The sequence below is a fragment of the Neofelis nebulosa genome, chromosome 1 (genome assembly GCF_028018385.1).
Source record: "Neofelis nebulosa isolate mNeoNeb1 chromosome 1, mNeoNeb1.pri, whole genome shotgun sequence".
In the NCBI taxonomy this organism is placed as follows: domain Eukaryota; kingdom Metazoa; phylum Chordata; class Mammalia; order Carnivora; family Felidae; genus Neofelis; species Neofelis nebulosa.
The window spans coordinates 242,089,487-242,327,543 of NC_080782.1; the positions used below are offsets into that span (position 1 = coordinate 242,089,487).

The 238,057-nt window shown below is 41.6% G+C and overlaps 3 protein-coding genes across 13 annotated transcripts; 2 read left to right on the forward strand and 1 right to left on the reverse strand.

The window, feature by feature from the left end:
* The first annotated feature begins 54,909 nt into the window (after positions 1-54,909).
* On the forward strand, positions 54,910-178,284 carry XPO4 (exportin 4). Of its 4 annotated transcripts, XM_058690189.1 has the most exons (24): positions 54,910-55,251; positions 57,865-57,908; positions 85,882-85,987; positions 91,304-91,445; positions 96,230-96,368; positions 106,807-106,923; positions 107,665-107,818; positions 129,730-129,842; positions 134,883-135,040; positions 135,291-135,465; positions 150,745-150,921; positions 151,528-151,670; positions 152,186-152,331; positions 153,139-153,316; positions 158,975-159,134; positions 159,614-159,783; positions 161,636-161,810; positions 164,381-164,674; positions 165,723-165,903; positions 167,292-167,410; positions 168,914-169,044; positions 169,584-169,701; positions 170,127-170,219; positions 173,306-178,284. In XM_058690189.1, exons 3-24 carry the CDS (start codon positions 85,894-85,896, stop codon positions 173,501-173,503), a joined length of 3,375 nt encoding a protein of 1,124 aa, XP_058546172.1. In that variant the 5' UTR covers positions 54,910-55,251; positions 57,865-57,908; positions 85,882-85,893; the 3' UTR covers positions 173,504-178,284. The 4 variants fall into 4 exon arrangements, with proteins under 4 accessions (XP_058546172.1, XP_058546162.1, XP_058546184.1 ...); XM_058690179.1 differs by lacking the exon at positions 57,865-57,908; XM_058690201.1 differs by lacking the exons at positions 54,910-55,251; positions 57,865-57,908 and adding an exon at positions 91,023-91,193 and having other exon boundaries at positions 85,876-85,987.
* A 4,323-nt stretch (positions 178,285-182,607) lies between these two features.
* EEF1AKMT1 (EEF1A lysine methyltransferase 1) lies at positions 182,608-219,276 on the forward strand. 5 transcript variants are annotated; one of them, XM_058690223.1, is made up of 5 exons: positions 182,608-182,718; positions 195,485-195,647; positions 199,709-199,791; positions 204,493-204,773; positions 206,835-207,118. In XM_058690223.1, exons 2-5 carry the CDS (start codon positions 195,504-195,506, stop codon positions 206,975-206,977), a joined length of 651 nt encoding a protein of 216 aa, XP_058546206.1. In that variant the 5' UTR covers positions 182,608-182,718; positions 195,485-195,503; the 3' UTR covers positions 206,978-207,118. The 5 variants fall into 5 exon arrangements, with proteins under 5 accessions (XP_058546206.1, XP_058546236.1, XP_058546226.1 ...); XM_058690253.1 differs by having other exon boundaries at positions 182,617-182,757; XM_058690243.1 differs by lacking the exons at positions 182,608-182,718; positions 206,835-207,118 and adding exons at positions 184,795-184,936; positions 219,035-219,276.
* On the reverse strand, positions 212,018-231,899 carry IL17D (interleukin 17D). 4 transcript variants are annotated; one of them, XM_058690276.1, is made up of 4 exons: positions 231,789-231,899; positions 231,114-231,409; positions 212,836-213,387; positions 212,018-212,567 (listed from the first exon to the last, which is right to left on the reverse strand). In XM_058690276.1, exons 1-3 carry the CDS (start codon positions 231,801-231,803, stop codon positions 213,069-213,071), a joined length of 630 nt encoding a protein of 209 aa, XP_058546259.1. In that variant the 5' UTR covers positions 231,804-231,899; the 3' UTR covers positions 212,018-212,567; positions 212,836-213,068. The 4 variants fall into 4 exon arrangements, with proteins under 4 accessions (XP_058546259.1, XP_058546250.1, XP_058546276.1 ...); XM_058690267.1 differs by having other exon boundaries at positions 212,810-213,387; XM_058690293.1 differs by lacking the exon at positions 231,789-231,899 and having other exon boundaries at positions 212,810-213,387; positions 231,114-231,782.
* Between the last annotated feature and the right edge of the window lie 6,158 nt (positions 231,900-238,057).

Consider the following 238,057-nt stretch of genomic DNA (forward strand, 5'->3'; position numbering starts at 1 on the left):
GGATCGAGTGAGATATTGAATGTGTCTGGCGGGTGATGAAATCAATCATAATACGAGCCGATCCCCCTGCATGAAGTGCTCAAATGGAGAGGGAATGGTGTAGTGCCCTGACCTTAGGTTTAAAATGGTTGGTGGAGGGGCGTCCGGGGGGCTCAGTCGGTTGAGCCTCCGACTTCGGCTCAGGTCATGATCTCGCGGTCTGTGGGTTCGAGCCCAGTGTCGGGCTCTGGGCTGACAGCTCGGGGCCTGGGGCCTGCTTCCGATTCTGTGTCTCCTCCTCCCTCTGCCCCTCCCCTGCTCATGCTCTGTCTCCCTCTGTCTCTCAATAATAAATAAACGTTAAAAAATAATAATAAACATTTAAAAAATTAAAATAAAATGGTTGGTGGAATTTCAGAAAAGATAATAGTTTCTTTTCTTTGGGTTAATCTTTTGAGTAGGTACAATCGCATGATTTAAAAATCAAAACATGTAGGAGCACCGGGGTGGCTCAGTCGGTTGAGTGTCTGACTTCGGCCCAGGTCATGATCTCATGGTTTGTGAGTTCGAGCCCTGCGTTGGGCTCTGTGTTGTTGGCACAGAGCCTGTTTTGGATCCTCTGTCCCCCCCTCTCGCCCCTCCCCCACTCGCACGCGCGCGCGCGCGCGCGCTCTCTCTCTCTCTCGAAAATCAATAAACGTTAAAAAAAGAAAAAAAATCCAAACGTGTAAAAAGGATATACAATGAAATGTCTCCTACTCCTTGTCTCAGCCATTGAGTTCACCTCTCAGTTTATCGTGTCCTTAGAGAAAGGACACCTCTCACGCACACACAGCGCAAGGAAACACATATGCACGTATATTTTGCCCCATCTGCACAAATGCGAGAACGTTACGTGTACTTTTCTGCATCTGTTTCCTTCACTTGGCAATCCGAGCCCGCACTTACAGAAACTTGTCATGCTTTATTATACCGCATGGTACTTCTCATCACAAGTGTACTGTGAGTAATAAAGTCCTGTGGGTCTGATCCTGGAGTCCCTTGTCTGATTTCAGGATTCATGAAGGAGTAATAGACTGACTTCTTAGCTCATAAGTAGGGTAAAAGCAAATCTTTCACCTGCCAACAGGTATTATGCCAGTATATACTCCCAATAAAAATACACAAGAGTATTTACTTACTGCCTTGCCAAATGCACTGTGTATTACCAACCTTTTTGATCTTTGTCCATTGACTAGATTAAAGTGTGTGTGTGTGTGTGTGTGTGCGCCTTTGATATACTTTTGCTTGATGTTCCTCTTATTTTGAAAGAGGTAGAACATATTTGTGTATGCTTAATATTCATTTGAATAGCCTTAAAAAGCAGTGGTCCTAATATTATGCACTTTTCGAGTGGCGGCCCCTAAGGGAATCCCAGAAGATTTCCATTCGCTTCTCACTCTTCAACTTCTCCTTCCTGCTCAGCTAAAGTGAATTGTTTAACTGGGCTGATGGCCAGATAACAGATTACCGCGAACAGACTGCTTCAGTGTTTTTGACAAATTCCATAGGAAGTGAATACTCCGCTCAGGATGTTGCAAGGACACAGCCAGGCCCGGCTTCAGTGCGTCCGTGGTCATTGCTGGGTGTGATTGGAGTGCATTGAGGGAACAAATACCACATTCCTTCGAAGTTTCCTTCTTCGCACTTGGCACGTTATGTGTCCCTTGGTAAATCTAAACACAAATCACAGAGAGAAAGACGCTATCCAGCGTGGCAGACTTCCTCCGAACGTCCTGTGGTCCAAACCATTATTCAGTTGGAAATTTTTAAGGTGGAGTTTATCAAGCTCATCCTGCGTCTTCCAGATTTTACTTACAAACCACCTTTAAAGCCCCGGTACTTCATTAATCTCTTATTTCCGCTGGCAAAAATTCAGCATAATATAAAAAAAGATCTTTGTGCATGTTTGTAAGTAGTACTATGCTGGCATTATTAACCATTAATTATATCGTTTTCCATCAGTAAAGAACTTTTCCTTAGTAAGAGAATTTCAGTTTGCAAAAATGGCAGCTTAAAGTTACGGGGCAAAATGTGCTTATTCATTGTAGAAAGGAAGAAACATTCTATTGTTGTTGAACATTGAGATGAAATACATAGGACCCACGGTTAAAGGGAACACATTAGCTTGAATGGCAACTTTGTTTTTCTTTTGCAACTCACATCAGACAATTGAAAACTGTTTTCACCATCAAACATACTTTAGAAAGCTCCAGAAGGAAAGCCTGCTGCATTTACCGATAGTTTTGCTGACCGTGTCTTTCCTCCCTATGTTCTGAGGTTTTTTTATTTTTTCCTTTCTTGTTAGAAAATGTCCTTTATCCACTCTTTTAGGGTTAGGTCAACTGGCGACATATTTTCTTGTTTCCTTCGTCTGAGAATGTCTTCCTTTCCCCTTTTGCTCTGAAAGATATTTTAGGTATGTCTAAATTCGAGGTATAATGCTATTTTGGATGTAGGATTCTAGATTGATAGCTGTTCTTTCAGCATGTGACAAAGAGCATGTCACTTCCTTCCAGCCTGCATGGTCTCTGATGACAATCTGTTGTCATTCTATTTTCCTTCTAGACACCAGGTGTTTTTCTCTGACTGCTTTCAACATGTTTTCTCTGATTGCTTTTCAGAAGTTTAATTATGATATGTGTTGGCTTGGATTTCCTTGGGTTTACCTGGTTTGTGGTTCACTCAGATTCTTTTTTTTTTTTTTTTTTTTTTTGAGAGGGAGAGAGGGAGAGAGAGCTGGGGAGGCACAGAGAAAGGGAGACACAGAATCCGAAGCAGGTTCCAGGCTCCAAGCTGTCAGCACAGAGCCCCGTGTGGGGCTCGAACTCACGAACAGTGAGATCATGACCTGAGCCGAAGTCAAAGGCTCAACTGACTGAGCCACCCAGGTGCCCCGCGCTCAGATTCTTGAGCATGCAGGTTCATTTCTCTTGCCAAAGTTTTGAGTTCCTGGCCATTGTTTCATTGGTTGCTTTTTCATCCCTGCCCCACTTCTCATCTCCTTACAGTTCTCCGAGGACACAAGTATTACATCTTTTGTTATCCCTGAGGCTCTGTTCCTTCCCCACCCCCATCTCTGTGCTGTTGTTCAGGTTGGATAATTTCTATTGTTCTATCTTTTAGTTCACAGGTTCTTTCCTCTGTCCTTCCATTCTTCTCTTGAGCCCATCCACCGAGCTCTTTATTTTAGTTATCGTATTTTTTAGTTCAAAAAGTTCCGTTTCATTCTTCTTTATATCTTCTACTTTTTTGCTGAAGCTTTCATTTTTTAAGAAGCGTGGTTGCTCTTTGAAGTGTTTATTATCTTAGACAAGTCTGATATCTCAGTGTTGTCGTCTATTGATTTTTTTTTTTAAAGATCTTACTGTTTCTTGGTGTGATAAATGATACTCCCCTGAAACCTGGCCATTTTGCATCATGATCCGAGACTTTGGATCTTCTGTGTGGCTGTCACTGACACTGCTCTGGTAGGAAAGAGGGCCATACTGCCTCCTTATTGCCTGGTGGAGATAGAAGCCGCCACTTGGCCTCTTTGGATGCTCAGGGACAGAGAAGTCTCATCGTTACTGCTGAGCAGGGGTGCAGTACCTGCCGTCCAAGCTGTGTCCGCTGACATCACGTCAGGGTGGCCTCATTAACACCAAGCAGTCCTGTCGCCGGCAGGAGGCCTTCTCTGACACCACCCTAGTGACAGAGAGAAAAGGGTGCCTTATTATGGTGACATAGGTATCGAAGTCCAGTGTCCCCACGTTTTCCACTTAGACTGCCAAGTTGGGGAAGGCGTTACCAGCCAACGGGGATGAACATCTCAGCATCCTGCTAGGAGTTCTCTGAAATCACCCCAGCAGGAAGCCTCATCTCAGTCTTGCAAGGGTAGAACTCCAGGCTCCCCCACTCTGCCTTTGCTGGCATGGCATTTTAGGATAAGTATGTGGTGCCACCGTTTTTTCTGTGGCAGTTGGCTGGAGTAGAGCAGTTATGGTGTAAAAGCCGTCTTGCTAGTCTACCCTATTCTTTCTCCTTTGGTGGAGAGAGCAGATCCTTGTTGGGACCCTTTTTGTCTGTGCTTGTTGGCATTCCAATTTGCTGACTTCTTTAGCTTCAAGTCTGGATCATTGAGGCAGAAGGAAAACCAGGGAATTCACCACTGTGTCATTCCTTGGGTACGAGGTCCCTAGCTGTTCTTCCTCCTCCTTTCCTCCTTTCAGTGTCTTTTGTTTCTTTTATATATAATGTCTAAGAGTTTTACTTGTACTTAGTGGAAGGAATAGGGAAAAGTATGTCTACGCCATCTGGAAGAGGAAGTGGGTTGCAATTGCAATTTCAGTTTTAACCAATGAAAACTCGGTATTCAGTTCCTCAGTCACGCAAGCCACATTTCACATGCTCAGTAGAGACATGTGGTTAATGGCTGCCATATCGGATAGCTCAGATCCGAGAGAACAGTTCTCTAGTTTTGCATTAATCCCCGCATCGACGAACATCTTGCTGAATTTTAGGATAGGTAAGTTGCCCTTCATCTCTTACGTGTCATTTACACTTGGGCAAGGGAGAGACCACATTATTCCTAAAGGAGCAGAGTTAACTAAAAATCTACAGTGCGTCCCAACTTGTCTTTGGTTCATCAGCATCATTGCCTATTCCTTTGCTGCTTTGCTGCTCTGACTATGTGGTACTTCCCAGCATCGCTGTTTGCCTATTTCTTGAAGCTGGTGCCTAATGTCTCCAAAAGGATCATGACAGTTTGTAGAAATAAGACAAGAATAGCAGATACGTAGCACATCTACCACAGCAATCTCTTACTTTTCTTGCCAGACGTCACTAATCAATCAAGATACACCTTCCAGCTGAACCCAGACTCGGCCTCAAAATCCAACTCAGTGCTTGGAGTAAATCTTATCGATTGATCAAACTAGGTACTTGAGATAATACCTAGTTGCCACTCTCGGCGTAATAACGCCAACCTCTTAACTTCCTCTCTTTCTCCTTTGACCTTATCGTCCCTTACCTCTTGTGAAAGCCTCAACACTCATTTATTTCTTTCCACTGGCCTCTAACTCCTACACCAACAGGATTAAAGGTGTCTACATTTTCCCTGTCTCTAAAAATGAACTGGCTTTAATTGATGCCTCTGTCTCTTTTGTTTTTAAATTTCTGAAGCAGGACCATATATGTGAAAGAGTCTTAGGTAGGGAGTCTGGAGTTTTTTGATTCTAAAGCCCAGCTTTGTATAACTTTGGGTAAGTTAGAACTTCTGCAGATTTATTAGTAACATGGGTCAGAGAGAGTCCAATTTTTAAATTCTTCTTAAGAATTAGTGGCTTCTAAGAGTTGTCTCAGAGGCTGCTAGGGCAAGAGGGCCTCTGCCCCCTGCTTCTGTCATATATTAGCTGTGCTTTTATCTTGCACGAGATTTCCCAAAAAAGCAGTCTAAACAAAACAAGTTTTAAGACCACTGGTTTCAATGATGAGTACTGTCTTTTCTTTTTTGTTTAAAGCTAATTTTAAATTTTATAAACAATAAATGTGTATAGTTTTTAAAAAGTTGTATGACTAAAAAAAAAGTCTCTGTCCATCTCTTGCCATTTCTTGCTCCCCAAACACAACCCCCATGTCTTCCATGTTATTTCTTCTAGCATTTCCATCATTTGTAATAAACTTTTAATGCTATTGCTTGACTTACTTATTTCAACTGTTTTTTATCAATAGCATTTCCTGCTGATTCTCTTACAGTCCTCTTCCCAACCTCTGTTTCCTAATAGAGTTCGATCACAATTTTTAAATCAATTGTCAATGGAAATATTACTACTAAGACTATGCTAAGTAGCCTTGGAGCCGAATACTATATTGTGACTATGTTTCTTTTCTTATAGAAATTTTGTCCCCTCTTGTTCTTAATAAATACCTCATTTTTCCATTTGCTTTGTTTTCTTTGAACCTACAGGTGTTTTTGTCTGTCCATCCGCCCTTTTCTCCTCCCTCCCTTCCTTTCTCCCTCCCTCGCTCCCTTCCTTCTTCCCTTCCTTCCTTCCTTCCCAGTCACTGCAACATATCTGCCAAATGCCAGACTGTGTTCCAGGAGCACAAATGCTTTGTCCACCTCCTCCCAGTCTGCACCGGCTGCTCTCCAAACCCGACAAGCGGCTGTCGTCTTGGGAGTTCTCTTTGTCACTTTCCTGTGTCGGATCCCATTTTTGCCAAAAGCTGTATCTTTGTTTTGCAGGATTTATACCTAAAAAACGTTCAGAGTCCTTGCTTGTCTGAAAATACCCCTTTGGTACTTGATTGAAAATATGGGTACGCATAAAATTCCAGGATGAAAATTCACATGCATTTGGAAGGCGTTCATCCTTTGTTTCCTGCTTCAGCTGTTGCTGTCAGCAGTCTGATGCCGTTGGGATTCTCAGTCCTGTATGAGTGGCCTTTTATCTCTGTCTCTGGAAGGATTTAGAGTCATGTCTGTATACCCAGCACTCTCCACTTGATGATGACGTTCCTTGATATACGCTGTTTTTCATTGATTATCCTGAACACACGGAGCTTTCAACCTAGAGGCTTGTGCCCTTCAGTTCTGGGAAGTTTCCTTGTGTTACTTTGAATTTTATTCACTTTGTTCTCGAACTCCCATATGTTGGGACTCCTCAATTTATCCTCCGATTTTCTTGTTTATATGCTGTCATGTCTTTTGATTCCACTTTCTAGAAGAGTTCATTGACATTATCTTGCAGATTTCATATTAAACTTTGGGGGGGGGAGGAGCAAGCAATATCTTTTTAATTCCCAAGAGTTCATTCTTAATCTCTAAGAAACCTTTTCTTGTTTTATGTCTTCAGTATTAGTGTTTTTTTCTAATGTTTATTTTTGACACAGAGAGACAGAGCATTAGTGGGGGAGGGGCAGAGAGAGAGGGAGACAGAATCCAAAGCAGACTCCAGGCCCCCAGCTGTCAGCACAGAGCCCAACGTGGGGCTTGAACTCATGGACCACGAGATCATGACCTGAGCCAAAGTCGGACGCTCAACCGACTCAGCCACCCGGGTGCCCCTCAGTATTAGTGTTTATTAGCCCTCTTATTATTTTCAGGGTTTTCTGTGGTTTCCCAAGCTGTCTCTGGGTGCCTTTTTGCTGCTTGCTTCTTTGTTTTCCTCTATTCTTTCTCTTTCATGTTGGAAGCTTTCCTTCTGACTCTGGCCATCTTTTTTTTTTTTTTTTTTTTTTTTTTTTTAAGTAGCTTTAGAGGCACCTGGTGGCTCAGTCAGTGGAGCATGCGATTCTTGATCTTGGAGTTGTGAGTTCAGGCCCCACAATGGGTGCAGAGACTGCTTAAAGTCTTTAAAAGCAAGTCCCCCTTAATGAAATATAATTCACATAAATCCATAAAATCCACCCATTTAAAGTCCAAAATTAACGTTTTTAGGATATTCACAGTTGCAGAAACATCACTATAATTTCATAACATTTTAATTTTCATCGCGAGGGAAACCCTGTTCCCTTTGGCGATCACTCCCATTTTTTGTCCCCAGTCAGGTGCCCACACTCGGCAATCACTAATCTGCTTCCTGTCTCTACGGCTTTGCCTGTTCCGGACATTTCATGCTAATAGAGTCATACAATCTATGGCTTTTGGTGACTGGCTTCTTTCACTCAGCATAATGCTTTAAAGGTTCATCCATGTTGTAGTATGTGTCATTCCTTTGCATTGCAAATAATATTGCATTACGCAGATTTACCCCATTTTATTTATCCTGTTTATCTATCAGTTGATGAACATTTGGGTTATTTCTACTTTTTGGCTGTTTAGAATAATACTGCTATGAGCATTTGTGAACAAGTTTTTGTGTGCATGTGTGGTTTCATTTCTTTTGGGTATGTGCTGGTGGTGGAAAGGCTGATGCAAATGGTAAGTCTGTAATTGACCTTTAGTGGAACTGCCAGACTGCTTTCCAAGCCACTGTGGGGTTTCACGTTCCCACCGGCAACGTATGAGGGCTCCAACTCCTTTGCAATGTCATCAATACCTGTTACTATCCATCATTTTTATTATAGCCATCCTGGCAGGTATGGAGTAGTATCGTCGTGGGTTTGATTTGTAGTTCCCTAGTGACTAAGGATGTTAGCCTCTTTTCACGTGCTTAGTGGCCATCTTTTTATCTTCTTTGGAGAAGCGTCTCTTCAAATTTCTCGCCCATTTTAAAATTGGACTATTGCTTTTTTCTTATTGAGTTGTAAGAGTTCTTTATTATATTCTAGAGACAAGAGCCTTATCAGAAATACGGTTTGCAGATAACTTCCATTCTGGGAAATGTGTTGTCTTTTCACTTTTTAAAAAAAATTTTAATGTTTATTTATTTTGAGACAGAGAGAGAGAGGGAGGGAGAGAGAGAGAGAGCATCAGTAAGGAAGGGGCAGAGAGGAGGAGACACAGAATCCGAAGCAGGCGCCGGGCTCTGAGCCGTCAGCACAGAGCCCGACGCGGGCTCAAATCCGTAAACTCTGAGCCCATGACCTAAGCCGAAGTCGGACACTTAACCATCTGAGCCACCCAGGCGCCCCTGTCTTTTCACTTTTTTGACGGTATTCTTTGATGCCCCTAAATGTTTCATTTTGACGAAGTTTAATTTATTTATTGTTTATTTTGGTGGGTTTGCTTTTGGTGTCGTATCTAAGAAGGCTTTGCCTGGCCCAGAGTCATGAAAATTTACTCCTATATTTTCTTTAAATTTTTTTTAAATTTAGCCCTTACATTTCGCTCTATGATTTGTTTTCAATTTATTTGTGTGTATGGTGAGATGAAGGGGTATGATTTCATTAGTATGCTTGGGAATGTCAACCATTTGTTGAAAAGACTATTCTTTTCCCATTGGATTGTCTTATTAGCATTCTTGCCAAAGATTAACTGACCATAAATTTAAAGATTTATTTCTGGACTCCCCAGTGTATTTAATGAGCGATGCACCTTTCCTTTTGCTATCCATTCTTGTTCAGAGTATCAAGCACTCCTCAAATCGTTGTTGCACCAGGCGCTAACTTGGATACGGTTATACAAAGAAGAATGTTTTATTTATTCTAAATTATAGAAGGAAAATTAATTCTAAATTATGGGAAGAAAAAATAAAATAAAAAAGTATCAAGCACTGAGGGTGACTAGGAGCTCCATTTGGGGTGTGTGTGTGTGTGTGCGTGTGTGTGTGCGTGTTATTTATGACTCTCAGGTTTTTCTGTATTTGCAGAAAAGGCTTCACTTGCCTTGCCTGTTGGTGGTTATACAGCCAAGTGCAGGCATTCTGTGGACCTAGAACCTAGCAGAAATGGCTCAGAATGTGTGCCTCTCTCTCTCTCTCTCTCTCCCTTGAGATCTCTACCTCTGTTGCATGTACATTGGCCATATTCTCCCTCCTGGGTCAGGAATCTTTTGCAGTGAGGAAGCTTGAAGGCTCTCCATTACTCAGCATCTGGCATGGCCAGGATATTTATTATCCTGGATTCTCACGCAAACCATCGGACCCTCTTCAGTGAGTATCTATTCCTTTGCCCTCAGTTTGTACCAAGAGGCCTAGTTATTCCCTCAGGGCCAAAAGTAACCAGCTTCTTAGTGTTTTCCACCAGCCATCGCTCCTTCAACACACTTCTCGGTTTCGGTGTAGCATATTGATTTAGGCATCTAAGAATCAACTCTGACTGTGTCTACGTTTTCTCTCTCCCCTGACACCACTAAAATGGCAGAAAAGAGATTTTTTTAAATTAATATGCTTTTTTTAAAATTTTGATAGAGAGACAGAGCACAAGTGAGGGAGGGGCAGAGAGAGAGAGGGAGACACAGAATCCGAAGCAGGCTCCAGGGTCCGAGCCGTCAGCACAGAGCCTGATGTGGGGCTTGAACCCACGAACTGTGAGATCATGACCCGAGCCGAAGTCAGACGCTTAACCGATTGAGCCACCCAGGTGCCCCTAATATGCCTTTTTTTTTTTTTAGAGCAGCTTTAGGTTCACGGCAAAATGAAATGGAAAGTACAGAGGTTTCCCATACACCCTGCCCCCACGCGTGCATAGCCTCCCACGTTATCAACACCCCCACCAGAGTACATTTGTTGTAATCAAAGAAGTCATGCTGACACGTCGTTCTCATTCAAAGTCCATGGTTTACATTAGAATTCAACTTAGTGTTGTACATTCTATGGGTTTTGGCAAATATCTCGTGACATGTATCCACCATCACAGCATCATACACAGTAGCTTCACGCCCTGAGAATCCTTTGCTTCACGGACTTAACCTCCTTAAGCCTCTGGGAACCACTGGCTTTTTACGGTCTATAGTTTTGCCTTTTCCAGAAGGTCATAGAGTTGAGATCGTACAATATGTATAGTCTTTTAAGACTGGCTTCTTTCACTTAGTATGCGTTTAAGGTTCCTCCGTGACTTTTCATGGCTTGATGGCTCATTCCTCTTTGGCACTGAATAATATTCCATTGTCTGAATGTACCATGGTCTATTTATCTACTCACCTGCTGAAGGACATTCTGGTTCCTTCCAAGTTTGGGCAGTTATGAATAAAACTGTTTTTAAACACCCACGTGCAGGTTCTTGTGTGGACATACGTAGTCTCCCCTTATCCGTGGGGGACAGATGTGTCCAATGTCCCCACTGGATGCCTGAAGCCTCAGATAGTACGGAACCCTGTATATGCTATACTCTTCCTGTACGTGTATACCTGTGATACTGTTTAATTTGTCAGTGAGACACTGTAAGACATTAACAAGAACTAATAATAGAACACTTATAACAATATCCTGTAATGACAGTTATGTGACTGTGGTTTTTCTCTTTCTCAAAATACCTTACTGTACTGTGCTCACGCTTCTTGTGACAGTATGAGGTGGTAAAATGCCCATGCAGTGGGACCGAGTGAGGTGAACGACCTAGGCATTGGTGGTATAGAATTAGGCTAATGCTAACCTTCTGACAATAAGTTAGAAAGAGGATCTTCTGCTTTAAGCTGGTGGTTGATGGTGGGTAACTGGGCCGTGGGAAGTGAAAGCACAGATAAGGGTGGACTGCTGTACTTTTCACCTCCGGGTAAATTCCAAGGAGCACGCTTGCTAGATCATACGGTGGGAGTATGTTAGTTTTGTGAGCCACTGATGTGGCTGAACCATTTTGCATTCCTACCGGCAGTGAATGAGTTCCCATTGCCCCACATCCTCACCAGCACTTGGTGTGGTCGGTGTTTGGGATCTTGGCCCTTCCAACAGGTGTATAGTGTGATATCTCACTGTTTCAATTAGCAATTCCCTGATGACATATAATGTTGGACATTTTTCCATATGCTAACTTGCCATCTGTATATCTTCTTTAGTGATGCTTCTTTTCAGATCATTAGCCTATTTTAAAATCAGAATACTTGTTCTATTATTGTTGAATTTTAAGAATTCTGTGTATATTATGTCCTTTGTCAGATGTGTCCTTTGCAAACAATTTCTCCCTGTGTGTGATTTATCATCTCATTCTCTTGACATTGTGTTTCACAGTGAAATATTTTTAATTTCAATAAAGTTCAGCTAACCAATTCTTTCTTTCTTTCATGGATCATGCCTTCAATTTTCTATCTAAAATGTCATTGCTAGAGGTGCCTGGGTGGCTCAGTTGGTTGAGCATCCGACTCTTGATTTCAGCTCAGGTCATGATCCCAATGTCATGGGATCCAGCCCTGTGTTGGGCTCCACACTGAGTGTGGAGCCTGCCTAAGATTCTCCCCCTCTGCCCCTCTCCCCTGCTTGTGCACATGCTCTCTCTCTGTCTCTCAAATTAAAATTAAATTAAATTAAATTAAAAATAAAATAAAATGAAATAAAATAAAATGAAATGTCATTGCCAGACTGTGAGCCCAACACCTCTGCAAACATGAGAACCTGGCACTAGGAGCAGTGTGGAATTTGGAGGCTGCGACCCTGGGGGCTGGGGGCTGGCACCATCTGGGAGCAGTGTGCAGGCTCCGCATAAATTCACAGACAAACATGAATGGGTAACAACAGAAAATGGAACCGGAACAGGGGGAACCAGCAATTTTGCACAGGAAGCTTTGGGAGATGTTGTTTACTGTAGTCTGCCTGAAGTTGGGACAAAATTGAACAAGCAACATGAGTTTGGTCTTTAGAAAGTGTGAAAGCTGCTAGGGAACTCTATTCTCCTCTATCAGGAGAAGTAACTGAAATTAATGAAGCTCTTGCAGAAAATCCAGGACTTGTCAACAGATCTTGTTATGAAGATGGTTGGCTGATCAAAATAACACTCAGTAATCCTTCAGAACCGTGTGAAGTAACGAGAAGTAACGAGAAGCATATGAGAAATACATAAACCCTACTGAGGAGTGAAAACGGAACCCTAAACAAACTACTATGAAACAACTTAATCTAGCATAGATGTCTTAAATTAGTGGTACATAGAGGATTTTAAAATAGCAATTTTTAACGATACCAATGGACAAAGAACGTACTTGCAACAATGCTAATGGAAGAAAACACCCCTTACCTCTCTAATGACTGCAGATAAACACAGCGTGCATTTATTTTTGCAAAACCTTATGAATTTTAGGCTAGGTTCCGTTTATAACATTCAGAGGCCTGAAAGTATCCGTGCTTAAAAACTAGTTATAAAAATTATGTAATTCGAGGATAACATTGTTATCTTAAGTCTCAGGGAATATTGTAACTTGCTTACATGTATTCCTGGATTGGAGTGGAAATATCTAAATGATCTTCCGCTTGGAAATAAATGGCCATGGAGAAAGGTTTCTTAGCTGTACAGTGTCAGATAAAGAGCAATTTGGCAATATACTGCTTCCTGGTGCCATTTTTAACATTTTTCTTTATTTTTATTTTTGAGAGAGAGAGAGAGAGAGAGCGAGCATGAGTGGGGGAGAGGGATACAGGGAGAGAGAGAGACAGAGACAGAGAGAGAGAGACAGAGGCAATCTTAAGCAAGCTCTATCCTCAGCATGGAGCCCGATGGGGGGCTTGATCCCATAACCTGGGATCATGACCTGAGCCAGAATTGAGAGTCAGATGCTCAACTGACTGAGCCACCCAGGTGACCTCCTGGTGCCATTTTTATACAACACAGCAACAACCTTGCAGGAAGATAAATAGTTTAATGCTAAAACATTTAACTTTTTCTTTAATCGTGTTTTTTGTTTTGCTGTTAATATTTCATTGAGTGACCCTGTTAGTATTGGTAAAAATGCTAATTGTAACTTACGGAAAGTTATTTTTTAAGAAGAAATTTAAGCCATTACAATGACAAGTTCCAAGAAAATGTTCTAAATAAATAAATAAATAAATAAATAAATAAATAAAATGTCATTGCCATGCCTCAGATCACCTAGGCTTCCTCCTGTTCTAGGGCTTTCCTAATTTCGTGTTTTACATTTAGGTTCATGATTTTTTGTGAAAATATTCTTTGTGAAGGGTGTAAGGTGTGTGTCTAGAGATTCTGCCTGCGGATGTCCAGTCGTTCCAGCACCATTTGTTGAAAAGATTATCTTTGCTCCAATCATCTTTGTTAAAGATCAGTTTACGATATCTATGGATTTATTTCCAAGGTCCCTATCTTTTTACATTGATCTGTTTGTCCACTTTTTTGCCAGTATCATACGGCTTTGATTACTGTAGCTTTATAATAAGTCTTAAATTCAGGTCGTGTCAGTCCTCCAAATTTGTTATTCCCCTTCAACATCGAGTTGGCTATTCTGGGTCTTTTACCTCTCTATGTAAACATTAGAATCAGCTTAAAAATACCTACAAAATAACTTGCTGGGATTTTGATTTGGATTGTGTAGGTCCTCTAGATTAAGTTGAGAAGAACTGACACCTTGATAACATTGTCTTCCTATTCACGAACATGGAATATTTCTCCATGTATTTAGTTCTTTCATCAGAGCTGCGTAGTTTTCCTCTGTAGCTCTTGTATATGTTTTGTTAGATTTATACTTATGCACTTCATTTTTTGTGGTTCTATTGTAAATAGTAATGTGTTTTTAAATTACAAATGACAGTTTACAAATTATGCTTGTTCATTGCTGGCATATAAGAAAGTCATTGACTTCTTTTGAGATATAATTGATACATATGCATATATATAATTGACATTTATACACTGTATTCATTTTAGGTTACAACATAATGATTTGATATATGTATATGTTGGGAAATGATTAACACAAAAAGTTTTGTTAATATCCATTACCACACATAGTTACAAATGTTTTTCCTTGTGATGAGAACTTTTAAGATCTATTGTCTTAACAGCTTTAGAATATGCAATATAGTATTGTTAACTATAGTCACCATGATGTACATTACATCCCCAAGACTTATGTACGTTACAAGTGGGAGGTTTTTACCTTTTGATCACCTTTACTCATTGACTTTTGCATATAAACCTCGTATTCTGCAAACTTCTGTAATTACCATTGGTTCCACGAGTATTTGTATAGATTTTTTTTCAGATTCTCTACATAGACCATTGTGTCATCTGTGAACAAATACAGTTTTTTTCTTCCCAATCAGTATAAGTGTATTTCCTTTTCTCATCTTTTTGAATTAGCTAGAAATTTTAGTATGATGTTGATAACCAGTGGTGAGAAGAGATATCCTTGACTTGTTCCTGATCTTAGCGGGAAAGTTTTGAGTTTCTTACCATTAAATATGATGTTAACTGTAGGTTTTTCATAGATGTTCTTTATCAAGTTGAGGAAGTTCCCTTCTATACCAATTTCGCTGAGTGTTGTTGTTTTTATCATGAATGGGTTTTAGATTTTGTCAAGTGGGGGTTTTTTTGCATCTATTAATATGATCATGTGATTTTTCTTTCTTAGCCTGTTTGTGTGATAGACTACTTTAATTGATTTTTGAATGTTGAAAAGGTCTTGCCTACCTGGAATAAATCACACTTAGTTGTGATGTATAATTTTTTATACATTGTTTGATTTAATATGCTAATATTTGTTGAGAATTTTTGCATCTGTGTTCATGAGAGATGCTGGCCTGTGTTTTCTTTTCTTGTAATGTTGTTGTCTGATTTTGGTATTAGGGCAATGCTGGCCTCATACAATAAGTTAGGAAATTTTCCTTGGTTTTTATCTTCTGGAAGAGATTCTAGAGAATTGGTATAATTTCTTCCTTAAATGTTTGGTAGAATTTACCAGTGAACCCCTGTGGCCTGGTGCTTTCATTTTTGAAGCTTAACTATTGATTTGATTTCTTTAATAGATATAGACCTATTCAGATTATCAATTACTTCTTATGTGAGTTTTGGCAGATTGTGTCTTTCAAGGAAATGGTCCATTTCATTTAGGTTACCAAATGTATTCTTTTAATGTCCACCCTCTATTGATGTCCCTCTTGCATTTCTGATATTGGCAATTTATGTTCTCTTTTTGTCTTAATTACTCTAGCTGGAAGCATACTGATTTTATTAATTTTTTTTCAAATAACCAGCATTTGGTTTTGATTTTCTCTTCTGATTTTCTTTTTTCAGTCTCACTGATTTCTGCTCTATCTAGTACTTATCATTTATTTTCTTCTGCTTACTTTGGACTTAATTGCTCTTCTCTTTCTAGTTAAGTTGTTGGTGTTATACTTTTTTCTTTTCTAGTACACACATTCAATACTATACATTTCCCTTTTGCAGCCTCCCACAAAGTTTGATAAGTTGTATTTTCATTTTCATTTACTTCAAAATATGTTTATATTTCTGTTGAGATTTCTTCTTTGATGTATGTGTTATTTAGAAGGTTTCTGCCTAATTTCCAAGTATTTTGGCATTTTCCAGCTATCTTTGTGTTACTGATTTCTAGTTTAATTCCACTGTGGTCTGAGAGTTATGATTTCTATCTATTATTTTAAATGTATAAAAGTCTGTTTTATGGCCCAGATTGTGGTCTATTTTGATGAATGTTTCATGCTAAAATAAAGAGAATTGGCTGAAGGTTTATATTAAAAGCTACCTACATCATCTTTCCAACTACCCTTCCCCCAACTGGAAAATGTCAGAAAATTATTCTCTGAGTATGACAAGCTGGAACGTTGTGAGGTTACAAGGCATGGTTTTGGACAGAACCATGGGACCATCCACAGTAGGATGAAATGGATGTATGTCCTGTTCTCATTCGGTTCTCCAAATACTGGCCACGAAGCCATTGTCCTCTGGGCAGGAAATTGGTGGTCTTCTCCAGGTCCTCTGAACAGCCTGGAAGGAGAGACTTGAAAATATTTATATCAAGATTCTCCGACCAGAAAGCCAAGCCAGATTACAATGAAGCTTCACCACACACTCAGAGCTTCCAGTCAGCATTTTAGTGTTTAGCTCTCAGGTACGAACCTTTGAAGAATAATGTGAGCCTGAGGAAAGCTTATAACTTGGAAGATGCAGACGAAAACACACAGATGAAAAGGCAGCCTAAATAAGAGCTTGTGTGAATAAACTATCACTAATATTTTCAAAATGATGAGAAAAGATCTTGCAACCTTGAAATAAAAACATCATACTATATTTAAAAAAAAATTCAGAGAATAAAAGAGACCTCTTTGGAATTAAAAAAAAAATAAGAGTGATAGCAAAAATTTCAAACTCAGCAGAAAGTTTGAACAATAAAGTCAAGGAATTCTTCCAGGAAAAAAAAAAAGAGCCCAAAAATGAGGAAATGGAAAATAAGAGTGAAACATAAGGGATTGGAGGATAAGTCCATGTCTAATTTCTGGATCATAGGAGTTCAGAAAGAGGAAAAAAAATTTTTTTAATGGAACTGAGGAACTCCTCAGTGCAATAATTTAGGAAATTTTCCTAGAGCTAAACAATATGTTTCTAGATTTAGAGGACCTGAAGTGCACAGAACAATGGATAAAAATAGATCTATACAAATGTACATCATCTCAAAATTTCAGAATATTTGGAACAAAGTGAAAATTCTACAAGCTTTCAGAAAGAAAAAATAGTTCATATACAAAGCGTCAAGAATCAGAATGGCTTTGGGGTGCCTGGGTGGCTCAGTTGGTTAAACATCCCACTTTGGCTCAGGTCATGATATCACAGCTCTTGAGTTGAGTCCCACGTTGGGCTGTGTGCGTGCTGACAGCTCAGAGCCTGAAGCCTGCTTCAGATTCTGTATCTCCCTATCTCTGCCCCTCCCTCACTCGCACTCTGACTCTCTCAAAGTAAATAAACATTTTTTTAAATTAAAATAAATAAATAAATAAATAAAAAGAATCAGGGGCACCTGGGTGGCTCAGTCGGTTGGGCATCCAACTTCGGCTCAGGTAATGATCTTGTGAGATCGAGCCCCACATTGGGTTCTGTGCTGACAGTTCAGAGCCTGGAGCCTGCTTTGGATTCTGTGTCTCCCTCTCTCTCTGCCCCTTCCCCGCTCACAGTCTGTCTCTCTCTGTTTCTCAAAAATGAATAAACATTAAAAAAAAAAAAAAAAAATCAGAATGACTTTGACCATAACACCAATTCTAGACATTAGAGAATAATGGAACAAGGTCTTCAACATTTGTAAATTAATTGTTTCCCATTTTAAATTTTATACCCAGATTATTAATCTAGTGTGAGGGTAGAATAAAGACAGTTCAGATAGTCAAGCATTCAAAAGGGGAGGGGCCAAGATGGTGGAGCAACATGGAAATTCACTGCTTCTTTCATCCCTGAAATGCAGCTAGATCAGCACCAAACCATTTTGCACACATAGAAAATTGATCTGAGGACTAACACAACAGTCTGCATAACTTAAGCCACAACTCAGTAGGTATATGCGGAGGGAAGGTGAACTGGGAGAGAGAGAAGCCACAGAGGGTAGGAGACTGTTTTTGTTTGTGGAGAGAGGATGGAGACAGGAGGGGAGAGTTCAGGAAGAGCACTCCCCCCAAAAGCAGTCGGAGAGAAAAAGAATGGAAACACCCACAAGGAACTGAACAAGAAAGGGTGAAAGGAGAAGGGAGAAGGTTTCATTACCATTAGAACTCTATAAACAGATGAGCACAGAATTGGAAACTCCTAGCTCTGTTGGGAAGGGTGAATCCCCAGGAGAAGACAGCGAGGTCCTCGGGGTCCTCGGGACACAAGGTGAGAGGCAGTTCCCTTGCCAGGAGGACATTTGGTAAAGCTATACATTTTATCCACAGGAAAAGGTCCCAGCAGACTCCAGATTACAGCCATGTTTTCCGGTGTTGGAACAAAGATGCAAGGATGTGGTGAAGCCTGGTGCCAGGTGTGTGTTGTGATTTACCATAGTCCCTGAACTGCTGCTGCTACACAATCACACAAAATTTTTCTGAGGTGGGCTGGCACCCAGCCACAGTCTCTGGGCCCCTGCCGTGGCGTGGTCACATGAGCGCTCCCAGAATGGTCTGGCACCCAGTCATTGCTCAGGGAGACCATCCCCCAGATGGTCGTAGTAGGTTCAGCCAGAGGGCCTTCAGAAGTGAGGGGTTTGGAAAGAGAGCCCCATCTGAGATAAAATTTGGGAGGGAGGTGCCACTTGGCAAGCTGACAGTTTGGTTGTGGACAGTATAGAATTGGGGAGAAGATGGAGAAGCTGAAGACAAAGGAAGGGTGCTTGATTGCTGGCCAGGAGAGCAGAGTTCTACTACAGATGGGGTAGCTGGGTGCCGCCATTTCCACCTCCCCTGCACATGTGCATACAAGCACATGCGCACCACACTGATCCACTCCAGTAAGCTATACAGTGCCACCTAGTGGAGAACGGAGCCATTACAGTAAGCCCTGTCCAACTATGCCAATCAAACCCTAAAGGACGACCACAAGTCTCCTTCATAGTTTGTGAAGTTCTTCATAGTTTGTCTTCTAGGGGAATCTGGATGTAATTTCAATCATATTTCATTCTGTTCAATGGTCCATACATTCTTTCTTTTTTCTCTTTTCTCATTCTTGGATACAGAAAGAGAAAAAACATTTTCTGTTTCTATAAAAAAGATTTTTCCTCATTTTTCTAACATATTTTAAAATATTTTTGTAAAATTTTTAGTCTATTTTACTTTCTTCATTTAATTTTGTTCTATTTTATTGTATGCTTTTAAAAAAACTTTTAATATTTACTTACTTTACTTTTCTCCCACCTCCCCCCCCTTTTTTTCTTTTCATTTTTTCCCCTTTCTTCTCTATTCTATCAAGCGTCTTTCAACAAGCAGACTAAAACACACCTTGGATCTTGCTTCCTTCATTTGAATGTTTTTGTGTTGTTTTCAATTTGTAAAATTTTACTTTTTATTCTATTAATTCTTTTTCTTCCTCCAAAATGATGAAATGAAGGAATTTACCCCAAAAGAAAGAACAGGAAGAAATGGCAGTCAGTGACTTAATCAACACAGATACAAGCAGGATGCCTGAGCCAGAATTTAGAGTCACAATAATAAGATTATTATAAGCTGGGGTCGAAAACAGGCATAGAATCCCTTTCTGAGGAGATAAAAGAAATAAAATCTAGTCAGGATGAAATTAAAAATGCAATAACGGAGATGCAATCTCACATGGATGCCATGGCGGTAAGGATGGAGGAAGCAGAGCAGCAAATCAGCGATATAGAGGACAAACTTATGCAGAATAATGAAGCAGAAAAAAAGAGGGAGACTAAGGCAAAAGAGCAGATCTAAGGATTAGAGAACTCAGTGACTCATTAAAAAGGAACAACATCCAAATCATAGGGGTCCCAGAAAACGAAGAGAGAGAAAAAGGGTAGAAGGTTTATGTGAATAAATCATAGTGGGAAACTTTCCTAACCTGGGGTAAGACACAGACATCAAAATCCAGGAAGGACAGAGAACCTCCATTAGATTCAACAAAAACTGACTATCAACAAGGCATATCACAGTCAAATTCACAAAATACACAGACAAGGAAAGAATTATGAAAGCAGCAAGGGGAAAAAAAAAAACAACTCCTTAACCTATAAGAGAAGACAGATCAGGTTCAGAGCAGACCTATCCACAGAAACTTGGCAGGCCAGAAAGGAGTGGCAAGATGTATTCAATGTGCTCAATCAGAAAAATATGCAGCCAAGAATTCTTTATCCAGCAAGGCTGTCATTCAAAATAAAAGGAGAGATAAAGAGTTTCCCAGACAAACAAAAGTAAAGGAGTTCATATCCACTAAACCAGCCCTGCAAGAAATTTTAAGGGGGACACTCTTTAAGGGAGAAAAGATGAAACAAAACAAAAAAGACTAAAGCAACAAGGACTAGAAAGGACCAGAGAACACCACTAGAAACTCCAACTCTACAGGCAACACAATGGCAATAAGTTCATATATTTCAGTACTCACTCTAAATGTCAGTGGACTAAACACTCCAATCAAAAGACAAGGGTAGGGGCGCCTGGGTGGCTCCGTCGGTTGGGCAACCAACTTCACCTCAGGCCATGATCTCATGGTCTGTGGGTTCGAGCCCCATGTAGGGCTCTGTGCTGAGAGCTCAGAGCCTGGAGCCTGCTTCAGATTCTGTGTCTCCCTTTCTCTCTCCTTCCCCACTCTTGTGTTCTATCAAAAATAAATAAACATTTTAAAATTTTTGAAAAAAGACATAGGGTAATAGAATGGATAAGAAAACAAGATCCATCTATATGCTGTTTACAGGAGACCCATTTTAGACCTAAAGACACCTTCAGATTGAAAGTAAGGGGGTGGAGAACCATCTATCATGCTAATGGTTGCCAAAGAAAGCTGGGGTAGCCATACTTATATCAGACAATCTAGATTTTAAAATAAAGACTGTAACAAGAGATGAAGAAGGACATTATATCATAATTAAGAAGATCTAACCAAGAAGATCTAACAATTGTAAACATTTATGCCCCCAACATGTAGCCCCCAAATATAGAAATCAATTAATTACAAATATAAAGAAACTCATTGATAATAATACAATAATAGTAGGGGACTTCGACACCCCACTTACAGCATGGACAGATTATCTAAGCAGAAAATCAACCAGGAAACACTGGCTTTAAATGACACATTGGACCAGATGGACTTAACAGATATATTCACAACACTTTGACCTAGGGCAGCAGAATAGACATTCTTCTCAAGTTCACATGGAACATTCTCCAGAATAGATCACATACTGGGACACAAACCAGCCTTCAACAAGTACAAAGAGATTGAGATCATACTGTGCATATTTTCAGACCACAACACTATGAAACTTGAAATCAACCACAAGAAAAAATTTGGAAAGACAACAAATACTTGGAGACTAAAGAACATCCTACTAAAGAATAAATGGATTAACCAGGAAGTTAAAGAGAAAATTAAAAAACTACATGGAAGCCATTGAAAATGAAAACATGACAACTTAAAACCCCTGGGATGCAGCAAAGGTGGTCATAGAGGGAAGTATATAGCAATTGAGGTCTTCCTAAAGAAGGAAGAAAGGTCTCAGGTACACAACCTAACCTTACACCTAAAAGAGCTGGGGGAAAAAAACCACAGCAAATAAAACCCCAAACCAGCAGAAGACCAGAAATAATAAAGATTAGAGTGGAACTGAATGCTATCAAAATAAAAAACAAACAAACAAACAAACAAACAAAACACAATAGAACAGATCAATGAAACCAGGAGCTGGTTCTTTGAAATAATTAACAAAATTGATAACTCCCAGCCAGACTGACCAAAAAGAAAAAGGAAAGGACCCAAATAAATAAAATCAAGAATGAAAGAGTAGAGATCACAACCAAAACTGCAAAATACAAACAGTAATAAGAGAATATTATGAGCAATTATATGCCAATAAATTGGGCAATCTGGAAATGGACAAATTCCTAGAAACACATACCAAAACTGAACCAAGAAGAAATAGAAAATTTGAACAGACCCATAACCAGTAAAGAAATTGAATTAGTAATCAAAAATCTCCCAAAAAACAAGAGTCCAGGGCCAGATGGCTTTCCAGGGGAATTCTACCAAATATTTAAAGAAGAGTTAACACCTATTCTTTTGAAGCTGTTCCAAAACATAGAAATGGAAGGAAAACTTCAAAACTCATTCTATGAGGCCAGCATTACTTTGATTCCAAAACCAGACAATGACCCCACTAAAAAGGAGATCTACAGAACCATTTCCCTGTTGAACATGGATGCAAAAATCCTCAACAAGATACTAGCCAACCGCATTCAAGAATACATTAAAATATTTATTCACCATGATCAAGTGGAATACCTGGGATCAAGGCTGGTTCAATATCCACAAATCAATCAATGTGATACATCACATTAATAAAAGAAAAGACAAGAACCACACGATCCTCTCAATAGATGCAGAGAAAGCATTTGACAAAATACAGCATCCTTTTTTTTTTAATTTTTTTTAATGTTTATTTATTTTTGAGACAGAGAGAGACAGAGCATGAACGGGGGAGGGTCAGAGAGAGAGGGAGACACAGAATCTGAAACAGGCTCCAGGCTCTGAGCTGTCAGCACAGAGCCTGACGTGGGGCTCGAACTCACAGACCGCGAGATCATGACCTGAGCCGAAGTCGGCCGCTTAACCGACTGAGCCACCCAGGCACCCCTACAGCATCATTTCTTGATAAAATCCTCAAGAAAGTAGGGATAAAAGGATCATACCTCAAGATCATAAAAGCCATATACAAGAGACCCACTGCTAATGTCATCCTCAATGGAGAAAAACTGAGAGCTTTCCCCCTAAGATCAGTAACACGACAGGGATGTCCACTCTCACCACTGTTATTCAACCTTATATTGGAAATCCTAGCCTCAGGAATCAGACAACACAAAGGAATAAAAGGCATCCAAATCTGCAAAGAGGAATTCAAACTTTCACTCTTTGCAGACAATATGATACTCCATATGAAAAACCCAAAAGTTTCCACCAAAAAACTGCTAGAACTGAACCAGGAATTCAGCAAAGTGACAGGATAGAATATCAATGCACAGAAATCGGTTGCATTTCTATATACCAATAATTAAACAACAGAAAGAGAAATCAAGGACTTGATCCCATTTACAGTTGCACTAAAACCCATAAAATACCTAGGAATAAACCTAACCAAAGAGGTGAAAAATTTATACACTGCACACTATAGAAAGCTTATGAAAGAAATCAAAGAAGACACAAAACAATGGAAAATTATTCCATGCTCATGGATTGGAAGAACAAATATTGTTAAAATGTTGATACTACCCAAAGCAATCTACATGGGTTTTTTAAATTTTTTTTAACATTTATTTATTATTGAGAAACAGAGAGAGATAGAGCATGAGCATGGGAGGGACAGAGAGAAGGGGAGACACAGAATCTGAAGCAGATTCCAGGTTCTGAACTGTCAGCACAGAGCCCAACGTGGGGCTCGAACTCACGAATCATGAGATCATGACCTGAGCTGAAGTCAGACGCTTAACTGACTAAGCCACCCAGGCGCCCTCAGCAATCTACATATTTAATGCAATCCCAATCAAAATAACACCAGCATTCTTCACAGAGCTAGAACAAACAATTTTAAAATGTGTATGGAACCAGAAAAGACCCTGAATAGCCAAAGCAATGCTGAAAAAGAAAACCAAAGCTGGAGGCTTCACAATCCCAGATTTTAAGATGTATTATAAAGCTGTAATCATCAAGACAGTATGGTAATGGCACAAAAACAGACACATAGATCAATGGAACAGAATAGAGAACCCAGAAATGGACCCATAAACGTATGGCCAACTAACCTTTGGCAAAGCAGGAAAGAATGTCCAATGGAATAAAGACAGTGTCTTCAGCAAATGGTGCTGGGAAAACTGGACAGTGACATGCAGAAGAATGAACCTGGACCACTTTCTTACACCATACACAAAAATAAACTCAAAATGGATAAAAGACCTAAATGTAAGAGAGGAAGCCATCAAAATCCTACAGGAAAAAGCAAGCAAAAACCTATTTGACCTCAGTCAGAACAACATCTTACTCAATACATCTCCAGAGGGGAAAAAGCAAAAATGAACTATTGGGACCTCACCAAGGTAAAAAACTTCTGCACACCAAAGGAAACAATCAACAAAACTAAAAGGCAACCAAAGGAATGAAAGAAGATATTTGCACATGACATATCAGATAAAGAGTTAGTATTCAAAATCTATAAAGAACTTACCAAACTCAACACCCAAAAAACAAATAATCCAGTGAAAAACTGGGCAAAAGACATGAATAGACACTTTTCCAAAGAAGACATCCTGATGGCTAACAGACACATGAAGAGTTAATACCTATTCTTCTCAAGCTATTCCGAAAAATAGAAGAGGAAGGAGTGATTTTATTCTTCATGGCCAGCATTACCCTCATACCAAAACCAGACAAAGCTAATACAAAAAATAAAATACAGGCCAATAGCCTTGATGAACATAGAAGTAAAAATTCTCAACAAAATATTAGCAAGCTGAATTCAACAATAAATCAAAAGGAACAGTCATCATGACCAAGTGCGTTTTTTAGTCTAAGGATTCAAGGATGGTTCAACATCTAGAAATCAATCACCATTATACGTCACATTAACAAAATAAAGGACAAAAATCATATGATAACAGTGGGTGCAGAAAAATCATTTGACAAGATTCAACATATATTCATGATTAAAAAAAAAAAACCTCTCAACAAAGTGTATATAGAGGGAACATACCTCAGCATAATAAGGGCCATGTATGAAAAACTCACAGCTAACATCATATTCAACAGAAAAGCCAAAAGCTTTTCCTCTAAGATGAGGATCAAGGCAAAGATGCCCATTCTCACCACTTTATTACACATGGGACTGGAAGTCCTGGCCACAGCAATCAGACAAGAAAAAGAAATAAAAGGCATCCGAATTGGTAAGCAAGAAGTAAAACTTTCACTTGACATGAAACTATATATAGAAAACCCTAATGACTCTAGCAAATAACTACTAATACTGATAAATGAATTCAGTAAGGTCTCAGGATACAAAATCAATATACAGAAATCTGTTGCGTTTCTATACACTAATAATGAAGCATCAGAAAAGAGAAAGTAATAAAGTAATCCCATTTACAATTGTACCCAAAATAATAAAATACCTAGGAATAAACTTAACCAAGGAGGTGAAAAACCTGTACTCTGGAAACTATAAGATTGTTGAAAGAAATTGAAGATGTCACAAGTAAACGGAAAGATATACCATGCTGTTGGATTGGAAGAATTAATATTGTTAAAATGCCCATACTACCCCAAGCAACCTACGGATTCACTGCAATCCCTATCAAATTATCAGTAGTATTTTTCACAGATCTAGATTAAAGAATCCTAAAATTTGTATGGAATCACAATAGACTTTTAATAACCAAAATAATCTTGAGAAAGAAGGACAAATTTGGAGGTATCACACTCCCAGATTTCAAACTACTACAAAGCTACAGTAAATAAAACAGTATGTTACCGACACAAAAATAGACACATAGATTGGTAGAACAGAATAGAAAGCCCAGAAATAAACCCACACTTATACAGTCAATCAATTTATGGCAAAGGAGGCACAAATGTGGAAAAGACAGTCTCTTCAATAAATGGTTCTGGGAAAACTGGACAGCCACATGCGAAGGAATAAAACTTGACCACTTTATCACACTATATACAAAAATAAACTCAAAATGGATTCAAGACCTAAATGTATGACCCCACACCATAAAACTCCTGAAAGAAAACATAGGCAATAACTGTTGGACATAGGTCTTAACAATATTGGGGCGCCGGGGTGTTGTAGTCAGTTGAGCCCGTGACTTTGGCTCAGGTCATGATCTCATGGTTCGTGAGTTCGAGCCCTGTGTTGGGCTCTGTGTTGACAGGTTGGAGCCTGGATCCTGCTTCAGCCCCTTCCCCACTCGTGCTCTGTCTCTCTCTCTCTCTCTCTCTCAAAAATAAATAAACATTAAAATTTTTTTTAAAACAATATTTTTTTGGATCTGTCTTCTCAGGCAAAGACAACTAAAACAAAAATAAACAATCAGGACTACATTAAACTAAAAAACGTTAACACAGCAAAGGAAACCCTCAACAAAAAGGCAACCTACTGAATGGGAGAAGATATTTGCAAATGATATATCTGATAATGGGTTGATATCCAAAATATATAAAGGACCCGTATGACTCAACAACAAAAACAAACAATCCAACTTTTTAAAAAATGGGCAGACGGCCTGTATAGACACTTCTCCAAAGAAGACATACAGATGGCCAATAGATACATGAAAAGATTGAAAAGATGCTCAACATCACTAATGATCAGAGAAATGCAAATCAAAACCACAACAAGATGACACCTCATAGCTGTCAGAACGGCTTGTATCAAAGAGACGAGAAATAACAAGGTGGACAAGAATGTGGAGAAAAGGGAAGGCTCGTGCACTGTTGGTGGGAATGTGACTTGGTATAGACACGGTGGAAAACAGTATGGAGTTTCTTGAAATAACTAAAAGTAGAAATGCTGTATGATCCAGCAATTTCACTTTTGGGTATTTACCCGAAAAAAACAGAAACACTCATTCAAAAAGATATATGCACCCCTATGTTCATTGCGGCATTATTTACAGTAGCCAAAATATGGAGGCGGTCGGTAGGAGGATGAACAAACAAGACGTGGTGTACAGATACAAAGGAATATTATTCAGGCCTGAAAAAGGAACCGTTCTGACACATGCTATGAAAATAGATGGAATGGGAACACATTCTGCCAAAAGACAAACACTGTGTGATCCCAGCGATGTAGGTTACCTATAGTAGCCAAAATCACGGAGACATAAAGTAGAGTGGTGGTGGCCAGGGACTAGAGGGAGGGGACATGGGCAGCTGTCCCTTCCTGGGTGCAGAGTTTCAGTTTGGAAAGATAAAAAATTCTGAAGATGGATGGTGATGATGGTGGCATAACCATGTGGGTACACATAAGAGGACTGACCCGTAAGCTTACAAATGACTAAGGTGGTGAACTTTATATTATGTGTGTCTTAGGACAAGTAGAAATAAAATAAATAAATAACCCTCCAGGGGACACGGGTCTGGAGGAGGACTTGAGGCCACCTGCTTATGGGCCACGCTCATCAGGAGCCTTCAGTGGGGTCCGGTCATCCCGGGTCAATGTGTCAGCGTTGCTGGTTTCCGGCGTCTGACACTGGAGGGCCACATCTTTCTGAGCTGCTCAGTCCCACGCCCAGGCCCCTTCAGAAGCTCAGACCACATTTGTGCAAGAGCCACGCAAGGGAAGTGTCCCACACCACTGCTCATGAATGGGGACCCATCTGCTGTGACTTCATCAGGATTAGTGGGCAGCAAGGGGAGGAAAAGCGAGCGGAGAAGATGTGCACGGGCAAGAGTGTGCTCTACGCTCAGGCAAAGGCTATCTCAGTCTGTTTACCTCCTTGTTTTTCCCAATCAGGCAGTGCCTATTCTGCGTGCAATACCAGAAAAGTCTCCCTACCTCCTCGCTTCGATCTTAGCATCCAACTGTCCAGCCAGCCTTCCTCAGTCTCTCCTGGTGTCCTTTCCTCCTTCCTTGGGGTTGATCTCAAGAGAGCAGCCTGTGCTTAACTGTGTGTCCTGAGAGGCAATTATTAAGGCTGTGTCTGTGTACAATAAAGAAGGAAGCATTTTCCTTTTCTAAACAAAATTATTGTGAAAGACGTTGGAACCAGGATATTTTGACTCAGATCTCAGATCTGCCACTTACTAGTTCTGATGCTAAGGGAATCACTCTATTATCAGAATTTTCTGTCAGCATTTTTGTTCATTTTATTGCTTCTTTAAAATATCATTTTAAGGATGTTCGTGTTTTCAGTTCAGTTTAACAAGCGCTTAATGATCACCTACTATGTGACTGGCATCACCCAAGGGAAGATGTCCTCCCTTCCTTTCTTCATTCATACAATAAATATTTTCTTGTGTGAATGCTGCATATTGAGGACACCCATGAAGAAGGCAGATGTGCTTCTTGTCCCCCAGGATGCACAGTGGAGTAAAACATTTAGAAGATTACAATGGGACAGTCTATAAAAGGTGTGACGGGGCGGTACAGGCTGCTGTGGGAGCACCAACAAGAGGTACCTGGCACCTGGGCCAGACTGGAGAGGAGAGAGAAGGCAGCTCAGCAGAACTGATGCCCGCGCTGAGACCTACTAACAACTAGATGATCAGGTAAGGGGGGCACGACAGGTGGGAGGCATTACGGCGGATTATAGCTGGTGCCAACGGAGATTTAAGGCCAGAGACCTAGGCAGGCCCGGACCCTGCAGGGCGGTACGAGTTTTGTTAAGGGAACTGGGCAGGGTTCGCCAACACTGGTTTGTGTTGCCACTCAAGAACTCTACCGGATTCAGACTGAGTCATGGATTCACACATCTCAAAGCCAGAGAGGAATTCCAGACATCGTTGGTTCGGAGCGCAGCCTTCGGGCAGGTAGACGTGGAGGGGGCGGCTCCAGCGGAGGAAACGTGTGTCACCCGTCCCACGTCGCAGTGCGTGAAGACAAAAACTCGGGCCCCAGTGGCTCAGGATGGAGTGCCTCCCCCCACGGCCACCATTTATTCATCACATGTGTTTTCCAGGACAATACCTTGCTCTGACAGAGAATCATTTTAGTAGAGATAGTAATACAGAATTTAAGCATTATTTTCAACTGCAAATAATAGGAGAAAAACACCACATTTGCTGGTAAGAGAGAGAAAGTGCCAAATAGTACTTATTTGGAACAACATTTAGAACAATATTTAGGACAACACTTTGGAATTTTTTTTACACACTACCCACCCTCCGCACCATGTTAAAAAGATAGTTCTAATCTTTCTTAACTTTCCTTTTTTTTTTTTTTTTGCAATTAATGCCTCCTCATAACCAAAAGATTCTTTTCTTGCGTTGAACCACCCAAAGAAAGTTACCCTCAAAGGACTTCAGCAGCTCATGCACCGTGAAGGAACCAAAGGCCCGGGGTGGGTCCCTCTAGAAAAGCCTGGGCTGGGAGCCACCTTGTGGTCAGAGTAGTGCAGAATATGGCTGTTTAACGAGGCAAACGTTTTTGGTTTAAAAAAGGGAACAGGCTGTAAAGCTAAAGCATTTTTCAAAGTAATAAAAATGTTCAAAGGAGTTGTGTGGTTTATAGCAACTCCCAGGACACCCTTTTTCAGACAGAATTAATCTCCAGTCTCTGTTGAGTGCAAGCAGTATGGATTTCTGCTAAGAGCATTGTATGATTGAACAACTCGTGACTTAGGCCAGAGCAGTAGTTCTCAGAGTGGGGTCTGTGGGACCCAGGAGGTCCACGAAGTCACCTTCTCCGACTACATTTCAACTATGTCATCCAAAAAAAAAAAAAACATATCACAACAGGTTGAAAGTGGAGGAAGAGGGGCACCTGGATGGCTCAGTTGGTTAAATGTCCAACACAGCTCAGGTCATGATCTTGCGATTCGCGAGTTCGAGCCCTGTGTCAGGCTCCATGCTGACAGCTCAGAGCTCAGAACCCGGAGCCTGCTTTGGATTCTGTGTCTCCCCCTCTCTGTGCCCCTCCCCTGCTCACACTCTGTCTCTCTCTCTCTCAAAAATGAATAAACTTAAAAAAAAAATTTTTTTAAGGAAGTGGAAGAAGAAATAAGAATCCAGCTGTCTTCTATTAAAGCAGATATTTCAAGAGATTTGCAAAATGTAAAATAATGATACCCCATCACCATAACTTTTGAGGGGTTTTTTCTTGGAAAAGATAGTTATTTTGCAAAAAGCATGTTGTTTATGGTAACACGTAATTACTTTTCAATTAACAAATACTTTTTAAATTTCTAAGTTTTAATTTCTACATGATAAACATTGATAGACATAACCCTTTTGCACTCCCTCCACACCCACAAAGTTCCATGGGGTCTTCGCTAATGGTTAAGAGCGTCAAGGGGTCGTGAGCACAAAAAGTTGGAGACCAGCTGGAATAGAGCAACAGGTCGTCCTGAGCATTCAAAACACCACAGAACGTGGACGGGTGAGTGACTCAGAACCGCGTAAGGGTGGAGAATCAGGTTAACTTGCACTGGTCTTTCCATCAACCTCTGCTTTGAAGGCCCAACATCTCCTGCTTGTGAGGTTGTAGGAGACACCTTCTGTGTCCCTCTAGATGTTTGCCCTTCACTGTCTCCGGTGCCTTCGGGCAGGCGCTTCCCCTGCACCGCCACCAGGAGACCGGCTGTGTGTGGACTCCACGGCCCCATGCGGCACCACCAATGGCCCTCACCTCACACCAGCACCCTGGGACTTCTGGCCCCCGCACTGGGAACCCAGGAGGGCAAGGAAGTTGAAGCCTGTGGGGTCAGCCTTGGACCAATGAGATTTGGGAGCAAGCAGTCTCTCTCCTCCCTGCCTGCCACGGGCCGTGCTGAGGCCCAGCCTTCTCTGCAGCCCCCCCAGGAGCCAGAGCAGTGAGGTCGGTGCGCTGGGGGCCAGTGGCGACTAGCTCCTTGGCCCTTGCGGTCAAGGCCTCTCTCAAAACTGTAATTCTGCGAAGCGAGGCCCGGGCAGAGTTGGCCGTTTCCCCATATTCTCAGCATCCACCAAATGATCTTCAAAAGAGAGCGGCACTTTTCGTGAGTTATTTTGCCACTTCATTGGACTCAGAGCGACAAGAGGAAGTCAAAGCAGCCGCTGCCAGCACCGCAGTCTCCCGAGAACGAAAGCCTCAGGGTTTCCCAAAGCGACGTTCTTTTCTACTATGCAAAATGTTATTATTTACCACGCAGGGTGTTCAGGCTCTCTCAAAGCTCTCAAGATACAGGGGCGCCTGGGTGGCCCCGTCAGTCAAGCGTCCGACTCTTGGTTTCAGCTCAGGTCATGACCTTGTGGCTTTGTGGGTTTGAGCCCCTCGTTGGGCTCTGTGCTGGCAGCATGGAGCCTGCTGGGGATTCTCCCTCTCTTCTCTCTCTGCCCCTCCCCCACTCGCGTTGTCCCTTTCTCCCTCAAAATAAATACATAAACTTAAAAAAAAAAAACCTCTCAAAATATATAGTCTGTATGTCTGTATCCTTAAAGGAATTTGTGTAAAATTGTGTATTGACTCAAGTTCATCTACTACACATGTTACATAATAAAGGAGAAGTCAGGAATTCCCTCTTTTTGAGTTTTTACTTATCCCATTCAAATTTTTTGAAACCTTGAGATGTAACTTCTATAATTGTCATGCCATAAAATTCACACTTAAAAAATATAGCACTGAGTGCTTTTAAGTAAGTGTTTCTACTGTGCAACCATTACCCCAATACGGTGTTAGGATATTTCCGTTACCCTAATGAGATCCTTCACACCCATTCACCATTATCCAACCCCAGCCCCAACCCCAGGAAACCACTGATCTACTTTCTGTCCCTATGGTTCACCCTTTCCAGACATTGAAATAAAATCATACAACACGTGGCCCTTTGTGACGGCTTCTTCCGCTCAGCCTAACGTCGTCAAGGTCCATCCGTGTCGTCTATGTCACAGTATCGCCTTCCTTTTTACTGCCCAACAGTATTCCATTGTGTGAGGATATCACATTTTGTCCCCTCACCAGCTGACGGATATTTGCGGGGTTTTTTCCTGCTCTTTTTGGCTATTAGGCATAACGCTGGCTGAATGTTCGCATGTGAGTCTGTGTGCGGATGTACGTTTTCATCTCTCCTGGGAGTGAAACCGCTGGGTCGTTTGGTGGGTTGACGTTGAGCCTTCTAAGAAAGTGCCCAACCGTTCTCCAAAGTGGCTGCCTCTGTCATTATTTTTAGCTAATCGCCTTCGTGGTCTCACTGCCCATCCTCAACTTTACAAATCAGGATGCTGTGTTCAATAGCAAGCAACCTGGCCCATTTTCAGTGCAAATCACAGTCTTGCCAGGAAAACAGAGGTGAGCTGAAGAAGCTGTGGCCGGCTTGCATGACAAAGGGGACCTGGTATTTACTGTCGCATGAGGGGTTCGAGAAGGGAGAAGGGAAGTGTCATTCAGAAGGATGCCACCACCGGCCGGTGTTTCTTGCTTTCTCTTCCCCAGCCCTTTCACCTCCAGGCCGGCCGCAGTCCAGGGAAGGGTCAGTTCCCATGAGCACCAAGGACAGCTGCGGGAGCTGTGGCCGCCAGAAGAGCTCTTAAGACTCTTCAAGGTCACTTCCAGGTCGCTTGCCTCAGCACCAATGGGCCTACTCCTCCCCCCCCCCCCCCCCCCCCCGCGGTTGAAGAGCCTGCGTCCCTTACCGATGCCCCAAGGAGTAGAGTGCCCTTCTGTCTGACTCGGGTCGGCCTCTCCCGGTCCAACTGCTCTGTGCCAACGCACCCCCTTCAGTAAACGGTGAGTCCCTGGTGGGCTCAGCCATCCAAGACCGTTTGCTGGACAGCCTTGCTCAGTCCTCAACAGGCCCCCTTTTTCTTGGAAAATAATTCATTCCTCTCCCCCTTCTCCGTCTTCCTGCTCCTCCTCCCTCCTCTGTTTCCCCTCTCTGCACTCCCCCCCTTCCCCACTTCCTTCTCTCTTTCAACAAACCTGCACAGAGCACCCACCAGTGACAGGCCTTGTGCAGGAGACAAGAAAACAAAATAACTAAGGCACGGTCCTGCCATCAGGGAGCTCACACTGTAGGGAAGACAAACACATAGACAGCTACTCTTTTTTTTTAATGTAATAAATTCTGGGATTAAGATAATCAGGCCAGGGGCGCCTGGATGGCCCAGTTGGTTAAGCGTCAGACTCTTGGTTTTGGCTCAGGTCATGATCTCACGGTTCGTGAGTTCCAGCCCCACATCGGGCTCTGCACGGATAGTGTGGAGGCTGCTTGGGATTCTCTCTCTCTTTGTCTCTCTCAAAATAAATAAATAAACGTTAAAAAATAAATAGATAAAATAAAAGAACCAGGCTTTTATGGAGAGAATGAAAAACATTTTTAACATTTTGTGATTTGCCTTTTAATTTTTATTGGAAGAATAAGTAAATAATTTTTTAGTGTACAAAAATTTTAGATTTTTTATAAAGTCAAATGTGACATTATTTCCTCTGAGATGTTTAAATGTGTGTTCTCATCTATCCAGAAATTGGCTATTAATCTTTTTTCATTCTAGTGTTGCTTTATTTTCATGTTTACATTTCACTCATTAATCATCTGAAACATATTCTCATGTATGATGTGAGAAGACACTCCGACTTAAATTTTTTCTAAGAGCTTATGTGTTTACTATGCAATGAACACCTACAAAGTGACAAGAATAATTGGGACACCTGGGTGGCTCAGTCGGTTGAGTGTCCGACTTCAGCTCAGGTCATGATCTCACAGTTCGTGGGTTCGAGCCCCGCATCAGGTTCTGTGCTGACAGCTCAGAGTCTGGAGCCTGCTTTGGATTCTGTGTCTCCTTCTCTCTCTGCCCCTCCCCCACTCACGCTTTGTCTCACTCTCTTTCTCAAAAATAAATAAATGTAAGAAAAAAATTTTTAAAAAAAGAATAATAACAGCATCCTGATATGAAAAATGGGTGAGGATTATGAACAGGAAGTTCACAGAAGGGAAACAAGGCACCAATAACGTATGACATATACTTCACCTAATCTTCACCATTAGGTGAACAAGTGCAAATTAAAATACTGAGGTATAGGGGCGCCTGGGTGGCGCAGTCGGTTAAGCGTCCGGCTTCAGCCAGGTCACGATCTCGCGGTCCGTGAGTTCGAGCCCCGCGTCAGGCTCTGGGCCGATGGCTCGGAGCCTGGAGCCTGTTTCCGATTCTGTGTCTCCCTCTCTCTCTGCCCCTCCCCCGTTCATGCTCTGTCTCTCTCTGTCCCAAAAATAAATTAAAAAAATGTTGAAAAAAAAAAAATTTAAAATACTGAGGTACCATTTTCACCTAACACTATGGCAAAGACTAAAAACGATGACGTTCTGATATGGTTACATTGAAATGGACACTCCTGTGCTGTTGATGAAAATAAACATGGTTACAACTTTTCTAGAGAATGATTTGGCGATCATTTCTAAGGAATCAATGAAAACTGAGGACAAACATTTATGCACACAAGTATTTATTTTAACACTTTTATAACAGTATTTTTAAAAAGCAATTTTATGTCCAGTAATATGATGACAATGAACAATATTATGGTCTAATTCTACTGCCATATTGACATTTTATGAATCTTTAGATCTCTTGTTTCCAAAGAGGTTTTTTTTTTTTAAATTTTTGCTTAAAGTCTCTTTTTTTAAATGTTTGTTTATTTTTGAGAGAGAGAGAGAGAGAGAGAGAGACAGCACAAGCAGGGGAGGGGCAGAGAGAGAGGGAGACAGGCTCCAGGCTCTGAGCTGTCAGCACAGAGCCCGATGTGGGACTCGAACTCACGAACTGTGAGATCATGACCTGAGCCAAAGTCGGGTGTCTAACCGACGGAGCCATCCAGGCACCCCTATTTTCCAAAGAGTTTTTAATGGCAAGCTAAATAATCAATATATAATGTTAAGTTTAAAAATGCTGTATGTATTTATTTATATGTAAAATAAAGCTATATGTATACTGTGATCTCAGTTATGGAAAGTAGAGAGAAAAAGAAAGTGAAATATATCAAAATTTTAAATGTCTGAAAAGAAATATGACAAAGTTAAAAAATGGTTGCCTTTTTGGGGTGGTGTAATCGTGGGTGCTTTTTTGTTCCTTCTTCTTTATATTTTCTATATATTTCTAAATTTTCTGCAATGAAAGTATGATGCTTTATATAATTATAAGAAGGTAAAAATGTGGGGGGCCTGGGTGGCTTGGTCGTTGAAGTGGCCGACTCTTGATTTCAGCTCAGATCATGATCTCTCCGTGAGATCTAGCCCTGAGTCTGTGCTGTGCTGCCAGTATGGAGCCTGCTTGGGATTCTCTCTTTCCATCTCTCTCTCTGCCCAGCTCACACTTGCTCACCCTCTCTCAAAATAAATAAAAGGGGCTGGGCTCTAAGGTCACTAGGTTACTTTGAGCTATAATTCACAGTGTATTCTTTTTTTTTTTTTTTAAGTAAGGTTTACACTCAATGTGGGGCTAAAACTCACGACCCTGAGATCAAGAGTCACATGCTCCACTAAGACATCCAGGCGTCCCCAGAGTACATTCTTATCACTAGGTTTTTTGACCTCCCCCCCCCCCCCCCCGCCGATGGTAACAGAGTATATTACAAGTTTGCAGTGTTTTTCTGGCATGTCATTGCCTCAGATTTCTAAATCTTGGACAAGACTTCAATGCTGTCTGTAGAACTTAAGTGCAAGATTGCGATCTTTTAAGAAGTTTGTCAATGCTGCCAGAAGACAAATCCTTAAGATAGTAATACGAGTAGAAGATGATGAAGTTTTACTTATAAATGTGACATTCCCGGTAATATAACAGTTAATGCAGCCATGAATCATCCAAGAGACGTTTTGATTTTACTACATTATAATAACATGTGTAATAATTTCTTTAAGACAAGGAGATAAACCCAGTCTGCTCAGAATGATAAACAACTATGTATAAACTAGTGCATTTGGATGTGTGGCCACGTGCCTGTCACGCCCAAAGTCTTGTCCTTTGTTCCCTCCTGGGGAGAAGGTGTCCAGAAGCAGGGAATGGGGTGTCTTACCTCTGGGCCTGCCGTCTGCTCAAGGGAAGGGTAGGAGGTCCCCCAGCTGGTGAGGGAACTGTCCGGGGCATAGTCTCTGGCACTTAGCTGCGGGGCAGACATTTCCTTCTCTGGGTCACTGTGGGAAGAAGTGGTTGAGGCCCTGGGCTGACTCCCCAGAGTGGCTCTTGCTTAAGTCAAAGCAGGGCATTCGGTCAGGTCCTGGTGGGTTTCAGGTGCAAAGCCCCTCAAGTTCTTGCCTATTGTCCCTCACAGCGATGCCACTCTTCACCACCACATTCAAGAGAGTGGGGGCCCCTTCTGGAACAAGTGTCCAGGTTTATGTCCCAGGCCTTTGGTGACCCAGCCCAGCAATTCCTGATTTGTCCCTTCTCTCTCTCCAGCTGTCCCATCCTTTTGTATCTTCCTACACAAAAGGCCCTTTCTTTGTCTTCTTTCACAGCAGTCTTGTAGATGGTCCCTTAAAACCAGAACCCAAATCTCCTACAATCCCCTGCCATGTCCCCACCATGGGTTCCTCTCTCCTTCTGAGCAAAGATGGCTCAGTCTTGTGGGCACATCCTTTGTGATAGGTTGGTACTGACTGCTACTCAACCCAAGGTTACAGCCTAGTGTGAAGGCACAAGCTCCCTGTGTGCCTGTCCGGTGGTTCCCTACTGAAGCCCGGAGGGCCCAGCCCACCGCTGAAGACTGGTCTGTAGCTCCCACTGCTCAGGCCACTGGAAGGGTTGGCTGTTCTCCCACAGGCTCTTAAGTAGAAAACAGAAGTAAGGGTAACAGAAAACAAATACTTTCTAAAAAACAGAAAAAGGCATATCTTTGTACACAAATCTTTTTCTGCATCTCTAATTATATCCTTAAGAACATTTTTAAGGCTCTTGGCACATATTTTCAACTTGACTTTCCAGAAGGATTGTGCCGATTTATACTCCCATGAGAGTGTTGACTTGATAATATCTCTTGTGAATGTTGTCTTTATCTTACTCTTTAAATATTTCATTTCTGGATTTTGAAAATGCACAACATGTATATACATGAATATATACAACATGATGTTTCATGTAGGCTTTTGTTTTTCATTCTGGAATTGCGGCTGACGCCCAAAGCCATGCACAAACGATGCTAAGAACTCCACATTCTATGTTCAGGGAGACTTTGAGACCCCTCTGGGCTTCCTGAGAAATGCCAGAGGACAGTCCACCCCATCACCAGTCAGCTCTCCAAACCCTCTCACTTCCCCAGTCAGGATAAAGCTTTTTACTCACTCGTTGGACTTCAGCTCAGCCGGAGTTGTTGCTCATCAGGAAACTGTGTCATCTAAGCAGGGAAGGACAACAGGGAGGGGATGAAGGGTGAAAGAGGGAAGGCAAGAAGCAGTTCACAGTGATCACGTGGCTAGATTTCTGCCCTTCCATGAAGTAAGATTGTGTGAGTTGAGTGGATGCCGTGGGTGAGAGCCATACCTGACAAGCCGAGCCAAGAAGGCCGCCCATCGAGCCAGGTGCAGCAGGTGTGGAGAGCCGAGGGGAGCAGAAGCCTGTACAACAGGCCAGATAGGAGCTGGACCTCCCAAGTCAGGGTCTTGTCCAGATTCACCGCTCCTGGCGTGCGAATCTCCCTCCACAGGTCCCCTCCCATGCTCCCACGGAAGCGCCAGCCTTGGGGGACAACCTCACAGAGCTCATGTCAATCAGGACTGGCTAGAGAGACAGGGATGACCAACCGAAGGAGGAACTTAGCATGAGATAATGAAGTGAAACCCCAGGGCCCCTCACCTGCATAAGCCCATTTCAACTTTAGTACTCAAGTGTCTCCAACGTTTCATACATTTTTATAAGCTTTACCCCTAAATCCTGGGTCTGCACCTGACAGGCAGTCACATAAGGAGACCTCTGTGTCTTACACTCTTCTTTCTTTCTCCAGCATCAAAGATGCCAGGAAAGAGGAAAAGGTGGGGAGGTTGATTTACCCACCGCCCATTTCAGGTTCCAAGGCATTTGTGCAGCCTGCATTGAAAGTAAAGAATCCGCCCAAAATGTCTTCAAGGGACTAGCTACCTGGTGGGAAAGGTAACTTGATTTTGGAAAAAACTGCTGGGGGAGAGGGATATATACTATATTTTATGTTGCATTCTAATGGATTTAAATGAACTAGATTCAAAAGTTACGAAAAGTTATAGGGGCGCCTGGGTGGCTCAGTCGGTGAAGCATCCAACTCTTGATTTTGGCTCAAGTCACAATCTCTTGGTTCATGAGATCAAGCCCTGCGTTGGGCTCTGCACTGACTGCACAGAATCTACTTAGGATTCTCTCCCTGGTTCTTTCTGCCCCTCCCTCCCACGAGTGCATGCATACTCTCTCAAAATAAACAAACATTAAAAAATTTTTAAGTCATGGGGGCGCCTGGGTGGCTCAGTCGGTTGAGCGTCCAACTTCGACCCAGGTCATGATCTCGCGGTTCGTGGGTTCGAGCCCCGCGTCAGGCTCTGGGCTGACAGCTGAGAGCCTGGAGCCTGCTTCGGATTCTGTATCTCCCTCTCTCTCTGCCCCCGACCTCCCACTCACACTCCACCTGTCTCTCCTTCAAAAATAAACAAACATTTAAAAAATTAAAAAAATGTTAAGTTATGAAAAGGGGTTTAACTGTGGTTCTCAAACTATATGTTGAGGTACCCTGTGCACAGTTAATTCACAAGGGCAGTAAGAGATGTTTTAATTTTTTTCCCTTTAATTCACAAATTGATAGGAAAACAGAAGTAATGTCTGTTGGACACCATTCTACTAATTCCGGGTAGCTCCTAGTTTCAACATCAGATCACACTACTTTCCTTGCAATGACATATTTCTTTGCAAAGCTGGGATTTTGTGGGTGCCATGATAAGAAGCAAGTTCCTTGTGAAGATCACTGTGGAATGGGAAAGGAGTGCCAATGGCATCTAGTCTTGTTCCAGGATTTGAGGAGTTGTGCAGTGCCCAAGAAGCACACGCATCCGATTGACAATTGTGGTTACTTAAGGATAAAATAAAAATTGCATTTTTTCTTTCAGTTTAAATGAATTTTTTTTTTCAAACGACTACTAGGTTTTTGGGACACAAATACTAAGTTGCTTAGAACTAACTATATAATAAATGGAAGTATCAGGTGGTTGTTTTGGCATAGGAGCACTGAGAAAATATTACTGAGACACTAGAATACACAGACTAGAATGTTCAATAGTAAGTAGGTCTCCCTCTCTGCCAGTAAGTTCCCACCCAGGGAGGCAACTACAGATACTTATTTCTTGTATGTCCTAGAGATATTTAATGCACATAATAGTAGCTAACATTTATTTAAATTTCACTTTGTGTCAAGCACTCTTCGAAGCTTTGTATTTGTTAATGAATTGAATCCTCTAGGATACAGATGCTGTGATGACTCCTGTTTTATAGACGAGGACACTAACACTCGGAGGCTAATTAACTGCCCAAATCCATAGCCTCAATCATGCCTTCAGGGTCAGAGCTCTTAGATTTACTCTATATTACCTTTGTGCCAGCTTTAGATATTTAGGATTTTGTTTTTAAGTAATCTCTATACCCAACATGGGTGAGACCCAACCCTGAGATCAAGGGACACATGCTCTACTGACTAAGCTAGCCAGGCACCCCATGTATATTATCTTTATATACAATGCAATTGTATATATGTATATATGCATATGTATATATGTACATATGTATACGTATGTACATATATACATATATATAATTGTTATATATATACATATATATATGTATATATATATAAAATTGTTTAAAAATGTCAATTTGATAGAAAAAAATACCAGTTGTTTGAATATTAGTGAAGGTAAGCATTTTTTGTACATATGTTTAGTGGTCATTTATATTTATTCTTTCCATGACTTTCCTTTTATATGAACCTCTTTAAGCTTTCAAAATGTCATTTCTTCCTAGGATGTTTCTAAAAAAATTAATGTGTTCATTATTTTTGAAGTAACCATTCAGACAGAAAGGCCAATTATTGTGCTAACTGGAATCTCCTACTCTTCTAAATTTCAGCAGGTCAAATTCATTTTTTAAAATTACAAGCTTACTTTCAGTGCCTGGGTAGCTCAGTGGGTTGAGCATCCAACCCTTTGGCTCAGGTCATGATTTCATGGTTTGTGAGTTTGGGTCCTGCTGTCAGGCTCCATGCTGACAGTGCGGAGCCTGCTTGGGATTCTCTCTCTTCCCTCTCTCCCCCCCCCCCCAAAAGAAATAAACTTTAAAAAAATAAAAAAATAAAATTAGAAGTTTACTTTGTAGGGACGCCTGTTCGGCTCAGTAGGTGGAGCTTGTGGCTCTTGATCTTGGGGTCATGAGTTCGAGCCCCACGTTGGGTATAGAGATTACTGTAAAAAATAAAATCCCAAAAAAATGGTTTTAAAAAAAGTTTACTTTCTAGAGACCTAATCTTGTGTCTTCCTTCATCACTTCTAGGTTAAAATGGTTATTTGAGAAAAATAAAGAGAACAATCTCTCTAACTCATAAAAGAAACCTCAAAACGTTTGTGTCTGACAATCGATGATTGCGAATGCTACAGAAATCATTTAATGCTACTTGTTTCTTTTTTTTTAAGTATGTATGTGTGTACGTATTTAGAGAGAGTTTATACCAAATAAATACAAATAGATAACTGTTGCAAGTCTTTTTTCTTCACGATAATAGGTTACGTTATGTGATCACAGCTGAAACAAAAACAGATATTAAGATAATAAGAATACGTGTGGAAATACTCTTAGGCAAATATATTTAGTGGGGTGATTTCCTTTACTCTAGAATAGAGTACAGAATATACTGATAATGATATACTTGTCTGTGCCTAATCCAGTAGATAATTTATCCTGAATTCTATTCATTATTTGAGCCGATACTTAGGGGTACTCAGTCCATACTAAGTACCATAGCTTCTCGGAGTTCCAAATCAAACCAACAAACAGCAGAGGGAGCTGGTGAAGTACTTTTGCAATTGAGATCTGTGTTCACTCCAAGGGTCCATAAAATTTCTTGGGAAGCTATTTTCATGGAGAGGAAAATAAGAATTCTTTGTCAAATCACCTGTGAATTGCAATGTTTTCTTTTAGGTTTTTCCTTCTATATTTATGCATTCTAGGAAGGTGCTGTTGAAGCTACATAGTCAGAAACAGGTTTCTATAACATTAAGGCAAATCTGCAGTATATGCAACCCCCCCCCAAAAAAAAAACCCTGGAGAATTGTTGAGGGACCCTTGAATGGCATGACTTACTCTGTTCTTGAGCCATTAGGGACACCTAATATTTGTTCATTCCATACTGAGTCAACAAAAATATACTGAGCAGCATTATGTCCAATGTAGGTATTGAGCATCACTTTATACAGATTGATTGAATGCTTAAAATCAAAGCTTGAATGTAAAATCCCTGGGCATTTCTACATAAACTTATCACGAGTCTTTGCAGAACAACACAATAAGGCAGGGAGGATTATCTGATTCCATTCATAAGCTCTAAGGTCTTTACTTTCATCAAAGTTGAAATTAGTAGGGGCACCTGGCTGGCTCAGTTGGTACAGCGTGTAACTCTTGATATCAGGGTTGTAAGTTCAAGCCCCGTGCTGGGTGTAGAGATTATTTAAAATAATGTTTTTTTGGTTTTTTTTTAAACGTTGACATTTGTAGTAAGTAATACCTTCCAGATTTAGATGAATTTAGAACTCTGGAGAGAGAATTACTTTAAGATTACAGAAAGAACACAGTTTTACTTCAGATATGACTCTTTCTTTCTTTTAAGTAAATGTGTAAGGAGGACTGGTTGGGGCAGTCTTTGACAAGAAGTGGGCTTGAGCTTTGTTGGAAGATAAATGGAAGGAAAATCATTGCAGGAGACAGGGATCCTATTACAGGTGAGGCGACAGTCAGAGGGCAGAGGCCCAAATGCAGCTGCTGTGGCTGGTCTCTAAGACAGGGGAACCAGCGTGGCTGAGGTACATTGTGACTTCTGTAGTTCAAAAACAAGCAAACCAGCTCTTGCCAAATACCATGCCCTAGCGTCAGAGGATGCTATTCCAAAGAGATGCATTCTCTAAAGCAGCGGTTCTCAAAGTTTTTGTTTTGGAACACCTCCACATTCTTTAGTATTATTATTATTATTATTATTATTTATATTTATTTATTTTTGAAAGACAGAGTGAGACAGAGCACGAGCAGGAGAGGGGCAGAGAGAGAGGGAGACCCGGAATGCGAAGCGGGCTCCAGGCTCCGAGGCATCAGCACAGAGCCCGACGCGGGGCTCGAGCTCACGGACAGTGAGATCATGACCTGAGCCCAAGTGGGACGCTCAACCGACTGAGCCACCCAGGCGCCCCTTGAAAGCCTCCACAGTCTTAAAGAAAGTATTCACAAGGGACCCACTGAAAGCTAAGAGGCCCTCTCTCCACTGAAGAGATTGCTTACAGAAGCTGAGGGGTTTTCCCCACTCTCCTTCAAGGTGTCTATCAGAAAACTGATAACAACCGCTCTGTGTTCCTGTTGTTCAAAGAACCCTGTCTTTGTTCCAGGTCCTTCTCAGTGCCTAGGTGACCCGGAGGCTTTATGGACCAGGATATTTTAGGATGCTTGGCAAAAAAGGTGCCATCAATAACAATACGTTCTACTCAGGCCCACGGGGTCCAGGTGCCAGTGTTCGTGTTATGCACTTGGGGCAGAAGGTGCTTTCTGGGCCACGCCGCATGACGACAGCATGCTGGAGGCCGCAGAACCACCTGAGGCGTCTCTAGGGACGGCCACCTACTGCGGCGGCTGCTCGAAGAAGACGCACTGCTCGAGTGTACACGAATCTGAGGACAAGGCCAGAGCACCAAGAGCATGAACAGAAGCTGCGGGAAGAACTTCAGAAATTAATCCCACTTTTCTGTGACCATCCACGGGTTTAAATGTTAAGAATTAGGGCAAAGCAACATCACTGCAGATTCTCCCTTACAGGGAAGTGACAGTCCCCACAGACATCTGACAGCGATATAGGCCTTCACTCGCCCACTGGTTTATCAAAATCCAGCCCGGTCATTCCTCTCAGCTCTTGTGGCCACGGAGCACGGTCCCCTTTGTGGGGAGGGCAGAGACAGAGTCACAAGAGAGTTGTCGCTCTCAGACAACCCAACCTTATCCCAGGCGAGCTTCCTCCTCTCTCCAGCCCTCCACAACATCCAGGGACTGGCCTGTGTCACCTCCTCACAGAAGAAATTGTGTCCCTATCAGGGGCACCTGGGTGACTCCGTTGGTTAAGCATCTGACCCTTGGTTTCGGCTCAGGTCATGATCTCGCGGCTTCGTGGGTTTGAGCCCCGCATCAGGCTCTGTGCTGGCCGTGGGGAGCCCGCTTGGGATTCTCTCTCTCCCTCTCTCCCACTTGTGCAGTCTGTCTCTCTCAAAATAAACAAATAAGCTTTAAAAAAGAAAAAAAGAAAGCATGTCACTATCATCCTTTGCCCACTGGCGAGCAGCTCTGGCTTGGATTCTTCTCGACAACCAGAGGAAATCGCAGGATTTCGTCCCCTTGATATGACTCGAAAAGGCTTAGCGGGCTTGCTTGAGAGGAACTTCCAGGCCAAGAACAAGCCGTCCTTTTGCCCACCCCTCTTCCAAACCCTCTCACGCTCCACAACCGCCAATGGCCCAGGATCTGGATTCTGACACGCTGCAGCATCCGCTAACACCCCCTCTCTCAACGGCCCCTTTCCAGTCTTGCCACGGAAGCTCCGTTTCAGCAGCTCCAGGCTGTTTAGAAGTCATTCCGTTTTCCAGGTCGGGACGCTCCTGTTGGGGAACGTCATCAAAGAGACACGACTGCCAATTGGCCTATGAGCTGGGCCCAGGCACCCCTCCTCCCTCCTCCCCTGCCCTTGGAATGTGGGTTCCACTTGCTTTTCCCACCCCCAGAGGCTGCGCCAGGGACATAGCCTTGAAATGATTTGGTGCCGAGAACAACTGCACCATATACCTGACAGAGCACTTAGAAATTTTTTTTAAATGTCTATTTATTTTGAGAAAGAGAGAGAGGGCATGTGTGAGAGAGAGCAGAGGAGGGCAGAGAGAGTGGGAGACAGAGAATCCCAAGCAGGCTCCAAGCAGTCAGCATAGAGCCCGACGTCGGGCTCGATCTCACAAAGCGAGAGATCCTGACCTGAGCTGATACCAAAAGTCCTTCTAGGGGCGCCTGGGTGGCTCAGTCGGTTGAGAGACCGACTTCGGCTCAGGTCATGATCTCATGGTTTGTGAGTTCGAGCCCCGCCTCGGGCTCTGTGTTGACAGCTCAGAGCCTGGAGTCTGCTTCTGATTCTGTGTCTCCCTCTCTCTCTGCCCCTCCCTCACTCATGCTCTGTCTCTCTCTGTCTCAGAAATAAGTAAACATTAAAAAAAATTAAAAAAAAACCAAACAGCTCAGTGAGTTGGCTTCTCAAAAAGCAAAAAAAAAAAAAAAAAAAAAAAAAAAGTCCTTCTAAATACTTTTAAGATTTGGCAGGTGGGTATGGAGATCCATTTGTCTTGCTGCTGCCCAAGACAAGGCTTGAATGTAAGTGCCCTTTGCTATTATTAAAAGTGCTACCGGCTCAGGTCGTGATCTCACGGTTTGTGAGTTCAAGCCACGTGTCAGGATCTGTACTGACAGCTCGGAGCCTGGAGCTTGCTTCTGATTCTGTCTCCCGTTCTCTCTGTCCCTCACCTGGTCTCTCTCTCTTTCTCTCTCAAAAATAAATAAACATTAAAAAAAAACCCTGCTGCCTACCAACCCTGAAGTGACCTCCTTTTTCTTCAGTCTCTCCCTGCCCTCTGCTTATGGGGACCAGTTTCCGTCTATATCAGAGAAGCTCCTGAGGGTGCTGTGAACCCAACAGCCCCCTGCCCTTGCGTGGCCTGGCTGTAGCATCATGCACTTGAACTGCACAGCAAACCCCACGTCAGCTAGTAACCTCTTAGACTTGAGTCTGTCATCATGTCACAAAGCAGTTCTGGGAGGGGTCTCCTGCAGCAGGTGGGTTCATTTAGAGCCCGTGAGAATCTGTGAATAACTCATGTCTTCAGGTTGTTGGTGATAGGGTTAGTCCCAGAAAGTTCTCTGGAAAAATATAAAAGGTCTTTATCACAATCTCAGAAAGTTTTGATTTGATGGATGGTTTCTTCTTCCCCTTCCCCTCCCCTCCCTCTTCTTCCTCTTCTTCTTCCTCTTCTCCTTCTTCTTCTTCTTTTTTAAACTAAGTAAACTCTACCCCCAACCTGGGGCTCGAAGTCACACACCCAAGATCAAGAGTTCCATGCCCTAGGGACTGCCCTAGCCAGACACCCCTAATTGATGGCTTCTAATATTGAGCTCTACTTACAAGCAATGTGGAGTGTTCTGTCCGGTTATTGGTTAGAAGCATTTTTCTTCATAGGGGAGTCACTAAGTTTTTATATAAGTGAAGAAAAAAAGAAAAAGAAAAATAGACTACAAAATTATTGTACTACAGAGGTCAACGGCAGGAGAAAAGTCCTGATTTTGCATTCTAAAAGTTAAGTTGGTTCAAAAATAAATTTCAGGATGGTAGGTAGTGACAGGAAGAGGGATACAGCCACTCTCCAGCTACATCTTGCTGATCACTCACACGCACACACACCAAAAATGCGCTGTATCTTAGTAAAGTATTTAATATTTGAGAACTCCAAATATTAACATTTCACAGACACATGATATATGCAGAAATACGCTTTGTGTGGAAAAGAAATATTTTAAAGAGATGTTTCCCTTTGGTCTATCATGTTTTTATTTCTGGGGAAATGTATTAGGTTCCTATAAATTTGGTACTGTAACTCTTCTGGTTCTGTACTGCTGCCTTCAAGGTTTTAAGAAATTTGAGTTATAAGATCCCTTAACATTTTCTGGATCAAATATCTTCTATATCAAAGGGAATCATTTTTATTAAGTGTTCTCATTTAATTTGGGCTTTACAGATAGATACCTGCTAAAAAGAGATTTTGTTCTTCTCTTGATTCTCAAGTAAAATAGTATAATCCCTCTGTTGCATAATTCATGCAATTCATCTGTATTTTTTTTTAAAGTAATCTCTATGCCCAATGTGGGGCTCGAACTCATGAGCCCAAAATCAAGAGTCACATGTTTTACTGACTGTGCCAGCCAGGTGCCCCAATTCATGTATATTTCTCATCAGGGCTTTTTTTTTTTTTTTCTTTTAAATTTACATCCAAATTAGCATATAGAGCAACAATGATTTCAGGAATAGATTCCTTAATGTCCCTTACCCATTTAGCCCACGCCCCCTCCCACAACCCCTCCAGGAACCCTCTGTTCTCCATATTTAAGAGTCCCTTCTGTTTTGTCCCCTTCCCTGTTTTTATATTATTTTTGCTTCCCTTCCCTGCGTTGATCTGTTCTGGGTCTTAAAGTCCTCATATGAGTGAAGTCATATGATAGCTGTCTTTCTCTGACTAATTTCACTTAGCATAATACCCTCTAGTTCCATCCACATAGTTGCAAATGGCAAGACTTTCTGATTGCTGAGTAATACTCCATTGTATATACATACCACATCTTCTTTATCCATTCATCCATCGATGGACATTTGGGCTCTTTCCATCGTTAGGACTTTCATATATAGTAGGGCACAGTGCTATCCTAATGATATGCCTCTTAACTGTGAATGGATTACTTACTACTACTTGTTAGTGACTTACACCAACAAGGCATTCTCTGGTTTTTAGTAAGGTCAGTAATGGCTTTACGGACATCCGTCAGAATTCCTGGCTTTATGTCTCTATGACCTACAGCGCTGCGTTTGCAAAACAAATAGCTGGATCTACAGCTATATCTACACGGTGGCTCTTCGGCCAACTTACATAAGCCATTTGGCACCTGATGTGGCGATGTGCACAGCAATGGGACAGGAACGGGTGACAGTTATGTGATGATGAGAGTTGGCAGCTGGTCCAGAGTGGTCTTCCCAAGCTTCTCTTTCATTTGGAAACACTTTAAGTGTTCAATTCCTGGCAATTCCTTTATTTTTCATGACAGCATATTAGACTATAATTTTTGTCTTATTTTAATCATTGGAAAATGCAGCATTTTAATTTTAAAAAGTTAAAGGGCACCTGGGTGGCTCAGTCGATTAAGCATCCGACTCTTGATTTTAGCTAAGGTCATGATCTCACTATTCAGTTAGTGAAATCGAGCCCTACAAGAGCCTGCTTGGGGCTATCTCTCTCCCTCTCTCTCTCTTTGCCCCTCTCCCACTCTCTCTTTCTCTCTCAAAAATAAACATAAAAAAATTTTTAAGTTAAAATTATGCTCCCCTCAATAATCTGAACATTAAAAAAGTCAAGCATTAAACCAATTAAAATGAAAGGGAAAAAAACTTAATGATGATTCCAAAGAGTTTTGTACATGTGAATTATATTTATTGGTATCTACTATGTAAAGAAATTAAAATTGGCAAATTAAAGAAATAATTTATTTAAATGAACAATAGTAAATCCATTACAAGGTCACATTACACATTTTTTGTGAAAAATAAATATTTTAAAACAAAAATTCAGTGAGATAAGTGGCATTGTTTTTACATTTTTGCAGTTTTCTTAATGTTTGTCTTAATGGAAGACAACTACATTCTCATATGTGTCTTCATACTCAATACATGGGGACATCACGTATCATGCAGCCTTTGGAAAACCCCACTGTTCACACTGAAAGAAAGAGAGTAAAAAGGCAAATAATATCTTAGTTTTATTATGAAAATAATTTTCCAATTATTTTATTTAAGCAAAGTCATCAAATTTCACATGAAAAATGGGATGTTTATATTGATTTTTTATTTTTTAATTGATTTTTTTGATGTTTATTTTTGAGTGACAGAGAGAGAGAGAGAGAGACAGAGCATGAGCAGGGGAAGGTCAGAGAGGGAGACACAGAATCGGAAACAGGCTCCAGGCTCTGAGCTGTCAGGAGAGTCCAACATGAGGCTTGAACTCACAGACTGTGAGATCATGACCTGAGCTGAGGTAGGACACTTAACTGACTGAGTCACCCAGGCGCCCTATATTGGTCTTTTAAAAAAGAAATTGGGGTGCCTGGGTGGTTCAGTCAGTTAAGCGTCTCTCGTCAGCTCAGGTCATGATCTCCCGGTTCCTGGGTTCAAGTCCCACGTTGAGCTCTGTGCTGACAGCTCAGAGCCTGGAGCCTCCTTCAGATTCTGTGTCTCCCTCTTTCTCTGCCCCTCCCCTCTCATGCTCTATCTCTCTCAAAAATAAATAATAAACATTAAAAAAAAAACCTTTAAAAAGAAAAAGAAAAAAATTTAATTGTGGAAAAAAAACACTACAGTAACATAAAATTTATCCTTTTAGCCATTCTTAAGTATTCAGTTCAGTAGTGTTAAGTATATTAACAGTGTTGTGCAACAGGTCTCTAGAACTTTTCAATCTTATAAAACAGAAACTCTATGCCCTAACCATCAGGCAATCATCATTCTACTTTCTATTTCTATGAGTTTTTCTGTTTTAAGTACCTCTTATAAGTGGAATCAATCAGAATTTGTCTTTTTTTTTAACTGGCTTATCTCACTTGGCATAGTCTTCAAAGTTCATCCATGTTATACCATGTATCAGAATTTGCTTCCTTTTAAAGGCTGATGGATATTCTATGTCTGTGCTACATTTTGTTTAGCCATGCATCCACTTTCTTCTAAGAGTTTTATACATTTGATCTTCAATCCATTTTAATTTTTGTTTATAGTGTAAGAAAGGGTCCCCCAGCTTTATTGATATAATTTACATATAATGCTGTGCAAGTGTACAACATGGTGATTTACGTATATATTGCAAAAGGTTTACCACAATAAAGTTACATAACACATCTATCCCTCACATGCTTATAATCTGTGTGTGCATGTGTGTGCGTGTCCAACTTCCTTTTTTTTTTTTTTTTTTTTTTGCATGTTTCTCCAGTTTATCCAACTCCGTTTGTTGAAAACACTGTCCTTTCCGCATTGAATGGTCTTGGTACTCTTGTCAAAAATCATTTGTGCATATGAAAGCTCATTTCTAGCCTTTCTATTCTATTGTGTTGGTCTATGTGTCTTTATGCCAGTACCACACTGTTTTGACATTTCTGATACATTTATGTTTTGATACATTTGATTTGAAATGTAGCTTTGTGATAAGTTTTTAAATCAGGAGTGTGAGTCCTTCAACTTTGCTCTTCTTTTTCCAGATTGTTTTGGCCATTTGGGGTCCCTTGAGATTCCATATTAATTTTAGGATGGATTTTTCTATTTCTGCAAAAAAAAAAAAATCCCATTGAGATTTTCATAGGGATTGCATTAAATCTGTACATCACTTTGGGTAGTACTGACATCTTAACAATAATAGATCTTCCAATCCATGAACATGGGCAGTCTTTCCATTTATCTGTGTCTTCTTTGCTTTCTTCCAGCAATGTTTTGTAGTTTTCAGAGTATAAATCTTTAATTTCCTTGTTTAAGTTTATTCCTAATTATTTTATTCTTTTTGATGTTACTGTAAATGACGTTGTTTTCTTAATTTCCTTTTCAGGTAGTTCTTTATTAGCACATAGAAATGCAACTGATTTAACTTCTAGTACTATGTTGAGCAGCAATAGTGAGAGTTGGCATATAGTTGGATCCTGGTTTTTTGTTGTTGTTGCTCGTTTGTTTTTAATTCATTCAGCCAATCTGTGTCTTTTGATTGGGGAGTTTTATTCACTTATATTTAAAGCAATTACTGGAGCGCCTGGGTGGCTCAGTCGGTTAAGCGTCCAACTTGGACTCAGGTCATGATCTCAGTTTGTGAGTTCAAGCCCTGTGTCGGGCTTTGTGCTGACAGCTTGGAGCCTGGATTCTGTGTCTCCTTCTCTCTCTGCCCCTCCCCCACTTGTGCTCTGTCTCTATCAAAAATAAATAAATGTAAAAATAAATAAATAAAAATAAAGTAATTACTGATGGGGAAGAACTTACTATTGCCATCTGAAAATAGTTTTGACCTATAGAGCCTCGAAAGGATCTTAGGGACCAACTGATATTCTGGGACCTACTAGGTGTCCCCAGGCCACACTTTTGAGAACAGCTGGTATTTCATCTGTGTGCTTATGTAGACAAGATGGTTATGACTTGACAAATGGTTTTGCAAAAACACACGATGGGCCCTTGGTAAACACAAAAACAAAACAATATGCATGTTTCATTTATTGTGAAAAGGTTAAAAAATGCAAACACTATATTACGGATTGTATAGACATAAGGAATCTGATAGTGGACCTACATTACTTTGCCATATTTCGTGATTTTATCTGAAAGACTCAGATAATGTACTAAGCTGCAACAAGTCAACTTTTTCACAGAGGGTATAAATTTGAAGTCACTGAATATCTGAGCACTCAGTAGTGCACTATCAATGGATACACCAAATTTCAAGACATTTCTAAAGCTTTTAAAAAGGAAAATCTTCAGACTTTCTATAGGCAGTTTTACTCTACTTCTTATATATTTCAAGTATGACATAGATTTTTAATACAGTCTTTACAGTATACATAACTGGAAAAGTTGGCATGATAGCTTGAAATTTATCTCCTTAAGCTATAATAATCCCAAGTGACTTAGTCTTTACCTGGAAGTAATATCCTAGAGTTAAAAGCATGGAGTATGGGGCTTGGAAGGCTGGGCCCAAATCCCAGTTCTATCATTTCTGAGACAAGTACTTAAGTTGCTATATGCCTCAATTTCCTCAATTTGGGATAATAGCATAATTATATTGGGAGGATTGAATTAGTTAATAGATGAAAAGAACTTAGTGTCCTTCATGTGGTAATTGTGTGTAAACATTAACTATCATTTGGTAGTATTCTAAAATTGATTGGAATGTTTACTATTTTGCAATATGCAAATTCTTATATTTAAATAATCCATATGCTGATCTGATTCTCAGACACCAACTGTGTCCTATCATTCAATTCTGACACTAACTACTCTACAAATGAAGGGCTCAGTCCCACAAGACTGCCTCCACTTTAGATGCCTGGTTTGGAATGCCTGGATGGCTCAGTCAGTTAACCATCTGACTCTTGATTTTGGCTCAGGTTTGATCTCACAGCTTATGGGTTCAAGCCCCATGTTAGGCTCTGCGCTGACTGTGTGGAGCCTGCTTGGGATTGTCTCCCTCTCTTTCTGCTCCTTCCCTGCTCTCTCTTCAAAATAAATTAACTTTAAAAAAATCGTAGATGGCTGTTTCAAGTGTTAGGAACAACCCATACTTCTGACCCACTGGCTATAAATCAGGGATTGCCACGACCCCCTGCTCACATTTGATAATTTGCTAGAATGGCTCATAGATCTCGGGAAAACGCTTTCCTTACATTTTCCAGCTTATTATAAAGGATACAAAAAAACAGCCAGATGAAGAGGTACATGGGACAAGGTCCGGAAGGGTATCAAGCACAGGAAACTCAGTCTCAGTCTCTCTGCAGGTGGACACATTCACCAACTTGGAAGCTTAGCAAATCTCATTATTGAAGTTGTTAACATCTCCAGCCCCCCTTCTCCTCCCTGGAGGTTGGAGAGTGGGTCCCAAAACAAAGAAACCAAAGGTTTCTACCCTTTGCCCTTTCAGGAGACCAGCCCCATCACGGGCCATCTGGGGGCCCCACCCTGCTACCTCATTAGCATAAACTCAGGTGTGATTGGAAAAATCATCGTTATGATTAACGAAAAACACTCCTATCACTCAGGAAATCCAAGGGTTTTAGGAGCTTTCAGATTGCCGGGAACGAGGAAAAAAGACCAAGTGTATTTTTTATTGTACCAGACTTGGAAAGGAGAGAAAATTGTTATTTTAAATACATAGTCATACCTTTTCAAGTAGCCCTCAAATTCTTCGGAAGCAAATACCAGGACTTCAATTGTCCTACAGTATCAAGCATGGTGTGAGATAAGTGCTCAACGGTCACTGTACTACCTTGCATTCGTAGAACGCTTCATAGCTCTACAAAGTTGTCTCGTATGAATTATCTTCTTTGAATCTTACACACTTGTGATAGTCAACATTTTACAGATGATCAGACTGAAGTCCTGAGATGTTACGTTACTTACCCCACAACATCTTTTAGAAGAAGCAGAGATACAATACAAACTCAGTTCTTCTGATTTAAATTCTAGCCTTGTCCACTTCACCACAAAAGATATTATTAACCTGTAAGATAGGTGACTGTTCTATCTAACTTGGTCCTAAAATCATCTAATTTCTCTGGGTCTTATTTTCTCCATCTGAGAAATGGGATTAAAGGATTTTCATTTCCAAAATCTTAAGATTCTATAATCTCTAAATTCTCTTCTACTTTTAAAATATCATTACCTGTGATCCACAACAGTTGCTTTTTCTTTTGCACTGGAATGTCAACAGTGGAGATAGTCAGCAAATGTATTTTCACTTAACAATGTTCTTAGAGGGGCACCTGGGTGGCTCAGTCGGTTAAGCGTCTGACTTCAGCTCAGGTCATGATCTCGCGGTTCACGAGTTCAAGCCCCGCATCGGGCTCTGTACTGACAGCTCGGAGCCTGGAGCCTGCTTCGGATTCTGAGTCTCCCTCTCTCTCTGCCGCTCCCCCAACCACACCCTGTCTCTCTTTCAAAAACAAATGAACATCAAAAAAACAAACAAACAAACAAACAAAAACCACAATGTTCCTAGAAAGCAACTAATTTAGGAAAGATACAACATTTAGTAACATTGGCTATATGACAAATCCCACTGGTTTTCATTAAAAAAAAACCAAACATTGGGGCGCCTGGGTGGCGCAGTCGGTTAAGCGTCCGACTTCAGCCAGGTCACGATCTCGCGGTCTGTGAGTTCGAGCCCCGCGTCGGGCTCTGGGCTGATGGCTCGGAGCCTGGAGCCTGTTTCCAATTCTGTGTGTCTCCCTCTCTCTCTGCCCCTTCCCCGTTCATGCTCTGTCTCTCTCTGTCCCAAAAATAAATAAAAACCGTTGAAAAAAAAAAAAACAAAAAACAAAAAAACCAAACACCTATGTTTCTAAAGAAAAGTATGTAGTATACTTTACTAATTAATTTTGGTGAAGAATAAGAAGGAATAATTTTGACTCCCATGACATCGTATGTGTTAAAGAAGTACTCTAAAAGTAGACGGTATGTATTTGTAAAATGTTCTTATTTCAGGAATATTTCAGCCAGATATCTACCTTTTCTTAGATAATTAACATTTCTCTTTTAGAAATTATTGGAATTTGCACAACTTCCTTCTATGCTACTCCAGGATAGGAAGAACATGTGGGTAGGCTGGAATGCCACTTCTTAACCCTCCCCAGGAGAGTGTTATTGTTGAATAAATCAAGAAATAGTAGTCAGGTATTGGAGGGGAGGCTAAATTAGTAGGTAAATTCTGTTTGCCAACATTGAGATTTCACACCTTCATTGTTCACCCTACCCTAAAATTCAAGGCTCCCAGTTAATGTGAGATGTCTATAACTCACTTTATTAAGCCTCTAAATTCAAAAAACTTAATTTGAAAAGAAGCATACTCAACACATTTGATAAAATACTTTTTCTTCTTTCCCTTTTTTTTTTTTTTTTCAACGTTTTTTATTTATTTTTGGGACAGAGAGAGACAGAGCATGAACGGGGGAGGGGCAGAGAGAGAGGGAGACAGAATCGGAAACAGGCTCCAGGCTCCGAGCCATCAGCCCAGAGCCTGACGCGGGGCTCGAACTCACAGACCGCGAGATCGTGACCTGGCTGAAGTCGGACGCTTAACCGATTGCGCCACCCAGGCGCCCCTCTTCTTTCCCTTTTAAAAAAGTATTTAGATGAAACGTTCTTCTGTAATTACACAAATCTTTTGAACACAAGGCCCAATCTGAAGCATTATAGGTCTCAAACATTTAATGTCATAAGCTATTCATTTGACTACACTTTTGTAGATATCACTGATCAGCAGTAATTACTCTTTGTAGCAGCTACATCATTTTTCAGATTGCTATCCTCAGTCTAATATTTATTCAGTGCCTACTATATGTCAGGCACTATGCTAATTGTTTAGTTTCACACAATTCTTAAAAAAGGTCACTTACTGCACTTTGGTTCACTTTACCCTTTTGTAATGAAATAAAAGGTACTTTGTTACTCAAGCAGTGTAAAAACCTTTTTCGTTCACTTTTTCAACTTCAAGTTGTAGAGACGTCAGATACAAGACACAACCTGATCTTCAATGGAGAAAATAATGCCTTTCTGTTGCAGTGACATTAAAACACACACACACACACACACACACACACACACACGCCTCAAAAGTATGGCTTACTTATAACTAGGAAGAACAAATACAGATTTCAACAGAGTAAATTTAACAAACACTGAAATGCATCGGACTTTCTGCGTAGCCCCAGGAAGCCGACCAGCACCAAAAGGCGTGTTATAGGAAAGTAGACGTCAGCTCAAAAGAACCCCCCTCGTCCAAACAACTTTTCTAACAGTTAAAGCTGGTTTGAATACTGAAATAGCTGCTTCAGGAAGGACTGCCTGCCTGGAATAAAGGAGATGGAGGCACTGGAGGGAAAGTCGGATCCCTATACACTCTAAAGAACCTGTCAACATGGATTCCAAAATTAGCATTACTGTGATGAATTCCTTAAACCCGACAAAACAGGCGGCAATGAGTTCTTTCTGAATCCAAGAAGTCTGGCGGTCAAGGTTAGGGTTCCTGCCTTTTCTCTCTCCAGCCTGATACAGCCCTTGGGAAGAGCTCGCAGTGATCTGCCGGCTAAAGACATTCGGACGAGCCTCCTGCGGGACCTCCATTAAGAGAGTGAACCGTTCTATCCTGGAATGCTCCTTTTTTTCGCAAGGAGGGACAGAGACTCGGGGCGCCGAGGACAGTGATGTTCTGAAAGGAGGCGCACTCTCGGGAGAGGAAATGGGGAGAGCGGTTCCGAGTGAGGTCCTACCCAGCGTGGAGCGTGGAAAGGGAAGGAGGGGCCGGGGTGCACACGGTGAGGGTCAGAGAACAGAGAGCGGAGCGGCGTCCAGGGCAGTGCCCGGGGACCGGGCGGGGTGTGTTCACCGCGGAGGGAACCGAGCGGGTCACGGGCACGAGGGCTGAAGCGGCCGAGAGGCCGGGGCGCCGCACAGCACGCATGCGCGGGTCCGGAGCCCCCGGGGGCCCGCCCCGCGCGGCCGTCGCCGCCCGGGCCAACCGCCCAGGCCTCGCCCGGTACGGGACGGCGGGCGCCCCCCGCCCTAACGAGGCGGCCCGCCTCACGCTCTTCTCCTTCCCACGGCTCCAAGCCCGGCGGCCAGGTCAGGCCCGCGGGGGCCGCGACGCCGGCGTCAACCGCGGCTGCGACGGCCTCTGGGAGCGCGTGAGGCTCCGGGGTCGCTGCGGCGATTGGCCGGCCGCGGCGCCCGCTCCCATAATGCAGCGCATGGCGCGTCATTGAAGAGAGACCATGATGGCGGCGGCGCTGGGGCCCCCAGAAGTGATCGCTCAGCTGGAGAACGCGGCCAAAGTTCTGATGGTGAGTACACCGCGACCCCCGTACCCCAGCATCTGCGGGCCTCTGGCTGGCCTTGCCGTGCCAGGCCTTCCCGCCCGCTGGGCCGGCGACCGGCCAGGGCCTCCCGGGAGCCCTGGAAGTGGAGGTGGCGGTGGCGTGGCGCAGGATTCTCCATCCTACTTTCCTCTTGCCTTCGTTCCCCCCGCCTCCCGGGGCTGTCCTCATCGCCCAGGTGTCTGGCACCCCAGCCGGGCGACGGAACACGGTGCCGTAGGAAAGAGGGTTTCCTGTGCCACGGTCTTCACCGTACGCCCTGCCCCGCAGACTGGGTCGAGAGCGAGGCGCGGGGAGCGAGGTCCGGGTCATGCCCGCAGGGCTTTGGTCGGGGGCAGTGTGTGCGCCGCTGGGGAGTTGGTGCCACAAAGGAAGGGATAGCCCAGCCCAGGTGCTCTTAGCAACGCTGGTTTCCTCCGAGCCTTCGGGTCCTCAAGCTCTTTCTCTGACCTGCCACCTCTGGGGTAACCGCAGCCGCCAGCACGTGGGAGGACGGGGAGGGAGGGAGGGGAATCTTTGGGACCAAGGTCATTGGGGCAAAACTTTATTAAGTACCAAGCTCCCTGTGGGTCGCACATTAAAGGAGAGCTGAATCTAAGGTGCTCGTTGACTTCGTTCTTACACTGTACAGTGAACAGTTTGATGAGTAGGTTATTTACCCAGGGCGTTTGAGGAGGCTGAGTAAAGGGATTTAAAGAAAATAATCCACGCAGGGAGTAGAAGTAAGGATAAACCCTATTCAGTTACTCGTAGACCGCGTATGCATTTTTTGGCTCGGTTTTGTATTTGTAAGTTTTGATCTCCGCGTTTGTAGATGTTTGTTGGAAGTTAGAGGCTCAGTAAATTGCTTGAATTGATCCAGCCTTTCCAAGAATCTAATACAGCCAGCTTCGTTATTTTTTTGAACATTTTTCCTTTTGGTTCAGTGCTTGGATTATGTGTTCGAACATCGCATTTAAAAGTGTTTGAACTAATTCTAGCATAGTTTCTAGTTGGATTTATAAAGTTTTGTTTTCACACGCAACACCCGATAGCTCATGAAATTTAGCTAACGAAATTGAGAAGTCTAATGAAAGGAGGATATATTTGCTTCATTATGAGCAAAGCTAAGTGAATCTTTTAGTCACAGAACTGAGTAGATAAAGTTTTCAGACTCTTGCAAGTTAAGTCCAGAAAAAAACTAGCTAGTATTCCCCCTTAATACAAGGTTCTTAAAATCCCTGACATGGTGTTTCCTGAAACATCTGAAAAAATTTCTAAGAGCCAGGGACTCTGTTTTTATTAGGCTCTGGAAGGAGTATGTGACCCCAAAAAGCATTGCTTTAGTTCTTACATTGATAAGATAAAATTAGTGTCTTTCATCACTGGCCTGAATGTTAATTAGCATTTGTGTTTGCTAGTACCTTCCCTCCTCCTTGGCAAAGCTGGTTTTATCATCTGGAACAGTAGCTGAGAATAGTAATAAGTACTGTTTATTGAGTGCGTACTACATGCCAGATACTGTGTTTGATGCTTTACATACTCTATTAATCCTGGCAACAGCTTTCCAGGGTTGAGAGAAAGTTTAAGTGGCACAGGTTACATAATTACTAAGTTGATGATTTAGGTTCAGAACTCAGATCTGTCTGGCTCTAAAGTTGGGGCTGTTTCCGCTCTGTCTCACCACTTCTTATGTATGTTGTGTGGATATCCGTTTACATACTTTTTAATGTTTCCAGAGTAAAGTACTGAAACAAAAGTTATTAAAATTAGGAAATTTGTTTTTGGAAGCTTCCACTTACTGTTCACAAATGTGTAAGTAACAATTATGGCGTTATTTCTCAACATGAAAACTGTATTCCAGTTTATTACTAGTAATAACAGTTCACTTTATTAAGTGCTTACTGTGTGCGAGGCACTATGCCAAGCGCTCTACGTACGTTAACTTTAATCATTACTATGAGGTGGTTATTATTACTTTCATTTTCCTTTTATAGATTAAGAGACTCGAACATGGAGATGCTAAGTAATTTACCCAAATTTGCGAGGAAAGTGGTAGAGTGGGAACTTCAACTCAAGTCTGTCTGTTACCAGTTTGTGGTTCTTAACCTAAAGGGAAGTGGGACTAGAAAGCTAATATATTAATTCATTTGGGAATAGTTAAGACTGTTAAATCCTCAACTGTTAAGCATGAAGATACCTTTTAAAAGGGCGAATGGTTTTAGCATTTATCCGTCTGAAGAAATATTGCCTATAGGAAATTGCTATCTATTTTAGTTGTTGCTATGTTTTGGGATTCCAAGTAATTAGTGATGTCTTTCACAATCACTTTGCTTAGTTTTTTCATTTGGTAGTCCATGGATTTCTTTTATGAAAATTGGCATCGAATTTTAGTATGCGCAAGAATCTCAAGACATCTTTATTTAGTACACAGGTCTTAGAGAGTCCACAATGGCTATCAGAAGGAAATTAAAACAAATTTTTTGATGCAAACATACGTTTTTGGTAATAGGGTTTATAGATTTTTATCAGCTTTTCTAAGGAAGTAGAGACCCTGAGCAATAAGCACCTGGTCTAAGCATTCTCCCTTCCATTCTACAGATGGGGAAACTGAGGTTCAAAGAGGTAGAAGTGACTTGCCAAAGGTAGGTCACAGAACAAATTAGTGATAAGCGTGATTCAGAACCTAGATCCCTCCTGTTTCAGAACTTAAATTTTTTTTTTTACTCAACCATGTTGCTTCTTAAAGTCAACGTATTTATAATACCATAAATGTTACATTTTATTGCTTGATGGGAAATTTTGAAATGTGTTTTTGGATATTGCAGTTGCTTCTTTGTAAACATCTATATTCAGTCCTATTTAGGTTATTGGATAAGCTGCCAAATCGTGTATTAGACCTTTAGAGTGAAAAATATATTCATCGATCTTATAGATCTCACCATAAAGAGTGATTTTCCTCTGTCTCAAATAGTGATAGGGAGCATTTTCTGTAGATTCTTGTAAATCCTGCTTAATCTTCTGATTCAAGCGAGGTTACTTGCTAGAAAATAAATGTGAAGGTGAACACACTAGAGTGAGGACGGACTTTTGTAGGTTAGTAACTGTGCAGGTGAAGTTATTCTGAAAACATTGTGCAAATGGAAAGTTATGTAAGTAGGTGCTGAACATTTCTTCCCCAAAAAAGATTTCAGTTACCAGCTTTTTGTTTAAGATACCCAACCCTGAATTTTTGAGAGGATACTAAATGCATACTAGAGTAAGTAATGTGGATCATACTTCTGTGCTAATAACATTCTTATCAGTAAGAGTCTTATCTCTGACTGCATGAATTTAGCAGGTTACATCACAGACCTGAAAATGTGATGTCGTAGACACGTTTTCTGTTATTTAAAATTATAACAGCAGTACTGGAACATATTATTTTAAAATATAGCAACCGCACACAAATACATAGAGTAACGAGTCTCTCTCTTCTTCCTTTCCCCACTCCCAGTCTGCCTCCTTAAGCAATCCATGTTAAATTTGAGTATACCTTTTTTCCTGTGCTTTTATAATACCCATTATATAGTTTTTCCTTTTTTATGTTAATGAGAATGCTATAAATATTCTTAATTTTAGAAATCTTGGAGATGCCTTCTGAATAGTAAAAAATTCAAGCTGCACAGAAGGGTGTATAGGGGAACGTAAAAGTTCCCTAAGCTCCTGTTCCATCTCTTCAGACAGTTCTGTTTCTTGGGTGCATATATTAGAAATCTCTGAGCATAGGGACACCTGGGTGGCTCAGTCGGTTGGGCGCCCGACTTCGGCTCAGGTCATGATCTCGCAGTTGGTGGTTCGAGTCCCGCATCGGGTTCTGTGCTGACAGCTCAGAGCCTGGAGCCTGCTTCAGATTCTGTGTCTCCCTCTCTCTCTGCTCCTACCCCAATCACGCTCTGTATCTCTCTCTCCAAAATAAATAAACATTAAAAAAAAATTAAAAAATAATCTCTAGGCATATAAGAGCGTATGTCATGTTTATTTTTTATTTTTTTGTTTCTTTTTCAACATGTAAATATTTATTTGTGGGTAATCATAAATCAATGGGACCAGCACAAGGCTAACACAGCCTCTATAATGCTGATAGCAATTTTACGTTTGTAGATGCAGCAGGATGTGTAGAACTGGTAGGCCCCTGGGTTAACAGAATCACATCTAAACCTTGTAGCTAGGACCAAGGGGTGACAGGGACCATGTTCTGAGGCTGCATAACTCTTCCCTCCCACCTCTCCCCAAAGAAGGACACATATCATTTTTTAAATGTATTTTTAAAAAACGGATTGGGGTGCCTGGGGGGTGCAGTTGGTTGAGCGTCCAACTCTTGTTTTCGGCTCAGGTCATGATCTCACGGTTCATGAGATTGAGCCCTGTGTTGGGTTCTGTGCTGACAGTGAATCCTGCTTGGGGTTCTCTCTCTCTCTCTCTCTCTCTCTCTCTCTCTCTGTGCCCCTCTATGCTCATGCGTGCATTAGTGCGCTCTCTCTCAAAATAAAAAAAGTATTTTTTTTTTTACATCAGTGAAAATTGTACAATCCATATGTTCCTGTGCTTTTCTTTGTTCACTTCATTGTAAATGAATTTAAAAATTCTTTTTAATTGTAAATGAATTTTAAAGGAAGTTTGTTTCCATTTTGTGTGTGCGCATGAACAGATATAAAATGTAGGGTGTGTTTTGATTTTAGAGACATCCTAATGGAAAATGTATTCTTTTAATATTAATATCACATTCATTTGAATAATAAACCCAAAGAGTGCTTTATTTGTTTATATTCTTGAATTTCCTTGGTTTTGTTTTCCTGGCTCACTTGAGCTCTTGGGGATTGCCCTTCGCGAGTCTGCATAGCACTGACATAAGAAAGTATGGAGTACATATGTTAACATACTTCATAGAAAAATAATTTACTGTATTTTTTCTAAACCAAAATGGATTTAATAAATATAAATGCAGCTTTCATTAGAGATTCATGACTGGTTTTCATGGTTTTTATTGTGGTGGAATCTAGTTACTATTTTGAAAGCATCTACAAAATTGTAGTGCGATACCAAAAATTCTTATCTGATTCTCACATCAATCCTGTGAAGGAAATAGAAGAGATATGAAGCTTAATAAAGAAAATCTGAGATTCAGAGATGGTAAGTGATTTGCCTGTGGTCACAGAGCTACTCTGGATCTGGAATTAAGTCTCTGGCCACTCACCCATTCTGGAGCATTTCTTCAGTATGTGTTTGCTAGGCATAATACTCTGTGTGCTAAGGAGATAGGAGAAAGACCTGTGTAGAAAGGAGAGTATAGTCTAATGAGGGAGAAAGGCAAAACTATCAGCAGCTGATAAGTAACGTAATGGAAGGCTAAAGTGGTGCTCTGTGAGAGTACAGAGGAGGGACAGCGGTCTCAGATTGAGGTGGGGACCTTGGGAAGGGCTCTTGGAACAGGTAATCCTTAAGCTGAGTTGTCAATGGCCGACAGTTTGGAAGTTTCCAGTTGGATAGTGGTATCTCAGGTAGAGGGATACATCTGCATGAAGGTCTGAGAGAACCAAATGCCGAACTTCGGCAATATTTGAACATTTGTTTAACAGTTGGTATTTCCTGAGCCCATCCTATGTATAAGGTACAGTGCTTTTATTGTTTTCTGATCAGTGATGCACATGTCCTAAATTTAAGAATTTTGATTGTAGCATTTACTTGTTTTTATTGGAAAGATGCTTTATATTGAGTAAGCATTTTTATTTATTTCAGTTTTGTCTGCTGTGGCACTAGATATTAGAATACTGGCACTAGTATAATTCTTTTTTTATATTAAATATAATTTATTGTCAAATTGGTTTCCGTACAAAACCCAGTGCTCATCCCATCACCCACTAATATAATTCTTTTTTTAAAAAAAAAACTAGTGGGGAATTTTTATTTAAAATTCAATTAAATGTGTATTTTGCAGTTGGATTTGTGTTAAACTCCACTAATTGGAACATAGCCAGTGATCTGGAGAAATGTGAAAAGACGTTTGAAATCATAGATACCCCAAAGGCAGTTGATAAAGTTTAACAGCATTTTATGTAAAACTTAATAAACTAGGAATTGGGGAAAAAAAGTACAATAAAAATAGTGGTGATATTCTTTTTTTTAGAGGTTTTTTTTTTTTTTTAATGTTTATTTTTTGACAGAGAGACAGAGTGCAAGCTGGGGAGGGGCAGAGAGAGAGGGACACACAGAATTCGAAGCAGTCTAACTGCTCATGAACCATGAGATTATGACCTGAGCAGAAGTTGGACGCTTAACTGACTGAGCCACCGACGCGCCCCATGTATGCTAAACCTTTAAGAATGGCTGTCTAGAGAATGGGATTGGAAGTGGCAAGAGTCCTTTCTGTTTCCATATAGGTTGAATTTTTTACAATATAAAACATTGAATCACATATAATTAATGTCATTCTGATAAGATTGAATATTGATGTGTTTTAAAATCTGTGACTGCCTTCTTGACTGTTCATTTTTTATCTCAAAGAAAACTAAAAGCTGTATCATGGCTCAACCTGAATAAAAATTAATTTATAAGTCAGGCCATCCTATTTCTGCAGATGTGTTTAATGGGTGCTAGTTAAGCATAATCTTGCTACCAAATAAAATTGGGCTTTGAAACACAGGTTCGGCCATATTTCGTTCTTTCTCATTGCCATGTAGTACTCCAGTGTGTATATAAACCACAATTTCTTTATCCATTCATCAGTTGATGGACATTTAGGCTCTTTCCATAATTTGGCTATTGTTGAGAGTGCTGCTATAAACACTGGGGTACAAGTGCCCCAACGTGGATGGAACTGGAGAGTGTGATGCTAAGTGAAGTAAGTCATACAGAGAAAGACAGATAATATGTTTTCACTCTTATGTGGATCCTGAGAAACTTAACAGAAACCCATGGGGGAGGGGAAGAAAAAAAAAAAAAAGAGGTTAGAGTGGGAGAGAGCCAAAGCATAAGAGACTGTTAAAAACTGAGAACAAACTGAGGGTTGATGGGGGGTGGGAGGGAGGGGAGGGTGGGCGATGGGCATTGAGGAGGGCACCTTTTGGGATGAGCACTGGGTGTTGTATGGAAACCAATTTGACAGTAAATTTCATATATTGAAAAAAAAAAAAAAAAAAGAAACACAAGTTCGGAAATAAAATCATTAAGAATTTCAGGACAGTGAAAGCTGAGTGTCGCATTAAGCCAGGGGCCCTGTTGAGGGTTGGACCCTGTGAGACTGCACAGATCACACGTCCAGGAAGCTGGCCTTTGGCTATAGCATGCTGGGCTTCAGGCCATCACATTTGATACGCTCCTTCCAGGCCCTTACGTGTATGTCTTCTCTTGGCTTGGAACACCCTTCTCCTTTCTCTGCCTAGTTAACGTTTACTTCTTTTTTTCAACGTTTTTTTTTTTTTTTTATTTATTTTTGGGACAGAGAGAGACAGAGCATGAACGGGGGAGGGACAGAGAGAGAGGGAGACACAGAATCGGAAACAGGCTCCAGGCTCCGAGCCATCGGCCCAGAGCCCGACGCGGGGCTCGAACTCACGGACCGCGAGATCGTGACCTGGCTGAAGTCGGACGCTTCACCGACTGCGCCACCCAGGCGCCCCAACGTTTACTTCTTCAGATCTTAATGTAGTTGTTTATTTTATCAAAGTAGCCCGACCACTCTTAGGGTACATTATTTTTTCATAGCTTCATCCACTTTAGTGATATTTATTACACCTGCCATTTTGTGCTATTTGATTATAGAACTGACTACTGGATTGTAAGCTTCACGAGGACAGGGGTTCTGTTTGTTTTTGCTTATCATTGACCCATGGTTGTGTCTGAACCACATTGCCTGGCATATAGTGAGCATTTGGCAATAGTTTATGGGCTGAAGTAATATGAACAGACTGCTGTAGGGGAAGGCATAAAACATAGTAGTAGGTTTCAGAGGCAGGTTACCCAGGTTTGAAGTGAGGTTTTATTAGTGCTTGCTCTTTGCAAGGCTCTGAGTAAGTTTTGCCTTTTCGGCTTCTTAGAACCCTTCTTCTGCTTTTTCTCTGCATCGGCCGTACTAGCTCTCTTTCAGTCTTTGTCCTGTTCTTCATTCTGCCTCAGGACCTTTCATATATCTTTCCCTCTGCCTAGAATATTCTTCACTTCCATCTAAGCCTTCAGGTCTCTCCATGGTCACTTTCTCAGGAAGGCCTTCTTCAGCTTCCCTGCAAGGTGAGACTTCTGTGTCCTACTCTTAGATAACTGTGCAGGTCTTTCATAACACCTAGCACATTTGAGATTTTACATTTATTTGTGTGATTAACAAATAAATGTTGGTCTCCTTTGCTAGACTCTAATATGTGTTAGCTTGTTTGCACATAGTATTTGCTCAGTAATACTTGTTGAAGGAAAAAAGTGTACAAATAAATGAGGAAGGGAGTACTTTGTGATGAGCCTAGGGAAGCAGGCAAGGGGCTGAGTTATCTTAAGGCCTCATTTGCCACAATAATTCAGCTTGAATGTCCCCAGTAGTGTGACTTGTCAGATCTGTGGTTCCATATGTGAAAATCTGACTGAGGGAAGCAATGTGAGGTAGGAAGACAAGTTAGGAGGCTGTTAAAATTGTGCAGCAAAGAGATGATGAGATTATAAGCAAAAAGCTGGGAGGGGGTGTGGGGGACATTAATATTCTAAAAAAGTCTTTAACACCACAGTGACTCTTATGGTAAAGGAGAGTGAATATATATTTCGGGGAAGCTGGGAGTATCCTGCAATAGCTTATAGAAGCCCCAAATTTCTCAACTTTTCCCTTAGAAGTTAACAGAAATTTCATTGTGATTCATAATGTCTCTGTTTTAATATAAAATCATTTGAACTCACTCTGGATAAAATTAATAATGTTAGAAAGCTGGTCTGTCTTTATTCTGTGGTTTGTGGCTGGGCTAGAGGACTAATTAGATAACAGTAGTAGTGTGATAGTAAGCTACTTGGATGAGATACTAGAAAAGTCACCCTGTTGCTTTATTAGACACATGAGAAATTGTTGGAATTTAGAAATTGAGTATAACACAGCAGCTCTGGAGCCAGACTGTTTGGATTCTTCTTGGCTCTAACCTCCAAGTAGCTGTGCGACATCCGGCAAGTCAGTTAACCTCTGTGGATCTGTTTCTTCGTCTCTACAATAGAAAAATCGTAATATCTATCTGGTGCAGTTAATGTGAGAATTAAACGATTTCATTTACATTAAAAGGAAAGTGTTTAGGGTAGTGCCTGGCACATGTACTGTAATGTATCGGATAGCATTGCATCAAAGCACATGAGTCAAGGTAAGCTTGTGAGTCAGCACTCGGGAAATAGTTGTTCAGTTGATTAAGTTTCTTCTAGAGTAGTGCCGACAGAGCTTTCTGGGTTGAGGGAAACGTTTTGTATCTGCACTCTCCAGTACAGTAGCTGCTAGTGACATGTGGCCATTGAGCACTTGAAATGGGACTAGTGGCATGGAGGAGCTAAAATTTTAATTCATGTCAATAGCCACATGTGGTGGACAGTGACCTCCATATTGGGCAGCACATGTCTAGCGTGTGGCCCTGTGTCTCTTTGCGTTCTTCTGATTGGTAACTACCGATTCCAGATTTCATGTAATTCTCATAGGTTCTGTCATTACTTCTGGTTATGGCATTGCCACTGTTAAAATGCAGTAGGTGCTGATGCTAGATGTCAGATGCTGTATCTTTAATAGGTTTTACCTTGTAATTCTGACCCTTGCTCTAGAATCATCAAAACAGATACTTTTGCAAACGTTGGTGGCACATAACATTGATGAAGAGAAGGTGACCATGTTCCTTTGCATCATAATTAAAACTTTTTAGGTTTGTAAATGCTAATTAGAATGATCAAGACAGTGAATTTTTCATCACCTTTGTACACACACCTGCCTTGTTACACTTGCCCACTTAACAAACTCCATCAAGCAATTTTTTATGCAGACCTCGTTAAAGAGTAAGAATAAAAGAAAGTGTCACATATCCTCTGAGCAGAACAAGTTGATCCATGTTCTCATTACAGAGTATTGGGTAATGAGGTGATTCTTGTGTAATGACTGACTGGATGAGGATACTCTCATTTCCTTCTTGTTCTTGGAAGTATATAGTGCATTCATTGATTCTTGTGTTCTCTAGAAAACTAGGACAAGGTTTCTCATCTTTGCCACTGTTGACATTTCGGGCTGGATAATTCTTGCTGTGGTCTGCTGTGTGCATCAGGTATTTTTAGCGGCATCCTGAACCCTGGTTCACTAGTTGCCAGCAGCACTTCCCAGTTATGACAACAAAAGTGTCTCTAGACATTGCCAGACATCCCCTGGGGGATCAACATTGCCTCAGTTGAGAACCAGTGATCCGGAACATTGTCATCTATAGACACAGGGTCCGAGATTTTTTTTTAAGTTTATATGTTTATTTTGAGAGTGCATACAAAGGGGCAGGGAGGGCAGAAAGAGAGAGAGGGAGGGAGGGAGGGAGGGAGGGAGGGAGGGAGAGAGGGAGAGAGAGAGAGAGAGAGAGAGAGAGAGAGAGAGAGAGAGAATCCCAAGCAGGCTCTGCACCGTCAGCACAGAGTGTGATGTGGGGCTTGGTCCTGTGAACCCTGAGATCATGACCTGAGCCGAGATCAAGTCCAGACGTTTAACCGACTGAGCCACCCAGGTGCTTCAGAGATTACGTTTATATGATCAATTTTATCATCATTAATAGAATCTGTCCATTAGAATTTTCTGCAGTGATAGGATTTTCTATATCTGTGTTGTCTAACGTGATAACCATTAGTAACACTTGGCTATTAAACACTAGAAATGTGGCCAGTGCACCTGAGGAATTAAATTTTTAATTTAATTTAAACTAATTTAAACAACTAAATGTGGCCAGTGGCTCCTGTGTTGTGTACATCTAGAGTGCTGTTCTTTTGTCTTTGTGCATCATCTTCTGATTCACCTCATAATTGTGTCTTGTCAGTTTTCTTCTCTTTCTCATTATGGGAGGAAAAGAAAGAATTCTGAAATCTCAGCACTATTCAACAAAACCCAAAATAAAATAAAGACTGTTAAAATGGTGTTTCCAGGTTTCTTTTATAGCTTTCTTGAAAGGTCATGCTTTACTCTGAGCAAGGTAGTAAAAAAAAAAAAAAAGAAAGAAAAAGAGGCTAATATAATAGTGTTGATTTATTTTGCTATTGCATTACTTTTCTAGGCGATTTAATCATTTCTTACTTTTAAATTTTGTTCTTATTTTAGCCTTAACATAGTTGGGAATAATTGATGAGTTCTGATGACATAGTCCTTAGAATGGTGAAATGACAAAATATTTCAAGATATTTAAAAATATGATTGCTGGGGCGCCTGGGTGGCTCAGTTGGTTAAGCGTCCGACTTCGGCTCAGGTCATGATCTCGCATCTTGTGATTCAAGCCCCACGTTGGGCTCTGTGCTGACAGCTCGGAGTGTAAAGCCTGCTTCGGATTCTGTGCTCCCCTCCCCTGCTCTCTTTCTCTCTCTCAAAAATAAACAAACATTAAAAAAAAAGTAATAAACATAAGATGGCTAAGATCCCATTATGATCTTAGAAAAGGGTCTAGTAGGTTCATAAGTGACTTCAAATTAGAATGAGTTTTATTCTAATTTTTAAAAAGTAAAGTTTCTATTTATTCTTCGAAATACCTCTAAGAGGGGTGCCTGGGTGGCTCCATCAGTTAAGCTTCTGACTCGTGATTTCAGCTAGGTTATGATCTCACAGTTTGTAAATTTGAGCCCTGCATGGAGCTCTGTGCTGACAGTGTGGAGCCCGCTTGGGATTCTGTCACTCCCTCTCTCTCTGCCTCTCTCCCACTCACACAGACTCTCTCTGTCTCTTTCAAAATAAATAAACTAAAAAAAAAAAATTTTTTTTTAATACCGCTGAGAAGAAACAAAAATTACAAAATAGCAAGCATTACAAATAGTTCTTAAAAAACAAACAAACCAAAAACTTGCTTATTAGGGGCTCCTGAGTGGCTCCATAGGTTAAGCCTCCAGCTCTTTTTTTTTTTTTTTTTTTTAATTTTTTGTAAGTGGTTATTTATTTTTGAGAGAGAGAGACAGAGTGTGAGCGGGGGAGGGGAAGAGAGAGAGGGAGACACAGGAAGCAGGTTCTAGGCTCTGAGCTGTCAGCACAGGGCCTGACCTGGGGCTCGAACCCACAAACCGTTAGGTCCCGACCTGAGCTGAAGTCAGATGCTTAACACTTAACTGGCTGAGCCACCCAGGGACCCAACTCTTGAGGTCAGCTCAGATCAGGATGTCACTGTTTGTGAGATCCGGTCCTACATCGGGCCCTGCACTGGCAGCACGGGGCCTGCTTGGGACTCTTTCTCTCCCTCTCTCTCGGCCCCCCTCCCGCCCTCTCGCGGTCTTTCTCAAAAAAAAAAAAAAAAAAAAAATTATTTTTAATAAAAAATAATTTAAAAAGAACGTTCTTTAAACAAAAAAATGAGTCCACAGGACCCTGATGGTATACCAACACTTGCGGATAGTTTAAGGGAATGCGTTTCTTGCCTCCACATTAGTGTGATGTTCGTTAGGGTTTTTTGTGAATTCTTTTTATCTGGTTACGGAAGTTTCCACTTATTCCTACTTTGTGAAAAGCTTAGCCGTGGATCTTATTAAACATGTTTCTGCATTTTTTGTGATGACATAGCTTTCTCTTTTAATATGTTAATGTGGTAAAAGACATCAGTTTTCCAATGTTAACCCAGATTTGTAGTCCTGGGATAAACTAACTTGGTCACAGTGTACATTATTATTTTTATTTTTTTAAAATTCCATTGTTGTATTTAGTATGTGAACTCTCAAGATTTTTCCATCTCTGTTCATGGGTAAGGTTTGCCTGTAAGTTTCACGTTGTTCTCATCTGATTTTGGTATCTGCATATTTATGATGATATGCTAACTAAAATGGGTCAAAGAGTGTTCTGTCTTTTGTATTCTCTGGACATTTGTGTTGTAGGATTGGAATGATTTATTCCCTGCTGTTTGGTAAAATCATCTGGATCAGGAACTTAAAGGAAAAACTATTTTAAACTGATTTGATTTATTTAATAGTTGCAGGACTGTTCAAGTTTTCTATTCTTTTTTTTTTTTTTTTTTTTTTAATGTTTACTTATTCTCAAGAGAGAGAGACAGAAAGAGAGTGTGAGTGGGGGAGGGCCACAGAATCGGAAGCAGGCTCCAGGCTCTGAGCTGTCAGCACAGAGCCCAATGCGGGCTCAAACTCACGAACTGTGAGGTCATTGTCTGAGCCAAAGTCAGACGCTTAACTGACTGAGCCACCAGGTGCCCCTCAAGTTTTCTGTTCTCAAGTTCGTTTTGTTATATTTTTCTAGGAATTTGTCCATATCACATATGTTTTTATGTTTATCACTATACAGTTGTTTGTTATTTTTTCACTATCTCTTTATCGTTCAAGACCCAGGTAGTTACAAGCTTTTTTAGTATTGCCTGTTTATAAATTGTGTTCTCCCTCCCTTGATTAATCTTGTTTTATTAATTTTATTAGTCATTCCACCGAAGCAACTTTTGTTTGCTTTATTTTTTATTTTTTATTTTTGCTTTTTTATCTTTATTGTACATATTGTATATATAATTTGTTTCATCATTTTCTACTCCCTAATATTTCCTTCATTCTGTTTTCTTTGGGTGGGTTCTGCTATGGTTTCTAAGTTCTTACATTGGAGGTTTAGCTTGTTGGTTTTAACCTTCTTAATTTCCAGTGCAAGCATTTAAAGCTATGCATTTTCCTCTTGCACTCAACTTGCATACACAGATTTTTGCTACACCATATTTTGGGTCAAGGGTGGCTCAGTGGGTTAAGCATTTATTTACTCTTGATTTTGGCTCAGGCCATGATCTCACGGTTTCATGAGTTTGAGCCCTGCATCAGGCTCCGTGCTGACAGGACAGAGCCTGTTTGGGATTCTTTCTGTCTCTCTGTCTCTGCTCCTCCCCTGCTCACGCTGTCTCTGTCTTTCTCAAAAATAAATAAATAAACTTAAAAACAACGAAGTATTTTTGGGTTCATTTTTAATGTTTTCCATTATTGTTTCTTTCATCTTTGAATTTTTCTAGTTTTTGTTTTTAGTCAGGTTCTAACTTAATTGCTTTGTGAGAATGTGTTACGTATGTATCAGTTACTTAAACTTTGTTAGAATATGCCTTATGGCCTAGAATATTCTCAGTTTTTGTTCAGCACATATTTGAAAAGAATGTGTGATATCCAGTTAAACATGCAAGTTATGTATGTCCCTTAAATTAAGCTTGTTAAATCTTTTTGTCTCCATAAGCTGGCAGTTACCAAGAGAGACATTAGTGGATTTGTTGGTAATCCTCTCATTTTTGCTTAATTGATATTTGAGACTGTGTATTATTTACATACTACTTCAGTGAACCCTTTAATGATTATTAGATGACCCACTTCTCTTTAGTAACATTTTATCTTAAATTCTTTTTTTTTTTTTTTTTTTTTAACATTCATTTATTTTTGAGAGAGAGAGAGAGACAGAGCAGGAGCAGGGGAGGGGCAGAGAGAGGGGGAGGCACAGAATCTGAAGCAGGCTTCAGGCTCTGAGCTGTCAGCACAGAGCCCTACATGGGGCTCGAACCCATGAACCATGGAGATCATGACCTGAGCTGAAGTCGGACCCTTAACCGACTGAGCTACCCAGGCACCCCTCTTAAATTCTGGGTTTTTCCTGCTGTTATCATAGTTATATCAATTTCGTTAACTTCTTTTGATTAGAATTTGCTTGGTACGTCTTTTTCCAGCCTTGATTTTCAGCCTTTCTATGCCTTTGGTTTTTTTGTATGCATGAAGTTGGATTTTTTTTATCCAGCCTGACAATCTCAGTTTTTTATCTACAGTTTAGTTTATCTTATTTGTGATTACTGATAAATTACATATTTTTGTTGTCTTTGTGTGTGTGTGGTTCTTCCTTTGCCTTCTTTGAGAATTCGATAATCTTTTGTTCCTCCTTCCATAGTTTGGGTGTCTAATGTGCATGTTCTTTGTTTTCTATTTTTATTCTTTTATTGACCGGGGCAGACGTTTTAGCATGTGTACTCCATTTAGTTTAAAGTTAATCTGTATATACTGTCTCAGAACAGTGCAAGAACTTAAAACCACCTCTCCTGACTTACATGCTATATATTTTCCAGAATCTTAATCATCTTTTTTTAATTAAGTTTATTTATTTTGAGAGAGAGAGAGACAGCGACAGCATGAGTGGGGGAGGGGCAGAGAGAGAGAGAGGGAGAAAGAGAATCCCAAGCAGCATCCACACTGCTAGCACAGAGACCAGTGTGGGTCTGGAACTCAGGAACTGCAAGGTCATGACCCAAGCTGAAATCAAGAGTCAGACGCTTAACCGACTGAACCACCTGGGTGCCCCTTAATCACCTGTTTTAATTTCACAAATTAATCACTTAAACAATATCAGTATTTGCTTAGATTTATTCACATAGTTAATTTGTCTATAATCCTTTGCATTTAAGGCTTTCCATCCGGTATCATTTTCCTTCTTCAGAGTTTCCTAAAGGAAGTGTGTGTTTCGGTAGTAAAAGTTTTTATTTGGAGGAACATATCTTCAATTATATTTTAATCCTTGAAAGATGTTTCCTGGATCTACATTTCTAAGGTAATAGTTACTTTCCATCAGTACTCTGAAAATGTTATTTTGTTTTCTCTCTAATCTGGTTTCCCTTTAGGAAGTTGTACTTTTAGTCAGTTACTTCTTTGAAGGTAATCTTTTTTTCCTTTGGCTGCTTTTAAGATCTTTTGATTTTTGAATTCTTCAGTTTCACTGTGGTATCAGTAATACAATTTCTTTTTTATTCTGTTTGAATTCATTGGGTTTTTAGTGTTTCTCATCAATTTTGGAATTTTACAAACTTACAAATTTGGAATATTTCCTGGCATTTTTCTTTTTAATCTTTATTTTTCAAAGTTGTTGCCGGATGCTGTATCAGTCAAGATCTTGGCAGAGGAACACTCAAAGGGATAATTGAGGAGAGTTAGTGAAGGGACTGTTGACAAAGGTTGGGGAGGATACGGTGTAAGGGAACCACAGAGGATGGAGAAGTCATTGTTGGGGCCTGAACGGGCAGGGAGGGAGAGTGGAGAATCTGAGAGAGCTATAGCTGTAGGAGAGAGCAGCCTGACAGGCTTTTGGTGGAGAAAAGGAGCAGCTGGGGCTGGGGCAAGGAAGCCTGGAAGATACAGTTTCTATAGGTTAGTTTCCCGGGGCTTTCACCTTCACTTTGTTGTCCAAGACTCTTAGTATTTGTGCCTTTCTGCATTCTTCATAATTTTTTGTCTTTTCAGTTTTCTCCTCAGTGTGTTTAATCTGCCTTTTAATCTATCCATTGAGGTTTTGCCATTTTGGAGGGCATATTAATGTACAATAAAATTCACAGATCTTGGGTGTCCAGTTTGACAAGTTTGGACAGTTGTATGTATATCCCTGTAACTACCCTCTAAACAAGATTTATGTCTATAAATACTTACGTTTCTTTTGTTATGTTGATCCTAAGAGATCTGTTGTGTTATCTTGCTGCTTTTACTATTTTTAAGTATAGTAAAACCTTGGTTGGTGAGCATAATTCATTCTGGAAACATGCTTGTAATCCAGAGCACTTGTATATCAAAGCAAATTTCCCTGTAAGAAATAATGGAAACTCAGATGATTCGTTCCACAACCCCAAAATATTCATATAAAAGTGATTGCAATACACTATAATTGCAATACACTATAATACAATACAAAATAATAAAGACAGTACAAAATATAGGGGCGCCTGAGTGGCTCAGTCAGTTGAGTGTCCGACTTTGGCTCAGGTCATGATCTCACAGTCCATGAATTCAGGCCCCGCGTCAGGCTCTGTGCTGACAGCTCGGAGCCTGGAGCCTGCTTTGAATTCTGGGTCTCCCTCTCTCTCTGCTCCTCCCCCACTCATTCTCTGTCTCTCTCTGTCAAAAATAAATAAACATTAAAAAGCATTAAAAAGAAAGTACAAAATATAAAGAAAAACAAATTAGCCCGCACTTACCTTTGAAAACCTTCGTGGCTGGTGTGAGGGAGGCAAGGGAGGAGGGTTATTGTGTAGGACGACTTTGACTATCACTGCCGGAATCACCGCTATCTGTTGGCTCAATGGCGTCTTTTTCTGCACGGGGCCGTTGTATACACTCGCATGGATGTTGACTACAGCACAGTATTCATACACTCTTGTCATGTACTGTAGTTAACGTAACTGGCAATAAGGCAGCAGAGGAAAGGGTCTACATCTGCAGGCGCTTGACCTAGAATGAAGCAAAGTATGCCTAAGCGTTCTCTTGTCTGGAAAAGCAAAGGACTGTCCACAGGTGCTTTGAAGCGACAAAAAATAGACTAGTGCCAGTGGTGGGCGCCTTCCAAGCGTTCTGAAAAATCGCTGATTTCTGCCAAACACCGCGGCCTGAGAGCAAGCATCTGAGCGTGGGCGATGATCACCCACAATCCCAGTGAGAGAGACAGACAGACAGACAGAGAGAAGAACCATTGACTCAGTCTTGATACGTGACATTCGGCATCACATACTATTAGCACTGCAAGCCATCGCTTGTGTATCAAGTTAAGGTTTTTTAGAAACGTTTGCTCACCTTGGGGAACACTCAGAGAGCAAGTTACTCACGATCCAAGGTTTTGCTGTCCTTTCACGTTGTTGTACAACCATCACTGCCGTCTCCAAAATTTTCCCATCATTCCATACGAAAACTGTATAACTCATTAAATAATAACTCCTTATTTCTGCCCCCGCCCCACCCTAGGTAACCGCTTTTTACACTCTTTTTCTAGTTTATTTTAGGTACCTCATATAAGTGGAATCCTGTGGCATTTATCTTGTGTCTGGCTTATCTGCCTTACAAAATGTGTCCAAGATTCATACCTGTTGTAGCATGTATCAAAAATTCATTCTTTCTTAAGGCTGGATATATGCCATTGTTTGTGTACATTTATTACCTTTTGTTCATTCATCAGTGGGTGTGGTTGTTCCATCTTTTTGGCTATTGGGAATAATACTGCTATGGATATTGGTGTGTGGTCTCTTTGAGCCCTGTTTTCTTTTTTTTTTTTTTTAAATTTTTTTTAATGTTTATTTATTTTTGAGACAGAGAGAGACAGAGCATGAACGGGGGAGGATCAGAGAGACGGAGACACAGAATCTGAAATAGGCTCCAGGCTCTGAGCTTTCAGCACAGAGCCCGACGCAGGGCTTGAACTCACGGACCGCGAGATCATGACCTGAGCCGAAGTCGGCCGCTCAACCGACTGAGCCACCCAGGCGCCCCATCTTTCAGCCCTGTTTTCAGTTCTTTTGAGTATCTTCCTAGATGTGGAGTGCTGTCTTGTGTGATAATTCTGTGTTTAGTTTTGTGAGGAACTGTCATACTATCTTTCTCTTTTTTTTTTTTATTTTTTATTTTATTTATATTTTTTAAATTTTTTTTTTTTAACGTTTATTTATTTTTGAGACAGAGAGACAGAGCATGAACGGGGGAGGGTCAGAGAAAGAGGGAGACACAGAATCTGAAGCAGGCTCCAGGCTCTGAGCTGTCAGCACAGAGCCCGACGCGGGGCTCGAACTCACAGACTGAGAGATCATGACCTGAGCCGAAGTCGGACGCTTAACCAACTGAGCCACCCAGGCGCCCCTACATCTGTTTATTTTTGAGAGACAGAGAGTGAGAGACAGACTGCAAGCAGGGGAGGGGCAGAGAGAGAGGAGGCACAGAACGGGAAGCAGGCTCCAGGCTCCCAGCTGTCGGCACAGAGCCCGACCCGGGGCTCGAACCCACGAACTGTGAGATCATGACCTGAGCTGAAGTCAGTCGCCCAACCAACTGAGCCACCGTCACCCCTCTGTGAATTGACTTTTTATTCTGCTGATAGTATCATTTGATATGTAAAAGATTTTATTTGCTTAAGTCTGCTTCATACATATTTAGGTTTTTTAAACATTTTGTATCACGTTTCTGAACATTTGTGAATTTTGTTGATTTGATTCTTTAATGTGTTGTTCTGCAGACCCATGGTAGCTTGTTTCTTCATGTGTTTGAAAATTTTTGAATATTAGCTCTTGGAAATGTTTCTGGAAAAGTCTGAAGCCTGGATTATGGTGCATTACTCCAGGTGCCTTAGGTACATGACCAACATAGGACTACTTTAAGTTTATTGGTTTGAAGTTTTGGGACCACATGGGTCCTGTTGAAATGAGGCAGGAAACCTGTTTGAAGGCCTGTTCTTGGTTATCAGTTGTCTGAAGTACTGTTCCTTCTCATCTGTCATTAAGATCCAAACTAGCAAGTTGCTCTCTCCCTCTCTTCCTCCCTTCCTCCCTTCCTCCCTGTTTTTGTTTGTTAATGCTTTATGCTTACATTGAGGACCCCAGCTTTATGTGGAGGGGTGTCCTATTAGATCCCCATCTTAGGAGGGCCCTGACCGTATATCTTATGTCTTCTGTACTGCTTGGGTAGCCATCAGAATGGAAACTCAAGGTCACCTGAAGTTGACAAATGTCTCTAGGGTAAATGCATGAGTGCCATATTTTATCTTTGGATTCCTGCTTTGGTTTTTCTTTGTTTTTTGTTTTTTGTTTTTTTTTAGCTTCTGAGGATTCCTTAATTTCTTGTAAGCTCAGCAATACATTTAAAAATGTAGAAATATTTTATCCACATTATTTGATTTCATTTTAGCAGAAGAGTTGTTCTGGGTATCCAGTCAGGAGAGCTGTGAGGAGTGGCTCATTTTAAAAAAGGCACAAGTACGAGAACAGTGCAGGTCATAACCATGATCTCATCTCCTGGGCTAGCAAATGTGAATGTAGCCATTTTGCATACAAACTGAAAAATAATCTATTGAAGCTGCCTATGGGTCCCTTTTATAAGATTTTTTTTTTTAAATAGTTATTTTTGAGAGAAAGACCTGGGGAGGGGTAGAGACCGAGGAAGATCTCAGGTGGGCTCTGTGCTGACGGCAGAGAGCGAGCGCCACGCGAGGCTCAGACTCACGAACTGTGAGATCAGGACCTGAGCCAAAGTCAGACACTTAACTGAACCACTCAGATGCCCTGGATCCCTTTTAGGTACCATTCTCCAGACTCTGCTTCTTCATCTCTAACGAGAAGCATGCTTTTAAAATTGTTGATCCTTGGGGCGCCCAGCTGGCTCAGTTGGTGGCGCACTCAACTCTTGATCTCAGGGTTGTGAGTTCGAGCCCCACTTTGATTGTAGAGATTGCTAAAAAATAAATCTTTAAGACATTTTTTTCAAAGGGGCACCTGAATGCCTCAGTCGGTTAAGCATCTGACTTCGGCTCAAGTCATGATCTCACAGTTCGTGAATTCGAGCCCCGTGTCGGGCTGTGTGTTGACAGCTTGGAGCCTGGAGCCTACTTCAGATTCCGTGTCTCCCTCTCTCTCTGCCCCTCCCCTGCTTGTGTGCTCGTGTACCCTCCCTCCCTCCCTCTCTCTCTCTCAAAAATAAATAAACATTTTAAAAAATAATAAAAAAAAAACAGTAAAGTAAAATTGTTTTTCCTTACCTTCCATGTTTTCACACTTTGTCCACAAAGGAAAATAAAAATACTACCATACTTTTGAGTTTTTGAAGTTTTACCTAGATGATATGTTGTATAGGTTCAGTCATTTGCTTCACTCAGAATAATTTTCAGTTTAGCCACTTTGGTAAATGTCGCTGTAGTTTGGTCTTTAACTGTATGACTGTACTACGATATATTCCCTATTGATGGAATTCAAATTGCTACTCTTTTTTTTTTTTTTTTTTTTCAACGTTTTTTATTTATTTTTTGGGACAGAGAGAGACAGAGCATGAATGGGGGAGGGGCAGAGAGAGAGGGAGACACAGAATCGGAAACAGGCTCCAGGCTCCGAGCCATCAGCCCAGAGCCTGACGCGGGGCTCGAACTCACGGACCGCGAGATCGTGACCTGGCTGAAGTCGGACGCTTAACCGACTGCGCCACCCAGGCGCCCAATTGCTACTCTTTTTTATTTGTCTGTTATGGTAGTGCTGAGGAACATCTTTATGTGAGCTTTCTTTGTGTGGGGGAGAGGTTCTCTAGAGAATAAATGCCTAGAAGAGGACTTGTGCATACCTTGCTGTTCAGGACCATCAACTTTTTCTAGGTAATTCCAAAATTCCAAATTAATGTTCCATTTTTACATTGGAAAAATGCAGGCTTACAGCTATCTACAGTACTCCCAAACTTCTTAAACTCTTGTTTTTGTACTAATTTTTTTTAACCTGCATCATTTTTCATTCCCCCTCAGAAACAGTAGCTTACTGTTTTAATTGCATTTCAGTGGTTTCTAGTGAGGTTGAGTATGTTTTTAGGCTTATTAGCCATTTTTACTTTCTTCTCTGTGACTTGTCTAGCCTGTAGTTCATTGGCCATTTTTCTATTACATTGTGTAATTGGTTGGATTGGATTAGGCAGCACGTAACCCCAAAGTCCAGTAACGTTGTCTTTTTGAAAAGGATTATTTTTTCTCACCTGAAGCGTGGAGATAAAGTGATCCGACGATGGTCTGATGGCTTCCAGGATAGCACCAGGGGCTCATGCTGCTGCTGCTGCTTTCTCCTTTCCGTTTCTATGTTTACAGTTCGTGGCTGGTGTCTTCCTGTGGTCCGAGATGGTTAGTAGAGCTACAGCCACCATATCCATTTCCAGGGGGTAGGAAAGAAGATCTATGGGCAAGAGAAAAATGTGTTTCAGCTGAATCAGCTGCCTTTAGGAAGTCCTGCCCCAAGCTTTGTTGATGTCTTATTGGCCAGAACTTACTCCCTAGTCCCGCAGGGCACTAAGAAGTGTTATTCATCGAGGCGCGGTGCCTCATACTCAAGTTCTTGACTGAGGAAGAAGAGGGGTAGCTGTCAGTTTCTGCTGTAAGTTGTCTTTTGTGGGAGTTTTTATGTTCTGAGTATTAGTCTTTTGTTAATTATATTCAGTGCAGTTATTACTGCCTCCTAATCTGTGTCTAGTCTTTTCACTTCCAGTTAATGTTGAGAAGGTTATACTTTTAATATAGTCAAATAAAAAGGACTTGTGCCTTTTATTGTTTAAAAAGTTCTTCCCCACTCTGACATACTCTCCTACGTTTTCCTCTTAATATTCTGTTAAAAACGTTAAAAAATTTTTGCTTTTCATTTTTCAGTCTTCCATTCCCCTAGAATTTATTATATGTATGATATGAATTAACTATCTGACCTTTTGTTTTTGCTTATAAATAGCCAACTTTCTGGTGCCATTTGTTGTACGGTCTAACCTTTCCTCACTCTTTTGTCATATGTCATGGGTCTGTTTCTGGGAAGTCTCTCTGCTCCCTTGTTTGCTTCTCCTGTTCTAATACTACTTTCAAAAAAATTATTACTGTGCCTTTGTAAGTGTTTATATCTGGCTCTGTAAGACTCGTATTCTTTCTTTTTTTAAAGGTTTTGTTCAAATTCCAGCTAACATACGGTGGAATATTAAGTTCAGGTGTACAGTCAGTGATTCAGCACTTCCTTATCACAAGTATTCGTTACAGGCGCGCTCCTTAATTTCCATCACCTATTTAACCCGTCCCTCCACCCTCCTCTCTTATTCTTTCCTCAGGTTTTTAATAGTTTTTTTCGAACCTAAAATTACTCATTTTACTTATTTATGACCTATAATATTTTAGTAGTTTCGGATGTACAATATAGGGACTCGGTATTTGTATATATTGTGAAATGATCACGATTAATGCCTGTTACCGTACGTAGCTACTGAATCTGTTTCTTATGATGACAACTATTAAGGTCTACTCTCTTCGTAACTTTCAAATACACGGTATGTTATTATGAATTGTAGTTACCATGCTATACATGACATCCTCTTGACTTATTTATTTTATACCTGGAAGTTTGTACCTTTTGACCCTCTTCACTCTATCATCCCCCTCTTCCTTAGAACCCCCCGCCCCCCCCAGTCTGTTCTCTGTATCTAGGAGGAGCTTGGGGTGGGTCATGTTTTTTTTTTGTTGTTGTTGTTGTTTTGTTTTTTTTTTGTTAGATTCCACATGGAAGTGAGATCTTTATAAGTGAGTATCTTTCTCTGTCTCATTTATTTCACTTAGTATAATGCTCTCAACATCCTTTTTTCTTAATTTAACTCTTTTTGGCCTTTTTCTTACATGTCTTAGGACCACCTTGTCACCTTCTGAAATGAACCTTATTGGGATTTAAAGTGGAATTGTATCAATTATTGTAGGTTAATTTGGGGAGACCCATATGTGTATTTTTAACTGCAGTTCTCACACCATTATGAGATGCATTCATTAGCATCATCAGATGCTAGGGACCCTGACTTGCCTGGAGGTGTCTTTGCCTGGAAATTTCCTAACTATTGTGCTGCAGAGATGGGATTAGAAACCAGGTCGTTTTGATTTCGGTATCTTGTTCTTTTAATTAAAGGGGACTGTAAGATTGTTTGGAGGGATTTTTAAGGTAGGGTAAACCTGTTTGTAAGCAGAAAGCAGGGCGCCATTACTAAGTATAACTTTAAGAGAAGCTAAAGAGAGTGAGGGGGAGCCTGGATGGAGTGACTCTTGATTTCATCTTAGGTCAAGGACTTGTTCTTCATGGGTTTGAGCCCCGTGTCAGGCCCCGCCCGCACTGACAGCGTGGAGTCTGCTTGGGATTCTCTCTCCCCTTTCTCCCTCTCTCGCTCTCTGCCCTTCCCCTCATGCTCTCTCAAAAGTAAATAAAAAAAGAAAGAGAGTGAGAAGAGATGAGGGAAGAAATGGGGTTGTATGTGAGGGGGAGCCAGCAGGGCAGGGATGGGAGGAGGATTTCGAGTTCAGAGAAGGTTGAGGGGAAGGGAGTATTTTGTTAGGAAATTGGAGAAGGTGATAGGAGAACCTTCCTTTTGAAGAGGAAGTCACATAAAGGAGCTAATCATGCAAGAAGGCTTTCACTTTGGGAAAGTAAAAATAAGGTCATTTTGTGAGAGACTGGAGTAATGGGTGTCATGAGATGAGAGGTTTGAGAGGAAAATAGATTTGAAAAGACAGCTTTTGGGGATATGCTGTGAAATTGCAAGAGATTAATTAATTAGGGCACATCTTTCAAATTTGTTTAGCTGAAAAGGTCCAGTAACTGGAATTTACTCTTTGTGGAATACTATGAAATACTGCTATGATACGTTAAAAAAAATTTTTTTTTAAAAGCTTTATTATTGAGAGAGAGGGGAACAGAACGTGAGCAGGGGCAGAACAGAGAGAGAGGGGAAGACACAGAATCTGAAGCAGGCTCCAGGCTCTGAACTGTCAGCACAGAGCGTGATGTGGGGCTCAAACTCAAGAACTGCATGATCAAACTCATTAACTGTGGGATCACGACCTGAGCTGAAGTCGGACGCTTGACTGACTGACTGAGCCCCCCAGGTGCCCCTGGTATGAAACATTTAAAGTAATAAAATATATCATTTTGTGTTACGGATTTAAATTTAGGTAGGAGCAGTGTTAAGTTCCAAAGGTTTAAAAGGAAAGGTTATAGAGAGGAAACTAAAAATTGAACAATTCGTAATTTTTTTTTTTCATGTTTATTCATTTTTGAAAGACAGAGAGAGACAGAGCTCAAGCAGGGGTGGGGCAGAGAGAGAGGGGGACACAGAATCCAAAGCAGGTTCCAGACCCTGAGCTGTCAGCACAGAGCCCGATGCGGGGCTCAAACTCATGAACCTTGAGATCATGACCTGAGCCGGAGTCGGACGCTCAACCGACTGAGCCATCCAGGTGCCCCAGAATCGAACAATTCTTAACTTAAAAATTTCCGTGAATGAGTCAAAAACTACTGGTAAACATGTTTTTGGGTAGTACATCTGTGATTTTCTAATTTGAACATTAAACCATGCTCTCTCTCTAAAAGATGAGGGAGCCTGCTGGAAGCTGGAGGGTGCTGGGTCCCTGGGTAGTGCATGGAATTCTAGTTTTTCTTCCTCCTTTCTCTGTATATTGGGCTCAGAGATTTCACTGTGTCTCTATGTGAATATGGACAGTTAGCATTTACCAACATGTATCTGTCTACTTTCTCTTGTTTAAAAAAAAGAAAAAATCTTAAAAAAAAATGGGGTTATAGGAGGTCAGCAAAGTTTGAGACGTTTGGGTGGGTTCAGTGGGCATTTTGACAACATGGCTTCTCCTTCGGCATGTTTAATTGTGATGTTTAATAGACATCCTTGCAGTTGAAGATGACACTTTTAAAATAAAAATTCTCTCCTGATGATGACTTAAGCCCTGCCACTCGCAGGGAGAATCAGCAGAACCTGTAGGCTCTTATTTGGAATTGACATTCTCTTGTAATTGTGTTCCTGTTTATTTTTCAATTTGCTTTTTGTTTCACCGGAAAGGAAAGATGCTCAGTTTTAAACGTTGAAAGTGTACAAGTGGCTTTGTTACAATACTAAATGTGTACACACGCACACAAAAAGGAAAGATGGGCGAGCGATTAGAGCGAAGAAAATTTTTATTACGAGTTGTGTGGCATGACTTCCAAGTTTGTTTTCTACTTTTGTAGCTTGTTTCCTGTCTACAAGTCGTGCCTGATTTTTCAGTCTGACTTTCATATCCTTTTTTCATGGTCCTGTAAACAATGATATTTATAGTAAGCCTAGAATATTGTTTGAATTTCTTTGCGAGTTATCCGACAGAAATTAGCCTATTCAACTATGTCTCCTCGGTAGTAATACTTAAGAGAGTCAGATCAGGGGCTTTGGTGTTACACAGACTTAAGACCAAATTCTGCCTTTGATACTGTGATCTTGGGTATGTGACAGTCTGTGAATCTGAGTTTCTCCATATGTAAAAGAGAGGCAATAATTCGTACAGGGATGTTGCAGTGATTAAGTGAGACAGCGTATGTAATTTAGCACTCTGCATGAGGACTAAGTGGTGCTGTTGTTGTTCGTCTTAATAAAAGTTCTTGTAGCTCCCCAGAGAAAGAAAGAGTCTAAAGGTCTCATAGGATTTGACAAGTGGAATTTCTGACTTTTTGAGGACGGGTTTGGCATGATGGGAGAAGCTAGAATGCAGTTAGGGGAGGCAAAAATGATAAACTCATAATTATTGGTGTGATTTGATTAATGTATGTCTTTTGTAAGACTCAGAATTCTGTAAGGGCAGAGATGGTTCTCTCTACTTTTATATCCTTAGCTTCTGGCATGGTGCTTAGATTATAGGCAGCCCTCAGTAAACAAATTATTTAGTACTTCTGGTTCTCCTGATGCCCTCCCCCCCCCCCCCGAAAAAAAGCCCCTCGTATTAAATATGTCATTTAATCTATTTTTCAGTGAATCTTGAGTTCCTGCTTCAGATGCCCCTAGCTGTGCACCACCAATGGTGTTTCTTGAGGATCTTTTGTAAATTGGAGGGGGTCCGGCCAGGCTGGTGGAACAGCATGGGCTGTGCCAGAAACACCAGCATGTTGGGCTAGGGCTTTGTGAGCTTCAGATCTCCTGCTGGTGCGACTCCTTAGAAGCACTTCTCGGGGCGCCTGGGTGGCTCAGTGGGTTAGGCATCCTACTCTTTTTTTAAATTTTTTTTTTTTCAACGTTTTTTATTTATTTTTGGGACAGAGAGAGACAGAGCATGAACGGGGGAGGGGCAGAGAGAGAGGGAGACACAGAATCGGAAACAGGTGGGCATCCTACTCTTGATCTCGCCTCACGGTTCTTGAGATGGAGCCCTGCATCGGGCTCTGCACTGACAGCATGGAGCCTGCTTGAGTTTCTCTCTCCCTTTCTCTCTGCCGCACCCCTCCCCCCCATAAATAAACAAACTTAAAAATGAAAAACACCTTTCAGTTTCTTCCTGTTACTGCCTTTATTTTCCTGAAGACACCTGGAATTGCTCATCTGTTGTTTCCTGTCCTCCATCAGGCACTCTGCTTCGGCCTGATTCCAGCTCTTCTGATTCATTTGACTGTACCTTTGAAGTGTGAGCTCTTCTCAATCTTTGGCTATTCGGGACAACGAAAGAACATAAACAGGCAATACAAAAAGGCTTTTTTGCTACTATTATATCTTCACCGAAACTTCTCAAGCTATGTAGAACACTCTAATGTCTGTATTGGGTCTCAGAGGAGGACTTTTACGAGGGATTTTCTTCCTTTCTATCCCCTTGCTTTAAGCATAATAAGTCGTACATGATCCTGAACCACCTAAGTGTAGTTTCTGTTGAAGAGTTAGGGCCCTGAGGTCAGTTTCCACCTCTGCTTCCTCCTTGACCTTTAGCAGATTGATCACTCCATTCCTCATCTGTAAAATGGGAATGAGAATAGTTTCTACCTCATAAGGTAATTAGGATTAATGAGGTTATATACCTGTGTGCCTATCCATCTGTTGAAAATAATGCCTCGCAACACTAAGTACTCAGTGAATGTTAGTTATGGTGGTGTTGCCTCTCTTTTGGTATGTGCAAGGCTCTAGGAATTTAGAGATGCGTAAAGTAAGGTTTCTGATTTCAGAAAAATCATAGCAAAAAAGAAAAAGGGGCAAGCAAATACATACAGTACATGATGGTAAGTTGGGTTGGTAGAGATATATACCTAGTGCATTGCCCAAGGTGAGATGGAGACGTTTGTGTTCAGGCCGACGGGGAGAGGGTCAGGAAAGGCTGACGAAGGAGAAGCTGAAGCAGTTTGAAGGATGAGTTCTGATTTCTGAGCGGGAAGGAGTTCCACAGGTAGAGGTACAGGTACATAAGTCAGTACTAAGCAGGGAATTTTGTGGGAAAGATGCATGTTTTTGACTTAGAAGCTGAGCCTGTTAAATCTTTGGGGGCTGGGAATCTTTTCTTTTTCTTTTTAAACAAAAAATCTTCTCAGAACTCGCTGATGCACATAATTCACTATTTGCAAACCATTGCCAAGTCATTCATTTCCAAAAAGAATTGAAGGTTTTGGTTTTGGGAAACTATAGAGTGAATACCGTGTTGCCATCTAATGAATCAATGGATGATTTTTTTTTTTTTTAATTTTTTTTCAACGTGTTTTATTTATTTTTGGGACAGAGAGAGACAGAGCATGAACGGGGGAGGGGCAGAGAGAGAGGGAGACACAGAATCGGAAGCAGGCTCCAGGCTCCGAGCCGTCAGCCCGGAGCCCGACGCGGGGCTCGAACTCACGGACCGCGAGATCGTGACCTGAGCCGAAGTCGGACGCTCAGCCGACGGAGCCACCCAGGCGCCCCATCAATGGATGATTTTATTGTTTGTATGATCATGTTCAACCAGGTGGTTAATATAAACCAACTTTTACATTATACTTCATTACTTATGAAATCTGATATTTTATAAATGAAATATTCTGTTATATTAAAGTTATCTTGAGGCCTGTACTTTACGAACTATGTGAATATCAGGGTGTCCAAAGATCATTAGCTTTAAGAACTATTTTTGTTTGCAGAATAACTGGCATAATTAATCACTTGCAAAATTATGTATGTGTACTGCCTTTCAAGGGTGATGAGAAGAAAGAATATATAAATCAGAATCACCTGGGTCATCCATATTTGTTGCCTTATATTCGTAGCAGTATAACATGTTGTAATAGTGTTTACTGATATGCTGGTTTTGGGGGTATAGTCAGATATTAATGATGAAATATCTTGTAAAAACACAAACTTGTTGAGTTACGGAAAATGGTGAGAATGAAGAATTTGCAAATGGAAGGACAAAAATATTTATATTTAGCATAGTTAGTTGTTCATAGTAACACTTTTTCAAAAAACAGATTAAAGAACTTAACACAATTTGGGGCACCTGGGTGGCTCAGTTGGTCAAGCGTCCGACTTTGGCTCAGGTCTTGATCTCATGGCTCGTGAGTTCGAGCCCCACGTCAGGCTCTGTGCTGGCAGCTCAGAGCCTGGAGCCTGCTTCGGATTCTGTGTCTCCCTCTCTCTCTGCTCTTCTCTTGCTCATTCTCTCTCTCTCAAAAATAAATAAACATTAAAAATAAAAAGAATTTAACACAGTTCTTTATAATGAAAATATTTTCGTTTTTATCTAGAGAGCTGTAGAGGGTGCTGTATCATTAGGAATAGTAGTCTGAACTGGTTTTGGCTAATTATAAGAATACCTTTAGGCCAGGCTATCAGATTTGGTTTTATTATTATTTTATTTTAACTAAAATTATAGTGACTAATGTTGCATAATTGATACAGCTTAAAATGATGATACATAATTGATACAGTTTATAGTTTATATTAATATATGGTTTATAATGTGCTTGGTTTCAATAATATAGTTTATAATGTACTTTGTTGCAAAATGTTTTTTATCTTTCAGATTGTTTAAATATAGTTGAAATTTTGATTTCCCCATTTCATATTGGTCACAGTAGCGAAGGTTTATTTTCCTACCTCTCCTCTCCCAAATTGAGAATTCTGCTATTTAATTGGTAGGCTGCATAAGCAATCTCTTCCCTTCAGATGGGTCTCAGTGAGTCAAAGCTAACGAAGCCATGCAATGAGACTATGTATTTTAGGTGGATACATTTTAGGTTCAGAAGAATATTATCTTTAGAGGAAAGATTGTTAGAACAAAATGGAATTTAAAAACCTGGCAGACTTTAGAAGTTGTTTTTGTTAAGCCAGAAGTCTGACTTTTCTGTGGATTCATTTATTCAGATAGGAGTTTTGTAACTTCCAACTCCACTGTTCCGTACTTTTTCTGGTTTAATGGTGATTTTAGGAAACTTGAAGTAGAATTAATTATCTGATAATATTTTTATCGTAAAGCATTGCTGTGAGAAATCAATTTTTAGTGACTTTGGATTTGGTTGCACCAGTGCTGAAAAATTTAGAGATAATTTTCACTTAGTCAAGTTAGATGAAGTGGTATATTTTGGAATAAAACGCAATTAAGTTAGCTGTGTTTAAAAGATACAGAAGGGGCGCCTGGGTGGCGCAGTCGGTTAAGCGTCCGACTTCAGCCAGGTCACGATCTCGCGGTCCGTGAGTTCGAGCCCCGCGCCGGGCTCTGTGCTGACGGCTCGGAGCCTGGAGCCTGTTTCCGATTCTGTGTCTCCCTCTCTCTCTGCCCCTCCCCCGTTCATGCTCTGTGTCTCTCTGTCCCAAAAATAAATAAAAAACATTGAAAAAAAAAATTAAAAAAAAAAATAAATAAAAAATAAAAGATACAGAAAATGTTATATAAGCATCTGTCTTCTAAAATGTAGGCAACTTTGAAACCTTGCCAGGAATTTCTTCCTTTTTCCTGAAACCGTATTTTAAATATTTATTACGAAGTTTTATACTTCAGTTTCTGTAAAATAACAAGCAGGAATTTGATGTCCCAGTGCCCCCACCCCCCGAAAGTGAAAGTGTTTTCTCTTATTGCGGGTAAAAGGTTTGCTGTTGTTCAAGCTGTCTTATTAAACAAGTGTACTCTGTTTTTTGTTTTGTTTTGCTCCTCTTGTTTTAACCCTCAAGGCGCCACCTTCCATGGTTAATAACGAACAACGCCAGCATGCAGAGCACATATTCTTATCGTTTAGGAAATCAAAGTCACCATTTGCAGTTTGCAAGCATATTTTGGGTAAGTATTCACTTTTAAAGTATTTTTGCAGAATCAAATATAGTCTTTCTATCCTGGATGTCAGATATTTTAAATGCCTTTTAAAACAAGCAGGTGTGTGTAATTACAATTTTCCATTAATAGTCATTCTGTTGAAGTGGCTTTAAAGATAGTCCATAAAACCAGATAGAAGACTGTTTCTACTTTGACTTTTTTTTCCCCCAACTATAGTAATTTATAAATACAGTAAGTTACTAAATATAGTAAATATATATAATTTGTTTTATTACTGACCAAAACATGAAGTCTGTTAATGGTGGGGGGAAAATCTAATATTTTTTCAGTTCTCAAGAGTGCTATCACTTGTTATAGGAAATGCACTATAATATATCTTACTCTAGTGTTTTGAAATTATGATTGTTTTTGGAGGTTTCAACAATTTTTCTTTCGTGCAAAAAATTTTTTTAACCATATAGTTTGTATTCAGCTTGCTTAGCAAATATTAGTTCTATGTAGATGATCGCTGTGTATTGTAAAATGAAACATTAATTTTTACTCTTGTAAAAATATTTTACAAGTACCTTTTATCTGACATGCGTACAGAAACAATCTCTTTCCTTTAAAAATAATCACAAAAGTTATAACTCTTGTCCAGAGATGGCATTTTCTAAGTCCGCACAGACACAGACACAGACACAGACACACAGTCTTCCGTCTCTTACATATTTTTCAGTGGTAGTAAGAGAGATTTCATTGGTTATTGTTATTTTAAAACTTAATTGTTTATTAACTCTTTCTTAATTGGAGCCATTTTTTGTAACCCACACTTGAGCCTCTGAAAGGCTATTTGAGTTATTCTTGACCATAAAATTGGTTAGTTGCATATTAGGAACTAAAATATCTGACCTTTTATTCTTACGCTTTTAGTAAGACTTATCTGTTAGCCACCAGCACTCTCTGGTTTCCAGACTGAAATAGCCTGCAATTAAATTTAAATGTTAAAAATGCTTTCCGTGTAAGGGCTTATGAGTGCGTTGTTAGGTTGTAATAGAGAGAGCACTGCTGTAGGACCTGTGAGGTCTGTTCTCCATGGTATCAACTTGAGGAAGTCACTTAGCCTCTCGGAGCCCGTTTTCATCTGTGAAATGGGAACAGTGGTACCATTTTCCTTAATGGGCTTCGTTGCCTTAAGTTGTTGTGAGGCACAAATGTAGCCACATATAAAACCACTCTGTGAACGGTAATGCGAGTAGCCAGCCCGTTACCTGATTTCAGATGGCGTTTTAAAAATAAGATAACCTTCACAAAGTGCTCTGTTCTGTTTGCAAGGAGCTCGCAGAGGTGGTTGAAGGTGGCTCTGTCTCATTCAGGAGTCAGATTTTTCACCAGAGGAGCAGTCAGTGTTAATAACCACCTTTTAAATTCTACATGAGGCAGTTTTTATTTATTTTATTTTTTTAGTGGTCAGGTGTCATACTTGGGTGAACTTGTTTCCGGCACTAAGAAAACTTGCTATCATGCCTGTGGAGAGTATTTAATTCAGAGTTAAATCACAAGAAGTAAAGTCAAACATCAGCGTTAAGAATTCAAGGGAGCTTTTGTCTTCACTGCCTTGAAATTGTTCAGCGTTAATAGTTGAGGAAACCATTGTGTTAAACTAGTCGCCTAACATAATTCGAGTCTGGTTTTTATGGCATACGCCTTAAGTACGTTAATTAGGATTCCATCAGTTTCATCGGACTTTCTATTGTAATGCAGTTGTCATTCAGTACTAGTTGGGAAATAGGTGATCTAAGTTGTAAGTATGTTACTAGAGTGCATTTGTTTATACGACTCTTTCCTGTTTAGAGTATGTATATTTTATGAAGTACTGTTGCTTTGTTACGATTTGAGCTTGTCTGGAATACGTTTGTTTTCCTGATAAAAATATCTAAAGAATAGTATTGCTAGTTCTGGCTGTGCTTTTAAAACCAGTTTGGGTTTTGAGATATTAACTATTTAAAAGGTTGAGTGCATGTATTGTAATCTAATCATTAATGTACTGCAAAGCCCTGTGTTACATTAATGTTTACATCTAAACTTCACAGAAAATCTTTCAACTCCTTACTCAGTTGCCACCAGCACAGAAGGGTTAATTCCTCTAAGAAGACTTCTCATACAAGTGGCAGTCAATCGCAATTCAGAATTTTCACATTCTTAGTTAGGGATAATATGTCATTTTTATACAGTGTCTGGGTGATATATTCTAATAAAGGGGAGACTTTCTCTTTGATGCTTCCCTGTTCTGGCCTCTTAAAATTCTTCCTTCCCACTTCTGACCTAAGTTTTTATTACGTTTCTAGTTTTCCTCATTTCCTTCTCTTCTTATCCTTTTGTTGTCATTCTGGGTGTGCTTTCTCCACTCTGTGTGTGTGCGCGCGCGCGCATTTGCGTGTGGATGTTGCACGCCCCGGTGCGTTTTGTCAGAAGGGTGCTTTTGGATTTCTGCACCTCAGACACAAGTCTTTGGCGTTTAGGAAGTTGTTACTTTGGTTTGGTCAAATGTGCGTTCACAAATCCTGTGAGTTCTGTTCTTGTTAAAGACACACCCCGACCAGCGCTTCTGGAACTAACTTTGTAGCATTCTTCTGTCCTTCTCCCAGGGAGAAACGGGTTTCTTTCATTTCTTGTCTCAGAAGTGGATGGAGCAAAACGAAGTGAAACTGAGACTTCTTATCAGTTGGGGTGCCTGTGCACACGTGCGTATCCACGTGCTCTGGAGCCTGTGCTTTGGACAGAAGTCTTTCGCGCCAGAGAGGTGGTCGTGGTCGCTGAACATCTGGGCCTTGCCTACTGTGGTTTTAGTTTTCTTTTAAACATATTTTTTGATCAGAATGTGGTGCTCTGCCTCTCGTTGTTTCCTTCACTTCAGTTTTTGTCTTCATGGCTCTGTGTGGTTTCAGACGGCTGACGTGATAGAACTGAATTTTATTTACATAATTATTAAAGAAAGTTACCGTGGTAAAAAGGGACAACTTGCTGCCGAAGTGGGCTAAAATAATTTATTCTCTAGACAATGCCCTGGTCAGTGGAGAACAACTGAAAAGTATCAGAAATTCTAGATGACTTGTGAGTTCCTCGTGAAGACCTTGCCTTTCAAGCATCTTTGGAGCAGAGAGCGAGGATAAGGCTCATCCATCCGCGTGAAGGCCCGGCCTTTGGCTGGTAGCTTCGAGAGTTCCATAGAGCACCTTTTGCACATTTATATCGTGTTGAAGTGCGGTTTATGAAGGCTAGTGACGGTTTCGTGAGAAGGTGTCGTGCAGCCCATTAGGTTAGGAGAATTCCTTCCTTGAAATTTGGAACTTGGCTTTCTTTTTTTCAGGTTCCTCCATTCTTAGAGAAGCTTCTTACGGGAGTAGGAATGTAGAGATGCCCAAACAGAGGCATCTAAGAAAGAGTCACCTCGGAAACTGTTGAATGTCTGAACCCCCTCCCTGTAAGCACGGGTAGTTAGAAATAAGCACGTTTTGTTGCTTCTGGAAACAGGAAGGAGCTCGTTTGGTCTTCTCTTCCTCGGCACGTGCGTTTAGGGGTGGCTTAGTGTCGCTCCAGGAACATTCACCGGCCACGTGATCCTGAATTCTTTTGTCTTAGTCCCCTGGTGCGTCAACACTTTCTTCAGCCTTAAAAGGCAGGAATTGAATTAGGTGACCTTTGGAGTTCTATGTCCAAAATTCTGTGAGTCCCTAAGATTTTGCTTCTCTGTTAAAATCCATAACTAAGGATCTGGGGTTTCTTGTCCTTAAGATTTTTACTATGGCAATAGAAAGTGAAGTTAGGCAATCAACCATCGTTTACTTTATAGAAGAGGTTTATAATAAGAGATTACTTGAATTCCCTTTATGAGGCAGTAACCGTATTTCTCCTTAAGTGATCTAAATAGATACAGCTAGTTTCTGTTTCAGTTCCTCTTACACTTTTTTTTTTTCCTCCTGGAACTTTAAACACATCTTTTTATGATAGGTTTACGGTTTTGGAAGCTATTGCTTTCTTTACTGGTAACATTTTAAGGTTTTTAAATTTTTGTGAGTTCTGATGATCATCTCACTTAGAATGCATGTTAAGAAAGCATGGAATAATCAAACTTTTTTAAAAAGGTCCAAATTGGATCCTCTTTTTGGTTTTGTTATGTTCAAAACTCCTATTTGGTAGTCTAAATTGATGGCATTTATGTAGGGTGTACCTTTTTTTCACCCATTTTTATAGCGTATTGTGTCAAGATCACTCAAGGTTTTTAAATGACCTGAGCTTGAGTAGGAGAGAACATGATGTGCCTCCCTATGTCTTCATGCTCTTCTGATGAATTCTTGAAGGTGCCATTCTATGCCTGGAGTTAACTTCTCAGGGCTCTCGGATACTCATGTCTAGTGATCTTGGCAAATAACCTGCAATCTAATCCCCAACTTTCATGGATTTCACATGACGGTTATTTTTCAGAACTCCAGAAAATTTCTACTTTTTCTTGACTTCATTTTGACTGTTTCTCCCTTTTGATAATGCTGTTTGGAAACTGATTGTAGTGGTATTGGTGAATAAAAGAAAAAATGGAAAATTAAAATATTTCTTAGGTATGTTAATTTTCTGTTTTTTCTTTCCCTCCTGATTCAGTTTTTAGTTCAGATACTATAACTTGCTAGTTAAGGCTGGGGTTTTCTAAGTGTAGCTTTGGAATTTTACTCAGTTTGATCAGTATTGCAATCAGAAAATTCACAAGAACTTCTCACCTTGGGTAAATGTGACTCCCATTTTTTTTTTTTTTTTTTTTAACATTTTGAGAAAAATAACCTGAATGTGATTGTGTTTATTTCTGAACTTGCTATTGGGGATGGGCCATCCTGCTGAAAGCTTAATTTCTCAACAGATATTTTAACAGCATGGCTCACCACAAATAGTAATGTTCAAAGACGAGTTTATTAAGATATTTTGCAAATGCAAAGCTCTATTTTGCACAGGGTGAGAATCTCTCAGGAAATTCTCTGATTGCTTTATATTTTTATTTTTATTTTTTTTAAAGCTGTGTTATTTTTTAGTTCTTCATGCTTTGGAAGTAACAGTTGAAGAGAGGTGAGGAAAGTTTGTGAAAATTGTGATCGGTGATTAGCTGCCACCTGCCTGGGGTGTCTTCTGAGAGGAACTAACCTCTTTGTGGTGCTAGAGCAAGGTCACTGGATTAAAAAAAGAACAGGTAACCATCTTATTCCTTGTCTGAAAAGTTCTGTTTTTAAATTAATAAATGCAAACTGTTCAAAGAAGGAGGAATTGCTGTTTAAAGAAAGTTTCCAATTTTCTCCTCAGAAACAAGTAAAGTGGACTATGTCCTCTTTCAAGCTGCCACAGCCATAATGGAAGCAGTTGTCCGAGAGTGGATTCTCTTGGAAAAAGGGAGCATCGAGTCACTGCGAACATTCCTTTTAACCTATGTCTTACAAAGGCCTAAGTAAGTACGTGGCGGAGGCACTGCTCCAAGACCTGCGCTGCCCTTGTCTCGTCTCCTCTCGTCTCGTCTCGTCTTGTCTTTTCGCTTTTCTTTTCTCTTCTTTTCTTTTCTTTTCGCTTCTTTTCTTTTCTTTTCGCTTCTTTTCTTTTTTCTTTTCTTTTTGCTTCTTTTCTTTTCGCTTCTTTTCTTTTCTTTTCCTTTCTCTTTCTTTCTTTCTTTCTTTCTTTCCTTCTTTCCCTTTTTTCCTTTATGTTTTTAACGATAGCTGTTTATGGCTAAGCTCTGCTTGGGCTCATATTTTAAAAACTCACACACACACGTGGTTGTGGGTTGTTATACTGCTTAATGAAATATGACTTTATATTTAAGCTTATGATACAGGGTTTTGTTTCTTGGAAAAGATGGTGCTGGATATTAAGGGTTTTTTGTGGACGTTTAGTTCCAAAGATTTTGCTTAAGAGTAAAAGTTGATCTTGGACTCCATGGAAGATCCTTGGTACATAGTCGTTCTTTTTTCGGTGTTTGGTAGCATCGTAAGACATAGGTGAGTATTCCAGGACACGGGTACAAAGGGTGGTCAGGTGCCATTAAAACACCAAGTGTTGGGGCGCCTGGGTGGCGCAGTCGGTTGAGCGGCCGACCTCGGCTCAGGTCATGATCTCGCGGTCCGTGAGTTCGAGCCCCGCGTCAGGCTGTGGGCTGATGGCTCGGAGCCTGGAGCCTGTTTCCGATTCTGTGTCTCCCTCTCTCTCTGCCCCTCCCCCGTTCATGCTCTGTCTCTCTCTGTCCCAGAAATAAATAAAAAACATTGAAAAAAAAATTAAAAAAACAACAACAACAAAAAAACCCCAACTGTTACACATACATATGCGTGGAAATGCACGTTAGGAAGGTTGTAGAAGAGAAAGCACCAAATTTGTTCAATACTTTCTTTTGGAAAATGGATCAGTTTTAAGAAATAGGGTAAAAGTGAGTTTTCTTTTTGTGTTACGTACGTTGTATTGTTTGAACATTTTACAAGATCTGTACATTCATTGCTTGTGTGATTTTTTTTTTTTTTTTTGGTAAATCCCTCAAACACCAAGTTGTGTTTTACGAAGAGGCACTGCACACCGCACGTTTGCCATTTGTGCAGTTGAACAATTGAGTCCTTTTTCCATACACGTACACTTTCAAATTCGGTGAAGAGATGCTCTCTAATTGGAACTCCTGGTAACTAGGCATGTCGATTAATGGTGATCAATATGCATGAAGCTTTAAACATAATTTAGAGCACACCTTTCTTTCTACGGATTGTTCACTCGCGGTCTTCTGAGCTCATAATATTTAATAATAATTACTGGCGTGAATTTAGCATGCAGGTAAGTGCCAGTTGCTTTGCCTAAAGAAAAATGCATAAGAGAAAGAAGGCAAGATTTACTTAGCCTGTAAACAAATGTTACAGGTGTAATGGGTAATCCTGTAGATGACTGGATAGAGATGTATCCAAAGGGAGGGTTTGGCTTGTTTTTTCTGGTTTTAATAGAATAAGGGGAAATTGTCCCAATTTCAAACCTTTCTCTTCTCCTTCATGCTGATTTTCTTTATTTAAATTTTAATTTGTTGTTTGACGAGGCCATTTGGGTGTGCTCCTGGAGCTGCTCATTGATCCCAGTTTTTCTCCACCCTCCCCAAGTTGGAACTGCTGAACTCTGGAGAGTTTCATAGACTTAAGTGTGTGGTAGATTTCGATTGCGTGTGTGTGTGTGTGTGCGTGTGCGTGCGTGCACACGTGCACGTGATCTCTTCTATTATCCAAAACAATCTCATTCTTCAGTAATTTTCATTAGTTCAGAAGCTATTTTAGAGTTGATTGTAAGGTTCCACATTGAAATAGTTCACTTACGTATTTCCCCCCAAACACTAAAAAAAAAAAAACAACCTTAAGCAAAGTTGAAAGAATAATACAATGAACACACACACACTCTTTTCCCAGTGGAGGCTCAGTTAACATTTTGTCACATTTGATTTCTCTCACATGTATGCATTTTCCCCTGAATCATCTGAAAGTATGCTGCAGAAATTAGGATACTTCATCCTTTTTTTTTTTTTTTTTTTTTTTTTTAAATTTTTAATGTTTATTTATTTTTGAGAGAGAAAGTGTGAGCAGGGGAGGGGCAGAGAGAGAGGGAGACACAGAATCTGAAACAGGCTCCAGGCTCTGAGCTGTCAGCACAGAGCCCGAGGTGGAGCTTGAACTCACCAGCCATGGTATCATGACCTGAGCCGAAGTCACAGGCTTAACCGACTGAGCCACCCAGGTGCCCTCGATACTCTTGATATAATTGGCATATTAAATTAATCTAATATAATTTTGATCCTATATTCTCATTTTCCCAGTTGTCTGAATAATGCTATTGATGTCCTTTTTGATCCAGGATTTAACCGCAGATTATACATTGTATTTAGTCTCTACTCTGTTTTAATCTAGAATAGTTCTGCCTTTTTTTTTTGTCTTTCATGACACAGACATTTTTTTTTTTTTTAATTTTTTTTTTTTTAAATTTTTTTTTCAACGTTTTTTATTTATTTTTGGGACAGAGAGAGACAGAGCATGAACGGGGGAGGGGCAGAGAGAGAGGGAGACACAGAATCGGAAACCGGCTCCAGGCTCCGAGCCATCAGCCCAGAGCCTGATGCGGGGCTCGAACTCACGGACCGCGAGATCGTGACCTGGCTGAAGTCGGACGCTTAACCGACTGCGCCACCCAGGCGCCCCTAGACATTTTTATCTTGTAGAATTTCCTACAGTATGGACCAGAGTCAAGTGAAAACTGTTGGTGTACCGCATAGGTAGAATACTGTGAATGCTGCATGCGTAGTGTTGTATACTTCTCGTTTGGTACACAGAACTTTCTCTTTTCTAGTTTTTTCCTCCTAGTTGAGATAGCATTTCCACAGAACGAAATGCCAGGTGCACCTGACGGTGTGGCAGGGCGGTTGACAATCTACTGCTGCCACTGTGTGTGCGGGCAGATTGCTCGCCCTCTCTGTGCATTACTTTCTAAAATTATTAGTATTTAATTAGCTATTAGAGCTAATAATAGTACTGTACTCAAAAGGTAGTTGTGAGGGTTGAATGTATTAACTTTTGTGAAGTTCGTTTATAGCCTTGCATAACATAAACACCAGCCAATGTGAGCTATTACTTATTTTCCCAGTAATTTATAATTCTTGCCAACGGAGGTCGTTAAAACTAGCTTTATGTACACTTTCTAGTAGGAGTCGGTGTATTTGAAATTATCATGTCCCCCAAAATGTACAAAAACTCCTTTTGGTTAACTCCCATTCCTCCTGTTCTTCCCGTACAATCTCTGCATTTATTTGCTTATGAGTGCTTCAAGTGTGTATTTTGAAGGAATATTTTTCACTTCAGTGTTGACATGGGGGGCATGTTTGTATGTCTGATAGATGCCTGTCATGTGTCGGGGAGCCCTCCTTAGTAACGGCCCACCATATTCAGGGAGCTTCAGGGAGTCCCCTCTGGAGAAAGGGACATCACAGTCTTAGCAGAGGACACAGACGTTCAGAGGTCTGTGCATTGCGCCAGGGACTGAAAGAAGCTCAGCATGTCTGCATTTTGAGCGAATGTGGAAGCGGGGATCAGAGAGGGCAGGAGGAGGTCCCTGACCGTGACAGACTGGTGAAGTGGGTGACCGTATCAGTTATGTCCCAATGGGGACACTTTGCAGGGTATAAGACAACAGGTAGATTGGTAGTGTCCAAAGAGAGCTGGGTTGGGTCCCACTGCTTGTAAGCCACGTTAAGGAATTTGGGGTTTATTCCAAAGGGCACGTGGTTGGTGTATCCTTGTGGCATTCTAGAAGCCGGATTATAAAGTTATGTTATCTGAGCCTTACCTTTAAGAAAAGGTTGTGACAGGACAACTAAATCTCCGTGCCCTAGTGGTCTAGTCTACTTTGTGTACTTTGTAGAATTCCTTCACTTGGGATCATTGCTTCTGCCATCACACTGAAGAGCACAGTTTAGATAAGGAATTTTAGAACTTAAAAAAAATTTTTTTTCTAATGTTTATTTGTGAGAGAGTGCGAGTGGGGGAGGGGCAGAGAGAAAGGGAGACACAGGATTTGAAGCAGGCTCCAGGCTCTGAGCGGTCAGCACGGAGCCCGATGTGGGGCCGGAACCCACGAACCGTGAGATCATGACCTGAGCTGAAGTCAGACGCTTAACCGACTGAGCCACCCAGGCACTCCAAAACGTTTTTTAAAAATGTGTGTGTGTCCATAATATATTTTGGGGAGCTAGCCTGTTGCCTTTTCACATTAAAGGGAGTGGGCTTAAGATTATACTACCGGTTGGAGATGGATATTAGATCAGAATTTCTTTTTATTGGTCGAACCACAATCTGGCTCTCAGCGAACTGACTTAGATCTCTTGAACACTGCCTGAAGCAGCTAACATTTATGTACCACTTAGTATGCACTGGGCACGGTTTGAAGACCATTTGATCCTAGTCACAACCCTGTTAATGTTACCCCGTTTCACAGATGAGAAAATTTAAGGCTCTGAAACTGTCTTCGTACCAGGGTCACCAAGCCCGTAAGTAATGAAGCATGGATCCAAGTCGGGATCTCCTGGCTCCGGAGACAGTGCATAAGCAGCAGGCTGTGCTGCCCTCCCATGTGAGCCGTGTGATTAGTAGCGTCCAGCGTAGGGAGAGACTTGGGACTGTGTTTACACTGGGATCATGTAAAGGTGTTCACGACGGTCTTTCTGCTTTACAGCCTCCAAAAGTATGTTCGGGAACAGATTCTGTTGGCAGTAGCAGTCATTGTAAAACGAGGATCCTTAGATAAATCAATTGACTGCAAAAGCATCTTTCATGAAGTCAGCCAGTTGATAAGTAGTGGCAATCCCACTGTGGTAAGTGTGCCATCTGTATTTATAAATAGTTAAAATGTTTATTCTGTATTTTGCAGATAACACAGCAATACTAACGTCTACAGTAAAGAAAAAGTGCACAGCCTGAGAATCGAGCCGTTTTCATTCATTCGTGTTTTCTTTTAGTCCCTCTTTATACGTTCACGTACTCTAGATGTAATGGACTTTGTTTTTCCGTCTGATTCTGTTTTTCCATGTTGCCAGTGTTCACAGTCATCATTATAATGGTGTAAAATACTGTAAGCTAACACACCGTAATATATGCAACCATTTCTTTTCCTCCATTTTAATAAGCCTTCGACAACTGCTAGTGATAATAGAGATGTTTGAATAAAGTGACACGTAACGTAACGGATTATTTCACGTTGCTACAGTGATGGGCCAAGGTATACTTGGGCTACCTACCAGGTGTTAAGTGCACAAATTTGAGAACCATTGTCCGTGATGGAATTACTCTGGAGAGCCCCTTTTCCCCCCTTTCAATCTCCTGTCTGCCTTTTGAGAACTAGTCGTGCCTAGGAGAGTGACTGGTGGTAGTGCCTCTTCAGAGTTGGAGCTGGTGTTGAGTGATCAGCTGTGGTCCTGGGGAGAACTGTGGACTGTTAGTCAGCTGAAGGATATTGTGGGATTGGAAATGGTAATACCTGGCTGTCCTGATTTTCAGGTCTTAAATCTTTAAATGTTTTGGGTAGTTTTTCTCATTCTCCCAGTTTCTTTTCTTTAATCGTTTGGAAGATAGCTGTGTGCGACTGTGCACCTTACGACTCTTTATGAATTACTTTACATCTTTCAGTGGCCCCTCAGTGAGCGGTGTGAGTTTAATAATTAACTTGACAGTTTGAGGATAGGTTGCAGGTACATTTTTGGAGGAGCCCACGCAGCGTCCCTTCATTTCCATAGTGTGTTGGTCCTCCTGCCCCGCACACCTGTACCACCAGCAGACCTGCAGCCTCCTCTTTCTCTAGCCATCTGCCCTCCAGTCTGGCTGATGTAGGAGGGTCTCACCCGAGGGACCACGGAAGCGAGTTGTCAGGATTTTGGACCTTCCTCTACATACCCAAAGTATGTTTTGTTTTTCCTTTGGAATATGCCAGGGGTCATATATCTATTCTTTTTTTCCGTATCATCTTTATTGAGGAATAATTTACATGTATTACCGTATCCATTGAAGATGTACATTTCTAGGAGTCAAGATACAGAACATTTCTTTCTTTAAAAAAAAAAAAAAATTATGTGAGTACTCTCTTATATCTAATGTGGGGCTCGAGCCGACAACCCTGAGACCGGAGACCCAGTCACATGCTCCCCCAGCTGAGCCAGCTGGGCGCCCCAGAGCATTTCTATTCCTGTTTTGATTTTTAATTGTACAGATATTGTGTTGTTTGCCATTTTGGTGGCAGATTTCCTCAAGAGTACTGCTCTCCGATAGAATTTTCTGTTTTGATGTGAATGTTGTAGATCTGTACTCCAATATGTCACCACTGTGCCAGGCACGTGTGGCTTTTGAGCATTTGAAGTGTGGCTGGTGTGACTGAGGAACTGAATGTTTAATTTTAATTTCTTTTTTTTTTTTTTAATTTTTTTTTTTTTTTCAACATTTTTTATTTATTTTTGGGACAGAGAGAGAGCATGAACGGGGGAGGGGCAGAGAGAGAGGGAGACACAGAATCGGAAACAGGCTCCAGGCTCCGAGCCATCAGCCCAGAGCCTGACGCGGGGCTCGAACTCACGGACCGCGAGATCGTGACCTGGCTGAAGTCGGACGCTTAACCGACTGCGCCACCCAGGCGCCCCTTAATTTCTTTTTTAACTGAAATTCAAACAGCCATACGTAGCTAGTGGCAATCATATTGGACAGTGCAGTTCTAGACACTTTGATACTCTGAAGGTCTAATTTTTATGTCTGTTTTGTTTCTGTTTTTGTCTTTTTCACTTAATCTTAGTATTTAGTTGTTTGCATAAACTAACAACTTTCAAAATGTGCGTGTTTTGGGGCTCCTGGCTGGCTCAGTGGGGCAAGTGACTCCTGATCTTGGGGTTGTGGGTTTGAGACCACGTTGGGTGTGGAGATTACTTAAAAACTTAAAAAAGAAAGAAAGTAAAAACGTGCATGTTTGAGTCATTGCGTGTCAGGAGTCATTTTGGCTTTGTTTTGTGTAGTGAGAAGCTCCCTTGAAAATAGTCCTCAAGGTTCCATTTAAAATTTTTAGATAAAAGTGATTGGGAAGCTACTTTTTACTTCTGTTAATCTTGTTAGTAGGCATGGTATCCATTTCTGACGAAGAGCTTTGCTCTTGACATGCTGGTGCCTCAGGGTTACCTACATCAGTTGCATAATGGCAGTCTTGTTATCTGCATGGATTTTTGTTAGCATTTGTTGCCTGATGAATGGCCATGGCCAATGGTGGCTGTCGTTGATGCTTGAAGGAAAAGCAAGAGGAGATAAGTAGCCTGAAGTAGTAGGGAAAAGGTTTGGAACTGAGGCTGCTACTGAGAGATGGTGTCCTAGCCCCTTACTGTTCTGAATCAAGTTACTCTTCCTATTTTAGATTCTACTTAAGGACATACTGTTTCATTTGCCAATCTGCAGTAAAGGACTTTGCTTCATTGTGGCTGACCACGATTTAAACTCTAGGAACTTAACTAGTAATTCTGAGATCTATACGTTTATGACTAACGCTCTTTCCCTGGTTAGTTTGGCGATCACATCAGCTGGGATTTCAGCGTTAAGGAAGAATTTCTGTGGCTTGTCCTCATCCCCCACAAGTAGCTTTATGGCTCCGGACGCCGAAGGTAAAGGATCAAGAGTCCCTTGCCTCTCAGGAATGAACACATTCTCAGAAATTGTGTTCTTCCCTTTCTTTCCCCTTGGGTAGTTTGACCCACCACAGAAAGTAGTCCCAGTGCAACCTGGCATTTGGATCTTTTTGAGTCACTGAAATAACTGATGTTTTGACAATGATAGAACGGATGTAACTCTTGAGTTAGAAAAGATTTTGTCCTGTTCACAGTGCATACACTCTGAGAATAGTGGATAAATTTAATATCCTCATGAAATATTCCAAAACAAAGTTTTTTTTGTTTTAAGTTGACTTTCTACTAGCAGGGTTAAGAACTTTTATAGTTGTAGAGAATGTGTAGTGGGAGATAGAATTTAATTTCAAGATTGCTGGATGAATTTACATCGGGGAGCATGCTGAAACATTTAACTAGAAAAGTACTTTCACGCTTACCCAGCAGGTGAAATGCCCGTGTGGCAAAAGGCCACCGTGTGGCCGTCCCTACTTGTCTTTGCCCAGCAGCTTGAAACTAGCTCATTTGGCAGATCTGAAACAATGAGGTTACGGACCAGTAAAACATTTTGCTATGTATACTTCTCTGTTTTCTTCTGAGACCATTAAGTTTGTGGGAATGCTTTAAGAATGTACTTAAGATTTTCTTAGTCTCAGAGACATGAATACCAGTGGGAGAATGTTTGATTTAAAAGAGTTTGAGAGAGAGTTGGAGGGGCAGAGAGAGAGGGAGAGGGAAAATGAGAGAGAGAGAGAGAGAGAGAGAGAGAGAGAGAGAATATGAATGAAGAGAATGAATTCCAAGCAGGCTCTGCACTGTCAGCACAGAGCTGGATGTGGGGCTCAAAGTCACAAACCATGAAATCTTAACTGACTGAACCATCCAGGTGCCCCTGAAATTTTCTTTATACGGTGATTTTAAGAGAAGAGATTTTAAGAAGAGATAAATGACTGATGGTTTTCGACAGATGAAAGGGTTGACCTTATGAATTACTAAGTTACTAAGTTAGTAAGTTACTTACTAAGTTAAGTAAGTAACTTTCCCATCATACCTCTTCTAGAATAATGCTCCCCCATCCACCTTCATTGGTCAGAAACTGTTTGTAGTCTGGCTCTCCCTCTTCCCTTTCTAAGAGTATATTTTTTTGGTGGCCCATCCCCTTGTCTAGTGTAAAGTACATGTGCAAATAAGTTTAGGGGCAGTAGAGTGTAACAGAACACCGATTCTGATTTTGGATTCACATTTAGGCGTAAATCCCATCCATCTCTGCCCTTTACTACCTTACTAACCTGTACAAATTATTTACCATCTCTAGGCTCTGCTTTGCTAATACTGTTTGTCAAACACATTTAATAATGTCCATGTCTGGGGCTCCCCAGATGAGGCAAGGCAATGTTAAGTGCATTTAGTGAGCATTCAGTGAGCGTGCGTTTCACTTCTGTGGCAGCCTAACACCCTTTGGCTTGTAGAACTTTGGGACACACGCTATGTTACGTCACTTCTTTTTCTGTCAGGTAATATTTTAAGTATTAAAATCAGAAGAAAGTGTTCATGCTTTTATTCATGAGTCGAAAGTGCATTTTTTAAAAATACATGTAACCAACATAATAACTTTTCGTTTAAATGCTTTAAGTTTCTTACAGTGTTTGTTCTTCACAGGTAGTTTTATGGGAAAATACTGATTCATAAAGCATTTCCTAAGGAGGTTATATTTTTAAATACGGTACATTTTCCAGGTATCATGATATATTTTCAGAGTAATTGTGTTTGTGCAATTATTAAATAATAGGTCGTTTCGTGCGTGTCTTTGTGGACAGGCTGTTTTCCTTCTGTGGTTATAAAAGTTGCCGTGGTTACCTCATCATACTTCGTACTAATGTCAGACCTGCTCTACTAATTTGAGAGGGATAGAAATGGAGACTTTACTTCCTAAAAAAATTAGCTAAATTTTTTATTTTAAATTGACATTTAAGCTGAGTTTTTCACCTATTTCACGCTTATTTCCTTTGAAAGTACTAGGCGTATATTAAATCACTTTTAAAGCTCTTTAATTTAGTATTTAAGCCTCTTGTCTTCCTCTTTCCTGTGCTAGAGAGAAGTGGGTGAGAAATTCACTTGTCTACAGCAGTGCTGCCCCTGGATGTGATAGCCAACCTAATCTCTCTTATCCCAAGTCTCATTGATGTTTGCTTAGAAGAGCAGCTGAAGTCTGCTTTATGTATGGCAACCTTTCGTAAAGTTTATTCTTGGTAATAAATCTCCTGGGGTAAGAGCCAGGCTATTATAAGAGACAGTCCTCTCTCTGAACAAGAGTATTTTATTTTGTCAGCTGGAGTTAGTGTTTGAATATCTTGTGCTTGTGACAGTAAGCTGATGAGTAAGGCAAGCCATTTCTGAAGGGTATTTTTTCACTGTCATGAAATTAATGGCTTTCACTAGAAATGAGAATGCTGCTATAGGACTTGTAATGCGAAGACAACAGTTAAGTTAGCGAATTGTGAATTTCCAGTACTTAAGTGAAAGAAAACATACTAAAACTCATTTATAACTTTGAGACCTCATTGAATGTCTTCTATTTGTTTTACATATTTAAATTTTCATTTTGAAATTCACAAGTGCTGAAAGAATAGCAAACACATCATGGATTCGTTTTCCACTTTCCTTTTGTTAATAGAGTGTTAGGCATAGAGGTAAATGTTGATTCATTAATCCAACTAAGATTTACTGAGCATCTACTACATTGCTTTAGTGATGCTTTAGTTATGGCTTTCTTTTTTTTTAATTGTAAGTTTTCTTGTGACTTTAATTTCGTAGAATGTAGATAATCAAGAAGTGGGACCAGAAAAGCCAAAATAGGTGTTTTTTATGATAATGATAAAAATACTGTTGTTTTACCTTCTCACTTCATAAGCTGCTACATATATATAATACTTTTACCTGCATTATCTAATGGGAACCTTTGGACAATCATATGAATTAGGTGGGGCAGAGGGTATTAACTCCCCTTATAGATGAGAAAACTGAGGCCAGGATAGATGAAGCGGTTTGCTCCCAGTTACTTGAGGTGGTAAATTTTGGACCATTAGAACCCATATTTTCCGACTCCTTTGTCAAAACAGTAAGAGCCTTGGACTAAGCCTCCAGAAAGTCATGTAGAGTATTTTAATTTAGAATTTCTTTTGGACATAGTTGTAGTACATTTTGTTACGTGGTTTCTAGCACGTTGAAAACAACAGTGATCACTTTGGGGCTGCTCGTCAGTGCTGGTCAGATTGCTGGCCGCAGCGAGCGGTGGACACCAGAAAGAAACCGGAGCAAACGTACAACAAACAGCACTGGACTCCGGTGCACTTTGTCAAGGGGCGTGAAGCCTCATACATTTTAGTAGACAGATTCCAAGTCTTTGCTTGATTCCAACATCATGTAATAATTGCCTTAGAAATAATAATTTTGGAAAAATTTACATGGAGGAAGTTGCATTAAAAATGTTTGCTGGGGGGCGCCTGGGTGGCGCAGTCGGTTGAGCGTCCGACTTCAGCCAGGTCACGATCTCGCGGTCCGTGAGTTCGAGCCCCGCGTCAGGCTCTGGGCTGATGGCTCGGAGCCTGGAGCCTGTTTCCGATTCTGTGTCTCCCTCTCTCTCTGCCCCTCCCCCGTTCATGCTCTGTCTCTCTCTGTCCCAAAAATAAATAAAAAACATTGAAAAAAAAATTAAAAAAAAAAAATGTTTGCTGGGGGGCACCTGGGTGGCTCAGTCGGTTGAGCGTCCGACTTCGGCTCAGGTCACGATCTCACCATCTGTGAGTTCGAGCCCTGCGTCGGGCTCTGTGTTGACAACTCAGAGCCTGGAGCCTGCTTTCGATTCTGTGTCTCCCTCCCCCTCTGTCCCTAACCCACTCACATTCTGTCTCTGTCTCTCTCAAAAATAAATAAATGTTAAAAAAGTTTGTTTAAAAAAAAAATGTTTGTTGGCTGTATTTGGAAAATTAACAGATATTAACTTAATTCTCTATAATCTGGGGTAAATGAAGCATTGCTATGTTAACCTCTTACACTTCTAAGATTTGTACTAATGGTATTTTATACTGGTCTAATCGCTGTTTGCTTTGGTATGACAGTATACTCCTCATCAATCAACTTTGATCTGATTTCATTGAAATTCACCACTCTAAATTATTCACAACAGCTTTTGTTTCTGACCCTCTTAAGTATCAGAGTCTCTGTCTCAAGTACAGAAAGAATATCTAACCCCGACTATGACAGAGTGCAGAGAGGCAGCACTTGAGGGTACCGATCAGTAGAGGGGGAGTTAAGAGGTAATGCACTTGGGATGACCATTGAGACCGAAAAGTCTGAAGGGAGCAGACAGGGACCTTCTACAAGGGTAAGAAAAACAAAAATTTGTGATCTCTCAGAGGCAGATTTGATGCCCCCCCCCCCCCCCCCCAGCCCTTTCCTCTGTTTCTTTGTCCTGAGAAGGAGCTGTCCTCTTTTTTTCCCATAGGATTTCAGTTTTGGCTTGCTTCCCTAGCTGTCTTCATTACAGTGCAATGCACCTACTGTGAAGGTAACTTGACTGTAATGAGACTTGGTTGATAATCAAACACTGAAAATGAGTAACCATATTGGGAATTGAGTCCTGGGCACTGTGATATCTGGTCTGTGAATAGGGAGAAATACTGTGTTGACATGTGTCGCAGTGCTTTGTTCTCCGTGCTTAGTTATCCATCGTTCTCCAGGAATCTCTGTTAAGTTGGCCCCATTGAGCCGTAGTGCTATGGGATATTGAATGTTTATGATGCTAATCTCAAATCCTTACAGGACTTCCAAATTAAGGAGCAGTAAAACAAATCTTTTAATGATGAGACTGTCTTACTGAATTATGGTTCTTTGAAAGCTGGTAATTTTAGGTATGCTAACACCAGAATATTTGGTTTCTGGTATACTTGTAACCATGCTGCATAATTTATTTTTATGTATTTCTTATGTCTTTGGCAGTAATTTGAAAAGAACTTACTTTTAAAAATTTGTCTTTTTATTTCAAAAGTATAAAGTGGAAAACAATACATAGAGGTTGCTAGAAATGGCATATAAATGATGTATACCTATGTATTAAAAATTAGAAAGCTGTGAACAAGTGTTTACAGTAATAATCTCAGGATGGTAGGATTGTGGGCAGCTTCCTTTGTACTTTTCCGTACTTTCTAGTTTTTCTAAGATTAAGATCTTTTTATGGGCAAAAGTTAAAAACAAAATATTCTTATGTTCGGAGAACTGAGTCTATATATAGTAAGACTGTTTTATTCTTAATTATCATGTGTTAAGAATATACTTTCTTTTATGGGTGAATTTTACTTCATCAGTGTGAAAGTTTGCTGTCTTGGAGAGATGGTCTTTATTGCCACTCACGAAGCCTTCCCATCCCACTGAGGGCTCCTTGTTTGTGTCATGAGGTTGTAGTTAAAAGAGGCTTATTTTTACAACGTCTTCCTTTTTCTGAGCAGCATTAACCCCAGAAAGTCCTCAGCTCTCATTGCTCCTGCCCTTTTTCTTCACTCATTTTTTCCTATCTTGACTTAAAACACATGCTTGTGTTCTTAGGAAGTGTTTATTTCACATAAAAATGAAGCTTCATCGTGAGCATGTATTTCATTAATTAGAGTTGTGTTATTGAAAATTTGAATGTGGTCATAGTTAAAAAATAGGCCATTTGGTGGTGACTAGAGGTTGACACTAACAGTTTGTGGTAAATTACTTGTGGAAAATTACGCAGATAATAATCTATTTGTAAGAGTGATAAGTTTGTGTTTACTGAGAGCTTCTGGGTTCATAATATTCTGTTCGCTGAAGTCTGACTTAGAAAGGAGAGAAAAGCCAAGGCTGAAAGATAGAAAATACAGGATGTTGTAAAATGTTTCCAGAATCAGGATCCATGTAATCCATCGTGTTAGAGCTCTCTGTGCGCTGATTTTTTGCTTTGAGTTTTATTAATTTGAATTTAATACCTACTTTCCCCCACTAAAGCCTAGGTATATTTAAAAATCTTAAGTTTTTAAAATGTTCATAGTTGGTCCCAGTGTTATTTAAATGTATCTGTGAGGTTTTGATTGTTGGTACTTTAATCGTCAATCACCATTTTAAAAGAAAGCCATATTTTAAACTACAATGTTTTTAACTAAAAAAAGAAAAAAGAGGGAAGGTACTAGATGAATTTCTAAGATCCCTTTAATGTAAAATGAAGTGAGTATGTGACAGACTGTGTTCTCTGTAAGAGGCTCTTTAGTGCTTGGTTTCTCAGACCAGGTTTCTTCCTCATATGCCTGGGGCCATGCAGAGGCAGTTAAGCTTGTACACTTCTATTGATGATTTGGGGAAGGGAGGACGTTTTTATAATAAAAGAAATGTATATCTTGAAGTAAAGTTACAAAGAGAGAGTGCGTGTGTGTGTTTAAACTAAACCGTGCGTATTAAGAGTACTTTTACCATTGTTGAAGGCAGCTTGGGCTATACCCGAGATTCCCGAGGGAATTTGCATACATTCTCTGTTATTAAGCTTCCCTGGTGTGAAAAAGTCTACAAACTGCTTGAATGTATGAGCTAGTGTGCCATCCATAAATATTAGTTATACAGACATGCATGTTTATTTTAGTTGAGATAAAGAGGCAGATAGGAATTTAATTCTTTTTACAGTTTTTAGAGGAAAGTCTCAGACATGTACAAAAATAGACATAGAGTATATTGGTCATCCATGTAATCATCCTTCATTCAGCGTTAGCAAATGTCAACTCATGCCATTAGGAATTTAATTTTATGTATATTTGCTAAGATTTGCCAAGATAAGCATCTGTAAGGTCAAGGTACTGACATCAGAAGCATTTCTGAACAAAGATGTTGCAGTTGGTGGGCGGGTAGAACTGTGTTCAGCTGTTGTATAAGCTCGCATAAATAGTATCATCTTGACTTTAATCTTTCGGTTGTTCAGAGGTAGTGTGCATATTTCTGTTTAACCCCTGGAAACTTGCCAAAATAATTTGTATCCTCTCCATCCTTGGCACCTTGACTCTAAATCTAAATAGTCTGTGAATAAAAGCAACAATTTGATATTAGGAGCCTGTTGGAAAGAGCCATTAAGAACGACCATCTTCAGTGTTCATTTAAAAACCTTTTGTGAACTATTCCATTTAATGTTCGGGATGCTATAAAATCTGTTTCATTTTTCCTCTGTGCACTTTATAGACATGAGAACACAGACCTGGATTCAGATCTCAGCTGGCCTTAATTACTTACCTCTCCAAATCTTACTTGTTCAACTGTAAATGGGGATATGGATTGTTGTGTGAAGTGAATGAAGTGGTACATTCAACATCGATAATCTTGAAATGTCATTTGCACTCTATGATTGAATACATGTATGTCCCGAGTTCAAGTCATAGATGGATTTGTATAACTGAAGTTGATTACTAGGCTACTTAGAAAGAAGAGCTGTCTTTACTTTGTCATGTCTAGTTTTCTGACTGGTAGGTGTAAGATCTAAAGATAGAAAATGTTCTTTAAACAAATGCTGTATTGAAGCAAAACATTGGGAGAAAATAATGCCTTACAGTTGTTTCTTATCAAATAATTACAGCAAACTTTGGCCTGTTCTATTCTAACTGCACTATTGAGCGAATTCTCAAGTTCAAGTAAAACTAGCAACATTGGACTCAGTATGGAATTCCATGGCAACTGCAAAAGAGTTTTTCAGGTATTGGTATTTTTGTTTTTACGTTTTATTAGATTGTTAACACAGTCTTTTCCTAATGGAGTAAGAACACTTATTTTGTCTAGTTGAGTGATGGCCTCTCCTTGAAGATTTGTGTTGCAATTTCATAGTATTTAGTAAAGGATAAAGGACGGGGTAGGATAGAGACTTGGTGCACATAGCTAACAATTTAAGATTTCTTGTTAATTCTAGTCTTTAAACAAAACAAAAAGGAAATACCACTCCAAACATCCTTAGATTAGTTACGCTGTTCTTAACTGCGTTTAGATACAACTTAATTCAATTGGTAGGACTCTGCTGGCCTTAAAATAGGCCTGGCAGAATGCCAACGAGGGCCATGTAGTTAAAATGTTATTGCAGATGGTGTGGGCTCTTTGTCTCATATGTATTGTTTGGCTCTGAAGTAAAGTTATGTGAAGGCATTGGCTTAAATCCGAGGGCTCTGCACCAAAGCAACTGACCCCCTCCAGCTCTGTAGTAGCTGTCAAAGACTCGACTTCTCGAGCATTTGTATTATAGTAGATGCGTTCTGACCGGTGTCACTGGAAAGCATACTGTGCTATAAATTATGAGCAGGCCTAAAAATGGAAAATTTTCTTAAGGAGGTAGTGGTTTCCATCGGAAATTTTAGGGGTTTTGTTTGTTTTGTTTTATGGTTCTTAAATGGGAATACATTTTGAATAAGCTTTTGATCGAAAAATACGTGTGATTTATTTATTACAGGAAGAAGACCTTCGTCAGATCTTCATGCTAACAGTTGAAGTTCTTCAGGAATTCAGCAGGCGGGAAAACCTCAATGCTCAGATGTCTTCGGTATTTCAGCGTTACCTTGCCCTCGCCAATCAAGTCTTGAGCTGGAACTTTCTTCCTCCAAATTATATCCTTTTAACAACTGAATTGTGGTGATTTTCATAGATTACTTAATTATGGCTAAAAACGTTTTATCTTTGCAGGTTTGTAAAGCGCATTGTTGAAAGAAAATACGCTTTTTTTAGAAATGGAATTTCATTTTTTTCTTTTTATAATATACAATGTAGTGGACGACTTACAAGATTTAAAATTTCATTCACAACTTTATAGAAAAGAGTTCAATAAATGAAAGCACTTAGTGGATAGTGGGGCTATTGCTAACTAAGGAATAGCAGTGTTTCTTAGGAAGGAAAAGGAAAAAGGTGGGAAGTGCATTTCTATGAAGAAACTGAATCATTTTCTCTGTGTGACATGTAATTACGTTGGATTTTTTTGGCTGACCTTAAAGACTAATTTTTCATGCTCTAATTTGATTTTTATGGATGATGATATTGTTCAAGTGTGGATAACAAGGTAAGTAATACGGTTATTCTTTGGTGACCTTTTTTAAAATAAAAATCTCAAACTTTTATTTCTAGCTAATTATTAGTAATATAAAATAAGTTTAAGTGAGTTACATTGTAGGTACCTATATCTGCTTTTTAAAAAATCAGTTATTGAAGTAGAGAAATTTATATTTTATAAAGCAGGTTCTTAGTTTAAGGTTTATGATTTGCTTTCTAGAACATTTACTGCCTGTTGATAGATTGAAAGCAATACTATCTAGTGTCTCTTAATTTTTTCATAGCTGAATCACACAAATTCTTAGCTGATGTTAGGCAGATTACTTAAAGTCTCTGAGTCTCAGTTATTCCAAATATAAAATGGGGATATGGATAGTTAAGTGAATTTAATGTAGTAATAACATTTAAAACTCTCAGGAGTTAGCTACTATTTATTGAGCTTGTAATAGCTTCTTTGAATACAGAAGTTCATCAGCTAGCTGTCTGCGTTATGCTCTTTTTTTCTTGATCTGATATATAGGAAATCTAATCTGTTGTATGTGTCTTTAATCAGTCTCCTCCTGGGGACCTGGATGAGGGGGAGAGGGAATCTGTTTAGGAGAAAAAAGACGATAAGCAAACAGGAGATACGTATTCAGCCGTATCAGAGATTTAGGATGAGACCCCTCTTTATCCCAACAGAGCCGAGGGCTGTTACATTCACATACATAGAGATCACCAAATGTTTTTAGCTGGTAAAATTTTAAATTTTAAAGGGGTCAGGTAGGGTGAAGTACAGTGTTTTCTTCTATTTTCAAGTTAATACATTCATGTAGTAGAAAACTAACTATGTGTTGTATATAGGGTGTTGAGTCTGTGACTTAGACCCTGAGTTCTCCAATTTTCTTTCCCCAAGGCAGTCCTAGTGAGCTGCTGTTTTATGGGGCAGAGCTCACAGTGACGGTAATTACTTTCCCTTTTTATCCTTGCTCTTTAATCATTTTTCTACAAGCAATTTATTTTATGTCTTCAGTATATTCTTTTTGGGGTTGTTAAAAGGCACATATTTTAAGCTTGCTTTTTAAAAAATTTCCCCTTTGAGTGTTGCAGTGTAAGTTTTGCTCCAGTTTTTGTTAGTAAGAAAAGGAAAGATGTTGAAAAACTTAGAGACAGATTTAAAAAGTAACAGACCATATGGAGCTATCAAAACATTAATTATAAATGTAGGGAAAATCAACAAAAGTTACACTGCATATATTGGAGCCAATTTTAAAGTCTCTGCTTTAGGGGGAAATGTAGTTGGCTGAAGAGTGACTGTTTTGTAGAGGGAAACAGTGCTCTGGGAGTTTGGAAACAAAGTTTGTCTAAAGATACACACACATAAAATATTTTTATAAAGTATTTAGATAAAGCTTTGGAAAACCTGTCATCTGAAAATAATAAGCACAGCTACAGTGTTCCCAAAGGAAGTAATTCCTTGTTTAAAGAAAAGTCAGTCTTCATCTTGACCTTTGGATATTCTGCTTCGTGACTTACAAATGAATTCTTTCGTGAGCGTAGTTCGCATAGTCGCCATTTGTTGGCTCCCTAGTCCTTCCTTTAAGTGGGTTCGCTTTAAGTGTAGGAGAAAGAGCATGACAGTGGAGTTAAACTAAGCTACATTTTCAGTGCTAATTAGACGGAATCAGTTTCACGGAATCCAATTCTGATATAATTTCTAATTTTGGGAATTTCTTGGTGATCTATTCAGTCAGTGGGGAGAGAATTGGATATTAAGCTTTGTACCTTTAAGAGGGCCTATAGAACAAGTTTAACCTAGTTATATGTATTAAGTGGATGGCTTTTTAGAAATGATTTATCTTTTAAGGTAGATGAGTAGCAAGTGGACCTTGTAAAATATGTATCTTATAGCATATATATATATATTTAAAAAAATTTTTTTTAATGTTTATTTTTGAAGGAAAGAGAGACAGAGTATGAGTGGGGGGAGGGCGGAGAGAGAGGGAGACGCAGAATTTGAATCAGGCTCCAGGCTTCAAGCTGTCAGCACAGAGCCTGATGTGGGGCTCGAATTCACGGACTGTGAGATCATGACCTGAGCTGAAGTTGGATGCTTAACAAACTGAGCCACCCAGGTGCCCCTGTATCAAATATATTTGATCATTTGCAATGATACCATGTTAAATGAGGCTGTATTAAATAGTCAGTATCAATCCTTATTCATAATTTTTTATAATTTGCTTCTCTTTTGCATCTTTTTATTTTGATGTGATTCTAAACATTCAGAGATAACTGTAAGAGTAATTCAAAGAATTGCTGTATGCCCTAGTACCAAGATTCACCAGTTGAAAACATTTTGTCCCTTTCTTTTTCTCTCTTTCTGTCTCTACATATACATAATTTTTTGTTGTAAAGGTATGCCAAATTTTTTATTTATCCGTTGATCAACTTATTGACGGGTGGTTTCAACTCTTTGGTTATTTTGAATAATGCTGCTGCTGTGAGCATTCATTGTAAGTTTATGTTTGGACTTATGTTTTCATTTCTGTGAGATATACCTAGGAGTAGAATTGCTGGATCATATGGAAAATCTGTGTTTAACCTTTTGAGGAATTGCCAAGCTGTTTTCTGGAGTAGCTGTACCATTTTATATTCCCACCAGCAGTATATGAGTGTTCCAGATTCTCTACATCCTGGCTAAGACTTCATAATCTGTGTGTCCACAGCCATCCTGTTTCGTACGAAGCAGGATCTCATTGTGTTTTGATTTGCATTACCCTGATGGTTAATTTATTACACATTTTATATAGGTATAGGCCATTGTTTATCTTCTTTGGAAAACTGCCTATGCAGATCCTTTGTCTATACTTTAATTGGTTTGTCTGTTTAAAATTGAGTTGTAATAGTTCTTTTATATTCTGGATACAAGTCTCTTAAATACACGATTTTCACGTATTTCCTCCATTTCTGTGAGTCGCATTTTACTTTTTTATGTTGTCCTTTGAAACACAGAAAATTTGCATTTTGATGATGTCCAATTTATTTTTTCATTTGTTGTCATATCTCAGAAATCATTGCTTTATCCAAGGTCATGAAAATTTATGCCTGTGTTTTCTTCTAAGACTGGCTTCTTACATATAAGCTCTTATATTGAAGACTTTGATCCGTTTTGGGTTAAGTTTTATGTGTGATGTGAGATAGTGGTCCAGCTTTATTCTTTTGCATGTGGATATCAGGTATCCCAACAGATGTTTGACCATTGATTAGAAAGGTAGAAGAGGTGGGATGCGGGGGGGGGGGGGGGGGCGGGGGGATCAGTTAGTTAAGCGTCCCACTTTGGCTCAGGGTATGATCTCACAGTTCATGAGTTTGAGCCCTGCCTCAGGCTCTGCTCACAGCTTAGAGCCTAGAGCCTGCTTTGGATTCTGTCTCCCTCTCTCTGCCCCTCCCCTGCTCGTGCTCTGTCTTTCTTGCTCTCAAAAATAAATAAAACATTAAATAAATAAATAAATAAGGAAGAGGCTGGGGAAGTAGGAAGTACCTGATATATGTCATGGTGGTGAATGATTACTGTGTCTGTTAATGTGTAATTTAGTTGCCCTAACATCAGTTTTTAATTTGGAATACCAAAAGAATTGATAGGAGAAATTATTCATATGAATAAATGATCTATAGGGTTAGATATGCGTGCTCAGCCTGCCAATTTTGTATTTAGTAGGTATTACATAAATATTTGTTGATAAATGAAAGGACATGCTTATAACCTGAAATATATATTAGGTTGCTTGGGAGGAAATTTTGAGTAATTGACTGCTGAAGCTTTTGGAAATTTCTTACAGAGAAATGTGTAAATTATGACCTAAAAATGTTATTGTGAAGCCAGTGGACACTGACTCAACAGTGGAGCTAAGATGTGCAGAAAGATATTAATGAAAAGAATACACGGATTGAATGTTGAGATATTTATTAGTATTTAAGACTGTTAGTCCTGTCATAATTAATTTGCAGTGATCTTGGGTCAAGATTAATGTGCATACAGGGTTTCGCTAAAGAAATCCTAACTCTACAGCAGGGGTTCTCAGTTGGGGTGATTTTGCACACTTGGGACATTTGGCCATGTCTGGAGACATATTTGGTTATCACAACTAGGGGAGTGCTACTTAGGCAACTGGTGAGTAGAGGCCCGGGGTATTACTAGACACCCTAGAATGCAAAGGACAACTCCCACGAGAAGCAGTTACTGTGCCCAAAAGGTCAATAGTGACCCATACAAAAACTTCTATGTGAATATACTTAGCAGTATTATTTATAATGGGCAACAAGTGGAAGTGACCCAAGTAGCCATCAACTGATGAATGGATAAATGTGGTTTACTCACATAGCAGAATATTATTCATCAATAAAAAGGAAGGCTGGTACTGATACATGCAACAAAATGGATACACCTTGGAAACATCATACATCTTAAGTGAAAGAATTCATTCACAAAAGACTGCATGTTGTAGAATTCCATTCGTAGGAAATGTTCAGAGTAGGCAGGTCTGTGGAGACAGACAGATGAGTAGTTACCTGGGGCCAGGAGGTTGGAGGAAGTAGGAGATGATGGCTTAAGTGCATAGAGCTCCATTTTGGAGATGAAAGTGTTCTAAAATTATATCATGGTGACAGTCGTATAACTTGAAAAACCGTTGAGTTGTACAGTCAATGAGTAAATTGTGTAGTATGTGAATGAAGTCTCAAGTCTTTAAAAATATCAGTCATGTCAAGGGTTAGAAATCGTGCCATACAGATCAACTGCCTGTTGTCAGGGCAAGTTATAGAGGTAGATTAAGGGTGAGGATACAGTTTTGGGAGATATTCCTGTTCTGGAGCCACTGAAGTAAAGGGAGTGAGAAAGATCAAAGAAAGGCAGAGAAGATCAGTGGTAGAATCTTTGGCTCCAACAGTAGTAAGAACCAGGAAGAAGCAAAAGAGATTGAGCAGGGCAGTGGGCAGTTTAGATAAGCAGAGGGGATAACCAGGTGAGTAGTCTGGGAAGCAAAGATACGTGGGCATTTCAAAAAATAAAGGTAATAGACACACTCTGATACTGAAAGGGAAGACGTAGATTGGGTATCAGGACACAGATAGTCACGTGAAGAGCTGTTTATGCATTGCGCAAAAGCCATTTCAGTGAATGAGTAGTGATTGGTCATTGATGAGGTAGAAAGTGTAGATATTCCATAGACCATGAACTGTGAGGAATGGAATAAGGATTTGAGACACTTGAACCTTTGGTTTGGGTTTGTACTTTGTACTTTGGAGAGATGAACCTATTTATTGCCCAAGGGAAAGAAGTCAGAATTGAAGCAAGAAAATGCGATCTTACACGTACTAGGTAAGCCAGTGATGTGGATTTTCAGATAGCCTAGGATGCAGTTCAGGTAGTGAGGAAGATAGTAAGCTTTAGGATGCATGGCATGCCTGCCACCATGACCCAAGTTTCTTAGCTCTCAAATGCTGTTTTGATCAGCTGTGTCCAGGTTTGTTCAAAAGTAGAGGAGCAAAGTGGTGGACATCAGTATCTGATAGAGTCAAAAAAAATTTTTTTTTAATGTTTATTTATTTTTGAGATAATGTGAGAGAGTGTAAGCAGCAGAGGGCACACAGAGGGAGACACAGAATCTGAAGCGGGCTCCAGGCTCTGAGCCGTCAGCCCAGAGCCCGACGCGGGGCTCCAGCTCGCGAACTGTGAGATCATGACCTGAGCCGAAGTCGGACGCTTAACCGACTGAGCCACCCAGGCGCCCCACTGATAGAGTTTTTAAGTGTGTGTGTGTGTGTGTGTGTGTGTGTGTGTGTGTGTGTGTGTGAGAGAGAGAGAGAGGGAGAGAGAGGATGTATAAAGCCATTACGAAGTTTCTTCTTCAGTTCTTTTTTTTTTTTTTTTTTAGTTCTTCCCCAAACTGTTCTCTGTTTATACTGGTATTGTACACTTTAAAAGGAAAGTCGATCTGTAAAGTCATTAGCCAGTGTGTGAAGTAGTTGTATTATCCTTCCAGGTATATTTCTGCTTTACAAGAAACATACCCAAGAGGAACCAGCCAGAAGAATTTCTGACTTCAGGCCATTAGAAGGAAAGGTTATGTCGAGAGTAGTCCTTCAATCTTAGGTTACAATTGATTATGCTAAATTATGTGTTCATTATACTATAATATTTTGAAAAATATTTTGTAGTTGAACTTTGAACTTGGTAGTTCTTATATCTGTTTTCTTGCCCGTGATATCCCCCTAATGACTTGCAGTTATTATCCCATTATACATACTGTAGTTACATGTAACTACCGGCGACAGTAGGGCCTTTGGCTGTAGGAGACAGTTAACAAAACTGATTTTTGATGTCAACCTGCAGGTGGTTGGAGAGTGAACAAAAGGATGCCCACTAAGTTCTTTGCTTCTGTATGAACAGGGCTGTGCAGTTCTATTTTCTCTTCGTGAGCCCATGGGTTTTTCACTTACTACTTTATGTAGTTTGAATCCATACGGAGCAGGGAGGAATGGATTGAGCAGTAGAAAAAAGTCTCCCCAAGAGGAAGCTTAACTTTTTAGCTCTCTTAATTGCTTAGTCATTTAAGGCCACAGGCAACTTAACAGTTGAACCCTGTGTGCCAAGAGCAGTGTCTTTTGGTGCCCCTTTGGCTCAGTAAGTTAGATCATTTATGTAGGTGTCTGTTGGGCAGATCTGACTTAATTACTTTAAATGCAGGATTTCTCATTAGAAAATGGCTTTCTTTAAAATTACTTATTTATAAAGGAATCCATTGAGTTCTTAATTCCGTGAGCTGTCTAGGTTATCAGTTCAATAAATTCTTAATGAATGCTGCTACTTACATGGTAATCCTGTGCTGTGCTCTGAAGTATCGAGTTTAAGATTGTATTATTTGCAGAATGATATTGATGGGAAGGTGTAAAAGAGCTAGCCACTAAATCCATGTTTTTCCCATGTGTTAGGTTTGAGTGAGTAGTGAATACTCAAGAAATTACAATTGTATGTAGGGTTTTTGTTTATTAATATCTACAGTAAATTCTTGAAGGCCTTTCTGTGCACTTTAATTTTGATGGCAGGGTTTTTTCATTGGCTTTAGAAAGCTGTGGTTTAGAGAGAGCATTAAGACCGTGTGGGTTTCATCTTTTTATCGGTCAAGGAAACTGCTTTTGCCATGGGTAGAACTGTACTTTCTACCCCGATCATTTGTCTTTTAGCAGATTTGACCATTATTTGCACTGGGAAAAAAAGTGTGTGCGAATCTGTTACCAGTTAATGCAAAGTCACTGTTCCACTGACAGTGGGCTGATAGGGTGATCTTTATATATGAAGATTACACAACCACCCACCCTAGACAGTTCTGGTGGATATACCAGTGATTAATATTATTATTGTGATTCTGCAGCTCAGCCTTGAATCGGATTTTTAAGTTGCTTGTTAGAGGGGATTAGGCCTTTTCTCTCTGTTCACATCTGTTTTGATGACTAATCCTACACTAGGATAGGTAAGTAACCAACATATTGGAATGGAATGCAAAAAAGAGCTAGATAACCTTTGAAAGTTCTCCGCCCTAACCACCAAAACATTTATCCACATCTAAATGTGTAGCATTAACTGTATGAAAGTAATGGAAATGTAATCTAATTGGGGTAAACATGATATACTATAGTCTTTTGCATTTTTAATCTTGGGCGCGTGCGCTCTCTCTCTTTTTAACATTTATTTATTTTTGAGAGACAGAGTGTGACAGGGGAAGGGACAGAGAGAGGGAGACAGAATCCGAAGCAGGCTCCAGGCTCTGAGCTGTCAACACAGAGCCTGACTTGGGGATTGAACCCACGAACCATGAGATCATGACCTGAGCCGAAGTCAGACACTTAAGCCACTGAGCCACCAAGGAGCCCCCAGGCTCTCTATTTTTTAATCCACCGAGGACAGTAAATATTCCTCATTATGTATCAATTTCCTTCACAAAAAAGAAGGAAGTGGGGAATTGTCATATATGGAAGACTTTAACATTTTAAACCCATGTTTATAAGTCATCTAAAATGTCTACTTGGTACATTATGTCTTGTGCTTTCATTAAAAGTATTCTTGGGGCACCAAAAATAGAACATGTGACTTTTTTTTTTCCTTAAAAAAAAAAAGGGTTTTTTTTTTAAATGTTTGTTTATTTTTGAGAGAGGCAGAGAGATAGAGTGCCAGCAGGGTAGGTGGAGAGACAGGGAGACACAGAATCCGAAGCAGGCTCCAGGCTCTGAATTGTCAGCACAGAGCCTGATGCGGGGCTTGAACCCACAAACTGCAAGATCATGACCTGAGCCGAAGTCAGAAGCTCAACTGACTGAGCCACACAGGTGCCCCCATGTGACTCTTGATCTTGGGATTGTGGGTTAAAGCCCCACATTGGGTGTAGAGATTACTTAAAAATAAAATCATTAAAAAAACAAAGTCCTACAACTGTATTCTTAATTGAGGATTCATATTTAAAAACTTAAGTTTGGGGCGCGCCTGGGTGGCTCAGTCGGTTAAGCGGCCGACTTCGGCTCAGGTCATGATCTCGTGGTCCGTGAGTTTGAGCCCCACGTCGGGCTCTGTGCTGACAGCTCAGAGCCTGGAGCCTGTTTCAGATTCTGTGTCTCCCTCTCTCTGACCCTCCCCCGTTCATGCTCTGTCTCTCTCTGTCTCAAAAATAAATAAACGTTAAAAAAATTTTTTTTTAAAAGAAAATAAAAAAAAATAACTTAAGTTTGTAATTTTTAAAAAAAAGATACATGTGGACATAACATAAATTTTGAGACCTAAGATATATTGTTTTTTTAAAGGCATTGTGATATAATTCACATACCATACAAGTCCACACATTTAAAATGTACAGTTAAGTGTTTTCTTTAAAGTTTACTCAGAGTTGTGCAACAATCACCACCATTGATATAGGGAATATTTATCACTCCAATAAGAAACCCCATAGCATACCCTTTAACATTCCCACCCTGCATTCCCACTCACCTCCACTCCCTTTTAATAGCAACTGCTAATCCACATTCTGTCTCTATAGATAATTGTTATTCTGGATGTTTTATTTAAATGGAACCTTACAGGGGTGCCTGGGTGGCTCGGTCTCATGTTAAGCATCTGACCTCAACTCAGGTCATGATCTTGTAGTTCATGGGTTTGAGCCCCACATCGGGTTCTGTGCTGATGGCTCAGAACCTGGAGCCTGCTTCGGATTCTTTGTCTCTCTTTCTCTGTGTCCCTCCCCTGATCACGTGCTCGCTCTCGCTCTCTCTCTCTCTCATTCTCTCAAAAATAAATAAAACATGAAATAAGTAAATAAATAAATAAATAAATGGAACCATACAATACGTGGGTTTTTTGTCACTTTTATGTGGCATGTTTTTGAGGTTTATTCATGTAGCATGTATCAGTATTCCATTCCTTTTTATTGCCAAGTAATATTCCACTGTGTGCATAGTACTGTGTCTTATTTCTCTGTTCATCTGATCAGTTGATGGTTATTTGAGTTCTTTCCATTGTTTTAAAATAATTTCCAATACAGAATGCTGCTGCCGGGAACATCTTTTTCCATACTCGTGGATGTATGTTTCCATTTCTCTTGGGTGTATATGCAGGAGTGGAGTTGCTAGGTCATATGATAACTGTTATTTAACATTTTGAGGAACTATCAGACTGTTTTCCACAATACCTACACTACTTTTGCATTAACATTGTAGTATATGAGTATTCCATTTTGTCTGCATCCTTACCAACATTTGTTTCTGGTTTTTTGTTTATAACCATCTTATTTCATACAAAACGGTATCTTGTTGTGGCTAAGAATTGCCTTACCCTATAGATAAATGCTATTGAGCATCATTTCATTTGTGGTTTTTTTGGTCATTTGTGTATCTTTAAAGAAATATCTGTCCAGATCCTTTGTTCATTTTTAAATTGAGTTAGTATTTTTTTTAATCTTTGAGTTTTAAGACTCCTGTATATATTATTAAAATCTAAAGTAAGTCTCCTATTCTGTTGGTTGTCTTTTTTACTTTATTGGTAATGGCCTTTGAAACATAGAAATTTTTTAATTTTGATGATGTCTGATTTATCTGTTTTTCTTTTGTTGTTTCTGCTTTTGGATATATTTATAAGACAGCTGTGTCTATAACTTAAGGTCAGAAAGATTTTTTTTAATTTTAATTTTATTTTTTAAAATTTATATCCAAATTAGCATACAGTGCAACAATGATTTCAGGAGTAGATTACTTAATTCCCCTTACCCATTTAGCCCATCCCCCTCCCCGCCCACTCCCTCCAGTGACCCTCTGTCTGCTTTCCATATTTATGAGTCTCTTTTGTTTTGTTCCCCTCCCTGTTTTGATATTATTTTTGTTTCCTTTCCCATATGTTCATGTGTTTTGTCTCTTCTTTTTTTTTTTTTTTTTTTTTTTCTTCTTTTAAATTTATTTTTGGGACAGAGAGAGACAGAGCATGAACAGGAGAGGGGCAGAGAGAGAGGGAGACACAGAATCGGAAACAGGCTCCAGGCTCCGAGCCATCAGCCCAGAGCCTGACGCGGGGCTCGAACTCACGGACCGCAAGATCGTGACCTGGCTGAAGTCGGACGCTTAACCGACTGCGCCACCCAGGCGCCCCTGTTTTGTCTCTTCTTGACATCTGTTAAGTCCTCATATGAGTGAAGTCATATGATTTTTGCCTTTCTCTAATTTCACTTAGCATAATACCCTCCAGTTCCATCCACGTAGTTGCAAATGGCAAGATTTCATTCTTTTTGAGTGCCAAGTAATACTCCATTGTGTGTATGTATGTATGTGTGTATATATATCATACATGTACAGTATACTATATATATATTATATGTATGTACGTACATATATATATATTATATATATATACATATACACACACACACACACACACACACACACACACACACACTGCATCTTCTTTATCCATTCATCCATCGATGGACATCTGGGCTCTTTCCATACTTTGGCTATTGTTGATAGTGCTGCTATAAACACTGGGGTGCATGTGTCCCTTCGAAACAGCACACCTGTATCCCTTGGGTAAATACCTAGTAGCGCAATTGCTGGGTCGTAGGCTAGTTCGACTTTCAGCTTTTTGAGGAACCTCCATACTGTTTTCCAGAGCGGCTGCACCAGCTTATATTCCCAAGAGAGATTTTTTTTTTTAATAGACTAATTTTTAAAGAGGAATTTTAGTTTCATAGCACTATTGAGCAGAAGGTACATAGATTTCCCGTATCCTTCTTTCCACCTAAGTTTTAGCAGTAATGGCTCCACATGCATTTGTAGGTTTTTGTGTGAACAAAAATTTTCAGCTCTTTTATGTAAATACCCAGGAGCACAATTGCTGGATTGTTTGGTAAGAGTATGTTTAGTTTTATATGAAACTGCCAAACTGACCTCAAAAGTGGCTGCACTGTTCTGCACTCCCACCAGCAAGGAATGAGTGTTCCTTCAGCCGCACGTCCTTGTAAGCATTTGGTGTTGTCGGTTCTAGATTTTGGCCAAAGGGGTAGGTTGTACTGGTATCTTACTGTTGTTTTAATTTGCATATATCCCTGGTGACCACGACGTGGAGCATCTTTCCACGTGCTTACTGCCATCTGTATATCTTTGGTGACGTGTCTGGTAAGGTCTGGCCCGTTTTTTCAACCAGGCTGTTTTTCTTATTGTTGAACTTTAAAGGTTTTTGTGGGTTTGGGATAGTATAATAGTCTTTTACCAGAAATATCTTTTGCAAATATATTCGACTAATCTGTGGCTTACTGTCTTATTCTGTTAACATTTCCTTCACAGAGCAGAAGTTTTTAATTTTAATGAAGTTCATGCTACCATTTTTTTCTGTCCTGGATCGTGACTTTGGTATTGTATCTAAAAGGGCATTGTCAAGTCATTGTTCGTCTAGATTTTCTCCTGTATTCTAGGAGTTTTAGTTTTGTGTTTTACATTTCGGTCTGTGATGCGTTTTGAGTAAATTTTTGTAAAGGGTGTATGGTTTGTGTCTAAATTTGCTTTTGTTTTTTTGTTTTTTTTTGCATTAAAGGTCCAGTTGTTCAAACATTATTTGTTGAAAAGACTGTCTTTACCCCATTGTATTACCTTTGCCCCTTTATTAAAGATTATTTGACTGAAAAAAAAAAAAAAGATTATTTGACTATATTTATGTGGGTCTGTTTCTAATCTCTTTATCTGTTCCATTTATCTATTTGTCCATTCTTTTTCCAATACCACACTGTCTTAATTATTGTAGCATTATAGTAAGTTGGATTGTATCAATCCTTTGACTTTGTCCTTGTCCTTTATTTTTAGAATGCAGGAGCAAGGGAGAAGGGAGTTGGAGAGAGAGAGAGAGAGAGAGAGAGAGAGAGAGTGAGAATATGAATCTCAAGCACACTTAGCATAGAACCCAATGTGGGGCTTGATCCCGTGACCCTGGGATCATGACCTGATCTGAAATTAAGAGTTGGGATGCTCAACCAACTGAGCCACCCAGGCGCCCTAACTTTATTCTTGTTCTTAAGGTCACAAAGGTTTAATCTTATATTTTCTTCTAAGAGTTTTATGGTTTTTTAGCCCATACAGTTAGGTCAGTCATACATTAGGTCTGTCATCATTTTAAGTTAGTTTTTGTATATGGTGAAAGGTGAAGATCGTTTCATTTTTTTGCTGAATATCCTGTTGTTCCTGTATCATTTGTTGAAAAAAAGTATTTTCCATGGGGCGCCTGGGTGGCGCAGTCGGTTAAGCGTCCGACTTCAGCCAGGTCACGATCTCGCGGTCCGTGAGTTCGAGCCCCGCGTCAGGTTCTGGGCTGATGGCTCGGAGCCTGGAGCCTGTTTCCGATTCTGTGTCTCCCTCTCTCTCTGCCCCTCCCCCGTTCATGCTCTGTCTCTCTCTGTCCCAAAAATAAATAAAAAACGTTGAAAAAAAAAAAAAAAGTATTTTCCAGTTGTAAATGTGACAGTATGTTTCTGGCTCCTTAGTTCTGTTCTGTTGGTCTTTTTTTTTTTTTTTTTAATTTTTTTTTTTTTTTAAATGTTTGTTTATTTTTGAGACAGGGAGAGACAGAGCATGAACGGGGGAGGGTCAGAGAGAGAGGGAGACACAGAATCTGAAACAGGCTCCAGGCTCTGAGCCGTCAGCACAGAGCCCGACGCGGGGCTCGAGCTCACGGACCCCAAGATCACGACCTGAGCTGAAGTTGGATGCTTAACCGACTGAGCCACCCAGGTGCCCCAGTTCCGTTGGTCTTTATGTCTGTTACTGTGCCACTGCCACAGTGTCTTGATTATTATAGCTTTGTAGTAAGTTTTGAAATCAGGAAGTGTGAGTTCTCTTTGTTCTTTTTTTGAAGATTATTTTATCTTCTCTGTGTCCCTTGCATTTCCATATGAAATTTAGGATCAGTTTATCAATTTCTGCAGGAAAGGCAGCTGGGATTTTGATATAGGTATTGTGCTAAATCTGTAGATGAATTTTGGGAGTATTGTCATGTTAACATTGTTAAATTTTCTGGTCCATGAACATGGGATATCTTTCCGTTTATTTAGATCTTGAACTTCTTCCAACAATATTTTATAGTTTTTGGAGTAGGACGTTTGGAATTCTTTTGTCAACTTCATTCATGTATATTTTATTCTTTTTAATTCAATTATAAATGGAGTTGATTTTTAAATTATTTTCATATTCATTGTTAGTACATAGGAATACATTTTAAAATTTGTTTTTAATGTTTATTTGTTTATTTTTGAGAGAGAGAGAGAGTGAGCAAGCGAGCAGGGGAAGGGCAAGAAGAGAGGGAGACACAGAATCCGAAGCAGGCTCTAGGCTCTGAGCTGTCAGCACAGAGCCCGAAGCGGGGCTTGAACTCAAGGACCGCGAGATCATGACCTGAGCTGAAGTTGGACATTTAACCACTGAGCCACCCAGGCGCCCCTAGAAATACATTTTTAATGTTAATCTTGTACTATGTAATGTTGCTGAATTTGTTTATTAGCTCAAATATTATGTTTAGTGGATTAAAAATAGTATTATATATACAGTGTCATCTACAAACCCTTATTTTTATTCAGGACTTATTATATTTAGGTTTTACATGTGTAGAAGGTGATTTATGAAAGTGTCCTCCACCCCAGGCTGGTGGAGCAACGTATACGAGGCTCCTGGGTTGTGGTAGATGTTAGAATCACCCCCTGGCCCATTGAGCTAATCATAATTACTCAGCCATTGTGCCCCGATCTCACTCTGCTGAAGGAAACTGAGACAGAATCCACCTGCTTTTCATTCTGTTGCAGATCACTACTGTCCAAAGAAAGTGTCCCTAGTCCTGTGATCCTCTGTCATGGGATCATCCCAATTTAAAAACGGGCTCTACAGTCCTGGGTGGTTTGATTTCTGCCTCTTTCTCAAAACTCTTGTTTGCTCATTTGGTGAAGCTGTTCTCTCAGGCCGTTTCCTTTCTGCCATGGCACCTTCTCACATGGGTTTTTCTGCCTGGACCCCTCCCCTTCACCAGATCACCTCCTAAGTGTGCCGCAGTTGTGTACCTTGAATCAGGTTTCTTTTGCTATGGTTTCTCATATGCATGTTATATGTGATTTTCTCCTCTTGGCTCACTTCTCAGCTGTAAGTTTTCATTTGTAGCTTATTTGAGTAAATCTGTTTACTCATTTAGAAGTTCATGAGAACATGGGTCATGTTTTTTGTTCACTGTGTTGTTTCAGCACCTTGCACAGTCTGGCATGTAATAATAGATGCTTAACAAATATATGTTATTTAATTATTGAGGTAAGGTGATTTGATTCTGAAGTGTTATTTCAGTTCTTGGATGTTTGTTTTTGCTGCTAAGATTATTTAGCTAGTAGTTCACCTGGTGTCCATAAATGCTTAAGGGTTTTGGCAATGCTAATCATAAATGACAGTATCATTTGTAATAAGAATGTTTGGCAGGTATGTTTGGTATGTTGGCTTTAATACTTCTTTTTTTAGTTTGGTTACACTGCCTTTTATTGATATTCTATTTTTGTGGATCTGATTTGGTTTTGATAAAAAAAATTTCAACTCTGTCTCTTGGGTAAAGCTAACTGGATCATAAAATAGTAATGGGATATAGAAGCCTTCACCTAAATTAGGATTTCCAGTAAAGCCGATGTTACTATTTGCAGGGAAGGCTTGGGAAAACATTCAGGTGAGGTCAGTTCTCCTTTATTTCAAAGGACTTTTGGTTACTTGGACTGAATGCTGTCTTACTAAGCCTGGGCTCATTGGTTCTGTGTTGTGCCAGAAAGAGAAATAACCGTTTTTGTTGTTAGAAGAATTTATAGTGGCAGAGGTTAAATATTTAAGAAGAAAAACTTGGCTTCCCTTTGCTTCTGAAGCTTGGTTTTACAAATGAGGTAGCTTAAAAAGAATATGGGAAGATGGAGAAATGAAAGTTTTTATTACTTTTGTAAAATGTTCATTGTTGCCACAGGATCTTCCTATATCATGAAGTATTTATAAGAATAGGCTGTGGGAAGGGCGGCTGGGTGGCTCAGTCGGTTAAGCGTCCGACTTCAGCTCAGGTCACAATCTCACGGTCTGTGAGTCCATGAGTTCGAGCCCCGCGTCGGGCTCTGGGCTGATGGCTCGGAGCCTGGAGCCTGCTTCCGATTCTGTGTCTCCCTCTCTCTCTGCCCCTCCCCTGTTCATGCTCTGTCTCTCTCTGTCTCAAAAATAAATAAACGTTAAAAAAAAATTTAAAAGAAAAAAGAATAGGCTGTGGGAATTTTCAGACTCTCTGCAGTTGCTTGAGGATGATTCGCAGTTACTGTATAACTCACCGACTTTTTACAGTCTGCTACCGCCACAAGATGATGCCCTTACTAAAGATGTTACACGAACAAGAACTTATTTGCATATATAAGGACCCGTGTATTTCCAAAGATGACTTTTCTCCTCTCACATTAAGATATGTGCTTACTGATAATACCGTTTGTTGTTTGAAACCTGAAGACTTGTTGCTCGGGACTCCGGTGACTCTCCGTAGCAGGGTGGGATTCGATTCTGTCCTTCTGGCTCTTAGCCCAGTGTGTTTGTCTCTGGTCATATAGTTATAAAATAGGACAGGTGGTACATTTATATGCCTTTGAGTTCTTAGAATTTGCTGAGCTTTCCCTAAGAGAATTTTAGAGCTCGATAGGATCGTTGTGAAGAGAGGGTAGAGAACATAGAGTTAATACTTCACTGTTCTGAGGTGCAGTTGAATTTACATCTGACTACAGCTGATTTTCTAGAGGGTTAAGATAGTGTTGAGCTTAGATGACTGCTTGGGTTTTAGCACTTCAGAATTTGAACCCTTGCGGGCTTCTATTTGGTACAGTGACAGAGACATCATTGTCCTGTAACTCGTGATTTTTGAATCTGGTGAAAGTATGGGAAGGTAAAGTAAGATTAGATGTGGATGACAGATTTTTGAAAAGACATAGGATCATTAAAAGACTGAAAGCAGCTCTCTGTATGGCTGTCTTACTGCACTTTATTTTCTTTGGTTACAAATGAATTATTCTGATACAAAATATAAATTATTGGGGTGCCTGGGTGGCTCAGTTGGTTAAGTGTCCGACTTCGGCTCAGGTCATGATCTCGCGGTTCGTGAGTTCAAGCCAGATTCTGTGTCTCCCTCTCTCTCTCTGACCCTCCCCCATTCATGCTCTCTCTCTGTCTCAAAAATAAAAATAAACGTTGAAAAAAAAATTTTTTTTAAATATAAATTACTTGAGTTCAGTATTTATTGTAGATAAATGTTTAAAGCCATAGCCCAAGAAGATTCTTGATTTAGAATCTGATGCAGATTTTGGTAAATGATAGCTATTTAACCAGTATCAATCTGTTGTGACTTATACATCTTGTAAAATCTGACAGGCGTATAAAATGTATAATGAATGATTAATTAGTAAATAATCATTTCATTGTCAGACTTCTCTTTCATTAGTGACACATTTGGATAAAAAAGATAAAGCAGTATAATGTTTAGATATTATGACACGTTAATGTAGTGGTATAAATCGAAACTTTTGAAAAGGAAACTGTTGTTTTTGAAAGAAACTTGCTTTACTTGACATCATTTTTTAAATTGTCTTAAGAATAGAAATGTTAGATAGATCTCTGAATTTTAGAGGTAGTCTTTGTTTTGTTTTTAAAGTAAGCTACACTATGAATTATCTGGAGAAGTGATATTTTGGGGTGTCATATATATATATATATATATATATATACACACACACACACACACACGCATATACATATACATACACACACACACACGCACACACACATATACACAGAAATAGTGAATTGGCAGTAACAAATTAAAAATTGAAATACCTGAATTTTTTATATTTTGAGTGTACAGATGTGGTCCAGATCTGTATATGACTGTTCTTTTCACACTGTGATGTGCTTCTCACTTTTTTTTTAAATTGCAAAGTAATACTTGTACATCCATAGTAACAGTATTTCAAGTACTCGGAAGGACCCTCAGAGCCTCTCATTCAAAGGCAAGCACTTCAGCAGCTCACAGCACAGTCTGCCACCTAAAACATGTCTTTCTTGTCCGAATAGCTCTGTTCTTAAAAATTTGCTCCATCCATTATTATGACACTGCTTTGTTTTTGTTTTTGTTTTTTTCAAGTTTTTATTAAAATGCTTTTGGGAATGGTCACATGGATACACATGGTTGTATGTTACTGTACCAACGGGAGTATATGTGCACTTTTATTATGATGAAATGGTGTTAGTGGCTGTGCTGGGCTGACTTAAAAGAGAAGGTAGTTAAGTTTGCAGTGTTGTAGAGCAATTCTTCAAAGAACAGTTAGGGTAACCTCTTAGCAAAGTGTGTTATAAATGAGCTTTCTTTTTTTTTTTATTTTTTATTTTTTTTTTTTAATTTTTTTTTTTTTTCAACGTTTTTAATTTATTTTTGGGACAGAGAGAGACAGAGCATGAACGGGGGAGGAGCAGAGAGAGAGGGAGACACAGAATCGGAAACAGGCTCCAGGCTCCGAGCCATCGGCCCAGAGCCTGACGCGGGGCTCGAACTCACGGACCGTGAGATCGTGACCTGGCTGAAGTCGGACGCTTAACCGACTGCGCCACCCAGGCGCCCCATAAATGAGCTTTCTAATAGAAGGCAAATATCATGCCAGAGATAAAAGTCCCTTCTAGGTTTGGAGTTGGAAAACAAAACTCAAATGAAATTTAAAATAACTGGGGGGAAAGGTATTTCCTGGCAGGTGTCAGATATTAACCTCACAGATCTCCATGTGCTGTTAGCAAAATGTAAGGAATTAACATCATTTAAAAAATATGCTGATTGTCAGCTTTTAGAGCAAATTTGGCCATACATATGAGGCACCAGGAAAAGTATGCTTAAAAACAGACCAAGATCAGGGAAGCTGAAACCAGGATTTTTAAAAAATTAAATATTTGAAGATTATTTTGAACCCTATGTTTAGGTGAGCAATTGCAATTATGTCCATTTCATACCTGGAAAAAGCCCTCGCTTGAATGTATGTCTTTCCATTTTCTCAATATAAATCTTTGATATCCAAAAGAATTTATGGAGCATATACATTTTCTTTTTTTTTTTTTTTTAATTTTTTTTTCAACGTTTTTTATTTATTTTTGGGACAGAGAGAGACAGAGCATGAACGGGGGAGGGGCAGAGAGAGAGGGAGACACAGAATCGGAAACAGGCTCCAGGCTCCGAGCCATCAGCCCAGAGCCTGACGCGGGGCTCGAACTCACGGACCGCGAGATCGTGACCTGGCTGAAGTCGGACGCTTAACCGACTGCGCCACCCAGGCGCCCCTGGAGCATATACATTTTCTAAATCAAGGGTGAAAAGAGAATTAAACAAGTATCTTGGTTTAGGTTTTGTTTCCTTTTGCAATACTTACTAATCTTTGAAGTTTTCACCTTCCACTCACTGAAGAACAGTGGCCAACCCCTTGTCGACTAGAACTGGCCTAGTTAGGATATGGGAGATTCTTTACTCTCTTGGAATGAGATTTGCCTTGTTTCCAAGACTAGCAAACTCCGTAAGTATTGCTCCCTTTACTTCTCCCAGTATTCTCCCTCTGTGCTTAAACTGTGTGTGTAGCGTTCTTCGGGGTTATAGATTTTCACTTTCTCTGGCAGTTGACCGGCACCTGAAGTATTTGGCTTTCTTAGAGCAGCTTGCGTTTGCTGGCTGCCTGGGTGGCTGTATTGACAAGAAAATGGGCAAATGGTCTCCTTTGACACTAACCACTTTACTATGGTTATGTGAATGTGTCTCATATCCCCCTAACTTAAAAAGAAATCTATACCTTATGTAAGCATATAAAGTATTAATAAATTGTTATTTTTCTCCGTGAAAATATTTAGTAAAATTATACACGTGTATTTAGTTTGTTAGATCTGGATATTCAACAAAATAACAATTTGTTACCATTTTAATGTAAGATTGCAAACTCCTAACAAACTGGAACTGGATTGTCATGATTTTCTTTATGCATCTCTGCTCAACATAGTACTTAGCATAAGTAATAAACATTTTCCATTAATGAACAGTATATATAAAAATCATTACCTTTTTATTAATAAAATGGGACATTGAAATTTAAGGGGAATAAAACTGGAAAAGATGAAGTGAAATCGGTTTTATGAAGCGCAAAGAATTTATTGCCTTACTCGGGTACTTTATTTCCTATGCTCAAGCCTCCTCCTTTTTTTATGCACCAGCCTTTTATTGTGGAAAATTTCAAAGATGTACAAAAATAAATATCCAGCTTCAACGGCTTTAAATTCTTGTTTCATCTGTACTCTTCCATCCTTAGATAATTGTGAAGCAAATCCTAGACATTATGTGGTTTCATCCACGAATATTTCATTTTGTTTCTCTGAAAGATAATCAAGCCTTTGTTTTTAGACATGTTAAATAAAATACGTAGTATTCAGTCCGCATATTCTGAGTGCACAACACACTGTGAATAACGTGAGACCAATAGGTGCCTGGTGAGAAAGTGAAATCATTTTAATAACTATTGACACACTAAAAGCTTAGCGTTTGTGGGCTGATTTTTTTTTTCGTCTTTTCAAAACCCAGGCTTACGCCATTCCCAGTTCTAACAGTCTTTCTTGTGGCTTCCAACCCGTTCCCTGCACCTCCACAAGGTGGCAGATGAAGGAAGAGAAAAGTGAAATTTAAGTGACTCTGACTTGAGTTTCACTTTTATTCATCAGTCAGATGGAGTTGCAGAATGTTTTTGGAGCAGAAATATTTTTTCAGAAACAAGCAAGCAGACTTCTGAAACAGTTCGCCGTTTCCCCCTTGCTCTACAGAGACAAAATATTAGATATTTCAAAAGAGAGTTAAGTAATAATCTCTTATAAAATAGTTTCCACAGCATTATCATGGTCTTTTAATATTCTCTGTTAATGATTTGGGCTTTAATGAAAATACACCATTTGAACTTGTGTCTGATTTTTGGAAGCTGCAGTTTTGGATAACTGTTGGTGAAATTTCTTATTGAGTGATGCAAATGTTGCCTTAGTTGATGTACTTAGCTGGACAATTGTTGCCAGTGCAGTGACATAACTACCGTGTTTATGCCCAGACAGCTCTCCCTTTCCTTAAAACCTCAGTTTCTACATCAGTGTCGTTGAGTGAATTATGTTCATGCACACTTAGAAATATGTGATGGTTACTGGTTAACTTCTATATGGCGAAGATGCTATTACATTCGGGGTACGTTTGATGTTGAAACACTTGAGCACCAGCAAAGTGGCTTTTTAGTCCATGGGAATTGTAAATGAGCACCTGTAGAGTTGTCTGTAAACTAGGTATTTGTCTGGAATGGTGTTTGCACAATCTAATATGTGGGAGTTTTTCTGCTTCAGTATGCTATATATTCTTGTTCTTTTTTCGTTTCCCAAATAATATATTTCTTGTGGAAATGCTGTTTTTCCAAGTAGTCTGTTGTGAGACTCATTTTGTATATGTGGTTTGAGCTGTTTTAAGATATTGGGGGGAAATGCTGGGATAAATACGCAGAAACTGATTTTCCTTTTTTGCTCGTGTTTTGACATTGTTTTCCACGCATGTTTTTCTTCTGTTGCCACCATTGGCACCTCTGATCATCGAAGTTTTTATGTCCCTGCAGCATGACATGTAATTCTGATGAAACTGTTGCCTTATATTTCTGTAGAGTTCTTTCTTTTTTTTAAGCACTTAATGCCTTTTATTCCTAAGCTTCATGCATGAATTATGTAGCATATGTGAAGAGGCTTAAACCGTTTCCATTACATTCTTTCTGGATGGCTCCTGTTATATTTAGGATATACTTATACTTTAGACAAAGTAAGAATGTTATTGTTGTTGACCTTGACACCAGATAACTGGGCAGACATTATATAGCTATGTTTGAATCTTCACAAAATGTGCTGTTAAAGCCAACAGAGTCCTGGCGGGAGACTCTTCTGGATAGCAGAGTTATGGAGCTGTTTTTCACAGTAAGTCTTGCTTTTCATTTCTGGTGGTGAAGGCCAAGGAAGAGTGCCACTGAAAAGAGTACATGCTTCTGTGTGTGTCCTAAGTAAAACAGGACAGGTTGCTTTTCTCCTTTAAACCCTTCTCTCCTAATCAACACATCTGCTTAAACAAATTACAGAGGAATGTTCTTGGTAATTTATAAAAGTGTTATAGAAGTAGGAATATCTTGGAGCTGATATTCTCAGACTTTTTGATCTCGGAAGCCCTTTACATTCTTAAAAATTATCGAAGACCCCGAAGAGCTTTTGTTTATGGGGATATAACTGCTAATATTTACCACATTAAAATTTCAAACGAAAAACTTAAAAAAATAATTTGTTGATTCATGTAAAGGTAGCATTGGGAGGGGCATGTGGCTGGCTTAGTCAGTGGAGCATGTGATTCTTGATCTCAGGATTGTGGGTTCAGGCCCCCTGTTGGGTGGGGAGGTTACGTAAAATCTTAGAAAAAAAAATAGTACCCAAACCCTTACATATTAGCGTAAATAACGTTTTAATGAACCGATAGCTGTATTTTTGGAAAAAGAACAGTTTACTGAAGAGTGGCATTGTTTTATATTCTTGTAAAACTCTAATGTCATGCTTAACTGAAGACTGATTCTCAGATCTGCTTGTACATCCAGCTGGTTGTAATATTACAGGTCAAGTAACCTGGAGGAAACTCCACTGTATACATGCGTGACAGTGTGTTAGTACCAGTGTGGAAACGGTTTTGCCCTTACACACAACCTGACGTGGTCTTAGCAATGTGTCAGGATCCCTGGACGACACTTGAAGTACGGCCATAACAGAGTAGAGGGTACTTTATGTGCTCATTTATGACCCATGACTATGGGTCAAGGTAGTGGTTTTGAATAGCAATTTATTTCGATTATAACTTCACATGGTCTTGTTTATTGTTTGCTAGAAAGAAGTAGGCTCGGGGCACCTGGGTGGCTCAGTCTTAAGCGTCTGACTTGGGCTCAGGTCACGATCTCGCGGTTCCTGAGTTCGAGCCCCGCGTCGGGCTCTGTGCTGACAGCTTGGAGCCTGGAGCCTGCTTCGGATTCTGTGTCTCCCCCTTCCTCTGCCCTTCCCGTACTCACGCTGTGTCTCTATCAAAAAATTTTAAAAAAGAAGTAGGCTGTACGTTCCCATGTTTGTTCATGAGGGTCCCCACTGTAATAGTCAAAGGCTGGTGAAAGAAATGTATGTGTGTGGAGGGGAGAGGGATGTTGATTTGCTGTTAATAGCCTAAGCCCACAAGTTAGATGTAATGACTGGGGCAGAAGTCCAATAAAGACCAGTTAAGAAGAAAAAAATGGAAGCTGTTTTAATCCCAACCATTTTAGTTTCTCACCTTCTTATTTGTTTGAAAAATATTATTTACTATCCTTACAACTGCCTTCCCTTCTCGGTTCAACCATGTAAAATATTGTCGTTGTATGGTACGTATTTTAAAATACCTAGAATAAGGTTGTTCGACCATGGTTGTCTACATAAAAATGTTTTCTGTAGAAATGCTGAGACTTCATTACCTTGCAGTATATTCTGTAAATCGGAGCGATGGTGACCGAAAGCATCTCAGCATCAAAGAGGCAGTTGTAACTAAATTAACAGGTTCTGGCGCCTGCCATATCTGACAGAAATTGTCTCGATACGTATCCGAGTTCACTTCTTTGTGTTCTTCGTTTGACTGAAAGAAGAGCCCATTCCAGCAGTTTTTGAAAAGGTGCAAAACTTGCTGGCGGTACTGGAAACCGCTACCCCGAATCCGAGCAGCTGTCTAGACAAAGCAGACAGCTGTTCCTGTCAGCTGTGAACCGCCACACACAGATGGCTTCTCAGCCTGAAAGTTAACCCTTTCTGCATGGTCGCCTTAGCAGTTTTGTGTCTGGGGCCTGGTACTTTCGTTTGAGGAGCTGATAAGCAACTTGAGTTTGTAAATTGTTACAGAGAGGACAGTGGGGCTAATCTTTTTATTTCGTTCGGGTTTTGTTAAACTTATTTTCAATCGTGAGTTCGTTACCGAATAGAAAGCAGTGTTCCATTGGTTATCCTCGTTTCTCTAGATTTGAGTATATAGACATAAATACACTATTGAATGGAATTAAAACTTTAAGTATGTTGGTCACATCTGAATCGAGAAACACTCGAGGTGACATTCTGCCCCTCGGAAGCTTACAGATGTCTCAGTTTCTCTTTCTTCCACGAGGTATTGGAAAAACCACTCTCGTTAGTTTTTCCTCCTGCCTTCTTGGCTGATCCTTCTTGACCTCATTTATGCTCTCTGTTTTTCTCTGCTCATTGCCAAACTGCTAGTGTTCTGTCTCAGTTCTCAACCCTGCCGACCGTATACACTCTCCTCGGACTGTCTCTTCCACACGTAGGACTTCAAGTGCCACGTCTGCACCGATGACTCCTAAATCTATATTCAGCACAGGCTGCTCCAAAGTTCCAGAGCCTTATAATCCAAGTGCTTACTGGATGTTTTAATTTGGAAGGCCTACAGACATCTCAGATTCAGCATGTTCCAGTAGAATTTATCATCTTACTGACTTGCTTCTGTTTATTCTTGTCTTGCTTCACCATTCACCTCTGTGGGTGTTCTGTTAGACTTTGCGTTTCCTTAGCCCTCTGCTTTCCCTACTCAGGTGATGAATTCAGTTTTTAACTTGTCACATGGTTCCGTTGCGGAAGAACTCCTTTGTAAGGCTGACATTGGAAGAAGGGCAGGAGTCTACTGTATTATGCAAGAACTAATCATTATGGATCATGAGTTTTATATGGTTCACATTTCAGAGAACATAAATTAAGTTTGAACACTACATGCAGGCTCTGCGGTAGTATTTTATTTTTATTTTATTTTATTACATAATCAGATTAGCCATTTCACTCATCATTTCTTTTGATTCCTCACTTCTGGACCAGTAATGAATAACCATTTGGCTCTCTATTGGTAGAAAAGAAACCCTCTGTTGTCCCAGATTGCATTGGATCCATTGGTTGAACGTACCCCCTGGATAACATGCTTCAATGTTGATTAGGTTAAACAGCATGATGAAATTTAGTTATACTTTTCAGATAAGGAACTTAAAAATGAGTTGTGTTCAAAAGTTCATGAACTGGACAATGTAGATTATATGAATTTGCGCATTATACTTTTACTATATAAAACTTAAAATGTAATAGAACATATTTTGGGAAACATTTGTGTTATTCTAGACCAGGGATTGGCAGACTTTTTCTGTAAAGGCCAGGTAGTAAACATTAGGCTTTGCTGGTCACCTGTTCTCTGAGGCAGCTGTTCAGCTCTGCCTTTGTAGTACAGAAGCCCTTTGTAGCGCAGAAGCAGCATAGCTGATACCTAAACAAACAAGCGGGGCAGTGTTCCTGCAAAACTTTTGTTAACAGCCATCAAAATGTGAATTTTGTTTAATTGTCCTATGTCTTGAGATTTTGTTATTCTTTGGTTTTGTTTTTCCCAACCATATAAATATGTAGAAACCATTCTGCAGGCCATACAAACATGAGCAGGAGGCCAGATTCGGCCATCGGCTGTGGTTTTCCAGCCCCTGTTGGAGACCGAAGAGGGTGGTGTATTTCAAGCGTCTCAATTAACTTTGTAACTCTTTAGTATTTTAAATATCTTAAAGCCTTAAGAAGTTCAAGGTTTAAAGAGTAATGAAATCAATCAGTGAATAAGGGTTTATTACCTGTTCGCTGTGTACCTGGGTACCAAAAATGTACCTGTGAATATTTATAAGAAATATTCTAACTGCAAGTAATTTATAAATGATTTGCAGAGTCGAAGTGAACGTAACTTGAAACAAATAGAGCGCAAGTGTTTAAAATTTTGTGACACATTCAGAAAGCAAAGAAATTTGTGTAAGAAAAGAAGGGCTGGAGAAGTCAAATGCTTGTGGAAAATAGAAGATGGTTGCCATCAATGTGGTTGGTGGATTAAGATAAAAAATACCTATAAGTTCTTTTTTTTTCCCCAAGTTTACTTATTTTTGAGAGAGAGCGAGAGCACACACGAGCGAGGGAGGGGCGCAGAGAGGCAGAGAGAGAGAGAGAGAGAGAGAGAGAGAGAGGGAATCCCAAACGGGCTCCCTGCTGTCAGCATAGAGCCCCGACGCAGGGCTCGATCTCAGGAACTGAGATCATGACCAAGAAGAGTCAACCGCTCGGCCGACTGAGCCACCCGGATGCCCCTGTAATTTCTTTACTAAGTGTATTTTCCTTAATTATGATTAGTTGTGTCAGATTTAAGCAATGAAACGTCTTTAAAATCTGAGAATATTAAGAACAGTGTAAAGTTAGGGAGCAGTAATTGATTTCCTTCAAACAGAATACTGTGTACGAGGTGTTTCACATCAGTGTTGCATCACTGATAGAAAATCTAGATGAGGCTTAAAGTGGACTAAGTAAAATTAAAAAAATGTTTAGCCCTTACTCATAGCAGTGTGTACCGGATAAAATGAGATTCAGACAAATTGTGGCAATGTCAGAGTTAACGCAAGAGTGTGCTTATGTACTAGTTGAGTGAGTGAGTGTCTGAAAAGGTAAATTGCTTTTCTAAGTGTACGACTGTTTACTTCTACTAAAGCAGCATCTATATACTCCTGATTGAACTTGTCTGCTAACTTTAGCAAGAAGCTGTAGCTAGGCATAGTTAGCATAATACAGATGACTGTCGTCGTTGCTGTTTTTAGAAGAAGGCAGTATGTCTGACTGGCTGGCATCTGTTTCTCTCTTTGTCATAACATCCTGGAGACAGTTCAATTTTCAAAATGTAGGTAGCCCTCAGTTAAAAATTACTCGATATGTTTAAAAAATCATGGCCTGTAATGTAAAGTGGACTGAGGGGCAATTTTCAAATTCAGTTAGATTCAGGAATTAATTTTCTAGAAATAACTAGCTACAGTGAATTTTTCTCTTACCTCATTCGGCATGATAGACACGTGACCCTTACAAAAGAAGAATTTATTTTTACGGATTAGTAATTCTTTCTAACAGGTACATCGAAAAATCAGAGAAGATTCAGATATGGCACAAGATTCTCTTCAGTGCCTTGCCCAGTTAGCTTCTCTTCATGGACCCATCTTCCCCGATGAAGGCTCACAAGTTGATTATCTAGCACACTTCATTGAGGGATTACTGAATACTATCAATGGGTAGGTATACTTGCCCTTTATAACTGAAAAAAGAGCTTTCAGTTTTTTCTTTATGTTTAACAGTAGAGGAGAAAAAGAAACTAGTGATTTTCCCTGTTTATATTTTAAAGTGTAGTTATCCGGGTAATTTGAAATTAATACCCAGAGACATGCCTTGAAAAACAAATAGGTGATAATATTTGCATGTTTGGAGATGAGTTTTTGGGACTTTTCTTCTGCCACTTAATAATACTCATTACTTGATTTGTAGAATTGAAATAGAAGATTCCGAAGCTGTGGGAATCTCCAGCATTATCAGCAACCTGATAACTGTGTTCCCTCGAAATGTTTTAACTGCCATTCCAAATGAACTTTTCTCGTCCTTTGTTAACTGTCTCACACACCTCACTTGTTCTTTTGGGCGAAGTGCTGCATTGGAAGAAGTGGTGAGTGACTGTTTTAAAATAAATTGTGTCTGTTTTTTACAAGGAAATTTGCAATGCCTCTGCAACATTTCTCGTGACAAGTAATTAAGCAAATGCTAGCTATTGTTAAAATTGCATTTTTGTTTACATGTGAGAATTATTTGGCAATCTGTGTTTAGAAATGTTACTTTAAAAATTTCTGTGGATTAAAATCACTTTTGTAGATTAAATTTGTTGGTGTCAAGATTTTAACTTTGAGATAATTTAGTGTCTGAATATAGGAAATGGAATGAAACGTTTGTATTAAGGATTATGTTGAAACCCGATTTTAACGGTGAAAACTTTAAAGGGTGCTGCTAACATTGTAGTGTGGTTGTGATTATAATTTTATACTGTTTTGAGAATTTAAAAATTTTGGACTTATCTGGAAATTATGTAGATAAAATTTGGTTCACTTGATTGTAACCACGCTGGTTTTGATTAGGCTGTGTGCTCTTTTAATTTTTTTGGTTTAATAGTGTATCTTGGTGGCACGTAATTTTCATTAAATTAAGACCAGTAACAGTACGAAAGCTGTTTTTTGGTACAAGTTTTCAAATGTATATTTTCCAGATATAAAACTTAATTTAGGAAACATGTACTAAAACTCCTTGACGACACAGCTGTGTTTGTAAGTTACCGTGAATAACTACATTAATCATGGGAAATAATTTTTTCCTCCATAGTGGTTCTTAAATTGTTGAAATGAATTTTTCTTTTTATGGATCAATATGTGAATTTCTTTCAAAGACTGTAAGAGTAAAAAGAATATTTGTCAGTACCTGTTAGAATTGGTGTTAGACACAAAATCCTGTGTTTTGTTGGGGGTGTGGCAATGTCTGTGCATTTTCATATCCCTTTAGGGGTGTTCAGAAGACAGAACTCGGGAATGATTTATGTACTCGGACACTTCAGCGGTTTGATGTGGAAAGGAACCAGGTCCGGCAGATATTTGTGTGTTTGAAAAAATGTAGTTAGTAGAGGAGTAGAAGTTTAAAGACATTGTATGTGAGATTTGAACTTCTCAGGAGGAAAAATTATGTTCCATGCATGGAAATATAGGTCAATTTTAAGTATTTAAGCTTTATTCAGAACCCTTTCAGGTTGTTACAAATTCTGAATCAACTCAGGTTTCATTTAACATGGTCTCATTGTGCTTTCTCCCCCTTGGTTTGTTTTCTCTTCTAAACCAGGTAGATGAAACAGTATGTTGATCACATATTTAGAAACACAGCTGTATTTTAGTTTCTGTTTGTGGGTTAAGGAAGTTTCTAAACATTTTATAGAAGAATTGCTAGAAGATATATATCATTCTTGTTTTGCAGATTTTAAGTTTAGAATTCATTTATTTTGACCAGGAGACTGACAACTTGGAAAACAATGTTTCTGTCAAGGTTGGTCGAGAAATTTTGGAAAGCAGCAAGTGTAGATACTCGGTCAGAGTAGGTGTATTTGTGCTTGTTTCACAAGAAGGTGTGCTGCAGAAGTGTTCTTTTCATTTGTTTTATTAAGTTCTCCTAATTGATCTGCTTATGACATTTAAAATGGTTTTAAAAGAATTGGTTACCTGTTTCAAAAGGCAGAGGGGGAAGATTGGTCCGAAGCTTGGTATTGCTCAGAGCAGCCAGGTAGGCGAGGTTTGGTGAAGCTGGGGGGCAGCCGAAAGGGAGGCCCCTGCACGATGAGTTGCCAGAAGACTGAACAAATCCTCCTAAATGTCATCTCAGCCTCGTGCGGTTTTCATGTATCTTGTGTGTGCTGGGGGAGGGGAGGCTGGGGAATGTGCAGCTAATACCAAACTACGCGAACAAATCTCGCCAAACCAGAGTGGAAGTTCTGGGACGCGGGTCACACCATTTTTGTTTCCTTAGGTACCCGGTGATTGGAGTACTGGTCCCTAATACATAGTCGTTGACCTCAGGTGGAAAAATACATAAGTAAATGATCTTTTAAGTAAAAGTAGAAAAACTGAGACAAAAAGAACTGCTTTGAGAGTCAGTGATTCAGAAAGAAAGGTCATGAACTTTGAAAGGAGACTGTATAGTCATCAGCCAAGTAATTATAAACTACAGAATCTTGGACGAATTGCTTAACCTTTTTTAAGCATGTTGATATAGGTAGGATAATTATTTCTTCTAATGTTCTATGGGGTGGGTTAACAATATGAAAGTTCCTGTACGGTATGCACATTAAAATGTGGAATAATAATGATAAAAATGAACCTTCATAATAATAGCATTTATTGAGAGCCTATATTGTGAACACTGTCTTACCAAGTAAGACAAGTTTTTGAGTTTTGTTGTTTTGTGCAGGCTATAATAGTTTTAATATTACTTTTCTTCATAAGTTTAATTTTGTGAAATGTTCTGCTTTTCTCTAATAGTGAAGGAGGTTTTTCCCCAGTAGGAAAACAGATTCAGCATATACACTTTTGTCTCATTGTGAGAACATTTTTTCAGAACTATGCTTACTTAGGAATACATATAGATTGTCTCCTTTTTTTGAAATTTGTGTCTCTGGTGGTGATTATGTGGCTGCAGCGAGAAAAAAATATATATACGTGGGAGGAAAAATTCTTGATACTAACGTGCATTTCATGAAGTATGTCCTTACTTGGTGGCTTTAGCCTGTGTGTGAAGACAGTTATTTATGCTCCTCAACTGGCAAGTAAACCGAAAGTCTGTGCTCAAAAAGAGTAATTCCAGTCTTCAGCCAAGTTGTTCTGTTGGCCGTTAAAACTTCCTGGTATTACTTGAGGCTTCCTGAGGCCAAGAATTTTTTCACTGCACCCCAGAAATCAAATTATTGTCTATTGCTGTACTGAAGAGGTGAGAAGGACTATAGACATGGAACCGTTGCCTTTAAAATTAAAATTCGAACACAGTAGTTGTTGATATCATATCGATTGTTTCATCAAATGTTAATAATACTGGTACATCCGTTGGAATCAGTTCAGTGAAATCGAACTCTATGACTTGAACTCTATACTCGGTTTGTACTCGGTTGGTTTCTTTTGTCAGCAGAAAACCTTAAGTTCAGCCTCCAGTGGGTTCATCACTGGAGCCGCAGAACTTGCTGAGTTAATTGAGCAGAGCTTCCAAGCACGATGCTTAAACCGTGAAGTGCACGTGAAGTGTATGTGTGTCTGGCTGTGCACAGGTGTGTGAGGGTGGGTATGTAAAGGAGGTGGTGGTAGGTAAACCTGGCAGAGAAAAACCTTTCGGTACATCTGTGGCCTAATCTCAAGACGTGTGGGACAAAGCAGTGAAGAAAAAGATACTTGATAAAGTTGTAGGAAGTTCAGTACAGAGTGTAATGTGGTAGAATTCAACATTCTTCATTCAAAATCTGGTTTCCCTGCCCAGTGGACAGTTACTTTGTGGGGAGGAGATGCAGTGAAAAGGAGCACACGGAAGCCACATTGTAAGTTGGAAGCAGGAAGCATAAATTCGGGACTGTTTCTGTGATAAGAGAGAAAGCTATTATTCACTTTTTGGGGGAGGGGAGGAGGGCATGGTGAGGCCAGTACAATATTCGGACGTAGTCAGCCTCTCCCCTAACCTCACAAGAGGATGGGGCCATTTGGAAAGCCATCCCAGCCCCCCACACAGTGGCCCTGATGGCCAGGAAAGAATAAATGAATAAATTGGTGATACTGTTGAGAGCGAGACAGCTGTCCAGCTTCTGTTATGTGCATTCATTTCATCTGCTTGAAATGGTTAAGAGAGAGAATTAGATGAGGTGCATTAAACCTTGCACATTTAAAGGACAGTACACTTCTTTTTAATACTAACAGTAGCTTTTCCTCTGTTAGGACATTTGGAAGAAAATTGGCTACAGTTACATCTTAAATCAAGATTCTTATTAAAAGAAGTCTTTACAAAATAATTTCATTGTTGCATTGAATCCTGGTTGGATCCTAATTTTACCAATGCAGTGTTTCCTGACTTGTCTATGAGTCACCTCTGGTTTTCTCAATTTGCTATGCTAATCCTAGCACAGATCCAGTGTTTATGTTTTACAGCATTCTTGCACTTGAGATAGACTACGTAGATGGTTGAGAATAAAGCTTACTTACTGTCATAACTACTGCTCCATTTGGTATCCTTTGTATTGTTTAAAACAATAATACAGCATTAGAAGCATAAACAGATCTAATGTGCCAGGAGTTCAGAAATGAACGCTAGAGTGAGGTAGAAAAGAGGGATTGCCCTTCTACCCCTTGTAAGCCAGGCGAGTCCCTGCGATGTCGGCCTGCTAGGATTATTGCTGGATTAATTCGATTCCATACATACTTATCGAACACCTGCCATGTGCCAGTCACGGTGCTTGATGCATATACATTGTTTAGCATTAAAATTTGGAAATTCATATGCGTTTCCAAAAGGAAGAAAGCTTACTGATCGAGGAGTTTAATGTTTAAAAACTCTTTCTGCAAACTGCAGCTTGGACTCTTGGTGGTTTTGTGGGGGCAGACTTTTTTCAGTGATCTATCTGTAGGATTCTTCTAACAGCTGCAGTACTTGCCCACTAAATCAATTCCTCTTGAGGGATTTTAGAAGCCAGGAATACTGTCAGCTGCATAGGTATTCTGAAGTTAAATTATTTCTGTGCCTTTAGGACTGGCTAGGAAAAAAAAAAAATGAATGAATGAATTCCTTTTGCAGTTAACATTCAAAGACTTCCTAATTTTTAATAGAATTCATGAAGCTTCATTTGTGACAATTCTGTGGGTTTTTTTTTCAATAATTGCCTTAAATACTAGTACCCCAGGAAAAGAATCTACTTACAGCAGATGAGTAGCAACATAAACTAATACAGCTCTTTCAGTCTTTAATCTTTCGTATGTCCTTTCTTTTTAATGTTTTACCCTCTGCAGTGCATGTATTATTTGATCTGTCACTGAACCTGGGAGGTTGTACCAATGCCTGTATGTTTTATTTTATTTATTTATTTTTTTTTATTATTTTTATTTTTATTTTTGGGACAGAGAGAGACAGAGCATGAACGGGGGAGGGGCAGAGAGAGAGGGAGACACAGAATCGGAAACAGGCTCCAGGCTCTGAGCCATCAGCCCAGAGCCTGACGCGGGGCTCGAACTCATGGACCGCGAGATCGTGACCTGGCTGAAGTCGGACGCTTAACCGACTGCGCCACCCAGGCGCCCCAATGCCTGTGTGTTTTAAACTTACTGTGAAATACTTCATATAAAGTAAAAAAAAAAAAAATTCATATGTGTATAAAAGTTGTAAAGAATAATAAAATGAACAACTGTATACCAACCATCCATAGTAAGAAACAGTATATTGATAGAACCCTTTTTTTAACCTTTACATTTATCTGGAGTTTTCTTGCCCCCTTCTTTTATTGAAGACACATTTTTGTCACATCAGTTATTTCTGCAAAATGATTTTTTTTAATCATGTTTGCAAACAAACACTGCTAGTGAACTTCCTGGTCAATGTTCCTGGCACTTTTTTCCTGACCTCTATAATCTCTGATTGTTTAATTTGTTTTCAGTCCCAGGTCCTTGAAAGAGAAATTATAGTAGCAGCAGCCTCAGGCTGGAAATATGGAATGCAAAGTCTTATCAGCTTAAGGAACTTCTTAAAGATTATTCCTTAGAAATAAAATTTTCTACGTGAGAGTGAATTGTCCGTGCCCATCCTACTGGATTTTTTATGTCTGAATCATTCGCTTCTCTTTTTATGAACTCATGTAATTTACGTTTACATATGAAGAAAATACTGATGATCAAAGAAAGAACTTTTCAATTTCATGAAAAAGATGTGGAGTTCTCACGTTGGTTATTTGTTGTTCAGAGAAAAAAGATCTAGTTTAGTGGGATGGATCATACCGAATACCTGACAGTAACCATAATCCTGTTGTAGCTAGGAGTAGATTTGCAGTTGTTTGCAATGTAACAATAAAATTTAGAACTACTCGAGCATGAGATGTATTTTCAGTACAAGAGTTATCTTACACACTTTTATGCTATCTCATTTTAGGAATAAACACATACATTATTTTTTTAGAACAGTTTTAGATTCTCAGTGAAATTGAATGAAAATACGGACTTCCCATATCCCATCCTTCACCCTCCTCCACCCCTACAAATGCACACAACCTCCCCTCCTGTCAGCCTCCCCCACCAGTGTGGTAAACATCTGTTCCAGTTGAGGAACCAGGACTGACACCTCCTTATCCCCCAAAGTCCGTAATTTACTTTAGAGTTCACTCTTGGTGTTACGTATTTTGTGGATGTTGAGAAATGTGTAATGACGTGTATTCAGTCTTACAGAATCATAGAGAATAGTTTCATGTGTTCTACCTATTCATCCCTCCTTCCCCCACCCCTAGAAACCACTGATCTTCTACTACCCCCATAGTTTTGCCTTTTCCAGAAAGTCATGTAGTTGGGATCAAGTAATCATGTTAGATTTTAATTTCTGAAATTCAGTGTTAAAGGGGGAGCAGATTCACATATACGTATATTTTTTAGAAAGCCACATTTGGTAACATTTTCGTAAATGAAATTAGCCACTGTTTCTTTACGTTCATAGTTACCCGTCATAAAAGCAGTTTTTCTGTGGCTGACGGGCTGCACATTCACTCCTCTGTACCCTTCTAAGTTAGATATGGGCGTTGAAATGTAAGTGCTGTTGTCGTAGTTTGATTACCTTCTCCACCCTCCATCCCCAAATGGAGTAAAGTGGGGTCAAGTAGTCTCATGAGCTCTAAGCCCCTTTCCAAAGCCTTTCTGGCACCAGGCCTGACAATACTTAGGGCATGAGCACAGACAGTCTAGCTTGGACTCCTTCGTCATCCCTGTGCACGTGCTTGGCTTGGCTGCTGGGTGTTGGCCAGAGTGGTCATGGAGCAGGGCCAAGGTATTATGTATGAAAAAGCACTTGGTCAGGTTTCAGTTCTCCATGGTTAGACTGAAAGATTTAGTTGCCAATTGTCATCAACCAGATTTCTCACACTTTGCCTGATGAGTTACGTGTTGATATCCAAAAGGAACCAGAAGGCTCTAGAAGTTTTGGGTTCTTATTTTAAATCACCATCCAGTGACTAGAGGCTCTTAACAGTCTGTGATCTTCTGCCTTGTCTAATATCAGGGCTTTATAGGAGGGATTATTGCTCTTTCAATAGTAAAAAGGCTTGAAAGGCTTTTACATTTTATTTATACTTTTTTATACACGAATAATTAAAACATGATAGCGTGCATTATATATGCACTAAAGAACAGCAAAGATAGTTTTTAGAAAATGTCCCGCTTCTTCCTTTTGAGATACTAGAGGTCAGAGGATGCTGTTCCGTAAGTTCCTCTTAAGATATGTTACCAGTCTGTTTATTTTGGCAAGATAAACTGTTAAGACTTAACAAATGATGTCTGCAAAGCACGTGCTTTGTTAAGTATATAAACAGGCCACAGATGTTTCTTTGGGAAGAAACTATTTTACTCATCTCTGTATTCCAATGCTTCGCTCTCAGCATTCCATATATTTTTGTTGAAGGCGTAAAACCACCCTTTTTTCTTGGTGCTAATAATACATCGAGTACTCTGCATGGTCATTTTAGCTGTGTTTGTTCATTTTATGTATCTTTTTTTAGTCCTCAAACCACCAGAGATAATTTATTATGTCACATTTGAGACAGATAAAACATCAAACGTGATGTTCTGGAACATGACGAAATCACCGTGAGTGAACCCATGACTCCACCCGGTAACATTACCAGTACCGCATCGACGGTACCAATGTGTTCATCCCCATCCTGGGACCCCAGCTGCTCCCCTCTTCCATCCCTGTGAGAGAAGTGACCACTGTTCTGAGTGTTGTCTGTTCTCTTGCTTTAAAATTTTGGGAGTGCCTGGGTGGCTCGGTCGGTTGAGTGTCCATCTTCAGCTCAGGTCATGGTCTTACTGTTTGTGGGTTCGCGCCCCACATCGGGCTCTGTGCTGACGGTTCAGAGCCTGGAGCCTGCTTCCGATTCTGTGTCTCCCTCCCTCTCTGCTCTTCCCCTACTCACACTCTGTCTCTCTCTCAAAAATAAACATTTAAAAAAACTTAAAAAATAAAGATTTTGATCACTTCTATGTACAGGATGTATCGTTGTGTGAGTGTTATACCACAGTTTTTCTCTGTTCTGCTGTAAGTGAACTTTGGAGTTTCCCTTTTTTTACCCGTTACAAACAGCATTACAGTAAACATTCTTCTGCATGTTTACTAGTGTATATTTGTGAGAGGTTTTCTAAGGTACCTCCAAGTGGAATGTTTGGATGCTGGGACATGTAAATGTTCAGTTTTACAAGATAGTTTCAAATTGATTGCTGAACTGATGGGACCCACTACATGTTCAGCAGTGGTGTGTGCGAGTTCCCATTGATCCATGTCTTCACCAGCATAGTTTTGCCAAACTTGTAAGTATATGATACGGTCTTGATTGGCTTTCCCGGGTGCTGATAATATTGAACATCTTTATATAAATATATGATTCCCATGGTTAGTCTTATGAAATGTTTGTTCAGTCCATTGCCCACTTCCCTATCAGGTTGTCTTTTTTCTTACTGCCTTTTTTTTTTTTTTTTTTTTTTTAAATGTTTATTTATTTTTAAGAGAGAGATACAGAGTGCAGGCAGGGGAGAGGGGGGCAGACAGAGAGAGAGAGAGAGAGAGAAACACAGAATCTGAAGCAGGCTCCAGGCTCTGAGCTGTCAGCACCCGACATGAGGCTCGAACTTACAAACTGCGAGATCATGACCTGAGCCAAAGTCAGACGCTTAACCGACTGAGCCACCCAGGTGCCCCTTTCTTACTCCTTTGTAGACATTTTTCATCTATTCTGTACACTCATTTTTTTTGTCAGTTACTTGTTGCAGATTTATCCTCCTGGTTTTGTGGCTCTTCTTTTCACTTTATGGTACCTTTTTTCTTATTCCTAACTTGGATTAATGTTAGATTTACAGAAAATTGCAAAGAGTACTTTTTACCTAATTTCTTCTATCATTACCATGTTATATTATCACGGTACATTTGTCAAAACTAAGAAATTAACATTAGATGCATTGTTATTAACTAAACATTTAGTCTTTATTTGGATTTCATCATATTTCCACCAGTTATTTTTCCTTTCTGGGATCTAATCCTGGACACCATATTGCATTTAGACTTTATGGTATCTTTTTTTTTTTTTTTTTTTTTTTTAAATTTTTTTTTTCAACATTTTTTATTTTATTTTTGGGACAGAGAGAGACAGAGCATGAACGGGGGAGGGGCAGAGAGAGAGGGAGACACAGAATCGGAAACAGGCTCCAGGCTCCGAGCCATCGGCCCAGAGCCTGACGCGGGGCTCGAACTCACGGACCGCGAGATCGTGACCTGGCTGAAGTCGGACGCTTAACCGACTGCGCCACCCAGGCGCCCCTTTATGGTATCTTTTGATGAACAAATGTTCTTCATCTTAGTGGAGTTGAACTTACTGTCATTTCTTTTATTAGGAGTGTCTGGTTGGCTCAGTCAGTAGAGTTTGTGGCTGTTGGTCTCGGGGTAGTAAGTTTGAGCCCCATGCTGGATGTCGAGATTACTTTAAAAAAAATGATTTGCGTTATTAGTTCCTTGTTTCAGACACCTATCCTTCCTGTGTTTTCTTCTAAATGTTTTTAAAGTTTGCCTTTCATGATTTTACCATCTTAGAATTTAATTTTGAATATGGTATCAAATAAGGATTCAGTTTCCTTTTTGTTCTCATGGATAACAGATTTGTCCAGCAATATTTATTTATGTGTCTCCCTCCGTCTATTTTTCCCCCATTTTATTGAGAAATAATTGACATACATTCCCTTGTAAGTTTAAGGTGTATAGCATGATGGTTTGATTTACATATATGTGAAATGTTTGCCACAATAGGTTTATTAGTTAATATCTATCATCTTATATGGATACAATAAAAAGAAGACAATTTTCTCCTTGTGGTGAGAACTCTTCAGATCTCAAATAACTTTCCTGTGTATCACACAACAATGTTAACTGTAGTCATCATGTTGTACATTACTTCTCTAGTACTTATGTATCTTATAACTGAAAGTTTGTACGTTTTGACCACCTTCCTCTAACCAGTTACACACACACACACACACACACACACACACACACCCGCCGCCCCACATCTGCTAACCACAAATCTGATATCTTTTTCTGAGTTTGGTGGGGTTTTGTTTTTTTGTGTTTTGTGGGTTTTTTGGTTCTACATTTACATGAGATCATGTAGTATTCGTCTTTTTCTGACTTATTTCACTTGGCAGAGTACCTTCAAGGTCTATCCATGTTGTCACAAATGGTAGATTTTCCTCATTTTTTTTAAGTGGCTGGAAAATATTCCATTGTGTATCTATACCATAATTTCTTTATTCATCTGTCGATGGACACCTAGGTTGTTTCCATGTCTTGTCTGTCATAAATAATGGTGCTATTAACATGGGGCTGCAGATTATCTTTTTGAGTTTTTATTTCCTTTGAGTATATTCCCAGAAGTAGAATTGCTGGATCATATGGTAATTCTATTAATTTTTTGAGGATTCTGTATACTGTTTTCCATAGTGGCTGTAGCAATTTATGATCCCACCAACAGTGCATAAAAAGTTCTCTTTTCTCCTAATCCATGCCATCATTTATATCATTTATTATTTTTTTAATCTTTTTTTTTAAAAGCTTATCCATTTATTTTGAGAGTGAGAGTGCGTGTGGGAGGGGCAGAGAAGAAAGAATCCCAAGCAGGCTCCGTGCCATCAGCATAGAGCTCAATGTAGGGCTTGATCCCATGAACTGTGAGATCATGACCTGAGCCGAAATCAAGAGTAGTTGGATGTTCAGCTGACTGAGCCACCCAGGCACCTCCCCCCCCCCCCCCATGCCATCATTTATTATCTCTTGCCCTTTTTATGATGGCCATTCTAACAGGTGTAAGGTGAGGTCTCGTTGTGGTTTTGATTTGCACTTCCCTCATGACTAGTGATGTTGAGCATCTTTTCATGTACCTGTTGGCCATTCCTGTATCTTCTTTGGAAAAATGTCTGTTCAGGTTCTTTGTTCATTTTTAAATTGGATCATTTGTGGGTTTTTTGCTATTGAGTTGTATAAATTCTTTATGTATTTTGGATACTAACCCCATATCATCTTTATGGTTTGTAAATATTTTTTCCCATTCTACAGGTTGTCTTTTCACTTTGTTGCTGATTTCTCTTGCTGCCAGCAACATTTATTAAATAGCCCTTCATAGCTCAAAGATACACGACTACTGCTGTCATATATCCAGTTTTCACATAAAAGCGAATGTTTCCTGAGCTCTCTAATCGTTTCCATTGGTCAGTTCTATATTTATGCACCTATATTTTACTTTGTTCTAAGGGGTGTCTAAATATGATAGGACATACCCCTATCTGCCAGTTCTTCAGAAGAGTCTTGGGTATATTTGGCTTTCTATTCTTCCATATAAAATTTGTGGATTTCTCAAGTTGGGTTGTGGTAAAGATTATGGGGAATCTTTGGTGAGGAATGGATATCTCTCTTACATTAATTCTATCCATAAATGTGGTATTTCTCTGTACTGATTTAAATGCAATTCATTGTCTTTAAGTAAAAGAAAAGCTTTTTTTACCTTATATTTTTGTTACTATTGTGAATAGTATCTTTTTTAAACCTCATTTTTCTGATTGCTGCTCGCATAGAGAAATAGAGTTGGTGTTTATATATTGATCTGATAACCTTTCTAAATTCTTACTGGTTCTAATAATTTGTCTTTTCAGTCTTTTGTGGACAATTATAGCATCTGTGAATAATGAAAATTTTGCTTTTCAGACTTAACAATTTGTATTTCTTTCTCTTATAATACATTTCTTATTGTACAGTGTAGATACAAGTGGCAATAGAAGATATCTTTTCTGGTTCATCATTAGGGATAATGTTTGCTCTAGGCTTTTGAGCCATCTTTTATCAGAATTGCTAATAGGCTTTTGTAAAACATGAATGAGTATTAAATATTACTAAATGTGTTTCTGCTTAATCTGTTAATGAACTAAATTATTTCTAATGGTAAAATTACCCTAGCATTTCTGAGTTGAACCAAACTGGATGATCACATACCATGGCCTTTTATGAACAGGTGGATTTGTTTGTTGTCAGAATTATAACAGCTCTACAGATCACTTTCCCAATGCATTCTATTTTTCTCTTCTCTACATCAGTTTGTATAAAATTGGTTGTTTTGTGGGGTGCCTGGGTGGCTCAGTTGGTTGAGCGACCGACTTCAGCTCAGGTCATTATCTTGCTGTCCGTTGAGTTCGAGCCCGAGTCAGACTCTGTGCTGACAGCTCAGAGCCTGGAACCTGCTTCAGATTCTGTGTCTCCCAATCTCTCTGCCCCTCCCCCACTCATGCTCTGTCTCTCTCCCTCCCTCTCAAATATGAATAAGTGTTAAAACATTTTTTTTTAATTGGTTTAGTTTTCTTCTAGTTTAGTAGATCTCACCTGCAAATCTACTGAGCCTGGTGTTTTTTTTTTTTTTTATGTAAACTAACTAAAAATTTTAAATGGTTAGTTGTGGGAGTATCCAAGTTTTCTTTTTTTCCTTTTTTCCTTGATCCAAATACCAAGTCACATTTTTTCTAGGAATGTGTCTGCTTTTTGTAAGTTTTTACTTCTACTTTTTTCTTCACATTTATAATTTTAATTTTTTTAACTAATACCATTTCAGAATATAATTTTAATGTGGTAAAAATGGAATATGGTGATTGGTAAAAGTAATTCAAACAGTGTATAAAATTAAAATTCTTGGGGCGCCTGGGTGGCTCAGTCCGTTAAGCATCTGACTTCAGCTCAGGTCATGATCTTGCAGTTCGTGAGTTCAAGCCCCGCGTCGGGCTCTGTGCTGACAGCTCAGAGCCTGCAGCCTGCTTCGGATTCTGTGTCTCCCTCTGTCTCTGCCCCTCCCCTGCTCATGCGCGCGCTCTCTCTCTCTCTCTCTCTCTCTCTCTCTGTCAGAAATAAACATTAAAAAAAATTAAAAATTAAATTAAAATTCTTCAAAAATTTCATTTTACTTATCATTTTCTTGCAATCTCTTTACTCACACATAGGGTTATAAAATACCCCCTCCCCCACCATTATGGACATTTAATACTCAATAATTGTTTTAAAATATATATATATTTTTTTTGGTAAAGCAAGTAGTGAGAATTAAACCAAATCACTTGTAGTTTTCACTTCCTGAAACTTGTTACTATTAATAGTTTAATGTATTTTTTCCAAATTTTAAGTCCTATCAATTAAATTTGTTAAATAAAAACAAAATCATTACTTTTATTTATATTATTATGAGCATTTTTTCACGTCATTAATGAGTGTTAGAAATCATGATTAGGGGAATGGTTCATAAATTTATTGGCATGGATTTAAGGAATACTGCAGCAGACATTTTTAATTTACTTCTTTTTGAGAGAGAGCACCACGCGTACATGCATGCCCAGAGAGTGGGGGAGGGGCAGAGAGAGAGAGAGTCCCAAGCAGGCTCCGCGCTATCAGCTTGGAGTCGGACGTGGGGCTCGAACCCGTGAACTGAGAAATCATGACCCGAGCCAAAATCAAGAGTCGGATGCTTAACTGACTTAGCCACCCAGGCACCCCCAAACATTCTTATGTGTAAGTCACCCTGTGACTCTGTTGTCAAGTAGACATGCTTAGGTCAATTTCATGTTCAGTTAACCCTTCAAATGGTGTCTTGTTCTACATTAGGCCGTTCTTCACAGCTGCTCTCCCCATGAAGTAATCAGGCTTTAGAAGAGTGGCTGAGTTCTAGGGGAAAGAGGAGAACTAACAAGCATAGCACTTGAAACTATATTTGAGATTATTTTATGTTTTCATAACCTTCTTTGTTTCGTAGAGTATTTCTGGTGGCATTTAAAATGAAATAGTCTTTTAAAACTTGCAAAAGACCATCAGAAATAAGAGTAGAAAGTCAAGATTGGGTCATCAAAGCAATCGAGAGATGCAGGCTATAAACTTACCTGGATTTAACAATAAATTTGACTTCTTAGATTTCAATTTGAAGTGCCCTATAATTTTTTTCCTCCAGTTTTTTTTTTTTTTTTTTCTAATGGAGTGAGATCTTTGCTCCAATTTAACCTCATTGTTGGTATATAGGAAACATCACAATGGTTTTGTTTGTTTGTTTGTTTTTAATATCTGGCCACCTTACCTAATAACTATTCTAATAGTTCTAAGTTTAATCTCCTTGGATTTCTTTTTCTGAATATCACCTGCAAATAATCATCTTTTTTTTTTTTTTTTTTTTTTTTTTTTTTTTTGCTTTTCTTTCCAGTTTTTTGCACTTACTCCTTTTCCTTGCTGTAGCCCTCCAGGTGTTAAATAATAATTTTATTAGGACTGCCTAGTTTACTCTTAAGAATGTCACCATTTAGGGGTACCTGGGAAGCCCAGTCAGTTAAGTTTTGGACTTTGGCTCAGGTCATGATCTCACGGTTCATGAGTTCAAGCCCTGTGTCAGGCTCTGTGCTGACAGCTGACAGCCTGGAGCCTGCTTCAGATTCTGTCTCTGGTTCTCTCTGCCCCTCCCCTGCTCACCCTATGTGTTTGTCTCTCTCTCTCAAATATAAACAAACATTAAATTTTTTTTTTTAAAGTTTTAAGTCATTTTGTGAAAAATTTACCAAAGAATGAAGGGGAAAATGAAAAGAATGTCATAAGATAATTTAATAAGGACTTAATATCTATGAAGTTCTCCCTACATATTCTTAAATATGCTGATTAGACCAGTCTGTTTTCATCATTCTTCACTTTTTCTAAAATCATTTAGAAGTGTATAGTAAGTACACAATATTTTTATTCTAACAGGTCTCTTGACTACAGAGAAATGTTAATACGATTTTAATTTGAAAAATACATGTTCCATGAAGTACTGAACAGCTAGTTTTCTTAAAAAGTAAACATTAATTTCTGTTTGCTTAAGCATTATTTAGATTAAGTTAGAAAGATTTTAGAAGGTTTAATAAAAAGCTTACACATTTTTACTGCAATGTTTGATTAGTTTTAGAATGTGCTCAGTCAGCGAGATTGTTGAATAATTGGGAACCTTTGCTACAGGAAAAACTCATAAAACCATTTATATGTATAACCGTGTAACTCTTGTTAGCATTCCCATCTTCTTTCTCCAGCCATTTGTTTTATGAGTGTTCTTTCCTCTTAGCTTGATAAAGATGACATGGTGTACATGGAAGCCTATGACAAATTGCTGGAATCCTGGCTGACTTTGGTCCAAGACGACAAACATTTCCACAAAGGCTTTTTTACCCAACATGCAGTTCAAGTTTTCAATTCCTATATTCAGTGCCACCTCGCTGCTCCAGATGGCACGAGGAATTTGGTAAGCTTCAAGCTGGATTGTAAGTAAAAATGCATTTCATCATAGCTCTATTTCGTCTCTTGTATCCTATCATACATTGTATAATACTAGAAATTTAGGGGGACCGTCCTCAGAAGATTCGCTGAGAGCATTAGAGAGCAAAAGTAACCCTGTTGTCTCAATGAGTTCATATTTGTGGGTGCTGCTTGTAGTTACCCGTTTCTCTTCAGTTTTCAGTTATCCGCCTATGTCTTCCTAGTTGTTGAGTGATATCAATGACTTCTTGCGTATAAAGCACCATGGATCTTAAAGATGTCAGATCTTTTCGGTGACAGAAGTTAAATTCTCAGGGGTGGGAGGTGGGTTGTGAATGCAGTTTGCTGTGTTTACATATGTGCACCACGGGGTGATACCTTCTATTTCTCGCTCTTCTGTGCCCCCCGCCACCTCTTTCTTTTGGAATGACCAGCGCTGTCATTCCAGCAGGCTCTAGACCACTGGGTTGGCTCTGTCCAGCTCTTCTCCTTGTGTGAAGTGCTGAAGTTATTTTACAGTGCAACAGAAATGCATGATTTGTTGCACAAAGGAGTGCAGCTCCTCACTCTTTATTTCTTTCATTGATAATAGACTGCCAATGGTGTGGCCTCTCGTGAGGAAGAAGAAATAAGTGAACTTCAAGAGGATGATCGAGACCAGTTTTCAGATCAACTAGCCAGTGTAGGAATGCTAGGAAGGATTGCTGCAGAACACTGTATACCTCTTCTGACAAGGTACACACAGTCCAAAGAAACCCCATGGAGCAAATACTCTCTATTCACAATTCCCTGGAGAGCACTTAAAGTGTTTAAAGACTTTAAACACCCCCACCCCGTATCCCAGCACACTGGAACAAACGGACAGAAACATACTCATGGTTGCATTCCTTGGCTTGTCCATTTGGAGCCCAGGCACTACAGCATAGATGGCAGAGAGATTGTGGAAAACATGGTATGAGAACGATTTGACCCATGTCAATACAAACTTGGAATGACCAGTTTTCGAATGCCTGTTGTAAGCCTTGATTGTTTGTAAAGCAATGTTTTAATTCTGTGTCATAAAGAATAAATCACAATTCCTATACTGCTATGAGAACAGCTGTGTACCACAATAAATATTTTCATATATGTGCTTTTGTGCTAACATCTTAATCTATGTTGTCTAATAAATGGAAATTACGTATACAGTTTGTTCTAGATCTTTGCTTATTGAACTTTATGAAACTTTGGGTTTTTCCCCCCCTTTTTAGCCTATTGGAAGAAAGAGTGACGAGGCTCCACGGTCAGTTACAGCGGCATCAGCAGCAGTTACTTGCCTCACCTGGTTCAAGCACTATAGACAACAAAATGCTTGATGATCTGTATGAAGATATTCACTGGCTTATTTTAGTTACAGGTTGGTTGGTTGTTTCTTTCTGAAACGTAATCGCCAGCTGAGCAGTTTAAAGTTCTTATGTGTTAGAAGAAGCTTCGTATGTTAAAAATAAGTTCCGTACGTAGTGTTGGATGAAATTTGAATACAGATGCTGTATATCACAGAGCTGTGGGTGCATTTTTTAAAAATATTGGCTGACATGCATATTTAGTGCCTGTTGCATACCAGATGTCTTATGTGGGATTCATTGCAGCCCAGTAACTTAGTACTGTTGTCAGGTTTCATTACTATTACTATCCTCATCTTGCCAATGAAGAAGCTGAAAGAGAGAGTTTTGAGAAAGTAGCCGATGGTCACACTGCTATTAATTTCCGGAGCCAGAATGCAAATCTAGGCAGTCTGACTTGTCGGGTCTTCTTTTATAACCATACTGTCAATGTTTCTGTGTTTTTAATAATCAAGAAAAAACAAATCTGAATTTTGGAAAAGGCACTCCCAAATATTGACTTTTGATATAGATAATAGAATTCCTGTTAATTTTACAGAATATAGTACTAAAAGTTATTAAAAGATAGTAGATTAAAAAGCCTACCTATCAATATGAATTATAAAATTGGTGAATAACATATTTGTCCTTTGTATTTTGAGAGTTAATTATCTGAAAAATAGTTTCTACTCATCAGACTTGAAATTAACATTAACATTTATAATTTACTTTTACATCAGCTTAATATGTATGTAAATCAGATAAAACTGAGAACATTTATAGTGCAATTTGATAAATGTAGATTTGTTAAGTGTTCGTTTTTAATTTTTTTTAAACTGAAGGCTACCTCTTAGCTGATGATACTCAGGGAGAGACTCCGCTAATACCTCCAGAAATAATGGAATATTCCATTAAGCATTCATCTGAAGTTGACATTAATACAACACTTCAAATTTTGGGATCTCCAGGAGAAAAGGCTTCTTCCATCCCAGGGTACAACAGAACAGATTCTGTGATTAGGTAATATGAACTCTATAGCTGTGCTCTTGTAATTGATAATGTTTTAAATAAATTCTGAGTGGATGGGTAGATGACTCCTGTGTTAGCCACATTGTAAATCTGATACGTGAAAGAAAATAAAACTTGGAGAAGCCTTGAAATAAACAAGGATGGCAAGTACTCGGTATATTTAAGCAGTGCCACTCTGGTGAGAATTGACAGCTATATCCTGTACTGAGGAAAACACTTGTCAAATTATTCTGGATACAGTGTAAGTTTGAAGGGACATGTCCCTTGGCCATCAGAAAGCAGTGCCGGTGTGGCGCAGGTGCCCTAAATGAGTGAATCAAAGTCTGTGAGCCTCCTAGACACCAGGTGAACATTAGCAAGTTTTTATTGTTCATAAAGCTAAAACTACACTTCAGTGGCTTTCTGAAGGAAAACTATGATTCTTACCTTATAAAATCGAAGTATTTGTTCGGAATATGTGAAACTTGAGTGTCCTGTCAGGTAAAGTTAGAAGACAATTGTGTGCCTCAAATGAGAAAGAATTCACTTTGATCTTCCTATGAGTAGTGGCAAAATTTTCATTAATTCTTAATGGTGAAATTAAGGAAGGATAAACCTAGACCAAATATCCTCCTACAAGTGGGTTTAAAACCAACATTTGAAATTTCAGTATCTTTAAAGTTAAGTTGCAGGCAGATACACCAATAATGAAATAACACTGGTTTTTGTCAATTGCAGAATCAGTAACTCAAGCAGGGTGCTGTCCCCTTCATCTTTTTAATTTAATTCAAAAATAGATGGATATCATTTATACCTGTGCAGTAGAAAACAGGATTTTTTTTTTTTTAATGAACTATCAAGGAAATGTTTAGGAATTTATTTCCTTTATTCTTTTATTTTCTTGTTTGAAATAAAATATCAATGCTCTATTTTTGAAAAAGTTTTATCTCTTCTTTTGGGGATTACTATAGGCGCTAGGTTAATTGCTTGTGAAAATCATTGGTTTTGCTTTGGTTTGATTCATGGTGAATGTTAATTTCAAAGGCAGCTCATTTCAGAGGGCTGTCATATTATATTCTTTGTCATATTTCTTGCCTGGGCAGTACCATCAGGTATGCTTTCCTTGTATTTTCAGTGCTTTTTCAATTTTTGCGAGTCTAAGGTATCAGTGTGGGAGCAAAATATTTTTGTATCTGAGAGCACAGACTATGGAGGGTTGGAAAACAAACCAAAAAAAAAAAAAAAAACCCTATTTTTTTTTTTAAGTCCAAAGAATTAATGTGAAATTGAAAGGAGTATGAGAGAAACATTCCTTATTTGTAAAAAAGTTCACATTTCTTGAAGAATATATCCTCTGACAAATAATTAATTACCAGGTACTGTTGTAGGCATTTGGGATACATCACTGAGCAAAGTAGACAAAAATCATTCCCCCTTTAAAGCTCCTTGTAGGGGAAAGATAATGAACGGATGAGAGGAAGGAAGGAAGGAAGGAAGGAAGGAAGGAAAGAAAGGAAGGAAGGAAGGAAAAATAGTGTTAGAAGACTACGTGCTCTAGATAAGAAACTGAACAGGGTGAGGGGATTTGGAGCGCAGATTCGGGGACTGTGTGTAATTTTAAGTAGTGTAATCAGTACAGACTTCATTTGGAAGGTGACTTGTCAGCAAAGACTTGAGGTTGGTGAGGGAGGCCGTGAAGGCCTGGGGAAGAGTATTCCAGGCAGAGCGAACAGGGAATGCTAAGGCCCTGTGGCACGTCTGGCATATTCAGGCAATAGTAAGAACTGCCATTGTGGGTTGAGCAGAATGAGGTGGAATTTTGTCAGGAGATCAAGATAGGAGGGAAAACAGAGGGATATCAGATCAAGGCTTTAGCCTTTGCTCTGAATGAAGTAGGGTGCTGTCGTAAGGTTTGAGCAGAACTTCTGTGCAAAAAGGTTCCTCTGCTGCACTGAGAGTAAACTATGAGGACAAAAATGGAAGCAGGGAGACCAATGAAGAGGCTAATTGTAGTAATCCAAGAGAAAGATGATAGTGGTCTGAATCAGAGTGATAATAGCAGATGTGAGAAACTAACAAGCTCTGACTCATTTTGCAGACTTTTGGTTTATGAATGCAAAGGTAATTCAAGATTCATTTGTAGAGTATGGGAAACTGTGAGTGCTGTCTGAAATATGAAGTATGTTTAGATACCATACTTAAGAAATTAAAGTAGGATTAGAAATTGGAAATATCGGGGGGCTGGGTGGCTCGGTCGGTTAGGCGTCCAACTTCGGCTCAGGTCATGATCTCACGGTCTGTGGGTTCAGGCCCCACATCGGGCTCTGTGCTCACAGCTCGGAGCCTGGAGCCTGCTTCGGATTCTGTGTCTTTCTTTCTTTCTCTCTCTCTGCCCCTCCCCTGCTCACACTCTGTCTCTCTCTCAAAAATGAATAAATATTAAAAAAAAAAAAAAGAAACTGGAATTATCAACAATTAAAAAATGTTTTGTATGTAACGTGTGTGTCAACTGTACTTTAATTACAAAAATGTTTTGAGTTGTTCCTTCACCTCCCCCATATGCCAGGATCTGAGGCTACAACAGGAGTCTGGTAAGAGGGATAGAGGAGCGCCTGGGTTGACCTAACCTGTTGGCAGGGGAAGGATCAGGGGGTGCTTTGGAGAGATTTATTTATTTAGGCAGATAGTTGAGGGATGCGTAGGAGTTTGCAACATGCAGCAAAAGGTGAAGAGGATTCCAGGCAGCGACAACAGCAGAGGCCGAGGCCTGGGAGGAGAGCATGGCCTAAAGCAAGAGGAAGTGTGGTGTGGCTCACGTGTGAACGTGGAGGGGAGAGACGTTTCCGGAGGTGGAGAAGTAGGGTTGGCACTGGGGATCGGGCGACTGAGGTAGGAATGAAAGTGGTGAAGAACGTCGGAAATGGGCAGGTGGACCGGTCAGACGGTAGTAGCAGGGTTGTGCCGTGGAAGGTGGATTCAAAGGGTGACCAGGCAGGTGAGGAAGCGTTTCCACTGGTAAAAGTGGGGGTGCAAAGAGGCCGGTGGCTGTGAGAGGTTCTGTCAGAGGCGGCCCCGTGGGATTGTGCTCGCCCGACGGGCTGTGGCAGTGAGGCCGCAGGAGCCCGCGCTGCTTTGCCAGAGAAAGGCAAAGCTCTTGCTCGTTCTGAGTCTTAACGTAACGGAGAGGCAGGTGCGTAAAAGCGTGCGGTGCCAGATAAAGCGATGGTTCCGAATTGTGTGTGTGGTGTCGGGAGTGAATGACCGAGTAGCGGATGACACGGACTTTACAGGTCAGGAGCTTTTCAGCCCTTTGCATTACGGGATGCTCAAGAAATCAAATTGTCAGCTAAGAGATGATTAAAAATAGTTTTTGATAGTAGATCTTCGTGATGTTTTGCATAAAACTAGGTTCAAATAATTGAGGAACCCTGCTATTTTAAAACTGCTTTTTCCATTTATGTGAATAGGTTTTCTCAGTGTTTCTATAAAAATGAAAAAGGAATCAAATCAAATTATGCTCAACTCTGTCTCATTCTAAGAATAAGGAATTTATATATATATATATATATATATATATATATATATATAATTTTTTTTTTTTAATGGCTGCTAATTTTTTTTAAATAATTTATTTAAAAAAATTTTTTTTTCAACTCTTTTTATTTGTTTTTGGGACAGAGAGAGACAGAGCATGAACGGGGAAGGGGCAGAGAGAGAGGGAGACACAGAATCGGAAACAGGCTCCAGGCTCCGAGCCATCAGCCCAGAGCCCGACGCAGGGCTCGAACTCACGGACCGCGAGATCGTGACCTGGCTGAAGTCGGATGCTTAACCGACTGCGCCACCCAGGCGCCCCTAAATAATTTATTTTTTAATTAGCCATTTTTTTTCACAGATACATGAACTAATTTGGAAAAACAAAATCCTGGTACATTAATCTCATTCACAAATGCATAGAATTTTAGTTTTATGTTTAATAAATTTTTTTTTAACTTTTTTAAATGTTTATTTTTTTGTGAGAAAGAGAGAGAGACAGAAGGAGCGCGAGCAGGGGAGGGGCAGAGAGAGAGAGGGAGACGCAGACTCCGAAGTAAGGTCCAGGCTCTGAGCTGTCAGCATAGCCTGACGCAGGGCTCGAACTCACAAACCGCGAGATCGTGACCTGAGCCCAAGTCAGACATTTAACTGACCAAGCCCCCGAGGCACCCCTATGTTTAATAATTTAAATTTGTGTTATCTTCGCTCAATTGTATACTAATAAGTCCAAAACACATTTTAGAACCAAGTCTTATGGTCACTGGGAATTTTTAAAATGACTTTTCAATAACTAGACATTTGTTTCAGAGATGGATGCGGTATGATCAATAAAAATGACTATAAAAATGTATTTACAGTAAGATAACCTGTGGGGAAAAGAAATAAAAATTTAAGGAGAAAAAGAATGTATTAAGTTTCCAACTGTTAAAGAAAAACTTGTTTTTCAAATGGATGATGGTGGGTACCAAAACACTGATAATTAAATTCCTGTGCATAAATTTAGAAAGTTACTGTAATTATTTAATTCAAATTCTGATAGGCTGCAGATTATATAATTTCAAACTATTCTTATGGGAAAAATCTGATACATTAACTTAAATGTAATGTGAGGTCCTGGAGTATTTTTGTTCATATCCACCCTAAAATAATTTTTGAAAATTTGAGCACTGGTAGGCAGTATAGGGAGTAGGTGTTATATAGGGAAAAAGGATGTTCTGGGGGTAGAAACTTAAAAACCTGTGTGGTTCAAGGGGAGAAATTATTTCAAAAGGATAGGGCGATAAATAGTATCTAGTACTTTCGAGATATACAGTTGGACAAAGAACTGAAGTGTAAGATTTCATTGCAGGGAGACACTTTGAGTCATCTTGAGAACAGTAAAGCGAAGTAGCAGAAGCCAAAGTTCAGGCGATGAGGGTTCCGGTCTTGGCAGGGTACCTATCCTCAGCCTCCTTGCCTTTTAGCTCAAGTCAAGCTAAACGTGTATCACTTCAGAGTCTCTTCTCTCCTACCCCCGCCCCAGAACAAGACTTTCTAACTTCTCTGCATATCATGCTGTTATTAACAGCACAGAGCCGTATGAATTATGTAGTGTAGGAGAGGACAGTATGCACGCTTACGTGGATAATTTTTTTAGCAAGACTTGCATTTTAAAATACCAGTAAGAATCAAGTTTGTTAGGAAGTATATAGGACTGTCCAACTTAGAGGCAAGATTTAATGTTCAGAGCATTCTGGATAAGTCAGTTACCAGACCCTCCGCCATAATAACAAATGTATCAAAATAAACAGTGCTAACCGTGGAGTGAAGTAGTGATGAAGGGCTGCAGAATGTAGCCTTTACTCTGAACTTTTACTTGTACGTATCACTCCATTTCGAATGTGAAAAGTCTCTGTGGATGGTAATGCTGAGACTTGCACAGAAGGATGTCTCTACCCACGACTGAGTCTTGTTTCCTGCTTCTGAAGGGTCAGCAATGAACGGGGACTTTGATCCTGCTGATGAAAATTTCAAGTTATAGCCTGGCCTAAGTTCAGAGAGTTGAAAACATAACAAAAAGGACTTTTCAGAAACAAATATTACTAGACGGCCAAATAAATGGAAGAATAAACGACTTCTTTTTTATGCCTACAGGCTATTATCTGCCGTTCTCAGAGTTTCAGAGGTTGAATCTCGAGCGATAAGAGCAGACCTCACTCACCTCCTAAGCCCTCAAATGGGCAAAGACATTGTTTGGTTCCTAAAACGCTGGGCAAAGACTTACCTCCTGGTGGATGAGAAACTATACGATCAGGTCAGAATATAAAACTGGCTTTGTTTGGATTTATGAATTCGACACTTGTGGAAATGAGAATATTTTTCTTGGTGATTTTCTCATCAAGATGTAACTAAGAGCTGAACATCTTCCACGTTGAAGAGAACTGTGTGAACGATGTACGATTTTAATAACTTTCCTTAGAGCACATCATTTGATTCAGCTTATTTTGACCATATTAATTTATAGATTACCAGTGGGAATGGATTAATTTACGTTCTTTGTGTTTGGTATGGACACCATGTTAGTGTGTTAATGAGAGTAAAGTTAACTCACATTGGAAGATGTCCGTGGGTGGAGGAGGTTTTATTTTGGACTCCCAGAAGTGAATGCGTTTATAAAATTGATGCGAAGTAAACGGTACTCCAGATTTAGATGCTAACTTCAGTTTGATTTTTCTGTGCACTTCTTTTTAAGCTGATCTTTCTGACCTTAACATTTTTGTTTTCTCCTTTAAGATAAGTCTGCCATTCAGTACAGCATTTGGAGCAGATACAGAAGGTTCCCAGTGGATTATTGGCTACCTCTTACAAAAAGTCATCAGTAACCTCTCAGTGTGGAGTAGTGAGCAGGACCTTGCAAATGACACTGTGCAGCTCCTTGTCACTTTGGTGGAAAGAAGAGAAAGGTAAGGTGATTATTGGAGGCTGATTGTGTGTGTGTGTGTGTGTGTGTGTGTGTGTGTGTGGTCTTTCAAGTGGCAAACAGTTACATGGTCCTAAATGCAAATAGACCCTGCATTTTGGAGCAATGTGTTTAAAAAAAAAAGACACACTCAATATCATATTATTGCTATAAATGTAAATAGAGCTTTCTCATGGTACAATTGAGGATTGCTTTGACTATTCAAGGATTTGGCATCAAAGACTCTTATGAGAAACATATGTGTTTAGTAATTTATAGTTTTAAAAACATTTTAATACACTTTAGTAGTCTCATTTAATTTTTTCAGATATCCTATTATTCTGTTTTATATATTTTTTTTTTTTTCAACATTTTTAATTTTATTTTTGGGACAGAGAGAGACAGAGCATGAACGGGGGAGGGGCAGAGAGAGAGGGAGACACAGAATCAGAAACAGGCTCCAGGCTCCGAGCCATCAGCCCAGAGCCTGACGCGGGGCTCGAACTCACAGACCGCGAGATCGTGACCTGGCTGAAGTCGGACGCTTAACCGACTGCGCCACCCAGGCGCCCCTTATTCTGTTTTAAAGATGAGAAAAACTTGGGGGGCCTGGGTGCCTCAGTCGGTTAAGCGTCTGACTCTTGATTTTGGTTCAGGTCATGATCTCATGGTTCATGAGTTCGGGTCCCACATTAGGCTCCACGTTGATAGCACAGAGCCTGCTTAGGATTCTCTCTGTGTCCGCCTGCCCCTCCCCTGCTTGTTTTCTCTCTCTCTCTCTCTCTCAAAATAAATAAATAAACCTAAAAAACAATAAAAATAAAGGTGAGAAAAACTTGATAATTTAATAATTTTGCAAATTAAGAGTTTTAGTGTTTTCTACAACAAACTCTGGAAATTTTTCCTCCTCTCTCCCTCTCTCCCTCCCTCCCTCTCTGTGTGTGTGTGTCTCTCTCTCTCCCCCCGTCCCCTCTTTCTTGTTATTTTTGACAGAGAGAGAGAGAGAGAGAGAGAGAGAGAGACCACAAACAGGAGAGGGACAGAGAGAGAGGGAGGGAGGGAGACACAGAATCTGAAGCAGGCTCCAGGCTCTGAGTTGTTAGCACAGAGCCCAGTGTGGGGCTTGAACTCACGAACTGTGAGATCATGACCTGAGCCAAAGTCGGACGCTTAACCAACTGAGCCACCCAGGTACCCCCAAACATTTTTCTTACTATATAGGAATGTGATTGTTATTACTCTTAGCATTGACTGTTATTTATTGAGTTCTTGTAATTTACTGTACTGTTTCAAGCATTTCGTATATAGTATTTTATTTAATTTTATTGTAACTATTTAGTTATAGTTACAATATAGTTAACTCTCGTATCAGCCATGAGAGTTAACGCTGTTATTACTGTTGTTACCCTGTTTTACGGATCTGGTAACTAAATAAGAGAGTAAATAAATTTTACATTGTCAAACAACTAATGGGATTTCAGTACAGACTTGTGTGACTCCAAAGTTTATATCAGTTTACTATATACTATACTTTAAAAACTAATTAGGGGCGCCTGGGTGGCTCAGTCGGTTAAGCGGCCGACTTTGGCTCAGGTCACGATCTCGCGGTTCATGAGTTCGGGCCCCTCGTCGGGCTCTGTGCCGACAGCTCGGAGCCTGGAGCCTGCTTCGGATTCTGTGTCTCCCTCTCTCTGACCCTCCCCCGTTCATGCTCCGTCTCTCTCTGTCTCAAAAATAAACGTTAAAAAAAATTTTTTTTTTAAACTAATTAAATTCAGTTACCTTCCATTTTTGTTTACTCGGTATACACGCAATGTAAAGTAATATGTCTTTTGTTTTGTTACTTCGGCTTCTAGAGCAAACTTAGTGATTCAGTGTGAAAACTGGTGGAACTTAGCCAAGCAGTTTGCAAGTCGAAGCCCACCTCTGAACTTCCTGTCAAGTCCCGTGCAGAGGACACTGATGAAGGCTCTTGTCTTGGGCGGTTTTGCACATATGGACACAGAAACCAAACAGCAGTATTGGACAGAGGTAACAGTTTCCTTTATTTGGATCGACCTTCTTATGCTTTACCCTGTGTGGTGGCATAAAATACTCTGTGGAGACAAACATTTCAGTCATACCTTCTCTAATGTTTTCCCCTTTATAATGGAATAGGTTGAAGCTTATTATTTTACAAATACCATCTTATAATTTGTCCATATCCGCATATGTGATGACTTTGTCCAACGTTCTGTAGCATGGGCACATTTTGGCCCACAGGTCAAATGAGAGCCTAAAGAATCCGTGAAATGTCCGCTTCTGTTGAACGAGGAGGTGCAAATTATTATTATTAGTTTGCTAAGGCTGCTGTCACAGAGTGCCAGAAACTTAGTGGAGCAAACAACAGAAACGTCTTGTCTTGGAGCCAAGGTCTGGGCGTTGGTAGGTTGGTTCCTTTTGAAGGCTATGCAGGAGAATCTGTTCCAGGCTTCTTGCCAAATTGCTGGCGGTTGACTGGTAGGCTTTAGCGTTCTTAGGCTGTAGAAGCATCACCATAATCTCATCTTCACATGACATTCTCCATGTGTGCATTTTGCTGTAAAGATACCAGTCGTTGGATCAGCGGTCCACCCTAATGAACTCAATTTAATTATATCTGCAACAGCCCTGTTTCCAAATAAGGCCACATTGTCAGGTACTAGAGAGTTGGACTTCAACGTATCAGTTGCAAGGTGGGGGGGGATATGCATAATCAACCAATAACCACTGTGAACACATTGCATTATGTAAATTAGCTTTAAGTCAGGAACCAAGAGGTATCAGTATAGGTGGCTGGCCTATAATCCTTGTGACTAGAGTGCTCTTAATGTCTGAGAAGGGACACAGTAACAGAATTTGGCAGTCATCTGTGACTTCAGACCAGAAGAAAACCAGGCTGACCATATATTTCTAGTTTAAACAATTGTATTATCATATGAATAGCTTTAGAATGAAGATATCTTCATGAATATGCATATTCACTCAGGACACAACTGATTTTCTGAAGTTATACTCTATGCCAAGAGAAATTGGAAAGGAGAAAAACAGTCCAGAGCTGAATGTAGAACAGGGCTTGGCAAATTGGAGCCCACGGACCAAAATCAGCCTGCTGTCTCTCTCTCTCTCTCTAAGTAAAGTTTTATGGAAACACACTCATGTTCAATTGTTTATATTTTACCTATGGCTGCTTCTGTACTAAATTGTAATTGGAGAGTTGGGCCAGAGTTGACATATTCTCCAAAGTTGATACTTACTCTCTGACCCTTTGGAGACTTAAATTTCATCTTTTTGAGGGGGGAGGTTAATCCCCTGGAAAGAGATGATGATAGTGACAGAATTCTGTGAATGGCATTGACTAAGTCATGTTCCGTGACTTGTGGTTTTTGGAACCTAAATTACTTTAGAAAGTGAGGTGATAACATGTGCTGATTCGCTTTTCCATAAATAATACTTTTTCCACTTTTATGGAGGTAATTGACATGCATCACTATGCAAGTTCAAAACGTGTACAGCATAGTGGTTTGACTTACATATATTATGAAGTGATTACCGCAAGAACTTTAGTCAACATCCAAGATCTCCTATAAGTACAATGAAAAGAAACAACAAAAGAAAATTTTTTTCTTGTGATGAGAACTCTGAGGATCTACTCTTTTAACAGTTTTCCCATCTGTCATACAGCAGTGTTTACCTATAGTCACCATGTTATACGTGACACTCCCAGTACTTATTTATCTTACAGCTGGAAGTTCAAATCCCCCTTTTCCCACCTCCCCCCACCCCCACCTGTAGCAACTACAGATCTTTTTCTGAGAGTTAGGATTTTTTGTTTGTTTTGTTATTTTATTATTTTATTGTATTAAAATTCCTCATCTAAGTAAGATCATATGGTATTTGTCTTTCTTTGTCAGACTTACTTAACGTGTACCCTCAAGGTTCATCCGTGTGGTCACAAATGGTAGGATTTCCTCATTTTGTATGGCTAACTGTGTGATTGCATATGTATCACAACTCCTTCCGTTCATCCACGGATGGACGTTCAGGTTTTTTTCATGTCTCGGCCATTGCAAATAATGATTCAGTGAACATGGGGGTGCAGACGTCTCTGATCAAGTGCCGTCTTGGTTTCCTTTGGATATATTCCCAGCAGTGGAATTACTGGGTCGTATGGCAACTCTGTTTTTAATTTTTTGAGGGTCCTCCTTACTGTTTTCCTTAGCGGCTGCCCCAGTTGACAACCCCCACTAACAGTGCACAGGGGTCCCCTTTTCTCCACATCCTTGCCAGCCTTTCTGTCTCGTCTTTTTGATGGTGGTCATCCTGAAAGACCTGAGGTGATGTCGCCTTGTGGTTTTGATTTCCATTTCCCTGAGGACCAGTCTACTGTGTGTTCCGTTCTTTCTGTAGGTTAGAAGTTACGCGTCCCTTCGTGATGGGGAGCGTAGCATGTAGTTGCGATCATTGTTTCCGGTGCTTTCAGAAATGTTCTAGAAGGGACATCTCCAGGTTGAGGGAGTAAAGCTGAAAGAGACGGATCGTGGGCGTTAAGCTTTTAGAAGAATGATGCTTTAACTCGACAGGTCCTTCAGCCACTTCAGCAGCGATTCTTAAGAGTGATAAACCAAGAAAACTTCCAGCAGATGTGCCAGCAGGAGGAAGTCAAGCAGGAGATCACGGCCACGCTGGAGGCCCTGTGTGGCATTGCAGAGGCTACCCAGATTGACAACGTAGCAATTCTTTTTAATTTTTTGATGGACTTCCTTACCAATTGCATTGGATTGATGGAAGTTTACAAAAATACCCCAGAGACCGTCAATCTCATAATAGAAGTTTTTGTGGAAGTTGCACATAAACAGATATGCTATCTTGGAGAGGTAAGCACTTTCTAATTGTTCCTCTTTCGGATTAGAACTCCTGAAAGTATTAACAAAGTAACAGACACTTCCCTTTAAATTCTGTGAAGATTATCCAAAGGAGTTTTCAAAAAGACTTCAGAACGTTTCAAAAGAACTCAAAATCCAGGGGAAGGCTTATTGAAGGAAAGTCAACGCTGACCTAAAACTGTTGGTAAAACCAGAAATTTCTTTGAGATATAGTATTTTATTCAGTCAAAGCCATCCAAACGAGGCGTGTTTGATAAGACAAATAGTAGAAAAATTTAACCAATTTCTGTCTGTTGAAACTCTTGAGGCTTAAAATTTTAAATGACAGTTTGTATCTTTGCTTTATAAATCAAATGGATAATTTAGACAAGCTAAATTCTTTTACAATCAGTAACCACAGGTACACTTTTTACACTGTTTAGAAATCATTTAGAAAGCTGTTTTAAAACTGCCTTAAAGGAATATATTTGTATTTGTCTGTAGATTAGCGTAAATCTTGTTTTAAATCATTTCATGTGGGTTCCTGAGTTGTAAATTTTTGTTGTTGTTGCTGTTAGATCAAAGGCACTTGCTCATAAGTAAGGTTATTTTGTAAATGTTACAAATGTAGCCATAGATGCATGACTGAGAGGGCAGGCCGTTGCCATTCTGATATTTTTAAGACCATGGTTTGGTACACTGTGCTTTTGCAAGTTAAACAGTTCTATTAAATCTGAAAATAATAAATAGTATACACAGAGGTAAATAGCAGAAGTAAAACAGTTCTGTTGCCAAAATCTTACTATCTCTCTAGTATGTATTATCAAGTGAACAAAAAAAATGGATGTCAAATTTTGTTAGAAAACTGCTAATTTTTAAAACATAACTGCAATCTTTAATGCATGCTGTTTCATTTTTCTTAATGTTTTATAAGAGTTTCAAACAAGTGTTTGAGCTACTGTTGGGATCCAGAGTAAATTTATTAGATTATAATTTCAAGTTTCTTTTAGGGTTGATATTTTTTCCCAACTAAGTATGATTTATGCATGTTCTCTTACAGTCCAAAGCTATGAACCTGTATGAAGCCTGCCTTACTTTGCTGCAAGTATATTCTAAGAATAACTTGGGGCGGCAAAGAATAGATGTTACAGCAGAGGAAGAACAGTACCAAGACCTGCTTCTCATCATGGAACTTCTCACTAACCTTCTGTCAAAAGAATTCATAGATTTTAGCGATACAGGTAAGGTGAGGTGTGAGGGTTTTAAATTTCATTTTAATTATCTTTTTTGTAAAGCAAAGGAAGATAAAACTAAGTAAATAAATAAAGGGGGGGTCGCCTCGGTTGCTCAGTCAGTTAAGCGTCCGGCTCCCACCTTTATGAGACAGACCCCACGTAGGTTTCCACTCCCAGCGCATGCCGGCTTTTGGGATTCTGTCTCTCTCTCTCTCTCTCTCTCTCTCTCTCTCTTCATGCGCAGTCACACACTCTCTCCTTCTCTTTCTCAAAATAAATGAACGTTAAAAAGTTTAAATGTTATCATTTAAAAGTCATTTTTAATGTAATGAATCAGAAGTATTCATTAAAGGGGCGTCTGGGTGGCTCAGTCGGTTAAGCTTCTGACTTCGGCTCAGGTCGTGATCTCTCGGTTTGTGAGTTTGAGCCCCGCATCGGGCTCTGTGCTAATAGCTCAGAGCCTGGAGCCTGTTTCCAATTCTGTGTCTCTCTCTCTCTCTGCCTTCCCCCACTCATGCTCTGTCTCTGTCCCTCAAAAATAAATAAACATTGAAAAAAAATTTTTTTTAAGTATTCATTAAAAATTTTCATTGCTTCAGGGTGCCTGGGTGGCTCAGTTGGTTAAGTGTCTGACTTGGGCTCAGGTCATGATCTCATGGTTTGTGAGTTCGAGCCCTGCGTCGGGCTCTGTGCTGACCGCTCAGAGCCTAGAGCCTGCTTCAGTTTCTGTGTTTCCTCCTCTCTCTGCCCCTCCCCTGCTCGTACTCTATCTCCCTCTGTCTCTCAATAATAAATAAATGTTAAAAAAAATTTTTTTTTAACTCCATTATTTCATTAATGATTGCAGTGAACTGTTTTTCATTAGGCTTTGGGTTTGATAGATGTTTGTGGATTTTCCTCATTTACCTATTTAGGTCTTAGGAGGATTCTTAATTTATATGCATTTTATATGGATTAAGGATAATAAGCCTTTTTAATATTGGTAGTTATTTTTAACTACCATCTTCTGTAACATTTTAATTTGTTTTCCCCCATTCCTCTTCAGCATAGAAAAATTTCACACACCTAATAGATAAAATAAGTATTACTGTGGAAATTATTTAACTCACAGTATAACTTCCTTGTCAGTAGATTCGATTCTACTTTTTAAAACATGAAGCGTTAGTTTCCATCGTTGTAGAATAATAATGTGAACACGGAATACTGCATCAGAGACCCTGACAAATGAAATACAAAGGGATGACCCAGGGCCAGATTGATCAGATGTCCACTCATAGATATAGTTTGGCTTAGGGGTCTTAATCTTTTGTTACTTTCTCACAAAGATGGGAATACGTGTAACTCTGTAGGTTTATTGATGTTGCAATTCTGAGACTACCTTTTTGTCTTAATAGATGAGGTGTTCAGAGGACATGAGCCAGGGCAGGCGGCAAACAGGTCTGTGTCCGCGGCTGATGTTGTTCTGTATGGAGTGAACCTCATTCTGCCCCTGATGTCACAAGATCTTTTGAAGGTAATTGAAGACAGTGAATGTGAAAACCCCAACTGTCTGCTCGGAGTTCAAAGATGTTGTAGACAAGAATATACCTCTGATTTAATTAAGGAGGTAGAAGTACCTGCTTATCTGTTAAGTACACACGAAAATCAGAGGTTCTGGTTCCCATTGTGTGTCATTTATACTCGCGCATGCAGCTCAGTACGTGGTTCATGCCCTCATTTAATCCTGCCCCAGAGTCCTGTCTTCACTGATAATTAGTGACAGAAAAAAAAACTGGTTCTTTTAGAAACTGAATTCTGACGTTAGCAGTTTTGATTCCCTCATTTGTCATTGAGCAAATTAAGTTATATGTTTAGGTGTATTCCACTTATGCTTTTGAACATCATTCTCTGATTTTAAGGATTGAGCAGCAGAAGGCATTTTCCAGCAACCCCATGTAGAAATGGGATGGTAAGAAACCAAGACTGACGGTTTTTAAATTTGTGTGCATTCTGACGACGTCCTGTCTCGGGGTCATCAGTCAGTATTGAGGGTGTGGTGGTGACGAGGCTGCCCTTTCTTCCTCCTTTGGTACCACAGAAGAAGGGAGTCTCTTTCGTGAGTTGTCACAGAGGGTGAGGGTGGGGACAAAGACATGGCTGGGAAGGAAGAGGGAGGTGTGTGCGTGCGCATGTGTGTGGAACACGAACGAGGTAGAGTGGGAGAGGGAAAGAGAGGTCGGTCGTGGGAAGGAAGAAAATAGCGGTTGAGAAGTGGTTAGAAGTTGCATTGAGGAGTAGGAGGTGCTGTCAGATTCCCACAGAGTGGGCGGGGACCACATGTGTCTCTCCTTGAGCAGTGTCTTTGGGAGATGATTGGTGACCCGTGAGCTGAGTGTTCATGTGGCCACCAGTTGGATGGGGAAGTTTCGTAAGCTCTGTATATTGCTTTCTTTTAGGGTTTTTTGGTTTGGTTGCGGGGGGCGGGGGGGTTCTCATCAAGTAAACCATTACACATTTAGATGTGTATTTTCTTAAGAATTGCTAAACTGTAGATTGCCTACTTTTTACTTCAGTTTTCCAGGACTGTCCAACCAATTTTTAGAAGTGTGAAGAAGTGAATACTTTATTTCATGCATAATCCTAATCTGTATTACCTTCTTGTATTTTTCTAACATGCTGGAAATCAAATAAACACATTTGCAAAAGGGTTTTAATTATAGGTCATTTGATTATTTGAAATTTGGCTGCTTTGTCTACTTTTTCAAGGTAAACAAGACTGTCTGGAATTGGCAGTAGCTTTTATTAACTGTCCAGAAGATAATTGCTTCTACTGTACATTATTTTCATGTTACTAAAATATTTCCTTTATTGAAACATATTTTTATATTTAATTAGATCTTTATGTTTTCTATATATCTTGATTCTTTTAAGAGAAATCATTATATTTACAAGTTTATTGGTTATTTATTTTATTGCATTAATGAAAATAGAAATTAGATATCATTAAGCATCTAAATATTTAATATTTCTTTTTCAGTTTCCAACCCTTTGTAATCAGTACTACAAATTAATCACATTTATCTGTGAGATTTTTCCTGAAAAAATACCACAGCTTCCTGAAGATCTTTTTAAAAGTCTGATGTACTCTCTAGAACTAGGCATGACATCATATCCTTTAAATGAACATCATTATCATTTATCCCTTGGGGGGAAAAAAATCTCCCAAAGTTTTAAAAACTTGTATTTTTAAATTTTCCTTTGTGTTTTATTTCGTAAGAAAGCTGTCGTCTAACAGCCCTAATTGTGTGTTTCTCTTATTAGTTCACCTCATCTTGTCCTCCTTTCACAGGTCAATCCCAAAGGCTTTTGGTGCCTGGTCCCAAAGTCACTCTTTCATTAAAAGCCCCAATTAGTAATGCCATCGACTGTTGTTGAGTCTCTGATCTCAGCTGCCCGGTAGTAGAGAATAATAAGGCTTTTTATCAGTTGTGTGCTCATGATCAGAAACACATTAGAAATCTACAGTCCGAGACCCTCTCCGAAACACTGGAAACCTTTTGTCGTGTAGCTCGCAACCCCGTAAAGACATATTGCACACTAGGGTACTCACTTAACTGTGGTCATTCCTAGAATTTGATAATAGCCATGATTTTTGAATCTTTTATAAGTTAAATACACCTAGTCTGTTCCTTGACCTACATGATCAGAATGAGTTCGGAAGTTTGCCAGCTTTGCCTGGAAGCTTTGACGCCATTAGCTGAGCAGTGTGCAAAAGCACAGGAAACAGATTCACCACTTTTTCTAGCAACACGGCACTTTCTAAAGGTAAGATGTTCGGCTGGCATGCCGTCAAACCGTCTGCTTTAGTACAGTTCGTGCCTGTAAATCTTCATTCGAATGAGGAAACGCTTACGTCATTCAGAGGGCAGGAAAGAATTACTTTCTGTTCATTGTGCTTTTCTGGAGATCAGTTCCCTGGACACCTTATTCTCCACTTGTGTGTTCTTGAAACCTGACGTGGCAAATGTAACAGTCTGGTCATTTATGGTGGCACATGTCACAGCAAGGAATAACCTCTGTTATTATAAATCCTTGGGTCTTTAAAAAGCTTTTTTCTTCCATTTTCAGACTTATTTAATAGATAAGAGCAACTACCACCCCTCTTTGTCTTTTTTGGATTAGACACAGGATGGGAGATTGTATGATCATCATGTATTTTTATTTAGAGGTTTTGTATTATGTCCTTTCAGCTGGTTTTTGATATGCTGGTTTTGCAAAAGCACAACACAGAGATGACCACTGCAGCCGGTGAAGCTTTCTACACGTTGGTGTGCTTGCATCAGGTACTGGACATAAGTCTCTTCGTTGGGTCTCTTCCCTTTTTTTTTTTTTTTTTTTTTTTTTCTTCCAGCAAGGAGATTGTTTGTGCAGATAGTGGGCCTTTGATACTCCCAGTTCTTAGAGAATCTGTGACTCAGTGCTTCAGTTGCTTTCAGTGAGGGCGTATCTCTTCATTTCCACATTAGCTCTTTTGACAAGCCGTTTGTCAGTGAATAAGCACTTACTTTCCCTTCTCCCCTGTTCTGAATCATCCTTTGCATTGATCACTGCCCTAAAGCTTGTCCTCGTAAACAAGTGTGCTTGGAACCAAGAATTAACATGAAAGAATAGTAGAGGCACAGTTTCTGTCCTTGAGGAACTCACAGTTTTGTAAGGGAGACCAGACGAAGAAGACTGGGGACCCAGAGGATCTGCCTCGAGAAAGTGCAGAAATCAACAGCATATTATTTCCTGTCGTGGTAGGGAAAGTGTGTTGCTTCATATTATACTACGGAAAGGAGGGTATTGTTTCAATTTATTTTGTTGAGCCTTTAAAGACTCGGAAGCACGCACTCACTGTTTGGGGTTAACGTTATGGGAGAAAAGTGACGCTAGCTCACCTGTCCCTTCCCTATTCGGGTAGAGTAGGTGCCCATCAAGTGTATGAGAAGAACCATATTAGATCATCAGCTGCCCCAGTTTCCCAACACTCCTTTCCCCAATTTTTGGTCTCCCCACCCCCCAGCACATGCACACGTCCCAGCGTGACTAAGCAATTGACTTTTGTTAAGTGCTTTGCCTTTTTTTTCCCTCAAAGTACATAGAGTCCAGTGCATTTGCTGTGAGTGGCACTCAGGGCTTGATTTTATTTACCTTTTTAAAGAAAGATAGGATTTTGAGGCCTTTTCATACAACTTAAAGATTCCCTTCCTGTAGACTTCCTATACCATCTACGCTCCAAGCTGAAGGTACTCTGGGGCTTGAGTTCTTGCTGTCCTCTCTGCACATGGTGCCCATCTGAGGTCTGTGGGCTTTCTGTGTCATTCTACTTCTTTGTTGCTTGCTAGGAAGATAGATGTCTTGTCCCCATATGTATAAGCCATTGCATTCCAGATGCCTTTAAACAACAACAACAACAACAACAACAACATATTCACACATTGTAAAAAAGAGAGCAAGGCGTTAGGTTTGGCTAGCATGAGATCTGCTGGTCTGGTCCCAGAGGGACCACCATGTCTTTTGAATAGGGAAATGATTTGGAGTTTATACTTACTCTTCTGTGAGTAGGTATGTCTCTTGGATAGGGCATTTAGGGTGGCCACCCTGGTTCCCTGCTTGTGTTGTGGGTCAGGGATTGCATCCAGTGCCTTATTCTTCTTTTCCAAATGCAATTAATATTTCATTTCACCCTTTGGTCCATTATGATATCCCAAGAAGCTAATGAAAAATAGTGTCAGACCAGTTTTTGTTGTTTGTTCGTTTGTTTTTCAAGAGAGCTTATCTTAGAAAGCTGTTTTGGTTGAATGTTCCTTAACCACACACCCTCTCTTCTGTAAAAGGCTTTATTACAAGGGGCATTAAAAGTAGAAGCACTACATATCTTCCCCCCCCCCCCCCCCCCATGCTCCTATATTTATTAGGTTCCTTTTCCTGCCCTTTCTCCCAGAGCCACTGAGTCCAGTACTGGTTTGCAGGTACATCTGCACCTTCACCTTGAGAAAGGACTGAAATATACCCCTCCCCCTGTGCCACCCCCTCCCCCTGTGCCACCCCCTCCCAGACAGCTCCTGTCTGCCTTGTACGGGTCTGCTGTCCTCAGAGCTGTGTGGACAGGGTGCTTATAGAAAGCCCTGGGAAATCAGGTTGCAGACTTAGACTATGCATAAAATGCAAAATAAATATGAATAATGTGGTTGAAAAATGGAGAGGAGACAACACAACAAACTTGGTAATCACATGGCTTCAGGAGCCAAGCAGCCTGGATTCTTGCTTAAAAGCAGTGTGATCTTGGGCTGCCTGGGTGGCTCAGTTGGTTATGTGTCTGAGTCCTGATTTTGGCTCAGGTCATAATCTCACAGTCATGGGATCAAGCCCCGTGTCGGGCTCTGCCCTGAGTGTGGGGCTTGTTTGGGATTCTCTCTCTCCCTCTCTGTCTCTCTGCCCCTCCCTGACATGCTTATTTTCTCAAAGTAAATAAATAAAGATTAAAAAAAAGAAAGTGTGATCTTAGACATGTTAATTTCACTATATGTACGTACTTCCATCTGTGAATCAGGAGAATAACAGTACTTTTTGTACCGCTGTTCATAGGATTGTTATAAAAAGTGAGTTACTAATGTAAAAGGCTGGAACAGTACCTGGAATAGAGTGAACTTTCAGTGAATATTAATCAGTAAAAAGAGCTATTGTGGGGGCGCCTGGGTGGCTCAGTTGGTTGAGCATCCAACTTCGGCTCAGGTCATGATCTTGTGGTTCGTGAGTTCGAGCCCTGCGTCGGGCTCTGTGCTGACAGCTCGGAGCCTGGAGCCTGCAGCCTGCTTCAGATTCTGTGTCCCCCTCTCTCTCCGCCCCACCCCCTGCTTGTGCTCTGTCTCTCTCTGTCTTTCAAAAATGAATAAACAGGGGCGCCTGGGTGGCTCAGTCGGTTAAGCGTCCGACTTCAGCTCAGGTCACGATCTCACAGACCGTGAGTTCGAGCCCCGCGTCGGGCTCTGGGCTGATGGCTCAGAGCCTGGAGCCTGCTTCCGATTCTGTGTCTCCCTCTCTCTCTGCCCCTCCCCCGTTCATGTTCTGTCTCTGTCTCAAAAATAAATAAACGTTAAAAAAAAAAATTTAACAGAAATGAATAAACATAAAAAAAATGTTTTTTTAATTAAAAAAAAAGAGCTATTGTGATCATTTCACAGTGTATTTAAATGTGGGATGATTGTGTTGTACACCCAAAACTAATAGAATATTATATGACAATTGCACTTTAATGCAAAAGAAGAAGAGCCGTTGTCAGACCCTGCCTTTCAGAAATCCCACAAGGTAGTACCTGATATCATCTACTTGTGTGACATTTGAGGAAGCTAAATGTTCTTACATATACACTTTATCTCTTCAATAGGCTGAATATTCCGAGTTGGTTGAAACATTACTGTCAAGTCAGCAAGACCCAGTTATTTACCAGAGATTAGCAGATGCCTTCAACAAGCTCACCGCAAGCAGCACTCCTCCGACGCTGGACCGGAAGCAGAAGATGGCCTTCCTAAAGAGTTTAGAAGAGTTTATGGCAAATGTTGGTGGCCTCCTTTGTGTAAAATAAACAACAAAACTTTATGCTTAATTTAGATCCTTTCTGCAAAGTGCACTGAATTGCTAAAAGCTGACTTGAGTCTTGTCCTGTTCTTCAGTTCTTTGGCCGTTTTGGATCTCGGAGAGTCTGAAAGTTTGATATGTAATGCAGTGAAACAGGAGAGGTCACCTTTGAATCAGCTTCCGCTGTTGGGTGTTAGCCACAGTCTGTCATATGTGTCTTGTGGATTTTGAATGGTGATCTAAGATTTTCAATTCCGTATATGTGCAAACAGATATGGGCACCATGAAATGCACATTCAGTGCCTTTCCCCCTTATCGAAACATTAGGTGGCTAGCCAAAGTGTAGACTTTCTGTTAAATTAAATATATTAGATGGACATATGCTCGGCATTGTTTCTCAAAATGTTGTCCATAGACCACCTGCATCATTGGAGGAGCTGGTTGAAAAGGTAGATTCTTGGGCCCAACTGTAGACCCTCAGAGTCAGAATTTCTGTTTGTTGGGCCTTGGACTCTTCATTTTAACACGCTCCTCCCCTCTGCCACCCCACAAGTTTTGAATCAATGCAAAAGACAGTGGAAACTCTTCCGAGGTTTTGTGCTTTCAAACGTTTCCTCCCTTTGATGATTAGGTTTGTAATTCAGCAGGAAGAAGAAACATCAGGTGTTTGCTGGCTTCTTGTGGCACACTGGCTCTTTGTTGTTTGTAACATCAGCCTGGTGTTGCAGGCTTTGTGTGATACAGGCCTCCAGTCACACTCTGATGCCTGAACTTGAGGGGGAAAATGGGTGTATATTTTTGTTCCATAAAAAGAACTTTAGGAACTGTAGCCATTTCATTGCCTTAATTTTAAGAAGAAAATACAAAAAAGAGCAGATTTGTTTTAGCAAGAAATCAAGTCTTGATGCTTCAGAGTTGGTTTAGGGTGTTAGCTGCTATGAATCTGGTGCCCTTTTGATCGTGTATTTATGTTGGGTTTATGAGTGAAATGAAAGTCTCATTCGTATGTAGTCTAACTTTTTGGATATGTTTCTCTTCAGCCACGTAGCCCATGGCTAATAATCTATTCTGAATGGCTTGCTTAAGCAATAACTATTTTAAAGGATGTGAATTACTGATTCATACAGACTATTCTACGTTGGGGCATTAGGGGCAATAATTACGCTAGAGTGGACATTCTCCTCATCTCACAGGAGCCATGTACATTTAATTTAAGAGATTAAAAACTTCCTATTTGGATCCTCTCGTTTGATCTTTCTAATCAGGACTTTTGTACTGCTGCCATGCTCCCCTTAGTTCTGTGTGCCAGCTTAAATTATGGAAATGAAAGCTAATTTATAAACTGCCGGCGTATGAAGCTCTGCCCACTGCGATGTCAAAATCCCACAGCACAGTGACAGGAATCTGGCACAGGCTCGCTCTGAAACTGTGCCTCTAAGGGGTGGGCTTTCTCCTGCTGTGTCCTTGACACCTACAGGCTCAACTGTCCTTCGAACGTAGTCTTCATATCTGAATTGCATATAGTATATGCATCTTCACACGTGATGCTGTGCAGAACTTTGTAGAACTCCGTGCTACTCACAGGTAACAAAACTGGAGCGTCTAAATTACATCCAACCTGTGCATGTGATGTTAGACACGAGTGAATGCAAAGCCTAAGGCCGTAACTTTTTGAGGAACGTCACTCTTAATTCGATTATTGTTGATTAATAACTGAGGTGGAGCAAAAACATCTTAAAAGACAGCTAGGAAAAAACTAAGATCGCTCTTCACGAAATACACGTATTGTATTTTTCAGAACACTTTGAACAAGTGCATTTATTTTTAGGTTTCTTCTTTTTTTCCCTTAACTTGTGGCAATATTCTTTCTTGGTGTTTGACGTTTCCCAGCTCCCTCATGCTTTCTTCAGAGTTGTGAGCAGTGTGTATCTGTGTGTTCAATAAGAATAGTCCCTTTGCCAAAGGACACTGAAATACACAACTGACTGGGTAGGTCTGCCATGACAAAACTATGATCAAATTGTTATTATAAATAAAGATGAGTAGGAAAGAAATACCTTGGTAAATAAAAAGGTGTCAGTATTTAATAACTTCTTCCTAGACAGAAATGTATTTGCTGAATTTGCCCAGATTTTATTATAGTCCTGCAATTTCATTAGATCAGTTTCAGTTAAAAGTGAGATTTACTTCAGATTGGACCAAATAATGTTTCCAGTGTCCCCTGAACGTTGAGTAGTGGCAAACTGGAGGAAAAAGCAACCACCATTTTCTAGGTAATGGGGATGCCACTTTAATTGCAACGGCTAAGACTTCTTTTCAGGGTGTTTGTGTTAACGTTTGCCTTATTGAATATTTGTTTAGTGTTTGGGTCTTTTGTTTTACTCTGTCCAGTTTCGTCTTTGGCTATGTTTATTGACGCTAGTTTTTTGGGGTTTCGTTTTAATGTTCTTGGCCCAGTGGATGTAAAGAGCACTGGCTTAATTCTAGTAAATTGATTTTTACTATTGAAACTAAGTTGTTAAAAAGAGTTCTAAAAACAAAAACATTATTTGTGCCCCCCTTTTTATATGTTAAAGGGACACTGTCAAGGATATGATTTTTAGAATTTTGTGTTTTATAAAGTTTCTTTTGTTCATGTATAGCATCCTTTAACTTCTCGTTTCAATTCATTCTTTATTTGACTTATTTCTTATTTTATTTTCCTTGCCCATTTGTTTTCCCAAAGGCACAATCTCTACAGAATCCCAGGGCACAGTCGCTAAGGACTTGGTCCATACACAATTTCTCTCCATATATAACAGCACCTGTAACTGTCTTCTTGTAGCTCTGTTAAAAGCAGTGGTTTGCTTTTACAGTTCATCTTGGACAGGTGACTGCCTGGGTCAGACTGCTTGGCAGTGTTTGACAGTGTCCTTCTCAACACAGTTATCTGGGTCTTTTCTGCCTTGTTGCCTCTTAATCTGTTCGGAGACAGGGGGGCATGTTAACATCACTGCATTTGAGTTTTTTGTCGGGTTTAAAGTGTGACAGCTTACGTTAAAAAAAAAAAAAAACACTTTGCAATATTTTTCAAAGAATTTAGCCTTCATTGTAAACCATGTTTCTAATTAGATTACATTACTCTGTTCAGATATGATGGTTACTACCTTTTTCGGTTTTCACTTCAAAACCAAGCATCTCTATAATTTGCCCCCAGTCGGCAATATTTAACACTCCCCTTACTGTCTTTGGTTGAACTTTCTCTTTTACCAAGATGTCAAGTCTTTGTCTCTCTAATAGCACCATATATCCCATTTCTGTTTATATTGGTATGCATCTCTCAAGTATCGAAGGTAACTAGCTTTCAGTTTCAAGGATTTCAAGTTCGAGCGTCCTACTATTCAGTGTCAGTCGAACCCCTAAAAGACTCTTGTCTGTTACAGTTTCACTTGTTTCTGTTTGCCACTTACCGTTAGAAGCGATTGTCATTAAACCTTACTAAGTTAGCTATGTCTGACGGATAATTATCATATTGGTTCCTGAATAAAATATTAGCTGTTAAGGCAGAAGGAACCTCAGTGCTTCTTAGAGTTTTTGCTTTTGTTTTTAACCAGAGAATAAGGAACTGATTGGATGTAAGTTTTTAACCTAATTTTCTATCAATTCTTCTACAAAACAGCATAGCTGATTTGAGGATATAATAATGTTTTAAATTGTTTTAAAATGTAAATGGATATTCTCTGATTTGGTAAAATGCTACATTTAAGGATTCGTTAAAAATTGGTTCTCTAAAATTAACAAGTGTCCACATTTGGTGTATTGCTGAGCTCAAATTGATTTGAAGTGCCCTGGTTCAGGCTGAACTTTATTTAGGTTTCGATGTGAGAAGTGTGAGCTATTCCTGACTGGTTATAATGGGAACCCGTGACGTACTTCGCCAGAGGACCTCTTTGGTCCACGTGAAGCTACAAATTTCATAATGGCTGTCCGTCGTGTGTTAAAGAGGATGGATGAAGGGATCTGTTTCTGGCCGGTAGCACTCTCCGCTTGGGAAAGACAAACTCCGCAAGACGGCTTTGGCGGTGGCTGGGAGGTGCAGTTTGCACCCAAGACTCCTGAGCCGCACCCGAAACCATCTTCCTCCACCCATCCACTGGGGTTTCACTCCTTCCTTATTCCCAGCCCTTCTCACCGGTGCAGAGATTTAGTTTTCTCCTTTTCAGTCTTCTTAGCTACTAGGAGCTATCAGATGTGTACTGATAGCTCCTTTTCCTAGCCTGAAATGAAAAATACTGTGTCCGCACTATGGACCTGATGGGGATGTGACCTCAAGTGTGTTCTGAGCCCAGGCTTCCTGGAGTGGTGTCTCTTACCACATAAAATTCTGACACGTTGCAAGCACTGGGATTGTGATTTGGTTCTCTGTACAAAGAAAGAAGCTCCATGAAGTGAGTTTGTGGTTTAATGGTCACAAAATGTTAGCACTGCTACCATTCAGCACGTGTAAAATTTTTTAAATTTATAAATATTAAAATTTTAAACTTACACTAAGACTTTTCAGTTTTTTTAAGAGACCCAGGGACAAGAGTATACTGTTTAAATATTTACCTCTATGAACATTACTAATGAAGGTATAAAGTTGCATTTAATTTTTCAAAAGATGCTACAATATGATTTTAGGAAATAAATCAAGGCTATGTATTGAGCCAGTTACAAGCTGAATATCAAACTGATAAAATTTTATTTGTATTTTTTAAATCCATAAATGGGAGTTAAAAATGTGTCTTTTCACTAAATATTTTTATTACATTTTTGTTTTGACCATGTGTGATTTGTTCATGGGTATTTAGCTAGGCTATTTTATGAAGCTTATTGAAATGGTGCTAGTTCATTTACAATCATAGGATGATTGACACTGGGGACATTACACAGTCATAAAATAATTTTAAATAAAAAACATGGGACGAGACATATCTGTATAGATAAAGATCTGCATTACCTTCTGGGAAAATACCCAAACCTTAATAGAGTATTCAGGATTCAGAAAGAAAAGGTTTTGTTTATATTCTGTAATATTGAACATATTTATTTTTATCTCACCTCCTGGCTTTAGAAACATTTTCAGAGTGACTAGTTAAATCACTGGACTTGGGCGTATTTGTAGTAAATATTTTTAGTAGTTCGGGTCTTTCTTTTCGGCCTTTTCAGGGAAAGGAGAATTACCATCCTGCTCTGTGTTAGACTTACACACTCTCACCTTTCACCCAATCTTAAATCTTGTAAACATGTGCAGTGGAAAAGTAATTTTTTTAAGAAGAGGAAATGCATTTTGAAATATATTTATTTTAAACTTGATTTTGCTTTGAATATTCATTGACTTATAATGGTATTTCTTAGGTTATGTTGAAATGTAATTCCACTCCGAGGGTAGATAAGAAGAAGCAGGTTGTTTAAGAGGTACAGTAGGTAGAGTGCATGTTGAGTGTTTGTTTCCCCTCTTACATTCGAGGGGCACCTCAAGCACAGGCTGATAAGCTGTCTCTTGAAGAGAGCCATAAATGATTTTAAAGGGCCCAAATATAAAAATTAGTATTTGTAAATAGTCATCTTTAATGGTTCTCTCTAAAAATAGTCATTTTATGTTGAGTGGTTGTGAATAATGCCTCTGGTGCATTGATTAGGTTGACATTTTTGTTTGTGTTTTAAGTGTCGCCTCCCAGATGGAGTCTTGTGCATTCTTTGTCATTTCAAATGGCAGTTCAGTTTGACTTTCTTTTTGAAACTAAGTGGAAGCAAAGGCATGTTGGGTGAAACTAATGAGAAAGTCTTCTGCTCAGAAGTCCCATACAGTACTAATAGCAGTGCACTGTCTTAGTTCTAGCCCATGAGCCAACCTCCTTCCTGGTAAGTTATTTTTAACATCTAGCATGACAGTGAACGGAGGTAAGTCTCTGAGGATTCCTGGAGTCGAAGAATGAAAAAAACTGAAGCAAAGAACAGTTAAATAGGGGTGTGCTAATAAATATTTTTATTTCCACAGTAGTTAGCGGTTTTAAGTTTTGATAGTGTTCATTTTGGCTTACTTTGCTGCCAGGGTTAGTCTTCTAATATCCTGAGATCTTAGGCTGCAATATTCGTTTGTACCCCTTCTTATAACTGCACTGCCCTGGATAGTCCTTTCTGAGGACTGACCTGGTAAAGCCATATGAACTGGTACAGTACAGGGGAGAGGTAGAGAGACCTAAATCCAATTCCTAATATATCCTCTATATCACAGGACCATAAATGTTCATTCTTCCTAAATGGAAAATTTTAAACATGGTAATTGGATATAATAATAGATGCTCAATAGATTGCATTATATTTAAAGATTGTTTCTAAGAACACATTTTGATCCATCAATGTGTTCTAATATAAAGTCCAATACCTGGTAGCCATTAATTACTTTTAAGTACTGTAGTATCTAAACATGAATAAAATGTGACCTAGCCACAACCACCATGTTAGTATTGGAATAGAGTTCACCATATTAGTTTTTCTTCTTTTCTATACGAGAAAATTGATCTATTTAAGTTGGTGGTTTCAGTTTCTGTTGAATATTCACCTCATAATTCTACAACAACAAAATCGTAACAGTGATTCCCAAAGTAGGTTTCATGAATCACTAATTTTTTTTTTAAAGTTTATGTATTTTGAGAGAGTGCAAGCAGGGGGAGGGGCAGAGAGAGGAGAAGAATCCCAAGCAGGCTCCCTGCTGTCAGTGCAGAGCCCAATGTGGGACTCAAACTCACAAAACAGATCATGACCTTAGCCAAAATCAAGAGTTGGATGCTTAACTGACTGAGCCACCCAGGTGCCCCAATCACTAATTCTTTATAACTTAGCTGTTACTAAATAAATTGGAGAAATGAAACAAGGTTTTGTTTTGTTTTGTTTTGCTGTGTGAAGTTAAAGCTTTACTACACTAATGCACATCAGAAAACTCTAGAAGATCTTTTAAAAATTTATTTATTTTGGAGAGAGCACCAACAAGGCAGAGGCAGAGAAAGGAAGAGAATCCCAACCGAGCAGGCTCCGTACTGTCAGTGCAGAGCAAGACTTGGGGTTTGAACTCACAAAACTGAGATTACAACCTGAGCCGAAATCAAGAGTCAGTCACCCAACCAACTGACCACCCCCCCCCCCCGGGGGGCCCCAGGAGCTCTAGAAGATCTTAATGAGATTTTCATCAGCTTATTTAATGGTTTCTTCTCAAAGCATCTTATGGGACTAGAATTCTAGGGAACATCCTTTGCAACATGCTTAGGCTAATTTGAGTAATTTGGTAATACAGTACTTGGAGAATGGAAGAAAAACACCAGAACCTGTTCTTGTAATTGTAGGTAATTTCTAGTTATTTTTTAGAAAAGGAAAAACTTGAGTGTAAGTTCATCTTTTAAGAAACCTTTTCAGGGTAATCTTTGTTCCTTTTATGCACCATTTCTGAAGAGTGGTGAGATGAACAAAAATAATTTTTCAATAAACAAAGGAGTAATTCCTGAATTGAAATTGATTTGAAAGCATCTTTCAAGTCTAACTTGACAAATAATCTTCACTTTACTTCAATACCAGTCAAATTGCTTTTGATGTTTTACATTTTTCTATGATTTTAATAACCATTAAATTACAATGAAAATGTTTCACCAGGAAAATTCTAATCTTCGTGTATTAATGAGACATGCTGTCTGGCCAGTCAGCACTCTTGGTGGAAGTATAATTATATGAACTTTCTGACATCTAGGTCACTTTAATTATAAAAATAACATGTCATACACATTACATGAAGGTAACTATTGTGTCTCACATGATATGAAAGCAGTTGAAACTTTGAACGCTTAAAAAGATGTTTCAAGCCCAAACTAATTTTCTTTAGCATAAACTTTTCTGTTAATTTAGAAGCCAAGGCAGTCTTGTATATATGGAACACTACCTCTGTAAAAATATACTGCCATAAAAGTTGGTTATTAATTATTTCTTGGTTCATGTTATTATTGATTTCCTTTAGTTTTACATTTTTCTTTCCAGCTGTTTTGCTAAGTTACATCTGATTTTGAAGTATTTAGTAGATTTGTCATCAGTTCAAAACTTTCAAAGTAAAAAAAAAACAAAACAAAACATGGGTTGTTACAGACCCGGAAAGTATATTTAAAATAGAAAGCATGGTACTCACAAAGTTGTAAACCTCTTTCACGAACTACCAAATGGCATCGTTTGGCAGCTCAGCAGTTCATTTATATCCTCACCTTGCCCCAGAAAGGATTTAAAGGTATTTGGGAGAATATATAAAACTTAGCAAGATAATAAAATTAATAAAGAAAATGAAGGAAAGGAAGGTAGGAACATAATATAGATTGCCTTGGGGAATGAAAATAAATCTGACGACTTGGTAACAGCGAAGGTGAAGGGGGACATTTCCTACATTAAGTTCTTGTTATGTGCTAGGTACTGTGCTAGATGTCTTAACATATGTTGAATGAAAGAGTAATGGCAAGTCAGCTGACCAAATAGTATCCATCGTTTTCATGGAGAAGGTTGTTGCCTCATAATTGCGTTGTTTGCCAAATTAGTAGCTGGTCTTATTTCAGCATGAAGACCTCTACCTTGCATCATCTGTTTACCGATCAGATTGTGCACTCATTTACATCTCTTCCATTTTTTGCAGCTAACCCCCAAATGAAAAATGCATATAACTAGACTTACATTAACCACATTAAGTTTGGATAGGCAAATCATAGGAGGAAATCTGAGCAAAGTGCAGCGTTTGAGAGTCTTCGTGCATATAAAGCCTCAATTTAATGTCTTAATTCCTCTAAGACCGAGTAAACTACACAAAGGCCTAAATTTAATGTTTGCGAAACGTACCAGTTTCAAGTGCAAATAGCTACTTGGAATACGTTTAACTGGAAGGGAATCTAATGAAAACATTTTTTTTTTTATTGCCACTATTCTTGGAGGTCATTTATAAGATAGAGACAACAAGAGGGGACAACTCCTATCAACAGCACGCCCTTGCACTCAGTTAACGGCAGGCCCGGAACGCCTGGAGGAAACTGCGTTCCGGGGTCTTCCGGAAGCGCCCTCGGGCCGGAGGGTGTGCGCATGCGCGGACGCGGCGCGGGCCCGCGCGGGCCGGCCTCGACCCCTGTCGCACCTGAGGGTGACTGCGCACGCGTGGCTACTGAGTGGACGAACCTGGGCGCGAAGGTGGGGTCGCTTCCGCGCTGGTCTGCGGCTTCGGAGTCGGTTGTGGTTTCTTTTTTCCGTTCGTCACCCTTTCTCCAGTGCAGCGAGGGCGGAGGGATTCAGTTAATGGTGTCTGGGGACGGAGGGCGAGCTGCAGTCGAGCCGAGAGGGAGCGCGGTTCCTGCGCCGCGTGACCTGGCCTCGTGGGCAAGGGCCCGTGAGGAGCGGCCCAACCTGGGCTTAGGCGGCCCGGGTGCGGAGGAGAAAACTTAACCCCCAGGCCAGGGCAGTAAGAGAACTCCGCTCCGGTCACGTGGGATTGGGCCCACTACCCTGTGCTTCTTTGACCGGGACGTTCGAGCCCCCACACCCGTCTGCCGGGGCCTTAGGAGGCAGGGCCTCTCTGCCGGGCGCGGGGTGTAGAGTGGAGTAGGCGAGACCTCAGCCCCCGAGAGGCTGGCGGGGACACGCGAAACTTGGCAGTGCACGAGGGCAGTAGCGTCTTAGTGGTACGGTATGATCAAAGTAAAGGACCTGCCTGGGGCCGGGGACACTTCCGGGGTGGGGAGGGGATGATGTGTAAGACCGGAAGGGTATCTTGATCGGGGTTGAGGTCACGTGGAGGTATACGTCGCAGTTCATCGCACTGTACACTTAGGATCTGTATGTGTTTCGCCCTGGGTAAATTTAACCTCACTTTTTTGAAGTTAATTTTTTAAATAACAGGATAAATAGAATTTTAGAAAACGAGAGGAAAGGAGGCATTTTAGGCAGGGAAAACTACATATGCAAAGATAAAAAGAAAATGAAAGATTATGGCCCTTTTCTGACAGTAAATCGGATTCAGGGTAGAATCATAGGGCAATATGCAAAATATATGTAGGGAACATCTAGATTATTCTTACCTGTTCGCAGAGGGAGCCTCACAGACTACCTCAGATTTCCCTTCTCCCCACCGCACCCCCCAGTTAAGTGCCTGGGATGAATTCTAGGTTAATGCTCACCCCACTGGATCACACCTACTTGACTAAAATAACTTGCAGAAGGCAATATGATACTGTGTGAATTTATACAGTGGGGGAGGGAGTGGCTTGCTTTAAGTAAAACTGATATATAGCAATTGTAGAATTGTATACATTTGAAATGTAATTGAATTTGCATATTGCTTTCGAGGATTACACTGGTTATATTGAGTTAAGTACTGTTTAAAGCAATGGAAAGCAACCACAGTACACTAGGAGCCTGCTAATCCCTACTGATGCTGCACATTAATGTGTCCGGCCCTTCGCTCATGCTGTTCCCTCTGTAATCCTCACTCTTCATCTTTTCTTCTCCCTCAAGGCCAGGTTAAAATGCCACCTGCTGTTTCACTTCTGTTTTCTGCCGGTACATGCTCTCCGTTCTGATCCCATGGCACTAAATAGTGCTTTTCTAATAGAAGGCTCACCACATTATCACAATCATTTGTGTGTTTCTCAGCCGTGGCACTGGAGGCGTTTGGGGCCAGACAGTTGCTTGTTGTGGAGGACCGTCTCGTAAATGGTATTTGCCAGCGTTCCTGGACTCTACCCGCTAGATGCCCGTAGCATCCTTCCCAGTTCTGACAACCAGAAACGTCTCCAGACGTTGCCGAATGTTCCCTTTCTGGGGCAGGTGGTTGCAAAATCTCCTGTGAGAACCACGGTTCTCACGTTTGAGCCATGTAAGGCTCAGCATCCGTTCAATAATAAGATGACACAGCACTCCCCAACGCTTTTGGACATGAAAATCTCTTTACATCAATTTCATAAACCCACTTAGAAAATCTGTAAACAACACTAAAGATAGGATGAAGTAGTGACTTGAGTAAAAAAATTAGTATATTGAAACTGAAGTTCTTTTAGCCTGGAGCAATGTTTGTTACATAAGCAAATTTCAGTTTTTCCCATTTAACAAGTGATACAATCTTGAACTCACTTTGATAATGTAGAAAACAGTCTATGATTGCTAAAGTTGGCAGCCCCTTCATTCTCCACATGTTCCTCCATTGATCTTATCATCATCCAACTCATACTTTATATTTCTATTGCATATAGTCTGTGCCTCACTAGAATGTAGTCTCCAAGAGGACTGGGATTTTGATTTCCATCACCAAGAACAGTGCTTCGTCCAAGGCAGTTCCTCAATAAATGATTACCAAATGAACGGATTTGATCAGCTTTAAGATAAAATTTTATTTTGAGACAAAATTCATGCTCAGGTATGGATTGAAGTGTAATTGCCTTTTACCGCCATGAAAGTAGTTCTCTTAAACTCCTTTTTGGAGTTTGTTACTTTGCACATAATGTCACTGGTTTCTTTTTATGGTTTTCATGTTTTATTTCTAAATGATTAGCTAACAGATTTCAAGCTGCAGTTTGAAAACCCTCTCCACATATGCAGCTGTGGAAAGTGCTTAGTACTAATAAATAAAAATTCAAATATTCCTGTCTGTGACAAGCATATACATATGTACATGTGCCTATATGGATGTACACACACACATATATATCTGTACATACATACATTAACACGTACATACTTTTTCATTTACCTCTTCTAGTCAGTATCATGGTACAGCTTTGATCAGAAACTGGTTGTACACTTCAACTCTGCCAGGAGACGTTGGATTTTAATAGTTGCCCAATTCTTTTCCTGAATGAAAGGAACTCTTAATCCTGAAATACCAAACCAAAATGAGACCTTTTAGTAGGTTGCAGGTCAGTTTGCTCTGTTTTCTTAGTCTTTCTCAGTTAGGCATGCACACACACACCAATCTTTGGAATTTCCACCTGGAAATTCTCCAGCCTGAGAGGTCCTGGTATGCTTTCCTAAAAATTTATTCTTTGTGCTTTTGGCAGTAAACTAAAATTACTAATTTAAAGCCTTCATACCATTCCTCAGTGGGACTTTTGCAGACACCTCAATGTTGATTTAAGTTATTTTTGTTCTAAATTAAAACCTCAGAGGTAAATAATTCATCCTGCTTTTGATTCTTCCACAACTACAGAATTTAACACATTCTCAAATTCAGTATAAACAAAACTATAAAACAACAAAATTCAAATTAACAGTACATTGCAGACATTGTTTTATTGCTGAATGAGTAGGCCGTTCTTTTGAAATTATGCCTAATTTACTTCACACTGTGTAATGCATCAGTTCTCTTACCAACCACTTGATGCAGATGCTGTTTCTTCTACCTTGAATGCTCTTTCTCCTTTGCCGATGGGAGAACTTATTCTTTAGATCCTAGCTTAAATATGACTTCTTCAGGGAAGCCAGACAACAGAGCCATGGCAACAATCTAATTACCTTGCTTAACAGTCCGTTGATATCCACTCTAATGACATTTTCCCCCAGTATTTTTATTGTGGTAATATACACGTAACATCAGATTTACCATCTTAACCATTTTTAAGTGTACAGTTCAGTAGTGTTAATACATTCACACTGTTGCACAACCATTGCCACCGTCCATCTCCAGAACACTTTTCATCTTGTAAAACTAAAACTATATACACATTAAACAACTTCCTATTCTTCCCACCCCTTAGCCCCTGGCAACTACCATTCTGCTTTCTGTCTTTGTGAATGTGATGACCCTGGGTACCTCATATCAGTGGAATCATAGAGTATTTGTCTTTTTGTTACTGACTTATTTCACTTAGCATGATGTCCTCAACGTTCATCCATGTTGTAGCCATGTATCAGAATTTTCTTCCTTTTGGAGTCTGAATGATATTCCTTTGTATATCCATTCGTCTGTCGATAGACATTTGGGTATCAATCAGTCTCTTAAATCTGGAGAACAAAAAGAGTTATAAATTGAAGTTACAGTAATACTAGCATTTATAATTGCCCACATTTACCTTTCCTGAGATCCTGAGATCTTTTTTTTCTACATATGACTCTACACTGTCTAGTGTCCTTTCATTTCTTTTTTTTTTTTTTTTTAAGTCTATTATTTTGAGAAAGGAAGAGTGCAAGTGGGGGAGAGGCAGAGAGAGAGGGAGAGAGAGAGAATCCCAAACAGGCTCCACACTGACAGTGCAGAGCCTAGTACTTGGCTCAAACTTATGAACTGTGAGATCATGACCTGAGCCAAAATCAAGGGTCAGATGCTTAACTGAATCACCCAGGCATGCCTAGTGTGCTTTTATTCCGACCTGCCGGACTCACTTTACCAATTTTTGCAAGGCAGGTCTAGTGGTAACAAACTTCCAGCTTTTCTTTATCTGTGAATGTCTTCATTTCTTCCTCACTTTTGAAGGACATTTTCATCAGATATAGGGTTGCTGGTTGATTTTTTTTTTTTCTGTTCAGCATTTTGAGTGTATCAGTCTACTGCTATCTAGCCTCCAAAATTTGATGAAAAATCTGATGATCTTATTGGTGAGCGCTTTTATGCAACAATGTGTGACAAGTCACCTCTCTTGGTGCTTTCAAGGTTCTGTCTTTGGCTTTTAATAGTGATTATAATGTGTGTTGGTGTGGGTGTTTTCAGTTTATCATACTAAAGTTCATTATACTTCTTACGTGTTTATAGTTCTTCCACCTAATCTGGGAAGTTTTCAGCCATTATTTCTTTAAAGAATTGCTCTGTCCCTTTCTCTTCTCTTTCTGAGACTCCCACCATGTGTATTTTGGTCCACTTGATACAATGGCCTTAGGTTCTGTTCATTCTGTCTTTTCAGCAAACTCAGTAATTGCAATTATCTTCAAGTTTGCTGATTTTCTGCCCACTGTAATCTGCTTTTGAATTCCTCTAGTGAATTTCTCATTTCAGTAATTGTAATTCCCAGCTCTGGAATTCCCTTTTGATACCTTTTTATGTTTTCTATCTCTGTTGATATTTCCATTTTGTTCATACATCATTTTCTTAGTTTTTCCCATATATTCATTTAATTCTTTTCGCATCTTTCAGACAGTAAGTCTGCCATCTGATCTTTCTCAGGGGTGGTTTCTGTTGTTTTCCTGTGAATGGGCCATATTTTCCATTTTCTTTGTGTGCCTTGTAATTTTTGGTTGAAAATTGGATATTTGAATCTAATAATGTGGGAACTCTGGAAATCAGATTCTCCCCCTTCCCAAGGATTTGCTGTTTTTGTTGTTTTGTTTATTATTTTTGTTTTTTGATTGTTGTAGGGCTGTCTGTGCTGAGTGTCAGCCTGAGGTGTAAACTTATCTCAGTTCTTTTCTGAGCCTCCACCTCTTCCTGGGCATGTACAGTGACCTAAATTCCCCTGTATATGCAGTTGCTTTGTGTAATGATCTAGTCCTTAAATGTCTGGCTCCCAAAAGGAGAAAAAGAGAAAAATAAAGCGAGGAAAGAAGTGTTGGCCCTTTAAATCCCCTGAAAGTTGATTCAGCTGGAGGTGGAAGTAATGACAACAGTGGGAGCCTTGTGGTAATGGCTGCCTGACTCTGTGTCCCCGCCTCCACGATCAGAAGCAGCAGTTAGTGATCAGAACACAGATCCCCAGTATTTGCAGGACAGAGCCCTTACTGCATACCTTGGCTTCCACAAGTTGCGTACAAACTGCTCCGGGAACTTTTGAAATTGTGTGTTCTTCGGTTTTGTATTTGTTTATTTGGTGTCGGTTAATTACAGGGCCAAACTAGTGGCCAAAGTTGCTTACCCCTTTGCTGCAAACCAGCTCTCATGGGCACATCAAAGTCATATCACGAAGCTCCCAACCGCAAACTGTAGAATGTGTGTTTTTACTTGGCGCCCAATAGGGGACATCCCCACCCAGTTCCTTCCCAGTCATCTTAGCAGTAAAGACGGAGTTCCAGGTCTCTGTCTGCTTCCTTGTCCCCACATATGACAGGTTTCGTGTGGCCCTTCATGGGGCACTGTGCCTCTCATTTCTAGGGGAACTGTGAATAATATTAAACACTTGATAGCATATTCTCTCTCAGCTCTGTATATTAAGACTGAACACAAAGTAGAATCATGTGCACAGCTACCTGACACAGGAATAAGAAGTGGGGGATGGGTAGCCACTGCTGAGCTATGTGCCAAGATTAACTCAAATTAACTGGAAGTTGTGTCTTTTGGACGAAACTGCAAGCCTTTGAAGAGATTTTAGAGTTCTAAAATAGCTACATCAGGGCACCTGGGTGTCTCAGTAAGTTGAGCATCCAACTCTTGATTTCAGCTCGGGTCATGATCTCACAGTCATGAGATTGAGCCCCATGTCAGGCTCTGCACTGAGCTTGGAGCCTGCTTGGGATTCTCTCTTTCCCTCTCCCTCCCTCTCTGTCTCTCTGTCTCTCTCTGTCTCTCTCTCTCTCTCTCTCTCTCTCTCTGCCTGCCCCTTCCTGTTCATGCTTTCTCTGTGTGTCAAAATAAATGAACATTTAAAAAATATTCTTTCAAACGTTGAAACACATCAGACAGATGGGGCCAGTACAGTTGTCTAGGTGTGGAGACAGTCCCCCAGAATCCCCTAGTAGCACGCTCTTCACCATTCCTCCCCGCGGATACCACTCAGACAGTGCCAACCCCCAGAACAGCCTCACCTCTTTGTGACTTTATTCTGAGGCTGTAAAATGATGGAAGTGCTGCACGGATGGCTCACTGCATTGCCGCCTGCGGTTGGTACAGTGATCCCATTTCATCGAGTCCGAGATGCCGTGGACTCTAAGAATACCACCACTTTAAGAAAACATGCCCACAGTAAACTTCTACACCGTTATTTTAAAGTTACGTCCTGCTTTTAGAGTTGTTAGAATGAGAAAAAAAAAAAAAAAATAGGTCAAGGATACTTGGATCTCTGTTAGTTTTAGAACTTCCTGTGAATCTATAAATATTTCAAAATATAAAGTTTAGAAATTAGAATTGGGTCAGAAAGTAGGAATAGTCTTTTTTCAATTAATTTTTTTTAACGTTTATTTACTTTTGAGCGAAAGCGCATGCGTGCATGCACAAGTGGGGGAGGGGCAGAGAGAGAGAGGGAGACACGGAATCCGAAGCAGGCCCTAGGCTCTGAGCTGCCAGCACGGAGCCCGACGCGGGGCTCGAACTCACGAATGGCGACATCATGACCTGAGCCAAAGTCAGACGCTTAACCGACTGAGCCACCAGGTGCTTCCCCCCACCAAGGAGGAATATTCTTATATCCAGAATATCTGATTCTTTTCAAAAGGAGATTATACCAATTTAAATTATTACCTGAATTAGAGTACCAATATCATTGCATTCTCCTCAGCATTGCCATTCTTTTTTACTTGTTTTACTTGTTTCATCTGTCTACTCTGATTTTCGCCATTTGTTTCTCACACTGGGGATATAGAAGCTAATCAAAATATTGATAAGTGGTTTAGTGCCATGATTTGTTTGATGTATATACAAACAAAGCTTTAGTCAGAAAACAAAGGTAAAACTGTACATAGATGTTCATACTACTTTATTTATAGTAACCAAAAAGTGGAAGCAATCTTAATATCCTTTAATGAATGAATGTTTAAATAAATTTTAGAGGGGCGCCTGGGTGGCACGGTCAGTTAAGCGTCCGACTTCAGCTCAGGTCACAATCTCACCGTCCGTGAGTTTGAGCCCCATGTCAGGCTCTGTGCCAACAGCTCAGAGCCTGGAGCCTGCTTCAGATTCTGTGTCTCCCTCTCTCTCTCTGCCCCTCCCCCAGCTCATGCTCTGTCTGTCTGCCTCTCTCTCAAAATACAAACATAAAAAAAATTTTTTTAAATAAATAAATTTTAGAAGCAGCACATCAGTTTCTATTTTAAGTAAACACACACACACACATACACTCTGTTTAGGATATATTGAATCTGTTGATCAATTTGGGAACAATTGATACCTTAAATAATACTGGTTCATCTAGTTCATGAGCATGGTATACCTTTCCTTTTATTTAGGTCTTTTCTAATTTCTTTCAGCAATGCTTTGGAATTTCCAGTATTGAGATCTTAAAGTCTTTTTTTTTTAAATGTTTATTTATTTTTGAGAGAGAGAGAGAGACAGAGCGAGTCGGGGAGGGGCAGAGAGAGAGAGAGAGAGAGGAGGACACAGAATTCGAAGCAGACTCCAGGCTCCAAGCTGTCAGCACAGAGACCGATGCGGGGCTCGAACTCTGAACTTCGAGATCATGATCTGAGTCAAAGTCCTGCACTTAACCGACTGAGCCACCCAGGTGCCCCTACCCCCACCCCTTTTTTTAATGTTCATTTTTGCAAGAGAGAGGGAGCGAAATTAAGAGGCAGACACATAACCAACCGAGCCACCCAGGTGCTTCAAGATCTTACAGCCTTTATGTTAAATATATTCAAAGCATTTTTATGCTACTTAATGGAAAATTGCTTTTAAGTTTAATTTCTATTTATTTGCTGCTAGAATACAGAAATGTAATTTATTTTTCTGTATTGACCTTGTACTCTGAAACTTCAATAAACTCATTCTAGTAGTTTTTGTTGGTGAAGTTGGTTATGCTTCCTTAAAATTTTCTAAAAATAAACTTTATAGAGGCGCCTGGGTAGCTCAGTTGGTTAAGTGTCTGACTTTGGCTCAGGTCATGATCTCATGGTTCATGAGTTCAAGCCCTGTGCTGACTGACCGCTCAGAGCCTGGAGCCTGCTTTGGATTCTGTGTCTCCCTCTCCCTCTCTACCCCTCCCAACCCTCCTCTCTCTCTCTTAAAAATAAACATTAAAACAAAATTTTTTAATAAACTTTATTTTAGAATAGTTTTAGATTCACAGAAAAATTATGAAGATAGCGTGTTGTTCCTATATACCTATACTCCGTTTCCCCTATTATTAACATCTTCTGTTAGTATGGTACATTAGTCACAATTAATGAACAATATTGCTACACTGTTGTTAACCAAAGTCCATACTTTATTCAGATGTCCTTGGTTTTTATGCAATACTCCTTTTCTGTTCTAGGACCTCATACTGTCTTACCGATAGTCATCGTATTTCCTTAGGCTCCTCTTAGCAGTGACAGTTTCTCATTTTCGTCTTGTTTTTGATGACCGAACAGTTTTGGCAAATACTGGTCAGATATTTTGGAGAACGTCTCTTAATTGGGGTGTGTCTGAGTTTTGGTCATGCTTACACTGGGATTATGTTTTTTGAGGGGAAGACCATGGAAATGAAGTGCTGTCTTCATCACTGCATATCAAGGGTACATGCCATTGACATGAATTATCCCCAATGATGTTGACCTGGTCACATGGATGAGACCATTATTTCCTTAGGATTTTCTCTGTGAATAATCATATCTACAAATAGGGACATTTCTTCCTTTGCAGTCTTTATGCTTGCTTTTTTTTTGTCTTTCTGTTTGTTTTGTTTTTTGTTTGTTTGTTTTTGCCTTCTTGCATTAACTGGAAAGGCCAGGATAATGTTAAATGCATGTGGTGACAGTGAACATCCTTCCCTTGTTCCTGAGCATAGAAAGCATTCAGTGTTTCACCACTAAGAAAGTATGAGGCATATGTTTTTTTTTGGTGCCCATTTTCAGATTGAGGTTCCCTATTATAGCTAGTTTGCTCAGAGTTTTTAACATGAATGGATGTTGAATTTTGTCAGATTCTTTTGTAGTATCCATGCAAATGATCATGTGGCTTTTCTCTTATACTGTTAAACCAGGAGTCAGCAAACTTTCTGTAAAGGACCAGATAATAAATATTTTAGGCTTATCATTAAAAACAACTGTAGGCAAGGGGCACCTGGGTGGCTCAGTAGGTCAAGCATCTGACCTCGGCTCTGGTTGTGATCTCGTGGTTTGTGAGTTCAAACTTTGAAAGGACAACAACTGTAAGCAATATGTAAACAGAAGGGTGTGGCTGTTTTCCAATACATTTGTTGGCAAAAACAAGGCACAGACTTGATTTGGCCTGCAGGCCATAGTTTCCTGTAGCTAAAATTGTTTGGCCAACCTTGAGTCAGGCTCCTGAACCTTCTAGGCCCATCTGTGTACTTTGTAAAATCTAGTTTTAGCAAGAACCTTGCTAAATCAGTTTACCCAGAAACCCGCCACCACCACTACCACCAATGCCCCCAACCCCCTTAGATATCTGATCACCCTCAAAATCTGATGGGGAGTTGAGCCCAGTTATATACTGACACGTGTTCAGGTTAGATTTAATCTGACTTCATTAAACAAGTTGGGAAGGATTCCTTTCTCCTCTGTCTTCTGGGTGATAAAATTATCAACATTTCTTTATATGTTCGATGGAACTCATCAGTGACTCTTCTCAGCCTGGACCCTTCTACGTAGGAAGGTTTTAGTAACAAAATTAGCGTATCTTTGAATGTAAGCCTATATGTTCCTTAAACGAATAGTTTAATTTTACTTGTTTTTGAACTTTATAAATCTATCATAGTGTATATACCTTGTGTTTTGCTCCTTCTCTTCCTAGAGGGGAAACTGCTTGTTCATAGAACACTTATTTATTTTTCTAGCTTAATTTGTGTGACCAGATATTTTATTAGTTAACTTTTACAGGTAAGTCTTTGATGAAGAAAGGAAAGAGGGAATCAACAGACTATTAGCACGTGAAAATACACTGTCAGTAGTTGGTATATGCAGGGTTTTTTTGGTCTTGGTTTTGGTTTTTTGGTTGTTTTTAGGAATGGCTGGCTCTTTGATTTTGAAAAGGAGAAAAAAAGCATCAAGCAGTTATTTCTCATTTGAAATGGCTGCTCAGCATCTTTTAAACTTCCTAAGCATCGGGATTCGCCAGGTTCAAATGGTGTTTTACCAGCTGCCCTCGGTAGGTGGCGCAGGCGGAAGGCCAAGACTCCATCAGCTACACCCCCAGAGGTCTTGGAGGAGGAAGGGAGCAACGTGACGAATTTTCTTGAGCAGTCTTTGCTGAAAAGTGTAGACTTTGATGTAAAATGTGACACAAAGAAAATGGAGTGTTGTTGTTATGCACTTAGATAACTTTTGACTTAAAAATGTGTTTGGCAGCCCCTGGGTGGCTCCGTCAGTTAAGCATCAGACTCTTGATCACAGGTCATGATCTCACGGTTAATGAGTTTGAGCCCCACGTTGGGTTCTGTGCTAACAGCACAGAGCCTGCTTGGCATTCTCTCTGTCTCCCTCTCTTTCTGCCTTTCCCCTGCTCTCTCTCTCTCTCTCTCAATAAATAAACTAAAAAAAAAGTATTGACCTGTGTAGTAAGCAATATGACCTCAGTCAAAGGGAAGTTTGGCCTTTGTCATGGCTCTTGGGATGTAACCTTTAAACACTTAAACTTTCCCAAGTGATAGGAAGGTCTTTCTTATTCATGGAGGTCCCTCAGGTCACATCCAGCCATCCTGGTTGGGGGGCTGGAGGCTGACTTCAGCCGGGTGGGCAGTAGTCCGGTCACTCAGGCCAGCATGACAAAGCCTTAATCAAAGCCTGCAGAGCTTCCTTGGCTGGCAGGACTGTGTGTGTATTGTCCCACATCCCTGCTGGGAGGGTGATGCTTCCTGAGGGCTACAGGAGCTTCCTGTTTGGAACTCTCCTGGACCCTGCCCTATGCACCTCTTCCTTTGGCTGGCTCTAATTTGTATCCTTCCCTGTAATAAATGCAACTGTGAGTATAATTGCTTTCAGTGAGTGCTGAGTCTTTTTTGCAAATTAGTGGATGTGAGGGTGGTTTGGGGAAGCCCCTGAACTTGGAGAGGTCAGGAGTCCTTGGGCAGAATTTGCTGTCCAGACCAAGCTTGTGGCTTAACCTAGCAGTCTGGCTAACTCCAGTGGTACCACAAGAAGTGACTGGCCTGGCCATCCGTTCCTGCAAGACATCTTCCTTTTCTCCCTCCCTGTGTTTTACTTCTTCCCTTTCTCTTGTCATTCCTTTAAATTTCCATACTTCTTTCCATACTAATTTCAGTTACCCTGTCAATAACACCCCTGAGCCTTAGATCACCTGAACAGTGACACTCGTGGGTGGAAAGATCTCTGATTCAGAGAGTCCACAGTGAATGTCTGCACATGGCCATTGCAGTGCCGAAAAAAAACAAATATGTCTTTAGATATTTATGGTAAAAAAATTCATTCTGCAAGGAGTCTTAAAAATGGGAGAATCTCCTTTGTAAAAATGATACATGTAAAGGAAAAGCCTGTATTTGTTAAGCTGTGGTTTAGTAGGAGACCTCTGTGGATGTTTGATCTCAGAAATTTAAAATATGAGTTTCCCTTATAAAACCCACTCCCAGGGGCACTTGGATGGCTCAGTTGGTTGGGCATCCGAGTCTTGATTTCAGGTCAGGTCATGATCTCACAGTTCTTAGATGTGGGTCTGAGTCCCACGTCAGGCTCCACGGTGAATGTGGGAGCCTGCTTGGGATTTCTCTCTCCGTCTCTCTCTGGCCCTCCCCTGCTTGCTCTCTCTCTCTAAAATTAAAAAAAAAATTTTTTTTTTTTTTAATTAATAAAAAACAAACAAAAACCTCACTTCCAGTTTGGATCCTTGCTGTGAGATAAAAAATTTCTAAATAGCTATTTTTGTAAGTTTATTTATTTATTTTGAGAGAGAGAGAGAGAATGTCGTGTGCAAATGTGGGGGAGGCAGACAGAGGGAGAGACGGAGAACCCCAAGCAAGCTCCGTGCTGTCAGCTCACAGAGGCTCACAGAGTCTGACGATGCAGGGCTCCGGGCCCACAAACCGTAAGATCATGACCTGAGCCAAAATCGAGAGTCAGAGGCTTCAATGACTGAACCACCCAGGCGTCCCTCTAAATCACTGTTTGACGGGAAAGGAAAAAAAATACCCGCACAACATCTTTGTTCATTTATTTGCAGGTTACAGACGATTCGTGAAATGAGTGACTCTGAGGATGATGATGTCCCCCGGCTGTCTTCCCACGCCTTAGCAGCCCTCCAGGAATTTTATTCTGAGCAGAAGCAACAGAGTGACCCAGGCGGGGATGATAAATATAATATTGGAATAATAGAAGAGAACTGGGTAAGTGCATTCCACATGTCTCAGGAAATGTGGGTGAGCTGCTTGCCGATTCTGCACCTGTCCATCCGGTCTGGTGTTTGTCTGTGTCCCGCCTCACACCCACGTCTGCCTCACCTGCCCCTCAGGAGCTGATGTACTGTGTGTGCTGCTAAGACAGAAAGCAGTCCCCAAACACTGAAGACTGTTTAATTTTTTTTTTTTTTTTAATGTGTATTTTTGACAGAGAGACAGAGCATGAACAGGGGAGGGGCAGAGAGAGAGAGGGAGACACAGACTCCGAAGCAGGCCCCAGGCTCTGATCTGTCAGGACAGAGCCCGATGCAGGGCTCGAACTCACGGACCGTGAGATCATGACCTGAGCCGAAGTCGGACGCTCAACGGACTGAGCCACCCAGGCGCCCCCATTTAAGACTGTTTAAATGCGGATTTTCCTCGTTCTGACGGTCAGGCTGGTTGGTGGTCAGACAAGGGGACTTTTCAGACAGGGGGACAACATGTCACTTGTGACCAACACAAACTTGTGCTCCCTTCTGTGCACAGACACTTGCGGTTGGTTTTTCTGGTGCCCATTATCCTTGTGGAGGGGGTAAAATATAATACTGCGGTAAATGGGGTAACTAATTTAAACATGCAATGAGGGGTGCCTGGGTGGCGCAGTCGGTTAGGCGTCTGACTTCGGCCAGGTCACGATCTCGCGGTCTGTGAGTTCGAGCCCCGCGTCGGGCTCTGGGCTGATGGCTCGGAGCCTGGAGCCTGTTTCCGATTCTGTGTCTCCCTCTCTCTCTGCCCCTCCCCCGTTCATGCTCTGTCTCTCTCTGTCCCAAAAATAAATAAAAAACGTTGAAAAAAAAAAATTTAAACATGCAATGAAACTCATTTAAATGTGCAATGAAAAAAGATGAAAGGGAGTTCTGAAAAAGATACTAATAGGTTCTAGTGCATAGTATGTATTTAAATTATATTTTTATGGTATAAATAAAAATGGGAATTAAAAATGGGAATTAATTAAATGAGTGGAGGGAAACTAACCTAAGCTAGAACCTAGAGGTGTAAACTTTTGAAGGAGACCGTTTGAAGGAGATACACGAAGCTTGGGCTTTTTGTCTGTGCCTGCCCCTCAGTAGTGGGTTTGTCTCTGTCCATCACTTCCCACCTAGAAGGAATCTCTCACACTCCTTTTTTTTTTTTTAAACATACTTTTACATTTTGTGTCGAGTTTGGATCTCTTAAGTTGTATTAAATTCTCCTATTTACCATCTGTTTGAAACTGACTCGATAAAAATGTTTCTTTACATTTACACTAAATTTTCCACCTACACAAAAGCCTCTTTCTAACAATTCCCCTCTTTACATGCTTTTGCCTTGTAGCTTGATGCTTTTGTAGGTGGTGAGTATCAGAAACCTGATGGACCACATTATTCTTTCTCCCTTTCCCTCTGCTTAATGTTTTAAGTATTATGTGCTTTTTTTTCTGATTCTAAAAGTAATCCATGGTGGTTGTAGAAAAATGTAAAAACATGAACACAAAAATAAATTATTCCTAATCCCACTACTTAGAATTAAGTGTTTTTATAATTTTGATACTTTGTTTTGTTTTGTGTATAAGATTGAGGAAATCTCTAGGAAGCAAAAAGAGAAAGAATGGTGCAAGTGCTGGAAAGAAAACATTTTGTACAACTAGGGGATGAATCCGGGAGGCTCAGTATTTAACTAATTGGATGGAATTCTAGAAAACTAGAACAGAAAATAAAGGGGAGAGGAAATCTTCAAAGGGGAACATTAGAAAATTTCCCAGACCTGAAGATTCTCATGAAGACACATGGTTACAGGACTCTGAAAATTCTATATGCAGGTGACAAGATCTTAGAACCTTCCAGAGGAAAAGCAGGTCACCTACAAAGTCTCAGGATGAGTCACACCACACTTCTCAGTAGCTTTGTTAGAAACTAGAAAAAAGTGGGGTAGTGTCTTCGGTATTGGGAGTAGAATTTTGTTCAGCCCAGATTTCAGCTTACTCAAATGTGAAGGATAAAATAAGAACATTTTAGATACAGCAAATCTCATGGTATTGGCCTCCGGGACACTGCTTCTCTGAAGCTGCCAGAGTATGTTGGAAGATTTAGAGGTCGGCTCAGAGAAACAAGCAAATGATACATTTATTAAGTCTAGGAAGAATAAAAGGTTCCATCCTAGAAGGAAATGTGTCATTTGGCCCCACAATGAATACTGGCAATGATTTTAACCAAAAACAGGTTACAACCAAATGGGGAGGATGATGGACAGAGAAGGGTGTGCATGACAGCAAAATCCTCATCTGTCATAATATAATACATTGTATAAAGTAGAAAAATCAAGAGATAGCGTTTAGGGGTGCCTCGCTGGCTCAGTTGGGAAAGTGTGCAACTCTCAGTCTTGGGGTCGTGAGTTCATGCCCCACATTGGGCGTAGAGATCACTCAAAAAATAAACTTTTAAAAAGAGCATGTAAAGCATAATATTTGGAAATATGGAGACAGATGATCAAAGGAAGAGTTGAACGGTGCTTCTGAGGAGTGGAACTCACTGGTGGGGAGACGTGGGGCAGGGACTGTTGTTTTTCTTTGTAAGCCTAGTAGTGCATTTGACTTTGAAAGCCATGTTTATGCAACACTTTGATTAAAAGGAAGATTTTTATTTTTTAGAAGGGTATGAGGAGAGCCAAAACATACAACTGTGCCCTGACAAGGCTGGAGTGAGGGAGAAGGGCAGCTTGGTAGCCAACTGTCGAAAACTCTACCCAGATCAAGTGAAGTAGAACACCACCCCCACCCCCACCCCCACACCATATACACATGTGTGCTAGGGCTTTCCTCCAGCTTCCTAAGCAAAGAGGGCTGGGGCTTGGCATTTTCCTGCAGCTGAGAATGTTTAGACGTGAATTCATATTCACATATATCCAAATGAATATGTACATTCTGTCTTCAGAAACATTTATCTGCCTTGGTGTTTTCTAGGTAAACAGTCACACAATGTGCAAATGTTAGCAGTTTTACTTCTTTTTTGACTGTCACTCGCTTATTTCCTCTCTTGCATTAATGCAATGGCTGGATCTTGCAGTAGAATGTTGAATGAGAATATTGAAAGCAGACATTCTTGCCTTCTTTCTTATCTTATGGGGAAAAAATAGATCTTTCATTTTTGTAAGGCTGTTGGTTTTTTCTCGATGCCTTGTATCAGTTTAAAGAAGTTCCTTACTATTCCTGCTTTTCTAAGAGGTTTTTTTTTTTTAATCATGAAGTGGTGTTGAACTTTGTTAAATGTTTTTTTTTTGCACTTGTTGAAATGATCATATGTTTTGGAAATGTTTTTAAAGCTGGATTTAAGAGCCATCAGCGGACACTGGCCACACACACTTGCCTCCTCCCACCACTGGCTCCTGGCACGGCCATTCCAGAGGGAGGCCTGCTGGAGAAATGGGCCTATTCCATTGCAGGATAATCCACTTTTCCCATTAAAATTTAATTTAGAAACGTGAGTGGATGATTAAGGATCACTAAAAAGTTGAAAGAAAATCGGTAACCAGCGTGAAGAGAAGGAGCAAGATGACAGCTTACCCCTAAGGGAAAAGACAAGTAACTCGGGAAGTACTCATAAGGTAAAGAGAGGAGGCGGTGGAAAAGGACCACGGACTGAGTTTCGCTCCTCTCATCCCTGTGGTGTTATTTCACACGTTCTTCCATCCTCTATTTGTGGTTCTGCTAGTGGGTAGTTGATCCTAGAGGCTTAATCAGACTCAAGTTCAGTTTCTTGGGGCAAGAGTCACACAAAAGCGGGAGTATGTTCTTCCACCAGCAGAAACATTGACCGTTGTCTCCTTCTGTGGTGTCAGCAGCTGCTGGTACTCAATGCCTAGATTCCAGTAATTAGGGCCTTCTGTCACTTTAAAATAATTCCAAAGAATAGTTAGTTTTAAAAAGAAAAAAAAACACTTGAAATGTATGCACATCGGAGTGGTAGACGTAAATTAAAAGGACGGAATTTATGGCAGTTCTAAACTGATTTCAAGTCATTGCTCTGTTACAGCAGTTGAGCCAGTTTTGGTACAGCCAGGAAACCGCTTTGCGACTTGCAAAGGAAGCCATTGCAGCCGCGGGAGACTGTGGCAGGTAAGGTCCAGATTTTGTTTCTCTTTTGTCTTCTTATCTAAATTGATACTGAATACGTCCTTCCAAAATGAGCAATGGTTTATAAGAAGTGGGAACCGTAGCTGTAGTCCATGGTTTGCAGGACATGATAAATTGAGAACTGCTCCAGTGCTGAAAACTCAGTTCCTAAACAGGAATACAGAAATCTGTTCATTGTAAGATGTCCTACCTCTTCTTTATTTTAACATTTTCTAATCTGTTTCTTACCTTTATACTCCTAAAGTTTGTTTTCCTTTTAAAAAGAAAAAAATTTGTTTTTTTAATGTTTATTTCTTTTTGAGAGAGAGAGAGCGCGAGAGCATGCGCTCACGCGAGCTGGGGAGGGGCAGGAAGAGAGAGGGAGACAGAGGATCCAAATCAGTCTCCGTGCTGTCAGCGCGCAGAGCCCGATGATGACATGGGGCTCGGACTCACCAACTGTAAGATCATGACCTGAGCTGCAGTCGGTCACTTACCCAACTGAGCCACCCCGGTACCCCTAAAAGAAAAAAAATCTTAATGTTTCACTTCTGAAGTTTTAAAAACACAGGTTTTCTTTTTTGTCACTTCAGTTTTTATCAAAATTTTCACATGCATATAATTTAACATCAAATGGTCCTACCAGGCTTGTTCAGAAACCATATCCGTGTTGCTCATTTCCCCCTTGAGCACTCCCCTCCCCTTTCCTGCTCCCTTTCAGGGGACCCTTTTGGGATTTACAACCATATTTCTAAATACATGTTTATATTGGCACTTCTTGACCTGTCTGTCACTTGTAGACGTTATTTCTTTGTCATAGACTCTAAGTCTAAAGTACTCTCTTGTCCAGCAAGAGAGCGGATGCAGGATTAAAAGCGAGAGATAACTATTGTCCGGGAAAGGACAAGAGCCCTGAATAAGGGTCCTCGCTCCGTTTTTATTAGGATCAGAAGGCTTACAAACATGGTGGTGGACGTGCACAAAGAGACAATGAATCTGTGAACATTAACTCATGGACGCGAGGGAAAGGGGGTCTTGAAGATATTCGGGTTTAGGGGTTTGGTTAATACAAAAAAAAATTCTGGGGGACGGCCAGAAGTTGTTTACAGCAGACATGAGGCCCCACCTCTGTTTATTTTAGCTAGCCTAGGGGCTGAGACAGGTAGAGCAAGCAACCTCGGGGTCAACAAGGCACCTTTCTTTTGTTAATCAGCTCCTCACCTGCAGCCTGCAGCATAGCAGTCTATAGCCCTATTTACCTGTTTACCTAACTGGGTCCTTCCTTCCTATGAAAGCAGCTTTCTGCTGTAGTACTAAATTGGGGGACACTTTCGCCCGGAATACCTAATCTTGCTTACCTCATATACCTTTGTATTGGGGGCCTTTGCCCCCCTCTCTGTTCTGGGGGCCTTTGCCCCCCCCCTCACTTTATTCTGGGGGCCTTTAGCCCCTCTTCTCTATCCTTATTCACCTAATCTTGTTTACCCAAACTTGGGTGTGAACATCCTATAGCTTTGTAATTCTCTATGCCTTGTTAACCCATTGGTGCAAGCCCAGGGAAATTTCTAAGCTTACTCCCCACATTTCTTGACTTCTCACTATGGAGCATGAGGATTTAGCTCTCTCTCATACTCCACAACTGCCACAAGTAGGCATGCTTTTTGTTCACACTCCTAATAGATTTATCCTAATCTTGGTTAGAACAGGGTTTATATTATGCCAGCATAAATGTTCTTCACAGTTGAACCTTATTCTTTTCCTTTTCTGTATAATTTTTCATTTTTCTGAAGAAAATAATTCTATTTTGTATGTATTTCTGTGTCCATATCATAAATTAACTCTAAGACGCTCCGTGAACCTCCTATCAGTAAATTCAGTCGTGTTCCAACTCTGTGAAGGAAGTTACTCCCAAGGCTTTGCAAGCTGCTCTTATCTGGACTTGTTGATTTCTGGCTTTGCTACAGGTCTTACTTACCTTGGTGTTCCCTTCACCATCATGCGTCAGAGCCTTTTGCCCCTCTCTTGTTCTGGGTTCCTGTTTCCTGTACCCTAGTTCTTAGTTTACAGCCTTACTTTGGTTGGTACATCCTTCAATAGCTTCCACAGAAAAGGTACATGGGAGGGAAGTGGTTAAACCTTTCGTGTCTACAAATACTTTTATTCTATCCTTCCCCTTGGTTGTGATAGTTTTGTTGGGTATCTCTCCCAGGTTTTGAGGGCATTGCTTCATTGCCTCCAGGTTCCCATAGGTGCTGTTGAGAAACCAACGCCATTCTGATTTCTTACAGGAAAACCTGTGTTTTCCCATCCCTGCCCACTACAAGCTTAGGGTTTTCTCTTAATCCCGGCATTCATTGGGTCTTGCTGTGGTGCTCTCATCTGTACTGCTTGGAGAACCCTTTCATTCTTTTAACTCAGGTCCTTCAGTTTGGGGAAAGTTTTCTGTCACAGTTGCAGAGGGGCAGACACCTAGAGACTTGGGGTAGGGAAGAGAATCCCGGGAACGAGCCTCTTAAAGAGACCTTTCAATGAACCCTCCTATTTCTAGCCCCACCTTCACCCCCACTTCTTGAGTGACCTGGTCCTGCAGCTACCGGAGCCTCTGAGGGCCCTCGGATGTAAACCAGGTTGCTTCTCAGCTTACCTATGACACCTAGTTTGGGATTTGGCTTTTTTGGGTCCACTGAGCCAAATATCAGCTATCCCTTTGCTTTTCTGCTTTTTTTTTTTTTTAAGTTTCTTTATTTTGAGAGGGAGAGCGAGCAGGGGAGGGACAGAGAGAGAGAATCCGACAGACTCAGCAGTGGCAGCCCAGAGCACAACGCGGGGCTCGAACTCAGGAGCCACGAGATCACGACGGCAGCCGAAGTCTGACGCTTAACCTACCGAGTCACTCAGGCGCCCCTGCTTTTCTGCCTCTTAAGGGGTTTTTGTTTTGCTGGCTGGTTGGCTTTTGTGGGGTTTTTGGTTTTTGTTTGTTTGTTTTGGTCTCCTCTTGAATTCTCTTTGCTCTTGGCGGTTTGTGCTTAAACAACAAAACAAAAGAATTTTACTCACGTTTTATTTAGTAGGTTTTCATGAGGGAGCAAATGTACATGAATGTGCGATGCCTGCCATCTTAAACTGGAAGTCCTAAATTTTTTGCGTTTTTTGTTTTTGCTGCTCTTTGTCTTTTAACATTATGTAGAGATGCTTATTGGGTTCTTCTTAATGACAGTATTTACACATACTTTCTTTTTTTCCATTAATAAAGGGCTTTGGAAGAAATTTATTTTTTTCTGAAAAGCATCTTCAGTATTTTTTCGAGCTCTGTCGTAATATTCAAAATGAATAGTAATAGTAGCATTTATTGAGCCCTTACTGTGCGCCCTCTCCACTGTTTGCGTGCTCTCGGGGGACGTCCCATTTAAGCCTCCATCATACTCCCCATCGTAAAGAGAGACTCCAGGGCTCCAGTCGCATCCCCTGCAGAAGGTGACCTGCTGCTGCATGATAAAGGTCATTGCCTCCCCCAAGGTCATCGCCATCCCGCTCTCAGTCCCTGTTGCACCTCAGACCACTTTCCTTCTGCCCCAAGTACGTGCTTTGGAATTGCGTGCAGGTCTGTGGTGACAGACTCTCGGACTTAGTTTGTCTGAAACTATCTGTAGTTCACCCTCTTTCTCAGAAGGTATTTGCCCGGGTCGCGGCCTGTTATCTTTGAGCACAGTGAGGACATCGTCCCACCTCCTCTGCCTATCTCCTCACCAGAGCTCTGGCAGCAGCCGGGACTGGGGCCCCGCTGGCCCTTGTGTCCCTGGGCTGGGACACGCGTGTTTCCCATAGAAGTGTGTGTATCATCGCCAGAGTGTATCACACGCTTCAGTGCCCTGGGGCTGAGAAGCCTTTTTAGCCGGGCACGGGGCCCGCCCGGTCCGTGAAACGTGGTCTCTGTTCAGAGATGCTTCTGCTAGTTTCAAAGTAGCTTGTCCGTACTGCGATTGAATTTTAAGGTATCTTTGCGGAAAACTGGAGCTATTGAGGCATCATTTGGGATTTTTCTTCCTAGATTGTGAATATTACAAAGTAATATCAGGGGCTCCTGGGCAGCTCAGTTGGTTGAACATCTGACTTCGGCTCAGGTCATGATCTCGCAATTCATGAGTTTGAGCCCCACGTCGGGCTCTGTGCTGTCAGTGTGGAACCTGCTTTGGATCCTCTGTCCCCCCTCTCTCTGCACTTGCCCCGCTCACTCTCTCTCTCTCTCTCTCTCTCTCTCTCTCTCTCTCTCTCTCTCAAAAATAAATACTTAAAAAAAATAAAAATTTTTTTAAAAAGTAACTTCAAAAGAATTAATTTGAGACTAAAAGTATTTGAAATAAATGTTGAAATGAGGACCAACATGAAAATAATAAGCAAATTTAAGCCTTGGGCTTTCTAACTTTCTTGCTAATGTGTTCCTAATGTTTTACATTTTTTACTAGAAAAGCACATTTATGTATCCTTTCATACCTTATGAGTTGCAGGATTTTTAAACACCGTATTCCTTAAAAGCGAAACAGTATAGTTTTCTCTTGAAATTTACTGCCTTTACATTAGCTTGCACTGTGATTCCCTTTGAAGAGCTGAACACAGGACCTATATTTTTTAGTGAAGCAGTTGTTATTTAATACCAGTAGCTCTCCATTAAAGATCTTCCATGAATTTGTTCCTTTTGTTTTCCAGAATAGCCTGTGTGAGTGCCCCCAGTGTTTACCAGAAACTGAGAGAGCTACACAGAGAAGACTTTTCTATATACATCTTTGAATATGACAAAAGATTTGCTATATACGGAGAGGAGTTTATCTTCTATGATTACAATAATCCATTGGATTTACCTGAAAAAATTGCTGCACACAGTTTTGACATCGTAATAGCAGATCCCCCCTATCTCTCCGAGGAATGTCTCAGGAAAACGTCAGAAACCATCAAGTATCTGACTCAGGGCAAGATTCTGCTGTGCACAGGTAGGTGCCGGATTGCACGACTCACGAATGTTGACCAGGAGATATTCCAGTCTTAGGTTCCAGGAGTTGGAAGCGATCTTAGAACTCAAATCCTGAATCCACCACTCACTGTGTGACCTCAAGCAAGTTACATAACCAGTCTCTCTGTGCCAGGTTTCCTTATCTGTAAACCGGGACTGGTAACACTACCCTCCTTTCAGCGTTATTGGAATTAAGTGACATGATACACACAGGGTGTGGTCTGGCACATGGTGAGTGTGCTCTGAGTGTTATTTTTACTCACCCTCATCAGGAATAGTAGCAGTGTTTGATCCAGCCTTACATGTGATGAGAGAAATGTGGAATTGATAACGTTAAGCTGAATTGCCCAAGGTTACAGAGCTAGACAGTAGATTAAATTGATCTCACCAGCAGAAGAGTTTTCTTACTGGTGAGAGTGGCATTCTTTCTTAAGGTGGACATGCGGAGCGTTGGCGGAGACCTAGAACGTTACCTCATGGTCTGTCTCCTTGGGGTGGCCGGCGTCCAGGGCCCCTCAGGCTGGGCCGAGCCGGGAGCAGAGCTGCAGGGGGTCTCTTGTCCCTGAAGCTGGAGAATTGTCAAGAAGGTGACTCTGGTTGTCACAAGTAATATTTACCTAAGGGTTATCAATTCAACGGTTGTTTGCTAGCCCTTTGTGCCAGCTGCCAGGCCGGGGCCCCGGCTTCGTGGAGCCTACCTTTTAGTTTCAGAAGATAGGCTAAAAAATGTAACCGAACAGATGGGAGAGGTGATGACCAATTCTGAGAAGTGTAGTGAAAGAATCAGAAGGGCCCGGCAGGCACTGAGAACCATGAGGGGTGTCCTTCAGGCCGGGCAGGCAGGGGTTCTTGGAGGAGTAGCACTCCAGGGGAGACCTCGAGGGGTGGCCCCCAGGGCCTGTGGCCCCCTGGTTCTTAGAGGGATGCAGGGAGCCCTGCCCCCTCGCGTGTGCAGGTAGCACGGCTGGAGTCGGGGGAGGGGGGCGAGAGGGTCCCTTACAGGTGACAGCTGCCATTGTTGGGACGTTCATTGAAAGCTGTCGGCCCCCAGCTGATGGGACCCAGTTTGCCTCAAGAAGTGCACTTTCACTCTGTGCTGGAAAGGATTTAGGGCACAGGTGGGAGCAGGCCCTATGAGGGTGTGTCCAGCTGAGACAGGCGTGGACAAGGTGTGTCGGTAAAAAGGTGGGCGGGGGTGGAGCGAGGTGAAGGCAGAAGAGCCTGCTATGCTCGGATGTGGAGGGAAGGGGAGAATCTGGGGCGAACCCTGGGTCTCCTGCCTGTGTGAGCTGCAGAAGCACTTTATGCAGTGGGGTGTCTCGGGAGAGGTGCTCAGAGACACCCAGGGGCTGTGTCCACAGCGGTGGCCGTGGGCCAGGCAGTGGGTGGGACGTGGGGACCAGTCAGCCAGAAGCTGGTGTGAATGAGTTCCAATGAGTTTGCAAGATTAGATGTGAATGAGAGCGGGGTTCTTGACTCAAAGTTGGAAAACACTAGTTCCTAGTAATTATTTTTACTCTCCGTATGTTACTTTGTGGAATGTGCCTTTATTTCTAAATTTCTAAGTGTCTCAGTTTTGTAGAGGTCGGAAAACTATTTTTTAAGTTAAAAAGGAGGGGCGCCTGGGTGGCTCCGTGGGTTAAGCGACCAACTCTTGATTTCGGCTCAGGTCATGATCTCATGGTCGTGGGATCGAGCCCGGAGTCAGGCTCCGTGCCGAGCTGAGCGTGGAGACTGGGATTCTCTCTCTCCATCTCTCTCTGCCCCTCCCCCACTGGTGCATGCACACGCTCTGTCTCAAAAGAAACTTAAAAAACTTAAAGCAAAAAAAAAATGTTAATTAAAAAGGAAAAAAGTTGGTAATTTACAAATTTGTTGAAGAAAGTGAAAAAGGATATAAAGAATTGATCTTCCCCCATATTTATTGAGTGATACGATCATCTCATTACCTCGCGTATTCTAGTCTAGAACCCCTCACCACTCGTGGTGGCACAGTGGTTGGTATTTCAGGCTTCGAGTTCACTGGGTCTGTTCCCTTCAGGTGCCGTCATGGAAGAAGAGGCAGCGAAACTTCTTGGCGTGAAGATGTGCAAATTTATTCCAAAACACACCCGGACCTTGGGAAATGAGTTTCGCTGTTATGTGAATTATGATTCTGGACTAGACCGTGAAATCTCAGTGTAGATAGTAACATAACACAGTAAAGGATCCTATGTGACGTTTCTCTCTATTTCCTTGGTAGATTGAAAAGCTATAACCTCCTCCTGTCCCCTAGAATGGGGCTGGCTCTGGCCTGATTTCCAAAATAAAGAATACAGCATCTCATCATGACTTCCTTGTTGCCAGGGCTCGGGATGCCTTTGCCAACTTGAGTCTGTGGATTTGTCCTGGGAAGAAATCTTACAACCTGTCTAAAATCCGCTCTCCTCACCTAAGAACAGGTTAAAGCCAAAGTACAGACAGCTTAGTGGCTTGGCCAAGGCCTTGATTAGGACCCAGGCCTCTGCCTCAGGCCATCTGCCCCCTTAAAACAGGCCCATTCCGGCTCTACCCAATGGGCTGCTGATTCTTCTCGGCAGATTTCCTGGGGCATCGCAGGACTTGTGAAGGGGACCGTCATCTGATCTGCCCCTGAAGGAGATACCACTTACCTCCGTGAAAGGAGGTGATAATTCTTGGAACTAGTATTAATTCATAATCCTCGGAACTAGAGCCTTCTGGATTTTTCCTTCTTGTCCCTATTTATGGAGGGATGACAGGAGCGCAGCCCGGGTGCCGCACGCTCAGCACCCCCCCCCTCCCCCGCACCCTCAGCTAAAGCCGCGTCAGCTGCTCCGAGCTGCCTGAGAAAGTGCCATCAGCAAACCAAACACTACGGTAAAAAGGAGGTGAGAAGTCTGCTGGCCTCTGTTGTGCTGCAGAAACTGTTCATCACGCATCCGCATCACAGAACATGCCTCTTCAGCTACCCAAAGGAATGATTTGCTGATGCCTGCAACTTGGATGGATTTCAAGGGCCTTGTGCTGAGTGAAGAAAGCCAGTCCCCAGAGGTTACCTCCTGTGTTTCCATTTATATAACAACATTCTTGAATGGAGAGCAGATTGGTGGTCGGCAGACGTTAGGATGGGGGGTATGGGGTGGGTGTGGCCATAAAAGGGAGACCTTCATGGAACTCGTCTGCATCTTGACTGTGCAGCAGTGACACAAGACTCCGCAGACGGGGTCACGCAGAACACACGTGCACACGCACGCGTACCACTGGTGAGCGCTGAGTCAGGTGTGTGGGCGGTACGGATGCCCATTCCCTGGCTGTGGTCCTGCGCTTATGTAAGATGTTACCACTGCGGAGAACTGGGGAAAGGACACACAAGACCTCTCTAGTAATTCTGCAATTTCCTGTGAAGTCAGAATCATTTGCAAATAAAAACTTAAAAAATAACCCCTCTGGGAAAGGAATAACACTTCCCATCTCACGTGACTCGCTTTGCTATCGAAACGTGAAAGGCAGCGAAGTGTGTCGCTGGCCGGCAGAGCTTTATGTTCTCTCCGACCTGCTTTCCGGCAGTTTCCCCGACAGAAGCGCTCTGGCCCCAGGTCCTCGGTGGGGCGGTGGACCCGCAGTGCACGTGGAGGGGGAGCGAGAAATGTTGGCTCTTGAAAATCAGGATGGGGGGATGGCCGCTCCCCGCGGGAAACCCGCCTGTCCCAGAGAGCCTCGTGCGTGGGCGCCCGTGCCCAGGAAACGGGGGGGGGGGGGGGGGGGGGGGGGGGGCGGGGGGGGCGAGCTTGCCCCCGCCTGTTAACTTTTCAGTCCTGTATTGTCCTACTTTGGGATAAGTTTTCATTTACTTAAAAAAAATCACTTGGTATTTTTATGAGACATTTATATTTTTATCGGTGTATCGGCACCTGGCACATGTGAAGGGTTCAATAAATGTTCTTTAGAAAATAACCCCCACCTTATTATTTCCTCATGAGTCAGTTTAGTAAAAATTACCTAGGCCACCGACAAATAAATGTTAGTAACAAATCATGTATACAAACGTAATGTGTAACTTAGGAATTGGGGGCACATAGCAGCTTAGAAATACAGAATTTTAGCTTTCCTAGAAGTCTAGCCTTTAGATGACGAAGAGAAACCTTATTCTTTCACAGAGGGTGGGGGAGGGAAGGGACAAGGCTCAGCGCATTAAGCCTTCAATCAAGTTGAATAACAGGCGGCCAATGCGTGTTTTATTGCTGCGGACCCCTTGCATGATTTCAATTTTAGGAAACCTGTGTTCACACGTGGCCGCTTCTGGATTTCATCAGAGGCGGGCGTCTCTACCTCTGCAGTCTTCGGAAACACGAGGCGGGGCTGCCGTGCCCCTGGCCTCTGGCTGGCACACACGGGGCAAAGGAGCAGCGGGGTGGGAGGAAGGGGTGCCCGTGCTGCCCGGAGGCCTGGAAGTAAGCTTCCTGAATTCTTGGGAGCACCCTCACCTCTCACACCCGACCAAAGCACTTCAAAAGCTGAAAAGGACACGTTTATAAAGTCCTTTGCTAATTCAAAGATTTGCACCGAGCCACGAAGTAACCATAGTAGGAGGGGAAAGAGGGAGGATGATAATATCCGGTCTGCTGACCGCTGTGAAGTCCGTACATACTCGGCTGCGTGTCTGGGGGCGATGGGAACGCGGACAGCTAGAGCGAACGACGCGCCGGAGTCACTTTTGGAGCCCCGTTTCAGACGGACACTTCACGCTCTTCCCTTGCTCAGAGCAGGAAGCGGAGGCCAAGAATGACCCTTCTCTCCCCTTCGCCTTTGCTACAAGACATGCTGTAAACCGAGAAGTTTGGGCCATTGGCCCCTGCAAGCCGAGCCGCTGGCATTTGTGATGGGTGTTGATCGCTATTCCCAAATGGTTCGGTTTTTCTAAAACAAGCATACGGCAGAGATACTGTCGGTTGGTTGGGAAAAATCTTCAGGAACCAGCAAGGCGTGTCCATTCCAAGGGTGGCCACGGAGCTCTTCAGTGACAGATAGAATCCCTTGACGGAACGTAGTCACTGTGGCACATTTGGAGAGGAGGGAAGAAGCTATGAAAGTCTCACAGGCGGAGCCCGGGACCATGAAGTCCCACATCCACCCAAGGCCCGCCGTGAACTGTGGGGAACAAGAATCAGTGTGCTGGAGACCCGCAGGGGGAGGGGGAAGCTGCTCAGCTGAGGCCAGCGAATTTCCCTATTTGATAAAACAGTAATGACCTCTCTCGGCTCCAAGGAAAAGAAGGAAAAAACCCTTCAGTTCTACCAAGAACAAAGTTCTGTCCCAATAAACTCTTATTATTCACTGAAATATCTCCCATCACCCCCCTCTTACTCCAACATATTTTTTTTTTCCAAATTTTTAATTCCCATTAGGTAACATTTCTATCTGGTCCAACACATTCTATCTGGTCGCTGCTGCCTAGTGATAGATTTTGTAAACTTTTATACAAAAAGTCATTTTTTAAAATGTTTATTTTTGAGAGAGACAGAGCATGAGCAAGGGAGGAGCAGAGAGAGAGGGAGACAGGGAATCCGAAGCAGGCTCCAAGGCTCCGAGCTGTCAGCACAGAGCCCGACTCTCGGCTTGAACTCATGAAGTGCGAGATCATGACCTGACCTGAAGTCAGACGCCTAACCAACTGAGCCACCCAGGAGCCTCACAAAAAGTCATTTTAATGATACATACTTGCTAAAGCAATAGACATAACCTGGAGAAAGAACAGCTTGGTATTTTTTAAAAACATGGTCAAAATCTTTTTTTCAATGTTTATTTACTTTGAGAGAGAGTGTGTGTGCATATGCACGTGCATGGGGGAGGGGCAGAGAGAGAGGGAGAGAGAGAATCTCACGTGCATGGGGGAGGGGCAGAGAGAGAGGGAGAGAGAATCTCAAGCAGGCTCCACGCTCAGTGCCCAGCCCAATGTAGGGCTCAATCTCACGACCATGAGATGGTGACCTCAGCCGAAATCAAGAGTCGGATGCTCAACCATCTGAGCCACCCAGGCTCCCCAACCTGATACTTGTTTTTAATGTCACTTGTAAGTCATTGAGGCCAATATGTTCTAATACCTCCTGTGTGCCAGGCACCGTACCCGGTGCTTTACAAATGGTGTTCCGTCCTCACAGTGACCAAGGAGGCGGCACCACCCATTATCAGCGGGGAAAATGGGGCTTAGATTCACTGGGCAGCGCTTCCTGCGAGGAGTGGCCCACAAACACCCAGCTGCTCGGAGAGCCAGTGCCGGTTATATTTTCGCTGGGGGTGGAGACTGCACCTGGCTTACAGGTATCTCCCAGGGGCTCAGTACCTGGAACACGGCAAGTGCTCGAGAAATATTAAGTGTATGAATATTCCATTCAGAGAAAAAATACAAAGAAAGGTTGCTTTTCTGGTTCTATAGAATGGAAAGCTAATTTCTTCCACTGGGAATGTGCTACCTTTTCACAAGCTAAGTTTAGGTAAGCTAATAATACAATAAAATCGTGATCTTTTCTCCAAATGTTTATTCTCCTCTGATGCTTGCACTATTTATATTTGAGGAGTAACTGGAAAACGTTACCCAGCAGTGGCAGTGACTGAACAATTACCCAAACCAGTGGTTTGAAAAGCACTTTTTAACTTACGAATTTGATGTTGTTGAGCTAGCAATGAAAGTTTGCTCCAAACCTTCCGCTTTCTGGACAAGAACGTACTCCAGATATACTACCACTAGGGATACCTTTTTTTTTCCACGTTCACCACCGCTTCAGAGGTGGAACGGAGAAGAAATTCCCAGACTGTCTAGAACTGTCCACAGCTAGCACTTTCAATTTTGAATTTCTGAATTTTTGGAAAATCTGGATTTTGCTCAGCAATGTGTTTTTCATGTACAACTTCTGTCATTATCTAGCACAAGTGGAAAGTTCTCTCTGTGAACCTTCCCTCCAGATCTAACTAAGGCTGATTCTCGGCAACTAGGAAGCTAAAGCTCCAGGATTCGTGCAGCCCCTGAAGCTTGAGAGCGAAAGACACTTCTTGGTTTGGCTGGGGTGTCACGGAAGAGAAGACAGATGGACTTTGCAGGAGCAGTTGATCTTTCAAGGACCAAATGAGACTTAATTTAAATCTCAATCACGGAATTAAGATAAAGTGAAGATTGTTAGCTTCCTCTGGAAACCAGCCGAGCCCCAAGAGAAACGCACGCGGCCAACGTACCCTTCATCCACCGTTGCTTTAATGATTTCAAAAGAAATTCTCGCTTTTACAAATAATGGTGTTCAACCTACAGAAGAGGCTATGGATTTAGCTCACATCGCAGGGTGTGAAAAAGAGGCCCCCAATACGGACTTCCGGAATCGTAAGTAGGCCCGCTTCTCCCATTCGGCTAGTTCCTGAGGCCCTGAAACTGAGACTTGGATTCTTGACACGTGGCAGAGACACCACATTCTACCTCTCGCCTCATCCCTCCACCTCTTACTTGGCCCCACTTACTTTCAAAGGGAAAACAAATGTTCAGCTGTATGAATCTGCTCCTGAACAAAGTCTGAGATCCCTGGAACCCCTGGCCTGGGGGCGGCGAGCGGAGCCCCGGGGCTTCCCGGTCCTCCGCGCGGCAGCCTGCGGAGACCTTCAGCGGAAACGGGTCACATTTAGCCCCGTCCGTTCCGTTGTGGTCAGCGACTGGGGCCTGGCCGAATCCGGGACGGCCACCGCGCCATCTAAAAAGTTTATCTGAAGATTCCCATCGTGCTTCTGAAAAAATCTTGCCAGAGCAAGTGAAAACGAAATGGTTAGAAAATACACGTGACGTAAAAAGTTCTTAATATAATTGCTCAAAACTCCTATAAAAATAGCTTTTCCTCCGTTGAAAGCAGTGGAATAAAAAGGTAGGTATATATCCCACCTTTTAAAAGCAATTGCCTTTCGGAAGCACCACTACACCTGGCTCCGCAGGGTCACCCCTCCCCCTGGGGAAGGCCCAGAGCCCGAGGGCCGCCGACGCACGTTTTCCCCTCCCGGCCTCCAGCCACCTTGGGCAGGTCCCGGCCGCACGCCGCCGGCCTGACGTCGCGTCCCCGGGGTGACTTCCGGCAGCCTGCCTTGGCCGCCCCGCTGCTTCCGCCCGGAAGGAAAGCGGGGGTGGGAGGGCGGCCGGCTGGGCCGAGGGCCCGTCCCGCGCAGGCGCGTCCCGTTTGCTCGCTACGTCCTCGCTTGCTCGCCTAGGAGGCGGCTCCGGGGACGCGGGCCTCGGGCAGCAAGGGCCTCAGGGCCGGCCCGGCTTGTCGCCGGGGCCGAGCAGAAGCCTGGCGCCCTGCTTGTCCATGCTGGAGTTGACGGCGTCGGCCTCCTTCTCCTGCTCGGGGACGCAGGTGCAGCCCACGGGCACGGTGACGTACTCCTCGGTGTACACCCAGCGGCCGCCCGCGCAGGCCGAGGTCCGCCGCAGGATGACGGTGGGCATGTACACCGGGGCGCTCCGGAAACGTAGGTCCTCCTCCCCGAAGAGCCCGGTCAGGCAGCCCCTGCACAGGCAGTAGGCCTCGGGCAGGTACTTGGGGTACCTGGCAGGGTCGTAGGAAATTCTGCAGGGAAGAGGGCGCGGGCTCAGTTCGTGCCCTGGGGCAACGGAACACACGACGCACGGAGAGAGGGCAGCCTCCAAAAGATTTCGGCCTCGGGACCGGTAAGCCCGGGGACCACTGGTTACTGGGGCAGGAAGAAAGGTGGGGCCGGCAGTTAATTTGGCGGGCGGTTAGCGTCCACGCGAGACCCCGATCTAACAGGTCAACCGTGTGAGTCCGCCGGATGTCAGGCGGTGAAGACAGGGTTTATAGCTACTCTCAGGCCGTTCCTTGACAACGTTCTCAGAGTCGGCGCTAACATACATAGAAAAGGAAAATGTATATATTCACGCTAATGCCTGTACAGGTGACCAGTACACCCACCAGAACCTGAAACAGCCTCTGTGCCTCTGGCCACAACTTCCAGCCCTGAGCTTTAGAGCAGTGGTCCCCAAAGGCCCCAGATCTGCCTCCCCTCCGGCCACCGGGCTCTGCAGCCCCAGGTAGCCTGCCCACACTGGTCTCCTGGAAGGGACCATCTCTGCAAGGAGCAGACACTGGCCACCCGGGCTCTGACAGAGCCATGGGCCTTTGCTCGAGACACCTGTCCAGAAGGTCACAAGGTAGGCCCTGTGTCCATCTGTCTGTCAGGGTCTGTATGCCCTCCTCTGTTAAGGGGCCAAAGCCGCACTGGGGAGGGCAGCCTGGCCAGCCCGGAACATTGGGGAAATGAACGCCGGTTTAAATGTGATCATTTCCATCCTCCGCCAAGGCTCCCTACTTTCTGGTCAGACGCCAAGAACCAACGTCAACACCTACAAAACAGCCTGCTGCCACAATGCCAGAGGAGTCTAGGGCTTGGCGGAGTCAGATGGCTCCCTGGGAGGAAAAAAAAAAAAAAAAAGCACCTTCAGACAGAACTCTCCCCCTCTCCCCCCATCATCCCCTTCAGTGAGCCAAGAGGCCATCTGGTCACTAGTGGGGACCCAGGGCCCCTCCCTAATGTCCCCTCACACAGGGGATTGCTATGACCCCAAATTCTCACTCCCATTAATCTCCCCATTGAAAACATGTACAGTCCTCTTATGAATGTTTCTTCCTCTTCTGGAACCGAGTCGTAGGGACCCTAAACTCTCAGAGTCAGAAGCCACGACTTCTAATCTCTCAAGCCACACGTTCGTAGCCCTACCACATGCCGAGCCCAGGAGGCCCCCCAGTGTGCCGTGCCAAATGGGCCCATGATCTAAACTTTTAAAAATGAGGTGTACCCAAAGGTTTTTACAGACAAGAACTCGAGGTGTATATGGTTTCTCATCCGGGTTTTGTTAACACGTGCTCTGAGAGCGGAGTGTGGCTGCACAGGGAGGGACAGTGGCCCGAGCTGGCCCTCACCCTGCAGAGTTTGCACAGCTGTACGTCCTTCAGATGGAAACCCCTCTGGACTGGTTCTCTCATAGGTCCTCGCTGCTAATGACTAAAATTCATCCACAAAGTTAAGAAATTTCCAGTTAAGAAGTATGTTTGGACCATCCAATTAAAGAACGGGGAGTAGGGGGCTTAGGAGAAGTGGGGGCGGGTGAGCGAGTAGTGGGATGTCCAAGAATAGAGCTGAGGGTTTCTTTCGGAAAGGAGCCAAAAGGTGGGCAGACGGGCAGTGCTGGCTGTGAGTGGGGGTGTGGGGGGGTGGAAGCCTGAATGGACTTGAAGCATGGCAGTGCTGGGATCGTTAGACCGATTGGCCAAGAGGCTTTTCCATCGAGAAGCTTGTGTCAGTGAGGCAAGTGTCAACTCTTGGTCAGTGGCTGGATGAGGGTGGGTGGCTCCAGATGTGTCAGGAAAGGACATGGGTTTCTTTTCCTGTTTGGATCCAACATCTTTGGACGTTAGTGGACTGAAGCGTGATTGGGTGGGGAAGAGTCTAGAAGCGGTTATCTTCACACAGCAGCAAGTTTATTCGCCACCAGCTACGTGCCATTTACACAGTCCGAAGGAACTCGGGGAGCCGTGCATCCCAGAGCGCAGAGCGGTGCGTGAGCTGGACGGCACCTGCTGCACGTGGACAGAAAGGAGGCCAGGGCGCCCAGGAACCGGCAGGGTGCCACGGAGCAGGAGGGTGACCGTTACACCAGAGGACCCAGGCCCACCTGCCACTGGAGCCTGCTGAAGCCAAGAGGGACATCTACAGGTACGCGGCCACTGTTTGAATGTGGAGGATGAGGTCAGAGGAGAAGTCAGCAGTGACTCCAAGGCTCCCCTTTGGGGTGCCCAGAAGAATGGGAGCAGCATCACGGGGAGCAAGGGGGCCTCAGACACAGGGTGTCCCTGCTGGGGGCTTAGCGCTCGGTCACAGACCCCTTCCGCTTCCCTCTCGAACTACCCGGGCGGAGTCAGGGTGAGAGCTGATAAATCTGTTACACGCAAACAGGAGCAGGGCAGGGTGGGGCCGTCTGCACAATCAAGTGATCTCCGAGGCCCCGACACTGAAACGACACCGATCTTGCCTATTCATCCTTCTCTCCAACATGAACACAAAAATAGTAGCTGAAAAAGACTTTTTGAGCTTCTTATCGCTACTCTTTCCTGAGTTCTGCCATCAGGAGCTTTTGGAACATGGTGAGCTCTCCCCTCGCGAGGACTGACGAAGCTGTCCACCGTAACGTTCCAGCTTTTTCAGCCTCCTCTGTGAAGCCTCATTCCCACCCCTCACTGGGGTATGCGGGTGAGCTATAGGGGTCCGTGTCCGGAAGAGTCCAAGCCCTTTGCTTTGCCTTCAGAGGCCTGCACCACGTGGTCCCCACACCTCTCCAGCCTTCGTGTCTCGTCCCTGGCGCGTCCCAGCCTCCGGTCATCCCCAAGCAGAGTGCCCCCTGCAGGTGCCGCAGCTAAGCGTTTGCTCGATGCCCTCGCCCCCAAACCAGTGTCGACTCAAAGAAATCTTACCATATCAGGGTCCAGTTCAAATCATTAAAAGTTTTCCAATTCCCTTAGTCAGTTAACCTCTTTATGCCCCACATCCTCCTAACACTGGGTGCCCGTGAGATAGAGCTACAATTTCTCTACGCCTTCCCCTGGGAGGGAGGAGCCGGGGCCGTATTTCTACTCATCCTTGTGGCCTACCATGAGAATAAGAGTTCGGTGGCTGGTGAGCTGGTGACAGTGGGTCTGGACCACACAGCTTCCTGTCCTTCATACCCTGAAGTCCATATGAGACCGTAACTTAAAGTTCAAAGGAAAAGGAATTTGTACCGTCTCCAGTCACCTTCAGCATTCAGTCAACACCTGAGTGCCAGTGACGTTTCGGACAGTGAGGATGTAGGTGAAACACCTATCTACTGTACGTCTGGGGAGACAAATGCACACACACTTAGAGGGTGTATCCAGCCATGGCAGCGGGGGAGGCTTCCCAGCAAAGGTGGTTCCTGGGTGGATTCGTCCAGATGAAGAAGGGAGAAAGGGTAGTTAGGGCACAGGGCAGAGCCTACAGTGGAGGGACTAAGTCGGTGTTAGGAACCACGGCCTAGACGGGGAACTACAAGATGGGCTGGAGCCATCTGTGGAGCCTGGGTCATTAAGAGGCCTCCAATTCACGGCCAAATTTGGATTGGACCCTGAAGGCAATGGGGAGGATGTTAAAAAGGTAAGTGATCCAATCAGATGGGATTTCAGACAGATCTTTCAGACTACAGGGTAGAAGATGGTCTGGATTCCTTGAGAGAGATACTGGCTGAAGGTGGAGATTTTTAAATTATTAGCATATAGTTAATGGTGGTTAAGTAAGATCATTCAGGGGAGTGTATGGAGAGACAAAATGAAAGATAGGGAAAACCAAATTTTTTTTAGTTGTATAATTTTTTTTCAGTTTTTCAAAATTTTTTTACATTTATTTTTTTAAATTTATATCCAAGTTAGCATATAGTGCAACAATGATTTCGGGAATAGATTCCTTAAGGCCCCTTACCCATTTAGCCCGTCCCCCCCTCTCTCAACCCTCTGTTCTCCATATTTAAGAGTCTCTTATGTTTTGTCCCCCTCCCTGTTTTTACATTATTTTTGCTTCCCTTCCCTGTGTTGATCTGTTCTGTGTCTTAATGTCCTCATATGAGTGAAGTCATATGATATGTGTCTTTCTCTGACTAATTTCGCTTAGCATAATACCCTCTAGTTCCATCCACATAGTTGCAAATGGCAAGATTTCATTCTTTTTGATTGCCAAGTAGGGGAAAGCCAACTTTTAAGGGAGAAGAAGTCTCATTGTCGAGATTGCCAGAATCAGGAGTGGCATTCCCTGAGCCAAGGAAGACAGATGCTTTAGAGGGGCTAGTCAAAAACTGGAGTTGATTGGGCTGGTTTACTGGAAATACAGGGACAGAGGAACACGTTAAATGGCACCGTGAGGATATGACCAACAACATAGAGAATGTGGGAAACTCAGCATATGTTTGTTCCGAGAGGGAATGGGAGGAACCCAAAAGAGCTTTGAGTAGAGTGACCTAAGCCCCGGGCATGGGGTGTCGCTGACCTGCTTTACGCCTGCTGTCTCGGTGCAGTCGTGAGTCGAGCAGCCTTCTACTGGCAGTGTCTCCTTTTGGATGAAATATTATGGCTGCTTAAAAAACTTATCCAACCCAAACTGAGGGACATTCAACAAAACAACTGACCACACTCTTCAATGTCACAAGAGACAAAGACCTGAGGGACTGTTGCAGGCTGAAGGCCACTAAAGGGTCCGGACCACCAGAGGCAACGTGTGAGCCTGGGTTAGAGCCTGGAGCAGAAAGGGGGTATTGGTGGGCTGCCCTGAATAAGGTCTCCAGATTATAGTACTGTTATCAATGCATGTTTCCTGCTCTTGATAATTCTGCTGAGTTATGATGCTGACGTTTGGGGAATCTGAGTAAAGGGTACATGGGAATTCTTTGTACTGATTTCACAAATGTTTTTTGTTAGTTTGAAACTATTTCAAAACACAGACTTAAATAATATAACAGAAAAAATACAGAGAAAAAATTTTTAAGTTTAAAAATACTTATAATTGAGGAATTTTGACCTGACTGAATATTAGAAGATATCAGGGAAGTATTAACTTCCAGTGTGTTAATAGTACTGTGTGGTTTTATTTAACAGAGTCCTTATCTTTTCGAGATACACATGAAATACATGATTGTTCACACACACACACACACACACACACACACACACACACACACAAATAGTGCTAAATGCTTGTGAAGTTACACAGTGCCCTGGGAATTTGCCAAATGGAAGGTCTGTAGTGATTATTAATTCGGCAGAATTTTTAAGCTCCCAAGTGGGCACTGGGAGAGGGTATGGCCCCTCCATGAATGCTCAAGCCAGCCCCCCAAAGCAACACAAAGCCCACAGACCACCCTGAACGTGCGGGTGGCTCAAGGCTACTGCGCCAGGGAAGTCCGAGGTGGCTTTAGAAAACAAGGAGGGCTGAGTTGGACGAGGGAGGGGGAGGAAGTGCTGAGCAACCCACCCCCAGGGCAGGAAAGCAGGAGACCAGGTGGGTGGGAATCTGCGAGCAGGTCAGGTCGCTGCAGCTGGAGTGCATGCCTAAGTGTGCAGGGGGTGAAGATTTAATAAGAAATGTGACGGGTACAGGAGCCTTGAAGATCAGAGCAAAAAGTCTGATTTTACTTTCCAGACCACCAGAAGCCACACAAGGACCCGAAGCACGTAGAGACATGATCAGTGGATGTTTAGAGAGATCATTCTGATAGTGGCATAGACCTAAGTCCAGGACAAAATCAAGCCTGGGGCAGCCTCTTCAGTCTCAGTTTCCTCCTCTGGAATGCTCGTGTGACCTGGGGGCATCAAACATCCCTTTCGATTCCAAACAACTGGGATTTGTCTTTCTCTGCACCATAGCGCGCACGTACCAACCCATGTACCGTCTGTTAATGACGGGAGAACTGACATTCACCTGATGCTGTGATGGTCAGACGGCTCATCTGACAAAATACCTACCCCACCCCTACCGGGCAAGTCCACCCAGACTGAAATTTCCACTGTCACAGTAACACCTCTGGGCTAAGGCATTGTGACAGAGACATCTGCCTGCCCCCGCCTCTGCCTGGTATGTGGGACACAAAACATAGTAAGAAGGTGTAAGCACTGATGGTTTTCAAATCGTGGTTTTATGACCAGGAGGTTTCTCTTAAAGTAGAAATTAGCTACCAAAGGAGGGGATACGATGCATATCACACCCCTGACACCCAGTATTGTAGGTATCGATGCCAGCAAGCACCGTGGAAGACAAAAAGCTCAAGACAGACACATTGTGAAGGACACTGGTTGGGGGAGGGAAAAGAGGTCAGGAGAAAAGGTCTGGAAGCCTCAGATGGCCAGGGGACAGACACGAAGCCAAAACCTGTCACCCCAACCTCCTGCCTCAAGACTCTGAGGAAATTATCAGCTTGGAGTGCTTCCTGGTTAAGGAAAGCTGCCACAAAAACAAGACAGAAGAAACTCCAACAGGGATCCTCTTCTCTTACCAAACATGGAAATGCAATCCAGCAAGAACCCCGCACGGCTGTCTTGCCTCCTCGTAAGCAATAATTCTTTTGTCTTCACATTTTCTGCATGCTGCTCCGTGGAAGCTTGGCACGGGAACATACTTGAAACAAATCAAGTTTTCCCCTCTGACGGGATCCAAAAGTGTCCCTGGGGCCACGTGTGAAGCTTGGCTTGAGCGAATGACAGCTGGCCCAGCTTAATCCAAGAACAAAGGACAAGTCCTCCAGGGATGATTAGAGGTGATTGAAACTGAGCTTGGAGAGGAATGTAAGTGGCAGAGGAGACAGAAAAGAGCACTGCCCCTGGGACCCTGAACTCGGTAGGAAACAATTCGAAGCGGTTCCGCGAGGACTGCCACCGGGAGAACAATGAGTACATTCCAGCAGACAGAACCACAGCCACGCGCTGCGCTCTATCTGATGCCCAAGTATAGCCGTGGGCTTTACTGGCACAAACCGGCCGGCACGGCTCACCTTCCCGCTTTGCGAAACATAGACTTATTTTGATCTCAAAACAGCAGAGGCTCAGTATGATTGCTTCACAGCCATTCCAAGACCCCAAACCCAGGTACAAAGTGGGAGAAAATGCCTTCTCCAGTTCAGACTGGAGACCCACAAGGGCTGAAAAGGTGTAAGTGCAAACGAAATTGCCTCAGGGGTCATGGTTTGCCAGATCGTAAGGTCAATGAGTTCAGCTCAATAGACTTTTTTAAGGGCAGGATTGAGTCAATACGAGACTTGAACCTAAAATTTCAGCCCAATTTAGTTACCGACGAGTGACATTGGGCAAGTCATGGCCCCTGCCTGGTTCTTTGTGGTCGAGTGGATGGGTCTGATCCGGGCTACTTCCCCGAGCTTCTTGATGGCAGGACTATTAATGTGTTATTTTTTTATCAATGTCTTCTGCTTAGAAAGGACACCCGTAATCCATGGAGTTTCTAAGATAGCAGAGAATTCCCCAAATTAATCTGGAAAGTCAGTGCAGTTCTAAGCAAAATCCCAGTAGATTTTTCTTAGAACTTGACAAGCTGATCCTAAAATTCGTAGAAAGAGAAAAAGTCCAAGAATACTCTAGACAATTTTGAAGAAGAAGGAGGGGGACTCGCTCTACCAGATATCAAGACCTTCTGAAACCACGGTAATACAAAGACATCTGGCAGCCCTCAGGGAAAGCTGAGGATAAGCAACTTCCCTTCCTGAGAGCTAAGATTCCTCTGAAAAATACCGATCTTTCTGCCCGGGAGATGCGCAATAAAGAGAAGGCAGAAGCAAGAATTTCCAAACCGTGGTTTTCGGACCACCTGCATAAGAACCATGTGGGAGTCTGTTCAAAACACAGATTCTCACACTTGACCCTTGAGTCAGGAGCTCCACATGCCGAGAAGCTGCCCAAGTGACTCGTCTTGCTCACTTGAAGTGGGGACACCGACCGTCAGCAAAGTCAGCAACATCCCCGGGAGGTGGTTAGCCATTCGTAGATTGACTGCGTTGATGGCAAACAACCGGATGATTGCCTTTTCCCAAATTTCATGATCCCACCAATTGCAGAAGTCTAACTAATGCAGAAGGTCACTGTTCACCCAACAAACAGTTGGCATTGTAGAGGATGGTGTGCAGGTCTCACTTGCACTTCGCCGGAGACACACAAAAGAGCTTCCGGAACCAGTGATCACTGTTCCCCCACCCCAGAGATCTGCAATTCACGGCCCCAGCGTGGGGCCGGGGTGTTGGTAGTTTTTTAAAGCCCCCTAGGGGCGCCTGGGTGGCGCAGTCGGTTAAGCGGCCGACTTCAGCCAGGTCACGATCTCGCGGTCCGTGAGTTCGAGCCCCGCGTCGGGCTCTGTGCTGACAGCTCGGAGCCTGGAGCCTGTTTCGGATTCTGTGTCTCCCTCTCTCTCTGCCCCTCCCCCGTTCATGCTTTGTCTCTCTCTGTCCCAAAAATAAATAAAAAACGTTGAAAAAAAAAAAAAAATTTAAAGCCCCCTAGATAATTCCAGAATGCAGCCCTGGCAGAGGCCATTACGTCTCCAGGTCTAAGAGAGATAATGAGTCACTGAGATGGGGTTTGTGTAACCTTCCAACCTTGCCTTTTCCCTTTGGAACCAGCCCCACAGCCGGGAGGGGGTGGTTATGAGACCATGGGGGAAAGAATGGTGCGTGACGAGGCCCAGAGCTGCTACGGGGGGGGGGCTCTGTTCGCCCGCCAGGGAGTAGCCGGGGTCATGAGGACCACAAACAGATTCCCTCCACTGGAAAGCTGTGGCCAGCAGCCTGAGTTGCACCCCCGCCTCCATTCCCCGAGGCCTGAGAGGGCCAAGATCTTCAACGCATGCTGCCAAGGAACTCTGGAAAATGCTCTTCTGGCCCCTCCAGGGAAACATCAGTTGTGCATTTCTCCTGAAAGAGGACATGGAAAAAATGGGCCTGGGAGAGCAAAGTCTGACCTGGCACCTGATGCCGGCAGAGCCCCAGCGGGCTTCACCTGGCCCTCTTCGCCGGCCAAGGAGAGTTAGGGGTCAGCCCTGCCCCTGTGTGGGGACTGAGGTTAACTTCGCTGTGATCCTGAACTTGGCATCGGGGTCGGCCCTGAAGCCGAGCCAGCGAGGCAGGCTCCAGAACTGACCCGGCTCTCCTGCCAACCGGGCTGGCTCCGGGCTGCTGGGAACCTGGAAGGGCTCCTCCTGTCTGTCTTCTCCCTTTATTCAAGGAGGAAACTGAGGCACCCACAGGGCGAGGGGCTTGTCCAGTCTTCTGCTCACCTAGCTCAGCCCCGCGCGCTGCCTGCCGGCACAGGCCAGCTGCAGCTGCCCGAGTCTGCTCTGCAGAGGGGAGAGGAGGGGGGTAGTCGGTAAACGAAATCTACAACCAGAAAATCCATTGACGCCACGTAAAATCTGCTCATCCGGGTGATCAGGGAAGCCTGGAGAGACAGTGATGGCTTGGAAAAGAATGTGGAAGACAATTTAGAGAAAAAGCTTTCCCAGAGGAAGGGGGAGAAAGGGAAATCACAATGAGGGCCAGAACTGCTCAAAGGGTTTCATTCTTTTGTCACGGCAGATGCCACACATTCAGTGCAGCTGGGAAATACCTCTTCAAAGGAAAACCATAGCTCATGCCCACGGGGTGGCTTAACTATCTGCAGAATTTGGGTTCAAAGCCATCTTTGATGTGTCCGTCCTCGGGGCAGGCGAAGCTCCTGCGTGCAGAAGGGTGGCGCCCACCTTGATCTGAAAGGAACCAGCTGTTGCCATTCATTGGTTACGAGGAATAATTTATATCAAAACGTTAGCTTAGACTCTATTTAATTCTGGAAGAGTCCTCAAGTAGATCACTCTCTTTGACCTCATTAATTTGGTGAGCAGGGTACTGTCCTTCAAAATCTTCATGTGTCATTTCTGGAAGACAGACACCGTAAGGAATTTCACTTCGTGGTATGTGTGTTCCTTCCAGGACTTGGCTCAATGTTTCTGTTGGTATTAACGGTACAGACATTTTATTCAGGTGAGGAAATTTGGAAGAGGTGACGATGGGATGAAATATTATCATCATCCCTGGCTGCTCTCAGAATGCCAGAGCAAAGCCCGGGCAGTTGAAGAAAATAACTATCAAAGCAAAACCACGAGCGCATCTATTTTCAGAAAGAGAGACTTTAATCCCATGACAATGCTCCGTGACAATGCTCTTATTTTTACCCTGGGAAGCAGTGATAGGTGCAGTAGAGCCTGCAGTATTGAGTAGCTCGGAGAAAAAAAATCTACGCGGTGCTGAGGCGAATCAAAGGTCACTTATCCATAAAGAGCTTTTGGGGGGCAAACACCAACATTTCTTCAACGAGGTGCTGCGGCTCCTTCTCTACAACACGGCGCTTGCTGAGCAGGGCACCCCCTCCCCCCCCCCCCCCCCCCCCCCCCCCGCCGCCTTGCCCGCTGTGACTGGAGACCCCCCACCGGGCAGGAGGGGGGGGCGCTGCTCTTGCTCTGTCCCCCCTCCTCCCCGCCCCTTCCCCGGCCCCTTCCCGTCGTGCGCCGAGCGGCACCTGTGCGGACGCACCACGTACAGATACCCCTCGGAGGCAGACAGGCTTTTCTAGTTGGTTCTTAAGCCATTCGAATAACCGGAAGATTTGCAGCAGGGACGCTGGAAAAAGTGAACTTGTTGAGGGGAAACGTTACGACCGAGTAACTGGGGAAACAGGATGCCCCCAGTTCCAAAGATCGCCCGGGACAGGCCTCCCCAAGAAGCCAGGTCCCGGGCGCGGGAGACGGCGGGTCGGCGCGGCGCCGCCCCCTGTCGGTCACGGTGGGCGCGGCGGCCCCGCCGAGGTCCCGGGCCGTGGCCCCCCCCTCCCCGTGGGGACCCTCTTAGTGCCGGGACACAGACGTGCGAGTGCCCCGGGGGAGAGGGGCATTTGAGAGAAAGATGACATCTTAAAACGGGGCTGGGGGCAGCGGGGATAACTTCAACATCACACTCCCAACTTTTCTTTCTCTAGTTAACGTTCATTCCTTTCACGCTTGTAAAAGCGACACGATGAGGGGAAAGTGGTGTGAAAGGCGGTGCCCGGTGCAGGCAGGGGGCCAGCGGCAGGGACTGCGCTCCGAGCACCGCCCGGGCTCGCCGGGATTTGGAGTGGACGCCAGCGCTTCTGCCGTGGCCGCCCCGGGAGACGGGACGGTTGGGGTTAGCTGGCCCGACGGGCTGCAGCGGGGGAGGGGAAAATACTCTCCCGTTCCAACCTTTCCCGACGAAAATCCTTCCCAAGTGCGCCATTGCTAAACATCCGACGATCGCCCGACCGGAACGTGAAGGTCGTCCCGGAAATGGGCATCGCCGGTCTGGCCCAGGGGACGGTGGTCACCTCGCCCGACCCACGCGTGAGCTGGAAGCTGTTGCTGCTGCCGTGCCCCTCTTCCTGAAAGTCACCTGAGGAAAGTTCTGGAACCAGGGAGCGGGGCCAACTCGGGTTCTGCACGGGCACGGGAAAATACCAGCCTAGCCCCTCTGGCGCGGGTGCGGGTGCCGTCGGACTCTCCTTCGGCTGTTCCCCCACCCCCACGGCCCCTGCCACCCGCGGGAAGGATCTGCCCCCTGGGGGTCTCACCGCGTCTTCCAGCTCCACGGTGGTGGCTGCCTGTGTCTTTCTTTTTCTTTCTTTCTTTTTTTAAAATATTTATTTATTTTTGAGAGAGACAGAGACAGAGACAGAGACAGAGCATGAACGGGGGAGGGGCAGAGAGAGAGAGGGAGACACAGAATCTGAAGCAGGCTCCGGGCTCCGAGCTGTGGGCACAGAGCCCAACGCTGGGCTCGAACCCACAAACCGGGAGATCATGACCTGCAGCTTAACAGACTGAACCACCTAGGCGCCCCATGTGGGCTGTTTCTAAGTCACTCGCTCCCCCAACCTCCCCCCGCGCAGTGTCCTGTTCTCTTCTTTCCTACTCCCCCTGTTTCTTCTTTCCGTTTCTTCCTTGCCCTTCCTCTGATCCTGGAGTTATTGTCAAATAAATTTAGGGGCAGTCTCTTAAATTCCCAGGAGGAAAAGAGTTATATAGAAAAGTAGTAAAGCTTAAAATTAAATTGTTGTGCATGACTCCTATCCTAGAGAAAAGCTATCTTTAGACCACGACCCCAAATTGAAAAATATAAACAACTTAAAAATTATTTCGAGTATCCGTGGGTGTTTATCTTTGAGGTTTCAACGTAAATGAGTGATGTGTACCTTAAACCTTAATAAACCTCAATGTTCTTCCAATATATTTCTTACTATGTCAATTTGGCTTTGAAAAAAGCTTAATGAGCAATTACATGGATTTTATTTTTGGCATTTTGTTTCTAAAGCTTAAGAGAAACAAACATGATGCCACAAAGTAAATGAGAAAATATTTTTATATTCTGGAAGTTGAATGCTGCTTTTCTTTTTTTTTTTTTTTTTTAAATTTTTTTTTTTTCAACATTTTTTATTTATTTTTGGGACAGAGAGAGACAGAGCATGAACGGGGGAGGGGCAGAGAGAGAGGGAGACACAGAATCGGAAACAGGCTCCAGGCTCCGAGCCATCAGCCCAGAGCCTGACGCGGGGCTCGAACTCACGGACCGTGAGATCGTGACCTGGCTGAAGTCGGACGTTTAACCGACTGCGCCACCCAGGCGCCCCTGAATGCTGCTTTTCTTACTAGCATACTGATGGGAAGCATGGGCTGAATGGAATCAGAGGTCCGGGTTAGGCCCTGGCTCTATCATTTAATGCCTGTCCCCTGGGCCGATTTCATGCCCTGTCCAGGCCTGGGTCCTCAGACGTCGCACAGCGCAGCTGTGGGGGCACCAGGGGTCCATCGGATCTTCGGGGCCTCCTCTGGAAGCCCTACGGCCTGTCAGGGCAGTTCTTTTCAGACCAGTGCTCTCCCCACATCGAAGGCCGTTGTTACCTGCTGAATTTTGTTTCTTCACTATCTGCTTTTTCCTCACAGTTGGAGAATTTCCCTTTCTTCTGTCAATTTAAAAATTAAGATGTTTTTGAAATAAAAAATACATGCACATGGCAGAAAATTCGAAGGTAACAAAGGAGTGAAAAGTAAGAGTCCTTCCTACTCTCTGTCCCCAGTTTCCAGGCTCCCCCCGCAAAAGGCACCACGATGACCAGGCTCCAAAGGGGCCCCAATGTGTGTGTGTGTGTGTGTGTGTGTGTGTGTGCACATTTTCAAGTACCACTTTATATGTGCATATGTTATGTAACAGCTTGTCTTCTAGCACACAAACGCAGGCAGCCTGCCGTCCTCACTACACTGCACGTTGCCATATCCGCCTGTGTGCAGTGATGGGCTGCTCGCCTCAGGCGGGTGTGCAGCCACCCCGTTCCTCTCTCTGGCTGTTTTTACGGCATTTTGTCCAACTAGTTGCCTTTTGGGGGATGTTGGGATGGAACTGCTGGGTTGAATTTGAAATGTGGATAGCTAATACCCGCTTGTCCCGATTCATATCCTCGGCGGTATGAGAATGCCTTCCCCCGCCTTGCCGAGAGAGCCTGACGGGCACCCCCAAAAGAAATAAAGTTTTCTCAGCATTGTTTTAATATGTATTTCACTTACGGTGCCTGAAATTGGGCATCTCTTGGTGTTCCACACGACTGCCATTCGATCCTCCTTCCCCAGGAACCAGCCACAGCTTCTGTTCCTTGTTTCAGCACACATTTTTGTCACTGGTTTACAGGAACTTTTTAGGAAAGGAGCCCTTTGGGACGTGGGTTACGTCTCCCAGTTTGCCTCTGTATCTCTCTAACTTTATTTTACTTTTTGTTTGCCAAGAAGAAATGGCATATAATTGTGGAACTGAATTTATCGGTCTTGTCTTTTACGGCTTTGGGGGTCTGTGAGCTACTCTCTAACGCTCCACTCCAAGGCTGTAAATATAACTGACCGTGTTTTTTACGTGTTTGTGGTTGTACTTTTACATTTAAATCTTTGAATCATTCGGAATTTATTTGTACACGGAAGTGAGATAGAACCGTGTTTTTTCCAGCTGGTCACTCAGTTGTCCCAACACCATTTATGGGATGATCCATCCCCGCTAAAAGTAAAAAGCCACCTTATAATCCAGATTTCTGTTTTAAATTCTATCGTATCCACCTAAGTGGTCCTTTCTGTGCCTTTCAATATTTCTGACCGACAGTCCGTTTCCCCGTCCATCCTCCTTAAGAGTTCTGTTTCTAGCCTTAAATACCACTTCCAATTCCGAGCTCACGGCTGCACGGGGAGCGCACTCTTCCCCCAGGTTACACCGGCACCACGACACCACGAGGAAACCGATCCTATCCTTCCACACACCTTCTACACGCAAGAGCTCTGGAGCTTCCCGTGCACTGCTTTTCCGAGGCTTCCCAGGGACTCAGGAGGCAGTGGGAAGTGGTCAGAGGCCAGGAGGGCAGAGCCGGCTCCCGGCGGGAGAAGGCCGGGCCTGCGTCAGCACCCAGCAACGTGCAGTCCTGACCAGTGCCCATCCCTCGAAGACTGTCCTTCCTTCCGAGGGGGAGAGCCTCCGTTTGCTCACCGGGGGAGCAACTGCGTCGCCGTCGCTAACAGTAAGACAAATAACGCAGATGATGCCACCAGCCACCTGACGCAGACGTAACCCCCGCTCCCCGGCTCCGCACAGCACAAAGGCTCCACGGGCAGACCTGGGCAGCCTAGGCCAGGACCGCTCCATGCCGTGTTGCTCTTGTCCGTGACCTCCCTTAGCCATTCCCTCCTCCCTGCGGCTCCTGGATCTTTCCTAGGGGACACAGGTGTCAGTCCCCAGGAAAGGTAGTAAGGACGACTCAATTTAACGTACTCTGCAGAATTCTAGGGCTGACAGCGCCTGACCCGCGCTCCAGCCCCGATCTCTCCTTTGGCCTGCCACCTGCGGGCCACGTGGTCATTCACGCATCTGCTCCTCTCGGGCACATAAAACTCGGGCCTAGTGCTGAATTTACTTCCTTCCAAAAAATGGTCCTCATTCACTTTTTCCATTTTGCTTAAATACCATCAACAGTCCAAGCCAGCAATGTGGGACGTGCCCAACAAGAGGTCTTGAAAAATCACTGCTGTGTGTTACGCTTCTGCCTTTCGGCCCGCAGCCTAGTCTGGGAGGCATCTATTTGCCAGGAGAGATTAGAATTCATTGTAGAAAAATGCAGAGGTAGCACTTCTGTCTGGAAAAGCCAAGCTGTCGTTTTGAGAGATCTTCCAAGTTTCTTTAATGCTATTTAGCATATCAAAGGTATAACATGAGGTTGGAGGAAGAAGGATGATATAAAAGTCCACCCTTTTGGGCTGTGGGAATGGCGGGAAGAAAGAGGGAAAGCAAGGGAATGAAGCCACCATAATGAATGGTTCAACATGTGTGTCCTGAGGGCATCAGGTGAATGAAGAGATGATGAAGGCAGGAGGTGGGGTTCTGGGCCCACCGTCCATGGTGGGAGGGAGCTCAGCCACAAGGGAACTCGGTTCTTTGCCCAGTAGCCAGGAGAAGGTAGGCCCACTGACCAGCAGGTGGAGGCTTGGAGAGGCCTAGCTTAGTTTCAGACAAAATCATTACATTTTCTCTGCACATCTTTTTTTTTTTTTTTTTTTTAAGGTTTCTTATTTATTTATTTATTTATTTTCAACTTTTTTTTTTTTTTTTTTTTTAATTTACTTTTGGGACAGAGAGAGACAGAGCATGAACGGGTGAGGGGCAGAGAGAGAGGGAGACACAGAATCGGAAACAGGCTCCAGGCTCTGAGCCATCAGCCCAGAGCCTGACGCGGGGCTCGAACTCACAGACCGCGAGATCGTGACCTGGCTGAAGTCGGACGCTTAACCGACTGCGCCACCCAGGCGCCCCGATTTCTTATTTATTTTTGAGAGAGAATGTAAGCAGGGGAGGGCAGAGCGAGAGGGGGACAAAGGACCTGAAGTGGGCCAGACAGCAGAGAGCCCGATGTGGGGCTTGAACTCACCAACCATGAGATCATGACTCGAGCCAAAGTCCGACGTTCAACCGACTGAGCCACCCAGGCACCCCTCATCTATCTATCTATCTACCTATCTTTATTTATTTATTTATTTATTTATTTATTTATTTATTTATTTATTTATTTAGAGAGGGGGGGTGGGGTAGAGAAAGAGAGAGAGGGAGAGAGGGGATTCCAAGCAGTCTCTACTCTGTCAGCATGGAGCCTGATGGGGGCTCCATCCCATGAACCCTGAGACCGTGACCTGAGCCGAAATCAAGAGCCGGATGCTTAACCGGTGGGGCCACCCAGGCGCCTCTCTCTGCACATCTTAAGAGCTGTGTGGACTAGAGCCTGGAGGCATTACCCTTTCCTTCCCCCTCACTCCCACGTATGATCAGCATCCATCAAATCCTGTCACTTTCACTTCTGTAAGTAATACCTTTCAAATGGATCCCAGTCTCCTTTTCTCCGCTGCCACCGCCTGAGTTCAAACCCTAACTGCCTTTTGCCGGAAGTACTGCGCTGCGTTAGTCCGGCGTCTCCCCCTCCCGTCCCTCCCTCATCAGGGAGGGCTTCCCAAAACACAAAGCGGTCACACGACCTCCCTGATCGAAACACACCCTACGGGATGCATTTCGGACTGGCGGCCTTGCTCCTAAGGCCGAACCTAGCTCCGCTCCCTCTGCAGCCACTGCCGGCCACGCGCAAGCACACCCGCCCTCGCGCTTCTTCAGGCTCTTCCCCCTTCCCATCAGCCACTACTTCCCTCGGGACCACCCTTGTCCTCGCTCTTTCACTGAGGCCTCTTCCACGTGTGGCAGTGTCCAGCTGGCTGTGAGCCCCTCGACGGCGACGACAGTCCGCCGAAACAGCGGGGAAGAGGACAGTCGTAAGTGCGCGCTGGACACACTCCGGCCTCACTACTCCCTGCTCAGGCCCCAGGGCACCCCGGCCTGCCTCGCGCGCTGCGCCTTTCTTCCGACATGACCCCTCTACCAGGCCAATCTCGGAATCACGGCCACTCCCCGGCATCCATTTCCAACGCCACTTCGACCCCCCGCACCGCTCGACACTGTCCCACTCTGCGGCTTTCACGTCAAGTCACGTGCTGCCTTGCGCGACGGCTTCTTTCCCAATTATCCCCACTCCTCCCTTAGACTACACTCTCAGAGGATGGGCCCCTGACGGTTCAACGCTCAGCAGCGCCTGGACCGCCACGGGCACTCCAGAGTTGTCTGTGGCCTGCCACACCAGGTCTTCCGCGCAAGCGCCTCCCGTACAAAGCGCTGGAAAACTTAATGAAGAACCACCTGGCTTGGTCCTCCGCGTAGCCCATCGAACTACACACCCGGCCAAGAACAGGTACTCAAGAAACATCGGTTCCACCACACCCTATAGCGAAACGGTAAAGAGCGGGAAGCAGGTTTCCTCCCAGGGAGGCGACAGGGCTTCTGTGGGCACGAACCGCTCCCCACCCAGGTTCTGCACCTGCTCCGCCCCTCCCCCCCCCCCCACCTGCCCTTCGTCGCCCCGTCCCGGACCCACCTAGCGCCCTCCGCCCCAGCCGCCGCCTCCCGCCGGCCCCGCCCCGCCCCACCTGCCCGCCTCCCGCGCGCCCCGCTCGCCCCGCCCCTCTCGCCACCCCGCTCGCTTTGCCCTCGCCCCGCCCGCCCCGCCCCGCCCCGCGCGGCCCCACCTGCCCCGGCCCGCCCCGCCCGGGCCCCGCCGCTCACCTGTAGGCCCACGGCGACACGCTGCGCAGGTTGGTGGGCGGCCGGAAGCGCCGGTCGCCGGGCCTGCCCCCTGCCGGGCAGCTCGCGTTGCGCGCCTGCTCGCGCGGCCCCAGCTGCAGCGTGTGGTGGAAGGCGCCCAGCACGCCGGCCGCCAGCCGCCCGTACAGCTGCTCCAGGAGCTCCTCGGGCCGCTCGGCGCAGCCCCGCGGCCGCGCCGGGCGTCTGCTCGCCCTCAGGGCGCCCGCCGCCCGGCCCGGCGCCAGCGCCAGCAGAACGCCGACCGCCAGCATCCAGACCTGCGAGACAGGCCGCCGCTCAGCGCCCGCGCCCCGCCGCGGTCTGGGAGCCGGTGGGCGCCCCCGCCCCCCACCCCTCCGCCCCCCCCTCCCCCCGCCCCCCGCCCCCCGCCCCCGTCGCGCCGCGGACCGTGCGGCCCGCCCGGAGGATGGGTGCTGACCAGACGGGCCCCCGAGCGCCGCCCCCGCCCGCCCGCCGCCCCAGGGGGCCCCGGGGCCCCGCCCAGCGCCGGCCCGCGCGCCCCGGGCCGCCGCCGCCGCCGCCGCCCCGGGCCGGGGGCCGCGCGGGGGGCGGCTGCGGGGTGCGCGTGTGCGTGTGCCTGCCGGGCTGCTGCGCGCTGGGCTGCGAGTGCCTCTGACGGCCGCCCGCGCCGCTTACCCCCGCGCGCGCCATCCCCCCGCGGCGGCGACGACCTCGACGCTCCGCTCGCCGCGCCCGGCCGGCCCGCGACGCCGCCGCCCGCCGCCCTCAGACTCACGCCCCCACACCCTCGTCATCCGCCCGCCTCCCTCCCGCGGGGGCCGCGCGGCCGAGGAGGGGCCGGCGCGGGGTCCGGGGTGCGGGCCGCCCCCACAGCCCCCCCCCCCCCCGAACCGGACTCGGCGGCGGGAAGTCCCCCTCGGGCGTCTCCTCCCCCGCGTCGGCAGGCGCGCGGGGACGGGCGGGCGGCACGAGGTCGAAGGACCGGGGACCGCGGCGGGGCCGCTCCGCGCGCGTCGGGGACTGGCGCGCGCTCGCCCCCGCCGGACTGCGCGAGCCCGCGAGCCCGGGCCCCCCCGCCCCCGGCCCCGGCCGTCTGGAGGACGGCGGCGCCGACTCGCACCGGGCGACTGTCGCGGCTCCCGAGGCCCGGGACGTGTGCTGCGCGGCGGCCGGGGAGGAGGGGCCGGGGTGGCCGGCCCGGCCGAAGGAGGCCCGCAAGGAAGGACCCGGCCTGCAAGCCCCCGCGGCTCGAAAGTGGGTTAGGGGAGAAAGGTTGCGGCGCAGGGCAAAAAGATTCTTCTCGCAATGAAAGCTCTCCGAGGACAGAACGGACCGTCTGGAAAAGGAATGAGCCAAAACCTAGAAGGATTCTCCTCTTGAGGACGACTTCCTCTTCCGAGACTCCGTAGTTCTAAGAAATAACTACGTTAGCGATCAAAAAATCTCCTTTTCACAGGGTGGGAGGCCGTATTGCCTTTCCCGTCAACACTCATGAAATGAACCTTCTGTGCCTCTTCTAGCAACTCTAAAATCAAAGCACTAAATCTGTAACCCAACTTGTATGTTTACATCTGTGAGTGGGCATCCCCTGTCTGTTACGCTGTTGCCGAATTCCTACTCCGTGATACCTGTAAGTGCAAGTGGTCTTGTAAAATAAGCCTGATATTCTGTGAGTAAATTAAAACAAAAGTATTTAAATGCGGGCACTAGATACCCCCAGAACACAAGAAAACTTGCTCATTTGTTCATTCTACAGAAGGATGCTTTTTAGGTGGCAGGCTAATGAGTCAATGGCCGTTTTACAGAAGTCCTTCGCAAATGAAAACAGAGTGTAGAAAAGAGGTAATTGATGGCTCCCTGAAGGGTTTGAAGCTTTGGTATTTGACTACCCTGGTTGTCTACGGGATAATTTGTCCACTTGATTAAACTACGTTTCAGTTATGCTGTGTAGAAAAACAACCCTTTTACATGCCTTGAACATTGTGTAACTGAAGAGTTTCGGAACTACTGCTAAGAATCCCACTGAAATCTCCATTTTAAGCAATTTAAGCCATTTACAGCCCTTGGTGAGTAAACATTTGAGGTTATAAAACACTTTTTTTTCTGACTGGCAGATAAACTGTTCGTGTTCTCTGTTACCTTTTCTGGTAAAATGGGAATAAAGATCTGTACTCAAATGCTGCTTATTTTGTATTTGATAAAAAATGTGGGAGTCCTGTAGGAGAGAGAGAGAGAGACCATCATCACAATAGTTTCCTGGAAACGCTCACTGTGTCTCATTACGACACCCTTTCATGTGTAAGGTGACACAACTTAATTGTGCCAGACTGTTAATTCTGTGTATTGTTCAATAAAATGCCTTCTATTCTTTGATAACATCTCAACCTCTCTTCTCCTCCCTGGATTACTTCGGAATGAGAAAATATTTCCTTCCCAACTGTTTCGCCTGAAAACACCTACTCGATAGAACATAAAATCCATCTTTGTGAGACTAGACAGAGTTGAGAGAATTGAGCAACAGGTGCAAAGTGTTTCGTCTGGTATTTCGTCGTCGCCCTCACGTCTGTGTGTTTGCACGTGTGAGATACACATGTTAATTAAATCCAGGGGCGCCTGGGTGGCTCAGTCGGCTAAGCCTGCGACTTCGGCTCAGGTCACGACCTTGCAGTTCGTGAGTTTGAGCCCCGCGTTGGACTCTGTTGCTGACAGCTCGGAGCCTGGGGCCCGCTTCAGATTCTGTGTCTCCCCCGCTCACACTGTTTCTCTCTCTCAAAAGTAAACATTAAAAAAAAAAAACAAACTAAAAACAGCAACAAAAAGGCTATGATCTTTCTGTGGCATGCCGGGACTCTGTCACACCATGAGGAAGCCAGTCTTAAAAAAAAATTTCTTTTTAATCCAAATTTAAGAAAAGTGAGAAAAAGACAACAAAATGCTCAAAACCAAGTTCCTCACGTTCCCTTAAAAATTAATGCCTCTCTGGTGCTCTTTACTGAAGATGTCACCTTCCTTCTAGTCACGGATGATTTCAAGTCATTTTCAGCTCCTGCCTCTTACCCCTCGTTCACTCAGCCACTCCAGCACCAGCCACAACTTCCAAGAGACCCAAGCTGTTGGGAAAAACTTTTAGGCACCATGATTCCAAAAGCCAGCGTGAGGCTGGCCACGTCCATGCTTAGCTTCGTGGGTTACTGATGTACCTACCTCCCCAAGCTTTCTTCCCTCCTTCAAAGGACTGTCACATTTTCCCACCAGTTCTCTTTATTGCTGCCACCTTCTCAGTTAGCCCCTGGATCTACCGGTACTTCTGCTCATCATTCCTGGCACCTCTGACATCCACACAGTTGATTCTAAATGACTGCCTTCAGTCCGATGATCTTTTCTCCCGTTATCTCTCAACTATCGTATTGTCATACTCCAGGTATCATCATTACCGATAACTGTACCACATGCCAACGTATGGTTTCCGATACCTACTCCTTGACACTCACTTCCTTTCTCCACTCCTGTAATTCGTTCATCTCATCAGGTCCTGTATCTACCCTCTAACTACCTACCTACCTCCTACCACTTTTCTACTAAGCATCCCATTCTTGAGACCTTCCCTCCTTGTCTAGAGTTCACGGTTCAGCACTATTACCACACCGTTGCAAACACAATCCCTTGCCCCTTTTTCCTCTTAATATTTGCTCACAATCCCAACTCCATTGAAATCCTACAACTTGGTTGACTAGACTCAATTCTAATTTCTGATCACAAATCCCAGATTAGCATTCAACACACACATGTATTACATTTTTCCAGTTCTATTCCCTTTTACTAAGATCGCTCACATTTCCTCTCTCTCAAATCTCTGCTACCCATTTCCCTCCTCACCAAATGTTGCACACACACAGATGAGACCTATTATTCTACCACCAAATATACTGACCTACTTGCATTCACTTTCATATATCCTGCCTTCTTTGCTGATACATTTCATAAACCTTGACCCCAGTTCCCACTCTATCAACCATCTAATTTGCTTCCTTTTATAACAAAATGTTCTGAGCTGTCTTTATTTTCTGGCTCCAAAACCCCACTTCCCATTTTCTGCTCAACTTACTCCAGTTGGGTATTTATCTCCAATGCTTCATTGCGATAAGTTTTAACAAGGTTGAAATGATACAATAATTGCCAGTCAATTGTGTTTATCCAATTATTAGATTTTTTTGCACCCTTTTACATACTTGAGCACTGCCTTAGTCCTTATTCCTTTGGATTAGTGTTTATATATCTTTTTCCATCTTTTCACTTTCAACCTATCTGAGCCCTTATATTTAAAATGTGTCTCTTGTGGGGCACCTGGGTGGCTTAGTTAAGCATCGGACTTTGGCTCAGGTCATGATCTTGAGGTTCATGAGCCCAAGTCCTGCGTTGGGCTCTGTGCTGACAGCTCAGAGCCTAGAGCCTGCTTCAGATTCTCCCTTCCTCTCTCTCTGCCCCTCCCCCACTCACACTGTCTCTCTCTCTCTCTCTCTCTCAAAAATAAACATTAAAAAATAAAATAAAATGTGTCTCTTGTAAGTAACATGTAGTTGGGTCTTTTAAAAAATGTTTTAAAAAAAGTTTTTATTTATTTACTTAGGGGGAGAGAGAGAGAGAGAGAGAGAACAAGAAGGGGAGAAACAGAATCTCAAGCAGGCTCTGCACTGATTTGGGGCTCGAACTTATGAACCGTGAGATCTGTGACCTGAGACAAAATCAAGAGTTAGATGCTTAATCGACTGGGCCACCCAGGCACCCCAGGGCCTTATTTTTTACTCCGGTCTGATAAGCTTTGTCATTTAATTGGAAAGTGTAATCTTACATTTACTGTATTTAATAATGTAACAATTACTAGTATAATTAGCATTTACTAATTATATAATTATTAACAAAATTGGGTTTACTTTTTTGTAATTACTAATATTGTGTAAATTCTAATATAATTGGGTTTAATCCTGTTACTTGTTTTCTATTTGTCCATCTGTTCTTTATTCCTTTATTTTTCCTTTCCTGCCTTTTTTGGATGAATCAAGTACTTTTATTATGTTTTATCTTTCATTAGCTTAAAAAACTTCTATTATGAAATAATTTCATGTTTATAGAAAAGTTGTAATAGTACAAATAACTCTATATACCCTTCACTCAAATCCGTTATTAACATTTTCCCACATTTATCATTGTATTTTTTTCTGATATCAGGACCCTTTGTTCCAAAATACTTTAGTGTGTATTTCTAAGGAAGACGGGCATTCAGTTATATAACCACAGTGCAATTATCAAAACCAGGAAATTTTATACTTAATAGTCATATTATCTAATAGACCTATTCCTATATAACCAACTGTCCCTACAGTGTCCTTTAGAGCAAATTTCCCCCAGTCCAGGATCTGAATGAGGACCATGCAGTACATTTTGTTGACACGTCTGTCTCCTTTAATCTGGAGCAGTTTCTCTGACATTCTTGTCTTTCATGATCTTAACATTTTTGAAAAGTTCAGGCCAGTGATGTTGGGGATGTTCCTCAATTTGGGATACTTCCTCATGAGTAGGTTCAGGTTAGGTGTTTTGGGGAAGAGTATCAACTAAGAAATCTTGGGCACTCTCAGCATCACATCAGGAGACACATGGTTTTAATTCATCCCATTATTAGTGGTATTAATTTTGGTCACAAGTTGAGGGTGTCCACCAAATTTATCCAAAATTAGGATTTTTCCATCTTGTAATTAATGAGTAATTTGTGGGGAAATACTTTGAGGCCATGTAAATATACTGTTCTCATCAAACTTTCCTCCACTTGCTTTAGAACAACTGATTATTGAATCAGTTACTATTGTGGTGGTTGGGAGATGGTGATTTTTATCATTCTATATGTGTTTCTTGTTCTATTTTTAAACATAAATTCTTGTATTTCAGTTGTTATTCTAGAGACTTCAATATGTATCTTTGATTTATTACAGTTTGCCACTATCTGAACAATATAGTAACCTCAGAGCAATCTGATGAATATTTCCTCCTAATCTTTGGGAAACTATTGTCTTTTTTTTCTCTATATATGTTAAAACCCCACAAATCATTGCTATTGTTGTTTTAAATAGTCACTATTTGGTGCTTTTCATGCTTCTTTCTAGGATAATTTTCCTTTAGCCTGTAGAAATAAAGTGTTTCTTATATAGATCTAGTCTTACGGCAATTAATTTTCTCAGATTTTGTTTGAGAAGTCTTTAACCTTAACATTCGAAAGATATATTCACTGCAAGAGAATTCTAGGTTGGCAGAGTGTTTTCTTTCAGCACTTTATTTATTTTTTAAAATTTTTATTTACTTATGTATGTGTGAGAGAGAGATACAGTGTGAGGAGGGGAGGGCCAGAAAGAGAAGGAGAGAGAATCCCAAGCAGGCTCCAAGCTGTCAGTGGAGAGCCCAACGCAGGGCTTGAACTCACGAACCGCAAGATCATGACCTGAGCTGAAATCAAGAGTCAAAGGCTTAACTGAGCCACCCCGGCACCACTTCTTTCAGCACCTCAAAGATGTCATTCTTATTGTCTTCTGATTCCATAATTTCTATGGAAAGGTCAGTCTTAAGTCGTATTATTGTTCCTCTAAGATAGCGTGCCCTCTTTTTTTCTATTTTAAAGCATTTCTTTATCTTTGGTTTTAAGCATCGAGTGTATCTCTAGGGTGCAGTTTTCTTTTTGAATCTACGCTCATTGTGTTCACTGAGCTCCCTACACCTGTGAGTTGACGCCTTTCATCAATTTGAGATAATTCTAGACACTACCTCTTCAAATGTTTCTCCTCTATGTGCTTTCCTCTCTTTCTGAGATACCTATTATGCTTATTTAAACTTCTCACCATGTTCAAAATATCTCTTATCATCTGCTTTATTCTTTCCATTCTTCACTTGTGCTTCAATTT

Bases quoted from the DNA above. Each gene is read 5' to 3' on its own strand.
- XPO4 (XM_058690179.1), top strand. From the start codon at position 55,183: ATGATGGCGGCGGCGCTGGGGCCCCCAGAAGTGATCGCTCAGCTGGAG. The intron at 85,988-91,303 runs GTAAGTATTCAC...TTTTCTCCTCAG, and splicing joins AGTTTGCAAGCATATTTTGG to AAACAAGTAAAGTGGACTAT. The intron at 167,411-168,913 runs GTAATTGAAGAC...TTTCTTTTTCAG, and splicing joins TGTCACAAGATCTTTTGAAG to TTTCCAACCCTTTGTAATCA.
- EEF1AKMT1 (XM_058690215.1), top strand. The intron at 195,648-199,708 runs GTAAGTGCATTC...GCTCTGTTACAG, and splicing joins GAATAATAGAAGAGAACTGG to CAGTTGAGCCAGTTTTGGTA. The intron at 204,774-206,834 runs GTAGGTGCCGGA...TGTTCCCTTCAG, and splicing joins CAAGATTCTGCTGTGCACAG to GTGCCGTCATGGAAGAAGAG.
- IL17D (XM_058690276.1), bottom strand. The intron at 213,388-231,113 runs GTGAGCGGCGGG...TCTTCCCTGCAG, and splicing joins GTGTCGCCGTGGGCCTACAG to AATTTCCTACGACCCTGCCA.